Source organism: Mytilus edulis, chromosome 13 (genome assembly GCF_963676685.1).
Source record: "Mytilus edulis chromosome 13, xbMytEdul2.2, whole genome shotgun sequence".
In the NCBI taxonomy this organism is placed as follows: Eukaryota; Metazoa; Mollusca; class Bivalvia; order Mytilida; family Mytilidae; genus Mytilus; species Mytilus edulis.
This window is the reverse complement of record NC_092356.1, coordinates 37,122,027-37,410,384: the sequence shown is the minus strand read 5'-3', so window position 1 is coordinate 37,410,384 and position 288,358 is coordinate 37,122,027. Positions and strand designations below refer to the sequence as shown.

General features: G+C 32.0%; 8 protein-coding genes and 4 long non-coding RNA genes across 25 annotated transcripts; 6 read left to right on the top strand and 6 right to left on the bottom strand.

Moving 5' to 3' along the window:
* Positions 1–1,571: 1,571 nt before the first annotated feature.
* On the bottom strand, positions 1,572–8,313 carry LOC139500604 (uncharacterized). The gene is made up of 3 exons (XM_071289358.1): positions 8,177–8,313; positions 2,930–3,119; positions 1,572–2,150 (listed from the first exon to the last, which is right to left on the bottom strand). Exons 2-3 carry the CDS (start codon positions 3,108–3,110, stop codon positions 2,026–2,028), a joined length of 306 nt encoding a protein of 101 aa, XP_071145459.1. The 5' UTR covers positions 3,111–3,119; positions 8,177–8,313; the 3' UTR covers positions 1,572–2,025.
* Positions 8,314–102,707: 94,394 nt separating this feature from the next.
* LOC139502247 (uncharacterized) lies at positions 102,708–113,391 on the bottom strand. The gene is made up of 3 exons (XR_011658754.1): positions 113,285–113,391; positions 105,510–105,621; positions 102,708–103,045 (listed from the first exon to the last, which is right to left on the bottom strand). It is a non-coding gene; the product is annotated as an uncharacterized lncRNA (long non-coding RNA).
* A 2,073-nt stretch (positions 113,392–115,464) lies between these two features.
* On the bottom strand, positions 115,465–117,654 carry LOC139501243 (uncharacterized). The gene is made up of 2 exons (XR_011658498.1): positions 117,525–117,654; positions 115,465–115,615 (listed from the first exon to the last, which is right to left on the bottom strand). It is a non-coding gene; the product is annotated as an uncharacterized lncRNA (long non-coding RNA).
* Positions 117,655–145,790: 28,136 nt separating this feature from the next.
* On the top strand, positions 145,791–207,286 carry LOC139501238 (uncharacterized). Of its 10 annotated transcripts, none has more exons than XM_071290251.1 (15): positions 145,791–145,906; positions 190,811–191,546; positions 192,327–192,396; positions 193,764–193,844; positions 195,205–195,298; positions 195,831–196,055; positions 196,832–196,992; positions 197,536–197,627; positions 198,679–198,714; positions 200,073–200,192; positions 201,346–201,458; positions 204,205–204,457; positions 205,046–205,177; positions 205,826–205,904; positions 207,087–207,286. In XM_071290251.1, exons 1-15 carry the CDS (start codon positions 145,791–145,793, stop codon positions 207,188–207,190), a joined length of 2,412 nt encoding a protein of 803 aa, XP_071146352.1. In that variant the 3' UTR covers positions 207,191–207,286. The 10 variants fall into 10 exon arrangements, with proteins under 10 accessions (XP_071146352.1, XP_071146353.1, XP_071146358.1 ...); XM_071290253.1 differs by lacking the exon at positions 145,791–145,906 and adding an exon at positions 154,166–154,278; XM_071290254.1 differs by lacking the exon at positions 145,791–145,906 and adding an exon at positions 155,780–155,903.
* On the bottom strand, positions 168,488–172,604 carry LOC139500884 (uncharacterized). Of its 2 annotated transcripts, none has more exons than XR_011658392.1 (3): positions 172,359–172,604; positions 170,137–170,336; positions 168,488–168,725 (listed from the first exon to the last, which is right to left on the bottom strand). It is a non-coding gene; the product is annotated as an uncharacterized lncRNA (long non-coding RNA). The 2 variants fall into 2 exon arrangements; XR_011658391.1 differs by having other exon boundaries at positions 168,488–168,728; positions 172,359–172,602.
* LOC139501242 (uncharacterized) lies at positions 178,673–185,578 on the top strand. The gene is made up of 3 exons (XR_011658497.1): positions 178,673–178,758; positions 184,480–184,567; positions 185,447–185,578. It is a non-coding gene; the product is annotated as an uncharacterized lncRNA (long non-coding RNA).
* A 1,886-nt stretch (positions 207,287–209,172) lies between the features above and the next one.
* LOC139501234 (uncharacterized) lies at positions 209,173–211,012 on the top strand. Its single transcript, XM_071290233.1, has one exon. The coding sequence runs from the start codon at positions 209,933–209,935 to the stop codon at positions 210,914–210,916; it is 984 nt and encodes a 327-aa protein (XP_071146334.1). The 5' UTR covers positions 209,173–209,932; the 3' UTR covers positions 210,917–211,012.
* Positions 209,232–209,750, top strand: LOC139500284 (transcription intermediary factor 1-beta-like). The gene has a single exon (XM_071289026.1). It carries the CDS (start codon positions 209,232–209,234, stop codon positions 209,748–209,750), a length of 519 nt encoding a protein of 172 aa, XP_071145127.1.
* Positions 211,013–221,959: 10,947 nt separating the features above from the next.
* LOC139502119 (cytochrome P450 3A41-like) lies at positions 221,960–242,209 on the bottom strand. Of its 4 annotated transcripts, none has more exons than XM_071291487.1 (15): positions 242,085–242,209; positions 240,721–240,816; positions 238,993–239,086; positions 237,969–238,021; positions 237,411–237,507; positions 235,481–235,597; positions 234,469–234,557; positions 233,623–233,771; positions 232,715–232,830; positions 230,742–230,841; positions 228,819–228,976; positions 228,013–228,101; positions 227,387–227,524; positions 223,806–223,968; positions 221,960–222,264 (listed from the first exon to the last, which is right to left on the bottom strand). In XM_071291487.1, exons 2-15 carry the CDS (start codon positions 240,792–240,794, stop codon positions 222,181–222,183), a joined length of 1,521 nt encoding a protein of 506 aa, XP_071147588.1. In that variant the 5' UTR covers positions 240,795–240,816; positions 242,085–242,209; the 3' UTR covers positions 221,960–222,180. The 4 variants fall into 4 exon arrangements, with proteins under 4 accessions (XP_071147588.1, XP_071147589.1, XP_071147587.1 ...); XM_071291488.1 differs by having other exon boundaries at positions 237,969–238,180; positions 238,795–239,086; positions 242,085–242,144; XM_071291486.1 differs by lacking the exon at positions 242,085–242,209 and having other exon boundaries at positions 240,721–240,890.
* Positions 242,210–244,722: 2,513 nt separating this feature from the next.
* On the bottom strand, positions 244,723–257,052 carry LOC139502120 (cytochrome P450 3A21-like). Its single transcript, XM_071291490.1, has 14 exons — positions 256,896–257,052; positions 255,539–255,635; positions 254,948–255,000; positions 254,444–254,540; positions 253,631–253,747; positions 252,724–252,812; positions 251,956–252,104; positions 251,090–251,205; positions 250,845–250,944; positions 249,823–249,980; positions 248,169–248,257; positions 246,555–246,692; positions 245,219–245,381; positions 244,723–244,923 (listed from the first exon to the last, which is right to left on the bottom strand). The coding sequence occupies exons 1-14, from the start codon at positions 256,967–256,969 to the stop codon at positions 244,846–244,848; spliced, it is 1,518 nt and encodes a 505-aa protein (XP_071147591.1). The 5' UTR covers positions 256,970–257,052; the 3' UTR covers positions 244,723–244,845.
* Positions 257,053–260,907: 3,855 nt separating this feature from the next.
* Positions 260,908–270,892, top strand: LOC139500283 (hepatic lectin-like). The gene is made up of 5 exons (XM_071289025.1): positions 260,908–260,998; positions 266,419–266,614; positions 269,143–269,234; positions 269,586–269,741; positions 270,440–270,892. Exons 1-5 carry the CDS (start codon positions 260,908–260,910, stop codon positions 270,736–270,738), a joined length of 834 nt encoding a protein of 277 aa, XP_071145126.1. The 3' UTR covers positions 270,739–270,892.
* A 2,558-nt stretch (positions 270,893–273,450) lies between these two features.
* On the top strand, positions 273,451–286,992 carry LOC139501233 (transmembrane protein 222-like). Its single transcript, XM_071290232.1, has 6 exons — positions 273,451–273,616; positions 276,039–276,123; positions 277,005–277,036; positions 277,514–277,607; positions 283,788–283,918; positions 284,654–286,992. The coding sequence occupies exons 1-6, from the start codon at positions 273,471–273,473 to the stop codon at positions 284,736–284,738; spliced, it is 573 nt and encodes a 190-aa protein (XP_071146333.1). The 5' UTR covers positions 273,451–273,470; the 3' UTR covers positions 284,739–286,992.
* Positions 286,993–288,358: the final 1,366 nt, after the last annotated feature.

Genomic DNA, 288,358 nt, shown 5'->3' with positions numbered 1-288,358 from the left:
AAAATTATTAACTATAGGTTACCATACGACCTTCAATAATGAGCATAACCCATGCCGCAGAGTCAGCTATAAAAGGCCCCGAAATGACAAATGTAAAACCATTCAAACGAGAAAACTAACGGCCTAATTTATGTACAAACAAAAATGTGTTCACGGATGCCCCTTTCGCACTATCACTTTCTATTTTCAGTAGACCGTGAAAATGGGGTAAAATATCTTATTTGGCATTCAAAAATAACATCCAACACTGTAATAAGATCATTGAATATTGTTTTTATTGGTATAAATATTGATTTTGTTATCAGTAAATTAAAAGCTGATTAAATATTACTAGTATGTTATATACATATACATGGATCTACAATCTGTCGATACCTGTAACTTGGCATTGCACAAGGTCATTTTTTCCTCTGGCTGTTTATGACGTCTTTACACTAAATCCATTGGATGTTGGATGTGTACGGATTGATAGTATAGTCTTAGATGCATGATTTTTGTATTAGTTGTTAGTGGATTTGAACTAGCTGTCAGATAACTGCGAGTACTCTCAGATCTGTTCATTTTGTCTTTTTGTTTCTTTTGTTCTTATGTTGTACTGTTATACCACTGTCCCAGGTTAGGGGGAAATTGGGATCCCGCTAACATGTTTAACTCCGCCACATTATTTATGTATGTGCCTGTCCCAAGTCAGGAGCCTGTAATTCAGTGGTTGTCGTTTGTTTATGTGTTACACATTTGTTTTTCGTTCATTTTTTTAAATAAATAAGGCCGTTAGTTTTCTCGTTTGAATTGTTTTACATAACCACTGAATTGGGACAGGCACATACATACAGAATGTGGCGGGGTTAAACATGTTAGCGGGATCCCAAATCCTCCCCTAACCTGGGACAGTGGTGTAACAGAACAATATACGAACGAACTATAAAAAACAGTTGAAAAAGGCTTAACAAATTAGGTGGATCATACAAATAGAAATACATCTAACAAAAAGCATAGAGTGGACGCGGACGGGTACCTGTATATAGAAACATAACTTCCTGATTATTGCAGGCTTTGGATCACACACTTTAGGTGTTCAAATCTGCGTCTGCCTATCGAAACAGGTAGATGGCAAATTTCCCGAGGCATGATAGAATATGTATTTTGTGTAAGAGTAATATTGGTGATGAATTTCATTTGTTATTCAAATGTACTTATCAAAAGATTGTTGTATTAAGGGAAAAGTTTCTACCAAGCTACTACACAGGGAATCCTAATTATAAAAAAATGGAAGGTCTTCTTTCAATATGTAATGTACAACTGTATAAACGACTTCCTGTATTTATCAAAAACATTGCCAATATGTTCTGAAAGGGTTAAAAAAAACCATAGTTGTATGTTATTGTTATATATCTTTATGCTATTTCTATGTCATTGATACCACATAATTACTTCGTCATGTTTATATAATGCTATTATGTATGACCTCATGTTACACATGTATCTGTGTCTGAGTGTTCAAATAAATAAAAAAATAAATCTTAAAAAGTTATTTGTTCTATTTTTTTCTGAGAATAAGAATAAACACAAAATACACCTTTAATATTTTATTATAAAATAGAAAATGTCACATTTGTTGGCTTCTGTACTTGTTTTTTTCTTTAAAACGTATTTCGGAAGCAACAAAACTGTAATACAATTATAAAACCGAAAAGCAAAGAACAATAATTCATCGTTCTTAAATAAATAAATATATATAGAGTTCAGTTATCGTGAAATTTTGAATGGTCGTTAAAAAAATTTGAAAATTCACATTGAATTGTCTATAAATGTTGAATACAGTACAAAATCCGTTGCTTTCTGACTTCGGAGAACGCGGAATTATCAACACCAGATGTGCACGATGATAAGGCGAAACAATCAACTGTAATATTCCTGAGCTTAGACGTCGACATGTTAGAATGATCAACACTCTATAGATTTTGTCATAATTTATAAATAATTTAACTCTGTTTTTAACTCCATTAAGGCTTTTGATATGACACTTTACTGTGCCATCAGACTTTTCATCATAAAGAACATCATTGGTCCTTCCATTTCACCTGACATTAGTTGTCTCATCAGCATCATTTTCATTAATGGGTTCATCTGTGGTTTTCTTTGTTGTTGGGCTGAAATGAAAAACAAGTAACATTGTCAATTTCATAATAAAAAATCCAAGTTATTCTAAGAAAATATTGCAAAACCTATATGTGAACAGTGGATTATTTTAATAGTTATTACTTAAACCATATAAAACAACCCTCCTCAATGAAAAAAATGAAACAAGAATAAAACCTAAAATCTCTAAATATAAGAAGATGTGCATGATATGACTGCCAATGAGAGAACTATCCACCAGTACCAGATAATGTAAATAAGGCTTCCCGTGCGGCATTCAACACCGAACAAAAACCAAATAGTTAACTTCGTTAAAAGGGTTATGAGACAACAAAATGTACAACAACTCAAATTGTTAGTTAACATGGTAAATCTCAACAAATGGCATGTAATCGTTCACTGACACCGGACTTTAACCTCCATTGAACAATCTTTGCTCTTAATCCTAAGTATCACGTGATTTTCAAAGAAGCAGCAAATACCTCGGTTTGGAGCTATAGGTTTGGACCCAGTAGGGGATTAACCCAAGGCCTGCTGCAACCAAGGCATGTTACTACGAGACGGCCATACAAATATGATATAAAAGCTAAGTCATTGCCCTGTTTAATATATAAAAAAAGGTTTATCATTTGTGTCATGATATATATAGCTTGCTTGCCAATTAATAGTTTGTGCCTGCAACTTCGTTCAAGAAATTATTTGTTGTAAAATCAGTGATATTGTTTGAGACATTATTTGTTGTAAAGTCAGGGATAATTTTTAAATCTCGCGTGAGTTCAATCTTCCTTACCCATTTTACGAGAAGCCATAGCTTTAAGCATCATCATCTGTTGTGGGTTTAAAGAAGCTGGTCCTGCTGCTGTGGCTTGTGCTGCTGTGGCTTGTGCTCCTGTTCTGGGACCCATTACACCCAATACACATTGCATGGAAATGGCGACAACCAAAACGATCATTAATTCTTTGCAAATCATTTTTATAATCTGAAATAAAAACATCACATTTAAAATTAACATGGTCGGACAATAGTGGTAATTCACATATGCTAGAAGAAGTGTTAACCATACTAAACATTAAAGTGTCTGTTGTAACATCATGCGTTGGAATGGTTTATCGATAAAATCTCTTTTCTTCTTTCTGATTTTTTTTCTTCATAACAACAGAACAAATAAAACTCAGTCGATCTGTGCTTATCATTGCGTCTTAATGAGGGTCTGGATGAAGGGAAGAGTCTTCATTTATGCGTTCTTTAATTTCTTAGGCCATTTTTTTCTATTCGTATCCCTTTCATCAAGTTTCTTGTCCTATCAAAATCAACAAATTTTGCGTGCATATTTTTCTGCTGTCAAGACCTTCATTTTTGTACAAACAATTAATAAATAAGTTACATGCTGTAACAAGTTTTACATTAACGCATTATCCATCATGTGCAAGAAAATATGACAGAATTTGTTTAATCTTGTTTTTGAAATTAAATCCTACATAAAACATTTTATTTGTTTATACTGTCAAAGCACCTGTCTTATTTGTTTTGTTAGACGTGCATCAAAAAGCTTTTGAAAAATAATTCTTAGTGATAAATATTAAATTTACATTTTCATTTTTTTATAACTGTTAGTCAACTCTACAAAATAAACGTTTTACACTATTTTACGTAATATTTATCAGCGAAGCGATCATAATTTGTTTATGTTTATAGTTTTAATGGAAAAAAAAACATGATTTATTTTAGTTGCGTATCTGCAAATATGTTAAAGTTACAACTATGCTTCCTAGTATATGCAAAAGGTAAATAGTACGATACTTGTACATGCGCAACTCCCATATGCATATTTATAAAACTTCTTTTAGTGCATGTTCAACAACATAAAAAAAAGACACCAGACACCATACGTATTACATGTACAATGAGATGTAATTTGTTGACCAATTAGTTGTTTGAATGTGATTTACAATATATATGTCAAATGTCTTAAAACGTCAATTTTCATTGATTGATTTGACACAAATATGATGTCAAGTTACTTGATTTCTATTGACATTCTGTCATTTGCGCCAAAAAGAACAGCATTTGTATGCCGAGATATTTCTTAATTACTTTTTTGCTGTTATACTTTGTAGTTTTTATCATGACAATCATAACTATCAATTTATAACTTAATTTTTGTAATTCACCACAAATCAAAACAATCATTATGTTCTTTTAGATACAGACATCTACCTTTGACAGAAGTCATGATAAAAAGTGTCTGTTGCCGTAAGAACAAAACATGAACATAATTACCGCGCATTACATAAATATCATTAATGCACTTTTGTGTCCTTTCCCGCCTTTTCTGTGTAAAAAGATCTTTAGTGTCATCTTCACAATTTGTCATTGTGAAATCACTTTAAACTTTTGATTGACGTCGAAGAAAAGGGAGCAGCAAGCTGATGGATAATAAATTTCAAATGAAGCTTAACCACAAGTCATCAGGTTTATTTGTTTAAATGGAGACACTTGTATGTTTTGCGCAAGGGGCACCTCAATTGAAAGTCATTGATCTTTCAGGTGGCTATGTAAACACGAGAAGTTTTGTGTAAGGGCCCCTCAGTTGAGATACTTTGCTCTTTCTGAATGTTATGTAAACACGCGGGGATGTGGTGTGATTGCTTATGAGACAACAGACCACTAGAGTTAAAATAATGTGGATGTACGGAACTATAAGCCAAATATGTTTTCCGTCTTCTATAGATCTACTGCGAATAACCAGATAAATGCAGTTCGATTTAGAAGCTCAAATTCAGGTCTGGCAAGATTTTAGGCCAGTTCAGTATGATTTGATTTGATAATTCCCTCAGAGCGCATAACCTAAATTTATAAAAGAAATTGCTACACTACTGTAAACATTTTTTTGTGTGAATTAATTGATTGATTGCCGTTTTTTAAAAAACGTTTGAAAGGTTTACCATAAAATCATAAAGAAACATGTTACTGTATCAAATCTAATATACATATATGGAGAAGCAGGAACATGGCGTTAATGCATCATGACAAAGAATCGATACGCTCTATTGATAATTCAAAGCATTTGAATTGAAAACTTTTCTTGCAGTGCTTCATCTTGGGGATTACCAATTATATCCACATATATTTAGATTCTGTAATGTTTATCGTACATTTATCTATGTCCTCATATTTAGGGTTTAGTAATAACAGAATGTATTCGCAGAAAATAATAAGGGGACGACCATAGCCGATCGAAGATGTGTTTTATCTGCTGCTACGCATATTTATAAATTTTCCTCTCTAATTTGGCCATTATATTATGTTTTCCTCAGCCTGCCGGTATATCAAAAGAAAAGTTTTCATTATATAATGTACTTCTCTTGAATGTGAAGACGAGGTTTCATTTTGCTTGGAAATAACGGGAACATTCCAAAGCCAGACAATTTGGCAATAAGTGTTTTAACTTGATTTTAATATTGATAAGTATATATAACATTAAGGATTTGTTCCATGCTGAGGTTCCATGTGGTATTTTTTTCAGAAGTTTTTTCTTTAAACTAACATAGTGAACGATCTTATTTTAAAAGATAATAAGACATGACAAATGTTGACATCTTTGTAAATCTTATTAACAAACTTCCTATAGAATAATAAAAAAAACTAACAAATAAAAAACGTGATAAGCCATTAGGTGAAAAACATGAAAAATATAACCATGTATCGATGTCTTACGAAATAAATGTCATCCAAATTAAAATGCTTTTGTTGTAATATTTCTATTTAGTGTCAAACGTGTGTTATAGAATTATGTTTTATGTATGCATGATCTTCCCTTTCGGTACTGTCAAATTGAATAATAATTGTTGAGTGCTGTATCCTTTAATAAATAGACAATGCATGCTTTACTTTTATCATGTTATGTCTCTCAGGTGTTTGAAACATCACTTTTATGTAAGTTGCTTTACAGTGCAATATATCTTGTGTATGACGTAAAACTTATAATTTTTTTTTTCATTTTTGATTTCCCTCCGGTAAAGTTGGATTTGGCTATTCTTTTTAGATCCTTTTTAGTCATAAAGTTCCTCACGTTTCTGAGTGCTAGGCTTTCAATTGTTTGTTCGACTTTGAGAGATTCTGATGAAGGGAAATCCATAAAATCCCCTTTGACACAACTCATTTATAACGTGTTATTTATATTTCCAACCAGTGACAGCCATTCAACTTTAATCCATTTTTATAAGATTAATCGTATTTATAAGATTAATTGTATTTGTAAGATTAATGGTATTTATAAGATTAATTAAATGCTTGGAAGGAAACATCGTTATCTTTGCATGAGATAAATAATGAGTTGTGGTATAAATTTGCCGATGAGGGGACTATCCATCAGCGGTCAAATGATGTAGATGTAAGCATCTAGAGGTCACTGTACGGTGTGGATGTAGAGGTCACTTTGCGGCTGTCAACGATGAACAAAACGCATACCATATTAGTCACTTATTAAATCAATGACATGACAAAGCGCAAAAACATATCAAAAGAGAAACCCAACGGCCTAATTAATGAAAAAACAATAAAATACAAATACAAAAAAAAAAAAAAAAAAAAAAAAAAATCAACAACACAGCAACCAAAGGCAACCTCTAAAATTAAACGTTCCTGACTTTGGAAAGACATATAAAGAATGGAGCTTGGATGAAACATGTTTGATAGTGTCTAACCAGACAAAGTCAGCAAACCTTTATCAAAATCAATCTCTATGGTAAAATATCTTAGCTAAATATTCAAAACTTATGTCGGCAGAAGGGGAAGTAATTCTTTTAAGAATGTTAATCATTTTAATCATTAAAAGTGAAACAGTCTTTAAAATCATATAATTAAGGTTATGAAGATTCAATTCTGATTTGAGATACGTCTCTTAGCAATTGCGTTTGTATTACATGTACTTTAGACAGACACTATATATATATAATAGCCTAACGACCCACGTTATTGCAGTTTGAGTCAGCTTTATGAATTTATAATGTTATAATACTGAAATACATCCTTATGTTATTAAAAAAATAAAAAAAATAAGTTCACATTCGAATCCATAAAGAACATTGGTAATGTCACTATGAAAGTTTAGCCAAGAACTCTTTTTTAGTAATTTCCGATGCAAGATACAACTAACGACCAATCATCAATTCATTACATATACATTGTTTTAGGGTCCATGATTGGATTATTTTTAAAGTATTTTTATTCTTATTCTTATACTACACTTTTATATTAAACCACGCGTATACAAAAATTACAAAAACACCCAAAAATTGGTATAGATTTTAAAGGCTAGAGATCAAAATACAATGTGATATTTTACTAATACTTCAAGTAGGTTTGAACATTATTTGAGCACTGATTTGTGTGAAGTTAAAAAGAATAAAGCACCAGTTAAAATAAAGTCTTTTGGCTTGAAAATTTTGGTAACGAACAGTCGTTCAAAAGGAATAGCAAAGGCATTTTGTGCCCGAAATTAAAGTAAATGAAGATAGTTTGGACAATATTACCATATGGGTCCCCACCATACTGAATAAGTACAGTAATATGTAATACGGTTTTATTCCAAAGGTGCCATATTCAACTCGTAATAGGAAGCTTGAACACGAATTAAATCATTGATGATTAAAGGACTGAAACTTATTAGAAGCAAAGAAAAGTTTAGATTATGAAGAAAAGTATGAGGTCGCTCGTGCTCAAGAACTTTTGAAATAAAAAAATAAAATAAAAAATTTGATCCGAAGAAACGTTTTTTTTTTTTTTTAAACATGTCTGCAGAAACAGCACTTCATGGCAACTAGTATGTCCTGGACAACAAACATTATATATTATTTGTTAAAAACCAATGTTTGATTAGACTTGTATTTATTTTTTTCATGATAATTTATAAAAAATAGTTTAATATATATTATTAATAATTATTTCGTCTTATTTCCTTGTAATACACTACAATGCAATTAATTTTAAGTCTTATGCAGTTTTCCTAATATCGAACATAGAACTTTTTCTTACCTTTTACGGTGATGCAATTGTACAGGTGTAATGACAATAGTGTTGTGAATATAACTGTGCAAGAATATTGTGTTCCACTTAAATAAACACCAAGCTTACGTGAATAGCTTCATCATTTTCCTACCCTGAGGGGCCAATATGATTTACAAGACATAAACTTATTAGAAAAATGCACGTGTATGTATTACTTATTTTGAATTGATTTATTGCGTTGATAGGACAATCACGATATGTAGCATCCTTAGTAAACAATAGAACACGAATTTAGTCCAATTTAGTGACCCAACCCAAACTTTTTGACCTGTAAACAAAAGAACACGAATTTAGTTCAATTTATTGACACTATACAAACGAGCTGCATTCTAGGTAATTTTTCATAAATAGGTTAAATATTTAAGAAATAAGATGTAGGGTAGACGACCATTATAGACTTTACATACCTATTCAAAAACATACTTTTGAAGTTTTGCACACTTGGCCTAGAGAGAATTGCACAATTTGAGCTTACAATTGAAATATATATAAAAAAGAAAAAAAGAAATAAGGTTCTTTTATCAACAAGATAAAATGTATATATTCATTTAGGAAAAAATGTAAGTACATTTGTATATGATTTTGTCAAAAATTTTACAAGTTAATCTAAGTTGTTTTTAAATTCAGAATTCCACCCAAACACAACAAAAAAAGGGTGACCAAATCTTATCTTGTCTATCGGGAGATAGTTAAATCGGCAAACCCTTAGTACATTTGTTCCTGTGTATAATTTTAAAGCATAGTTGTCATCTGGTACCGCGATGACCCAACGTACGGAAAGACCGAATATAAAACGTTTGCGAACATTTTTATTAGTTGTTATTGGCTTTGAACAAGATATGAGTATCTTACAGTACTCTCAGATTTATACTTATTGTCTTTTTGTGGTTGGGATGTATAAATACCTGGCCACGTCCACTCTTTGTATTTGTTATATGTATTTCTATTTGTATCCATCCATGATGAGTAAAGTAATTTTCAACTGATTTTTATAGATCGTTCTTATGTTTCTGTTACACCACTGTCCCAGATAGGGGAGGGTTGGATCCAGCTAACATGTTAAACCCGCAACATTCTGAATTTATTTGCCTGTCCCAAGTTAGTAGCCTGCGATTCAGTGGTTGTCGTTTGTTGCAGTCTTACATATTAATTTTTTTTCATTTTTTGGTACATTTATCAGGTTATTAGTTTTTTCGTTTTAATTGTTTTACATTTGTAATTTCGGGGCTTTGTATAGCTCACTATGCGGTTGGGCTTTGCTCATAATTGAAGGCCGTATAGTGTGATCTAAAACTGTTAATGTCTGTGTAATTTTGGTCTCTCGTGGAGAGCTGTCTCATGGGCAATTATACCACATCTTCTTTTGTATACATTAATATAGACAGAATGGTCAATACAGTCAACATTATGTAAAGATATATAAATATCTGGATCTTGACTGTTTATATAATAGAGATAGAATATTTTATAAGCAGTAAAAGCTCTATTGAAGATTGAATCGGACTATTGACATCACACGAATTTCTAAAAGCGATATTTGAAACCAATGTTTGATTTTTTTTTCAGCATGAAAGACTTCGTATGATCCATACACCGAATTTCGCATATCCATATTGCCGAGCAATGCAAATCTGAATCGGGCCATTATAACTTTGTAGACATCAACATGCTGTTGATAGACAATGTCATGTCAGAATCACCTTTTACAATCACAACAACAGTACAGACAGACGTAATTTTTTAATGACCAGTCATAACCAGATCAACATGAACATGTAGTTACAACGCCGCGTCAATAAAATGTCATTATACATAACGCCAATTGTGAGAAAGATTAACGACTGCAACGCGTCATCTTCTAACCAAAGTTTTCAGATGTCAGAAAAAATGTTTCCATCCTATAAGGCTTACAGTTTAAACCGCAAAATTACATAAACACACTGTAGTAATTGGTACGAAAGATGCTGAAGATGGTGACACATCAACTGATGAGTCAATTTTTGGAGAAAAAAAAACCCACCAAAATTTCATTTATGCTAAAAAAGGGTTGTATTTCGATTGCAATGTTCAACAATAGATACTGCTTCTTTTTTTTTTTTTTTATAAATCAGTCAAACACATCGGGAACGTTTTAATATAAGTTGCATACTGAATGCGAGACTTGTTCAAACATATTTTTCTTTGCAAATTGGGTAAGTTAGTTCATATTTTTTTCTCATACAAAACTGAGAGCTACTTAAAGATACGAAAAAGTAAAATAACAAAAATCCCGAACACGAAGGAAACTTAAAATCTAGTCCGTTATCAAATGGCAAAACCAAAAGCTTTAACACATCAAACGAATGGAAACAACTGTCATATTTTTGACTTTGTACAGACATTTCCGTATGTAGAAAAAGGTGGACCAAACCTGGTTTTATTGGTAAATTGGAATAGTCTGCAATATTTAAGGTGACAAAATAGATGGCTGTTTTCCGCTCTTTTGTCGGTTGTTGTCTCTTTGACACATTCCCCATTTTTATTCTCTATTTTATGGTTGCCTTAATAAGCTGATAAACATGTATTTAGAAACATTTCTTTAAATGTGAATCATCAATTCATTATACAACTTTGTAAAATATTTACATCAAAATATACTTTCTCACGTCGTTCTAAACTGATTATTCTTAAATAGGGTCCAGGAGAAATAGTTTAATCGGCTGTTATTGAAAATCCACAGAATTTGAAACAACGTTTGTTTTAAAGCAAAAGTAGAAATAATAAACGCTCCCTCTTTTTATTACACGAAATAAATTGATACAAATAATATGCTTACAAAGTTTACAAATCTATCATTATGTTTTTTATTCGCAAAAAAAAAGAAGATCGTCACTATATATTCATGATCATAAATTAATCAAATTATTAAAATCTGAACAATGTTTCTAAAAAATGAACCTTTGAATGGACACACGTTATTCTCTCTTGAAAGAAAATAATTAAAACACTCATTAACTGTACATTCATCTAAAAACGACTACATCCCTCCCCTATTTTACACCTTCAACTATTGCTGTCATGTTTTACATATTTATTATATACAAGACGCCTTAAAATTTTTCAACTGGATTATACGTTAACAAAATAGAATATTGATGTAAATATGTTTTAACATCAGTTCACATGTACTTGATTGAAATATGTATCAATGTCTGTCCACAAGTACAAGTTTTGTTTTACCCGAAGCAGTGCAATTATACACTGGACATTTTGGCTGTATGACAAATAAGTATAAACAAGAAGACCGAAGATTAATTTGAAGGTTTATGTGAAGAAATAAATGGTGATCACGATGTAATGTCCAACTTAATGATCATGTTCACGAATTCATCATCCTTAAGGCTTTGATAAAACACTTAAGGTTAAATAAAAAACAAAGACAGGTGTATGAAGCTACCATTGATAAAATTATGTGTTGTAATGAAATGACAAGATAGTATTTAGAGTGTAGTTGACGTAAGTGAGGCTAGGTTTTTTTACTTTTTGTCAGACATTCGGTATCCTCTAGTTTACCGGAGTACTGGAGTGCCAAGGAAAAGAATGCCCGCTTCTTTTCTTTTCATTGTTTTATCACTTACTTAATCCTCTTCGTGTTCTTGAACATCAGGTATTTTATTACTTATAGTTTAATAGCTGTTTTTGAAAATCATAGAAAACCTTGTTATGTTTTCATAGTTGTTGAAAGAAAATAGTTGTTATTGTTAAATATATGAAAAGTTTAGAGAAAAAAATATTTCCCGCCAAATCTTCAATTGATTATTTCCCGAAAACAAGGATCGGACCTACCATTTTATCAACTTTGAAAGAACTGGTATACTATTATATAAGTTTTCTCATTCTCGAAGGCATATGCGTACGGTTGAATATAATTGCTTACATCTACTACATTTCAACATTGGTGGATAGTTGTCAGCTTCTTTCATGTTAAAAAATCCAATACAAAACAAAAGCAAGAAAAAAAACCCGAAAAAAAACCCCAACAAAAACAACAAAATACAAACAATAACATACAAACAATAACATTATCTAAGTGACATTGATAAATTGTTGGAGATGGTGTTAAATGTATCACTTCGTACAACATATAATTAAAAAATTAACATGTTTTATCTTTGTGACCGCATCTTTCAATGATTAGTGACTAACATTATTTTATTTGACAATTGATTCACAATGTATCCTAGGTTCATGGATGTAAACACGGTTTTGATAAATTATTATTAAGTCCACTTTTGACAGTTTTTAGTTTAAGTTTCTGTTAAATTAATATCTGTATTTTTAAATATTTTTTCAAGTTTTAATTTATTACCAAAACAATAACAATAACCATGAGGAGTAGGACCAACCTATTTATTTCACAATATGACAAGTTTCACAAGTTTTTAAATATGTACAAACATTTACAGTATTTATATGTATACTTTAAGGTTTCAACAACATTATGGAATATTCTCGAACATTTGACTAGATTGTAAATGACCCCTCTCCCACCCGACATATACAAAAAAGCAAAACAAACCGAATAAACCCCCCATCCCCCCCCCAAAAAAAACCCGAACCCCAAACAAACAAACAAAAATACAAGAAAACTCAAAACAAAACCCCTCAAAAAAACCAAACCAAAAGCCAAAAAAAACCCCAACTAGAAAACAACATAAGTAAAATACAATACAAGTACACATATGGAGAATTCCTGAGGAGGCCAAAATGCGAATTGTGAAATAAATCAATAATATGACTTCTTTGTCGTCCCACAACAATGGGTGCTGTCAACACAGTCGATTCTGGTGACATCGCAGATGAATTCCACTATATTGTCACATGTTCGGTATTTATTGATGACCGTAAACAATTAAAGTACATACTTTAGAAACCGACACAAATGAACAAATACAGTACATGTATGCACATATGTATTATGTAATATTAATATGTATGTGTGTGTATCCCTATAGCAATGTAGTTTGGATTGATTGGTTTGATGAAAAATACAGATATGTATAATAAAAAAACACGCATCTGACGTAATTAAGACTACACTTTTTCAATCAGAAACAAATGTATCTAGTTCTTCGATTATATTTATGAAATTGCAATGTGAGTAAAATTTGTGATAAACATTATTGTATGGCGCTGTATACAAAAGTCACAGGGCATGGACCAGTAAGAATTTCAAAGTTTTTATTGAATATTTCGATGGCACCCAAATATTTTGGAAAAACATTTGTTTTTCGTATTAAGGGTAACAACAAGTGATCGAGTAAACAATATTTTTGTGTCCCAAAAATCATTCAGTTGAACATCGAAAAGAGGGTCTCAAATGTGCCAATTGTGACTTGGCGTTCTATCGATACGAAGTCTATATAGTTACCACTAAAAAAAATCTATCACCTATTTCAACGACGTTAACACTTATCATATTACCTGCTGTACATTTGTAAGCATATGATTGGTTAAAAGCAACCACGTGGAGACCGTGTATATTTCATAGGGGGTTCGTAGTCAATACACTATTTGTAGTGGTGTTACATCCATTTATACTACCAACACGTCGTTGAGTAAAAATGAAAGATTATAAACAGAGGAAGTAATTGATGATGATCGATTGAAATAAGTAAATGAAAAGCTAACAATTTGTTATAGTTTGCATTGGTTTGTGTATAGACCAATGGAAGTAGAGGTTCTTAATACTATATACTGAAGACTTAATCACTTTGATCGGCCAATAGTCATGATAGTCTAAATACAACGGTAAGATAAATTCAGTACACAGTGTGCTTTGCTCTCACCTCATAAGGAATTTACTGACCCCATACTATATATCATATATTAAGTCACTAGCACACTATGCAACTAATACTATTCATTTGAATGCCACATTTTGTTATTTCGTAGCAAGAAGAAAAGAAACATATCAGATGAAACAAATACTTCGTCACTCTGACCGAAAATTTGCAAGATAATCTTCCTACTATAAATATCTCAATTTATCAAAAATTTGTGTCACATTGAATCAACAGTGTACTGTAATTCATTTACATATACTTTATATATACCCCAGTTGATGGGATATTCCAGACATATTTACATATTTTCAAGATTGAATAGTTGACCTATTCAAACGGCACGTACCTTGTTTATAGGTATAATTACCAATGTTATTTCAACTGATCGGGCGAAGCTTAGGTTTTAATTTGCATAAGGACAAGTTTTTTTTAAACTCCGCCGTTTTACACGAAAATCAACGGCTGTGTCTCTTTATTTACTATAGTGTTTACATATTTCAACAGGATCAATGACCTTAACTGAACGCTTTATTTATGAGGTTATCCCAAAACACCTTTCTATAGATGGACTGGTCTATGATGAGCGAACAGATTAAACTCCGCCCAGTCAAGTGAAATAAATCAAGTAATAGTGCCCCATCCCTCGGTTCACGAGATGGTTGGCCACTATGGGGCATCTGTTTTAAAGGTTACAACTGATGTGTTCCCATTTTCGAAACTTCAATACCGCCCTCTTTCCTCGAATCTGATTGATTTTCGTTTTTGCCATGTCATTGTCATTTTGATTTTAAACTAACGAGTTTGAATATCCTTCTTTATTTTTCACCTCTGTCTTAAATATACGTTTATGTTTTATAGAAACTTATAATCTTTTTAACTTTCACATCTGAAAACAATTTATTTTCTAAAGCAAGGACGCAATGAAGTAACTCCCCACGACAGGTTTTAAAAAATCTGAAAAACCGACCTCGAAGTAAACATCATTATCTCGTATTTACACGATGTGTTCTATAGTGCCTCTTCAATCTACATTTTGTTCTCCTTGAACTTTAGAATAAAGATATTACATTGCAAAATTACACAGATCATAACGGTATATTTCTAAAATCATTCCATGAAAAAGTTGTAATAACTAGTTTGTTTAAAAGTGTTGTAAATTGTTATACAAAAAAGCCAAAATTGAGTTGAGTCGAGACCGGAAGAACAGAGGATGCAGCTTTTAAAGCGATGCTTTTTATTGATCTATCAAATGTTTGTATTGATAAAATAGTAAATAAGTATTTGTTGTTATTATTGCAATTTGTTATAAATGCACTAGTTTTCTTAAATCTGAGAATGGAGAAGGGGTAAAGTGTCAAAGAGACAACAAGCCGACCAAAGAGCAAAACAACCAAAGTCCACCAATGGGTCTTAAACATAGAGAGAAAATCACGCACTCGGTGGTGGCCTTCAGCTTACCCCTAAATAAAATGTGTACTAGTTCAAAGAAAAGGAACGTCATACTAAACTCCAAAACATGTAAATGAACTCAAATTGAAAAAAAAAACCCATATACCACCTAGAAAGGCAAGAGGCTCCTGACTTGGGACAGTGCCGGGGTTGAGCATGTTTTGTAAGATCTCAACCCTCCACCTATACGTCAAGTACATATATAAGAAACAAGTACATATCAATAAGCACAGTAAAACTCAGTTTGAACAATGTCCGAGTCCAATGTCCGAAAAGTTAAAGGGGCACATGTCAAATTCATGTTCACCGATTTTAATCAAATTCTCATATTTGATTTATAACAATGTAAAACATTTATCCAAACTATTAAAAGTCTAAAATAAACAATTAAACGGGCACGGGCATGAAAAAACGTAACTTCGTTTCGTGTGTAAATCAATCTAGACGCCATCTAATTAACTATCGAGTTGACCTCTACAGTCATCCGATGACCATATAAGCGATGTAAACATAAATAGATTAAGCAAACTCGTGCTGTTGGATTTTTCTAGGTCTATTTAATTTCCTATGTTGACATTCTTTTCCTTTAAATAAATTTACACATACAATTCACGTGATATTCATCTCAAGCTAAGGCGTTAAATTGAAGTTCACATGAATACATATTCAATGAGGTCGAATTATTCACTTGCAAGTGAATAATTCATAATCAATGTTTTTTTTTAGCTTATTGTGACAAAATTGAACAAAACTGGCTGCTAAAAACGAAATATTATTCACTATTTGCATTTCATTAATGTTTGAGACAAAAATCAATATATTAGATTTTTTTTATATATCTCGTAGCTAGTGCCCCTTTAACAAAAGAAACTAAGCAAAATGACAACGAACATAAATTAACAAGGGACTACAAGGGACAAATCAACATAGGTTTAATAGCATATAAGAAAGAACTGGTTTCCGGAACTTCGGATGTACCAAAACAGGTACTAAAAATCTGACAAACAGGCAAACTGTACCCTCTTTAAATTTCATACATTTGTTTTATTATTAACAATGTTAAGTCAAAAGATGTTCTACAATACCTATCATTTAGCATTCATTTGATACCAAAATTACCTAAATATTATCCATGTTTTGAAAGTTACACCCATGCGTAGGAACTATTTTGTGATACATATGAATAACTTTCTGGCATGTGCTTTCTGGCCGGACCCGAATAAGTGCGGTTACAACTAAATACTATATTGTCTGTTATTTATGATCAGTAAACCATAGTCATGTCCAGATGTTTGTTTGATGTCCCAATGTAAAAAATAGAAGATTTGCTATGATTGCTAATGAGACAGCTCTCAATCAGAGACCAAATGCGGGTAAACTCTTAATTGGCAAAAAGAAAAAAAACATTTCCAGAATCAAAACATACATACAGACCGATTTGTGTGTAAGAGTGTATGAAGGGTTAACATGAATCACCATTTTAGTTATATTTTTAATCATCATGTAGCAGCTCTCTTATCTTAAATTATAATATGTAAAGATTAACAGTACTACCATGAGAGAGTAATTTTGATCATGGAAGGGATTTAGAACTTACGAATATTTCCAAATGTGATAAAATATATGGAATCAAAGGGACACAACTTAGATACATGTTATATATCTTTTACTTTTCTCGCTAAAACTCGACATATCTCTGAATACAGGGTTTAATATGAAACGATCAGTATGGTTCGCACGAACATTTTTTGTCTTTCTTAACGTTAATTAATTTAAAGGGGCACTAGCTACGAGAAATATACAAAAATCTAATATATTATTTGTTTTTGCTTATTCATTAATGAAATACAAATAGTGAAATAAAAATTCGCTTTTAGCAGCCAATATGGTTCAATTTTGTCAAAATAAGCTAAAAAACATTGATTATGAATATTCAATAGAAAGTGAATAATTCGACCTCATTAAATCCGTATTCATGTGCACTTTAATTTAACCCCTTAGCTTGAGATGGATAACACGTGAATTGTATGTGTAAAGTTATATAAAGGAAAAGAATGTCAACATTGAAAGTGAAACAAAGGTAAATAATTTGATTGACTGATTCGATCAACAAAAAAATCATTCATAAACATTTATTTTTCATCTATGATATGAATAGACTTAAAATAATCCAACAGCACGAGTTTGCTTAATCTATTTATATCTATATTTATGTTTACATCGCTTATATGGTCATCGGATGACTTTAGAGGTCAACTCGATAATTAATTAGATAGCGTCTAGACTCAAATACACACGAAACGAAGCTACGTATTTTCATGCCCGTACCCTGATAATTGTTTATTTTAGATTTTTAATACTTTGGATAAATGTTTTACATTGTTATAAATCAAATATGAGAATTTGATTAAAATTGGTGAAAAGAAATTTGACAGTTAGTGCCCCTTTAAAGTTATATTATAGCAGAACAAGGAGAAAGTTATATTACAAGAATAAAGTTGCAAAACAAGAAGTTGGAAATACTCTTTCAATGCTTTATAAAATTGTTTTGCATACGTACTTATTTAATCGTATGATGATTATTACGTTATCCATTGTGTGTGGTTTACAATTGTTTTGTCTTGATTACATAAACATGTTCATTGTCAATTTCTTTATAGTGCAAATGTTGCTATTCTATATTGAAATAAATCGATTTGAAAAAGTGTTAATTTAGACATACTATAGTATTTAAAAAGAAATTATTGTTTTGATAATATCTTCCAAATGTCTCATATGTGTTGATTGTCGAACCTTTCAGCCTTTTTTTATTTTATCAAATCTTTTTCACTGTAAAACTAGCAGAAACATGTTAATCAGTGCTCGTCATCTAGAGGCATTGGACACATTTTTTTATTTCGTTTATGCTGTCTTTATATACTCCAATTTATGTGACAGATTAAAAGTCCTTTTTGTAAAGCTACTTTCATATTTAATAAAAGATACTGTACGAATGTAACGATTTGGTCAGTACCGACCGTGCGAACACTTTATATCCAGTCGAAACACATCCATCATCATCATCAGTAATATGCCTATGGAAGTTTCCTTCCATTGATTCCTACCAGCCGAGTAGTAAATTTTTGTAAAATTACTACTCATAAAATTCTAAAACTACAGTATTTGAAATACCTATAAGTGCTTACCCTTCCAAAGCACCTGAGACCACCCCCAGTTTTTAGTGGTGTTCGTATTGCTTAGTCTTTCATTTTTCTATGTTGTGTCCTCTGTACTATTATTTATCTGTTTGTCTTTTTATTTTTAGCCATGGCGTTGTCAGTTTATTTTCAATCTATGAGTTTGACTGTCCCTCTGGTGTCTTTCGTCCCTCCTTTTCTACCCAAGGATGACTTGATCCAATAACATTAGTTTCAACCATTTTTTAGATAAAAGGTCTCCATTGCGCTCTAACTTTGTAAGTGGGTTTGCTCTTAAACTGTTTTGGAACAAGCGTGACTGAAGATAAATTTGTAATTGAAACGAGATTTAAGTGTACTTAGTAACTATCAAAGCCGTCTTGAAGTTTTGGTGTCGAATACGATTAAATCTTTAATATGTAGACGAAACGCATGTCTGAATTACTAAATTGTAAGCCAAATATCGTTTTATAACCATTACAAACAATTGCAATTGGTTGATACCACATCTAGTAAATGTTTCAAATGAAAGCGAACAAGCTTTTAAGTCAACACATCTGGAATATGAATATTGTGCGGCTATTATCTCCAAAATTACTGTGCATTTTAAACTTATTCACTGAAGCATAACCGACCAACACAAAATGGTTTTTGAGAATTGGGGTTTCAATGCTTTTGAAATATGTAAACATTTGTCTTTGCAATTGTGTCGTCAAAGCATCAGAGATAAGTATAATTTACAATATTTACGCTATTTAATTGTAAAGATCTGGAAAATTAAGAATCAAAAGCCTGCAAATGTTGTTTTTCTGGAGAAAGCGTTACACTGAATTGTTCTGGCCCTACTCCAGACAAAACCGGAAAATTCAAGCGATTTGCGCTTAAAATACAACGAAAAAAATCCTAGTCAATGACAGACACACAAAAACACAAATAAAAATACATGTTTTCGGTTTGGAAACACAAAAACAGTAAGATAACAAAAATACCGAACTCCAAGGAAAATTCAAAACGGAAAGACCCTTTATCAAACGGCAATATCAAAAGCTCAAACACATCAAACAAATGAAAACAATTTTCATATTCCTGAAACGGTACTGAATTTTTTTTAATTTATAGAAAATGGTTGATTACACCTAGTTTTTTTTGTAAAGCACAGATGACTTAATGAACAAAGACATCAAAGAAATATTGCATATTTTATGTAGTCAAGAGTATCATTTGGTAACAAAAAATGACTCTATAAGATAGATGACTTGCAATTGATGGTAAGAATCAATAGGTATTTCTACAGTGGAACTAAAGATCTTTACATATCTGAAATACTCTTTCAGTGCGTTCTAAAATGATATCCCATTCGGAGTTATAATATTATTGGCAGAAATGTTTACCATATCTATGGACTGCGGTTTACAAATAGGCGAGCGCCAAAACAAGGATTCGGAGGTTATTAATGCACCTACCTAACACACGGCTATATAATATATAATTTGAAAGGTCTTTTATCGTACATTCAGAATTGCCTGGTCGTCAAATTGGGAAATGGTCACATTTTTCTAAAAACGGCAAAAAAGGGAAAAAAATATAAGTCATGATTTGACGATATTGTTCGAAAAAATACAGTTTAAAAACAAATTCATCTGCAATATAATATGAAATATATCATTTGATAAACTATAGTCTATCTAATTTTTGTTTCTGAAATAAAATTAAAAAAAAAGTGTTTAAAATGAAAAAATCTCGTATTTTTGTGAAAATCATAATTTTTACGGGTATTGACGCAAAACACTCGGTAATATTTATTTTGCATCGAAAACACACAAATTCTATTAGTTTTATATTGATAACATATATAACTAGTTTTTTTTAAGTTCTAATGTCTTGCCTAGCATGTTTTTTATACCGACAAAATATTGATAAAACTATATTAAAACATTGTAAAACTGCTTAAAAGCGCATATTTACCATGTTTACGACACAGTTAAAAATATATGTTATTTTGGTCTCCTGTTAGTTAGACAGTTATAAATACACTATGATTTAATTATCTTAAGCTTGTCAACCACGTCAAGGTCGAAGATCACTAGCAAAGTTTGGTTTTTTTAATTTAAAAAAAAACAATTCTAAATTTATTTTTTATTTTTAACTACCACTATCATCGCATACGGAACTTAAGTACACAACCATTTATTTCAGCTATTACATTTATTACAAAAACACAAACTTAATAATGATATACATATTTACATTGAATAAAAGTGAGGCAAATTAAACTTTATGTTGCCCCTTTGCTCAATACTCTTTCGCTATTAGTCAATGATATCGTTTACATCTTAATCATCGTCATTCATTTGATCTTCGAGGTCGATGTCCTCTTAAGAATATATATTTTGGCAGGTATCACTACCCTGACATGGACAAAGCTCAGTGCAAGACATCTGCTGCTCTCGGCAAATACATGACTTGCTACATATATATTTCCCCTTGCAAGAACATATTAAATCTTGCAGGAAATCGGACGTCATCTTGCTTAAAAAGTAGACTGGATCCAGTCCATGTGAACTCTTTTTCCATCCGTATTCATAAAGAGTCAAAGGATTTGGGTGATCGAGTTTTTTCGTTTGAAGACAGGACCGCAAAACATTTCTTTGAATGCAGGTTCGATTGGTGGCATTCGCAACACACTTGTGTCTTTGCATGTTGCAATTTTAACACGTAACTTGTTTAAGTCAACATGTGATGAAGCGAATTTGTCTTTTGGGTCATACAAGCTTGAAATAAGCTCTCTGGCTGCTGACAGCGATGTGGAAAAATCAATCTTGTCAAAGTTTTGGAGATTTGTAAACTTACTCGGAGATTTTCTTATCAACTTGAATACAGTCTTTTTGCCAAACCCAAATATAGCGGAAGTGGTATCACAACCAGTTAAAGCATGAACTGCTGGAAGAATGTTAGCTAGTAAAGGTGAAAGAGATTTACTTAACTCATGGATCGGTATGTACCTTCTTCTGTCCCTAAGAGAATTAGTTGACCCCGTCAAAACCACATTTGTTCAGTCAACACATGTACAAAAACCTTGAAATAATGAACACAGAGCACAACTATCAGAACCCTTGACTATGATTCGTCCCCTTATATTCAACTGCTGAAAGATTTTATCAGAGTGTATAACATGAAGCAATATTCTTGCGTCTGCTTCTTCGTGCGAACAGAAAAGGTCTTGGAGATCGATTACATGCTCATTAGAGAGTTGTCGCACTATTTCTGGATTGGAAAATGCCCCGGCAAGAACTAAACATTTATTTTCCTGCTGGAACATAGACAAATTGCAGCTCAGATAATTACCAAGGAAAGTAATCAGAGCTTGCTTGTTTTTGTTGCTTGATAGATTTTTTTTCCAGTCTGGAACAGTTCGGCCTTCAGCGATATGATAAACTTTTTGCGCAGTTGTTGTTGCCGATCGTCTATGTCGCTCTGCTGATTTTATGGAATGTTCAGTGTCATAGCGATCGAAGACATCAACAACCTTTTCTGAGAATCGGAAGCATGATTGTACCTGCATAATATAAGATTTGGCCAATTCTCCAAATGTGGACATTTTTTTAACATCAAATGACTGAACTTAGCTCATGCCATCTCTTATTAGTACGGTAGCACTGTGGTCGAATGGAGGAATGTTAGGGACTGATCCTACTTAATTTTCCATTTTATAGGCAAGATCAGACTTATTTGTCTTCCTCATAGTTCCATCGTCATGAAATAATGCAGTTGGATAGGACAAAACAGTTTCCACAGATACGTCATCTCTACATTTAATTAGTTAGAGATAGTGCACGTCTAAACTCAAGCTCGGGATTCAAATTACATTTTACAACTTGCCCAGATTTCCATTTGAGTTGTACTTTGTGGTTCATATCTATAAAGGTCTTCAGTCCTGATCTTTGGATGGGATGGCAAAAGCTACCTGCCTTGTCTGTTGATAGAGAAGACTCAACAAATGTCTTCATTTTAGTTCTTCCAGTTTCAACTGATTTTAATAGTGAATCTTCAATGTCGTGTCTTGCATGGAGACCAGTTGAAATGTTAGTAAGCTGACGGGGGTGATTATCAACGTCAAATGGATTTGTCATATTTTCGGTTATATAAACAATTAGATCTTGTACCGTGATGATTTTCATTTCTTTTCATTGCAGCTGGTTTTGCTTCATCGTGACATTTATCAACCTCGACAAGACACGCACTTGCTCTCATTGCCGATGTTATCTGACTAAGCACATGCCTTGTAAGAATCCATCTTATCAATGAAGCCTTCTTCCTTGTTAAACCAACAATGCCTCTAATGCATCAACTTCACTCAAAAATAACCTAAACACATCTTCTTGTCTTTGCCTAAAAGTGTTCATTAAGGTTGTAAAACGTCTTTCAGTTGTCATACTGAGAGTCTCTCGTGTAATATTTGGTCATATTATACAGCGTTGCCAATTTATGGACATGCGACCGCGCTTCATTGGAGGTGGCGCACATTTCAAAGGACTTGAACACTCATCCATGATGAGTGATAATGATAATATTTAAGAATATACTATTCTACAAAGTGCAGTCTGCTGCTTACATATCACATGCCAATATCGTTAGTAATGCTTAAAATGGTCTCATATACGAATATTTATTTAGTAACATGTCAAAACATGAGTTGTGTTTTGGCAACTCAAATGTTACCAGTGCATATTAGATACTCGATTTATATAAATTTTGAGGGAAAACGGTAGTATTACATTTTCCTAGCATTAAGTTGGCCTTTTGTGTACCCAAGACAGGTGAAGAAAGTCAACTTAGGAGCACCATGATTGGATGTAAGGGTACAATATATTTTTTTATTTATCTATGAATAACTGCAGTGTTTATATTTACAATATAAATTTTAAAACCTATTGAAATATTTTCTAGAAAATTATTCGAAAAGGCTTTCAAAATTTTATAAATTTGCTGCAAAATGACGGTGGGCATGGATAACATAAACAATCTCCGTTGGAAATTGGTCATGATACTATTTGGCTTCAATTTTTAAAATAGAGTAATAAAGTACTAACACCACACATTACTGTTTTATCCAGGTTTTTATTATAAAAAGTGGCAAAATTAGAAAATGTTAGTATTGTCGCCTATGGCAGAATAAATAGTACCGTTTTCCCTCGAGCGTCTGGGATAAACACGATACAGATCCGGAATACCGTTTAATAATGCAGATTTTAGAGAAGTCGTCAAACATATATTATCCATCATTGAGCTTTGATGTGTGTCGCAATCTTTTCAAGGTATACGGAATTTATAAAAACAAAACATATGAAAGTTTTAAGAAGTCATTGACACTGACAATCTTAAAAAATATGGTATTTTTTTCACATTTTAGGGCTGGTCTGACAGATGCCTCTGAATTAACTAACTTTTCATAAAATCTTCTTTTTTTTTGGATTCGATGTCTTTTTAGAATGTAGTCAAAGCTATCTTAGATAAAAATGAATAATATATTTACATCAATGGCGATATTTTCATTGTTATATGTGACCGTATAATCCAAAGTATTTCGACATGTCTGTGTTCTCGTAATATTTCCAAGAAACGTGACCATAAGGAACTTTGACGACCACCAAAATCGTATGCTCTAGAAGTTTGTCTTTCAATTGATACCAAAATTAGCTGAGTGTTAGATAGGTGCATTAAAACCTTAACGAGAGGCTTTTTCTCAATTCGGCGCTCGCCTAAAATATTGTTCTGTTTCATACGCGCGCTTGATTACATTAACGGCCTATTATTCATTTCTAGAAACTTTTCCTTAAATAAAATTGCCATTCTTGTTTTTAAATAAATATATAAGAAAAATGTTAATTTAAACACTTATGAAAGGAATAACACCGTTTTGTTAATTTATTTCAAATGCCAGAATTTTATGTGTGATTTGTCGAACCTTTCAACATTTCTAATTTCAGCGAAGTTTTTTCACTTTTTCTAGAGTTCCCAATCTAATCGATACTCCTTAGTTAGAGGCAATGGACATTGTTACTTTATTGTCTGTGTTACTCTTACTTATGTGATTTTAAATCCTTTTAATATATAATCAAAGATACTGTACGCATATAACCTTAAGGTCAGTACTAGTGCGGATGCAATTTTACTACATTGAGTATCACCAGCCAAGTAGTCACCAGTTAGGCGCTGATATGGAATATCATTGAGTTGGATTAGTCATTTTGTGTAAACTTACTGCTCATAAAATGATAAACATATTCAAAATACTTATAAGTTTCTTTCTTCAGAAATACTTAATCCAATAAAATTAGCCATAGTTTAGTTGTATATGAAGTTGATAAATTTTTTATTTTTCGTTTTTCGATTTTTTAAGTGTGAATTAAGAGACTTATGTAAACAAAACTTGCTTTGAGTGTACTGAATAAGTAAAATGTGCCAGAAGTGTTTTTCTTGTCAAATGTTCTTTAACTTCCAAATCGATAATATGCCTACAATCTTTTGGTACAGGCTGTTCCTTTTGTAGAAAATGGTGGATCAAAACTAGTTTTTATAACTAGCGAATTCTCTCATTTATATGACAGTACAATTCTGTTATAATTACCACAGTATGTGAGCAAAACAAAACAGACATAATAGGTAGAAATGTTACAAATGGGGACACAGAAATAAATTACTTACTGGAATGTTTTTAAATATTTTGGATACACGCATCTTTAAATTCCAAACCTTTTGGCATTTCTGGTAAAATAAGTTTAACCAATGAAGTTATCTGTGTTCGATTTCATCTTTACATAAAAGTTAAACACAAAACAGTAAATACAAAAATATATATTTTATTTTCCAATAACATTAAATGCATTTAGAGTACAAAATCAAATTCAGTAATACAGAAAAAATCTTGAAGTACTTAACTGAATTAAACAATCGTTATGCAAGTTTTTAGTAACCTTTTACACACAATTGAAATTATTAAAAAAAAATGATATGCCAATTGCTGAAAAAAGTTAAACTCTACAGCAATTCACTTTTATACGTACAAATGTAAAAACTCCAGCGTCAGCCTATGTTATAAAATCGAAACATGATTTGGTTTTGAATGTACGCAATACCACGGTGTCGATTATACGATCTTTGTACATAGATATGAAAAGTTATATGATTATGATTATCATGCAGATGTTAGAAAATGTCAAATTTGAAGTCAAGGTAAAAACACAAGATTAAGTCCGAAGTTTGACTGTTCCTCTGGTATCTTTCGCTCGTCTTTTGTTTTATTTTATTACGCTTTTCATTCTATTGACGTCAAATGTCGTCTAACTGTTTATAAAATTGGTTCGTTGGTTTTATTCGATGATAATGATGATTGTATCCATGAGTTTCTACAGCTAGGAAATAACATATTCGTTCAAATAACTAATAACTTCTGTAGACTTGGAATGAGTAGCGTACATCATAGCATTCCTACCAGAACCATCAGTCTCATACACATCGACATTATTTCCAAGCAGACATTTTATAACTTGGATCTTCTTGTTTACATCAACGTTCATCAGGCAGGCAATCATAAGTGGCGTCTGTCCAGCTGGGTTTTTAATGTTGAGATTTATTCCGCCTTCAATTAGAATTTTAGCTAGTTTTATATCACACGATGTTAAAGCTTTGAGAAGCATTGTATTCTGTTTCATGGCTATTATCTACACAAAGTCAACTTCAAATGTCTTTCTGTCTTACTAACGTTACATGTTATCCGTTCTTATAGTGATGTATTGTTAGGTTACGCCTTCTTTTGACACTCTCTAGCAGAATGACTAGCATCTAAAGATCTCATGTATATCAATATAGCTTTTCCTTGACATTTCAATTTTGCTAAACGTGTGATCGCACCTTGAGCGGATTTTGTAATGTGTTTGTTCACAATGTGATATTATCCAGAAAAGCATGTCATCCTCTAAGACATATGTTATATATTATGTTTTCCAATACATTTGTGAATTCTCGAACTTTTCATCCATTTTTTTTAATGTTCAATACATTACTATAACATTGATTTTAGACTGTGAAAAATATGATCCTCTTTTGAGCTTATAGAATGCGTATTATTTTACCCCCCCTCAAAACCTGTCTGTGTGACAGCACTTTGATTGTTTGAAATTACTGCTCTTTTCTACCGTAATAAAAAGTTTTTGTTCAAACAAATGGCCTAGAAAGATTTCCAATAACGTGTTTTTTAATGTTTGGTTGTCAATGCTTATCAATATCGTAATCAATTATGCCTATCAACTGTTTTATTTCAAATCTATATTGAATTGGCACAGTTGCTACCACAGGGGTAAAACCCATCTTCTAGTAGACGTTCCGTCCTCGAGGGTATCAAATTCCTAGTAGTAAACAGCCTCCTGCTGATAAGCTTAATTATTTGAAGGGTCATTTTCTGTCATTTTTCTCTTTTAAAGAAAAGATAATTACTGAAAATACTAAGGCGTTCTTTTATAAGGCGTATATGACACATTCAAGATTTGGTATAATGTTTTTTTGTAAATTCCGTTTCATATGATAAATTAATACTCTGTTGAATTATAGAATGAAGAATAGGAAATATTTCCAGTTCGTGAAATATCTTTGCGGATTTACAACTTATGTAATGTTTTGAAATATATGTATGAGAAGATTCAATATTGCATCAGATTAGAAATGTGAAAAAAATTGTCATACTTAAAGAAATTATGGTAATACATAAAAATAATAGTATATCAGTTTTCGATGTTTAAAGTCAGTACATCTTTTGAAGAAAGAAACTGCATTTATTTCTCGTAACCAGGAATACAAAACATAAAAAAGTCATTAAGTCGACATTATCAGAAATATACAACATCTTAGCTATAACTTGTTGTTCAATATGTCTTTATAAGAATATGGTCTCGAAGACCAATGAAAGAGCAGTTTCCGATACCACTGCTGATGGAAGTTTCGTCCCCGAGGGTATCACCAGCCTAGTAGTCAGCACTTCGATGTTGACATGAAAATCAATTGTGTGGTCATTTTTATAAATTTCCTGTTATAAAACCTTGAATTTAAAAAAAAAACTAAAGATTTTCTTATCCCAAAAATATATTACCTTAGCCGTATTTGGCACAACTTTTTTAAATTTTGGGTCCTCATGGCTCTTCAACATTGTTCTTGTTTGTGCTTTATAACAATTTGATCTGAGCGTCACCGATGAGTCTTATGTAGTACTTTCACATTCAAAACATTAATGTTCTTCGGCTCTTTTTCGTTTTGCAAGACGATAATAAATATCATGGATTAGGTCAATTACTGTTCGTAAAATACTAGAATTATTCAAAATAATAACATGAGTTTGAAGCCCTAAGCATATTGAATTCCGTTGATGAGTCTTGTGTAGACAAAATACATGCCTTACTTACAAAATTAAAAACTAAACATCTGTCTTTATCCTTTTAAACCACTTGATTAATTCCACTGATAGGGAACGTGTTGTTTCTTAGGGCATACTAGCAATGTAGACAAACAACATTTGATGAAATGGAAGAGTATGTGGTCATCTGCCTTTCCTGTTCCATAAAATGTACAAAAACAATCGAACTGACAAAATCTAGTATTATTTGTTATTTATAATCTTCAAATATGTTTGATTTGCCTTTTAAATTGTTTTGTTCAAGCACCTATGATGATAGACTATTTACATGAAACGCACCTGTATTTAATCTAAGGTATCTGGAAAATTAGGAATTATATGCCTGCAATTATTTTTGGAGAAAGTGTTACGATTTCCGTTCGACGAATCGTACCAAACCTACTCCAAACGTCATATGTATTAAAAACAGGAAAATCTCAAGCAATGGGTGTCGTCAAAATGTGAAGAAAAACCTTAATGCCGATGTGATAGACACACAAAACACATACCAACAAATATATTTTCGGTTTGGAAACACATCATAGGTAACAAACTAGAGTATTCCCATTTCTTTGTATGCAAGCATTTTTGAATTAAAAACTGCAATGCATTCAGTATATGTTTGTTTAAATTCACCTTTAAATCAAACCAGTAATGTTCAAAATATATTTTATTTATTTATAACAATGAGTGCATGTAATCTCAGATACAGTGATACATAAATTTATAATAACTGAATAAGTAATCGAATGATGTCTATCTTTGTAAACTTGTTACACACAATTGAAAGGTATTAGTAAGATGGCTGTACTTAATTGTCAGTTTAAATCTACAGCAATATACTTTCATACTTGCATGGGAAAATATTCCAAAGTCACATTTTCTTCATTATCTAATATAATTAGGTTTTCAATGCTGGCAATGTAACAGTGTCGTTATACGATACATGTAAACATATAGAATGAATATGGTTATGATTATAGTGATGGTGATTAATAATGTCCAGTAGAAGTCCAGTTGGAAGCACAAGATTTAATCCGGAAATTGTCTTAGCTTATTTACAGTTTCCATTCCATCAAAGTCAATTTTCGCAAAATGGATTATAAAATAGTCGTTGGTTGGTTTTAAAAGATAATAATGATGATTATATCCATGAGTTTCTACATGCTAGGAAAGAAAATATTCGTTCAAAAAATTGATAACTTCTGTAGACTTGGAATGAACAGCGTACATCATAGCATTTCTACCCGAACCATCAGTCTCGTTGATTTCGACATTGTTTCCAAGCAGACATTTTATAATTTGGATCTTTTTGTTGACATCAACGTTCATTAGGCAGGCAATCATAAGTGGCGTCTGTCCAGCTGGGTTTTTAATGTTGAGATTTACTCCACCTTCAATTAAGATTTTAGCAAGTTTTATATCACACGAAGTTAAAGCTTTGAGTAGCATTGTATTCTTTTCCATGACTATCGTCGACACAAAGTCAATTCCAAATGTATTTCTATAATACCAACGTAACAAGTGTTCCGTTCTTATAGTACTAGATTTTTAAGACACACCCTCTTTTCACACTATCTGGCTGTCGATAAAAGATCTGTCGTATCTCGAAATGGCTGTTTTCTTGACATTTCATTCTTGCGAAACGCATGATTATACCTCGAGCAATTTTATTTTGTGTTTTTTTTTCACAAGAAGGTATCATATAGGAAAAAGTAATATGAAAGGAAAAACTTGATACAAACACATTATTCGAAGATAATCATGTCACAAATATACCAAGCTAGAGAGATTGTAATAGAAAAACATTAAATGGTAAAACGCAAAATGGAAATTCACTCATCATAGATACTACAATTACCATATGCAATCCAGATGAGAAATAAAGAGTACTAATGGTTTTTGATAGTTATAAAAAAAATAAAAAAAATAAAAATTGAAAAGGTTATTATGTTTACTTAGTTATCAAAGGTACCAGGATTATAATTTGATACGCCAGACGCGCGCTCCGTCTACAGAAGACTCATCAGTGACACTCAGATAAAAATAGTTATAAAGCCAAACAAGTACAAAGTTGAAGAGCATTGAGATACAACCGTTAAAAAGGATCTATGTAGCATTTGTTTGTAGTCTTGTTTTTCTACCTGTTATTAAAGGCACATTTTCTTTAAGACAAATATCTGCATTCTTTATTGAAGATATTTCATCTTGTCTGGACGTCGAGTGATTCAGAACAGTAGAGGATATACAGACGCTTTTGTATTGCTGAAAACCAATTACAAATATCAAATTAATCATTTTAAATTATGTCTTTTTGTCTTGTTTGGTAGGTGTCGTAATGACACCTATCAAGCTTCCTCTTTTTATGTATATATATGCATGCATGAGCTCTTTTAACTTTGATTATAAAGAAAATTTTCAGCAATGCAGATTTTGAGAGTGATCTTGAATAGAGTAGGTTTCTGAACTTTCAAATATTTCGAAATTTAAAAATCAATGTTATTAAAGTAATATGAAACGAGTGACTGTTGAAAATTAATGTTTATCCAATTCTTGAACCAATGCATGAACATATCATAAACTTAGTCTTCTGTGCACGATTTTATCATTCTTCACGCAAATATATATCGTATAATTGTCAATTTTTTTTCTCTCTGTCTGTTATGATTTAATAAATATGGCAGCTCATTAAATGCCGTGTTTTGACTCCGAAGTTTTTACCGATTGTCACCTTATAGTAAACAATCAACAAAATAGCATGGATATTGAGAACGTGTTTTTAACATGTACAATCAGATAATAGTCTATTTCAGTGACAGATCAATGCGTATTGCGATCACCGGATTTTTACGAGACGGTTCACGCTAAAGAAAATATTGTCTGCGAATTGCTTCCTGGAAGCAAGCAATTAAAAAAAAGTTAACTTCTTCTAAATGTGGACAAATTAAAGAATTTTCTTCAGAAAAATGTATATTTACATAAGTTCGATAATGAAAAATATCCATTTTGTTATAAAAAACATATGTATCCTATTTTTTTTAATTTGATGTTTCATATGACTTTAAAGAGACATGCTAGACACAATATATATATATTATCTATGATGTCAACAAAATTTTTGTTATTTTCATCAATTCAAAGCATTCGAATTTATACGAAAAGATAAGTATGTCTAGCATTTATCTGTGTGTATGTCTCTTTAAGTCAAGTACTACACAAACCGTGGAAGCATTACTAAGACAGTACATGTTAAACTTGCACGAAACCGATGATGTACGTGTACGATAATGCACAAAAATGGATTTTATTCATAATTGACAACTTTAATCAAGCTTTTACATCCCATTTTTTAACCATGGAGTATCAAAATTGATCTTTCAGAATGATTTTTTTTATATTACAAATGTTTTTTGTTTTTGTTTTAGCATAGATGACTTATAATAGAACAAAAATATTAAAGAAGAATTGCGTGTTGTATGCAGTTAAACTGATATATAACGAGTACCATTGGGATAAAAGAAAACTAATCTTGTCAGAAAACTGAAAACGAAAAGGTATTATTACAGCGGAACAAAAAGAAATCTGTATGACAAGAATACTCAGAGTAAGTTATTTTGATTGGCTAACAGCATCTCGCATTATTCTGAAATTAACTTCATTTTAAAATGAAATGTAACATGCATATGCATGATGAATTGAGCTCCCATAATAAAGTGCACATGTGAATTAAAAGAAAAACTTGATAGAAATCGTCTTTTTCATAATCCAAGCTAAAACAATGTAATTATAAGACTTGAATGCTTGAAGGTTGTAAACGCGTTGGCTGTGCGTACATTTTTAAAATGAAGCGTTTCCGTCCTTCATTCAAATTGTATTTCAAAACAACGCTTTAACAACTTTCAATTTGTAAATAAAGTTATAAGTTATATGAAAAGAAGTCTGATGTACTATTAATATTCTCTATGTAGTTGTAGTTTTGTTTTAACATATCGATAATCTGCAGTTTACAATTGTTTTGTTTCATACGCGCTTGATTACATAATCGTATTCATTATTCAGTTCTTGAATCTAAGGCTTATGCAAATATTGGCATTCTATTTTAAAATACATCTATATGAAGAAGTGACAGAAGTGTAAATTGAAGCACCTAGAAATAACATGTTATTGTTAATTTCTTCCAAATGTCAGGTAGAATGTCTTATATGTGTTTATTGTCGAACCCTTCAACCTTTCCTTACTTTAGTTAAGCCTTTTCATTGTTTTTTTGTGTGTGTGAAAAAAATAATCGTCTAGCAATTTGCATTGATCCTTATTTTGGTAGTGCTTGTCTGTGTATACTGTAAATTTTGTAATTTGAAATTCTACTTGTATAATTCTCTTTTTTTTAATGAAAGATACTGTATCGGATTTTTACGAGACGGTTCACGCTAAGGTCATGTTGCATAATGAAAATATTGTCTGCGAATTGCTTTCTGGAAGCAAGAAATTAAAAAAAGGTTAACTTCTTCTAAATGTGGACAAATTAAAGAATTTTCTTCAGAAAAAGTATAATATGTACATAAGTTTGATAATGAAAAATATCCATTTTGTTATAAAATCATATGCATCATATTTGTTTTAATTTGATGTTTCATACGACCTTAAAGAGACACTGTAAAACATGTTGTTTTTCATTGATTTTTGTCCATATATTTATGAGTTTGAACAGCGGTATACTACTGTTGCCTTTATTTAGACACAATATATATATATTATCTATTATTTCAACAAAATTGTGATATTTTCATCAATTCAATGCATTCGAATTTATACGAAAAGATAAGTATGTCTAGCATTTATCCTTGTGTATGTCTCTTTAAGTCAAGTACAATGTACTACACTAACCGTGGAAGCATTACTAAGACAGTACATGTTAAACTTGCACGAAACCGATGATGTACGTGTACGATAATGCACAAAAGTGGATTTTATTCATAATTGACAACTTTAATCAAGCTATTACATCCCAAATTTTTACCAGGGAGTATTAAAATTTATCTTCCAGAATGTTTTTTTTATTTATCTTATATTACAAAAGGATTTTTTTTTAGCATAGATGACTTATAGAACAAATATATAAAAGAAGTATTGCGTGTTGTATGTATTTAAACTGATATATTCTGACCGTTTTACGTAACACTAGATTATTATTTTTAATTCCCACTTTCAAATATGCAATTTTTTGTAAACAAACTTCTGAACAGAAAGATCTTTCATTACTTCATTGTTTAAAAAATGTCAGTTCGAAAGTTGAATTGATTACGTCATTTTCAATGTTTAAATGTTGGGGTATACACTGACACCCTGCTTTTCCCTTTACCAATGAACGTGTCACGGTCAAAAGCAAAGGCTGCACGTAACCAACACCAGAATGATTGTCAGAATAGTCAACCAATTCTGTTCGGCACGTTTTGGGTTCTGTTTTGCACCTTCTGATTTTGCCCTTGTTCCACTTATTACAATGGGTGTTGGCAAATATGCAGGTGAAACTTTATGGCTTTAAATGTTTGTCTGCAGTCGATTCCTTGGCAGTTCAGTTTATGGGAAACAGTAATGGCATAAATCTGTGCACAATGGCATTCAGCAATTTGTATAGCAGTTGACGTTGCGGCCGTAGACCTGTCTCGCAAATGACGTTGCGTAATCAAATTCTATTGACGTTGCATTGTCACTACATGTTGATCTGGTCATTTACGCTCTTCAACCCATCCCGTCTACCGGTACGTATCATTGTCGAAAGGACAGTAAGACGAGTTTCTGCCGTCAAATTGTCTGGTTCCAGCACGTTCACGTTTTCCTGTTTGCAGATTTCTAATAGGTTGATTCAGTTTTTATTCCGCAGTCTTTGCAATATGGAGATGCAACTTTTTGTTACTGATTTAAGTGTGGCCAAGGATTGAAAGAACTGTTTCACGAAGAAAAAAAAATGAAAAAAATCTTTTATTGTTTCGAAATTTTGCTTTCTGAAATTCGTGCTATCTCAATAATTCGGTTTGTTCAAAAACCACGGGTAAGTCAGATGTTAATTTATTTTAAAGATACTGAAGTATGGTAAGCATGAATAGTAGTTGTATGAGGATCAAACATGATTTGGTAAAATAAATCTCCAAAACGAGTGTTGCGTTTTTAAAGTCAGTCAGTATATAACTAGTACCATTGGGATCAAAGAAAACTAATCTTGTCAGAAAGTTGAAAACGAAAAGTTATTATTACAGCGAAACAAAAAGAAATCTGTATGACAAGAATAATCACATTGCATGTATGTTTCATTATGGTTTGTTCTTTTGATTGGCTTACAGCAATATCGCGTCGTTCTGAAATTAACCTTCATTTTAAAATAAATGTAACATGCATATGCATGATGAATCGAGCTCCCACAATAAAACGCACATGTGAATTAAAAGAAAAACTTGATAGAAAACGTCTTTTTCATGATTCGAGCTAGAACAATGTAATTATAAGACTTGAATGCTTCTGTTAGTAATTTTATAAGGTTGCAAACGTGTGGGCTGTGCGTACATTTTTAAAATAAAGCGCTTCCGCCCTTCATACAAGATGTACTTCGAACAGCGTTTTACAAACCCAATGAGTTAACAAAAAAAACCTTTCAATTTTTAAATAAAGTTATAAGTTATATGAAATGAAGTCTGATGTACTATTGATATTCTTTATATAATTGTAGTTTTGTTTTAACATTTCGATAATCTGCAGTTTACAATTGTTTTGTTTCAAACGCGCTTGTTTACATAATCGTGTCCATTATTCAGTTCTTGAATCTAAGGCTTATGCAAATATTGGCATTCTATTTTAAAATACATCTATATGAAGAAGTGACAGAAGTGTTAATTTAAGCACCTATGATAGAAATAACATTTTTTTGTTAATTTCTTCCAAATGTCAGGTAGAATGTCTTATATGTGTTTATTGTCGAAACTTTCAGCCTTTCCCTAATTTAGTTAAGCTTTTTCATTGTTTTTTTTTTGTGTGTGGATTAAAAATTCATCGATCCTCATAAGCAATTTGCATTGATCCTTATTTCGGTCATGCTGTTCTGTGTATACTGTAAATTTTGTAATTTAAAATCCTACTTGTATAATTCTCCTTTTTTAATGAAAGATACTGTACGCGTATCACAATTGGGTAAGTGCGGATGCTCTTCAACGATGATAATGTTCTTCCTCTAACTGTTTTGGTTCAAGCAATACTGAAACACACTTTTAAATATAATATTGAAAAAATGTCATAAATGTTTAGAAATTTTGGAGTCATTATACTCCTTAATGTCGTATTTGAGTGTGCATGTCAAGTCTTTCTTTCGTTTGAATTCCACTATCAAGTCTTTTGTAGACAAAATAATTGCCTTTAAAATTAAAGAACATCTTTCCGTGTTCTTTAAAACCACTTGAATAATATCACTGCTTATGAACGTTTTATCCCTACAATGTAGACAACAATTATTTGATGATATAGAATAAAATGCAGTTTATTTTCTCTTCCTGTTCATAAAAAATGGAAAATTAGTCATTATTTGTCTGCAAATAGGTTTTGGAGAAAGCATTATGATTTTCGCACACCGAATCGTAATGGCCATACTCTAAAACATTAACATATTTTCAAAACAGGAACTACTCAAGTAATGGGTTTCGTTAAAATATAAAATGAACAATGTTGATGATACAGGGACACAAAACACACAAAACAAAATATGTTTTCGGTTCAAAAACCCATCAAAGATAATAAACTAGAATATTCCAAATTTCTTTGTATTCAAACATCTTTGAAACGGTGAAACATATGCCATAAATTTAGTATATTAAGCTTGAATTCCTTTTTACATCAAAATTAAAAACAAATAAAGGATATACAAAATATATTTTGTTTATTTATAAAACTTTAGTGCACTTAAACACATACAAAATGCAATTATACATAGATTTAAAATAACTGAATTAACAATCGAATGGTGTTTATATTTGTATCATTTCTCTCCCAATTAAAACATATTAGTAAGATGGCAGTACTACGTTGTCGGTTAAACTCGGTTACACCAATACGCATTCATCCTTGAAGTGATTTGAATTTCAATACTGGTAATTCAACACTGTCGGTCGATCTATGCAAAGATATATATAAAATTAATATGATTATGAATATCATGAAGGTGAAAAACAGTACACAGGTAGTTCCAGTTGGAAGCACACAATTTAATCCGGATTTTGTCTGAGCTGTTTAACACTTTTCATTCCATTCAAGTTTATTTTGTGAAATAACACAGAAAAGCAGTCCATCTTTCAAGACATATTATTGTGGTACAAGTCAGTCTGTATTTCTCGTATTTGTTTAGTGATTGATGCTCCGTAGAAAACCAACCAAAGGAAGATTTTCGTTTGACCCGAAATGGAACCAGCTACTTTCCAGCTTTCCAAGCAATCACTCCACCATTGGTTTTTCGTCGAGGATGTGTCCTACACACAAAAGTTATATAATCGAAACGAGTTTATTACTAGTGCATGCTTCAAAGATAGACATGTCACAAATATCACTGTGTTGTAAAAGATTTGAAAAAAAACCCATCACTCTTCAATCGATCAATGATCAGTGTGGTCTATACTATTGAATATGAGAATGCCCTTCAGGTTTCAAATATTCTCTAACATACATTTTTCTTTTGTTTAGATTTCACCAGATTATTACTCGAAATTTTTTCAAAAATATTTATTTTACAAAGGACACTAATCAAGAAGTAAATTTTGACGCAAAATAGTTAACTTGTTTGTGATAATGAATGTTATATATGATCAAAAGTTATAAACTATTTCTAGTATTCAGACCAAAAAAAGAAAAAGAAAAATGCCTTACTTTCTTTTTTTCACTTTCGAAAGAAATGAAATGATTAACACTTTTCTTTTAAATGTGCCTCACATGTCAGAAACATATGTTACATTTTATATTTTCGATTAAATGTATGAGCTCTTGAATCTTTCATCCATTTCTGAAATAGTTATCAAAGGTACCAGGATTATAATTTAGTACGCCAGACTCGCGTTTCGTCTTCATAAGACTCATCAGTGACGCTCATATCAAAATATTTATAAAGTCAAACAAGTAAAAAGTTGAAGAGCATTGAGGATCCAAAATTCCAAAAAGTTGTGTCAAATATGTCTAAGGTAATCTATGCCTGGGATAAGAAAATCCTTAGTTTTTCAAAAATTCAAAGTTTTGTAAACAGGAAATCTAAAAATGTTTATTAGGTTGCAATAATAATAATTGTAGACTGTGAACAAGTATAGTACACTTTTGAGCTTGTAATATTTGTATTACTTTTATTTTCTCCTCAAAATTACTCTGATATATCGGAACGTAAGTGGTTTGGAATTACTTCTGTTTTCTACTTTAGTTAACGTTAATGTGCAAATAGATGGACTAGCAAAATTTTGCCAAAACGTTTTTTTTAAATGTTTGGCGAACAACGCTCTTCAACTTCTGAATCAATTGTGTATTTTAATTGTTTTCTTTTCAATCGTTATTGACCAATTCACTATAACACGGGCATTGCATATCTCCTTGTAGATGTTTTGTCCCCGCTGGGGGAGGGGGAGTGTGGAGGGGGTATCAACCAACTAGTAGTAAACACTTCCCTGTTTGTATTCAAACTTATTGATGTCTTCTGCTAAAAAACAACAAAAAAGAAATATTACTCAGAACAGTATTGCGTTTATGATATAAGGAAAAGATGGCTAAAGAAAAAATACAATATAATGTATTTGTTAGTTTAGTTTTAAACGATCTTCTACTAAGCAGCCATCAAATCATATTGGTTGAAACTTCTCTGAAAAGTCGTATAAAAACAAAAAGAATGAAGCATACATAGTTATATTATTAGCCTGCTAACTTTGATGACTTGTATTCTATTCTAAACGAAGTAAAATTGTAAATATTTGTAGTAAAAGCATTTTGTGTCAATAATATTAAACACTTTTATGATAAACTTACATTTTGTTGAATTATAGAATGAAAAATATTTGTCGCTCGTGAATTATCGTTGCGGATTCACAAAAGAGGACGAAAGATACCAGAGGGACAGTCAAACTCATAAATAGAAAATAAATTGACACCACCATGGCTAAAAATGAAAAAAAAGATAAACAGATAAACAATAGTACATAAGACACAACATAGAAAACTAAAGAATAAGCAACATATGCAGTGATTTTAGAATTTTGAAACACAATATTTTCAATATTGCATGTGATTCGGAATTTGAATTAAAATTCTAAACAATGTAGATAAAAAAGGTAATACATAAAAACAATAGTTTATCATTTTTCGATGTTGAAAGTAAGTACATCTTTCGAAGAAATTGCACAAATATGACACTTCTAAGAGATTTAATGCATTTTGAAAATAGGAAAAATGATCATTCAAAGCACAATAATTATGAAATTGTAAAGAGTAGAAATTTCTTTTACATCTTGTAACAAGGAATACATAACGTTATAAGTTGAAGGCATACTTTAAAATGTTCCTTAGTTTGCTTCTCTTGGGATTCGATATTTAAGTTTCAAAGGCTCATTTACTTTTCATACGCTTGTCATATTTTTTTTATAGTATTTATGGTTATCATGCCATACTACTTTTGCAAAATCTTCATGAATACAGACGCGATACTTGAATCTATGAGTTGAAGGGTCCATTCTAACACCATGGAAATGATTAGCACGTTTCAAATGTTATGTATAAATGCCAGAAGTTTAAATAGTTCCTGCCTTTTCATTTCTAATATCAATGCCTACAAAAAAAATGTCATTCTATTTACACAAAAATCTATATGTTACATATGGCTTGAATTTAGGTGTCACTTTCAACACCAATGAAATGATTATCGTCTTCCATTGTTAATTTGTTTCATATTTTAAAAAATGCATTCAACGTACGGGTTGTAAAATGTAACTGTGGAGCTCTAAACTTTCAGCATTTTGTTAATGTTAAGAAGTTCATTTCTACTGTATTTATTGTTATAACCTTAGGCTTGAGGCACGAGTATAAAGTCGCATTTTCCGCACAATTTGTCTGTATTTTCCATGGTGGCATTATGAGTCATTTCGGTACACTATTTTCACATTCAAATGATAAATGTTCTTTTTCTTTTTGCAAGACCTAATCAAGCCAAGCAATCCTTTGACATGCTTAATTAACGGCCCTGTATATTTATTGTCGTTCATCTATAAACATTGGATCAATACTAATGATTGTAGACATGTCCTCGTGTTTGGTATCAACAGTCATGTAGTATCAACTCGAGTGTTGATTACAAATATCATGGATTAGGTCATTTACTGTTCGTAAAATTATCCAAAACAAATATTATGAGTGTCAACCCCCAAGCATATTGAATTTTATTGATGAGTCTTGTGAAGACGATATACATGCCGTTCTTGCAAAATTAAAAACCAAACATCTGTCTTTATCCTTTTAAACCACTTGATTAATTCCACTGCTAGGTAAAGTTTTGTTTCTTAGGACAATTATCAATATAGACAAACAACATTTGATGATATGGAATATTATGCGGTTCCAGAAAAATGGGACAAAAGACACAAGAGGGACAGTCAAACTCATAGATTGAACACAAACTGACACCGTTATGGTCAAAATTAAAAGACCAACAGACAAACAATAGTACAGAAGACACAACATAGAAAATCAAAGACTAAGCAACACGAGCTTCACCAAAAACTTGGGGTGATCCCAGATGCTCCGGAATGGTAAGCAGATACTGCTCCACATGTGGCATCCGTCGTGTTGCTTATGTTATTACAAATCCGGTAAATAGTCTTATTCGGTAGGTCATATTCGTGAAAAGGGAAGGATATTGTAGTTACGACATATGGAACATATCCGATATATGTCTGTGTAACGGTTATTTTATAACGGTCAACCAACTGTACAAAAACAATCGAATTGACAGGATCTAGTACTATTTGTTATTTATACTCTTCAAATATGTTTGATTTGGCTTTAAAATTGTTTTGTTAAAGCGCCTGTGATGATAGACTATTTACTTGAAACGCACCTGTATTTAATCTAAGGTATCTGAAAAATTATTAATAATATGTCTGCAATTATTTTTGGAGAATGGGTTATGATTTCCGTTCGACGAATCATACCAGACCTACTCCAAACGTTTACATATATCAAAAAACAGGAAAATCTCAAGCAATGGGTTTCGTCAAAATGTGAAGAAAACAACTCGCATGTCTAGATATAGAGACACATAACACACAAATAAGGCTTACGGTTCGTAAACACAGATAACAGTTTGTATGCAAACAGCTTTATATTCAAAATCGCCTTCACGTCAAAGTATAACACAAACGAGAATATAAAAAAAATATATTTTATTTTATTCATAACAATTAGTGCATGTAAACGACAAACAATATCCAGGTCAAAGTTGGAAGTACAATCCGGAATCCGTCGTAGGTTACGTACACTTTTCATTCCATCGAAGTTCATTTTCGTCTAATGGATTATTAGAAACTTGTTCGTTGGTTTTATCAGATAATAATGATAATGGCATCTTTTAGTTTTTACACACTAGGGAAGCGTTCAAAAAATCTATTACTTCCGTAGACTTGGAATGAGAAGCGTATATCATAACATTTCTACCCGAACCATCAGTCTCATTAATATCGACTCCGTTTCTCAGCAAACATTTTATTACTTGGATCTTTTTGTTTACATGAACGTTCATCAGGCAGGCAATCATAAGTGGCGTCTGTCCAGCTGGGTTTTTAATGTTGAGATTTACTCCGCCTTCAATTAAGATTTTAGCTAGTTTTATATCACACGAAGTTAAAGCCTTGAGTAGCATTGTATTCTGTTCCATGGCTATCATCTACACGAAGTTGATTTCAAATCTCTTTCTGTATAACTTTTGTTACATTTCATCAGTTCTTATAGTGATGGATTGTTAGGTAACGCCTTCCTTTGACACGCTCTATCAGAATAACTTTCATTAAAATATCTCGCGTATCTCAATATAGATCTCTTCCCTGACATTTTAATTTTGTGAAATGTGTGATCGTACCTTGAACGGATTTTGTAATGTGTGTGTTCATAAGGTTAAATTATTAAAAAAAGCAGTTCATCTTTTCAGACACTTTATTCTGAAACGAGTCAGTCTGCATTTATCCTTTCTCTTTAGTGATTGATGGTTCGGCGAAAAGCAGTCAACTGAAGATTTCCGTTTTACATGGAATGGAACCCGCTACTTCTACCTTTCCAAACAATCATTCCAACATTGGTTTTCCGTGGATGACATGTGTCCTACACACATAAGTAATATAAAGGAAACATGTTTGATACTAGTACATGCTTCAAAGATAGACATGTCACAAATATCACTGGTGATGTATAAGATTTGAAAAAAAGCCATCACTCTTCGCTCGATCGATGATCTTTGTGCTCTATACCATTGAATATATGAATGCCCTTGAGTTTTCAAATATTTTCTATTATATTTTTTCTTTTGTTTAGATTTCACAAAATTATTAATAACTTTTTTCTTTACAAAATTAAGATTTCACAAAGAACACGAGCTAAGATGTTACTTTTGACGCAAAATAGTTAACTGGTTTATGGTAATATATGTTAAATACTATAAAAAGTTATATATTATTTCTAGAATTAAGAGTAAAAAAAATAAAAAAATACCTAACTTCTTTTTTTTTAAATCCAATAAATTGCCCCAGTATAGGTGTCACTTTCGAAAGAAATGAAATTATTAACACTTTTTTAAATGTGCTTTACATGTTTAACGAATATGTTATATTTTATGTTTTCCTATGTATCTGTGAATTCTTCAACCTTTTCATCCAATTATTTTAATGTTAAGTCCTTGCTATAATAACAATTTTAGACAGTTAAATATATAGTATACTTTTTAAATTGTAGCATTTGTATTATTTTTGTTTCTTCAAAATCTATCTGTGAATATCGGAGCTTTAGAGTTATGAATTAGTTTTGTTTTCTACTGTAATACAAAAGTTAATGTACAAACAGATGACCTAGAATGATTTGCAATAATGTGTTAGTGAATGTTTGGTTGTCAATTCTCTTCAATATCGTAATCAATTATGCCAATCAACTGTTTTTATTTCAAATCTATATTGAATTGACACACATTTATTTTTACGCTTTTGTACTATGAATTACATTAAAGCCATTATATTGATTTGGTACAAGCCTCCCCGAAAAGTCTTAGGCATACGAATAGAATGAAGCATACATAATTATTTACCTGGCATCTTCGATAAATTGCTTTCGATTTTAAACGACGAAGTAATATTGTACATATTCGCGGTAAAAGCATTTTGGGTGAATAATATTTGAACACTTTTATGATAATATGATATTCTGTTGAATTATAAAATGAGGAATGGGAAATTCCCAGTGGGTAAATTATCTTTGCAAATAAAAATTGTTAAAAGTCTGATCAAGATCTTGTAAATCGTGGCTGGAAATTAAAACTTTTATTAAAATTTGTAAAAAACATTTATTTGATCACGACAACAATCAGATATTGTTCATGAAGCGTCCAAATTCAGCTGTTTCCATCCGAATTTGTTCCGATTATCTCATTCTCATTCCGATTCTAATTCGATTTGAATCTTTTCCATGGTTGAAAACGACCTAATCTCTCCCGACAGCATCCCGTTTCTGCCGAATGCTATCCGAGAGACATCACACAGCTTTGTCTGGACTCAGTCGAATCGTGTTCTGTAATTTTTGGGATATAGACGAGGGTATTATTGCCAAATTTCGTATTTATAACGGGACTGTTCCGGAACGGTTTCGTCAAAGACGGTTCGCATTCGGGATGCAATCTGGACTCAATTGACCAAAAAAAGCAATGAAAAATCTCTCCGGACAATGCCCGTTCCACAGGACACCGTCCAAAACATCACAGAACATTGGTACGATTTTGATCCGATACAGTAGAATCTTTGTCGACACTATCACGGTTGCAATCCGATTAGACAAAATCAGATAAGATTTCCCGAATGTTACAGGACGCATCTAACTGTCGGGGTGTTTGAATGGCCTCTCCGATCCATCTGTTACGAACGTACAGCATTCAGGCAATAATATAACATTCTATATCATTGAGGATAGTATTCAATTTGTTTACCTTTCGTGTCTTCGTGCTGTCTTATCTCAAACGGGGGCAATCATCGGCACTGTGTGAACGCCGCATTATGAGGTGTTTTCAAATATCGAGAAGATTCATTATAGCATAACTTCATCTGATGAAAGATTTTGGACATTTTTTAAACTCTTATGTGTCTTCTTCAACTCGATTCAATTTGTCATTGTGAAAGATTTGAACTGATTTAGTCATTAATCGACTCTCAAATTCAAGCTAGAACATGAAAAATATATTAAATGCTTAAAGTTGTCACTTTTCAGATGTTTTTTTTGTCAAAAATAATAGTGGACGCATCCGTGTTTAGTGTAAAATCACAAAAATACTGAACTCAGAGGAAAATCGAATCGGAAAGTCCATAATCACATGGAAATTGAAATAGTCTCTGCCTTTCTATATCTGATATCAAGGCTTATCTTACAGATGCCGTTCTATATATACAAAATGTCATGTGTTATTTATGACTTGAGTCTTGGTGTCACTTTTAACACCAATGAAATGTCTTCCGTTGTTAATTTGTTTCACATTTTAAAATCCATCCAACTACTTTGTTGTAAAATATAATCGTGAAACTCTAACTTTTCAGCATCTTTTATGTTTAGTATATATCTAGTGTTTAGCATTACTCTTAGGCTTGAGACACAAGTATAGTTTCACATTTTCCTATCCTGTTTGTCTGTGTTTCCTTCAACTAATGGGATTTTTTTTATTATTTTGTTACACTATTGCCAATTTCATTCATTGCAACTCTTTTTTGGTAAGACCCTAATGAAAGCGAACGGTGATATGGCATACTAAATTACTGGTCCTATACCATCATTGTCATTTTTAGATATAGGAAGATGTGGTATGAGTGCCATTGAGACAACTCTCCATCCAGTATGTATAGAAGTTAGATCAATACTAATACTAGTGAACGTGTCCTCGAGTTAAGTAACAACAGTTATGTAGTATCCACTCGGGTGTTAATATAAGAAAAAAGTAAAATCACAAAAATACTGAACTCAGAGGAAAATAAAATCGGAAAGTCCGTAATCACATGGCAAAATCAAATGACAAAACACATTAAAAACGAATGGACAAGAACTGTCATATTCCTGACTTGGTACATGCTTGGTAACCATTGGTTAGGTAGTTTTCAGTCAAATTACTGTTCGTATAATACGAAAACTATTCAAAAATATCAAAATGAGTTTCAAACCAAAAGCATGTTGAACCCGTTAAAAGTAACTATAACAATTTTGACATAAAGTTTTCAATGCTAAATAACTTGGTTACTGTTTTGGATTTCCATCTATTTAGTTCCAATTTGATTGAAGATTATTATGTTAACGAAACGCATGCTAAGTGTACAGATAGTAAAGTGTTTCATAACTGATTCGTTGTTTGGGTACGTATATGATGCTCTTTAAAGTCGTAATTAATTAAAGTTTACCTTGTCTTAGGTCGAGATTTAGCGATGAGTAGTTTTGTGTAGAAAAAAACCTCATATCTCTTTTTTCCCTTTCATCTTCACAAGGTCGATACCTCTGCTCTTGGACTTATGGTCCTAGCAAGTTTCACAAGCATTGTAATCAACACTAATGAGATGATATATCAATGGTATATTCAGAATGTGAAAGTCAACAAGAAGACACATTACACTATAGACACCTAATTCTGACCTAAAGCTGGCCTGTCATTGACATTATTACTACATGACGTATGCTAATCGGAAAAGCAACAGAAACAATGATCATGATTGTTTTTGTTTTACCTGGTACGTGGTTGATACCATGACCTCCTTCACCAGAAGAAAGCACATTACAACAAGAGCATTAAAAGGCTGTTCAATATAATAATAATAAAAAACCCAAAGTAATAAAAATAAAAATAAATAATAGATCCGTTTTCAATGTTGAAAGTACACCTTTCGAAAAAGACACATCAACATAATACCATGTCGGAAATTTATTCATTGTTAAAAAGAAATATAGGATAAAGAATCATTAAACGGCCAAAGACAAAATGAAAAGAATGGAAATAAAATGAAGTAATATTAATTTTCGTGTAACAAGTGATAAACATAATCAATAAACTATATAAAAAAATGTACCAACTCGGTAGAAGTCTTTGGTCATATTTGATGTTGTACGTATTGTTCAATTCAAGAGTTTGCTCTTGAAGGCAACCAATAACAGTGACAGTTGAATATATCGACATCTTATCTTAATTATTAAGTTTTCCTTCATTAACAGACTGTGTATTAAGGAATAAGTGCATCTCTGTACAAAACGGATGCTTAGTATTATCTAGCCGATTCCTTTTAAGGAATATCTGTTATTAACGACACAAGAAATTCGCTTCTCATGCTTTTCGAACTAGGTTGCAAAAGATCTTAGAAAGGCATAGAAAGAAATCTTTGCTCAACTCTATGTTTCGATTTTTAAAAAATAGCCATCAGTTGATATAATATAGGACACTAGTCAAAGGGTCACTTTTAACACCAATGAAATGCTTAACACGTTTTAAGCAATGTGTTTTAAATGTCAGACTTTAAAATGGTCACTGCTTGTTTATTTCTGTTATCAAGGCTTTTAAAAGATGCCATTTTATATAAACTTTATTTATGGCATAAATCGAGGTGTTACTTTAAACACTAATAAAGTGTTAATTTTATCTCATTAATGTGTTTTATATGTCAAATTTATTTTGCACCGGGAATGTTAGATATATGTGTGAATGTTTGACATAGTGGGAGATATTAGCAAGCAAAATCGAGATGTGCAAATGACGATACAAGCATGAAAATTAGCACGAAGCATCATTATTATATACTGTTTAAGAAAAAACTGCTGACCATGAAAAAATCATTTTTTCAAGGTGGCCACGTCCTTTTTAAAAAAATGGCTGTTTTTTTCAGTTCGAAAATACATACTTTTCTGGAAAACTTTATCTTTGACCTCCTTTTAGTGACAAATATTATCAGGTTTGGTGGCTGCATTCCTGGCATGTAATGTATTTAATAGAAATAAACATTTGAATCTTTAAGGTTTGCGCATGCGCGAAAATTTAACAAAATGCACACATAAACATTTAAACTATTTACTATTTACTTTGTGCTTTTTGATTTTAAATGATATTATGAATTGGTTTGATAATATTTTTAACAGCTTCAGCATTATGTTGATTTTAGCAGTACTTTTCATAATATATTTCTAGAATGTCAATCATTCATCCATTCAAGCTAGAGTCATGAGCTTGCTTCTTGTTTTCCATCTTGTTTCATTTGTGATTTTAAATCCTTTTGCTATCCTACTTTCATATGTAACGAAAGATAGTGTCCTTGTGAAAGATTTGACCCAATTGATTTGAAATTATGTTAGAAATGTCTCCAACCGCGTTTTGAAACAGGTCATTTAACATGATAACATTATTCAAAATACAAATATAAATATGTTTAACTCTGGGCATATTAGACTTCATAAGAGAGCCATAATCTTTTAAGATATGAAGTCTATAATGCTCTTTTACTTTGTAAGTATTTATGGTTTCCATTTACTTGGATTCCGATGTAACGCAATAGTCTTGTGTAAACAAAACGCACGTTTTTATTTTGTACTGAATAAATAAGATTGATTGATGTTTACCAATTTTTCTGTTGGAGCTCAAGTAATGTCTTATTGGGAAATAATGACTATGTATTTTATTCAGAAAAAAAATTGTCAGACTCACTATATCATAAGTCAAGCATATTTCTTTACCTTTCATAACCGTATGGTCGATACTCAAGCTGTTGGAAACTTCGTCGATAGAGTTTCACAAGAAATGTAGTCAACTCTAATGGGATAATATACAATATCATTGATGCATTCACAAGGTAAAAGTTCACAAGAATTATTCTACCCATACACATTATTCTGACTTCCAGCTGGCCACTCATCGACATCATTATTTAAAAGTTACAAATACAATTTATAAGATTTATGTTTTAACACAGCTGTAACTATAAGCCAGGAAAAACAGAGAAAGTAAAAGAACAAAAATACTGAACTCCGAGAAAAATTCAAAGCGGAAAGTCCCCAAGTAGAAAGTTTAGCGATTTTTTTTTATGTAACAAGGAATACAAAATATTGACGAAGGTCATGCAGTCAACATTATTTATATATGCCATCAACATCGTTGTATTTGATCCTATCGTTTTCTTTTATTTGTCCTTGAAAATTTTTTCTTGAACGCAAATTATACAAATATTTGCTTGTCCTAAGAAACCAATTCATTGTTTTTTTTACGTACATACGGACCGTTTGCGACTTCTTATAACAAACTTGTTTTTTGGATTGATATTTTTCATTGACAAGCCTGTAGAAAAGTCGGTTTCTTAGATGGAATATTTTATATTCTCAAAGTATGTAATCGCATTTCAAATAAAAAAATCTATGTATGCTATATGTGTTAATCAATGTGTGACTCTCGAAATGAATAAGCTGACCAACACTTTCTTGTTGATGTTTTTGAGGTGTACAAAATTCATTCAACATCTTTTGTTGTTAAATTACGCGTGAAGTCCGAATCTTTTAGCCTTTTGTTAATTTTAAGTCGCAATTGTCGCAATTATTTGGTTTCGAGGGCTATTAACCTTTTTAATAGTCCTTGGTATATATATATGTCTTGCAGGTTAAACAAATTATTCCACACTTCTTTTATACATAGATACATTTAGTATCGGACATCATCTGTAGGGTAGAAATCACTAACAAATTTTAAGCATTGTTCATCAGAACAAAAAAAAATGTCCGTTTGTTCTATTTCTAGTATTCAGACTTATATAAATGAGGCTATTCTATTTATACAAAAATCTATATGTTATTAATGGCTTGAGATGAAAGGACACTACTCAATTAACAGACTAACGCTTTATGTAAAGGTGTTTCATATTTCAGAAATGCATTCATCATCTGATGTTGTTAATTAAATTTGTGAATTTTGAAATATTCAGCATATTAACAATTTCAATTAGTCCTTTTCTTTTATACTTCTAATGTGTACAAAAGTTATCGGTACTAATTGACTAGAGGCATTGACCCTGATTCCATATTTTTCTGTCCTGTTTGCATATACTTCAACTAATGTGATTTTTTTTATCCTTTCGGTATAAACCTTCCATATATTAAATGAAAAAAATGCTGTTTGCATAGAAGACCTTGTTGCGTTTCCCACTGTTGAATATCATCACCAAAGTAGAATCAACTCCATGTATATTGAACATTTTAGAACTAGCCATAACCTTGTTTGATATCAAGTTTTAATTGCACTTCAACTTTCCATCTGTGTTGGTTTCACTGTGGCACCACTGATGTTCTTCCTGATGATTTCGACAGTAATATTGTGACATTGAAATGACACGAAATGTCCTATCATCTATTTTCTTCAATAGAATTGTATCATACATTATCAGAATGTAAATGCTATCATATTATCATATAGTAACAAGAATTGGTCACTGCTCCTCCCCCTACACAAAAACTGTGTTTTTGGAACTGTTATGGGGACTAAAAAGAAATCTATGGTCTTGAATTGTGAAAGTAACTTTGAAACCTTTGGCGAGTTGTTTGCTCTTTCACACATTTCCCATTTCTATTCTCTATCTTATTTATAATACAATTTTTGAAATTCTTGATGCAAGTAAAACGAAAATTTTTCACTAATATTCGCTTATAAAGTATTTACTAAAAACAAAGTTGAAAAATTTAATCAAACAAAAACGAATAGTTGGTACTTGTAAAAATAGTCTTAATAAAACAATAGATAACCAATTGTTTTGTGACTCGCGGGTTACATGTAACATGTTTATTGCAATTCTGTCTAAAATTGCAGATTGAAGCAGCAGACCGACTGAACCACATCTTCCTATAATTAAGTGTATTGCTATTTTACAATCCAAGATGGCGATGTACAGTAAATCAATATTAACACAAAAGTCTGACACAAAACAGTGTATGAATCAGATATTTTATTTGCATATATCATTTCCCTGGAAAGACGGGATGTATGAATAACTGATTAAAACATGATGATGTATTTTTTAACCGTTTTACACATGATTAAAAAGTTATTGGAAAGATGTTATAATTGCCGAAAATCAGTTGTCCGTTTAACTCTTCAGAAATATACTATCACAGTTTCTCAGGAGTCTCGTACTTCTAGATCAACATTAAATATGTTTATTATACACTAAAGTTGGTCTTTCAATTAAAGCAACATCACAGTGTCAATTATAAGATCATTGTGAAGGCATATGAACGCAATATGATATCAATAAAAAAAAGAGGATACACAAAAATTGTTTAAGCACTGCATAAAATCCGAAACTAGTAATCACTATTTATTACATATATCACAGTATTAGTCCATCGACATTTAGTTTAAAATAATAATTATCTCGTCTACACACTAGAAAAGAACATATTCATCCATTGCATGAATAATTTCTGTAGACTTTGAAAGAATAGCGTACATCAAAGCATTCTTACCGGAATTATCGGTTTCATAAATATTGACTTCGTTTTCAAGCAGACGTTTTATAACTTGAACCTTCTTGTTTACATCGACGTCCATCAAGCAGGCAATCATAAGTGGCGTCTGTCCAGCGGAGTTTTTAATGTTGAGATTCACGCTTCCTTCAATTAAAATTTTGGCAAGTTTTGTATCACATGTTTTAGTCTAATTACCAAATGTTGGAGAAACGTGACCCCTTATTGAACAAATGTCAAACAGTTCATGACAAATGTGTACTTATATGTGTAACATGACGAGTGCCACACAAATGATTCATACACAATTCAGACACGATATTCTTTCGAAAATACGGACCCTGTCACGAATTTGTTAGCCCTTATTGAACAAATGTCAAACAGTTCATGACAAATGTGTACTTATATGTGTAACACGACGAGTGCCACACGAACGATTCACACACAATTTGAGAGTACGCGACACCACCTGTAGTTTAAGAAGGGAATTGGTTTTGTTAAGTCTTTAATTTTTTTCTTTGTGTTTTGTTGAAAATATCGACAGTTTGTATTAAAGATGTAAATAGCACTATCAATTTATAACTTACGGGGCATTTATTAAGAAATACATATTAAAACCAAACTTTTTCTTGATTAATTTTTATTATTAATGATTAGCCTTTACCAATATCGGATGTATAATTCGATATTAATGATATGAAATTGTATTCTTATGTGTTTCCACCGGTTTTAGTTTGTAACCCGAATTTGTTTTCTCAATTGATTTATGACTTTTGAACAGCGGTATACTACTGTTGCCTTTATTTATGGTATAATGATGAGTTGCCAAAAATGTTAGAAAGTCATAGTTAGAAAAATGCATTTTATTGATGCTGCTCTAGGTCTCAATGTTTGGTTCCAAAGGCTCTTTAGGTTTTTTAATAATCTCTGTTATATCTGTTTGGTAGCGCAGGTATAAAAAAATCCATAAAATTAGCAATGTCCACAGTGGGACACTACTCGAGTGGTCTCTTTGAACAGCATTGAAATTTTACACGTTTGTAGCAAAGAGTTTTAAATGTCAAACATTTTAACAGTTTCTGTGTTTTCCTCTTCTATTTCTATTCTAAAGGCTTAAATAGATGGCTTTCTATTTATAAAAAAAATCTATATTCTATTTTGGCATGTTCCGTTGTGTCACATTCAACAGCAATTAACGGAAAAACGTTTTTTGTTATGTGCTGCATATGTTAAGAAAACATCTTACATAATTAGTTTATATATATATGTGTGAATTCTCGAACCTTTGAGCATATTGTTATTTTTAGTAGTACATTTCTGTTGTATTTCTTAAGTGCAAAACATTCATTAGTACTCATTAGATAGAGGCTTTTATCTTACATTTCCTTCGTTCTGTCAATTTGTGTGTATTTTAACAAGTGAGATTTGAAGTCCTTTTATTATACGTCTTTCATAATTAAAAAAAATACTGTGTGTTTTGATGACCTGCTAAAGAATTTTGCATTCCAACGTTTTGCATCACAAATGAATTGAATTATAGACATTGAATATTTGTTGACGTTTTTGTAACAATTGGATCAGTACTATTGTTTATGGACGTTACCTCCAGTTGGATTTTATCTCAAGTAGTCTCCGATTTAGTGTTGATATAAAATATGTTAAATCAAATTATTTTCTGTACATGAATTGTTCACAAAGTTCTAGAATTATTCAAAATACTACTGAGTTTCTTATCCTTGGTATATTAAACACAATAGAATTAGCCATTACCTTTAATGATGCTAAGATTTTTTTTATGTTTTTCAAGTGTTTCCATCTGTTTTGTTCCACTGGAACTAAAGCGTCTTATGTATTTGGCAAAACTTTTATGAAATTTTGGTCCTGAATGCTCTTCAACTTCATACTTTATTTGGCTTTTTAAACATTTTATGATTCGATCGTCACTGATAAGTCTTTCGAAGACGAAACGCGCGTCTGGTGTAAATATAAAATTTTAATCCTGGTATGTATGATGAGTTTATTTATGCAGAAGAATCACGCGTTTATTGTACTAAATACATGAGTTACTTTATGACTGTGTCTATTTTTTGGTTTCTAATGCATTTAAACTTCGTAACTAAATAATGTTGACCAACTTTGCTCGTGCGGAATCCAACAGACAAAAACTTTAAGAAATAAACTCAACCGATTAGTTACACTTACATTTAATTTCACCTAACATACAAAATAAATAAAATACATTGAATAAGCCATATATTTCATTTACGCATATCATAAAGTGCATTTAACATTAGATAGACAACCAAATTACGGATTTATCAAACAAGCATTAAATGATTGTGTAAAACAATAGCTGTGACTATGTTTTTAACATTTTCACACAAAAGGTATTCAAAGATATAACAATGTGTTAAAATAAACGACAAAAGATGAAACGTAAATATCGCATAAACTCGTCAGAAATAAACCTTCATCCGTGTAACATTACCGCCAGTGTTTCAAATTTACAACAAAATCTTGTATTCAATCATCCAGAAAAGCATATAATTTTTGTCGTAAGTTAAGTTCAACTGATATAATATATTATATCAGTTTCTATAGAACATTTTGTTGAGTCTTTGAGATCCCAATCAATAATAAATGTGTTCGTTATACACTTCAGTTCATCTTTCAATTTAAAAACTGTCACAATGTCTAAATACGATCTGTGTGAAATTAAACAAAAGCAATACTATCTTATAAATTAAGAAGATGATAAACAAAGTCCAGTTTGGTGGAAGCACTAGATGAGGTCTGAAACTAGTTCTCAATATTTTACACCATCTCCTCTCATCACAGTTTGTTTTTCTTCATTGGTAAAACATTTTCCGCTGGTTTTATAAGATATTAATAATAATAGGGTCTACACATTAGAAAAGAACATATTCGTTAAAAACATTAATAATTTCTGTAGAGTTTGAGTTAATAGCGTATACCATAGCATTTCTACCTGAATTATCAGTCTCATTTATATCAACTTCGTTTTCCAGCAGACAGTTTATCACTTGAATCTTTTTGTTAACATTAACATTCATCAGGCAGGCAATCATAAGTGGCGTCTGTCCAGAAGAGTTTTTAATGTTGAGATTTACTCCACCTTCAATTAAAATTTTAGCAAGTTTTATATCACACGAATTTAAAGCTTTGAGTAACATTGTATTCTTCTCCATGTCTATCATCTACCCGAAGTCGAGTTCTAATGTCTGTCATTATAACTTTTCACGCATGTCATCAGCTTTTATTGAGCTTCGTATATTGATTACGCCTTCTTTTCACACTTTCCCGTAGAAGTGCAATCGTAACACAAATGTGGCATATCTTGAAATAGCTTTCGTGTTGACATTTGCATGGAAAAATCGTTACTCGATGTCAATGATTGTTTTTAATCGAAATGAACATATGGATCTTAATCGCTCTAATTAACAAGATTGATGGACCCTAACCAGACACATACTTCTGACTTGCAGCCGGTCTATCACTAATCTTACCTCAAATTATGGTGTGAAGATAGAAATAAAATTCATTTTTAAAAATTATTGTAGGACCTGGCAATTCATTGGACCCGCCACCTTTCGTACTTGAGCGAGTACGCCGTAACGGTAAAGTTGATAAGGTTGTGCTTCATTAGACCAAATATATTGTAAAAAGTGAAATCAAATACAATACTAAACTCCGAGGAAAATTGAAAAAGGAAAGTCCCTAATCAAATGGCTAAATCAAAATGTAAATATAGTATTTGATATATCAGAATTTTGCATGTTGGAGCAATAAGATACAAGTACAGGCTTCATGAGCATGCATGGAAAGCACAGGATAAAATAGTACGTAATCTTGGATCGTGGATCCTATTGAATTCAGATGGTGATTCAGAAAAAAAAAGTTGTTTAAAAAGGTTGTACACTACTTCAAACCATTACTGAAAAAATACCATAGGAAAACCAATATCAATAATAAAGCAACTTTGTGTATCTGGTATCTTCCGAAGCATTTAGAAGGATTTTCCTTCATCGGGAATGTTCAATCACAATTTGAATAATTTCTAAATCTCTTCACGAGTTGGTTGACCGTAATGTCATATCTGTTTAACAAATAAGAAAATACATATGAATGAGCAACATGACGAGATTACATCTTCAGCAGGACAATAAAACATAAAAAAAATGCTTTTTTTTTATGAATATGTATCTGCGATGATATAAAAATAGAGGTTTACATTCCGGTCAAACTTCATGGCTTCACATTCTTTTCATTTGTTCCAAGGCAATAAGAAAAAGGTCACATGTTGTTATTGTTTGTCGTTGTTTGAATGTTTTTCTCTGTTGATATTTCGAATTTGTCTAATAATGAAAACTTACCCTTGTAGACATTTTCAATTTGTAATTGTATGATCTTTATTTGTGGCAATAGAGTATAAATACAGAAGTTAACCTTTATAAACGACGATTACCACCAGAGCGTAAATCATCAAAGAAATTTTTTCAATTGCACAAATATATTACAAGTATATTCACCTTTTAGGTTGTTCAATGGGAACCACTGAGAAGGTCAAGAGTCGTTTTTGTGTTTTACTTGGTTTTTTTTGGCAGTTGAGTAAGGACAAATTTATTTCAGTAGCATTATTTAAGAAAAAACACTGACGCTGGTATTCATTATAATTTTATATTGCACAAGACTCAAATTATGTACCTTGTCAAAAAATTTGTGTTTATGGACTGTAATAAAAGGACATAGCAGGAGATTGACCGAGTTTTTCTGCTGTGTCGTAGCGAGGACTATATAAAAACAGAAAGTCCATTATCAAATGGCAAATCAAAAGTTCAACCAAGACAATCAAATGGAAAACAACTTCATATTACTGACATGGTACAGTCATCATTAATAATAATATACATAAAGTGTTCTGGACGTGCAATTTATCGACCTGCACTTTACGATTGAGTTGTTTTATCTCTAAATTGTTGTCTTTTAATCTAAACACAAACTACGAAGATGACACCAAAAATGAACTACCCTTCTGCATATCGTCTAGTTCTTTCTTCTTATGAGGCAAACACTTGTATATATACAATCTGGCTTTATCCTTCAATAAGTTCTCAGCAACTGTATAGATTCAGTCCGTACAATGAGTTATTCCAAATTTAGTGACCTAAGTACTCGTTAACTGCTGTCTAAACCGATGAGAAAAACGTTACCGTATAGGCGACTTTAACATATTACCATTTCAAACGAGAAAACAAACAAAATCATTGCAAACAATTTACGAAAAGCAAATGACTGCCAATAAACGACAACCGCTGTACTACAGGCTCCTGTGATAGAAGTGTAACAGCAAAGCATTAGAACAAACAGTAAATATAAATTGGAATCAGTTCTATCTGAAAAAATCAATACGAGACACATAAAACGTAAGATACAAAGCACCAATATAAGAGTAGTTGCAGTTACGTAAAGCTAGTTCAAAGCTGAATATATAATATTTTCTCAGACTTACGTCTTTTAATCAGTATAAATCCAACAGATTTTGTGTCTAGACGAATAAACTGTCTGAAATGAAAAGTTACAAAATGCTAAGATATTTCAATTTGGTTTCAAATTACTCTGTCTGAAGACTGTGCTGGAATATTGCTGTACAGAGATGGAAAGTTTTAAATTTAAAAGTTGAACTCATTCCTGTTTTAATATGTAGTTCATATAGACCCTCTTTGTCATTTGTTTATGTACGTATATATATGAGGCATCCTTTATTTCAAATTAATTTAGATAGATACAGTCAACAAGGTCAGCAAATTGTGTATAATTCATTGAAAGGACATCATCTTTACTGCAGAAAATGAAATTAGAGAATCATGCCTCCTCTTTTATATTTCACTGAAGAAACTTCAGTATATAAAGGACCAAGGTGACATACCGAAGGGAAAAGTTGGTTCCCTTATATAACGATGCCGATTGTCTGTTAAGAAAATGTCATTCAACTGTAACAATACTTTTTCCATAAAAACAAGCAAATTGAAGGTACCAGGGAAATTTCTGCTGGGATCAGGATAATATTTTTAGATAAGGTTCATATGACGAGAAATTTTAGACCCTTTTTAAACACTAACGTGTCTATTTTAGTTGATTCAATAAGAGTATGGGAAAGATTTCAACTGATTTACTCATTAAAAACTCTCCGATTCAAGCTTAAATAGGAAAAATCTATCAATTAGGCCAAATGTAAATTTTCAGATGGTTTTTGTCAAAAATGAAAGTGGCCGCAACCGTGTTCATCCTTAACCTTTATATATATTATGTATTATCCTCAAATACAACTTACGTTTTAATATTAAGAATGAACACGGATGCGGCCACTTTCATTTAAGACGGAAACCGTCTCAAATTTAACTAAAATAGATTTCAGTAATTTAGCATGACTGAATGATGCTTGTACCCGATTTATGTGCACTGTATTGTCAAAAACAGCCCATATTTATGTAGCAGACGCATTCTACTTTCCAATAAATAGCTAAAAGTTTAGATCTTAACAATTTTGTAAAACTGCTATATTTTGGGGCCTAAAATATGTCTTACTGAACCTACTCCTTTATAAGGATCAATGATAGTGTAAAGAGTAGATATGTTAAAGGATTCTATAATATTGCACGAATAGAAGGACTTCGATTGTAAATAACTCAACAGATCTTTTGACTATTTCGTATCCACATCTGATTCACACCACCCCTAGAATGTGTAGTTTCAGAGTAATTCTGTATCCCAGATTGTATCGCTGATACAATAGATGTTTAATATGCGTTTCGTTTTACTTTTTGCAGATCAATCAACATAACGTTTTTGGTGAGAACACTTTTTTAAATGATATTATCCAATAGAGTAAGTGAAATACAACTATTTAAAAGATTTAAAATTATGTGAGCTAATTCCAAAGAGCATGTCTATATGCTTTCATTTTACATGATTGTATTGTTGATGTTAATGTTCTTTTCAGTAATAATTCTATAAGGATGAAAAATAATGAAAATGTATATGGATTACAGATACAAACATTTTTGCATCATTTTATATATGAAAATCGATTGATTCACAATTGGAAACAATAATCTTTGATAAAATCTAGAAATGAAGGTGTCATTTCGTCAACTTTTAATGTATAGCAGTTGAACACCTTATGTGCTAGTAATTATGTTTGCTAATAATTACCAATTTACATGATATGTTAGAGTGAGCTGATTGGTAAGTTCTTACGATTACACTAACATATGTAAACTTTTCTTTGCACCTGTCCTGAGTCCGGAATCTAATGTTCAGTAGTTGTCGTTTGTTGATGTGGTTCATAAGTGTTTCTCGTTTCTCTTTTTTTACTTATAGATTAGACCGTTGGTTTTCCTGTTTGAATGGCTTTATGCATGTCTTGTTTGTGCCCTTCACAGCTTGCTGTTTGGTGTGAGCCAAATCTCAATGTTGAATACCGTACTTTTACCTATAATGGTTTACTTTTACAAATTGTGACTTGGATGAGATAATTGTCTCATTGCACTCATATCACATCTTCTTATATCTATCAAAATTCGCTAAACAATTTCTAGAATTTCGAATTTGTCGATAACTTTAGATAATTTTATGGTTTTGTTAGGGTCTCAATTTCCGAACTCACTATTATAATATGATTCGTTTATAGACTTACAATGTCCACTGATGTCCAACTGATATTAGTAACGGTTTAGTCATCATTTTCAATGGCTTTTGGATACAACTAAATGAGTCATTCGAATACATTGTGGTATGAAGAGATGTATATTCAAAACGAGGGATGTTTAACCGCTCAAAATACTCGGTATACTAAAAGTATTGGCTATTTCCATTTGTTTTGTTCCTTTTCTATAAAAAAGTAAGAAGATAAAAAACCAAAAGTGGAATCAATACAGTTATTGTAGTTATAAAAGATCACGGTATTAACAAATGTGAACAAAATTAAACAGGAAATCAAGGGCCTTATGTTTGCAATTATATAAGCCTAACATGTTTAACCGATTGCAACCAACAACATTTTATTTGTGTACTTTGATTCGTAAGATTTAAAATAATATCAGTTTCTAACGTTGTATTTGATAATTTAAAGAGGGAAGAAAGATACCAGAGGGATATTCAAACTCATAGATCGAAAATAATCTGACAACGCAATGGTTAAAAAGGAAAAAGGCAAACATTCAAAAATAGAACACAACACACAACATAGAAAAATGTAGACTAAGCAACACGAACCACACAAAAAACTGGGGATGATAGCAGGTGCTCTTAAATAGATCTAAAGGGTCTCATATAGAACAATTTGAAAATAAATGCAAGGTAAGTGTTTTATCGTCGAGTCTGCTTCTATGATAGGTATGAAAGTCATTATACAGCAACAACTAAAATTAAACAAAAGGAACAGATGTTAAACTGTTGAAAACAAAAACAACGTATGACCTTTTAAGTACTGCTTTGAAAAGAAATAACTAAAACTGTCTATGTTAGTCATCAATTTAGAACTCTACAATCTTTATCTATATGTCTGATGAAAAATATAGTTAAACTATACAATAAACAAAACAACTGAAATGATCGTTTAAAGAATCTTTTGTTCTGTTTTTAAGGTGCTAATACAATATGTGGTATTTCTTGATGGTTTAATTAAACAATTTAGGTTTCAGTAGTTTACTGATATTCAAATCTCATATATCGTTCAGAAAAAAACCCAAATTAAGTTACCTTGGGGATTCGTTATACATATTATATAATTCATGGACTATCAACTGTTTTTAGATTTTGTGTGTGAGGTGAACCATTAATTGAAATGATCAACGAAGAACACATTTTAAAAGACTTGTATCCAGACTTTGGCAAAACTACATACTGTACTCTACTTTCGCAAGTAGAAAAATAACGCGAATATAAATCGTCGCGAATATGTAAAATTTGGACCATTCCTTATTGAGCTTCACCAAGTAACTCGGAAAATCGCGAAATTAAATATCCGCGAAATGGTCTACACAGGGTAAAACGCGAAATAAAGTATCCGCGAAAATATCGCTTTGATTCAAACGAGAGGTTCTCTGTAACTACAAACCCGTCCACTATTCACGAATGTGACTTACTGAATTAGACTTGTTACCGGGTTTGTACTATCATGATCAACACGATGGTGGATCATGATCTGCTTATCCTTCCGAAGCACCTGCAATCACCCTTTGTGGTTGGTGGTGTACGTGTTGCTTAGTTATTTGTGTTATGGTTTGTTTACTATTCTGAGTGTGTTAGCCGTTTTCCTTTTTTACAAATTGTAGCCATGGTGTTGTCAGTTTTTATGTACCTCTGGTATCTCTTGTCTCTCTTTTATTTGAAGAAAATTATCCAATCTTCTATCATTGTCTATGATACTCACATAACTTACCTGATAAAATATTTCAGATCTTGCTTATAATATGAAATTTTGCCTCAATAACAGGCGTACTCAACACAAATAAGCGATCACGCAAGGTTATACACAAGAACGAAAAATAATCTATGCGTTTGAAAATCCCAGTGATATCTTTCTCCCCCTTAACAAATTGTTAATCTTAAAGAACGAATTGATTGTTTATTCAAGTGACTCAATTTACACAACCGATTTTTAACAATTTAATAAATTTTTAATTGACCAAACAGATAGTCCGGTATAGGTTTTTCTCATACTGGAGGTCGTATGGTGCCGTCATATCTTATATAGATTGTATTTAAACTCTGGTTGATAGTTATTACATTGGCAATCATAGTATGTCACCTTATGGTAATATATCAGGAATGAATTAATTATAGTTCACTGTACATAATAAAAAATAGCAAATGAAACCAGAGGGACTTTCAAACTCATAGATAAAAAAAAAACAACAACTCACAACGCCATGAAAAACAGACAAATAATAGTACACAATACACAACATAGAAAACTAAAGATTTAGCAACACGAACCCCACCAAAAACTCGGATGATCTTATGCGCTCCCGAATGCTAAGCAGTTCCTACTTCACATGTGACACCCGTTGTATTGCTTATGTTATTAAAAACCCGGTAAGTAGTCTTATTCGGTAGGTCACATGAGTGATCAGAGAACGGGATTGAAGTAACGACATTAGGAATATATCCAATATCATTTGTGAAAAGGATATTCTGTCAACCAACTCGTGATCGCGTCCGTAATGTTTACGACGGGATGGTTTCAATTTCAACATTTCAACTTCAACAATGCGTAGATCACATGTAATTGATTATGAATATATTCATCATAGATACCAGGTTTACATTTTGGTACGCCAAACCCGCTTTTAATCTTAATAAGACTCATCAATGAATAAAAAGAAGGTAAAAAGGCTAAATAAAGTAGGAAAGGTGAAGAGCACTAAGGACACAATATTCCGATAGATTTTTTTTTTATATCAAATACAGCTAAGGTAATACAATCTAAAAGAACCATGTATTACACACAATTAAAAAGAAAAAACCATAGACCTTTACAATAATTGAAAAATAAATATAATAAGCAGCAAAAATAACATTTTGGTATTTTTATTATGATTCGTAATCTATAAGTAAACATCGGTAAACTATCGTTCAACCCTAAATGTAAGAGACAGACAAAGGTCACACGATACATCATGTATATTAATATCCTAGTCAGTGATTATTATTGGATTATTATATAAAAGTAATAAAGCAACCTAGACGTCATATTATAACTTACAAATAGAATACAACTAAAACAAATAATAATAAAACATTGAAAAACAAAAACAACACATGACCTTTAATGTACTGATCTTGAACATAACAAAATTATAAATTCTCTTTAAGGCATGAATTTTTACCTAAATATAATCCTTTATTTATATGATTGTTGAAAACAGAGATGAATATACTATAAACAAGCGGAACAAATAAATAGATATTTTTTTTGACAAAAAGCGTCATAACGTTAACCGTCGAGTATTTTTTAGGTGCCATTTAATAATGTTGTTCTGCTGAAAAAAAAAAGTTGTGTAGGTTTTAATATTGTGGTTTTGTCTTCTTATTAGAATTGATGAGGATGAGTTTACGTGGGTTTTATTATGTAAACGTAATATCCGTTGTAGGTTAAATGTCGTAGGGGTTTCATTTGAAATTAGCCCGAATCGTTCAACAACTCCGTCTAAATAATTATCGAAGTTGGTTCAAAGCAGGATAATTTATATTAGCACCGTTACTTCAAACAATGTTAAGCACATGCCAGTATCTAACTTAATATTGTTTGTGTAATTGGTATCTTGATCGTTAATCACAATATAACCGTGTGCAACCAAGACACAGTCACAAACGAAGGACGAAATATATCAGGGGGACAGTCAAACTCATAGATCGAAAACAACATGTCTAAAAATGAAAAGGACAAACAGGTAAACAATAGTACAGAAGACACAACATAGAAAACTAAAGACTAAGCAACACGACCCCCACCAAAAACTGGCGGCGATCTTAAGTGCTCCGGAAAGGAAAGCGGATCCAGCTTCACATGTGGCACCCGTTATGTTGCTTATGTTATTACAAATTGGAAAACATTTCAAAGATAAATTGACGAAGAAGCTTTAAATGAATTTCAAAATCATAAATGACTCAAAAAGATAAAGTTGTACTCTGTGTTGTGTTTGGAGTACTGTTGTATATCTATTTATCTTTTCCCACATTTTTGCCATGGCGTTGTCAGCAGATTTTCTCATGAATTTTAATGTGCATCATCTGTCTTTCGCATCTCTTTTGTATTGTAATTCGGAAATAAGTTCATAATTTCACTCTATTAGTTGAACATATTTGACGTTATTGACTTTTCATTTTATTTTAAAAGAAATACTACTCTTCAAGGATTTTGCAGTTTCTTCTGAAAATTCTGAATTTACAAATCCACTTAGTTCTTGTTGCCGCTTAATTCTAATAAATCTTCATCTTCAATTGCGTTGATATTTTATAGAACATATTTATCTAAATTACAAACGATATCTTTGATACCAGTCGTTTAAAGGGGTGAATGTGTTGTGTAAAACTATGGTTTAAAAGCTTGTTTTGATTTTGGTCTAGTTAAGAAAGCATACATAAAAGATAGCTACTATTTATAAAAAATGTTATATTTGTTCAAAAAAAACAAAAAAAAACGACGGAGATGAATGAAATATTCAGTTTTATACAAGAAATTATCAGATAATGAACTCCATCGATGAGATGAAGGACAACGACATTGCAAGTAGGTATTCAATGGGATAAATATGAACCATTCTTGTCAAATTTACACATTATCCATTAATACTCAATATTAAAAACGTCCCATGGCGCTTTTATTATTCTTAGCTCAACTTCTGCTGGTCTCATTTACCACGACAGGGAGTATTTAATCAGGAGATAAATCGTGGGTTTGGAGTGTAAATGATTACAAGAGAGTGACATTTGAGCTGGAAATAAGATTATATAATGGATACTCATAAAAAATCTGTATAAACTATGAAAGTGGACATTTCAATATGCCATTCTTTGTGGGTAAAATGAGTGAATGCCAAAATAAACTATTTTATGTTGGCGTCCAAAATACCTATGTATTTTACCTTCCTGAAACTGTGATTTTTTTTATTTTATAATTACTTTTTGTTTGTGAAATATTCAAGTATACATTTCGATGTGAAGCCTTTTGTCGGGTGGACGTCGGTCAGAGCTATTCAGATGGATATCTTTGACGTGAAACATCCTTGATACGGAAACGAGGAAGACATGATGAGAGATACATTGTATATAGCATGATTAATTTAAAAGCTCAAAAGAGTCGAGAATATCCACCTTAGAATTAAGACTTATAGACGGAATTAAGGCGGACATGAAATATTGAAAAAAATCCGCCTGAAGTATCAAAGACCTTAGGCGAAATATTTACTACTTTCCTATTGAGTTATCAGGATTTCTGTAGTAAAAGAAATATCATAGATGGAATGCTGGACTTAGTATATTTGTTCAAGTTTCTGAGGAGGAAATTGGACTTAAAAAATTTTGTTCAAATTTATCAGGCGGGAATTGTACTTAGAAATTTGTTCTAACTTTTGAGGCAGAATTGTTCTTTTTTAATTTTTTTTTCAAATATAAATGTATCATTACTGATGAGAGAATGCATGGTGATTATTTGGGCGATATGAAGGAAAACCCCACCTACTTAGGCAGCTCACAGTTTACCTGTATAACATAGAGGAATTTGTCAAATTCCTTTTAGTTAAACCAAAAATGCATTGTAATTTTAATTTATGTCCTCATTTTTTTTCAGGTTATGTTACTGCTTGGTGCACAAAACACAGCAGATTCATGCAAGATGGTCATATTAAGGATGCTGTTACAGAGCAAATCAGTTATGCACGAAATAAATTCAGGAACTTGTGATAATACTTTATATTCAAAGAACACTGAAAAAACCTTGACATATGACTAATAACGGAAAATGAAGAAATTGTGAAGAACTAAAAATGTCAAAATTATAAATACATGTATAGTAATTTGTAGTTGCTTAAATACATTCGATCAAGTTTGATAACAATAATAGCATTTTATTGTATGAAGGCCTAGTTTTTCTTCGGAAGAAGGCATGGAAGTGGTAAAAACCTGAATCTTTGGAATGAAAAATTTCTTTCATTGAAGGCAAATTTTTTTTTCATATTTTTATGGCGGATTTTCTTTTATATTCTAAGGCGGATTTTTTTTCGAAGGAGGAACTATTTTCCGTTTCATTAGGCGGATATATTTTCCGTCTCTTCAGGCGGATATATTTTCCGTCTCTTTAGGCGGATATATGTTTGAGAAAAACATTTTTCCTTTTAATTAGACGGAAATAAATTTGCATAGTTCGGCTCTATTCCACCCGGAACCCGCCTGGAATCCATGTAAGAAAGAGTCTTCGTGTAAAAGTGGACTTTAAAGGGCTTCCCTCTAAAATATCAGTCTGGAATCCATGTAAAATACGCCTGAATGTTTTCGTACAGGCAGAGACCAAGCGATCTGATACCTTACATATTTTGTCATTTAAAAACACCTAGAATGATGTGTAGAATGCAGGATAATGCATGAATTCAAGGCAAATTTCACATTATTAGAAATTAATATGAGTCTGTGATCTATAAGAATAAAGGTAAACATGAATTCACAATCATATTATATAAATATAAATTGAAAAAATCAATTGTATATATTCCAAATAAAATTATAAACTCAAGTCTAAATAGTTTATAGTTTATCTAATTAACCAATACATGTGCAGACTGACATTTCATATCAAATTTTTCAGGAATGATACATGCAGGAATTTGTGCCACACATTTCAACAATTTCCTTAATGGATTGAATGTACTTTCTGTGAATTCATCAACCATACTTAAAGTAAAAGGAGAATGAAACTGGAAAGAAAATATTTGCAGTTGCAAAAGAATCCTGTAAATAAATTTAAAAGAAGAAACAGTTTTAAACATGGTTAATTTAATGAGTAATTGGAAGGTAGTTAAACCTTTAGTTATTTAATTTCAAAGTATTTTTTTGATAATTTTCCAAAGTAGATATAAAGTACAATGAGGACCATATTTATATTCATATTTGCCCTTAAGCAGTCATAACAATGAATTAACAGATCTTGGTAATAATTTCAAGTTTAATATTCCAAGTCAATTTTGTGGTAAAGCATTGTTATATATACTTGAAGACTTTCATGTATAGAACATGACAGAATTTGTTTCAACAAAAACATTGAACTAGAATGAGTTACATTTGTATTTATTAAATGAAATCTATATTAATGGATAAGTTCAACAAATTTAATGAAACCTGTTTGGTTTTGAAAGCCTTTATACATTATTATTACAAATTTCGTTGTTAACAGCCGGAGTTTCCAGTTAATTTTAAATGTAATATGTTTTAGCTATAGTATTTGAACACTGCATGCACTTTCATTTATATATATTTGTTACTACTTTTTTTCATTAGGTTGAAGCTAGTTTTGTTGTAGAATGGCAAATGTTTGGTACTGGTTGAAACTATAAAAGTGATACAGGTAAATTTAAAGAATTTAGACTTTAACTTTATCAAAAGAAAAAATATTCCCAAATGTCAAGGTGAAAATGGACATTGTAGATTCTAAACACCCATGTGAAAGCAACAGTCTTCTATGGTGAGAGGATGCCATACTTAGCAATGATCTTGTTATTATATGGATTATGATTTTTTTCTCAGTTTCAATGTGAGTGGATTTATATTTATTTTATGAAAAGAAATGGATTTTTTTATCATTCTTTTCATTATTTTGATATTGTACAACCAAAATTGATAACAAGTAATATAAAAGTCTCACTTAAATCCTATATTATATAAATTTACTTATTTAATTTTTATTATATTTCTCATTAATTTTAGGTCTCATGGCCATCCTTTAACAGCAGGTTATTAGCAGTAGTTTTACAGAAAAATGAAGGATGGCTGTCAATGGTAAATACATACATTTTAGGATAAATACATGTAGTTACCTTTGAGAAAAAAACTTGAGGTTTTATTTGAGACTTTTTAATCTGATAATGGTGTGTTGCAGGCATAAACATTTCTTGTTGGACTTTATATTTAGTAGACTCAACTATAAAAAGTTGGATCATGTAAGCTTGTACACAGATGTCACTGACCTACATTTTCCACTTCACTGACTTTGGTTACGTTAAACATCCAATTTAATATACAACAAATGTATATCTCAGCAACTAAAAGGTGTCAGATCATGCAAACTTAAATATATATACTCTCCGAGTCTCAGTTAGTAATTCAGCTTCCAGGCAAAAGAAGGTCACAGTGATCCACATTTTACACTATTGATTTGTACTTTATTTTATAATTTAAATATAAAGTATATTATCAAGACTGCCAATAGTTCTTATGTGTCACAATTAGGTCAATGAAGCTAACTATGTGATGTAGATTCCTTATGTTTATCACAAACTTGGTCACATGCTGTATATGTAAATTTATACCAAAAAGAACAGTTCAACTGTATTGTTTTAAGGTAAATGGTAAAGGTCACACCTCATAAATATACATGTATGCCTTGAATTTGCATTGGACACTATAATGCTCCCTATATCATATATATTGTCAACTATTGCATTCCAAATTGCCATTGTACACAAAACAAAAACCACTAAAAAGGATGTCCATCATATGCAGAAGCAATATAAAATGCATACCCATCAGGTGACCTAATTATTGCAATCACTTCAAAAACCTGGCCATATATCATAATTTAAAACGCTTGATGAGTGCCTTTGTTAGTCAGGTATAATATAATATTTTTATATTAATGTTATAATGCATGATTGGATAAATTTTGCACTCACTGAAATATTATATAGATTTAGTAGTTTATTAGTATATATTACACCTTTTCATTACAAATAAATAAATTAAACTATCAGGTAAATGCAGCATCAGAACGTTCCCCAGGAAAAAATTACGCCGAAAGTTTGGGAAAGTATGAATAAGAAATTGGAGAGGCAAACAGATAAACAGAAAGCAAAGATTTTAAAAGAAAAGAATTGAAATAAAAAGAATAGAAAGAGGCTCCACGTAGTTCAAATGTTAAAGAAGGAACAACATATGAAACAGAAATTGAAGTAAATGGCAATGCTTTAGTGCTTGTGACATTTAGCAAATCCCTTCTCATATTCTTTATAATATATATATATAACTCGTCTAATTATCAACCCAACAATGTTAGATCTGTAACTTTGCTTTTGCAAATTTTTTGTTCTTCACTCGCCTGGATTCGAACCCATGCTACTGAGATATCGTGACACCAAATCTCCTGCACTGTAGCCGTCCCGCTAGACCACACGACCACCCGGGCTTCACAAAATTGAAGCTTTCGGTGGCCTTGTGTTACCTTTCCTCGTCAGTTTTAATCTAGCGTTGTACTACAGTACATGATATATAAGGCATGGAGATGTAATTGTTACAGATCAGCTCAATTATCTATAGTAAAGCATCCTACAAGTTAATGCAAGATACAGTCACAAAAAATAATTATATTTATAAGTACGTCTGAGTCAGTGACAAGTCTACAACAGATTTATCCATCGGATCACCAGCAATGATGGTGATACATGGCTGTGTACAGTGGATCAAACCTATTCCAGGGATGTAATATGTAAAGATGTGAAATTTTAAATAAAGCGAGTAAAGTACCTGGTATTTTCTTTCCGTAATACCACTAATAGTAATATGATATATCTGACTGGGAGCAACATGTACTATTCAATATGGAAGGATTGACAATTTTGACTGAGAACAAAGTGAACTCCAATAATGCTATGACTATCAATCAGTACTTGACTGAATCAGAGGAGTAAACTATTTACATATTTGTAAATATAACAGTTATATGTTTGCTTGATTATTGAGGCATTCAAAATAAAGAAAGTTGAAAGTTTATTATGGAGGCATTCAAAATAAAGAAAGTTAAAAAACCTTTGAAAAAGTTATTATTTCATCATTTTTTGGTTTTGTTACTATGACAACTGAAATATATAATATATTATCATTATGCTTCATCAAACTTAAATCATTAATTGAGGAAAGGGTGACAAAGTCTCGACATTTGTTTTATCCATTTACTTGCATGACTGTTATGTATGAATCGATAATTTAAAAAAAAATATATGGTGATTTTCGATAACTTCTGAGTAATTTATTTTGCTCATTTAAGACCACAGTAATGTAAATATGCATAACAATGTATCATAATATGTGTTTACATTTACATAGAAGCCATATGTTGTAGCTCTGAAATCATGGTATTTGATCTCTTATTGCCTGTTATGTTGTAACTCTTGCACATCAGAACAATGCAAACACTTGAATTTTCCAACTTCATGTCCTGTTGCCATGGTAACCGTTGTTCGTAAAAACCAAAAAAAAATGCTTTCATTTGATTGCCTTGTGAAACTGTATTATTCTGTGTAAGTTTAACAAAGGATATGATAACATATGTCACACTTTGTTCACCGATGATGAAAGATATACAAAAAACTGCTGTTGATCACTGTTTTGTTAGGGGTCACAAAAACGTTTTTCGGGCAAAAAATAGTCTGGTGATCTATATTTTTTTTAATTTCTTTTTAAAGCTCATTGTTTCGACCATCTTATGTCAAATTTAAAAAAATATTCATTCGACCATTTCTTTGGAAATTTAAGAAAAATAGAAATTTTTAACAAAATCTGTGTTTTTTGTGTGGAGCAGTGTTGATGAAATTGGAGCCGAAATCAATGAATATGAATAAAACTGCCATTATTGTTTTGTTTACATTTTAAATAATAATTTTGTAATAAATGAAGAACAAACCTTTCAAAATACTTTCAAAGGCTTAACAAAATCCAGAGTTTCTACATCAGGTATGTATTTATGCATACACGTGATGTACCAACTTTGGTGACCGTTACCATGGAAACGAGTCTGGTGACATATTATTTTTAACCCAAATTTTTATAGTGGCCATTGCATAGTATATGTATGCAAAGTTTAAGAAAAATTCAATGGTGAAAAAAATGGTATATCTGTAGGGATCCACCTTAAGCAGGAAGATGCAATCAAGCAGAATATAATTACAACTATATCACCAAGCTTTGAAAAATCCATATTCGATTCTTGATATCTTGGATTGTTTAGCCTGTTACAATCTTACTTCCACGTCGTTTGCTTTGTATGAATGAGTTAAATAAAGGTTGTCTATGTTAGCCTATGACTTTGCTTTTTGAAAAATATCGTTCTGAATATGCTTGAAAATATATGCCACTAGAAGATACTTTATTAAGGTTGATAGAGTCCTGGGACATTGGGATGGCATACTGTAATGGTGACACCTGTGAACAGCTTTCTTTAAAGTCATTGTTCAGCGAATGCGTCAATCTAGTTGATAGAATAATCCGTCCCCTCCTTCCGGTCTCTTTAATGCGCTGATAGCCACAATTCTTGGCAACTTTGACCCTTTACTAGCTTAGAAGATTATATTTTACACTTTAAGCAGTGTTTAAGGTTAAAACGATAACATATAATAAAGTTATTCGTTCATAATTAATAATAACTTTTATGTGGTTGATGTCGGTATTCAGGATACACTAATTTGGTTTCTACAAGTCACTTCTTGATTTCCCCTGGTCTTTCAATGTCTATAATATTCAACTTAATCATAGACTCTGTATATGTAAAGGTTGTATTAGATATTTCCAAGAATGTTGTCATCTTCCATATCTACGGAGGGCTTGGATTGTCGCTAAAAATTGTCAAAATTTTAGGACAGAGGGCAAAGGGCAATGGTGAGAGCCCCCTGATCTCTCAATCTTTCCAATATTATGCAGACATTTAGTTAATAGATACAAACGTGACTAAAAGGAATTTGGGTACACTTCCTGTCTTTCAAGTTTGACAATTTTTAGCTGAAAAGTGACAAGCTAAGCCCTCCGTAGATATCGAAGATGACATTATTCTGGGAAATCCTTTTAATACAATCTTTATATATACAGAGTATATGATTTCGTCGAACTTTATGGACATTGAAAGAACAGGGGGGTCTTACCGTCATTTAAGCGGTCTCAGGTAGGTTTTTAGTATATATTTTGAATATCCAACCGGCATTTTGGGCCCATTTGTAAACATAGAAGACAGGAAGTGTACCCAAATTCCTTTTAGTAACGTTTGTATCTATCTATTAACTAACTGTCTGTTTATTATTAGGCAATTTGAGAGATCAGGGCGCTCTCACCATTGCCCTGTGCCCTTTACTGAAATTTTGACAATTTCTAGCTGAAAAGTGACAATCTAAGCCCTCAGTAGATATCGAAGATGACATTATTCTGGGAAATTCTTTTGATACAATCTTTATTCATACAGAGTCTAAGAATTTGTTGAATTTTGGGGACATTGAAAGAACAGGGGGGTCTCACCGTCATTTAAGCGGTCTGAGGTAGGTTTCACTATGTATTTCTTTTTTGGGGGCCTTCCATATATATTTCTATTTATATTTCTAAATTTTTTCTATAGTGATCGGTTTTTGTTTTTGTTATAAGAAATATTAGATATAAAATTACAGTTTTGATGTCGTTTTATTGACAAAAAGCTATATTACATGAAGACAAATATGCAACTTACATAAGCATTGATACGGGTTGATATAGTTTAAGACAACTTGAAGGGGTCATAAAACGATTTCCTACGTATCTTTTCACACCTTTCAACTATAAAAATCATGCTTTCAATGTTATCAAATATTATTTTTTTTTATGATTTTCAACTTTGGTTGATTTTGGATATTGAATATCGAAAAACGAACTGGCTGCTAACTTCACATCCATAATTGTGTGATAGTTATTGCAGTATTTCCGCCAGTGACCTTGATTTAGAGGCAGAGAGTAAACCCTTTCAATTTAGTCTTGTATTAAGGTACGACGAAAACACCGACAATTTCTAATTACAATTTTCAACATATTAAAGATATCACTTGCAGATTTTTTTTTTATCAATAGGTGACAGCAGTTGTAGTCCCATTTGTGTGTAGATTCGATGATTATTCACGGAAACCTCCGATCCTAAAAATTAACGACAGAAATTGCAGATTCGAATTTAAAAAAGAAAGGAGAGGTCGTATAGTTGCCTATAATATAACTACATGTATCCAATATATATATATATATATATAGCAGTGCCTATAAAACAAAATGTGGAAAAAAAAACTAAGAAAAAACTAACGGTCTGATTTATAAAAAAAATAAAAGAAAAAAACATAAGTATTTTATCCAAAACAGTTGCAAAGTCTTCTTGCGACATATGCTAATTAATTAACCAAACAGACTATAATCCAATCATAATAGCGATAGCTTTGTCTAAAGCCATATTTTTAAGACAAATACATTTATAAGTGCTTACAAAAACATTTAAAACAGCATGTTAAATATATAGATTTATTTTTAATTTGATATTTTCCACCCTGCAAAGGATGAACGAGCGTAGGATGAACTGTAAACGTTCAATATAATTTCTCTGTGTGCATCTGGGGTCGTTCTGATGAAACATCTGTCATTTTGTTCCATTGAAACAATAACCGTCTCTTGCTGGTTTGCTGTCGGACACAGTCGACCCAACTACATTACTATTCACCACAATTTCAATTGGTATTCTGCCTTCCCAGTCACAAGCAATTGAAACAGAAAAGGCGTAAATACCGGCAGAGGGCGCTACAAATTCGCCGTTGTGTGGGACGTAGGCGTTACCAACATTAATGGATACTTGGTCAAAGGCAATGATGTGTCGATGTCCAGGGTCATTCTCTGTTTTGGATAAATAGGTATAAAAGGCTACAGCATCTTGTCTTTCTTCCAGGATAAATCGAGGATGTTGCTTGCCTGTAAAGACTGCAAATACGAGATGTTCAGTTAACTTTACTTTAATATTCACAAAATTTGCTTCGTTATTATGTCCGTATTTTAGAATACAAAATAATTAATTTATTTAACACAGTTCTAACCTGTTTAGACCTTGTCATGTATCTTCTATTGAACGTTCTGTCAAAAGCAATACTTTGAAGTTATTGGAAACTGATATAATTTTAATAAAATTGTGTTTTTATTTATTTATCGTTGTTTTTGTAACGTATTGATGATATCTAATGACTGTTTCAAAATTCATACTTTCATTCAGTATTCTTACCTTTAAATGCTTAGCAATACGTATATCTCATCATCTATGGAGGTATACTTGAATAATCTCGTTATATCATATCGTCCTGAATATGAATAATATATTTGCCACCGGACATTAGGCAAGCATACTCAATAAATATATTCTTATATATTCTTACCCTTACCACCTTCGACATTCTTTGCTTCCATTTTTCTCAATAATGACTCGTGTGATTCTATCTTATCTTGCAGGGATTCCACCTCAGATTTCAAACTACCAATCTCCAAACTCTGTTTATTCATATGCAACTCCATTGATGTCATCATAGCGTTTTGTCTCTCAATGGTCTCTAACAGCATTGTCGTTTCAATTGTAGATCCAAAAACCCTACCATAAATCAATATTACCAAAATCAAACTCAAACTCAAATACATATTCATTCTTTCTAATTTGTATTCAATACAATGACAGGTTCAGAATCAAAGTTGATCGTAACTGATAAGAAAATGTGTCTTATTGTTATGGATTGTGATAGTTGAAACGAGCACACGAACAAGGAAACCACACTTCATTGATAACGTTAAACACGATCTGTTGGTTACTAGTACATGTATATTAGATAAGGTCTCCATTATATTAACTCATAATATTTCATATTGAAATGTATTTCAACAAAGAATGTTGTCCAATTTATTCATTCTATGAAGAGCAAAACAGTAAAATGCAATTATAATAATTTGCAAAATATTACATCTCTTCACTCATTTTGATGATGGAAAGAAAGAAAAACAAATGAAAAAAGGAAGGAACAAATGTCATAACTTCAAGCAGTTCGTTATTACTGGATTTAATTTCAGTTAAAGAACTGTCACTATGAAAGAATGTAAATAGTTCAGTTCAAGTCTTAGTAAGGTCTTAGTTAGATCCGGTAACTTTCTTTAACTGCACAAGCAAAGTAATATGGTTCCAAAAAAGAAAAACAAAAACAAAACATTTAGGAACATTAGAATTTCTTCAAAAACTTTTTATTATTGACTAAAAAGAAACATTAGTAACAATAAAATAAGAAAAACAAAAATCTGTACTGTATAAGTTGTGAAGTGTGTTAGTGTTAATGTGTTTATAGGTTATTCGGTTGAAGTATGCGAAAGCATTTCGTTTACTTATAAAGTAACTAAAAGTACTAGAATGATCTGTATGTTTCTATCGACAATACTCTTTTTAGGTAGCAACCTACATGTCATAGATATTGAAAGTGTAACAAGATCTTGTATAATGGTTAGAGTACTGCATGGTGCACAGGTTTGCATTAACAATCTTTTAGCTCGGTGTGTATATTTGTGTGTTTGTGTATGTGTGTGTGTGTGTGTGTGTGTCAGAGAGAGAGAGTAAACATAAAAACTTAATATCTTTTTTTATATACGCATCCACTTTTAATTGATCTAAATCTGTCGAAACTGGTTTCTTGGCATTGTACATGTACAAGGTCATGTTTTATTCTGACTGTTAATGAAGTCTTTACAATAAATCTATTAGATGTTGAATATGTGCTGATTGATATTATAGTCCTAGATGCATGATTGTTTTATTGATTGTTATTGACTCTGAATAAGCTGTCAGTAACTTCTAGTACTCTCATTTCTGAACTTAGTTTGGGGATGCATAACTACCCCGCCACGTCCAGTCTGTCTTTCTGTTAGATATTTTTCTGTTTAGTATCGATCTGATAAGATAAAACCTTTTCAACAGATTTTCATAGTTTGTTTGCATGTCGTACTGTTAAACCATTGTCTCAGGTAAGGGAAGCACCATTCAACTAGTTTAACTCTGCAACATTTTGTATGTCCCTGTCCCAAGTCAGGAACATGTTATCCAGCAGTTGTCGTTTGTTTCTGTACATAATATTTGTTTTTCGTTAATTATTTTGTACATATACCAGGTCGTTAGTTTTTTTCGTTTTTCGTTTTTCGTTTTCGTTTTCGTTTAAAATTTGTTTAACAATTTCATTTCGACCATTTAATCTCCAATGTCATTTGGTCTGTTATGGAGAGTTGTCTCATTGGCGTAATACATTGGTCACTTTTAAGGAATTATTCGTAAAAAAGTCAAGACCAAATCTATTATGAGATGTAAGTTATTATTAACTTTAACATTGTCCTTGAACGTGTGAAAAGAAGACCTGTTTAATACAGGGACTTTGACATGTGAAAACGCTCGAAGGAAGTAGTGAGGGACAGCTTTTTTATCGACCGCTTGCGATATAAATCTTACCAAAATCTTATCTTATGGTGCAATAAATCTTAAGATTAAAAATCCAGCTGGATGAAGGCAATTTATGCAAAGTTGACATTAGATGGATTTTGGTACTTTTTTCAGTCCTCATTGATCATAAGCTCTTCCACTGGTATAGTTCTTATACACCATTGGCATTCAAATATTTGGCCTTGAGCCTTTCTGGTACAGGTAAATTCAGATGAAGCATTTTAGTCGCATGAAATTGTATAAAATATTGTTTTAATTTTTTACAGCGCTGGATCAATGACGCAGCTGGTGGAGTGCCTTGTTTCTTATACATCATTGAATTCAAATATTTAGCTTTGAGCGTTCCTGATGAAGATAATTTAGAAAACTGAAAACAACACGTTTAATGATTTCATGCGTTCGAAGCGCTTTTCTGGATTTGCCTTCATCAGGAACGCTCAAAGCCAAACATTTGAAATCCGAGGATCTATAAGCACCGAAACTGTTGACGAGCTATATGTCAAAAATACCTATTATAAATATCCAAATTCTTCTAAAGTCAACTTTGCCTGAGGGAGTTGAAACCTTAGTTTCTTAATAATTTCAAAATTTACAAACGGACAATTTTAGAAAAGTTTGTTAAATCATGTCAGTACCGAAGTACTGACTACTGAGCTGATGATACCCTCGTGGACTGATAGTCCACCAGCAGAGGTATCAACCCAGTGATGTAAAATTGAAAACAACACGTTTAATAATTGCATGCGTTTGAAGCGCTTTTCTAGATTTACCTTCATCATGAACGCTCAAAGCCAAACATTTGAAATCCGAGGATGTATAAGTACCCAAACCGTTGAAGAGCAATATGTCAAAAATACCAGAAATTCAAAGATGGATGCAAACATGTTTCAGTTTTGAAACACATTGTAAACTTTAAAAAATAATTGGTTGCAGCTGCTTTGAAATAAATAAACAGATCCTGCTTTAAATATGACATTCATCTTGTTGTAGATAATGATAGTAAAAACCCGATAACCAGTCGTATGTGGTATGTGAAAACGATAAACTTGTATAAATGAATAAATGAGTAAATCAACATCAGCTTAATTTAATTTCATTTCAAATGATGTTTCGTTGAAATCTTCATTGTAATGGGCATAACTTTCTGTCTTTACAGATAAATATTCTAATAATATATCTAATACGAAACTAGATGAATGAAATATTTATTTTTCATGGATATGAACAATTAGCATAAACTGAAAACAATTATAGGATAAAAGGACAACGACATTGTCGTTAGGTGTTAAACGGGATAAACATTAAAAATTAATAGTTTAACATTAATTGTCCTCATTTATAGTGACCGGATTTGTTCAACAAGTAATATATCGTGGGTGAAGAGTGTAAATAATTGCAGTATAGTAACATTTGAGCCGTAAATTAAATTATATAACATCAGATGGTCAAAGTGAGCATGCATAATCTATCCTATAGTTCTCTATTTAGAAGTTAGTTTTAAAATTGGGACCTTGAAGTCATAAAGGATTTAATGATGGCGTCTGAGGGGCATATGAAGTCATACTATCTTAAATGTTTATGAAGTATATTTGAAATTATACGCTCCTTACGTCACCGTATTGAAAAACAAAAAATATTACATATGTCAACAACTCATCTTGAAGAGTTGTCTAATTGCAATCATACCACATCTTCTTATCTTATACCAGTTACGTTAACATCATAATATATCGTGTTAAATTATTGGCGTACCCACATTTATGTTTTAGGTATATTGATACTTTCAGTATTGTAATAGATCTTTACATGATATAAATGCACTTTTCAGATTTCAGATAAGTCTCCTGATATTTAAGATAATACGTCCAGGAGAAGCATAAAACTGAAATTTTACTACAGAATGAGATTTCAAATAGTCAACTTATATATTCTTTTAAATACAGTATGTCTTTGACTGACATTTTACTAACTATGATTGTCCTACTTTAATTTTTGAAGAAAAAAAAGATTTAGACTCTTTTTTTTTTAAAGTACATAGCTACAAATTAAACATTATGTATCACTTCTTATAGGGCCTAAGTACAACAACAACACAGTCAGAAGGTGTTAAAAGGAATACACATGTCATATTCAGGTCGTTCTGATTTCCCACATTATTTGTAATATTTTATTAAAATCGTCACATGGTGGTTTCAATCATCTTAGATAAACATATTTTGGCCTCTTATTTATGATCAAATTTGATAAATAAGAAAGAAAGTCGTGGGTTTAGAGAGAAAATAATTACAAGATAGTTACATGTGAATCTGAATCATGTGGTATATAATTTCCGATGATCATAAGTAAATCGAGTGTTAATTGGTGATAATAAGTTATTCAGGTCATGTTTATGTGACGTAAAAAAAAATCCAGTGATAATATGTTATATGGTCAGCTTCTGTCGCTTACGGATCAATAGAGAGTATAAGTAGTTATCAAAGGTACAAGGATTATAATTTAATACGCAAAACGCGCGTTTCGTCTATATAAGACTCATCAGTGACGCTCAGATCAAAACTAAGGATTTTCTTACCCTAGGAGTAGATTACCTTAGCCGTATTTGACACAACTTTTTGGAATTGTGGGTTCTCAATGCTCTTCAACTTTGTATTTGTTTTGTTTTTTAACTGTTTTGATCTGAGCGTCACTGATGATAACTATTAACACCACTGGGTCGATGCCACTGCTGGTGAACGTTTCGTCCCCGAGGGTATCACCAGCCCAGTAGTCAGCACTGAATTATTTTCTTACCCCAGGAGTTGATTACCTTAGCCGTATTTGGCACAACTTTTTGGAATTTTGGGTCCTCAATGCTTCTCAACCTTGTATTTGTTTGGCTTTTTAACTGTTTTGATCCCCATTAACATTTTCATTTTTTAATCGATCTCATTTTAATTGAAAAGTGAAAGAGTAATAAGAAGTTACAACATAAACAAATACTGCGGTTTAATAAAATAAAAAAAATAAAATATCAATAGATGAAATGAAAACACATATTTCGCAAATTTATGCAACAACTTAGACAATTTCCCCCGTTTGTTTACATAAAGTTTTGATAACAGAGAACTTCAAATGGATAAATTAAGTCTGCTGGAATAAAATCCAAGTTGACCTTCTTGGACTATTTTTTCGGAAAGGAGTGATGCATGCTTTTCATTCCAAGTCCAAAAGAGTGATGCATGCTGTTCATTCCAAGTCCACAGAAGTGATGCATGCTGTTCATTCCAAGTCCAAAGGAGTGATGCATGCTGTTCATTCCAAGTCCAAAAGAGTGATGCATGCTGTTCAAGTCCACAGGAGTGATGCATGCTGTTCATTCCAAGTCTACAGGAGTGATGCATGCTGTTCATGCCAAGTCCACAGGAGTGATGCATGCTGTTCATTCTAAGTCCACAGAAGTGAGTGATGCATGCTGTTCATTCCAAATCCACAGGAGTGATGCATGCTGTTCATTCCAAGTTCACAGGAGTGATGCATGCTGTTCATTCCAAGTCCAAAGGAGTGATACATGCTGTTCATTCCAAGTCCAAAAGAGTGATGCATGCTGTTCATTTCAAGTCCACAGTAGTGATGCATGCTGTTCATTCCAAGTCTACAGGAGTGATGCATGCTGTTCATGCCAAGTCCACAGGAGTGATGCATGCTGTTCATTCTAAGTCCACAGGAGTGAGTGATGCATGCTGTTCATTCCAAGTCCACAGGAGTGATGCATGCTGTTCATTCGAAGTCCACATGAGTGATGCATGCTGTTCATTCCAAGTCCACAGGAGTGATGCATGCTGTTCATTCGAAGTCCACAGGAGTGATGCATGCTGTTCATTCCAAGTCCACAGAAGTGATGCATGCTTTTCATTCCAAGTCTACAGGAGTGATGCATGCTGTTCATGCCAAGTCCACAGGAGTGATGCATGCTGTTCCTTCCAAATCCACAGGAGTGATGCATGCTGTTCATTGCAAGTCCACATGAGGATGTACAAGTACCGAATCCGTTAAAGCGCTATATGTCAAAAATACCAAAAATTCAAAGATGGATGCAAATATGTTTCAGTTTTGAAACACATTGTAAACTTTAAACAATAGTTGGTTGCAGCTGCTTCGAAATAAATAAACAGATCCTGCTTTAAATATGACATCCGTCTTGTTGTAGATAATGATTTTACAAACCCGATAACCAGTCGTATGTGGTATGTCAAAACGATAAACCTGTATAAATGAATAAATGAGTAAATCAACATCAGCTTAATTTAATTTCATTTCAAATGATGTTTCGTTGAAATCTTCATTGTAACGGGCATTCCTTTCTGTCTTTACAGATAAATGTTCTAATAATATATCTATACGAAACTAGATGAATGAAATATTTATTTTTCATAGATATGATCAATTAACATAAACTGAAAACAATTATAGGATAAAAGGACAATGACATTGTCGTAAGGTGTTAAACGGGATAAACATTATAAATTAGTAGTTAAACAGTCATTGTCCTCATTTATAGTGACCGGATTTGTTCAACAAGTAATACATCGTGGGTGAAGAGTGTAAATAATTGCAATAAATTAACATTTGAGCCATAAATTCAATTATATAACATCAGATGGTCAAAGTGAGCATGCATAATCTATCCTATAATTCTATATTTAGAAGTTAGTTTGAAAATTGGGACCTTGAAGTCATAAAGAATTTAAAGATGGCGTCCGAGGGGCATATGAAATCATACTATCTTAAATGTTTATGAAGTATATTTGAAATGATACGCTCCTTACGTCATTGTATTGAAAAACAAAAAAAATATAACATATGTATGTCAACAACTCACAACGAGGAGTTGTCTAATTGCAATACCACATCTTCTTATACTATACCAGTTAGTTAACATCATTAAATGTCGTGTTAAATTATGGACGTACCCACATTTATGTTTTAGGTATATTGATACTTTCAGTATTGTAATATATCTTTACATGATATAAATGTACTTCTCAGATTTTAGATAAGTCTCCTGATATTTAAGATAATACGTCCAGGAGAAGCATAAAACTGAAATTTTACGACAGAATGAGATTTCAAATAGTCAACTAATATATTCTTTTAAATACAGTTTGTAATTGAATGACATTTTACTAACTATGATTGTTCTACTTTAATTTTTGAAAAAAAAATAAGATCGAGATTCTTTTATTTAAAGTACATAGCTACAAATGAAACATTATATATCGCTTCTTATAGGGCCTAAGTACAACAACAACACAGTCAGAAGGTGTTAAAAGGAATACACATGTCATATTCAGGTCGTTCTGATTTCCCACATTATTTGTAATATTTTATTAAAATCGTCACATGGTGATTTCAATCATCTTAGATAAACATATTTTGGCCTCTTATTTATGAGCAGATTTGATTAATAAGAAAGAAAGTCGTGGGTTTAGAGAGAAAATAATTACAAGATAGTTACATGTGAGTCGGAATCATGTGGTATATAATTTCCAAAGACCATAAAAGTAAATCGAAGGACAATTGGTCAAAGTTATTCCGGTCACGTTTATGTGACGTAAAAAAAATCCAGAATAATATGTTGTATGGTCAGCTTCTGTCGCTTACGGATCAATAGAGAGTATAAGAAGTTATCAAAGGTACCAGTATTATAATTAAATACGCCAGACGCGCGTTTCGTCTACATAAGACTCATCAGTGACGCTCAGATCAAAACTAAGGATTTTTTTACCCTAGGAGTAGATTAGCTTAGCCGTACTTGTCACAACATTTTTGAATTTGGGGTCCTCAATGCTCTTCAACTTTAGTTGCATTTGTTTGGCTTTTTAACTGTTTTGATCTGATGAGTCTTATGTAGACGAAACGCGCGTCTGGCGTAATAAATTATAATCCTGGTACCTTTGATTTACACCACTCGGTCGACGCCAGTACTGCTGATGGACGTTTCGTCCCCGAGGGTATCACCAGCCCAGTAGTCAGCACTGAATTATTTTCTTACCCCAGGAGTTGATTACCTTAGCCGTATTTGGGACATCATTTTGGAATTTTGGGTCCTCAATGCTCTTCAACCTTGTATTTGTTTGGCTTTTTAACTGTTTTGATCCCCATTAACATTATCATTTTTTAATCGATCTCATTTTAATTAAAAATTGAAAGAGTAGTAAGAAGTTACAACATAAACAAATACTGCGGTTTCTGAATAGAAAATATCAAGAGATGAAAGGAAAAAACAGATTTCGCAAATTTATGAAACATAAAGACAATTTTTTCCCGTTTGTTTACCCAAAGTTTTGATAACAGAGAACTTCAAATGGATTAATTAAGTCTGCTTGAAAAAAAACCCACCAAGTTAACCTTTTTGGACTAATTTTTCGGAAAGGAGTGATGCATGCTGTTCATTTCAAGTTCAAATGAGTGATGCATGTTGTTCATTTCAAGTCCACAGGAGTGATGCATGTTGTTCATTCCAAGTCCACAGGAGAGGATTGTAGAAGCGACACTCCCAGATATGAATGACATTGAATGACCAACTCTAAAACAATATGAAGACAACTATTTACATTAGCCAAAATTTATCTATTTTAAGTGAAATAAACATTTATCATAACTATCTACTTGATTATTTCAAAATAATTAAGTCCAAATGATTGATGCATGCTGTTCATTTCAAGTCCACACGAGTGATGCATGCTGTTCATTTCAAGTCCACAGGAGTGATGCATGTTGTTCATTCCAAGTCCACAGGAGTGATGCATGCTGCTCTTTCCAAGTTCACAGGAGTGATGCATGTTGTTTATTCCAAGTCCACAGGAGTGATGCATGCTGTTCATTCCAAGTCCAAAGGAGTGATGCATGCTGTTCATTCTAAGTCCACAGGAGTGATGCATGCTGTTCATTCCAAGTCAAAAGGAATGATGCATGCTGTTCATTCCAAGTCCACAGGAGTGAGTGATGCATGTTGTTCATTCCAAGTCTAAAGGAATGATGCATGCTGTTCAGTCCAAGTCCACGGGAGTGATGCATGCTGTTCATTCCAAGTCCACATGAGTAATGCATGCTGTACATTCCAAGTCTAAAGGAGTGATGCATGCTGTTCAGTCCAAGTCCACAGGAGTGATGCATGCTGTTCATTCCAAGTCCACAGGAGTGGTGCATGCTGTTCATTCCAAGTCCACAGGAGTGATGCATGCTGTTCATTCCAAGTTCACAGGAGTGATAAAGTTAAAAATGAATGTCTTAAAAGAATGAAAGGATATTTCTCTAGAGTAAGAAGGACAATTTTTGTTAAATAATATGATGCATGCCGTTCATTCTTAGTCCTCATGAGTGATGCATGCTGTTCATTCCAAGTCCAAAGGAGTGATGTATGCTGTTCATTCCAAGTCCAAATGATTGATGCATGCTGTTCATTTCAAGTCCACAGGAGTGATGCATGCTGTTCATTTCAAGTTCACAGGAGTGATGCATGCTGTTCATTCCAAGTCCACAGGAATGATGCATGCTGCTCATTCCAAGTTCACAGGAGGGATGCATGCTGTTTATTCTAAGTCTAAAGGAGTGATGCATGCTATTCATTCCAAGTACACAGGAGTGATGCATGCTGTTCATTCCAAGTCCACAGGAGTGATGCATGCTGTTCATTCCAAGTCCACATGAGTGATGCATGCTGTTCATTCCAATTCCACAGGAGTGAGTGATGCATGCTGTACATTCCAAGTCTAAAGGAGTGATGCATGCTGTTCATTTCAAGTCCACAGCAATGATACATGCTGTTCATTCCAAGTCTCTCATTATTAAAAACACTATCAGATGGACTGATTCATTGTGAGAAAATGGACTATCTATAAGGTATTAAAGTAACATAGCTTCTAGATGATTGTAGAAGCGACACTCCCAGATAAGAATGACATTGAATGACCAACTCTAAAACAATATGAAGACAACTATTTACATTAGCCAAAATTTATCTATTTTCAAGTGGAATAAACATTTATCATAACTATCTACTTGATTATTTCAAAATTGTTTGTAGATCATTTAATTTGTATTTTAGAGGTCTTTAACAACTGCACGTTATGATTAATGATATGGGTGAACTCATTTCAAGTAATAAAGAATTGACTGAATTAATGTGATCAGGAATACTTAAAAGTCTGATATATTGTGGATGAATGCATACATCTTTCAGTTTACAGTCGCATTGTAAACTTTAAACAATAGCTGCAGTCAGAAAATAAAATATTTTGATAAAAGCTACCTGAAACTAGATGTAGATGAATGGAACATTTTATGTGATATGACCAACTAACAGATAATAAACAATTGTAGAATAAGAGGACAACGACACGACATTGTCGATGGGTGTTAAAAGGGATAAATTACTGGTCGTTTTGATTATAAATACATATATTAACACATTCACATGGCGCTTTAAATCTTCTTACTTTAACATATTTTTCATTCTTGTACATTGACCGTATTTGTTGAATAATTGGACAACTCGTGGGTGGAGGGGGTAAGTATTTACAAGATATTGGCATTTAAGCCGATAAAGCAATTATTTAATGTTAGATGGTTATAAGTAAATAATCATATTCTATAATTCTATAATCAGAAGTTTGAAAATTGGGAGAATGACAATTTAATGATGGCGATCTAAGGACCTGTGAAGACTTATTTCCTAAAGTTTTGATGGAGTATAATTGGAATTTTCAGTTCAATGTTTATGAAATCGCTGTATTAAGAAGGAAAAATAATGCATATCTTAAAAACACATCTTGGGAAGTTGGTCTCATTGGAAATCATAAAACATATTTTTATTTTAACAGCAGGTACGTTAATACCATAATCAGGCGTGTATAATAGCTGACGTACCAACATTCATCCTTATTTGCATACTGATACTTTAAAATATTGTTATAGTCTTTTAAACGGTAAAACTGCACTTGCAATTTTATAGCCGTTTAAAGTCGGCACTTTGAGTTCAGAATGAGGAAATGAAATGTAAATGCATAAAGATTTCACGTTTAGAATATATTCTAAAATAACAGAAAGAATAGTATAAATATATCATACAACAAAATCGTTTCGTTTAAAACAAGTCGATATGATGAATCTTCTATTGAAATAAAACAATTACCATAAACGCAAGTAACTTTTTATAGAGCAAAACAGGAAAAATCGTGATGTAATTTCAAATTAAATGATGTTTTTCGTTTAGAACTTTTCAGATATCAGATATTTGAAATAATAAGTTCAGGAAAATCCTGAAACTGATAGTTTTTACGACAAAGCGACATTTCAAAAAAGAGGGACGAAAAATACCAAAGGGACAGTCAAACCCATAAATCTAAAACAAACTGACAACGCCATGGCTTAAAATGAAAAAGACAAACAGAAAAACAATAGTACACATGACACAACATAGAAAACTAAAGAATAAACAACACGAACCCCACCAAAAACTAGGGGTGATCTCAGGTGCTCCGGAAGGGTAAGCAGATCCTGCTCCACATGTGGCACCCGTCGTGTTGCTTATGTGATTACAAATCCGGTAAATAGTCTAATTCGGTAGGTCACATTCATGAAAGGGAAGGGAATTGTAGTTACGACGTAAGGAACATATCCGATATCATTTGTGAAACGGTTATTCCATAACGGTCAACCAACTCGTGATGGCGTCCGTAAAATTTACGAAGGGATGATTTCAACTTCACCATTTGGAACTCTTGGTTTAATAGCTTCCTTGTGAGTAGTAACCCTCTATCAAGAAAATCAAGATAGGAAATGCAAGCACGGGACTATCGTATCAATTAAAACTTTCAACTTATATGTTCTTTTAAATAAAGATTGTTTTTGACTGAAATTTTGATAACTATAATTGTCCTACTTCTATTTAAAAAAAAAAGAATTCCAATCTCTTTAAAGAACAAAGCTAAAAAATACTATATATCGCTTTTTATAGGGCTAAAGTACAACAACATAGTCAGTAGGATTTTAAGGAATAGACATGCCAATTTCAGGTTGATTAGTTTTTACACATAATTTGTAAATATTTATATTAAAATCGTCACATGGGGCTTTCAATCTTCTTAGATAAACATATTGTGGCCTCTTAATTACGAGAGAATTGGTAAAATGAGAAAATAAGTCATGGGTTTAGAGAGTAAATATTTACAAGATGTTGACATGTGATCCGGAATCGTGTGGTACACAATGTCAGATGCGCATAAGTGTACATGTTAAATTATATGATAGATATATACAAGAAGATGTGTTATGTGTTTCCATGATAACTCTTCATTCAAGTCACAATTTGTAAAAGTAAACAGTTAATGTTTAAAGTAAAGAAAACCAAAAAGTCTAAACGGTGGAAAAGTAAGTTAACTTTGAAAATCAATCTGTTGAAATACAGATATCCATACTCAAATGTGCTTTTAATGTACAGCATTTTGTAAATTTTACTTTGATGTCATTAACTCAAGTATAATGTATTACACATAAGAACTGTCCTCACAATTTCATACGAAGAATCACCCTTTCAGCTTGTATTTTAGGCTGTAGTGAGGAAGAGAAATGTACAGCGTGGGAAAATTCCACGTTTTGTATCTTTACAACATAAATAACGAGGTTCACTTTGTTTGCCGACATGACCCATAGGTTGCACTTTGTAAATACAGCTGTTTCTTAAACCACGCCTCTTTTGGGGTGATTTTGAATATTCATAGACAATTAGTTTCTTTTACATACTGGTTCCCAGTTATGCTCCCTGTGTTCCATCTCATAGAGACATAACTTGGGAATGTTACCAGTAAATATACATGTGCGTATTGTTTATATTGAAATCTGTGGTAACCCTTCATTCGAGGTACAGTTAGCTAAGAAAATTAGTTTTAGTTTAAACTCTGAAAAGTTCAGGGCTTATAAATGTTGAAAATATGCCGCACAGCCCTATATTTTGACCTTTGAAAAAAATTGTAGTGCATATAAACATTCAATTCTAGGATAACATTTTTTTTCAAAACTTCATAGTAAGCGTGGTACAGTTTTAGCCGTAAAGGAGTTCCTTTGGGAAATTGCATTGTCAATATTTACAGAAAAGCAACCTAAAAAAACGAATCGAAGAATTCATCTATATATGTAACTTATACAGGACAATGATGTATAATTAGAATAACACCATTGCATCCACCTTATTCCACAGAATTAATATAGCCAAGATCCAGGCCGAATCCGATAAAATAATTCTTTTTCTAAAAAGGTTCTTCTGGAGACACTAAGACCCTGTTTATAAATAATGTCCGTTTTACGAATAATACTCGATGATTTTGTAAAGATTATAGGTACTGACATTGTTTATTTCCTTATACGAGGAATCGTTTTGATCTCTTTATAAAATTGAATACTTGTTTAACAATTTGCACATTTTGATCATAGGAAAGAGTGTCTTTTCCAAAAACCAGTAGTGTTACGTCCAAATCGTAGCCTTCGGGAAGCCAGCTGAGACCATTAAACAGAATAGCCCTTTCATTTAGATAGAAAGGACAATCAAAGAAAAAATGGTGCATGTCCTCAATATCCAAACCACATTTACATGTTGGATCAGATATAATGTTAGCTCTAAACAAGTCACAATTCAAGAACGATGTCGAACATCTAAATTGGGTTAATATTATGTTCAATTTTCTTGGACCATATAAATAATGTTTTAAGTTAGATTGAATCTCATTTCGAATGTCGTAGTTTTTTAATTCTACTTTGAATTTTGATAACGAGTCTGATATGTTCAAATTATTCCAAAGTTTAATTGTTGATGGGATAAAGGATTGGGAAGTTAGTGTCAGCCTGCAAAATGGTAAAATGATATCTTGTCCATTTCGCAAGGGATATTGTGTTGTACTTTGAATTTTAGGGGGCACAAGGTTACATAAATATTCAGGGGCATTATTATTCTGAATTTTATAAAATAATTGTAGTTTTCTTCTTTTTCTTCGTTCCTCTAAAGTTTCCCAACCAACCTCTTTTAAGACAGTCTCAGAGTGTGTGTAAACAGGCAAACCTGTTACAATTCGTGCAGCTTCAAGTTGTAGCTGTTCTATCTTAATTGAATAACCTTTTCCGCAATTGTCCCATACTTCAGTTGCATATTTAAAAATTGGTCTAATAAATACTAGATATAATTTTTCCAAATTTTGTCGGCTAAGTTGATATTTGAGTTTTCGCAGTATATTCAGATGTTTTTTAACACTATTTAATATATTTTCAACATGGTTGTTCCATTTTGCGTCAGTTCTAAATGTAACCCCTAGATGCTTATGAGATCGCACAATTGGTATTTCTTTGTTGTTCATAGTAAAATTAAGGTTTTGTATCTCATTATTTGAAAACATCATAATTTTTGTTTTTTTCAGGATTGAAAGACATAAGCCACTTTCTTGACCATTCATCCAGCTGTCTCAGGTCACGACTAACAACTGACTGTATAAGTTCCTCGTCATGACCCGAGTAACTGAATGAAGTGTCATCTGCAAATAGTCTGCATAAAGAAGTTAACTGTTCAGCAATATCGTTAATATATATGATAAACAATAAAGGACCAAGAACGGATCATAGTGTCTTATGCAATTACATTATATTGTTTGTAATGTTTAACAACCATATTATATCAGTGTGTAAACCCGTTAATTATGAGCTTTGAAAGTCAAGTAGTTCGAGCATTTTTCTGAGTAAGTGTTAAAAAATTTCAAACAAATATTCTATACTGTGGTTAGCATTCATTAGTCGTCAGTATCTATAGATTAACAAACTTTGGTTATATTGATAATTTAGAATCTTCCTTGAAGGTTGCGCACAAATTCGCAGCTAAATAATTCGATTGATGTGTCATTTGTATACAAGAGTTATATTCCTTTAAACTATGAGTCTATGTTCAATTTCATAAAGTCAATATGTTGATTGTCTACCTTGAACAGGTTTATAATTTTATCTTATACATGTAGTTTTTTTTATTGAATTTAAAATCGTTACAAAATCTCTAATGTACTAGATCCTCGTATTTTTCATTAGTTTATCAAAGACATTTATGTATATCTATAATTACTTGTATTTGTTTTGAAATGTTTAAAATTAATATATACCAATATAAAGAATTATTTTGTTATCTTATAAGTATGTTTTTTGTTATCTGTAAGTATTCATACCGTGATAAAACGTCAAAAATAAGCAAAGTCAAATATACCTTCATCATCACTAACTATCTTAGAACGATGAGACAAACTACCCTAAATCACAGATCACAGGCACTCGTTACAAAATAAAAAGTTCCTTTATTATACTATAATACACCATTAAGGTATATAGGGGTGAACATTCTAAAACAAGGGACTATGTCCAAGTGACTATGTCACAGAAAAAGCATCTTCCAAGTATTCATAACATTGCTCTCTAATAAAGCCATATCCTGGAAATTATTGAAAAAAACCCACTTTTTTCTACTTTTAATTTGAGGTACAATATACCAGTGAAAAACATTAATTGTGCTGTCAAGAATACACTGTTTCAAGTTGTGGTATGCATCAAAAACTGTCTAACAGCATTCGTCCTTCTACTCATAAAGGCATTTGTTTCTAAGATCAATATGGTGTATACCATTATGCCAGAACTCAAATGAAGCTAATGTTCAGTAACTTATCTGCTTTACTCGATCCCTTAAGACAAATACATAAAAGAAGTGTAATAACGCCTAACACAAACACACATACGCACAAACACAAAACAGTACACCAAAGCCAACATTTTATTCAAGAAGCTTCTAATTGATGCCGAATAATAGAGTGTAAAATTGTAATTGGGACTACCAAAAACAATTAGAACTTTTCTGAAAAAGACTATCAATGAAAACAGAACTATATCATCTTCCCATAATGATTGAATGTTAGGAAAATTTACCAGAGTTATCTTACTTTAGGGAGGGATAAATCCTACTTTGTAAAGGATCACTCTGATTTGAACAAAAAATTCTCTGAAACTGATATTATCAAGATGCTTGATTTCTTGATTGACAACATATTTGTTACGTTCGGAGGACTGTCGGCATTCCAATGGGAACAAACTAAGCCCCTCTACTTGCCGACTTGTTTCTTTATTATTATGAGGCTGACTTCATGCAGAAACGTTTTAGAAATAAAGATAAGAAGTTAGCACTATCCTTTAACTCTACGTTTCGCTATATAGATGATGTTCTTTCACTAAATAATTCAAAATTTGGTGACTATGTGGAACGCATCTATCCAATCGAGCTAGAGATAAAGGATACTACAGATACAGTTAAGTCGGCCTCATATCTTGACTTACATCTAGAAATTGACAATGAAGGTCGGTTGAAAACAAAACTTTACGACAAAAGAGATGATTTCAGCTTTCCAATTGTGAACTTTCCATTTCTAAGTAGCAACATTCCAGCAGCACCTGCATACGGGGTATATATCTCCCAATTGATACGATATTCCCGTGCTTGCATTTCCTATCATAATTTTCTTGATAGATGGTTGCTGCTCACAAGGAAGCTATTAAACCAAGAGTTCCAAATGGTGAAGTTGAAATCATCCCTTCGTAAATTTTACGGACGCCATCACGAGTTGGTTAACCGTTATGGAATAACCGTATCACAAATGATATCGGATATGTTCCTTACGTCATAACTACAATCCCCTTCCCTTTCCTGAATGTGAATTACCGAATTAGACTATTTGCCGGATTTGTTATCACATAAGCAACACGACGGATGCCGCATGTGAAGCAGGATCTGCTTACCCTTCCGGAGCACCTGAGATCACCCCTAGTTTTTGGTGGGGTTCGTGTTGTTTATTCTTTAGTTTTCTATGCTGTGTCATGTGTTCTATTGTTTTTCTGTTTGTCTTTTTCATTTTTAGCCATTGCGTTGTCAGTTTGTTTTAGATTTATGAGTTTGACTGTCCCTTTGGTATCTTTCGTCCCTCTTCTTTTACTTTAATCACAGAGATGAGGAAAGCAAACAATTTTTTAATTTAAGCCTAATTAACATTAAAACAATTTTCCACTAACAAATAAAGTTACCTTATTGAAATATAAGGACTTTGTTAGCTAAATCTATTAATTTATTAGATATTATGAATTTTTATGACAATAGAGAAACATGCTATATCTAACATATAAACTTCTTTGCACAAACTGTTGTTGAGATCTTTTAAAAATGGGTGTCTGACACCTTTCAGATTCATTATTACTAGTTTAATATGACGTGCATGGTGAAAAGTTCAATAACTTCATTCTTGTATAATTTGTTATTCCATTGATTAAAGATCACAAAAGGAGAGTGAATTTATAATTTTACTTCAATTGTAACGATCTAGATGTTGACCTTGGTGTCATTTGCATTGTCTCCGTGAATGTAAGGGACTTTATTTGAATTTAAAAAAAATAATGTTTAACCTTGATATCTAAATGCTGGATTAAACGCAATTACGTGATTTGTTGAAACATATTAAAACACGACTTTGAATAGTAGGTAGTTGGCTTCTTAGAACATAAAATGACCGATGGGTATTGGTAGAAAGGACGTTTCTGAATCTTTAAATGATCGAAATAGTGTTTTTCCGTCTATTATTGTCAATGAGACAAGTCTTCCCCTTAGACCAGATGAAAAAGAAGTATTATATAGTATTGGGTTGCCATTTGACTTTCAATAATGAACAATTCTCCTACCGCACATTCAGCTATAAAAGGCCCCGAAATGACAAATGTAAAAAACAATCTAAGCGATAATACTAACGGCCTTATTTATGTACAACACAATGATGAAAAATCAGATATGATAAACAACAAAAAACGACAACCACTGAATGACAGGTTCCAGACTTCAGTCGTTTTTCTTTTGGCCATGTTTTATCTTTTTTTTTAACCTATGGTTTTTTGAAAGTATCCCTCGTTGTCTTACTTCTTTTATAAGTACACTAGCATTTAAAAGGACAAAGGCTCTTTGAACTAAGCTTCTTCAGTTTCATAGCATAGATTACCTAAGCTGTATTTGGCAAAACCTTTAGGAATTTTGGTCCTCAATGCTCTTCAACGTCGTACTTTATTTGGCCTTTTTAACTTTTTTAGATTCGAGCGTCACTGATGAGTCTTTTGTAGACGAAACGCGTGTCTGGCGTACATACTAAATTTAGTCCTGGTGTCTATGATGAGTTTATATTCAAAACAACTAATGTATATTATGTATAAACGTCATACCATTCCGGAAACCTGTCTGAACATAATTGGCAGTTATATTCCTTCATGAAACTGATAAAAAATAAAATCAATAATTAAAAACAATGTGTAGGAGGCTTGATGGCATAGCATCGTAAGGATAAATTCTTTGGATCGATTAAGTATGGAACATGCAACTGAAAGATTACCTTCTTTACTTAAAAACTTTACTAGAATTCATGGTTTATCTCTCATTGATCGTTATGATATATTTTCATTATACTGGTGTCTTGCTTTCATGCATCGAGTATGGTATGACATAGGATCAAACCAAAAGAATCTGTTTTTTTATGGTATATGATTCGTCTTCATTAAAGACGTAGCATTTAAAAGCAAGGACTGTTCAACATAATACAAAAGAGTAACCCCCTCAAGCAAATGTTAAATATATAGCAACTATTACTGATATATTCATAAAACGTTTTTTATTCCAAGTACTTTAATATTATGTAAATGTTTATGCGAAGCTGAGTATACATTCTTCTATTTTACTTGATACTAGTGACAATATATATTACCTCCATAATCTCTATATTTCCCTGATATACAGAGTACTTTAGATGAGATGATTTTGTCCCTTTTTGTCCAATAGCTTATTACGTATCTACTGTTAATAATTCCTTGCTGTCAAATGTTTAGAATTGAGCTTTCTTGCTGAAGGTAAATCCGGAAAATGGATGTGAAGTGTTATCTTCAGTCATTATCACTATCTAAAGAGTGTCATTAGCTCAGTAGTCAGTGACTAAATACAGTCACGAATTATTACAATTTCTTCTAAAGATATCCCTTTGTTAACCTTATTAATTATTGATAAACTAAGGTTAAAACTCCAGGAACTCCTTCAGGCAAAGTTGACATTAGACATTTAAGATATTTTTTGCCTCTATTTTAATGTTCCTGTTCGTCCTATAACTTCTTACGTGATTACTTATTTGTACATCTCTAACAATAATTGGGATTTTCTTATAACAGGAATAGATTACCTAAGCCGTATTTGACACACCATTTTGGAACTTTTGGTGGTCATTGCTTTTGCACTTTGTACTTGTTTGGCTTTTTAACTGTGTTGATACACTGATGAGTCTTAATAGACGAAATGCGCGTCTGGCTTTTTTAATTATAATCCTAGTACCTTTGATAGCTATCCTAGACCTGACATAAAAATTCTCATCTTGTAATGTTTCTTTACATCACGAGTTGGTTGACCGTTATAGAATAACTGTTTCACAGATGATATCGGATATGTTCCTTACGTCTTAACTACAATCTTCTTCCTTTTTATTAATGTTACCTACCGAATTAGACTATTACCGGATTTGTCATGAGCAACACGACGGGTGCCACATGTGGAGCAGGATCTGCTTACCATTCCGTAGCACCCGGTAGGGTTCTTGTAGCGTATTCTTTAGTTTTCTATGTTGTGTCATGTGTACTTTTGTTTGTCTGTTTGTCTTATTCATTTTTAGCCATGGCGTTGTCAGTTTATTTTCGATTTACAGGTTTGACTGTTCCTCTGGTACCTTTCGTCACTCTTTTACAAGTTAATGATACATACATGTGCTTAAAATACTGTTTCATGTTTTTGATATCAAGGTATTTTTTAAAGTTTACAAACAAAAAATGGACATGTGGATTAAGAAGCATTCTATTTCGTGTTGGTTGTCAAAATGTATGGTTACTCCAAAATAGAGCATTTGCGACTAATATACTCCTATTTTTGACATGTTTACCTATTATGTCTGTCATACAAATGAGAGGTTAAGTTAGCTATACAATCAGGTTTAAACCACCATTTTCTACATAAACAAATGCCTGTACCAAATGATCAATATGACGGTTGGTGTGTTTGCGGTTTTGATTTTCCTATTATATTACGGACTTTGCGTTTTGAACTTTCCTCAGAGTTCGTTATGTTTTAAATTTTAATTTTCAGCCATGTGCTAAAAAAGTTAAATAATATATTATAAGTTTGGTGAGTTCGAATCCCTTTCATGGACAGCTAGATGTTGCCAATTCAATACCTTCATAACATATTGTTATTATCATTAAATATTAATGCATTATCTGTCACCATTAAAGTTAAACAAAATCAAATCAACAAATATAGGATACAACGAACATTAGAAAATATTATAAAGGTACATTTGCACTGAGCATATCTTTTTCCTAAATTATATTGTCCATAATTAAGACATTAAATACTGATATGTGCTTTGCAGGATTTTATCATTTAGTAAGACTTAGAAATACTAAGATGATAATACTACTTCTTTGGCAGTAAGAACAAAAAATATCATCGCCATTATATGAAAATGAAATATAATACCTCTTAGAGTAAAACAATATTTTGGACGAGAAAAAACTTACGATGAACAAAATTCATTCCGGGTACAAGGTTTGAACGTTGTACTGGTAATATCAACGTTACAAATTTCGTTACAAACGGTAATGAACAGCCTGATTGAAAGTTAAGAAGATCAATATAATTATACGTTTGTGACAAGAGTTAATCCTCCAGGAATTTAGGAATTAATACCATAGATAATACTAGTTTATTGACTGGTTGATGATGAATGCAAAATGTAATATAGTTAAGAAAAACATTGATGAAACAGAAAAACCTTAAACATAAAGGAGTAGGTTCAGTAAGACCCGTTTTTGGCCCCAAAATATAGCAGTTTTACAAAATTATTAGTTATTTATTGGACAGTAGAATGGTTGTGCTACATAAATATGGCCTGTTTTTGACAATACAATGCACAAATATCGGGAACTAGCACCGTAAAGTCATGATAAATTACTGAAATCTTCACTATTCTATCATTTTAGTTAAATTTTAGACGGTTTTCGTTTTAAACAAAAGTGGCCGCATTCGTGTTCATCCTTAATATTGAAATGTAAGTTGTATTTGATGATGATACATAACATATATAAAGGTTGAGGATGAACACGGATGCGGCCACTTTCATTTTTGACAAAAAACATATAAAAAGTGACATTTCCCGGCATATTTTGTAGATTTTTCATATTTGAGCTTGAATCAGATCGTTTTTAATGACTAAATGAGTTAAAATCTTTCACATAAACTAATTGCTTCCATTGAAATAGACACTTTAGTGTTTAAAAAGTGTTCAAAATCTTATGTCAGATGAACCTGAAATTTGAGGCCAAAATCGGTCCTTACCGGACCTACTCATTTGTATATAGCTGTGGCTCGTTGATTATCATTGATTATCGTTTACAAAACCACTTCTTCTTATCAATTCTCGAATACGTAATTATAGTTATCAATATGATGGTTGCAAATCTCAAAAAGCAAAAACAAATTTTAGGAAATATTTTGAAATCAAATTAGAATTTTTAAGATGTTTGCTTTACTGAGGATATGTTTTTTTCTTGAATGTTTTATTTTGGTCATATTGAATACATTTAATATTGATATGTTATATGATAGATGAAATTATTAAGTGAAACTTAAATTTAATCTTTGTTAAGGAGGATGCGCCTGTTTTCGGCATGTGGTTTGAAAGTACATGCTTTCTGTGATTTGTCAATAAGTTGTTGAGAATAAAAGAAATAAGAAAAAGACCAAAACTGATTCTTTTGAAAATCAATATACCTGTCTTCTCATGCTTCTTATATATAAGAGTTGGATTCCTTAATAAAACATTTAAACTAAAAATTACGATTAAAAGATACAAATATCTTAATTAAAAACTCGTGCATGCATGCTTATCTTTTTTTGACGAGGAGTTATATAGTAAAACAACGTATTTATAGGACGTTAAAGGCATGACAAGTGTAAGAACAATCTGAAGAATTTGTCGTTTGGAGAAATAGACAATTGACAACGGTACATATTTTCAAATAAAAACTCAATAATCTAGTATGAATTACAAGTGTAGAATGATTTTGCCGACATTTGCACAAGCAAGACAAGACGGCAATAGATTCTCCATTTCATTTTCGATTCAGACCTACCGAATGTGCACAACCACGAGTACAATTGTGAAGGGGGACATTAAGTGTGTAAACAAAGCCGTCGATCATGTCGAATACATATTAACTAAAAGTCCAAAGATACCTACTTATGATTTCTTTGTGAAACGCTATAAACATAAAAGACAATGACTTAACGACAACTTACAAAATCAAACATTTTTTTTTTTTTTGAAACAATTAAATCATCTTTATTGCACTAAATGCTGTTTAACAATTTACCTAGCTTACAGCATTAGGCTAAGTATCCCTGTATATCAGTTATTATACATCCAGGGAGAATATATAATAAAGTATTTTATAATTGTTAGTATTATACAATAAGACATAATACATAAATTAAATTAACATCAATATACATTGATTTAGTCTGCTTACAAATCGGGAAAAAGAACGGATCTACACCGTATCGTTTTGTGTTTATTATATGTGTTTACTTTCTCACAGGTGGTTACCTGTGTATTGGAGTTACTTTAATATTCTTTGTTTTGAAGGATTTACTTTGTCTAAGCTTACTTGCTTGACTATGTTAGTAAAACATAACTAGGTAAGTTTATGAAATAATTTTAAATTCAATTTAAAAGGTTATTTGCTGTGCGGGTTTATCTTGGCACCTCGTGGTGAAATATTTATACAAGGCCAAGGGAAGTTAGCATCTGTTTATCTGTTAAAAACAAACTATACCTTTACTTACAGGTTACAGTATGCTGAAGTCTTTAATAACGTATTCCCGGTTTCTATATTTCTTATCGAATTTAATCTTATAATGTCATATATTTCTTTTTTGAAAATTTTAAAGATTTCTATCTTTGATTCTTTTTTGTTTGAAACAAAATGTGCCTTATATATGGAGAAGAATATAACTGTTATCAGGGTGTTTATATCAAAATATTTTACATCTGCTATTTTATAGCCAGTTATTAAATTTTCTAGCCTTAAAATATGTCTATCTATTTTAAGATAAAGTAATAACTTGTATATTTCTTGCCAGTAAGTATTATTATAAGGGCAAGTAATAAAAAAATGTTTATAGTTGTCAATTTCTTTGCAAAAATTGCAAGAATTGTTTTCTAGTACTTTCCACTGTACTAATAAGTCGTTGCATGGAAGGATGAAGTTTAGAAGTTTCCATTTAAACATCTTAAATTTGTTGTTTTCTAGGTAATTGAATATAAAATTAAGAGTGCTTTTAAATTTTATATTTAAATTTTCTTCAAGAATTCTTTCCCACTTCAGAATACCTACAGGTTTTTCTTGCTTATAGGGGGCAATTAGTATTGAATATATTTCTTTATTACTCATTTCTGGATGGATATTATGATTGATTAGTATTTGCAGATTTTTTGTTTTCTTTATATTTACTTTTGTTTTAAATGAGCTTTCTTGTTTTAAAATATTCTGCCAATGTTTTGGAATAGCTTTCTTTAATAATGATAATTCTCTAATCCAATCCCGTTTATCTTTTAATTTAAATAAAATTTTATTTTCTGATATACAACCTCTTTCATCAAGTATGTCATTTACATACAGAATATTATGTTCAATCCATTTAGTAAGTAATAAGTGTTTTCCTTTTGTTTGTATGTTATGATTGCCCCATAAAATCTGCTTTCTTATGTCTAAAAACGATTGTGGGATCTTTGTCTGTCCTCCCTTAACATTTATCCAAGTTTTAATCAATTGCTGATAGAACTCTGGAAGGGATTTAAATATTTTTTTGTCTAACATATTAACATTTTTAATATTCATTTGAAATATCAAGAGGTTTTTACCAAATTTGTTTAAGTAAGCTTGGGGTATGATTGTCCAATTATCACCAGAATTTTGTTTAAGTTTTAAAATCCATCGCAATTGAAGAGCTTTGAGATATAGGTCTATGTCGATCATTTTTAACCCACCTTCTAGATAGTTTTTACAAAGAGTTGCACGTTTAACTTTATCTTTTTTCCCATTCCATATGAAATTATATACTAGAGTTTTAAACTTTTGTATTATTTCCTTTGGTATGTACATATTTGATGCAATATAAGTTAAATTTGGTAGAATTAATGATTTTACTACTATTATTTTACCTATTAATGTTAAATTTCTTTTCATCCAGTTTGATATTATGTTTTCACACTTTTTAAGCTGCTTATCAGTGTTTAGTTTTTGACAGTCTTGATTGTTATAACCAAAATAAAAGCCAAGACTTTTAATATTATCTGTTTTCCAATTTATGTTTTCAAATTTGTCTCTGCTATGTTTAAGTTTTCCCAACCAAAATCCCTCTGTTTTATTTCTGTTTAGTTGTAGTCCTGATAAACTTCCAAAAGTTTCAATTATATTCATTGCTAAACTAACATCTTTTGGTGATTTAAGAAATAGTGTTGTATCATCTGCAAGTTGACATATTTTAAGTGAGCAATTTCTACCATCTAGTTTCACCTCTAAACCTTTAAGATTATTATCTTCTCTTAGTTTTAGTGCCATAATTTCAACCACTAATACGAAGGCTAACGAAGAAATTGGACATCCTTGTCGAATTCCCCGAAAAATGTTAAAACTGCTCGACACCCAACCATTGTTGAGTATACAACCTTTTATGTCTGTGTACATTGTTTGAATCCATCTTATAAAACTACTTTTAAAGCCAAATTTTACCAAAGTTTCTGACATAAAGTTCCATTCGAGGGAGTCAAATGCCTTAGAGAAATCAACAAAAAGTATAGCGCCATCTACTTTAAAGTTCTCTGAGTAATCAATAATATCTTGTATTTGCCTTATATTGAAGCCTATGTATCTATTTTTTATATAACCTTTTTGATCAGTATGAATTATTTTTGGTAATACTTGTTTTAATCTTTGAGCAAGTGCATAAGCCAACAATTTTACATCATAATTTAACAGAGTTATTGGGCGATAATTATTTAAAGAAAGTGGATCTTCTTTTTTGTATATTAATGATATTGCTCCAATTTTCTGTGAAGATGATAATTCTCCTTTTTTATAGCAAAAATTAAATACTGATACAATTAAATCTTTTATTTTTTCCCAGAATTTTCTGTAAAATTCAACATTAAGTCCATCTAGACCTGGGGCTTTATTTAGTTTCATTTTGAATATTGCATCTGTGCATTCCTGCACTGTTATTTTTCCTTCACATAAATCACTTTCAGTATCACTCAATTTTGGACATTTTTTAATATTGTTAAAGTACTTTTTAATATCTTCCACATCAGGCTTAGTTGAGGAGTATAATGTTTTATAGTAGTTAACTTCAATGTTAAGTATTTTTTCTTGATCAATAATTATATTATTGTTTACATCATACAATCTAGTGATGGTTTTTTTGCACTGCCTGGCTTTTTCAAGACCTAAGAAGTAGGAAGTATTTTTTTCTCCTTCTTCAATCCATTTCACCCTTGATCTTATTTGGTTACCTTTTACTTTTTCATTATAAAGATTTCCTAACTCTTGTTCTAGTTTCTCTATTTTTTCAATCAGGGAGGTATTTGTTTCATAATCATTAACTCTGATGTTAGTTGTATAAATTTCATTATTAAGTTGTCTTAGTTGATTTTCTAACACATTGATTGAATCTTTTTTGTTGAGGGCTTTTAATTTACAGAATTGAATTGTACAATCTCGAACCTCTATTTTAAAAGTGTCCCATAAAGTATCTAGATTTTTTGAATCATTTGCTTTAATTTTATAGTTGTTAATTAGATTGTATATTATTTTTAGGTAGATTTCATCGTTTAAAACGCTACTATTTAATTTCCAGTATCCACGTCCTTTATTATTTCTTGATATATGTACTTTTAAAGATACACTATTATGGTCAGTGTATTGAATAACAATTGGTCTAATATCACAAGAGGAGCAATTTTTTTTTATTTCAGTACTAACAAGGAAGTAATCAATTCTAGTGGCTTCAGTTTTATTTCTTTTACACCATGTAAAATGACTTTTATCTCTGTTTTTTTCACGCCATATATCTGTTAATTTCAAAGATTTAATTAAAGTTTTAAGTCCGCAGACTGGTTTATCAAATTTTAATCTTTTATTTTTATTTTTAGTATCGTTTTCAGATAAAATATCGTTAAAGTCTCCTCCGATTATTAGTTGTCCAAGACTATATTTATCTATAAAAGTTTTAACCGTTTTAAAAAAAGTGTTTCTTAGCTTAGTATTATTTGGTGCATAAACGTTTGCAATTGTAAGTATGCTTTCGTCAATTTCTATATTTACCAGAAGAAGTCTTCCATCTTTATCTTTATAAAAGTCAATAAATTTATAGTTGAGCCTACTTTTTAACCATATAGATACCCCTCTAGCAAAATCAAACATTAATACTTCAATTGAACCTTTTTGTGCTGACATGAACTGTCATTGATATGGTTATATTTATAAATTTACTGTTTACAAATTTTTAAATTTTTTGAAATACTAAGGCTTTTCTACCTCAGGCATAGACTACCTTATCTGTATTTGGCCAAACTTTTAGGAATTTTGGTTCTCAATTCTTTTCAACTTCGTACTTTATTTGGCCTTTTTAACTTTTTTGAATTTGAGCGTCACTGATGAGTATTTTGTAGACGAAACGCGCGTGTGGCGTATATACTAAATTCAGTCCTGGTATCTATGATGAGTTTATCTACTATGACTTCTAAACAAAACAGCATGTTGAGCCTCATTTTCACCAGCAGTAGTAACTCAACAATACGCATCGTCGTGGTATTCTATAGATAAAAGCGGGTACTCATTATTATAGAATGTTTCGCTTTAGATTATGTTTTTGATACATTCTATGATTTAGCAATCAGAATATATGTATCTATTTAAGAAAACACGATATTGAATAGTATAAATTGCAGATAATTATCGTAATACTGTTGATCTTTATAAACATTTATAATAAAATGGGACAAAATGTATAAAATTTATACCTGGTGATGATTTATAGGCTTTCGGCACCACTTTGTGTAAGGAAATGACTTCTTTGGTAAAAATATACCAGAGAAACATTAGTTTCTTGCCACACATGGACCATGGAAAATGAATTATTTCTCAGTGTTAATCTGATAGGCAGCATGTAACGTTCCTTAATAACATTACATATCCTTATGTTTTAATGAATAGTTTATGTGGGAAACAAAAAGGCTAAATTTCACATGATTTCATATCCATTAATATCAGTAAAGAAATTTTTTTAGAATGTACAATATTTGGCCACGTGGTTGTCTTTTTCAGACAACTAATATTCTATGGTCACTTGGCCACAGCGCAAGGTTCAAACTTTTAATGTCGATACTTGCACTGTGGTAATTTTCAGTTTTTAAAACTTATTTGAAAAAACAAGACGACTTTCACAATGGAACAAAGTTTAACATGGAACTCCATGAGAAAGATATAGAAATAGCACTCAAAACATAGATTGGTGGCACACCCGATTCATCAATTCAGTAGAAAAAACACTGTCAAACACAAGGACACAAATAGAACAATAACTATCCACACTTATCTGTGTCCACACTTGTATAAAATACAAAGATGTCATTATGTTCTAGGATAATACCAGATAATAACGTGACTATTATTCAGTTATTGGATATAAGTATTTCGATGGATATTTATATTTCTTGATTAGACAATAACTGTATAAAATCGGATTTTGCTAATTGGACCTTCTTCATCATGTTAAATAACGGTCAATTTCATCAATACGATAATTGACTGACAATCAGCTGATACAGTTTATAAAAGATGACTGCGTGATTGATAGTGGTCAGTATTAACAAAATGAACGTCACAGTGAACATCTCAGGTTTAGAAAACGATACACATTGCGAAGATAATTGTAAACAAGACAGCTCTATCATTTTCATAGTAAGTTTATATGTATTTGGATCTCTAACTGTTCTTTTTAATGTTCCATCTGTACTAATGGTGATATTGACAGCATTGAAAAAAATGCAGATGAAATACATTCATATGTTGAGTTTGAGTATCACCGATGCTTTACTCGGAGTTTCCTGGATATTATTGACACAGACACTTGGAGGAACACAAATGTATTTCTTTGACTGTTACATCAGATGCTACTTGCTTTGTATAACGTTTATGGCATCCATGTTTCAGGTTTTCGGAATTTGCATTGAACGAAATATTGTGATTTGTTTACAGTTTAAAATAATGAGCCAACAGAAAAACTTTGTATCAATGTGTATCATTATAATATCATGGGGCTTAGCCATACTGATAAGTAGTATAATGTCAGCGGTCACTGTTAGTCGTTTTTACGATGCCAGAACGTGCTCATTAGAAAGTATGTTTCAAGAACATAAATATAATGCATTTGCGACATTTGGAATAATTTTTGCCATTACTCAAGTTGGAGTTGTGGTTGCTATGATCATTTTACTGGTATTTCTTGTTCAACATCATAGAAAAATAGTGAGATTGAATGTTAGAAAAATTAAGAAATCTGACATTAAAATGTGTATAACATTAAGCATCGTGGCTTTTTTGTTCTTTGCTGTGAACACTCCTTTAACTGTAGTATATCTACTAGATGGATTCCATACCGGTGTATCATCATCACGGCTATTAAGAAATGTGTGTTTTTTATTTGCTGGGATAAATTCGGCGATAAATCCGTTCATATATATCTTCAATATAAAACAATTCCGAGATTTCCGCCCTTGCACAAATCGTGTTCATCCATAAATTAAGTAAAGATTGCGATGATTATTGAGATGGCGATTCGTGTACTAGCATTCCCAATGCTGTGAAATATATGTCTGGCAGAGTTGGACACTTACTGTCTCCGTTCAAAAAAAATGACGGTGACATTATACAAAACTTGTATTTGATAGAAATATATCTGTTATGTTAAAAATAAATATTTCTTTTGATTGTTATTTTAATGTACAGTAGTGGCTGCTTATGTGGTGCGTGGACGATTTCAGCTATTTTGCAATGTTAAAATGTCTACATACCTTCAGCTTTCAGACAAAATTAATGTAACTTAGCCAAACTACAAAATCTTCTTAATAACATGTAAAAAAGTAAAATCACAAAAAAACTGAGCTCAGAGGAAAACCAAATAGGAAAGTCCCTTATCATGGCAAAATCAAACGACAAAACACATGAAAAACGAATGGACAACAACTGTCATATTCCTGACTTTGTACAGGCATTTTCAAATGTAGAAAATGGTGGATTGAACCTGGTTTTATAGCGCTAAACCTCTCACTTTGTACGACAGTGTCATCAAATTCCGTTATATATAGAGAAGGCAGTATATAGTCTTCAACAATAGATAATCATATATTAATTTGTTAGTTTGACTTAATATATTGTCCTATTCTATTTAATTGAAGATGTGCGTTTGCATGAATTGTTTTTTTTTTAATATATTGGAAAATTAACCGAAAATAACCCCCTAATAACGAAAAAAACGTCTTTCATTAATCGATATGCGGGTCAATTCATTTTTTTTTGCTAGTGGTCTATGATTCTAGAATTTACGTAGATTAATGAATATGTCATGTACATCATAACCCAGTTTTTAGTTCCCAAACAATGAAGAAAGATATGACACTAGTGAAACCAGAACACATAACTGCAATTATTAAAAGTTAAATTCATATTTACTATAGATGTCATGCGGATAAAAACGTTTTGATAACTGTAATAGTTCGTTTCTGTGTGTGTTACAATTTAACGTTGCGTCGTTTGTTTTCTCTTATTTTTGAGTGTAAATTGACATTGCGATAAGACGTGTCACGGTACTTGTCTATCCCAAATTCATGTATTTGGTTTTGAAGTTATATTTGTTATTCTCGTGGGATTTTGTCTGATGCTTGGTCCGTTTCTGTGTGTGTTAGTTACATTGTAGTGTTGTGTCGTTGTTCTCCTCTTATATTTATGCGTTTCCCTCAGTTTTAGTTTGTTACCCCAATTTTGTTTTTTGTCCATGGATTTATGAGTTTGAAAAGCGGTATACTACTGTTGCCTTTATTTTTTGCCAGTTGTCTCTGAAAAAGAGGCCAAACATAACATAAGGATATTATGATTAATAAGTCGAATACAAACTGACAATGCCATGATAAAAGAAAAAAAAAGTGACGACAAGACAAAAACAGTATACAAAATACAACATAGAAAATTGAAGCCTGAGCAATTGAAGTGTTCTTTTGTCCGTTTTAGCTGTACAGTTTAAATTTTTGTTGAACGTTGTATTTTGAGTGCATCTTTTGGCTCTTTGCGTACTTTGTAAAGTTTATCAAAATGAAATTAAATATTTTCTAACTTTAGTAGCGATACACACCAAAAGATGCGGTCTAACTGTACAAACTAAGAACAAGGCATTGTGTAACACTACGTTATAATTTAAATCAACTATCTGTGTATGTTCGTCAAATGGCAAGCTCCGAACTGTATCAAGGAAAATAACACTAATAACTCAATAACAAGAAAATTCCATATACATAACCTGAATTTAATTTTTTAGATATAAATCCACATTTTTTAATATAATAGTATTAAATTCATGTTGCAAGAAGAATTTTTTACTGATGATTAAATGGATAATAAATAACAATAATTTTATAATATTAATTAACAAGGAATGATGCACTAATAATGTGTGGGATTTAATGTAATATAAAAAGTTAACATTCCAATGTTATCCTCGAAAACCTCGTGACAACATCATCATTTTCATCATATCCGACATTTCGAATTCTCCATTCAGCAGAAACTGCATCATCATTAATCTCATAAACGGGTTCACCTGCTGTTTTTGCACTGGTCGGCCTGGAATTAATATAATGTAAAAATTTAAATAAATAAAGCATTTTTATATGGGGACGAAGTCCCCTATTACAGTAGAAAATTCAATAAAAAAATTAAAAAAAAAAATCGGGAAAATTTCCCGAATTTTTCATTGTACTAATGAACTGAAAATCGTTCAATTTTTTTTGTCGTGTTTTTTAATTTCCGGATCTGCGCAGAACACATAACTCTACTTCCTTCTTCCGGTCTTGTTGTCGTGAGACTTTGATTAGTCTAGTAAAATATAGGAACTCAAGGAACACAATACCAATATTTCATTTTTAATCATTCTGGTTCTTTGGTGTGAATAAACGCTAGGCCTACCTGATGCATTGCGTTTCTTTGTTTACATTGAACATGACGTCATAACTTAAATAACGTCACAAGTAAAATCCCTAACAACAGAACCAAAATCGGAAACGTTACGGTATTTCCGTATCTTTTTTTTAACAAATATTTAAAATACAAAAAAAATAATTTAAACAAACTTCGTCCCCATTCACAGGTAATGCCTGCCTCATATTATTTTATAGTACAAGTATAGTCAAACAACATTTAGACAAATCAGTACATATGGCTTGAAGAAAATAATTCATCGAATGGTTAAAATTTACACCAACAATTTCCAATTATATACTCTAAAGAACAGCACAAAAGATGCATTCCTTTCAATTGTTGAAAATTGGTTTTGTGATTTTTATAGCTTCCTCATTGTTAATTTTTTTTTTATGTTTCCATCTTCATCGCGAATTATGCATACGTTTGCTAGTTGATAGCTAATACTTGTTTCCTTTCTTTAGTTGTTCGAAGCTAATTTTATGTATTTATTTACTTGATCATCATTAAATTTGTATCGGTTTTGTATTTATTTACTTGATCATCATTAAATTTGTATCTGTTTATGTGTTCATCGGCCAATTGTGTATCTGTATGTTTGATCATTGTTAACTGTGTATCTGTATGTTTGTTTATTGCTAATTGTGTATCTGTATGTTTGTTTATTGTTAATTATGTATCTGTTTGTTTGTTTATTGTTAATAATGTATCTGTATGTTTGTTCATTGCTTATTGTGTATTTGTATGTTTGTTCATTGTTAATTGTGTATCTGTTTGTTTGTGCATTGCTTATTGTGTATCTGTATGTTTGTTCATTGTTAATTGTGTATCTGTATGTTTGTTCATCGCTTATTGTGTATTTGTATGTTTGTTCATTGTTAATTGTGTATCTGTTTGTTTGTGCATTGCTTATTGTGTATCTGTATGTTTGTTCATTGTTAATTGTGTATCTGTATGTTTGTTCATCGCTTATTGTGTATCTGTATGTTTTTTCATTGTTAATTGTGTGTCTGTTTGTTTGTTAATTGCTTATTGTGTATCTGTATGTTTGTTCATTGTTAATTGTGTATCTGTTTGTTTGTTCATCGCTTATTGTGTATCTGTATGTTTTTGTTTATTGTTAATTGTGTATCTGTTTGTTTGTTCATCGCTTATTGTGTATCTGTATGTTTGTTTATTTTTAATTGTGTATCTGTTTGTTTGTTCATCGCTTATTGTGTATTTGTATGTTTGTGTATTGTTAATTGTGTATCTGTATGTTTGTTCATTGTTAATTGTGTATCTGTATGTTTTTTTATTGTTAATTGTGTATCTGTATGTTTGTTTATTGGTAATTGTGTATCTGTATGTTTGTTTATTGTTAATTGTGTATCTGTATGTTTGTTTATTGTTAATTGTGTATCTGTATGTTTGTTTATTGGTAATTGTGTATCTGTATGTTTGTTTATTGTTAATTGTGTATCTGTTTGTTTGTTCATTGTTAATTGTGTATCTGTATGTTTGTTTATTGTTAATTGTGTATCTGTTGTTTGTTCATTGTCAATTGTGTATCTGTTTGTTTGTTCATTGCTTATTGTGTATCTGTATGTTTGTTCATTGTTAATTGTGTATCTGTTTGTTTGTTCATCGCTTATTGTGTATCTGTTTATGTGTTCATCGCTAATTGTGTATCTGTTTGTTTGGTCATCGCTAATTATGTATCTGTTTCCTTGGTTCCTTATTTTATTTATGCATGTTGCTTATTTATTATATCATTCATGTGTATATTTATATACTTGGTGTATATTCTGAAAAATCTGCTTAACATTTTTTTTAACATACCTAGTCGGCTAAGAGTTCTACAGAGCTCATGTTTCCCGGTTAATTTGTACATATCTTGCCAGACTCTACTAAATTCACTTTACTATCGCTATATGTGTTCATGTTTGACTGTTTATCACCAATTGTATTAAATCATTCTTTTTAAAATGTCTAAGTTGTATACTACCGTCATTTTTTTGTGTTTACTCAAATTGTAAACTTAATTGGTTAACAAAATTTTAGACATAACAGGCTAAACATGAGGTTATATGTGCATACAAATTACGAAGTGATTCGTTCTTTTACTTACCGAAGCTGCCATTGGCTCTTTTCGGAAATACTCGCATTGCTGCTGTCTGTGTATGGACACACACCAGTATAGAAGCTATTATCAAAACTACAAGTGGTTTACAGGATGCCATCTTAAAAACACAAACAAAACAAGAAATGTGATGAAAAATAGTATGTTGAAACTAAATATATAATTTTTAGTTTAACTCTAATGTTAAGACCCGTTTCCCTGGGAATAGAAATATAAATGTGCACTTAATGAATTGGATGCACTATAAGCTTTACCAGTTTTTTACTTTCCTCAGATACGCTCAAACAACAAAATTTTTAAATAAATCAAATAAATGAAAAATACCTAGATACGTAAAATGCTATTTGACCAAAAGAGAACTACAAAGGATAGTAAAATATGGGAAAATATATAACAATTCTTATACACTATACAGGAATTATTTTGAGAGCGAAATCATTCCTAAAATTGTATTCAGCTTACATATCATGATGCCATTAAATCCACTTTATTCTCCGTTATAAAGATAATATTTCCGTTAGATAAGTTCCTTAAGAATGGTTTACAAAAATCAATTTCATCGCAAAATCCTTGTAGATAATAAAGCGCTAATGTCTATCTCATGAAATAAGTTAAACCAATTAAATATGATATTAAGGGAAAAGATTAATAGCTTAAAATGAATAAGTTTAACTCAGCTGAATGTGGGAGTTGGAACATTAATTCAGAATAATCTATTATTGCATCAACAGAGAATTAAAATAAAGTGTTTCATAAATCATATCAGTACCAAAGTACACAAAACAGACCTGACGATACCCTCAGGGACTAACAGTCAACCAGCAACGGCTTCGACCAAGTTCTCGAATATTGAAAATAAACTCATCATAGATACCAGGATTAAATTTAGTATATACGCCAGACGCGCGTTTCGTCTACAAAAGACTCATCAGTGACGCTTGAATCCAAAAAAGTTTAAAACGCCAAATAAAGTACGAAGTTGAAGAGCATTGAGGACCAAAATTCCTATAAGTTTTGCCAAATACAGCTAAGGTAATCTATGCCTGAGGTAGAAAAGCCTTAGTATTTCAAAAACTTCAATATTTTGTAAACAGTAAATTTATAAATATAACCATATCAATGAAAATAACACTTTATCAATATGAAGCGTCCACAAAATACTTCTCGATATCTTTTGTCAGCGACTGTTCAGATACCTTGCACTTTATTTCTGTCTACATTAAAGAAACCACCAAATCATTAATATTTGATTCTAGTCCTGCATATGTATGACACAATTGCAACTAGTTTTTGAGTAAACATCATGTATATTCAGTGGAAGTGTGTGTCGTAATATTTTAATTGCAAAATTCATGACAACATGCGGCTTCTATGATAACATCACAACAATGCGGAAAAAATGTTATAACTTGTAATTTAATAAATGTGGCATCAACATGTAATGAATAAAATTGAATGTATCTTTCTGTATCTTTTAGGGTTTTTAAAAAGTTAATCATTATGCAATTTTTAGCACGAAGAGAGGTACCAGTTTCATACGAAACTTGATTCGATCAACGCTTTTCCTTCCCCTACAAAATACATATAGCAACATTTAAGTCGTAAATAAAATATCTGGACTTCATAAACAGTCTTCAGGCTTCGTCTGGCAGAATGAATTTAAGACGCATTGTGTCATTATGATTAGGCACTTTAGAATTTTATGAAGCTTTTGAACTTATATCGATTTTAATCCTGGTACCTTTCATAATTATTGAGTATATGCTTTTTCAATAACTTTTGAGGCCGACATATCCAGCTGAAGAGTCAACTTACGGACGCCATCACGAGTTGGTTGACCGTTATGGAATAACCGTATCACAAATGATATCGGATATGTTCCTTACGTCGTAACTACTATCCCCTTCCCTTTCCTGAATGTGACCTACCGAATAAGACTATTTACCGGATTTGTTATCACATAAGCAACACGACGGGTGCCGCATGTGGAGCAGGATCTGCTTACTCTTCCGGAGCACCTGAGATCACCCCTAGTTTTTTGTGGGGGTTCGTGTTGTTTATTCTTTAGTTTTCTATGTTGTGTCGTGTGTGCTGTTGTTTGTTTGTCTTTTTCATTTTTAGCCATGGCGTTGTCAGTTTGTTTTAGATTTATGAGTTTGACTGTCCCTTTGGTATCTTTCGTCCCTCTTTTACATATCACGATGCAATTAAGTTCCGTATATTCTTAATTATAAAAAAAATATTTCATTATATAAGTTCCATATGAATGGTATATATAAATCAATTTCATCGTAAATTTCTAATAGATAATTAGGCTTTAATGTCTGTCCTATGAAAATTTGTTAAATCCATTAAATATCATACTAAAGTAATAAATTAAAAGCTTGATATGAATAATGGATTCGCGGATAATTGCTTAATACCCACTACAAAGCTCAAGAAGAGAAATTTACCGACTTTTCAAGACAAAACCTGTCTTGAACTTATAGAGATATAGTTGCAAAATAATTGACAGTGTACTCATATAAACATTAGATGTCTTCACGTTTATTTACAAATGTTTTGTGTATCATACTTTTTAATGCAAAATTCCCCCAATAGAAAATTTTTGGGATTCTGTGAAATCAGAAATATTCATACTTGTCTACGAAGTTTAGATAGCTATATGAATATGTTTAACCCACCATTTTTTTTGGGGGGGGGGGAATACCTGTACCAAGTCAGGAGTACGACAGTTGTTTTCATTTGTTCCGTTGGTTGATAAAGTCTAACGTGACACCTTGTCAGGTTTATTGACTTCTTCCTTTTTATAAAATTTACCTTGACGTTCGGTAATTTACCTTGACGTTCGGTAATTTACCTTGACGTTCGGTAATTTTGTTATACCCTTTTATTCATACCAAGTACTTAGATGAAAAATAATATTCAATGGCGAATGATTTTGCTGTAATTTAGTAAATGTAATATATTGAACCTATTTTCCAGCAACAAACGGAATACATTATGCTTTAATGAAATAAATCAAGCATGTTAATTCTAACACACCGATACTCTTATCTTGTGTTCTGAAAAACAAACATAGTCTGTTCACCCTAATATTTATCCCAAAAAACAGCGAAACATCGTACATGTATAATAAAAATCTTGAATATGCTTTCATTCCCATGACTTTTTATAATTGAATATATAACTGAATTCTGACATGGTTGTGACTGTAGAGATATTTTCAAATATGTATGTCGTATATGTGTTTTTCCTTGATGATTATTTTTATATTAGTCGATACTTACCTGTGTTTATGACAAATATATCATTATTGTACAACAGTAATAAAGAATTTTTTTTCAAGCCATGTAGATATGCATTCAAAATAATTATACTTATAATTATAATGTTTACCGGGACGTTTCATGACTGTAAATACACTCATCATAGATACCAGGATTGAAATTTTGTATTTGTGCCAGACGCGCATTTCGTCTACATTAGTTACGCCCGAATGAAAAAAAGGCAAAAAGGCCCGTGCTTGCATTTACTATCATGATTTTCTAGATAGAGGGTTGTTGCTCACAAGGAAGCTATTGAATCAAGAGTTCCAAATGGTGAAGTAAAAATCATCTCTTCGTAAATTTTACGGACGCAATCACGAGTCGGTTGACCGTTTTGGAATAACCGTTTCACAAAAGATATCGGATATGTTCATTACGTCGTAACTACAATCCGCTTCCCTTTCATGAATGTGACCTACAGAGTTAAACGATTTACCGGATTTGTTATCTCATAAGCAACACGACGGGAGCCACATGTGGAGCAGGATTTGCTTACCCTTCCGGAGCACCTAAGATCACCCCTAGTTTTTGGTGGGGTTTTTAAACTTTTCTAGTATTCCATGTTGTGTCATTTGTACTATTGCTTGTCTGTTTGTCCTTTTCATTTTTAGCCATGGCGTTGTCAGTTTATTTTCGATTTATGAGTTTGACTGTCCTTCTGATATATTTCGTCCCCTTTTAAGTACGAATTTGAAGAACATTTTGTACCAAAAAATCTTAAAAGTTTTGACAAATACAGGTAATCTATTCCTAAATAAAGGCAACAGTAGTAAACCGCTGTTTGAAACTCATAAATAGATTGAGAAAAAAACAGATCCGGGTAAGAAACTAAAACTGAGGAAACGCATCGAATATCAGAGGAGAACAACGACACAACAGAAACACAACATTAAAATGAAACACACACAGAAACAATCTATAATATAACAATGACCATTTTCCTGACAGGACATTTGAAGAAAATAATTGGCGGGTTGAACCTGGTTTTGTGTCCAGCCAAACCGCCCGCTTTTATGGCAATGTTAAATGAAACATTAAAATGACAACATTAAATAACAGGACTACAATACAAATAAACGGAAGAACATATATGACAGATAAACACACGAATAATAGCTACCAAAAGGTGCCAGGTTTTAATTCAAGTACGCCAGACGTACGTTGTGTCCACACAAGACTGACTGGTGACGCTCAAAGGATAAAAAAACTCGAAAGCCAAAACAAGTACAAAGTTGAAAAGCATTGAGGACCAAAATTTCCTAAAAGTGTCCAATACGGCTAGGGTTTCTTCCTGGGATAAGAACATCCTTATTATTTAGAATAATTTATACTTTTGCAAACAGCAAATTTTATAAAATGACTATATGATAGATATATATAATAAAACCGAAGTGGTAACTAACTACAGAATAAAAACGAATACATTACAACTTAATCCAGCAGATAAAAATACACAGCCGAGTTAGCCAAAGCCTCAACCATGTCAACGTCACATTTGAAATTCTATAAAATAAAAACCACATAAAGTGACGTCCCATTTGAATTTCTAAAAGTATTTCCCAAAAATATGTGGTATTAATTAGATAATTAATTATATTATCTAGCTATGTCGGTGTTTCTTCTGAATCTAACTGTAAAGCAAATATATCGTACAGATTTCGTGAAACCAAACTAAAATCTAATAAATGAAGAGAGTGATTAATTTTCTTAACCATAACAAACGAATATAACAGAAAAGAATAATATGTTTTGATAAAGATCACGTCATATTAAGGAGAAACTAAAAAGTATTTCTGTTTTATAAAACTAATCATCTGTCAGCTACGTTTTAAAATATTAAAGTAGACGTGATACTAAGGACAAAATATAATAAAAACTGGTGGTTTCACAAACATATAGCTGCACCTCTTAAATTGTTTGTCCTTTCAACGAATATTAGGTTTGCGTATTAATCGATAAGGAACTAATATGGGAGAAATCAATATATTATACAAAAAAATTTGAATATATACGACTAATGACCCATTATTATAATTATGTTATAACACGAGTAATTGATTGTTTATTGTTACATGGTTTAACATGAAAGATTACAGCTGATAATTGGGAAAAATCAGATATCGAGAAACAGCTTTTGGATCCTTTTCAATTAGAAGCACCTGTTGTGCATGCTACTCTTGCCAATTACGAATTATTGCAGTCACATTTAATGATGTCATATCGAGGAAAGCACAGGGTTGTGGCAATGGATCATATGCGTTTAAACACCCATTCGACAACTTTCATGTCCTGTCATGTAATTTTGTCATTTTAATGTTGTAATTAACATTGCCATGTAAGCGGGAGGCATGCCACAAACCAGGTTCAACCCACCATTTTTATCTTACAATGCCTGTACCAAGTCAGGGTTATGGCCACTGTTATATTATAATTCGCTTATGTGTGTGCTACATTTTATTGTTGTGTTTCTGTTGTGTCGTTGTTATCTTATTTTTGATGGGTTTCCCTCAGTTTCAGTTTGTAACTCGGATTTTACTTTTTTCTCTATCGATTTATGAATTTCGAACAGCAGAATACTACTGTTGCCTTTCTTTTTTCACGTCCGTAAAAGTAGGAAATAGGACTTTACCAATACGCAACATTGGTTCAATACATTCCTTGCAAGCAGCAACCAACAATGCTCATGTACGATATTCAAAAAAGGAAAGTTATCCGCGACATAGAACACAGAAATGGAAAGTAAAAAAGAGGAAATGGAAATAATACGGGTAATTTCTCGTAAATTTTAGATCTTCATCGACCCCTATTATAAGTTATAAGGTTTGTTACTGACCCGTTTTAGAGTTGTGAAATATCGATAAGTGTTTTCTCTGAATGAACCGGGAACTTGTTTTGTCGCATATATGTAAGTGCCCTAGAAATTAACATAAAGGATACCATATATGCACGTAAGTTTGCCTTATTATTTGGTCTACATTTTAAATGTACAGATAAGGCTTTTTACGATGTCCTTTCATTTTTTACAGACTTTGCCATCTCTTTATCCATATAATTTTGCAATGATGGCATGTATATTCTTATTGTCATCGTTACTAAATTCCATAGAATGTATCTTTCAATTGGGTAACCTTTACAACCAGCAATCTAACATGTGCTAAAATGGATGTAAACATCTAATCTGCGACCAATGTTTTGGACTCATGATACGCCCCAGCTTTGTGACAAAACATCAACTTCAAGGTATTTGCCCCAAATGATCAATGTTTCACCATGGGCTATAGTTTAGCAACTTTCCATAGCAATAATTATTAAAATTCTGTATAATAAGAAGTGAGCTTAATAAGGAGTGGTAAATCATAGATGATAACTATGTTGATGTGAAAAAGTGCTGGTAAAAAACTCATCAAAGATACCAGCCTTAGCTTATAATTTACAACTGTGTGATAATTTTAACATGTTTAATGTGTAATTACTTATAAGATGAAGCAAATAGTATGTGAATCGTGATACTAATTGTATATACTTATTCGATAAGTAGCAAGTTTATTATCCCTCAAGACTCAACCCATTTCGCAACGCGAGGCGGAGAGTAATATTTGCTAACGAGAGGGCAATAAACTTGCTATCGTCTGAATAACCAGTAAATAACTGTTTTAATATACAGAAATACATTGGTGTATATTTCCAGACAATGTATGATGATTTTCTTTACTATGTCTCTCTTACTTTCGTTCTCAATGAAACATTTTGGACCATCATATTCAAATTTTAGGTCTAGACAATGTTAAAAAAAATCCGTGAACCCTTATTCTGCATTGACCTAATTAATGCTAGTAAAATTCTACTAAAACGAAAAAAATTGAAACAATATAGAAGAACGGAGAAATGTCTGCTATTAGTGTTTCACTTAATAAGAATATTATATAACCGGTTAATTGTTTTTGAAACTATTAATTGGTAAATAGACTTTGAACAGTAAAATATGTGTTTCAAGCAAAAAGTTCATATAAAGTAAATAGGTTTTGAAACTAAACGTTTTTTTTTAAATAATTTCATTAGAATGTTCATTTTATTTTATTCTATTATATAAATGAAATACATACTAAGGTATAATTCATTCTTGCTACGAGTACATAGGCACTTAAGGAATGGCAAATAGTCAATTACTGAACTAACTGTATGTCTTCTTTATTTTGTGTCTTTTGAAAACATAACCAGGGGGAGTCTTCTGTTCGTAGATAAGTACATGAACAGAATCGTAACTAGCAATGGCTAAGTTTGTAGTATAAGTAGTCACTATACGATAAACAATGAAAATATAAGAAAACTAAATACAATGAAATATAAAATGAATAAAATATGTGCTTAAAATTGAAAGATTTAAATTAACCAATGAAACAAATTAATGCACTTTTCCTAAATATACGTACATACCTTTCACGTAAACAAGTAAACACTGTGGAAAATAATTTACTGCTGGTTAAAAGATTTCGTGTTTCCAGTCTAGTAGGTGCATGTCAATAAAATTAATGGAGACATAAGGATTTTGCAAAAAAAACCTACAAAATGTCCTAAAATACTGAACATGACAACTGTAATACACGATTCAATATTCCGTCGAAATATTGTTCCATGTCATAATAGGTATTAATATGCTGTCATTTGTGGCGGTAATTAATTATGTATTTCCTCTAATTGTTTATTTATTGTTTGTAAAACAACATGTACTTAATGTTATTTTAGATACCAAACAATACAAAAAGTATACACACCTTTTTTTGGGACGAAGTCGTAAAACGTTAGGTGTATATCAATAAAATTATATAACGTATAAGGAAATTAGAGCCAGCAACACTCCAATAGTTTTATAAAAGAAAATGAAGACATATACGGATCAGAGTTCACCCTTTTATCATACAAAAAAAAGCAAGCTCTACAGGCAAGATACGTTAGAAAAAATAAGTCTGAACATGCATATGTAATCCCTAAAATTATTAAAATTCATTTGTTAGTTGATTGATTTCGTTTACGTAAGGTTTTAATGATGGAGGAGACCAGAATGCCCGGACAGAACTATTGAGAAAAATAACAATCCTAGCCAATTAAGATTGGAGTGGAGCGCATCTGCCATGTGGGCAATCCAAACTCACAACCTTGGTGTTGACGGGTTAGTGATACAATAGTTTTGGGTAATATCCATTTGACGTGGCTCGGTTCTTATACATCCTGTCATTGCGTTACTTCGCTATGGCAATGTTTTTATTCTTGTCTTTCGTATTGCTAATGTGTTTTGCCTAAATCATGTTTAATTATTAACAATCAGTATGTATGCTTAGATTACATGTGTTGTTTGTGTGGATATTGTGTGAACTTTGTGATTTGTATTGATTTATATGCTCTTTATTGGCCCTCAGGAAAAAAAATATTTGAATTTGAATTTATATGCCTTTTTGTTTTTCATTATTGACATACATGTTTGTTTTATAGTAATTAAGATTATAACACAATGTTGACTGCTGTACCCCTGATTTACTTTCCCCTATCATGTTTGTTTGTTTTGTTCACACATCACGTCAATATATTGGAATTGTATGCAACTGTCATACAAGTGAGAGGTTAAGCTAGATATAAAACCAGGTTGAATCACCATTTTCTACAGATGAAAATGTCTGTCTACCAAATCAAAAATATTACGGTTGCTATCCATTCGCTTGATGTGTTTGAGCTTTTGATTTAGACATTTGATTAAGGACTATCCGTTTATAATTTTATTTGGAGTTCTGGATTTTTGTTATTTTACTTTTTGATAACATAAACCATTTGCCCACTAATGCCCTGAAAAATCATAAAAAACAACAAAAAATATAACAGCGCACAAAGAAACATCTCAAGGTAAAAACAAAGATTCTGATTGGGACAGGTATAAAAAGTAATGCGAATGAAAAACTGTAATTATTGAAGAGATGGTTTACACTTATTACTTATTGTTTAAACAAACTTAACCATAAAATGCCAACGTGAATAGTGTACTGTCACACGATCTGATCTTAGGTGACTGTAACCATAAAAATCGTGATATAACAGTATTGAAATATTGCAATGTACTTATTATGAGAATAATATTCAATAACAGCAGTATGAACAATCATACCGCTTGTTTACCTTACTTAAGGGTATTTATTTTCTGTTGCATCCATCTGTGCATTGCAAGTACAAGACGTTTTATAGAGCTTTCTTGTACATGATATACAAATGTATGTTTCTGGAATATTCCTGACGACTAAAATTTAACTACAAAATATTTAAGACTGACAAAAAACTTAACAAATCAAAACAACCTCGTCATTTTGTTTCTGTTGGAGAGTTGCCTTCTTGGCAATTATACCACGTTTCCTTATTTGCATACTAAATACAACAGCATATACTTCTAGGTTGGCATTAATTTATGGGCTTAATATACGATCTTCCAGTTAGGTACTTTCCCCGAGGAGAAAAACAATTTGATATCACCGAACCTTTCAGAATATGTTGAAAATAAATTCTTAATATTCAATGAAGCTGTAATTTGTAATTAAATAAAATACCAACTTCGTGTAAAATTAAAAACCAATATAAAAAAATACTTTATTATAAAAATCATTGATTCTGTCCTCCTTCATTCCATTAATAAAAGCCATAACCAGTTATTGTTGTTTTGAGTTTCTTTTTCTGCCATCATTTGTTGCATCAGCCACATTCGAAGGTAAACATTACCTATCTGGTTACCTAAAAAAATAGTTTTTATACTCATTGACTAGGTATAGTGAAAAAGTAAGTGTATTGTCCCCGAAGTGTAAGTATAATAATATAATAAACTTACTACTTCACGAATATTTAGTAAGTTAGTGTTTTATTATACCGAAAGAGACAAAAGACAAAAATGTCGGGACTAAATTCCGAGAAATATGATGACTTTTGCGGTCAAATAGTTTCACTGAGGTCCAATAGTTGGAAACTATTGACCGGTGAAGTAGTTCAACGCTTGTTATTTGAAAAATAGTGATAAGATGGTGTACTTATTTTATATAGAAAAATATAACTGAGGTATAATCAATGTACATATCCATTGTATTTATCCTGTAATTTACCCTTTATTTGAGCTTTTTAAGTGAACTTTTTTCATTCTCAACAGTTGTCTTATATTTCATAGAGATATACTCGTCTAAAACACGACCCTTAAATGAACTGTGACGTAATAGTAGTCTTAATATTAACTTTCGCTCATCAAAGATACAAGAGAGCAGTAAGCTTTCTTTGTTCAAATACAAATAAACTAAAAAATAGTTGTTATGTGTACATTAAATGACTGATAACACGGATATACATTTGTAATATGTTTAATTCAGCAATGACTTAAAATACATTATATTGATTGTTGGTTATTATACGCCTCCTCAGCACATCAAGTAAAATACATTATAAATTATCCGTTTACGACGATTAAATGTATTCTAGAAATGGTCTCCATAAGATTTTTAGGTTTTTTAATACAGGAAAATTACAGTTTCATCGGAAGTTCTAAGTGAGGTTCGTGTTGCTCAGACTATTCTGTGTTGTGTTTTGTGTACTATTTTTTCTACTGGTCTTGTTGAGCCATTTGTTGTCAGGAAATATAAGTTCCTTCATAACTTAAGTTCCATAAATTATTTAAACATATTCCTTGGCCCACCGCACATATTTAAAATATCTATAAAATTACAGCTGTTTTTGTCATACTGTAGTATAAATACCAATAATTAGACAATTTACAACAATGATTTCGCATTTTATAGACTGAAATCGAAAAAAATGGTTATTCCGCTTTTGGGCGTTTTATGGAATACAAATGAAGGTGATAACACGTGCACGTTTACGTCAATGTTTAGAATACAAAACTGTACGAAAGCACCATTATCAACGGAAATAAACATGTAATTGTTAGAAATGTATCATGTGTGAAGAAGTAATTGCTGGTTAAGTAGTACGATATAATTAGACTAAACCAAAACAACAACAAAAAAAACACAAACATTGTCCACGTCCTTTAACTGGAGAGTGCACTTAGAATTGGTAGGAGGAGAAAACTTCATCCAGATTACAGATACATGGATATAATTGAGAGTTGAATTATGCGTGATGCATTATCTGTTCACGAACAGACGCACAGACCGAAAACCATAATACCCCTAGGTGGGACATACAAAAAATAAATCGGAAGCGAGAACGTTCCAATAATAAAACACGTTAAACGTTGTGGAGAGGGCTTACATCCAATTCAATTTATTTGAATAAAATATTGTTTAAACTAATTAAACGTTAAACGTTAGTAAAGGAGAGATGAAAGGTATCAACAAGGCATTCAATCTGAAAAATAAAACTGACAACGTCATGCTAAACACAAAACAACACCACCAGACAAACAGTACACAAAACCCAACATAGAAAACTTAAGACTGATTAATACGAATCCCTCCAAAAACTGGGGGTGACTCAAGTGCTCTAATAGGTTGACAAGATCCTGCTCAACATGTTGCATCCGTCATATTACTTATGTTAGTACCTTCCGGAAGAAAGGAAAACAAATATATAACCAAAAAGATTACTCAAACTTAAAAAGGTGTGTGTTATTTTTTTCAAGTAAATGTGTCTTAGTTACCTTGCTGTATGGCAGGCTTTGTAGCTGGCATTGTTGTCTGGGCTTCAGTTATCACAAACGCCACACTAAGGATTAACAGAAACAAACAACTGGGAGACATGTCTATAATCTGAAATGTAATGCACTAACATACATGTATACATATTATTTTTGTTCATTTGCCTTGTTACTGAAATTGTCGTTTTTCGTATAAATTTCCACAAAAAAAACAACAGTAGTTCACCGATATTAAAATATCATAAAGTGAGCAGGAAGATACAAACGAGGTTACAAACAATAACGAGGTGAACCGCATGAACTCCAAAAAGAAGGAAAACCGGATGGGTAAACAGAATAAGTGTCTCATGCTATGCATGTACCACCCTACAAGCGAAATAATATTAGCGTAAAGACCAAGAAAAAGTCGCTAGTGGTCGAATTGAATTCGTGAAGTTGACATTTAAAATTGTTAAGTGTCAATTTATAAACAAAATACATGCTTTTGTGTGAAGTTTGGTTGTTTTTGTCCTGTACATTACATTCACATAGGCCTATAAGTTGTGTATTGCAGGAATTTCAAGAATGCACCTCGTATAAGTAGTTTTGGATGTAGATGGTTACTTTTCTTTCTTTTGGAATATATTATATAGCAAGATTTATCTGGATTTTGCAGGTAATAAGTATAAGATGCGTTGATAAAATCCACAAAAAAAGATTGATGTTACTATGAAAAATGTTCTAATGCTTATCGAAATGTTAAATCCTAAATACATAATTCAATGTGGGTGAAATTTAAAATGGCTCCCATGATACGAATCAAACATTACAGTTTCTTTAACAACCTTCCTTTGAGTAGTTTAATATGAGATTATCATAGTCAAAGTTCGATGATATTTTATCCTGCTCTATTCTCTTCTTTTCGGACATTCCTCGCTTTGATCTTCATTGGTAAATTTAATATGCGTGTTTAGTCACTGAGTATAAACTTTAAAATAATTGAAAATTCCGTATAAAATGTTCTTCTTGAGTCGATTTACATTTGAAGCAAATATATAATTAAAACCTACTCACATGTGCTAGGTGTAAAAATAACTTTTGCGTGTCCTTGTACAAAATATCCTTGCAAGTCAACTGAAATATATACTCATCACACTCTGCTTTAAAAAAATATCGAGAATAATAGAAAACAATATTGAATTTTATTATTCTGTCAAAAAGGACACGCAAAAGTAATTTTTACGTCAAGATGACACGTGACATAATACTTTAAATTTTTTTCTATTTGTAAAAATTGGTAACATATTTGTTTGTTTTAGTGCATATACATTGTCGTTACCGTAGGTGTTATGATTTGTTTTATATGAAATTATCTTGAGAGCTAAAACATGTTTTTGCTAAATTGAATTTTCAAACTTTAAACACCTTTTAAAACAACACCCAGTTCTTCCTAGGTGTACACAAGACAACCACAGTCACGATGTGGACTCGCTTAACGACGTGAATTAATAAATAAAGTATAACAATACATGTTGAAAGGACAAACTATTACAGAAATTAAACTACTTTGAATGTTGGAAAGATGAAATAAACAATGCATGTATTAATGTACCACAATGTAACACCTATAACAATGTAGTATTTTAAAACGTTTGAACCTTGATCTCGAAAACTTAAGTGCGAGTAATTAAGTTCATATAATTTATTAAAAAAAAAAGATTAATATAAACAATTAAATTATATAACCCTCAGTTTTTTTTCCAGTGAGATTCGTGTTGCTTAGACTTAGTTATTGTATGTAGTATTTCGTAGACGGTTCTTATATTTGCCTTTTAGTCGTCGTTCGCTTTTTGTCATCATTGGGTCGGTCCTTCTTAAACTAATAAATTTTGATTCTGCCGTTGTCATCTTTTAGCTCAGTTTTCTAGTAAGTGATCAACCATTAAACTCCAGGGAAGGGTGATTACGGTTTTATTTCTGAATCAGAATTTTATTTTCGCCCAAAGAGCGCATATTTTTATTTGTTTTTTTGAGACTATCAATTCAATTATTTTTCTTCTTCAAACTTTAGTGCTATAAGGTATGGGGAAAATCTGGATTCAGAATATTATTTTTGCCATCTGCTTTACCAGAATTTTTTTTTTAAGGGATCTGAATATTTTTTATCGTCTGTGTTAAACATAAAGAGGATAACAGAAAAATTCTATTGAAAAAAGTAAAATCACAAAAATACTGAACTCCGAGGAAAATTCAAAACGTAGGGTCCCTTACCAAATGGAATAATCAAAAACTAAAACACATCAAACAAATGGATAACAACTGTTATATTTATGACTTAGTACAGGCATTTTCTTACATAGAAAATGGTGGATTAAACCTAGTTTTATAGCTAGCTAAACCTCTCACTTGCATGACAGCCGCATCAAATTCCACTATATTGAAAACGATGTGTGAACAAAACAAACAGACATAATAGGTAAAAATGGCAAAAACAGGGGTACAACAGTCAACATTGTCTTATAATCTTAATCACTAAAAAAATGTAACAAAGACGCACAAAATGGCATATAAACCATGAATATAAGCAAACATTAAAGACAAGAATACACAAATTTACCATAGTACACTACAACAACACAATGACGGGATTTACAAGTACAGAGCCACGTCATATATGTATCAAAGAAACATGAAAAGGCATATAGACCAAGCGCATAGCAAAAATGAAAGACAAACGTACAAACATGTTTTACAATAGCACAATTATGAAATGAATAAGTACAGAGCCACGCTATATGTTTCGAAGTAACTCCAAAAGGGATATAGACAAAGCACATTAGAAAAAATGAAGGCAGGAATATGAGAATATCATAAACAATAATAAAAATGTAAAGACAGGATGAACAAATACCACAAATATCTTAATCACAATGAAAACAAAAAAATATTTAACAAAGAAGCATAAATCGAATTAAACATGCAACCTCATTCATTGCTTTCTTATTTTTTTGAATTTTATTTATGTATGTTAAATCCACCCATTAACAATTTAAAGGTTATATTAACGTTGACTCGCGCGTTTGACGTCAAAATGTAAACGTCACACAGGAAGAGATATAAAATAATTTTGTCGTTCAATGTATGAAAAAAATATAGTCTATTATAGTTCTTAATGCATATCCTCTGTATAATGTAAATTAAAAGTTTATCTTTTCTTTTTGCCGCTCGTCTATATGCTTATTGTATTTTTCTTCTTAAAACAGAGCTACGTCATTATACACGTATTAAAGAAACACAAAAAGGTATATAGACAAAGCATTGAAACATATATGAAAGACCAGAATACAAGACTTATAATAGAACAATAACACAATAGCGGGATGTTTAAGTACAAATCCACCTCATATGTAATAAAGAAACACACATATTCACACGGACAAAGCAAAAATGAAAGGAAATATTAACAACACAATGACGGGATGCATAAGTACGGAGCCACCTCAAATGGATATCACAAAAAAAAACCACAGACCAAACAGTAAAAGTAATAAAGAGAAATAAAAAAAAACAGAATAACAAGTATTAAGGTGGTAAACAACGTCAGTACGCAGAATCTATATTTCAAGACCATCGTGTATTATTTATGAACAGTTCAATACTAATTCAATTCAAGCAGCAACAATCTATTCCTGCAAAAAATATACGTACAAAACATAAAATAACAACGCAAAACAAGATTATTCCAGTACCAATGACTAGTCTGCTTTCAAAGCAAGTCTAATTGAAATCATTAACCTATAATTATCTATAATTACAGTTTCACACATACATGTTTAGACGCCTTTGGTTCTTTTGATACATGACGACTCTACACCACCTTCTTCACTGGCGTCAAATGTACGTATTATTAGTCGAATTAATGAGACTAAGCCAACGATATGAGAGATCATCTAGGGGTCAAAATAAATGTACATGGGCATATAGTACGTGGTAAATATCAGCATACAACTGTCTGCACAAAAACGTAGGCATTTATTTCCGTGCGGTCATAAGCACGTGCTTCTGAAATAAACTTCATCAGATTATTTAAAGCCAAACAAAATGGAGGTTTGGTTGAATAAACATTATAACAAAGCCAACCAGAACAGTCAAAAGCATGGAAAGTTTTCTCAGACTGATGCAGTCAGTAACGGATACATGTATTTTCATTAGGGAGCCCACCGACAAACATAAAAGGGGCCCGCTCCAGTGATTCCCTAAATAATCAACATAATTTTTCCCACAAACGGTGAGCAGGCAGAGGCTTTTCATAGCTTACTATAGTACATACGCTATAAGTTTTGCTTGTGGTTGAAGACCTTACGGTGACCTATATTCGGTTACTTACACCCTTGACTGTTATATATAGTATCTGGAAAATCGGCTATAATTGGCAATCAAAATAACTTCTCATCTTCATACTTATAAATGTATATGCAAAACAAACGTCTCTATTTCTCAATTCAATCTTTTAATTTCCTTGTCACGATTTCCTGTCATCATAATTACATAAATACGTATTTCCTTTGATATTCTGTATTTGGTTATGTATATTATAATGATAGTGTCTTGTGTTGGATTATTATCGGCAGTATTCATAGAATTATATTTAATTTCGCTGGCATCATTCAGGCACTGTCAAGATTTGGAACAAAAATACATTTAACCGTAATTTCAAGTATAATATATAATAATAAAATTGAGAAAGGAAATGGTGAATATGTCAAAGCGACAACCACCCGACCATAGAGCAAACAACAGCCGAAGGCAACCAATGGGTCTTCAATGTAGCGAGAATTCCCGCACCCGTAGGTGTCCTTCAGCTGGCCCCTAAAATATGCATAATAGTACAGTGATAATGGACGTCATACTAAACTCCGAATTATACGCAAGAAACTAAAATTTAAAATCATACAAGACTAACAAAGGCCAGAGGCTCCTGACTTGGGACAGGCGCAAAATTGCGGCGGGGTTAAACATGTTTATGAGATCTCAACCCTCCCCCTATACCTCTAGCCAATGTAGAAAAGTAAAACAATAACAATACGCACATTAAAATTCAGTTCAAGAGAAGTCCGAGTCTGATGTCAAAAGATGTAACAAAAGAAAATAAATAAAATGACAATAATACATAAATAACAACAGACTACTAGCAGTTAACTGACATGCCAGCTCCAGACCTCAATTAAACTGATTGAAAGATTATGTCTTCATCATATGAATATCAGGTACAATCCCTCCCGTTAGGGGTTTAGTATCATACTATCATAAAATATATGAGAAGAACATAACCCGTGTCATGCCAACAACTGTTTTTTTAGAAATAAATGTGTTTAGTTCCGATGCAAAGACCCTATCAGTGAATCAATGTTAAAGCCAAAATATGCAATCTTTAATGACCTGACAACAGTATCGTAACTATACCCCCTTTTAATAAGTCTATTTAAAGGTTTTGTTAGTTTCTGAGGAGAATACTGACATTTTTGTGCTTTATAAAGAATATTTCCATAAAATGTTGGATGTGAAATACCTGAACGTATAAGATGTCTGCATGTTGAGTTATATTTACGAATTATTTCCTTATACCGGTGATAAAATTTAGTAAATGTTTTGACCAGTTTGTGATATCGAAAACCCTGGTGTAATAATTTTTCAGTAATACATAAATTTCTCTCGCTAAAATCTAGTACATTGTTACATACAATGTCTTTTTTAAACCTTTTTTTGTAACCTTCATATTGCAATTTTGGCGAGTAAGCAATGACACAAATTATAAATGTCAGCATTTTTTCGTGATGAAATCTTAACTACCTTAAATATTAAAGCAATCATATTAGGCATAAGAGAGTAATGCAAATAAATTATTGAAAGGAAATTGCGGGTGTGCATTAATAAGCTTGCAATGCAACAAAACAGCTTACACACAAACATCTCGTTTTATTCATTTCTAGTCTAAGTGGTCTTTTCAAAATTTTCAAAATTTTCAAAACTTTTAAATTAATTAAATTTACTATTCCCCGTCTTAGTTTGTATAATTACTATTCACCCGTGTTTAAGGATGGAAGTAGGGATTTCTTATCTTGAAATTGCCATCGATGTAAATCCTTTGCCCATACTTATGCAATACCACCATTTAACATATATTTTTTTTTATTGAATCATTGAACATAATTATGAATCTTTTGTTAGTTAATGGCAGTATTCGTAGAATTATATTTGATTTCGCTGGCATCATTCAGGCACTGTCAAGATTTGGAACAAAAATACATTTAACCGTAATTTCAAGTATAATATATAATAATGTCTTTTTTAAACCTTTTTTTGTAACCTTGATATTGCAATTTTGGCGAGTAAGCAATGACATAAATTATAAATGTCAGCATTTTTTCGTGATGAAATCTTAACTACCTTAAATATTAAAGCAATCATATTAGGCATAAGAGAGTAATGCAAATAAATTATTGAAAGGAAATTGCGGATGTGCATTAATAAGCTTGCAATGCAACAAAACAGCTTACACACAAACATCTCGTTTTATTCATTTCTAGTCTAAGTGGTCTTTTCAAAATTTTCAAAATTTTCAAAACTTTTAAATTAGTTAAATTTACTATTCCCCGTCTTAGTTTGTATAATTACTATTCACCCGTGTTTAAGGATGGAAGTAGGGATTTCTTATCTTGAAATTTCCATCGATGTAAATCCTTTGCCCATACTTATGCAATACCACCATTTAACATATATATTTTTTTATTGAATCATTAAACATAATTATGAATCTTTTGTTAGTTAATGGCAGTATTCGTAGAATTATATTTGATTTCGCTGGCATCATTCAGGCACTGTCAAGATTTGGAACAAAAATACATTTAACCGTAATTTCAAGTATAATATATAATAATGTATTTTTTAAACCTTTTTTTGTAACCTTTATATTGCAATTTTGGCGAGTAAGCAATGACATAAATTATAAATGTCAGCATTTGTTCGTGATGAAATCTTAACTACCTTAAATATTAAAGCAATCATATTAGGCATAAGAGAGTAATGCAAATAAATTATTGAAAGGAAATTGCGGATGTGCATTAATAAGCTTGCAATGCAACAAAACAGCTTACACACAAACATCTCGTTTTATTCATTTTTAGTCTAAGTGGTATTTTCAAAATTTTCAAAACTTTTAAATTAATTAAATTTACTATTCCCCGTCTTAGTTTGTATAATTACTATTCACCCGTGTTTAAGGATGGAAGTAGGGATTTCTTATCTTGAAATTTCCATCGATGTAAATCCTTTGCCCATACTTATGCAATACCACCATTTAACATATATTTTTTTTTATTGAATCATTGAACATAATTATGAATCTTTTGTGATAAGGCTTTTTTTCATGCAGTACAGACATTTTTACGTATTTTTACATGCCCGACTCTTAAATGTTAAGGTTATATGAGCGTACCTGTTGAAGGTAACAAAAGCAACGCTTTGGCTGCACGGAAATGTTATTTTCGTCTACATTAGCTTGATATTAAACTTGTTTCTTAAAGTGGTAATAAAAACCAATACCAAACCACTGAAAGAATGAGCGATGAAAGCTTATCTATTCTACAGTACTCCCATGTGTAACTGAATAATAAATAATTCAGCTATCAAACTATATTATGGATAAAAACTACATAATTAGTTTCTTACATGTAACTTCGATTTAACGCAGAGAATTTCTATGCAACTTTCTTTGAAGAAACTTCGCACCACAATGGACAATTCATGTAAAAAGGTTTCTTTTCAAATGACTTCGGAATTTCGTAAGAAAAATGCAAAGAATAAAACTAAGTGAGTAGAACTATAATCAATTTGCCTTTTTCGTTTCTATAAAACAGATAGTAAAATTGAGAATGGAAATGGGGAATGTGTCAAAGAGACAACAACCCGACCAAATAAAAAACAACAACAGCAGAGGATCACTAACAGGTCTTCAATGTAGCGAGAAATTCCCGCACCCGGAGGCGTCCTTCAGCTGGCCCCTAAACAAATATATACTAATCCAGTGATAATGAACGCCATACTAATTTCCAAATTGTACACAAGAAACTAAAATTAAAATAATACAAGACTAACAAAGGCCAGAGGCTCCTGACTTGGGACAGGCGCAAAAATGCGGCGGGGTTAAACATGTTTGTGAGATCTCAACCCTCCCCCTATACCTCTAACCAATGTAGTAAAGTAAACGCATAACAATACGCACATTAAAATTCAGTTCAAGAGAAATCCGAGTCTGATGTCAGAAGATGTAACCAAAGAAAATAAACAAAATGACAATAATACATAAATAACAACAGACTACTAGCAGTTAACTGACATGCCAGCTCCAGACTTCAATTATCCATTGTATCCATTGTTTGGATTATCGCTTCGTTAGTATAATGATTAAGACTAGTTTTCATTTAGTTTTTTTAGGGGCCAGCTGAAGCCCGTCTCGGCGTACGGGGGATTTTCTTGCTGTGTGAATACTGATTAATGCATGGCAATGGGGTTTTCTGTTGTTTGTTTGGGTTGTTGTCACTTTGACACATTTCCCGTTTTCAGTCTCAACTTTATATTACATTTAATTTATCTTAATTACAATACATTGTTGTACCTAATATTGAAAAAAAACATAAGAGAACAAGTCCTACAATTAATAGCCATCTAACGATTTGACAGTGCTGCACTTTTACAAAAAAAAAAAATAACGATCATGATACGATGGTGTACGTGAGAACTTATTTTGACAGTTATTGACCTTGGATATATTTGGCTATGTTCATGTCTCTTTTGGTCATATAGTGTTTCATATGCTTTGGTCTTAAACGCCATTGACTTTCAAAAATTTTGGTTTTAGCGTTTTTAACGAAGGTAAATCCAGAAAAGCGTTTCGGATGCACGAAATTAACCGAGTGTCATTTTCACTCAAACATGTTCGATATAAAAGGTATGTAGCAGAAGTTTAAAATAATGTTAAAGTATCTAACATACTGAATATTCTTTTCTATAAGTAGATATGACAAACAAAAGTCTATATACTGCTGAGGAGTTTCTAATTTTAATCGTATAACTCTAGATAAGTTTTGCTTCGTGCAGGTAGTAACCATTTGGTACACTTAAAGAATTCAGATTATAAATCTGGAAGAAGTTGTGATTTATTATATGCTGTAGGAATGCTCCTTGTCGATTAAATAATCTGTCCAGGGCACGTAATGAACAACTACCATTGATATATGTAATCTGATGTACATTAGTTGTCATTTGTTTATGTAGTTTATACATGTTTCTCGTTTTTTGATATAGATTATACCGTTGATTTCCCGTCTGAATGGTTTTACACTTGTAATTTTGGGGCCCTTTACAGCTTGTTATTCGGTGTGAACCAAGGCTCCGTGTTGAAGGCTGTACCTTGACCTATAATGGTTTACTTTTATAAATTGTTATTTGGATGGAGAGTTGTCTCATTGGCACTCATACCACATCCTCCTTTACAAATTTTTGCCGACGAGGTTAGATGAGGGTACGGAATCGGCCAAGTTGAGACGAATGCGTAGATGGCATGCTCAGATAGACTATCCTAGTAAATTTTGACAGCATCAAATCGCTATTAAACTTATTAAATATTATTTAAGTACGAAGATATTTATGCCACTTTAAATATGTGATAATAAATTTGAAATTAAAAAGAAATTATCTCTCGCCAATATTTAGTATAGTAAAAACCCTATATCTCTATATTAAACCTTAAAGTTATATTTATATAGACGAAAACAACAATATTCATATATAATCTTTAATAAAAAAAAAGTACCATGGAGTATAGAAAAGCAATAAATATATACTGACCGACTTTAGAAACGCAACACTAGATTATTCTTTGTAATTCCCATTTTGAAATATTTTTTTTTGTAAACAAACTTATGAACAGAAAGTTCTTTCATTACTTCAATGTTTTAAAAAAAAAAACCAGGTAAAAAGTTGAATTGATTACGTGTTGCGTTTCTAAAGTCGGTCAGTATATATTTATTGCTTTTCTATACTCCATGGTACAACGTTCAAATGTTGTGCTATACACTGGAACCTTGGTTTTTTTTTCGTTTTACCAAGGAACGTATAACCGTCAAAAGTAATGACTGCCTGTAACAAATGCAAAAAATGATTAAATTCATCAGAAAGGTAAACCAATTCTGTTCGGCACGCTTTTGGTTCTGTTTTCATCTTCTGATTTTACCGTTGTTCCATCCATTACAATGGGTTTTGGCAATTATGCGTTTGAAACTTTAGGGCTTTAAATGTTTTCTGCAGGCGATTCTTTGGCAGTTCACAATGAAAACAAACAAATATTTAACAAAGAAGCATATATGAAATTAAACATGCAACCTCATTCATTGCTTTCTTATTTTTTGAATTTAATTTATGTATGTTAAATCCACCCATTGGCAATTGAAAGGTAATATTAACGTTGACTCGCGCGTTTGACGTCAAAATGTAAACGTCACACAGGAAGAGATATAAAATAATTTTGTCGTTCAAGGTATGAAAAAAGTATTATAGTATATACGCTATAAGTTTTGCTTTTGGTTGAAGACTTTACGGTGACCTATATTCGGTTATTTACACCCTTGACTGTTATATAGTATCTGGAAAATCGGCTATTTGGCAATCAAAATAACTTCTCATCTTCATACTTATAAATGTATACGCAAAACAAACGTCTCCATTTCTCAATTCAATCTTTTTATTTACTTGTCACGATTTCCTGTCATCATGATTACATAAATACGTATTTCCTTATTTTCTTTGATATTCTGTATTTGGTTATATAGATTATAATGATAGTGTCTTGTTTTGGATTATTAACGGCAGTATTCGTAGAATCTATAATACTAAAATTACGAGGTCTAATTTGTCAGCCGTCATCGGGTAAAAACGAGAAATCAAAGAATTCAACTCTATATATAACTAATATAGGACAATGGTGTAGATTAAAAATTACACCACTCCAGACCCTTTTGTTTTCCACATAATTAATATTGCCAATAATTAACAAGTTCCGGGTCGAATCCGATACCGATACCAATAGTATATTCACTTTTAGCTATTACCTTATCTGTACGTTCTGCATTTGACAGGCGCACCACCAAACGGTGTATTTAGGATTTTGCTATATACACGGGTCATAATCAAAGGGCTGACACTACTAAATTCAATCATTGTCAAATTGTTCCCTATTGTAGTTTTATTCAGCAATCAGCAAGACTTTCTAAGATAACTAATATAGGACAATGCTGTTGATTAAAAAATACTCTATTCCTGGATAGCCAGGACCTTTTGTTTTCCAAATAACTAATATTACCAATAATTGATAAGTTCCAGGTCGACGGTTCAAACAGAAAGATTTGAAAGCAGAGAAAACTTTGTATCTTATAATCGACATGACTTTATCAGATTACAATACTAATTACTAAAATAAGGCTTAGGCATAGTTATATACTTTAATTCAGTCACGGACCCGCGATATCACGGGTGTGTACTTGTTATATTTAATTTCGCTGGCATCATTCAGGCGCTGTCAAGGTTTGGAACAAAAATACAATTAACCGTATTTTCAAGTATACTATATAATAATTTCTTTTTTAAACCTTTTTTTGTAACCTTCATATTGCAATTTTGGCGAGTAAGCAATGACATAAATTATAACTGTTCAGCATTTTTTTCGTGATGAAACCTTAACTACCTTAAATATTAAAACAATCATATTAGGCATAAGAGAGTATTGAAAGGAAATTGCGGAAGTGGATTAATAAAAGTGCAATGCAACAACACAGCTTACACACACACACATCTCGTTTTATTCATTTCTAGTCTCAGTGGTCTTTTCAAAACTTTTAAATTAATTAAAGTTACTATTCCCCTTGTTAGTTTGTATAATTACTATTCACCCGTGTTTAAGGTAGCACTACAGTCTAACAATGATGTTTTGAAGATATTTTTTTATCACATAATTTTGAAGTAAGTTTTATTCTGCACAGTTTGTAAAAATCCCAAAGTCATTATCATATCACTACAGGGAGTAAATTGATAATGAACTTATGTAAATATAAGGACATGGTAATTAATCTAAAAATATAGGAATTTGGGAGGGCTAATGTGTCAATCATCTGTTGATACATGTACCAGTGTCCAGCTGTTAATCCCTGACCACAGGATAAATATTGTAGTCTTATCTCATTTTTTTTTGCAACAAAAAATATTTATATAACATGAAAGAGAACAGAGAAAAAGAAAAAATCTAATGGGAAAAAATCTACCTAAAATAAAAAAATAAATACTATGGAAAAGAGTGGGAAAGTATTTTTGAAAGTCTCTGACTGCCTGTATAAATGTCTTCTCTTAATTTGGTCTTCTTCATTTAAATACAGTTATATGCATTCTAACTAATTTTCAGTTGATGCGTAATTTTTCAGTTCCATTAAATTAAAAAAAAATCATGTGAAAATGTATGTTCAAGAAGAGGCGGGTGGTCTTGGTCCTTTTATGAACATGTTTTTGGTGCACACTTTTAATGTTCTAGCTTATTTCATACATAGTTTATTTCTTTTTAAAAATTCTAACGGAAATTATGCTTTATATATAGAGAATAATGATGTTAAACATTGATTATATGCAGCTGGTCAATCATGTTATTCTCTTATCTTAGACTGTCTGGAAAGAGGCGGAGCTTTGTCTATATTCAATTACTACATCATACTCCCGCCATATACCTTACTCGAATAAATCAAGCCCTTTCCGTGTCCGATTTTTTCCCACACGAGGATGTAGCCTTCGTAGATCAGCGGAATATAATGACTGAATTATTCGGGTTATGTAGCCTTTTTAGGTCAGCGGAATATAACGACTGAATCATTCGGGTTACCAAATACCAAATTAGTGTTGGACAGTTCACATATAATGCAAAATTTACAGCATTAGAGCATCAAAGACACAAAGTGTGTGGTTCTATTGATATAGTAATGGTATCATAACACTCCTGAGGTGATCCCAGTGGAAATTCAATGTTTGTATTTATATTGACTTTATAGGGGTTCTAACGGGGAAATTAAGTTTTAAGGTCATTTCTCAGAACAATTTTTCATGAGAATTGTAAGGAAAAAATGAAAATAGAAACTTTATGGGTACTCCCTTTTGCTAGACTTTGATATATATATATGATTAAAGGGTGTATTTTCTACAATACCGTGTCCCAATTTTTTGATAATTTGTTTTTAAATGAATTTATAGGATTCCAAAGATGAAAGGTGAAATGAGGTTTGGCACCCAGCAGTTAAAACAATATGTCTTCTTACTGGAGGCATATATATCAAAAATCAAAGACACGGTTTTGGAGATTGCATATGGTTGATTAAAGGGATGAAAACAAATTTTTACTACCATATGACATGAATGTGCCATTTGCATCCAAGTTGGAAGACCATTTTTTTTGGCAATTAATGAGCTACATGTATATTTTTAGATTAATCAAACAAAAAATAAATTTATATATAGATTAAGAAAGAGTTATATTTCAGCTTTTAAATGAGTTAAAGATTCAAAAAATCCATTGAGTAGTTTTGGAGAAATTAATCTTTAAAGACTGTTGATTGGAGTCAGAAAATTCTGACTGTAGTGCTTCCTTAAAGAGGAGAGTAAGGATTTGTTATCGTAAACTTTCCATCGATGTTAATCCTTTGTCCATACGTATGCTATACCACCATTTAACATATATATTTTTTTATTGAATCGTTGAACATAATTATTGAATCTTTTGTGATAAGGCTTTTTTTCATGCAGCACAAACATTTTTACGTATTTTTACATCCCCGACTCTTTTAAATGTTAAGGTTTTAAGAGCGTACTTGTTAAAGGTACATATAGAAATGCTTTGGCTGCACGGAAATGTTATTTTCGTCTACATTAGCTTGATATTAAAATTGGTTCTTGAAGAGGTAATAAAAACCAATACCAAACCGATGAAAGCTTATCTACTGTATAATACTCCCATGGGTAAATAAATTGTAAATAATTTAGCTATCAATATGTATTACTGTATGGGTAAAAACTACATAATTAGTTTCTTACATGTAACTTCGATTTAACACAAAGAATTTCTATGTAACTTTCTTTGAAGAAAGTAAGCACCGCAATGGACAATCCATGTAAAAAGGTTTCTTTTCAAACGACTTCGAAATTTCGTAACAAACGTGCCAATAATAAAACAAAGTGAGTAGATTTGCCTTTTTTTTATAAAACATATATTGTAACCATTGTTGTTTGGATTATCGCTTCGTTAGTATAATGATTAAGACTAGTTTTCATTTAGTTTGTTTAGGGACAGCTGATGCCCGCCTCCGCCGTACGGGGGATTTTCTTGCAGTGCTGAATACTCATTAATGCATGGCAATGGGCTGTTTTCTGTTGTTTGTTTGTGCTTTTATCACTTTAACACATTCCGGTTTCCAATCTCAACTTTATATTACATTTATTTATATTAATTACAATACATTTTTGAAACTATAATTGAAAAAAAACAAGATAAGAGAACAACACCCACAATTAATAGCATCTAACGAGTTGACAGTGCTGCACTTAAAAATTAAGGATCATGGTACGATGATGTACGTAAGAACTTATTTTGACAGTTATTGACCTTGGATATATTTGGATTTGTTCAGGTCTCTAGATCTTTTGGTCATAATGTATAGTGTTTCATATGCTTTGGTCTTAAAAGTTAAACGCCATTGACTTTCAAATATATTTATTTACATATCGTTATATGTTCTTTAAACAAAGAAAACCACCTGAAATCCAGTAAATCCGGGACACTTTTGAAAGTATTCTCTGGTTTTGAATTTGGCCTCTACAGCAACGTACCGCTGTTGTTAAGGAGTTGTCGCGTGAAATAGTTTTTGGCACTTCCGGTGTGGTAATTGTAGATTTAAATATTGGTATAGTCAGATAGACTATCCAAGTGAAGTACATTTTGTCAACATTTAATTTAATTTGCTATCAAACTTATAGATATTTCTTACATACGAAGCTATTTATGCCACTTTAAATAATGTGATAATAAATTTAATATAAAAAAGAAATGATCTCTCGCCAATATATATGAGACAATATCTCAAAAAGTCTAATGTCCATGTTCCATCTTTCACCAGCAGTTATTTTTTTTATTCTGGCATCTTTTTGGAAAATTTTAAGTTTCAGTATTTTAACTAGAGTATATAATGCACCAACTATTGCCAATTAAACACTCTTTCTTATATATCTTCTTATAAAATATTATAATTTAAATGTTCAACCCTAAAAAACTCATGTTGTCCGGTGTTGTGTTCTGAAAATTAAATCATTCAAAGGATATCGAAATCAAGTAAACAGGCTTCCGATTTTCACAAATATGATAGATTATATAGAAAACTTGTGCCTTACTGGTCTAATTATGTTATAACTAAAGCATGTGATAAAATTTTGCATTTTTAAGGGTCTTTAAAAAAATTTCCCCAAGGGGTAATTTCCTTTCTGTTATCAGTTTTTTTCACCTGTGGACCCGTTTGAAAGTCCAAGATTTTATTTCTTGTAATGCAATGAAAAGAGCATCATTTCCTGAATGTATAACTCCATATGTATAGATAAATGGTAGCCAGTTTGAAAAATCTGAACTCCCCAAAGATCAGAATTTACAGCCTTTTTGTGTACCTTCTGAGAATATTTCATTGTCAGCACTATAACAGTAAATGTGTTTTTATCGTTCCTTATTAAATTGACATGTAGATGGAAGTAAACTTCTAGGCAGATTTCGATTTCCATTTCCATTTTCAATTTTATTTCATCATGCAAATACAGTTTCAAAGGAGAAATGACATTGTTTGTTGTTATCTTCCAATTGTGACCAATCTTAAATGATGTATTTTTCTTAAACTATGAAATAAAGCAATTTTTAGAAAAAATAATCCTTCCTGTTACCACCTCTGTCCTGTTACTGTTGTGTTACTCAAGATTCTTTCATGTTACCGACATATATATAACTTTTCATATCAGCCCGCTAAGCACCAATTCGAAAAATATGGCATTTACGTCAATTTAATGCTATTATCATACGGTAAAATCTATATGTTATTTATTCTAAGTATATGATAATCTCTATTTATTACCATATGGAGTAAAGAAAGGCAATAAATATACATTAGGAAATAACATATCATAAACCTGGGAACAGTATATCTAACATATATGTCCCTGCATAAACTAACACATATAATAACCTCATGTATTCATTTTACCTTAAAAGCATAGATTCTACGCAGATACTGTACGGTAATAAATTTAAATTGTTAATAAAGACCAAACTTTTATATTAAGGTCATCAGCATTTGAATGTTCAATTCGGACTGGATGAAAAATCAATTTATGTCTTCAAACGATTTGATTGTACAAACATATCTGTATGTTTGATTTATGGGCTCAGTCTATGATATACTGTCATAATTACAGTAAAGTACTCAAACATGCCTTTGATTGTTTTATCAGAACCTTAAACACGTTCAAATCAATACTTGAAGTAATCACATGTTGATTTTCGTTTAGTAGATAGCACTTACATTCAAAATATAAATTGTATACCATTTCATTGCCATTTGAATTGAAAAACACAATAAGGTAAGGAATCATTAGTACACATTTGTCGTTGAAGAATTATGGGCTTTGCTCATTGTTGAAGGCCGTACGATGACCTATAGTTGTTAGTGTCTGTGTCATTTTGTCTTTTGTGGATAGTTGTCTCATTGGCAATCATACTACATCTTCTTTTTTTTTATATGTTTTCACATGTTGAATTTCACTCTGGCAGAAATGTAAAAATCATACAAATGTAATAAGTTGTATGGAAGCCTTTTATAGACTTAAATTGAAGTAAATTGAAAAATTAGAAACGTGTACAAGTTTGACATAAATAACTGCAAAAAGTAAATTCACAAAAAATACTCCGAGGAAAATCCAAAACGGAAAGTCCCTAATCAAATTGCAAAATCAATTGATAAAAAACATCAAACGAATGGACAACAACTGTTATATTCCTGACTTGGTACAGGCATTTTCAAATGTAGAAAATCACAGTTGACAATATTGACTACGGATTTAATCTTTAAAACAATATGAAAATAAACCCTAAACACGCTTTTTTGCTGTAAATCCATAGAACGTGCACGTGGGTGAGAAATCTGAATACATATATCAAATTCCCAGATCATAGTTGTGCTGATCATACATGAAATATTAATAAAAGATATCGTTTGATTTAGAGAAAAATATTACACCACAGCTGGTGAGTGAAAATTTGAATTATTTCTGATCTGTTATCAAAAGAAATGAAGACGTAATATATTAATACACTTCTGTTTAATATGTTATCGTCTATAGAACCAAGCAACGCGAATTAGAATATATGATGGTTTGATGTCTTAAAATAATAACAAATGTTATTCAATCGAAACTCTTTGTAGTTAACCGACTTAACCGAGTATTCGAATCAACCGAGTTCGAATTATCAGTGGTAGTTATGCATTGATTGAGCAGGAATTTTATCGGGAACGAAAAATTACTCCGACTTATCCGAGGTTTCGTCACAATCGAGTTCGACACAACGAGTTTTGACTGTAAATTGTTAAAATGATTTAATTAATAGAAAACTCTTTCCTACTAATAAATCGTTATTATTTTCAAGCTATTGTTAAGATTGAAAATAAATTGTGTAGAAAAATGTAATGATTTGAAAAGTTGGGATACCTGATGATATGTTTTCAATGACTAATGTGTTCAAACTATAAAGTTGCTATAATTGATAACGCTTAAAAATTTCAGCAGCATTAATAATCGACTGCTTCCATAACAACTGTTACAATATTGATCACTAAAATATTAACCCTTCCGAAGCACCTCACGGTCATAAAACTTTCGAGCATGATTAGTGTACTCAGACTCGAAAATTAACCAATCAAATTGTTAGATTTCATGTTTCGAGCATGAGTTTTGTGCTCCGAGCACTGAGCAAAGTTTTATGCCTTCGAGGCCTGAGATCGTCTCAGGTTTTCTCAGGTTTTAGGTAGAGCTCGTTAATGCTCTGTCTTCAATTTTATATCAATTGAGTTGCAAATTGTTGTTCCTTTTTTCGTCATTTTTTTTTTGTTTGTTTTTCGCCATGGAGATGTCAGTTTCCCTTCGACTAATGAATTTTGTTTGATCCTCTTTTGGATCTTCCCGCTTGTTACAAGAATGTACACGGTCGATATGGTAATTCGGCGTAAATTGTCGTCTGCTTTGCTTAAAAACATGTGGTGGTAATCATAGTAATCATTTTCAAAATTTAAGTAAGTTTGAAAGATAACAACGGATATGCTCCGAATGTCGTCATAAGGTTTTAATATCTACTAGAACACACCCGTGATATCGTGGGTCCGTGACTGAATTAAAGTATATAACTATGCGCAAGCCTTATTTTAGTATTAGTATTGTCATCTGATAAAGTCATGCCGATTATAAGATACACAGTTTTCTCTGCTTTCAAATCTTTCTGTTTGAACCCGTCGAACTGGAACTTATCAATTATTGATAATATTAACTATTTGGAAAACAAAAATTCCTGGAATGGAATATTTTTTAATCAACAGCATTGTCCTATATTAGTTATAAATGAAGTTGAATTCTTTGATTCGCTGTTTTACGTCATGCCCGCTAACAAATTGAAAACTGTACCTATACGCCTTATTTTAGTCCAGATTTTTAGTATTCGTATTGTTATCTTAGAAAGTCTAACTGATTAAAATACTACAATAGGTAACAATTTGACAATTAAGTAGTGTCAACCCTGTGATTATGACCCGTGTAATACTATATAGCATATTAATCCTGAATACACCGTTTGGTGGTGCGCCTGTCAGATGCGGAACGTACAGATAAGGTAATCGGTAACAGGTGAATATACTATTGGTATCGGTATCGGACTCGACCCGGAACTTCTTAACTATTGGCAATATTAATTGCGTGGAAAACAAAAGGGCCTGGAGTGGTGTAATTTTTAATCTACACCTTTGTACTATATTAGTTATATATATAGTTGAATTCTTTAATCCGTCGTTTTTACGTGATGACGGCTGACAAATTCGACCTCGTAATTTTAGTATTATAGATAGTATTAAACGAGAAGACCTCGTTTTGTGTGTCGCTTTTCTTCTTTCCACAATAAATTAATCATCATACCTCTGTGTTCTTTAGGTACCATGTATAGTCGCATTTGTCATCCATTCTTATGATTATTCAGTTTGGGTTATTTTGGGAGAAAAACGAAAAAAAGACGTCGGTGGATATTGTTTCCGTCATAAGACTGGATTTTAAGTCAGAATGTACTTCCGGTTTGCGTGTTCAATTCCCATACTTTGATAACATACATGAATAAAGTGTACTTGCTATCTGCTATCATTTTCAAGTTTTATATCCAAGACGGTCACAGAGTTTAAAATTATTAAATAGAGAAGGTCTATATAATATATCAATGACCGCCGTGGATCGATATTAATATTAAACTGAAAATTGATAGTAAGTATATAGATTATAACATGCCCTTTTCCATATTGGCCTTGGTATCATCCCAAGCTAAAGCCTCGAGGCCGATATGGGTCGAGGGATGATACCGGGCCAATATGGAAAAGACATGTTATAAAGAATATCATATGGCTTTTCAATATCGCATCCGTATCAACCTGAGCAGCAATGTAAACCCAAGATGGTTTTTTTCGTGTAACACGACGTCATACAAATAAGGAGGTTGAAATGACGTCATACAGATTATAGGTTTGACATGACGTCATACAGATTAAGGATTTGATAAACAGTGACTGCAATCGATGCCGTGACGTCATACAGATTAAAAGTGTAACAAAGCTTTTGCAACCGTGCTGATATCGATATCATCACGGGTGGCTGATACAGCACGCTTGCCAATGATCGTATTACACATACAATTTATCTGTATTTACTACTAAGTATACAATAAAATCTTTTTATCACATATTTTAGTTCTGTAGAAAAGAGAAAAAAAAGGTCAATTATAACAATGAAAGATAAAAGGTAAAATCTTAAACATTTTATCACAATTGTGTCGTTAAGGACGCAATGACGTGACGTCATTTAGAATCAGGGCACAATATAAATATACTCTTTTTGCCCCGGGCAATTTTGAGGTTATTACATATGCAAAACCCGACGTTTTTTTCGTAACAAATATGTGATAAAAAGCAAATACACTTTATTTATAGTAATGAATGTTCAAAATATACAGATAAACGCTAACATTATTGAAATTAATAGAAAACAAAATTGTGGGAACTTTTTGGGGAAAAGGAGGAGCCGGGCTAGAAAAACAATTGTCCTGTCCCAAAGTACCTATGACTTTTGATACCTTTTCTAAAATTCTCTAGTCATAAAATCTTTTTAAAAAAATCATCGGCTCACTAAAAATATTAGATAGCGAGGGTCTATATAATCTATCAATGACCGCCGTGGATTGCAAACTGTAAACTGAAGGCGCGGATCAGGGGGGGGGGGGGGAGGGGTTCCGGGTGTTGGATCCCCCCTTTTGTTTGGGCGATCAATGCATTTGAATATGGTCATGTAGTAGGACACCCGCCCCTCCCCTCTGTCCCTGGTGAGGACTCCCATTTTTAAAATGACTGGATCCGCTCCTGCACTAAGAACTGAAAGTAAAAAGCGAACACACTGCATTTATAGTAATGAATGTTCATAATATACTAAATGTATGTTCATATTGAAATTAATAGAATACAAAAATATGGGAATTTTCGAAAGAAGGGAGGCGGGGTAGAAAAACAATTGTCCTGTTCCCAAGTACCTATGACTTTTGATACTTTTCATTTTTTTTTTTTTTTTTTTTTTACAAAATTTCATCTTTCAACACTTAAAATACTTTCGGGAACTCCCGCTGCATTGAAGACCTATTGCTGACCTTCTACTGTTGTCTGTTCTATGGTAGGGTTGTTGTCTCTTTAACACATTCCCCATTTCCATTCTCAATTTTATTTCAACCACGCTCTGAATGCCCGCGATTTCTCGGGTGTGTTCTAGTAATATTGAATAGTGTAAATTGTTTTTCGTTCGAATTTTCAGTAAATAAAACATTAATCATAGCAGGACTGTGATAGATACTGTCGCTCATATTTTAAACATAACCAAAGAGTTAAAATGGGATTAGAAATAGGGTTCATCACTAAACTTCATAAATCCTGTAGCAAAACCCATACTAAAGAGGTCATAAGTTTGATTGTATGAGACACATATAATGCTTGACCAAATTACTCGTGTAATAATCTAAGAGATGGAAGAAGATGTGGTATGAGTGTCAATGAGACAACTCTCCATCCAAGTCATAATGTGTAAGCATTCAATTTGGCTCACAATGAACAGCAAGCTACAAAGGGAACCAAAAATGACTTGTGTAAAACCATTCAAACAGGAAAACATCATATACAGTTCCTATGATTGGTTAAAAGCAACCGCGTGGAGACCGTGTCAAGTGGTGTTGTTAATATAGTAAGATGTGGTATGAGTGTCAATGAAACAACTCTCCATCCAAGTAACAATTTATAAAAGTAAACCTTTATAGGTCAAGGTACTTCAACACGGAGCTTTGGCTCACATCGAACAGCAAGCTATGTAGGGCCGCAAAGAAGTGGTGTTATGTCCCCTTTATAAAACCAACACGATGTCGAGGGTTATCTGAAAGGTTTCAACAGGCGAAGGAATGGATGACAATTAAACGATTGAAATCAATGCAGAAAACACATACAGTTGTTTGTGTTGGCATTTGTTTTAGTATCGACAAATGCAAGTAGATTCTTAATATTGAAGACTTAGTCATTTTGATAGGTCACTAGTCCAAATGCCACATGTAAAATAGTCGGAAAGGTAAATTTGTAACGCAGTGTGTTAGTGTGTTAGTCACCTAATACGATTTATATAGAGTCAGTAAATTCCATATATGTATATTAGGTCACTAGCACAATAAGTAACTTATAATATACGAACAAACTGCACGTCCACTTGTATTTGTATCCATCTGACGAGTTAAGCCTTTTTCAACTGATTTTTATAGTTCTTTCTTATGTTGTACTGTTAAACCACTGTCCTAGGTTAGGCGAGGGTTGGGATCCCGGTAACATGTTTAACCGCGCCACATTATTTATGTATGTGCCTGTCCCAAGTCAGGAGCCTGTAATTCAGTGGTTGTCGTTTGTTTATGTGTTACATAATTGCTTTTCGTTCATTTTTTTACATAAATAAACGTAATAAAGGCCGTTAGTTTTCTCGTTTGAATTGTTTTACATTGTCTTATCGGGGCCTTTTATAGCTGACTATGCGGTATGGGCTTTGCTCATTGTTGAAGGCCGTATGGTGACCTATAGTCTTTAATGTCTGTGTCATTTTGGTCTTTTGTGGATAATTGTCTCATTGGCAATCATACCACATCTTCTTTTTTATATGATATACGGAATTAGGTCAATAAGACAAATATCATATTGCAATCACAATTAACCAAAAGTCATAATTCATGTTTGTCTTTACTATAAATTGTATCATTATATTGAAGTAAATTGGTTTTCCGGGACTACTTTGTATATCTATGTTTTATTTATAAAAGTAATGTTCTACAGGTCGACAAAAAGCTCTATAGAGCTTATTTTTGTAATGTTCATGCAACCCTGACTTAAAACAAAATTTTCTATTCTATTCTATTTTGTTCTATGAAGAAATGGGAGACTTGAGATTTGAATAAAAACTGGTTAAACCCCGTCATATTTTCATGTGACTGTCCTGAACCTCGTCAGCAGCTGCCGTTTGTTATGTCTTTTTAAAGCTTGACATATTGAATAGTCACATGTCTATTGTAGTTGAAAACGGTAACATGCTTCCCTCTCCGCGTCTTTAAATTGTACATGCATTTGGGCTGCTGTCTCTTATCTCACGTATTTATTCATTCATATATTTGAGGGCACCGAACTATTTTCAAAAACAGCCTCCAAATATTTACAATTAATACAACAGAAACTCACAAACCTTATTACCAAATGCTTCAACAAATAATAAGATGAGAATGGCGAGATGTAGTGAACATCATTTCATATATCGCAGTATGGAAGTTTAAGGGGAATTAACCGTGTTAATTATGAAGTGCAAACCTTATGCATGACGTGTTCCTAATATTGCGTCCAGTTACAAATATCATATTTATATGAATCCAAGAACGTTTTTTTGTAAATTTCATTTACTTCAAGTGAAAGTTTTAACATGCATAGGAATGCTTTAGAGTACAAAATGTATATCAAACTTTGTAAAAGTTGATTTTCATTTTCTTATATTGCCCTGTTCATATAATAAAAACGTCACTTAACATTTCAATTTCGTTTTGATTTTTTTTATCTTTCCATTCAAACCACCGTGGGAGAACAATGCAATTGAAAGTTTACAAAACTTAATGATATCACAATTCATCTGATATCTAATTTCTGTCACTCAGAAGTGCTTTGTTTGTGTGTATTGTCGTTGAAGTACTTCACACTGCCTTAGTGGGTGTCACAACAAATGCATACATGTGTTTTTGAGGTCGTAGTGTCTATAGATTTTATAATACAAATAGGTACGTAGATGTACATTTTGTACATACATGTACATGTAAAACTGCAGTTTGATTAACAGTGAATTTGAAAAAGATAATTCACATTCTTGAACATTTTTCATAAGTTCCAATGGTTATGATTGCATATGTTTGACTATCGTACATGTCGTAGTTTCTTATACATTTAGAACATTCACTTTTCGAAGGTAAGACAAATGAAAACAATTCTTCTCTTGATTACAACTAATTGCTGGTAACAGTTTACAAAAACTTTATAACTTGTCTGACCTCACAGTATGTATAAGGTTATCGTCTTGGCGCCGAATATGTAACACAGAAGACAAAATTATTCAAACCCTGTTAAATTAGTAAAATAACTTAAATACCGACCTCCGAGTCAATTTTTTAAACTGATTAGCAAAATCAACTGTCATATTCCTCGCTTGGTACAGGTATTTTCTTATAACGTTCGAATTAATGAGTTGTTTGAAGCTCCATGTTTTGTTGTGAATACGTATAACATATTCACAGTCATATTCTCGACACACATAAGTCAATGTGTATATTCAGTAATAGTTATCCCACAAGGACGCGGTGTGTCAGTGTAAGACCAACCCGATGGCCGGAGGCCAGAGGGTGATCTAACCACTGACACACCAAGTCCGAATGGGATAACAATTTTACATCCCAGTTGTTTAAGATTAGACGTAAAACCATTTACATTTCATAAGATCTAGTCTATAGAATGCCAGTAGTATACTTTATAAATTACTATGCAATGTATACCCTTTATGACCCCCCGAACACGATGAGTAGATATGAAACAATGTCAACTCGCCCCATTGGCCAATCGGCCAACACTAGATCGCTACTTTATAAAAAGAAATAGACTCACTCTTGTTTACCGACTCGCCCCACTTTTGAAAAAGTGTAAAATCAAATTGAACAACCAGGCTGAAAACTCACTCATTAACAAAAAGGGTTTGAACCCCACTGAGTAAAGGTCGACCAACTCGCCCCACTTATGAAATATCTTGCTTCCTTTAAGTACATTTGTATGTTTAATTACTGGCAGTTGGTGTCCAGTCATCCTGGTGTAGTGGTATGTGTCGTGGGTGTAAAGATAAAATATGTGTCGTGGGTTGATATGCTTAAGGTCTTGAGTTCGAATCTCAGCATATACATTGGATTTTTTCTGCGTATATTTTAAAAGATAATCTTTTCCATATAAATAATTATAAGTTTTGAAGTGGATTTGACATTCCCACCAAAATGTTACAAAACAAAGGAAAGCATGCAAAACAAATAAACTCAAGCTGGGGTGATCTGGCTAAGGGTGATCCGGCTAAGATCACCCTGTTAGAACAAAGGAGCTGGGATGTAAGGTAAGGGTTAGACAGAAAAAATGTACAGTAAGTTGGAACTGCAAATATTTTGTTTTTTTTGTATTTTGTTTATATGTCATAACGTTGTTTTCGAATTTTGAGTTCGAATGTCTCGACTTAGTATCTTTTGTCTCTTTTTATGCCCCCTCTACGATATGATAGTGGAAGGGCATTATGTTTTCTGGTCTGTGCGTCCGTTCGTTCGTTCGTCCGTTCGTCCGTCTGTCCTGCTTCAGGTTAACGTTTTTGGTAAAGGTAGTTTTTGATGACGTTGAAGTCCAAGCAACTTGAAACTTAGTTTACATGTTTCCTATACGATATGATCTTTCTTATTTTAATCCCAAATTAGATTTATACTACAATTTTACGGTACACTAACTGGCAAATGATAGAAAATGATAGTGCGAGTGGGGCATCTGTGTACTATGGACACATTCTTATTTCAATGTGTATTTGAAGAAAAATGCAGCGATGTCGCATTTTCAAACTATTTGGCTTCATGATTATACGTTTCTACTGCACTCTCTTATCCCATTGCCAATTTCAAACCAGAATAACTTGATTCATTCAAATAATTCGGTCCCTCCCCGGAATCGATCTTTTTTATTTGCGTAGCAATCGTAGAACAGCGAATTAAAACGAATGAATCACTCGGTTTAGTCAAATTTGTATATAATTTAATTATATAATTTATTTTTATTCCACTGAAATACTAGAGTGCATTAGACTCTGAAACGGCGAATTGATTATAGTTTTTACTAATTCCATTTTTAATGTTTGTGTTGTTTTGTACACTTTTTATGCGAATGTGTAATTTAGTTATTAAGAACAGTAAATCGGTTTTCATAATAATCCTTGTAAGAAAGATCGTTGACTTATATCTGTAAATATTATTATATTCGATTTAGCAATACGCATCCCGAAGGATACAAGCTTTAATTTTACAATAAAATATTTGCGATTTTCGTATAATTTTCAAATACGGTCTCTTTTTGCTACCAACCGGGTATTATTAAAATTTCAGTTTACGTCATTGCGTTCTAAATGAAAGACAACTTAAGGGGCGATGGCTATATTATATATTATTTCATTCAAATCCATCAATATGTAATCGCAGGAATAAAAACAGCATAACATGTATATGAATATTTTTATTCTTGAACTTTATATTCAATTTTTCATATTCAAAGTTATTTTCGGTGTGTAAAAATATGATGTTGATTTTTACTGTAGTGGTCAAATGATCACGATAAACAAAATGTGCAAAACTTTAGAAATTCAATCTTCCATATATAACACAATGACATGACTGATATATATGTAATATCCAAAATTTTGTAAATACGTTAATTTGATAAGTAAAATAATTTCGTTCTTTGTTCATTTGTGTATAAAAACGAAAACTCCGATTTTGTAATTAAAGAGTAATATTTGTGTAATAGAGAAGACAATTCTGGTGTTTATATCCTTTTGTTATTTCTACCATAAATATGTTCATAATTAACTACATGGGCTTTGCTCATTGTTGAAGGCCATACGGTGATCTATAGTTGTTAATTTCTGTGTCACTTTGGTCCCTTGTGGAGAGTTGTCTCATTCGCAATCATACCACATCTTCTTTTTTTATACATTAAAATAGGGATAAATCCTTTCAGACTTGCCTATAGAAATTTTCAGTTTCTTACATATATACATATAGTTGACAAATAAATCTTTATTATGTGTGCTTCTTTTCCAAGTTTATAAGGAACCTGGAATTGAGGGGTTGTCTTTGGTTGATATCCGTCATAATAAATTTTGGTGTTAGTAGTTCTGCACATAAAAGAGGGACGTAAGATACCAGAGGTACAGTCAAACTCATAAATCGAAAATAAACTGACAACGCCATGGCTAAAAATGAAAAGGACAAACAGACAAACAATAGTACACATGACACAACATAGAAAACTAAAGAATAAACAACACGAACCCCACCAAAAACTAGGGGTGATTTCAGTGCTTCGGAAGGGTAAGCAGATCCTGCTCCACATGTGGCACCCGTCGTGTTGCTTATGAGATAACAAATCCGGTAAAAAGTATAATTCGGTAGGTCACATTTATGAAAGGGAAGGGGATTGTAGTTACGACGTAAGGAACATATCCGATATCATTTGTGAAACGGTTATTCCATAACAGTCAACTAACTCGTGATGGCGTCCGTAAAATGTACGAAGAGATGATTTCAACTTTACCATTTGGAACTGTTGATGTAATAGCTTCCTTGTGAGCAACAACGGTTACCCTCTATCAAGAAAATCATGATAGGAAATGCAAGCACGGGAATATTGTATCAATTGGGAGATATATACACTGTATGCAGGTGTTGCTGGACTGGTGCTACTTAGAAATGAAAAGTCCACAATTGGAAAGCTGAAATCATCTCTTTTGTCGTAAAGTTTGTTTTCAAACTACCCTCATTGTCAATTTCTAGTTGTAAGTGTCAAGATATGAGACCGACTTAACTGCATCTGGTGTATCCTTTATCTCTAGTGCCATGGGATAGATGCGTTCGACAAAGACACCAAATTGTGAATTATTTAGTGAAAGAACATCATCTATATAGCAGAAAGTAAAGTTAAAGGATATTGCTTATCTCTTTTCTGTCTTCCTTAGACGTTCCTGTATAAAGTCAGCCTCATAATACCAAAGAAACAAGTCGGCAAGAAGAGGGGCACAATTCGTTCCCATTGGAATGCCGATAGTCTGTTGAAAACACGTCCTCCAAACGTAACAAATGTGTCAATCAAGAAATAAAGCATCTTGAAAATGTCAGTTTCAGAGAATTTTTTGTTTAAATCAGAGTGATCCTTTACAAAGTAGGATTTATCCCTTCCTAAAACAAGATACTTGTATCTTCGTTGGCCATTCTTTTTATTAACAATTCATGTCATTTTGGCTTCTCGTTTAAGACTCGCTTTTTGCTTACTATATGGAATGGGTGTTGCTCGTTGTTGAAGGCCGTATGGGGACCATATAGTTGCATACTTAGAACTACGTCATTTGGTCTCTGGTGGATAGTCGTGTCATTGGCAATTATACAAAAATTTAATGTTAATCTTCGTTAAATTTGATTGATATTTCAGGAAGATGGAAAAAACAGGAAAAATCTCGTGTGCAGCTCGAGATCGTCTGCTTGGAAGAACGCACGTTGAAGAAGATATTTTAGATTGGGTTAAGAAATTACGAAAAGTTGAAGACAACAGGTAATTAAGACAGAACATCTATTACTGCACCCAATTTAAACGATACAAATTGCGTATTTCACATTAATACTGAAAACAAATATGAGCTGTTATGTAGGGAAGATAACCGGCCCCTAATATAGTTATATTAGATAAATAAAAATCAGTATGCACAAATCATGATTTTTTGTTAAAGCTACATTTCAAAAAAGAGGCGAAGAATGCATTTTATTAACCATTTTGTTTACAAGCATTACTGTCTTCATTGTGCTATGTACCAGATGATTCAGACACGGCCAGAGAAAAACGTATTGAAAGCAAAGTTATTTAATGTTGAAATATAACATTGAGTGTATCCCATTATATAATTAGTATAATAAAACATAGTTGGTACTGTCTCTCCGCAAGATGCCGAGTTTACAAAAGCAGCCTCGTTCGATCGTTCTTGGGACGTTAATTCCGAAGCCTCGTGTAACATAAGTGCAACGCTCTCTACACGTTCGACAACCCATATCAAAGTCATTGTACGGGTTTTCATTAGCAAGGCAATTCGTTTGTCTCTATCTAACATACTCTAATTTTCCAGTAAAATATTTGGTCTAATTATTTGGCTGTTTTCCTCTGACAAACTGTAAGACATAATAGTGTCCTATGAAAAAGTGTCCATGTAGACAGTTTTTCATTGAAATTTGGTATTTAATAATGTACATTGCCCTAGAATGGTATCCCTCAAAAGGACAGGTTTTTACTGCTAACAACACTCACAGGACACATTTTCATAGTTGTTGCTATTAAATTGTGTCCTCCAAGGGAAGTAATACAAAGGTCATTACAAAGTTTTATTATACTTCAATTTTAATTAAAATATGGTGAAAAATTGATCAATATACAAATGTAAACATATAAATAATGGATGGGAGTGATCATGGTGATTATAGAGAAATTTAAGTTCGAAGAAATTCCCAGCAAATGGTAATGACAATGAAAGAATAACAATAAGAAGGAAGTGTAAAATCAAATATGAAGAACTTTATTATATTTATTATCCCAGAGAAGAAGGCAATAGACAATAAATAATGTCCATTGCCATGAAATATCTTCTTCTAAGTGGGCACCATTTTACAGCAACAGTTGTGAAATATGGTCCATCTGTAGAACAAATTTTCGTAGTGAATGTTATAACATTGTGTCCTTCAAGGAAAATAAAACTAAACAGCATCTGTTCCTTATTTGAGTTTGAATTATACATGTATATAACTGTATTAAAAGATATAGATACATGTATGAAGATAAGGATTGTATAGGTGCCAATGAGACAATTTTTATGTCAAAGAAACAACTAATTCAAGTGCGTAATTAAAGTTAAAATGCGTCCAGTAATAACAAGGGAATGGATATCATTTAAAACTTTAATCGTATAAAAAATGTCCTTGCGGACACAATGTCTTGTAAAAAAAATGTCCACCTGGACAAAATTATGGTAGTGAATAACGTCCATGTTCATGGACACTTTTTCATACCTGAGGACATGTTTTAATAGGAAATTGTGTTCAGGACACATTTAAATAAGTTAATATTGTCAAAATGTGTCCGGTGGACATTTTTTCATGGAGGACATTGTTAAATCCTACAAAACTCCTAAATGCCATACAGATCATGCTTTTCTATAAATTAGTTATCGTGGCAAGCATTTACATTTATGTGTCTTTGAAAGCAAATAAAAGTAATTCAACTTAGGGACGACATCAAAAGTTCAATGTAGGATAAAAAACTGAATTCACATAATTTTTCGCTGACCCCCCTACCCCCCTTCTTAACTTAATTTGGGAAAAATTGATTTACCTATATGGATATATGGAAAATCGATTTTAGATTAACAAAACTTGCAGCAATGTTGACCCCCCCCCCCCCCCACCCCAAAACTATATTCGATTTAAGTTTTTGTTATCCTACATCGATCTTTTGATGTCGTCCCTTAATTGAATTGAAAAATGTTTTTGAAAAACATTGTCCCGAATGGAAATTGATTTTAACACGTTGCTATTTTAAAGAAGTGGCTTGGCTTAATCATTTGTGTGAAAATAAAGTGCAGATTACCATGCGCATATTAAAGATGAAACAATGTATTATACTAGCTTATAAGATGTTGGTGAAAAACATAATTTGCACATTATAAGCAAGAACACATCACTGTTTAATCAAGAGTTTAATAGGATTTTAGTTAGCTGATGACATTCGTTAATCTTATGATCTAATATAAAAACATTTTGACACACTGTAATGATTTGTTTACATGTTGATGCAAGGTAAAATATGTAAGAAGTGTGCTTACAAAGTCTGTTACTGTGACGGAAAATAAGACATTTGTACACTTCTAACCTCTCATTAAACTGTCAGAATAATCTGTCATAGAACTGTTCTAAACTGTCCTAGAACAGTTCTACATAGAACAGTTCTACACTGTCTAACACTGTTCTAGGTAGAACTGTCAGCAGAACTGACTAAATGAGAACAGTTCTAAATGACGTCACTGCAGTAAGGGCACTTTAGAATTTAGGGGGAAAAAAATTCTATATAATTATAGCAGATTTTCTATATTTTTTACTGATCAAAACCGTTACATGTTCAAATATCGAAGTGGATAGAAGGTTATCAAACTCATCGGAGAAATATTTTTATAAGATAAGATTGCATATGAAACATCATTGTTTACGTTTCTTCGTTTCCCGGTTTTAACAGTCTTTTCCTAAATATAACTCTGCATTTAATTCATGGAATTTTAATCGTAATTTACCTTGTTTGCCTTGGATTTACATTCATAATTTAAGATTTTGTTTTGAGAAATGTTCAAACGAAAATTGTACAGTGGATGAATTATGGGATATTAATGAAAAAAACATTGTATAACGTAAAAAAAAACTATATACATTTGCTCCATCTCGTCAAAATTTTAATATGACAATTGTATTAGGTCTAAGGATTATGCACGGGAACAAAAAGTGAATGTATGGTCATAATTTGCTGACGTTGGACACGATTTTGGTGTTACTTTTGGTAACGTCGTAAAACGTCAACGTCGTGTACTACTAGCGTGTTGTAATATTGCTTTCCAGTATAGCTTTTTCACACAATATTTCTGTGAATAAAAGGAAATATGGGTAAACACCATGCTCTCTTAGGAAAAAAGAAATTTGAGGTATACATTTTGTGTAACATGAACGAAAGTAGGTGTTGGATATTTAGTAAATTGTCAGAAGGAAGTTTTACCTACGATTTGTTTTTATATATATGTAAATCTATGGGGTTTTTCCATAAAAAAAATAAAAAGGGACTATTTCATGTTTCATTTTAATCAAAAGTGGTACGGATAGATTTCATTTTATGGATAAGCAGGACGGACAAACATCTTTAAAATAAAGAGCAGAAAGCTACTCTTACAATTTTTCGAATAAATAACGAAAATAAGACGATATATACGCACTTGCATATATGTTTCAAATAACAAAATTTCACAAATATCTGAAATAAAATCAAAATTTCATTTTGGAAATACTTTTAACTCAGTATAGTTTTGTCACCCTGTTCATATGACGATCGAGTTACTTTAGAGTTACCAAAAACAAGCATTTATAAATGAACTAAAATAAAGTAACCTCCTAATTGCCTGTTTTTTTTTGTTTGTTTTGTTTTTTGTTTTTTGTTTGAAGGGATTTTAAAAGTCGAAATAACGGGAATTTTCATGCTATGTACACATGGAGCAGGGCTGATATGCAAATAACCGCTTCTTTTAAGAGATCCAATAGTAGTACTTATTCATCGTTGGACATGTAGTCGAAAAATATGTTCGTTCGGAACAAATCTTTACCTAAAAAGCTTTATGCATACGGGCACAGAACTTTTAAAATATCAAGTATCGTCTGATGAAGTGTTTTGCTCATTCTTAAACAAAGAGCGACAACCGAATCTTTTTGTTGTTGAAAATATGAATTAAATCGCTACAATATGCTTTGACATTTAACTTTACTTTTCTACATTGGCTAGAGGTATAGGGGGAGGGTTGAGATCTCACAAACATGTTTAACCCCGCCGCATTTTTGCGCCTGTCCCAAGTCAGGAGCCTCTGGCCTTTGCTAGTCTTGTATTATTTTAATTTTAGTTTCTTGTGTACAATTTTGAAATTAGTACATGCGTTCATTATCATTGAACTAGTATATAATTGTTTAGGGGCCAGCTGAAGGATGCCTCCGGGTGCGTGAATTTCTCGCTACATTGAAGACCTGTTGGTGACCTTCTGCTGTTGTTTTTTCTATGGTCGGGTTGTTGTCTCTTTGGCACATTCCCCATTTCCATTCTCAATTTTATTTGACCCAACAAGCATGCTAACTTTGACAGAGTCGAAAATTGTTGAACGGTTCGGGCGAAAATAATAAACTTTGGACAAGTCTGAGGTTCATTTATGACCGAACGTTAATGTTTTGTGATCTGAGAAAACTACAGAGTACATGTACAAATTGTATAATACTTATACACAAAAAAAATTCATGACCAACAGAAAAAAGAGTATTTACATATGTAGTACACCCATATAAGTCATTGATTTATTGTACGCACATATTCATATTGTAATGAATTGAGTGTTAAGGTAGATGAAATAATGTATGATATTTTACGAGGAACAAAAAAAAACACCAAACAACAACATTCAAGTAATATGATTAACATACACTGTAACATACGCTTAGATAGAAGGAATTTGGTTTCAAAGTATTTATAAATACATGACATATTTTAGCAAGAGCTATACAAATCCTTAATTTTAGCATAATACTTTTGTACACTTTTTGAAAGATACAAATATTGTAGTTCAGAAATAAGGACGCATACTTTGCAACATTAATTCCATAATCCTTTTAGACGAATAATAGATAAAACGGCTGGCGACAGAAGTTAATCCAGTTATAAAACATAAAGGACTTTACCAAAACGTTTATGATTTAATTAATGATAGTCTTTGTGTTTATTGTTGTTATAATTAGGTAATAATAAGGTAATAGGTTCCTCGACACACGAACGGTAAGTCCAGAACCATTGAAGTTGAGAGTCAAAAAGTCAAGAGTTATTGAAGCGAAATGATAATACCCTAATAATCAGGATAAAAACCATAACAAGGGAATCGTAATGATAGTCAAACGTAATACTTCCTAATTTTTACTTAAATGTGATTAATTGTATAAATAGGAGAAAACGTTTTGTCACATTTAGGTTAAATGAACCCTACCTATTATACACGTACGTGTATATATTTATAAACCGTGTTCTTGATGATAATATTCCATTTAACATTCGCATATATTACCCGACGAGCACCTGTTGTTTGCTGAAGTCGTGAGTGGGTAAGAAATATAAACATTTTTAAATGATGGATGGAAGAAATAAGAACGTTGTTCTTCCGAGTATTCACATAATTGGAGCGGATGAAAGTGATCGTGATTCAAACTATGGAAGCCGTACTGAGCTTACAAGTACCACAGACATTGCTGCTCGTGCTCTTGGAAGAGTTTTCAATAAGGTGTTATCTTTCAACGGGAGTACACCGTAAGTATAAAGCAAGTAACCCCCATTGCACCTTTACATTACATCAAAATTACTAACATAGAGTTTGTTTGAACGTATATTCATAGTATATAATAAAACGGAAACTCGTTAGCCCAAAATAGAAGGGCGTCGCGTCCTTGATGACCTCAGTCACACCCTTCTACACTGCCGCCTTGTTAAAAACGCCCTTGTGCAATTTCTAGCTGGAGCATTAACGACAAATGTTTGGTTTAATTTGATGATTCTGAAGAAAAAAAAATAAGTAGGAAAAACGAAACAATTGTGACAACCATCTAAAATCCGTAAGAAAAGTTTTAAGATGGAAAAAACTGTTTAATTTTGGAGACTTTAAATACACGAATTATACAAAATATGAAATAAGTTTTTTATAAATAGTTATCAATAGAAATATAAATTAAAACAAATACATGACAAGTAACACTACGTATAGGATCCGTGATCCAAAATTCTTACGTATATATAAGATAAAAATGAGAATGGAAATTGGGAATGTGCCAAAGAGACAGCAACCCGACCATATAGCAGACAACGGCAGAAGAACCTAGATATTACCAATTCATGGGGTATTTATGTTTTTCATTGTTTTGGGTCAATTATTTTAGTATCTGTATGAAAGTAAAACGCCGTGATGTGTTATGCGACCATTAATGGTAACATACATGTACCTCCCATGTTTATATCGACACTACAGGACAACAATATGTTTTACGTAATAATACGGTCAAAACATATATGTCATATTGTTTTTCGTTCATTATTTGGTACATATATAAGGCCGTTAGTTTTCTCATTTAAATTGTTTTACATTTGTCATTTCGGGGTCTGTTATAGCTGACTATCGGTTTGGGTTTTACTCGTCATTGAAGGTCGAGCGGTGACCAATAATAATTATTGATTAATTATGTTGTTTCTGTGTCTTTTGGTTTCTTGTGAAGAGTTCAACTTGTTTCATTGACAATCATAGAACATCTTTTTATTTTTAAATGTACAGATACATTAATGAATGTGCAATGTCAGAAATGAACGAGATTTCGGGCACTTTACTCGAAAATGTTTCATTTTCAAAATGTTTTGATATCATCTTCAAAATGCAGAGAATTTATATCTTTAACAAACATTGTGTCTTTTTCATATTTTACTGTATATTAAACTTTTTTTATTAAGAAAATTACTGATTTTATTTTGAAAGATATTTTACAATCTCCATATACAATGTACTTGTATAGGTTATTACATGTAAAAATGTTGTGTTTTCCATTTGTAAAACAGTCGCCAAAGAACAGTATGTGTAAACTAAGCGGCACAGAAGCACTTCATATTGGCTTATCCAGAGTAGGGGTTCGAATGTGGATCCCCTTTTGTTCGACGATCAATACTATGGATTGGGACATATGGTTGGAGACGCTATTAAAAATGATTGGATTCGCCGCTTGATTCTAAAAAAAAACACCGACAAAGTTTTATTTATTTTGCATGACAAACCCACGCCAATCTCAATGATTCGCTACTTTTAAACTCGGAAAGAAGTTTGAACTAATTTATCAGCATCATATACAGGGCACCTGCCCACCAAACCCCCTTTTTAATGACCATGAATCATGTTTTGGACTTTTTAAAAATTTGTGGTGAAAATAAAAATAATACCAGTGATCTAATAGAAGTTGTTTTATGTTATATTTAATTTTTAATTGCTCTTGGATAAACTTTCAATATGCCGTCATTTTACATTAATATCCCTTTGCACTTTTACCGTTTCGCTGTTCTTTCACACAATCGCGATAAAAGCTTTAAATATATTTTTTTCTGGCGCATTCTCCACTTAACTTCCAAAGAATATCCAAAGTTCATACTCGAGTTATCTGTCTTTGATAAAATTAGTATCGATATATATTATTTTTAGAAATGACAATATTTTTTAATATACATGAACAGGGTTGAATTTCTGAAATGTTAAGAAAAGGAGAAGCGTCGACTACACTAATAAGACAGTTACTGTAACCGAACACCATTTTGACCAGAAAAGAGAACCACTGTCTGGTCCCGTATTCATAAAACTATCAAGTTAACATTTGCCACCGAACGGACGAAATTTTGAAAGAATAAAACGAAAATAACAAGATCCGAACGGTATCCCCCTCCTTTCATTTGACAATGGTAATTTACAATATCAAATTAAACATCTCATCTATGTTCCATATCTAAAGCTTCTTTAAGCTAGGAATTTCAAGGCTTAGCTTTGTAAGGTCCTTATTTTACATTGGTATTACATTTTAATTAGATTAAAATTTCTTTGAAATAATATTACCCGGCTACTTAGACACCTAACAATTATATTTCATTTATACAGTCAAATTTAGATGTTAAGAATTTAAATATTTTTGTTTCATGAATAGCCCGAATTTAAATAATTTTGTTTCATAAATAGTCTGTATTTAAAAGTTATTATTTTGTATTATTACAACAAATACAAGGCATTATATCTAGATATCCTGTTGCTAATAAATTTTAATATTGAAATAGGGTTAAAGGACTATTAAAATTTTAATGGTGGAGTTGGCACGTGGGAATTTCAAAATACATACATAATCAAATTAATAACTAACATTGATAACTAGTGTGATTACGTTGAGTTTGTACCTCAAGGAAATTGAGTTGGGAATAGAATAATACAGTTTTATGTTTCTATGGAAACGAAAAAAACTTCGATATTACGTTTATTGATTGTAGTGGAAACTGAATGTAAAAAAATACAAGAAAATGGCTGAGACAGACGACAGGTAAACTATTGTCAGATTTTATACGATATCACATGTTTTGGCTGAATCTATTATTTTTTTCCTTCATGCAAGGATTTATATAGATACTGCAATACAAATCCTTGATTCATACATAAAAATGTATATATTTTTTTAGTATTGGTATAGATTTGGTAAGATTTTACAGTACATATGTATACATATATGCTGAATCGTACGTCACATTAATATAAATCATTGATACTATATGAGTCCGTTGAATTATAAAGGTGAACAATATAAGTTAATTTTTAAAACAGCTTGGTGTTTTTTAGTGATAAATATTTATGATTTATTTTTTAGACTGGACTTGTCCAAAATATAGATGAAGCATTTATCTAAATAGCAAAATACACAACATTTTAGGTGTCTACCATAGAAGGTTCTGCAAAATAAAACCAAGGGCATTCCAATATCTGCATACGCAGACCAAACGTAAATTAATTACAACTTACATGTAAGCATTGTATGTCTTAATTCAAAAACTATAGATATCGTAGAAAAAACGAACACAGTAAAGGGTTGTGCGGTCGCTACAAGATCGCCTTTTAATAATATAACATGTTAAACATAAATATATAGAATCAGCATCAAATATCACCGTACACGATTCAGTAAGAAACGATAAATAACGTATTAGCTGGTTACATGGGGTGGAAGGGTGGGGAATAGTGTACCAAAACAACTTTGTCCTTTCTATCTTGTTACAAGAGAGCCTTAGATTTTCTTTGTATACTGACCAACGAAACCGTCCATGCAGACGGGGATTCATTGGGTACTACCCTATATAATTTGATTATTGAAAGACCGTTAAGAATAGTAACTTATATGCAGGCATATATATTATGTCGGGATAAGGACGGCAAATACAAAAATGTATACTAGATTAGTGCCGCGCTTTCGGCATTTATATCATATGTTACTATAGATGGTGCAATTTCAATAAAGCAAAACTTTTTTCCACTCAATTATCAAAGTAGATATAATACAAAACCAAATTTCCCGACCGATCGCATCGTATTTAATGATATATGTAAATTTTGGGGTTTTCGATGTGCATGTAATATTTACCGCGATGTTTTAACTGATCAACCATTAGAGTGATCACAAAAAACTGTTTGTTGTGCAAATTGTCAAGTACAGAAACATATTCTAAGATGAAAAGAAGGTGTATCAATAAATTTATCTGTTAAATTTGCTGTCAAATTGAGAAATAACATATTTGTTTATCGTTAAATGTTTTATTAGATATATAGAAGACACACGTGTGTATCACCTATATTAAACTATGGCGACATGTCTGTACAATATAGGTATATGAGAAAGTGAAATAAACATTTATCAAATGGTAAAAGTCCTTGATAACAAAAACCTATACAAACTTGTAATATATAGTTTTAAATGTTTTTAAAAAAATAATCACAAAATTTGTTCATCCGGAGATACAAATAGTCAATAAAACTGATGGGCTGAGAATTGAATAATTTATCAAGTCAGTTCATATCAAATTTCAGACTGTATTACACAAACGTTGCATTATGGAGACGTTTAAATCTTTCCGCCGTTGAAAATCGAATGAAATGAGCAGGGATTTATTTCTTATAAAGGTTTGATTAATCCAATTACGATCCTTCATACCGTCGGACCACAAAAAGGTTGTCTTTAAAAGAAGTTAATTATTATTTTGATAGAAGTAAAGAGCCGCTTAAGAGATTATTTTTTTTATGTAAACTCTAGTTGTGCACCGTGTTTATAAACCAATTATGTAGGTATTTGGGTTTGGTGCGAAATTTTAAGTTATTAGTAAAAACGGAACTGGTGGGAACACAGGTTAAAATATATAAGCAAAGATTTGTATAGTGACTTTACAAACCCTTGATATAAGGTAAGAACAGAAATCATTGTTAATTTCAAATTCGTTTTATTCTTTATATCATATGAAGTTTTTTTCTTGAATTATTTCTGATTCAAATCATGAAATGTTTTGTAATTATTTTTTACGGCAACATCTTAATATGTTGAAAAGACCTCTGAGGCCAATGGTCTATGTAGGCCAACTACCGTACCACTAGCCTGTCAACACTGAGGTTGTGAGTTTGAACCTCGCACCTGGCAGGTGTACTCGTCCATAATCTTACTAGAATCGACTATAGGAATGTCAGTTTTCTTGCCGAAGGTCCACGATTCTCTCCGAGAACTCCGGCTTTCTCAGTGAACAAACACTGACCACCACGAAATAGCTTTTAGTGCTGAAAGTGACAATATACACCAACCAATCTAGATAACTGATAGCTGTCTAAAATTATTAACAACAATGCCTGTTCAAAGTACAATCCTTATGTCTTTGACAACGTAAGTAAAATGAAATGAAACCATTCGATAAAAACACGAAACCTTCGTTTACATTGTAGTTGCTAGAAATACCGAATGTAATGATAAATATGATTTATATTTAATTTAGAAGAAATACATTTTTATATATCAGCCCAATATATATGCAAGCGTATTCATTAATTCTAATTTTCTTTGCAAAAGAATTTTTTTTTCGGTATTAAGTTTTGTTCTTTTATTTAAGTTTTGTATTTCTCCGGTCAAAATGATAGAAATTCGCAATCGTCATTGTAGTCAGTTGTATTTTTATTTTTTTCATATAGCTTTGTATACTTGTCAAATGTCATTAAGGTTTTGAATAAACTTGCGCCAACCGAATCTATTTATTGCTTCCAATATTAACAAACACTGTATTTGAAAACCTTACAGTGCGATAGTAATTTTTGAAATATTCATGAACTTGGTTTAATGATCTTTAATGATCATTACTGAAATTTAATTTGAAATCAATTTTGAACATTACGTAGATATTAAGTGCGATTCTATTAAATGGTCTATAATTGTTTAGTCTCTGCAGTTTGTATCATGTTTACATTGTTAATAAAATGCAATAGCCATGATTACATTAATTAATTATTGGTAACTAGTCAATCAAAATAAATGGCTGGTAATTATTTACCGTAAAGATTTATTGTCGTAAAATTTGAAGTGAAAAGTTAAAATCATTAACTTGATGCCTGCTGATAGGTATATGATTATCTGTCATTTACACAATACTGTCGATTAATTATATTTAAGCTATTTTCATTCTGATTTGCTAAAATTAAATTTCCAGGAAATTGCCAGTTGTAAAAATGTCGAATGTGACAAATATACGACTGAAAAGCCCCAAACTGCCTTATATTTTTGTAACGTCAAGAGAGGTTCTTTTTGTACGAATATAACCCTCGTCTTATTGTGTAAGCATATATATGGGGGGAGGGCGGGGGGATAATTGCTAAAATAGTAATGAATATGATTGTTCTTCGCACAATATTTACTAGTAGGCTTGTGCGATATGGAATTATTATAGTTCTCTGGATAATATTCAACAATGTAACCTTTTAAAAATAAAGAGATGTGGTATGCTTGCTAATAAGACAACTATCCACCAGAGTTCAGATAACGTGAAAGTTATCGATTATAAGGTATTGTATGGTATTCAATAATGACCAAACTGATACCACGCCGTGAAGTCAGCATTAAAAGCCTAAAAGAATTCGAACAAATGTAAAACAATTCAAACGAGAAAACTAAAACAACTTCACTTGTATACTAACAATAAACGAAAAGCAAAGAAGACATACAGCAACAAACGACAACCACTGAATTAAAAGCTGCTTACTTTGGACATCACATACAGAATGTGGCGGGATAAACATATCAGAATGTCCCCATGTGTATTACTATTATTATTTAATTATTGAATGATTTTACACAAGTTACTTTTTGGGGTCCTTTATAGCTTGCTGTTCGGTGTGAGCCAAGACTCTGTGTTGAAGATCGAATGGTTTACTTTTATAAATTGTGGTGACTTGGATAAAGAGTTGTCTCATTGGCACTCGTACCACATCTTCCTATATCTAATTAAACGATAGATGTGAAGCAAATTGAGATCGTTCCCATGACCTCAACTGAAACGATTTCAAGCACGTCTTTGTCCTCTGATGTTTGTGTAGTATCTCTTATTCTGTATTTACTTTTTGACTGACCAAAGTCCCACCCGCATTTTAATGTATTTTAAAATTCTTCCCAAGGAAACATCTTTAACAATGCAAAACAAAACGTTATTTCTATACATAAACAGTCAACTAATGCGTTCTTTTAAATATGTTGTAAAACATATGAATGGCGCATTTAATTTTTCATACTTACATAAATATCGTTGTAAAGTACTTTTGTCAATTATACCATTATACAACGGTTAATACAAGTGCCCTTAAATCTTCAAAATAAACAATTTGTATTGTTAATGTGTTAAAGTCTGGGAGTTTAAATGAAGTTAATATCGTTTATGAATGTAAGAAGTTTTGACTACTATGTGAGAAAAAAAAACGACAATATATAATTGTATAATAGATATAAAACCTTTTCCATTATTTATGTTATAACATGTTTATAAACATTCCACGGTCTAGCTCCCTTGGAAAGATACGGCAACGTAATTTGAACTTTGAACAACGAAAATAGCCCGTTTGACACTTCTCGCATGTGACAATTCAAAACCGTAGTTTTATTACTTCAGTTAAAGATTTTAATCGTACTTGCGTGTCACTTCTTTTTTTTTTTAACAAACCAGGAAGTTTAAAGGCCTCAGTTTTTTCTCTACCTTTTTTCTCGCCTTTTTTACTCTTACAATTTTTTTACAGTTATTTTTTTCTTGATTTTGATTTATATATCAGTCTTTACGAAACAAAATCATAATTGGTCCACTAAAGTGAATAATGAGACATCTTATTGCAATTCATTTCTAAAATAAAAATAGTAGGCATGCAGTTAAATTTTTATATAAAGTACAGCCTGGCAGTTTCATTAAATATATACTTGCTCATTTTGATTTAAATCCTGTTTTGCTTTTAATATAAAAAGTAATCGTACTAGACATCTAGTGTGTATCAACAAATATTGTCCATTTAACAATATATATGAACCATCACGTATCCTTAAAGTAACATTTAAGCGATAAACACCCCATAACACTGACATACAAAAGATGTTTTATTTTCTCATTGACACCTCTAATTTTATGTACATAGACGTTTTCAGTGGTGAATTTAACCGGAAAAAATAATACAAATATTAGCATTTATTTTTCGATTTATTTGAAAAACTACTCCGAATTGTTTGCATATGATATGAAATCTACTTAGGAAGTCTACTTTCTATTTAATTGAAGTTTTTAGTGTCAACTTTGTTCAAATTTGTATCAAATTAGTGCTGTTACAATAATACCGCTAAGAAATAGTTACCTTATTGCTTGTGCTTTATACTCTCAAATAGTTACTTAAGTATGGAATATATATTAGTGTCAAAAGAAATCCAGATTCGTTGGAACATTTTTATGATTTGATTATAAAAACACTGTCCCCTCCTTTCCTATGCCCGCTTAGCGTCGATTTATGCTGTATCTTTATATTTATACATATTATTTCATTATTGGGTAAGATTTTCTGGTTTTCTGAAGTGTTATTAGGACAAATGTGATCTCTGAATGTTTGACAGCAATTACAATGCATATTTTTTGTGCGCGAAGATTCTTTTGAATTTAATGATGGGCTGAGAGCTTCAAGTTGAAAGATTTGATTATATTGCATGGTAGCAGCCTTTTTAGTTCATTAATTTTCATCCAATTCATCAGTTTCTTTTAATAATTTATATCTTTATTCACGCTAAATAATATTTTTTAAGTGCGAAGATAAAAAGATAACCCACTGGTACATGTAAAATGCTTCAATTTACCAAGTGATTAATTCAGCATGATGCAATTCAGTGCTTTAATTTTTTTTAAATCTCCTTAACCTTTTATTAAATTGAATTTCGTATCACGCTGGGGAAATATTACTTGAATTTGAATATATGACCTTTTTCGTTTGATATTTATAACTTAAAAATGGTCATCGGACGAACTGATCTTACGATGCAGCAGAGCATGGTTATTGTATGCCGACATTTTCTGTGTTTACATGGGTTTGAATGTTAAAGAATCATGACCAAATAATGTGTGCAATTAAAATTGTGAAAATGAAAATAAGTATTGTTATAATCTTATCATGCTATCAAAGTATATTACCAAAATCGAAACACATATACAATCTTAGGCTGTATCATAGAAAAATATTGATCCTTCAAGCTGAGATTTTTATAAAACATACAAGTCTCAGCTTCTTGTCAACATTTTGGTCAAGTACAACTTATTTATTTAAAAAAAAACACAAAATGTTATTTTAAACAAAAAAAATCAGGAAATGACCAATAACTTGAGAATGCGTGGTTATGAGAAAATTTGATACACTATGATGATTTAACTGTTAAGATATAACGTAGTTGGCTTAGTATACAATCATCTCTTTCTTAGTTTAAAATTTAAAACTTTTAATCGGAAGGGATAAGATAAACGATTTTGACAAGGTAAAATAATTAAAGTATATTTTCGAATGTAAGACACGAGTTAAAGAGAAGAACGCGTATAGTTGAAGGTAGGAATTGATTTTTATCTTTAAATGTAATAAGTATAATTACACAAAATGTTTGAATTTGACAAAATTATATACACCTCTATCATAATAAGCAATCTTGACCCCCTGAATTTGACTCGTATTATTTACAGATTATGATTGAGATATTATTGATAAAAGGAAACTACCGGTGCACGTTCAACGCAAACTAGATTTTTGAAAAACAAATTAACGTTATATCAAATGCGTAATCTCGCATAAAGTTGAGATATTTTGAAACAAATCTATTCAAAAAAACATTTTTTTCTAATCATCGACACTTTATACTTATCGTTTAATCATCGTAATTTCCCCTCCCCCCAAAAAAAATAATAAGACAAGGGATGTTGTCTGAGGGGAAACAATATAGATTTATATCAATTTAGCGACGTTGCTTCTTTATGGTGAACTGCAGGATTTTGTTCTAGCCTTCACAAAATGCACACGGGATAATTAAAAACTTGAAGCATTTTAGTGCTCTGTCTTAAGTTACACCACTGTAGAGGAGATTTCTTATTTGGTTAGACGACCTGCCGAAATTACAATGATCCTATTCAATAAGCGTATAATTATGGTTTTTTTTCCTAGTGTAAGCAAACCCAAATATGCACCACTAGTCTGTATCCACCAACGTTTTAGATGTTTTTCCAATTGGTATAAAGTCTGCTTCTTCTTGACCCTAAAATACATCAAACACACATCTTTTAATTTTAAGCCACCAGCGATTCGTCTTTCTTTTTTTAACAATGTCACATTTTCGAACTTGTTTTCTGCACTTGTTAAAAAAAAAGAGAGTTCAGACATTTTTTATATTGAGGAACAGCATGAGTATTGAAATGAAATTTCGACGGTCAACTGAAGTATAAGATTTGTTACAATATATATATAAACCGTTATAAATGCAAGTTAACATTGAAAGAGTCCTCGTCATTTGGAAGTTAACATTACTAGTATATTTTGTTTTAACGATGAGTAGTGTGAAATGGGTATCACATATTTATTTGAAAACAAATTGCATTTCGCAAGTAAAACGTAGCTACGTGTATTTTATGAAAGTGACATAATTCAAATCACATTACTTAAAAGCTTTATTTTATTTTGGGAGAGAATACAGTCACTATATTAGAAGTTAAGGTATTAAATTCAAAAGGTTTTGACTTTAGATTTTGTAAATATTTGTTATATCTCATAATGCATTATATCTTTATATTTCGTAAGCAGTTTCAATGTGGAATGATGATAGATTTGAACTTCATTGTAAAGCCCTTGTCGAAGTAAATATGACTTTTTCAATATGATAAAATTAAATAAAGTATAATTGATGCCTTTGAAGAGGTTAATTCTTTAACTTTTGAAAAAGATAAACGCAGTCTACACCCCTTTTAAATATCAAATACAATGAGAAAGCCTAACATTATTTTTTATGCTTTAAATGGTGGACTCTTTATTTTTGGTTTCATATTCTTGGCCATTTACGCTTGCTTAAGAAAAATTTAAAAATGAACAAAATAAAACAGTCAAAACTAGGATGTAGTCGATATATAATAATGAAAACATCTGATTTTCACTATTAAATGCTTCATACATTAAGGTAGGTGAAATTTGAAGATACAAAAAAAAAGTGAATAAAATAAATTTAAATTGTCAAAACTAGGATGTAGTCGGTATTACACAGTGAAAGCCATCCGATAGTCAATTTTAAATGCTTCATACATAAAAGTAATGAGGTTGTTTTCTATTCCTGTTGTCATCACAAACGTTTGCATTGTCACTGTTCATATCATTTTACGTAAATGTAAATGCACACCAGAGCATACAAGGAATTTATGAACTGATCAGTAGAAATAAATAGATAAAAATTAATCATAAGATTTGTCAAATGTCAACATCACAAGTGTGAAGTTAATATTTCAAACATTATACTGTCAAAGATATCTGCGTTACTAAAGAATATAGAAAGATAAAATATTACAAGCAAAATATCATGTCAAAATTTCTTTTAAAAAAATCATTTCCATAAGTAACCAGATGTTTTTTGTTTGTTTAAAGGATATGTTTTTTGAAATCTTTGACTTTTTTTTAATGTTTGACAGCCTTACAATGTATATATTATATTTTTCCTTTATAACTACAGTGTTTCCTAATTGTTGATGCAATAACAGGACCTTTTTATTCCAGAAGCAGTGAAAAAACCACCTCTTCTCTTAGATTAAGTCTCAACTTTTTAAAAATCATATCACTGACATTGTAAGCTTATCTTTCTTCCTCAATATTTAATATTGTAGTAAACAATCAACAAAAATCTTGGTTTTTAATTTAAAATCTAGCAACTAGTACACATGTGTTTAATCATTTGTTAACTAAAAAAAGAATAACAAAGATTAAATCTACAGCTTTGAAAGGTATATACCCTAATATAGCCTCTCTGATGTATGATGACATATGTTTCTGACATCCGATTTGGTTCCTAACATAAAAAGTAGACAACACGAAAACATGTTTTCTTAATTATCGACAGGATTGCGATCAATGTTAATCACCGCAAAATACTTTATTTGCCCGTGCCAAGTGGGGAGCTAGTAATTCAGTGTTTGTCATTGGTTTGATGTCTCTCATGTTTGTTCTTGGCATAAACCAGACTGTTAGTTTTCGCGTATGAATTTTTAGATTACTATATTGCATGGGATTTTAATGCCCCATTTATTGGCATTATGTTTTCTGGTCTGTGCGTCCGTTCGTTTGTCCGTTCGTTCTACCGTTCGTCCGTTCATCCATCCCGCCTCAGGTTAAAGTTTTAGGTCGAGGTAGTTTTTGATGAAGTTGAAGTCCAATCAACTTGAAACTAAGTACACATTATTCTTATGATATGATCTTTTTAATTTTAATGCCAAATTAGAGGTTTTCCCCCATTTTCACGATCCATTGAACATAGAAAATGATAGTGCGGATGGGGCATCCGTGTACTCAGGACACATTCTTGTTGTTAAAGTTGAAGGCTGTTCGGTAGCCTATAGATGCTCACATCCACATCATTTGGTCTCTGGTGGATAGTTGTCACATTGGTAATCATACCACATTGTTTTATATCTATACATGTACTCTTTTAAATGATGATAGATTAACCATGCTTACTTTACACAGTTTATAAAAAAAAAACACCTACAAAATTCTTATGTAACCAACATTCGTTTGACAAAGTATTTACACACATGATATCATGAAAAAGATAACAGATTAATTTTTTGATCTTCCCCTTACTAATCCATATTTGCTTTTATCTCCGTTTTATCAATGTGATTAAGCAACCAAGGTCACAGTTTACCACTGTTTCAAGGGCTTGTATTTAATCTGAGGTTTTATCCAGTGAACAATACTTGAAGTAACAAGGAATCACAAAACACCCTGCAGTGTAATTTGCTGCATATGCAAATACCATAATCTGACTTTAGCTTGAACTAAAAGTACACGAGGTACAACTTATATCATGAACTCGAATGCATTTGAATTTTATAGAGAGACTTAAATTGTCCAAAACGTCAGCATTTGCGATAGTAATTGAAAAACGTCAATGAAAGTAATTGACAAACGTCAGCATTTGCGAAAGTAATTGATAAACGTCAGCATTTGCGAAAGTAATTGATAAACGTCAGCATTTGCGAAAGTTATTGAAAAACGTCCGCATTTGCGAAAGTAATTGATAAACGTCAGTGAAAGTAATTGATAAACGTCAGTGAAAGTAATTGACAAACGTCAGCATTTGTGAAATTAATTGAAAAACGTTGTTATTCGTTAGCCAGGGTAGTTAATTTCTAAAGTTATCAAAACTTTAAGACTTTTTTTTTTTAGTTTTTATCGTTTATAAAAACTAAGTTTCATTAACTTTGGGTTGCGTAAATTATAATTATAATTTGTCTAATACGTTCTCCTATTTATTTGTATTGTAGTCCTGTAATATTATGTTGTCATTTCAATTTTATATTTAACATTGCCATTAAAGTGCGAGGTTTGGCATACCACAAAACCAGGTTCAACCCACCATTTTTTCCTTTAAAAATGTCCTGTACCAAGTCAGGAATATGGCCATTGTTATATTATTGTTCGTTTCTGTGTGTGTTACATTTTAACGTTGCGTCGTTTGTTTTCTCTTATTTTTTAGTGTAATTTCACTTTGCGATAAGACGTGTCACGGTACTTGTCTATCCCAAATTCATGTATTTGGTTTTGATGTTATATTTGTTATTCTCGTGGGATTTTGTCTGATGCTTGGTCCGTTTCTGTGTGTGTGTTACATTTTAGTGTTGTGTCGTTGTTCTCCTCTTATATTTAATGCGTTTCCCTCGGTTTTAGTTTGTTACCCCGATTTTGTTTTTTGTTGCCTTTATTTATATTAATATTTAAGATTTGTACTCATTGGCGTTTGACATTTAAAACAATTTAAACTTTAACAGGTATTAGTTTTCAAAAATAACTTTCTACTAAGTTTATTTGTTAAACGCCTTAAAATGTCAGGAAACAAATTAAAATCCACTTATAAGGTTTAATACTGAAGTGAGGTATAATGCACTGGCATTCTACTAGAATTACAAAAAAAAGTTTTGTCTGGAGATTAGGAGTCAAATTAAGCTTGTGTTTCCAAAGCCAATATATGATATGTCAAGAATAATTAAATCTTAGCCGTTTTGGAACCAAACTGCTTACTTTCCAGATGACCAACTTAAAAGTTCAGTTTGAACCTCAAAGACAAAGTAAGAAACAAACCATGAAAATATAGTGGTTGTCCGTTGTTTGTCGTTAGTTGTTGTCTGACACATTTCGTTTATTGTTTTGTACTAAAATCATAAAAGACGTTTTTTCTTGTTTGAATGGTTTCCCATTTTGTTATGTCGTAATCTTTCATAGTTACCTTTGCAATGTGCGTTGTCTCATTTTATAGTTATCTCATTTGACATCATACTATATGTTCTTATACCTAGAGTGACACTAAATACGGATCAAAATGGCATCTAGAAACAAAACTTATCAACTATATATTATAGTTAGCTTAAACTGCAGCCCAATTTCAAATTTCATCGTCAGATGTAGAAATAAATACCATGTGTTTATGATTTGATTATTGATTTTTTTTAATGGAAAAAAATGTTTACATTTTAACATTTTAAAAAGATGTCAATATGGCCTTTTATACGGAAGATATCACCATTATATTTCCGTTAGAGTATTTTTAGTAACGTTGATGTAGATGAACTATTCTTGTATGATGCAAAGGTCAATTTCCATGAACCTTATATCGTGTTTACCCCTCAAGGAGTATAAGAAAGAATATTAGAAATTGAACTTGTATTTTGAAATTTTTGAAAAGAAGAACACTTAGTATAACTTAACGAAAGCTATCTATAATGACAATACAAAATCGCAAGATAAAGAGGTCAATTTGATGTCACATTAAAAAAAGGGGAAAAACACACACAACTCGTTCTGGTGAATGGGGGAGGAAACCAAAATATACCACCCAAAACATTCTGGTCTGAAAATGAGAAAGTGTTATGCAGTTAGTTCAATGCAAAAGAGATAACAATTTTATAGTAGAAGTAAACAAGGATTAAATATAAAATTTCAGTAAAGTAGATCGAAATTGAGAAATAGTTTTACTTGTCTTATTTTTCAATCATTTACGAAAAAGCTTCATACTGTTTACAATTTAATTATAATGCACTTTGAAGGAAAAAATGAGTCAAGATCATTGCTTTGTTTCGTGATAGCTTTTTGATCGACTAGATGTGTTTTCAATAAAGTTTTGTTCATTTTAAATATTAAGTATATCAATCGTCCATAGAAATTTTAATGAAACCAAAATAAGCTAAATCTACATTGAAAAAGATTATAAAGAATTGTCTAATAATATTTAATTTTTGAAGTCATAACCGTAAACCGTATATGTTATGCCTATTTAAAACATATTTACGTAAATTCATATTAAATTGAAATGAAAAATGTTTTGAAGTTTTTAAATTACTCCTAAAGTATGCAATTGAAACCTATAATGACTGTATTCATCAATATCATGCAGCTTTTCAATTAAATAGAAAAATAATTTTTCCTTTTGAAATATTCATAATGGGTAGTAAAATAGCTTCTTCCCACTTCTATCAGATAGTCAACTAACCACACACAATACACATTATATACGAGACAGAAATAAAACAGAATATGATTATTTTTGAGTTATATAAAGAATTGATATTTTAATGTTTGTATTGAAATATTATAAATCTGCATATAATTTATCATTTACATTTGATAAGTAGTTCTGCGTTGGCGGTGTAGATTTTCCAAATGTACATACAAGGTATAATTTGTGTCGTGTTAGAGAAAATTAAATTGAAGTAAGATATTGTTTGTTTATCTTTTGCAGTGCTTTGGTCAGAAATAAAGAAAAGGTTGAAATAAAAAATATAATAATAAATAAAAAGTTATATAAAATATAAAGATAATCGGACATGACCGAGGACTTTTAGTTCTGTGCATAATTATTTTGACTATCATTTTCTGTGTGAGGGATAAATGTCTAGATGATGGGTCAGCATTTGTTCCTCGCATCATTATTCTCTTGAAAATGCATTTTACAAAATATTCTTTGTGTGGCTAGCTACTACTTTTATACAAATACTTTAACCAGTTTAAGCCTTTTTTTTAGAAGTGTAGTATTTTCTTTTCCATTTTCTTCTGGAAATATATGACCAGGGCTGCGTTCAATATCGTAGCAGCTATGTAGTGCTACGTAGAATTTGACTATTGAACGTGTAACTCTAGACTAGTTGTTACATAATTATTGATAGCCGCTACGTAGCTGCTACGATATTGAACTCAACCCCGGTCAGGAATACTTATGATGGATGTTTTACATTTGTTCCGTTTGTTGATAAAGGCTCGTGTTTTATTTTGTCAGTTTTTACGGACTTCACTTCCTCCTTAGTGAATTAACCATAAACACTGGACACTTTTAATTTGCAAAACACTCATTTGCAAATCCGCCGCCGCCTCAAACAAGAGCTACAATATCATGTATATAACCAAAATGTGCAGAATTACATGGGATTCAATAATTTCATTGGTTTTCTACAGTTACTTTCATATTTATTTTGCAATTTGAATTATAAAAACATGGGATTTTCAATATCCCATGGGACAGGGCAAAATCCCATGGGATTTACCATTATCCCATGGGATTTTGGTTAAATCCCATGGGATTTTTTTTTGTCCCATGGGATATTTGTTGTCCCATGGGACAAAAAAAATCCCATGGGATTCTAATTGTAAATATATAGATATAAATAAACAGTAATGTGTATGTTACAATGTATTCTATTTGGTAGTAAATTATTATAAGATGAATCTTTTTAATTGAATATCTTTTTTTCTTTGGAAATGTTAATTTAGCATATTGTTCTTTAACTGTTCAAAACTAAACTTTTAAACAACAAAGCAGATAATGTAAGTATCAATATATGTTTATTCATGAATTATAGAATACTTTCTTGAAACACAATTATTTGCCATTTGAAATCAATAAAAACTCTATTGTTAGGCTTAACATACTAATATCCCTCAACACAAAACATTAATAGTTTCTTATCATCCAGCATTGTTTGATGGTATAGTCCACTTTTTGGACATTCAGCACAGAACTTTGACATTATTGTGGTTTCAATATTTTTTTGAATTTAAAAGAACTTCAAATCATTGACTGAGTGATGAAAATAATAACTGATCCAACTTTTTTCTTTGAATTTATTCTGGTCTTGTTTCTATGTTTTCTCCATTTATTTTAGGTGGTGAATATCAATCCTTCTGAAAAAGAACCAATAAAATCTAAAGTAATGGATTATACAAAATTGTTTTCATACATGTAGCAATAATATGATTTTCAATAAAAATAGCTATGCGGTATGGATTTTACTGATTGTTAAAGGTTGTCCAGTGTCATCAGTTGCTAACGGCCTACATCCTTTGGTCTCTGATGGAGGGTTGTCAAATTAGCAATATACCACATCTTCCTATTCTAATACCATATAACAATCAATTAATTTATTCTTCTTTATAAAATTTGGGTATTTTCCCAAGTTATATACATAATATATATATATACTGTAAATTCGGAATTAATGCAAGTTTTTTTTTATTGCGAAAAATGCAAAGGAGTTGTAAACGCAATAATTTAAACTCGTATTATGAAATATTTTATATGGATTAAACAGGATTTTTCAAAATCGTAAAATTCAAAATCGCATTTAAGTCTAAAATGACAGAATCGCAATAATAAATGCACGCAATAATTTATGAATTTTACAGTATAAAGATCAATGTTAAAAGTTAAAACTTTCGACAACTATAATAACATTCCATTATTCACAAGAATTTGCAATATATTATACAAAATGCAGACAACAGAAACAATATTTCTTTAAGCTTTTGAAGTTCAGACAGATTTCAATTTGTGTTTTATTTCAATGAAAAAATACCTTGAACATATTGGAAATTATAACATTGATACAAACAAAATATGTATGTTTTATCCTTTTTTTTTGTGTTGTTGGCTTGCTGTCTCATTTTAATATACATTTAAACATACATCAATAATCTTCTTCTTTATTAAAAGTAAAAATGGGATATTTTTGATTTTGATATCCCAAAACATTATAGTTCTATCACATAACTTATTACCAAGTTCAAAAACACCAATGTGTTTGATATTAATTTTAAGACATGTATAAATGTTCCAGACCATATCAGTATTCGGATCTTACTTTTATGGTCCAGAACTTACAGTCCCACCATATGTGTACAGTCAGACCATTTAAGTATACTTGTACTGTCTGGTACCAGCTCAACCAAACCTGTGTTTTTATTTTAACTGCAATTAAACTTTTTGTATTAATCTATTAAAGATTTCAGTTATGTTGATCTGTACTGTACATTTGTTTGTAATAAACTTGACCAACTTCTTAAAATTGGGCAGACTGTATGCGTACAGTCCAAATACTTGTTTGTTCTGGAACATAAACATGATTAACAAGCATTTGGCAGGATGTCATGCTAAAATCCCATTAATATTAGTACTAAATTTTGAGTATATACATGTAAATCCACAAGTTACATACTGAAATTCATGGTGAACACTCACCAAAAACTTACAATTTAGAGGAAAGACTGGAAAGATGAATGCACTAACACTATCAAAACAGAGCATAAAACTTACCGAAAAACAAGATGTTTTACATTTATCCAGGAGCAGGATAATTGAAAAGTTGTTTTTTTTCTTTCTCTGCTGTCCATCATATAACCTTTGAATTCATTCATGCAAAATATGAAAATCTGCAAAGGTAAGACCTAGAACCTCAACTTATCCACATTTTGAATTTTGAACTGCATACTTGTCCTTTTCATCTTGCTGACAACCTAAACATAAAAAAATGATAAAAACATAATTCTAGATTGAATTTGTGTTTTTATTTTTGTTGGTACATGTACAAACAATTTTCCCAACTTTAAAACGAAAACATCATCACCAAAGAGGAGGTCATACTAACCTCCGAAATATTTAAACAAACCGAAATTATTACTTGATTAAGATCTTGTCGTAAATTAATGGCATAGATACTCTTATTTTTGAAAACTTGATGTCTATTGCATACTTATATTCCTTTGTACGAGAGTATGCATATTAAGATGGACTCCATGGACTTTAATGTAAGCGTGATTAATTTTACAGTCACTGACAGTTTTTCAGCTCCATGTGTACATTTTGAGAGAATCTTGCAATACTGTATATTCTGATATTCAGAACTTATTGTGAGGTTTTTATTAATACAACTGAAAGCTGTATCTCGTTTTCATTTCTGATACATATGATATTTATGAGCTGAAGACCAGTGCCGAATTTTTCTCACTGCATTGAAGACCCATAGGTGACCTTCGGCCGTTGTCTGCTCTTTGATTGGGTTGTTGTCTCTTTGTCAAATTCCCAGTTTCCACTTCCCATTTTATATCATGTATGCTGATTTTTCTTAAATTACAATATTCAATCATGCAATTTTGTCTATTATTGAAAATACGATAAGCAAAAATAAATGCACAAAAAATTTAACATTGTTATATATATGTAAAAGACTTTTTTTTAAATTCAAAACAGTTGCCTACACTGTTAATTTCCTTGTTTGATTTCATATTTTTAAAGCCTTTATAGCTAGCTAGATGGTATGCCGGAGCGGATCCAGCCATTTTAAAAAGGGGGGTTCCCAACCCAAGACAAAGGGGATGATCCTATATTCATTTGATTTGTTTTATTGTCTCATACAAGAATATATATGGTTTGACGGTGGGGATCAGGGATCCTGAAATTTTTTCACCTAACCACTGGATGACAGGGGATCTCAACCATTTAAAAGTTTCTCAAACATGTGGGGGTGGGGGTGAACCCCATGGACTCTCCCTATATTTCCTTTGATTTGTTTTATTGTTCTATACAAGAATATATAAATATGGTTTAGGGGTGGGGATCTTGACCGTTTACAAGTTTTCAAACTAGAGGGGGTGGGACTTCACTTTTATTTTATTTCATTATTAATTTTATTGTCCCCGACAAGAATATATATGGTTTAGGGGTGGGGATCTGGATCGTTCACAAGATAATAGCACATTCTCAAATTGAACAGAGTGGGGTAACCCCCAAAGACCTCCTTTTAATTTCATTTGATTTGTTTTATCGTCCCATTCAAGAATATATATGGTTTAGGGATGGGGATCTGGACCGTTTACAAGATAATAGCATAATATATATTCTCAAATTGAAAGGGGTGGGGATTACCTCCCATGGACTCACCCTCCCTTCTTTCTTCCCCCCCCCCCCCCCCCCCGAAATACCTTTTAATAAGCCCCAATGCACAAATAGTTCACAGTATTTTCCCTTGATTTACACTAAAGAATATACACTATACAGGTGTAATTATTTTTTTAAAAGATAATACAACTGAAGACCACCATGACCACAGTGGTGGATCCAGAATTTTTCATAAGTGGGGCCCACCGACTGCCTAAGAGGGGCCTGCTCCTGCCATGACTCAGTGATTCCATATATAATCAACCAATTCTTTTCCCAAACAGGGGGCCCTGAACTCCTGATTCCCCCTTTTTTTTTCCTCATTTCATTAACCCTGATATAAATTTAGTTTTATCACTTACAATAGGAATGGTTTGAATTCCCCAATAATTCTTATATACCATTAATATCAACATATTTCATTTTTGATAAATGAAAGGCAAAAGTTTTCTATGGGTAGAAATGGATAGTGGGAAGCTTTCAGATTCACACCATGCCGGTGGCTGTGTTCAAAGTGCTGGGTTTTTATGACCCTCGTTGTTTGCGGACTAACTATTTAGGCCAGTGGTGGATAATAGTGTGCGTGCATTAATCTTCTATACCTTCTTAATCAATATATTCAAATACTGACGGCAAGTGTTGTAATGATGTATCAATGTCTTTTTGAAATCACCGTGCTATTTACATGTGGGATCGAGAATGCAGGGGAAGGAAACTTGTCAATTATGTTTATTTCTAAGCCAAAATAAAATGAGCCGCCGTAAAATTAACCTTGGGTAATAACAGTGCATGTAAGGCTCGTCTCGGAGGGGTGTCTTTTTTTCTGTCTTCTTTTTATGCCCCACCTACGATAGTAGAGGGGTATTATGTTTTCTGGTCTGTGCTTCCGTTCGTTCGTCCGTTCGTTCGTCCTGTTTCAGGTTAAAGTTTTTGGTCGAGGTAGTTTTTGATGAAGTTAAAGTCCAATCAACCTGAAACTTAGTATATATGTTCCTTATGGTATGATCTTTCTAATTTTAATGTCAAATTAGAGTTCTTACCCCAATTTCACGGTCCACTGAACATAGAAAATGATAGTGCGAGTGGGGCATCCGTGTACTGGGGACACATTCTTGTTTTAGTTATATTTTTAATAACTTACACTTTTTTCCATTATTCTCTTTCTTTCTCTATTCTTTATTCCTTTTTTTTCTTTGTCCTTTGTTCTCTATTCTGTTAATTCACATCCATACCCTCTTATGTGTATGTGGACTTACTGTAGTTTATTTTTTAGTTCTGGCAGAGATATTAGATACAATATATATGTCTCTGGTTCTGGTATTATGCGATAAGTCAATTTCTTTTTCATGCAGTGTCATGAAATATAATGGTTTTATGCATATCAGCCAAGATTGTGCGCAACATTTTAATAAACAATTCAACACTATATACACGTTATGTGAATTTTATTAAAATCGATGAAGAACATGAATTTGGCAGCTAGTGCCCCTTAAACAGGTAAAGTTCAATTAACAAATTCTGATATACTGGCATTCAACATCAAATTACTTACTTGCTGTATATTGATAAATGTGATTGATAAATGTGATTGTATATTGTCAATACCTCAACATCGAGAATACGTCATGTGAGGTGTTGGTCGCTACGTTTGATACGGGGTCAAAGGTTGCGGCTTCGAGACAGAGAAAAACATCCAGGTAAAAAGTGTAGAATTTTGTTTTTGAAAATTTGAGTTGTAAATTTTCCTAAAAAGTACTTAATTCCGTTCATCTAATTGTAAATTTTCCTTAAAAAAGTACTTATTTCCGTTCATCTATTATGGGTATAAACTAAACTGAACAAGAAAAGTATTAGTAAACAGACAGAAAGTCCGACGTTGAATTAATTATTTTACAATTAATTGTTTAAATATATGAGAGAATGTTTTAGGCGAATTTTCTTTAATTACAGATAAATGTATTTTAGGTCAGTCAGGAAATGATTTATTCTTCGGGTACGTCTAAACAACCGCTCAGGACCTCCTGAGTGCACTCAGGACATACAAAGTGCACTCAGGACCCATTACCGTAATCATATCTGCACACATGATGGATGTTTATATTCGTTATACGCTTCTTATTTTAGAGTTAAATTTTGGTAGAAGTTGAAATCGCAGAGGCGGATCCAGCCATTTAAAAAAGGGGGGGGGTCCTAACCCAGGGCAAAAAAAGGGGGGGTTCAACTACATGTCCCCATTCAAATGCATTGATCGGCCAAAAAAAGGGGGGTTCCAACCCCCCCGGAACCCCCCTCCCACCTCTGGATCCGCGCCTGAATCGAACTTAGATAGATATGTTAATTCTTATAAAATAATGAGGGCACGTGTCACTGATTACACAACTACTGAGCCATGAATTATCCAATCAACAAAATTGATTAAATTATCTTTATTGTTTTTTAGGAATTGTATTGTTTAGTTCAGTTTTACCTTTAACATGAATTTGCATATAGAAAAAATAAAACATATATCTCATTCGATGTGCTTTTTCAGTTTATTTTTCATGATGACGGGTAAATTAATTTGTTGTGTTTTGCAGTTCACGAATAAAGAAAATTATTTTATAGTTGCGTTTTTTTTTCTGTAACAAGTTCGATTTTTGTTTTTCAGTGTGATTCTTTTCTCTATCTCTCTCTCTAAATCAAGTTTTTAAACAAACACAATGTTGGCTGAATATCAAATTTTATTACATTTGTATATCTTTATTCTCAACAAACCATTATACAAGAGAAGACAATTATGTACAATATTCAGTTTAACCTTAACGGAAATCTGTGCACGAAGACTTAGTCATGGTTTGAACGGATTTCGTGTCAATAAACTGTCTTCGAAATAGTCTTTCTTTGTTAATGTTTGTGTCATTTTGGTCTTTTGTGGATAGTTGTCTCATTAGCAATCATACCACATCTTCTTTTTTTAAATTTCTCGCTACTACAATCAAAAAAACGGAGACGAAAACGGAGACAAGTTCATTTTCAGAATTTATTTTCGCATTGAAATTCGTTTCAGGCTTGTGAAACTGGACAAAACGACTTTAATTAGAGAAAAAAAACTTAATAAAAACGGATTTCTTAAAATATTCGTATAACTCAAAAATAAAATTCCTGGACAAGTTCGATAAAAATGAGAAATAACATCTAACTACATGTATATGAGTTTGATTGTTTGAAAAGTACGGCTTTTACCGTTTAGAACGGATTCCATATACAAAACTTTAATTAATATAAATTCTTTTAAAGTATGAACATTTATAATTATTTCCCTTTTCAAACTCGTGCAAAGAATTAATTACTCGTCCAGGACATGATAATAAAATTAAGAATAAAACTTAAAAATTTATGGAACGAAATTTTAATAAAAGACGAAAATCTTAAAACATCGTGATATTCATTCTAGACGCCACAATATTACTTCCCGCATGGTCACACTGTACTAACAACACAATGTATAAAACAACAATAAAGATAATCCAATTAATTTTGTTGATTGGATAATTCATGGCTCAGTAGTTGTGTAATCAGTGACACGTGCCCTTATTATTTTCTAAGAATTACAAATTCTACCAAATTTAACTCTAAAATAAGAAGCGTATAAAGAATATATGCATCCATCCTGTGTGCGATGACTATAAAGGGTCCTGAGTGCACTTCGTATGTCATGAGTGCAATCAGGAGGTCCTTCAAGCGGTGTTTAGACGTACCGTTATTCTTCTGGAAGCTTCAATTTTTTCTTATCAATAACTTTTACACAAGGAGACATATTTTTTTTGACAGCATGAACCCCAGTTAATGAGCAAACACAAATTAAGAACGAAAATCGTTTACAATTAAATTTTATAGAAGGAAAAAAAGGGGGGGGGGGTAATAAACAAATTTTATTTACGCTCACATACTTTTAAACAGATTTGCATATGTAAGCTCTCTATAGTTAATGTTAAATTATTTCAGGAGTTTTGAAAAAAAGAATATTATATACAGTTTAATTTCGACTAAAATAGTGATTCTTTTTATAGATTTGGTACCTCAGTTTCGACTCAACATTTCATTTTGAATTGTTAGATGGCAAACTCTTTAGGCGAATATTGTATCTGTTCTTTATTTAATTATGGTGATATTGGCGATAATATTCATTATAACAAGGCCTTGTACAAATCCTTGATTATAGAATGTTTGGTAATATAAAAAGACGAAAGTAGACAAACCCTAATTATGCAGGGTTTCACAAGTTGATCTCCAAGCGGCCCACATTTAACATATAATAAGATCTATATTTTTCAACGTTTTCAAAATGAAATAACTTGAATTGAAAATTTCCCAACTGTGAAAATTTGTTATTTCTAAACGTCTTTAATTATTATTTCGGAAAAAAAAATTATTTAGCATATTCATATATTTTCATAATTTTTTCCGAGGAAACCTTTTTTTTTGCAAAGTTTACTTCTATATGTTTTTAACCATCACCAGCGACTTATTCTCTGCCATCACCAATTAGTCCTAATTATTAAAGATCAATTGCCCAAATTCAAATGATGATTGGTATATCGTATTGAATATGACCATCGGTCATCCGTGACGTATCCCAAATAACGACGCATGCCGATAGATAGATCATAGTTTATTAATTAGCGTCTCGCAATTTAAATTTCATCAAGGGGACTTAATTAAACCAGTTACTATACAAATCTTGAAAAAACGATGTACATGTACTTTTTAATATTTTTAAAACAAATTACGAAAACGTTTAGTGTAAAAATCACCGAATATAAATGTTTCTTTCTTGCAGGTTTTGGCATTTGTAAATAACATTAACGTTTTGGAATTCTAATGCAAAAGACAGTCGATTCAAACTGAAATAACTTCTTTAAAGATGGTATGATTTTTTCAGAGACACATGTATTATATATGTCTCAATACATGTATTATATATGTCTCAATACATGTATTATATATGTCTCAATACATGTATTATATATGTCTCAATACATGTATTATATGTCTCTGATTTTATCAAAACAAAAATTACAAAATTATAAAATATGTTAGTTATCGAATGTATACCCTGAACTCTTACTATTATATATGCATGTCCTAAGTTACTTAATGTCCTGTGTGCAACCAGGAGATCCTGAACGGTTTTTAAACGTACCATTATTTTATATGCATATATTCAAAGCTGTTCTTAATTATATGCATACTAGGTATCAGTGGCGGATCCAGGGGGAGGGTTTCGGGGGTTGGAACCACCCCTTTTTTTGAACGATCAATGTATTTGAATGGGGACATATGGTTGGAACCACCCCCTCCCCCTTTTGTCCTGGGTTGAGACCCCCTTCTTTTCAAATGGCTGGCTCCGCCGCAGAGGTATATTTATATATATATGTGTGTACCAGCCCCCCTCCTAAATCTTGGGAAACAAATGGTAGATTATATAGGGAATCACGGAAGCATGACTGGACGTGACCCCTCTAAGGCAGTCAATGAGTCCCCACATATGAAAATTTCTGGATCAACCATTGCTTAGTTCTAGTTATCTTAGGTCCTAGTGTGAAATAATGCCAATAGGTCTTTTAAAACACATCTTTATTCATACATGTATATATACGTTTTCTCACGGATTTGTTCATGCAATATTGGAATTATGTTTACTCAATGCGCAATTACTGAAGTTTATATTTGCTACTTTTCTTCTTAATTTCATATAATTTTTTTTTTGATTTTTTTTCTTCGAAAAATTAGTGGTGTTGAAATAGGGAATGGATACAGATACCTTATCACATTTAACCAAAGAAATGTTGTATAATGTCATCAATCTGTATTACACGTAGACAGGATGTTCTCTAGAAAACTATACGTTATACACACCCGAGAATACACGCACTGTCGTAATGGAAAATTACTGTATGTTATAGTTACCTGTAATCAGCTTTGCAACACCATGTCATGACAGTTCAAAAAGATTTTCTTCAAATCAAATTGGAATATTCATTTTTTCTGTAAAATTTAAAACTTTAAAAAGTAGACTTTGACAAAATTATGAAATAGAAAGAATTGAACAATTTAAAATCGTATTTTAACAAAGATTTAGATATAATTTTACAACGATCCTTAAAAAATAACCAAACAAACGTCAATCAAACGATATGAACCTACGCAGTTTTATATTAAAATACTGACACACAAGTTTGCCATCTCAGTATGCAAGGCAAGGGTGCTTGGTGAGGTGCTGGAACTTGATGTACATGTATCATTAAGTTAATACAGTTCTGTTAGTATTGACTGCCTTTTTACAGAGACTTTCTATTCTTACTGTTATCAGTTAGTATAGACGGTTCCTGGCTTAGAATGATTCTCTGCTCAGCAAATGGTGCGTAATTAGCATTTGAATCAAATTTCTTGTAGAAGTAAAAAACACAAATTAATGTATTTGACAACTTTATTCAGGAGCACAGTCTATATTATCCGGCGTAAATAACTTCGAGATTTATGTGGAAGTTTACTCTGCTGCTCGATCTATGCTAATCGATGTTCCAGTATATTTCATATTTATATTTATTCGTGAGGCCTCGTCATCGTTTATATTCACTAAAAGCACAGTCGCCTAAATATTTTATATGGCGAAAAAATTGCGAAAATTGGGGGAAATAATATATTTTTAGTAGCATTATTATTTTAGAATCTTAAGAGGTTGCTTGCAAATTTAACTCTAAAATGAGAAGTGTATGACGATCTATAACGAATATATACATCCATCATGTGTGCAGATACGACGGCGACTATATAGGGTCTGCCATGAGTGTACTTTGTATGCCCTGCATGTGTGCACCCAGGAGGTCCTCCTGAGCGGTGTTTAGACGTACCGGGAAAATCTTATCTGATTCAGGATCAATTCATCGGTTACACTCCCCTGTCACCAGTGATTCTTTTTTGCTGACATTCTGAAAAAGTATTGTGTAGACTAGTCCCTGTGTAAGTGTTGACTCTCAACTTGCACATGTGATTTTTTAACACTCCCTGGACTTCTGCAAAAACAGAAAGTCACAGGACATTCCGACAAAAAGTCAAACACATGTCAAACTCAGGCATAAAGTAACAGTTAATACAAGGAATTGTATATTTAAAAGGAATGGAAACGCGGCCGACTTCAAAGAAAATATTATGATGCATCTCTTGCTTTGACCGGGTGTTGATTACACCCCATCGCTCTAACTGGCTCATTACTTATCTGGTAGAAGTTATCGAACGTGGTCATTTAATCTGACACTAGTTATCTAACTTGACAATGATATTATTTTCTTCTTAGGCATGTTTCTGTAATAAAAAATAATAAACTAAAATCCTTCTGAGGGGCATTCTTTTTCAATTTGCTTGGTGTAAAATAAATCATAATTGGTTTTTTTTAGAAGATGATTCGAAATACCTATTTTTATTGTAGAGTAATGGTACTTACATTGTGCAAGTTGAGTTGTGCAGTACGAACGCGGTATAGTAGGTGATAAATCATGAAACCAAAAGTAAATTAATCCAAGAAAAAAATATAACAATACAACCACATGCAAAGTTACTTATAAAAAAACTTTTTATTCTAGATTTTTTTTATCTTGATATTTCACGAAGGTATGTCACAATCAGATGATATCGGACATTATACGAGTTTTAAATAGTTTTCATGCAAAATAAAGGAAATTTTAAAAATGTAGTTAAATGACTTTTCAATTGTGAAATATGACTGATAAAGAAAGAAGTTAATAAATCATTATGAAGGGAAGAAAAAAGTAAACAACTGCAGTATATTATCTAGATAAAATAACTTAGATTACAGGTGTTATAATAAACAATGGCATGCGGGATGTTCCAATTTGCAGGTATAATATTTCATGTATTAATGATAAGCTAATTTGTGTCCTACATACTTAAGATGTTAAAAATTAAAAACGCCGAGCTCACCTGTTAATTAATGCTAAATTATGCAGAGATGCAATAAATTTTCTAATTAGAAACGGTTAAAACTTTCCCACATTCGCACTTTATGTATTTTAACACCAAAAGGAATACTTTTGCGACCTATAGTATATATACTGCTCTTCGAGAAAAAAGGAAGGAACAGTTTTACTGTTGCGTATGGTAATTTGCGGCAACGCTTAATAATGGCAAACTGCATTACCAAACAACGATTTAGTATAAAAAAAAGTATTTACCAAAAAATAAATGAATAACATCGTATATGTATATAAAAAGGCACAATCAATCCCAATCGTAAGTCTTTGTATATATTTCTTGTCTGTTATTTCCAACTTCGTCGGTGTCGAACTTGACTGAACAAAATGGCGTCAATGTGAACTATAAACATGGGATTTTGAAAAATCATAGCTAATTCGTTTTTATCGCCATTTTCATAAATCCAACACTATGCGATAGAAAAAAGACTTAGCTTTTAAATAATATGTCAATGTTGCATCTATTTCAAGTAGTTATTTAACTTATACCAAAATACAAAGTGTCGATGTATTTGTTGACGCACAACTTTAAATTTTCAACATGTTTCGAAATAAAATCATATATATTGTACCAATTACATTTAGCATTCGTAATTTAGACCAAACTGTAGGAAAATATTCCTTCTTTAAAATGATATCTCATTTTCTCACTTTTTTCTTTCTACTTTCCAATATAATAAAGAAATCGTAGTGCACTCCCAGATTGATAGACATATTTTGACAGAATATTGAAACTCAAAACTGAAATTTCGAAAAATCGCAGAAAATTCTGAAAAGTTACAAGAAACTTCAAAAAGAGCGTAAGCGATAGAATAAGGTTTCAGCTTCATAATGATATCAACTGTTTTGTTTTGCACTTCGTGGTTTTCAAGTTTTTAGAAAAAAATCACAACACAGTATTTTTTGTTTTGTAATCCGGATGAAACTCCCTCAATTTTCAAGACCGAGGTCTATTCTAATGAGAATTTACTCAATACAATATTACAAAAGTATGTTTGATGAGGTATAAAAATGATGCCTAAGGCCTTACCTTTTGCTAGGAATAAAAGTTTATTCTTGATTTCGGGTTTCTCTCTCATTTATATCGTCTCAAGCAAGATGACCCCGTGAATTAAAAGACCGATTTATATGACAGGAAATGGAACTCCGTCATGATTTTTTATATTATTCATCATACTTCCGCCTGAGCCAGACATGGTTTATAGCTCTGCGGGTGCGCTGCGGGTATCCCGATTGATCTCGAGCCGCGTTTCCATTCCTTTTAAATATACAATTCCTTGGTTAATAGGACAAAAAGTCACAAACAATTTGTTGACAATTGATTGAATATAAATGAAAAAAGATTTTGAAATATCTTCTTTTTATTACATATATTCATTTTTAATTTTAGGAAATTGTTCATAATATAAAAAAGAAGATGTGGTATGATTGCCAATGAGACAACTGTCCACAAGAGACCAAAATGACACAGACATTAACAACTAGAGGTCTTTACGGCCTTCAACCATAAGCCAATATAAAGAAGGTATGGTATGATTGCCAATGAGACAACTGTCCACAAGAGACCAAAATGACACAGACATTAACAACCATAGGTCACCAAACAGCCTTCAACAATGAGCAAAGCCCGAGGTAAAGCCCATACCGCATAGTCAGCTGTAAAAGGCAATCATACTATATCTTTTTTTTTATATTTACATGTTAAAAAATGCGTGCAAATGTAATCAAAAGCTGCACACAAACGTAATGATTTTTGTGCGCAAATGTAATGGTAATGTGCGCAAACCTAATGCACTGATTTATTTGTTTTTAATAAATTTTAATTTAAAGTTGCTACATCATGTTCATGTATAAAACTTCAAGAAAAATACAAAAAGAGTGTTTTCTTGTTCAAAGAAAAATAATCTCAAAACTAAATTGTGACTTTTTGTCCTGTGACAGTGTGTGACTTTTTGACTGTGACTTTCTGTCCTGCATTCAGATTGAATAGGGGAGTTTGGTTGACCCCGCCTCCCTCTATCTGAGACTACTATCTCAGTGATGAGCTTTATGTTTCATGTACAAATGTATTGTGCTTGTCATATATATGTATGTCGGATAAAAGCTCTACAGACCTTTAATATGTTGTATTGTTATATGTATAACCGACAATAAATAAATAGCCCCTAACAAGTAAAAATTAGGTTACTTCTTTTTGTTTTGACATCTTGCATGGGTTTTTATAGCCCCGTATTAAAATTATGCCCCCACTTTAAAAAAGGGGGGGGGGGTATACTGTTTTACCCCTGTCTGTCCATCCATCCTTGCGTCAGTCAGTCCGTCCGATGAATATTTTTCGTCCCATTTTCCTTAGGAACTACAATAGAAGGATTTCTGAAATTTGGTTTCAGGGTTAAATAAGTCAGCTATACCGTGTGATGCATTTTCAGATTCATCACTCGACAACTTCCTGTTTTCCCAACACTTGTATGATTTTACACATGATAGCCAAGTTGAAAGTTGAAAACTAACAACCTAATTTATGTACAAAAAAATTGAAAAACAGATATGTTACACATAAACAAACGACAATCACTGAATTATCGGATCCTGACTTGGAACAGGCACAACCATAACAAATTGGCAGGGTATAAGGAACTTTGAAAATATTTAGTTTTTGTGGTTTGGTCAATTTTCCGGATACTGTAAGCAATAAGGCCCCTTTATTTAGTGAATGAAATAATTGTAAGATGCACTTAGCTGTCTGTCATATTTTATATGAACTTGACCTCATTTTCATGCATGGTTCATTGGTCAATGAAACACTGCATTGTTTTGTCAGTTTATCATATGTTTAAAGTTACAGGTAGATTATATTTGGTAGATATGAAACAATTGTAAGGTGTGCATGTCTGAATGGCAGATTCATATATAAACCATGACCGCATTTTATTGTTCTTTGGTCAATGATAAGTTTTCTTGGTTTTGTCATTTTATCAGGCCACATTTAAAAGAATGTCTGTTTCCCCTCCCCGGGTCTACCCTTTGTAAACAGACCAGGAAGGCAGTTTTTTTTTAGCTCACCTGACCTGAAAGGTCAAGTGAGCTTTTCTCATCACTTGGCATTCGTCGTCTGTCGTGCGTCCGTCGTCTGTTAACTTTTACAAAAATCTTCTCCTCTGAAACTACTTGGCCAAATTCTACCAAACTTGTCCACAATCATCCTTAGGGTATCTAGTTTAAAAAATGTGTGGCGTGACCTGTCAAACCAACCAAGATGGCCGCCATGGCTAAAAATAGAACATAGGGGTAAAATGCAGTTTTTGGCTTATAACTCAAAAACCAAAGCATTTAGAGCAAATCTGACATGGGGTAAAATTGTTGATCAGGTCAAGATCTATCTGCCCTGAAATTTTCAGACGAATCGGACAACCTGTTGATGGGTTGCTGCCTGTGAAATGGTTATTTTAAGGAAATTTTGCAGTTTTTGGTTATTATCTTGAATACTATTATAGATAGAGATAAACTGTAAAAGCAATAATGTTCAGCTAAGTAAGACCTACAAATAAGTCAACATGATCAAAATTGTCAGTCGACCCCTTAAGGAGTTATTGCCCTTTATAGTCAATTTTTAACAACTTTTCATAATTTTTTGTAACTTTTTTAAAAATCTTCTTCTCTGAAACTACTTTGCCAAATTTAACCAAACTTGGCCACAATTATCATTGTGGTTTGTAGTTTAAAAAATGTGTCCGATGACTCAGCCTACCAAACAAAATGGCCGACATGGCTAAAATTGGTGATTTTAAGGTAATTTTGCAGTTTTTGGTTATTATCTTGAATACTATTATAGATAGAGATAAACTGTAGACAGCAATAATGTTCAGCAAAGTAAGATCTACAAATAAGTCAGCATGATCAAAATTGTTAGAGGACCCCTTAAGGAGTTATTGCCCTTTATAGTCAATATTGAACAACTTTTCGTCATTTTTGTAACTTGTATAAAAATCATTTCTAAAACTACTTGGCCAAATTTAACCTAACTTGGCCACAATCATAATACTAGGGTATCTATTTAAAAAAAAAAGTGTCTAATGACCCCGCCTACCAACGAAGATGGCTGACATCAGTAAACACATTAACAGGTGAGCGACACAGGCTCTTGAGAGCCTCTAGTTTTTTTTAACTGGATGTGATTGTCATAGCATGGTCACATGAATGGTTTGACTTGTCCAGTCCAGGCCACTTATCAGTTGTTTGTGCTCAATTTGAGTGTATTTATTAAGATTATCAATCCTTCTGCTTTCAAGCACTTTCCAAAAATGGAAACAAATTATTTTCAGGAAAAAAATAATTTCGATTTTTTTGTGGAAAATAATTTTTTGACCTGGGCGCTTATTTTTGACCCGTGTGGGGGGGAGGGGAAACAAACATATTTTTAATTTTGGCCTTAGATTTTTTAAGCATAGGTCTACTTGTTGTATGGAATGACTACAAGGTATCATATAAAAAAAGTTGTCTGCCTGCCAAGGTTAATTTTACTGTGACCTCATATTCATAGAATAATGATAATATTCATGATATTGAACAGCAAGAATGATGAGTAAGTTGATGTTATATACAAATAAGACAAAATTTTCAGTTGCCTACTAATTATGTAATACATGTAGTAGTTATTTTTGTCATTAAATGATGTTTACCCTTTTATGTGTAGGGCAAGAACATGAAAGATAAAGGGGAAACTATAAACAGAAGAAATTATCAACAAAATAAAATTTACAGAGGTCAACAAAGCCTAAATGGTAAGTCCACTGTTATAAAAAATTTTGTCCTTGAATAATAATTAAATATTTATTAAAATAAGATGTGGTATGATGAAAGAGAAAACTATCCATCAGAGTTCAATTTAGTGGATATAAGCATTGTAATTACTTATTAGAGGCCATTGATGACCTGTAAGTAATGAGAAAACCCATACCCTATACATGTTATAGTAATCTATAAAAGTCAACACTAACCAAATTTGAAACAGAGCATCAATTCAAACGTCAAATATACCAGACTAATTTATAAAAACAAAAAATTATGAAAAATAAAAATGACGGGTATGAACCAACATCAACCACTGAACTATGTACAAGCTCCTGATATTAGACAGGTATAATATGGCTGGGTTGATATAAAAATAAGAAACACTTAGCAGTCTGATTTCCAATGAGACATTTCTCCAATAGAGATCAAATGACATTTAAGGAGGCTCTAGGGTATAACAATTTCAGAAAAATGTTTTAATATTTTTTTTTCATAACTCAATTTATTTATATCTTTATCATATGGTACACCAAATCATTCAAAACAATCAATTCGGTTTGGCCCCAGATGACTTTTAAAATGCATATATCATTGAAAAAGCTCCAAATTATCTCCCTTTGGTGCAAAAAAGCCATTTTTTGGCATTAAAAATGTAATATCTTATTTAACTCATCGGTGGCCTATATTTTTTATTATAATTTAAATAAGCTGTACTTTAACTGTAACTAAACTATTATAAAATTTAAGCGATTTCTGTAATTTAGTACTTGAATATTTAAATGAAAGTTTATCATATTAATCATAAACATGATAAAATAGCCATTTTATTGATCTCTTCACTGATAATTTTTGAGTTTGTGTATTTGTAGGTCAGAAATCTGGATTTTCATGGTCATCATTCACAGATCAATACTGAACGGAAAACTTAAAGCTGATATTTTTCTCCATAGTGCGACTTTTTTATTAATTTGAAATGGAACATGTTTTTTCCTACATTTATTTGAAAGAGGAAATTTCAACATGATGACTATAAACAAAAAGGAGTCATATCATCACGATCATTGATGCACAAGAACTTGATCATATAAATACAACAATGTAATTATCAATTGAAAGATGGAACGAATGAACAAGATATTAGAATGTTGTTGTCCAAATAAACTTGCTTTGTCTTCTCATTTGAATCTCTCCATTCAATAAAGATGTACAGAGGAAGATCTTTGAAGAACAGATTGAAAAAATGTTTTGTCTAAGAATTGCAGGAATATTCTAGTGAATGAAATTATTTATTGACTTCACTCTTATATAGTGGACTGAATAATTGTACATAGCAAGCTGTGAATAAAGAAAGCAAAAACTTTAACAAAAAGTGTTTATATTATAAATTTGCAATTATAAGCATACTATTATGTACACCACAAAGTTATATATAATTCAAATTGTTTGCCTATACAAGTATTGCAATGAACCTATAACAAAGAAAATCTTACCTCATGAAAAGAGTGAACTATTCAGTCAGAATATGAAATATTTTTTCAGTTCTATTTTTCATAATAGAATAAACAAGACAAAGATTTCAAAACAATATTTTTTCATTTATTTAGAAATTTCATCATTTTGTTTCAGTGAAAGGACTTTATTCTTTGACTGTAAAATATTATTATTATACATTCCAAAATAAGAATAATATTTATTGTCATATAAACAAAAAGAAAACATGTTTGTGACAAAATTTAAAAAAAATTATATATATGTATATATAAAAAATATAAAAAAAACTCGTATACATTTAAAACATTTTACTACCAAACAGCATTCATTGTAACATACACATAACTTTATATTTATATATATATATTTATAATTTTAATCCCATAGGATTTTATTTTGTCCCATGGGATATTAAAAATCCCATGGGATAATTATAGTCCCATGGGATTTTTTTTGTCCCATGGGACAACAAATATCCCATGGGACTACAATAATCCCATGGGACCAAAAAAAATCCCATGGGATTTAACCAAAATCCCATGGGATAATGGTAAATCCCATGGGATTTTGCCCTGTCCCATGGGATATTGAAAATCCCATGTTTTTATAATTCAAATTGCAAAATAAATATGAAAGTAACAGTATAAAACCAATGAAATTATTGAATCCCATGTAATTCCGCACATTTTGGTTATATACATGATATTGTAGCTCTTGTTTGAGGCGGCGGCGGATTTGCAAATGAGTGTTTTGCAAATTAAAAGTGTCCAGTGTTCATATATATATATATATATATTTTCATATTAGGAAGAGGTAATTATGCCCCACCTACGATAGTAGATGGGCATTATGTTTTCTGGTCTGTGCGTCCGTTCGTCTGTTCGTCCGTCTGTTCGTTCGTCCGTCCGTCTGTCCGTTCGTTCGTCCGTCTGTCCCGCTTCAGGTTAAAGTTTTTGGTCAAGGTAGTTTTTGATGAAGTTGAAGTCCAATCGACTTCAAACTTTGTATACATGTTCCCTATGATATGATCTTTTTAATTTTAATGCCAAATTAGAGGGTTTACCCCAATTTCACGGTCCACTGAACATAGAAAATGATAGTGCGAGTGGGGCATTCGTGTACTGGGGACACATTCTTGTTTTCGTAATAAATCGGGGAAAAAAAACATTAAACAGTTTTATTGTCTCCAACATTGAAATTTTCTCTGAGTTCAGTTTTTTTTTAATTTTACTTTTTAAGGCTGCATTTTGTTGTTGTTTTCTGTCCACCTAAAGGTAAAGTCACATCTCTAATTATTCATAAATAGTAAACCATTGTTTCTACCAAAATTAAAGATATATAGTACCTCTTTATAGTATAAAACTTTTAGTCCGCGTGGAGGTAAAACTAAGCCTTCCAACTTATCAAAAGGGTTTAAGGGCTACCATGGATTAATATTTTGTACTTTTGTCTGAAATATGATAGCTTTTAAGTCATTTTAAAGACAATATCCACATTTTAAGGTGTATATTTATTTAACATTTTGACGGACATGACAGGAATACAATTAGAAGAGTTCAATCATATGCAACACTTAGTTATCTATAGTAGTTAGACTAGGAAGATCCTGTTTGTAAATTTACATATGTGTTTGTCATTAGTAACCAAGATGTTCAATATAGTGATACAAGTTAACTGTTACATTAGAATAGTACGAGAGGAATTGTTAGACTACAAATCAGCATACATGACCACGGCAAAGCAACACATTTAATACATTGTCTTTTAGGTCGTTGTCACAGTCTTTTTTGTTTGGCCAAGGCGTTGTGAATCTGTCTTCGATTTACGACTCTCTTTAATAGTTCTGTAACTATAGTTTGAGAGTAGCGAACTTTCATCAATACTTGATATCCGGGATGGTTAAGTTCACAAAATAGTAAGTTCTTTGATAAATTTTCATTTATTGTTATTAGATGAGTTACCATACGACATCAGCATGACCAATTCATCATTAAACTATATTTGATCGTTTATTTACAACTGCATGATATTTTAAATATTTTAATCCGGTTGATTTAAAAATAAAAAGATCTGGTGAGGCGGCCAAAGAGACACTGTTGACGCAGTTTCGCGACTTAATGACACAATAAAAGCCTATACACAACTGTCATACAAGTCGGAGGTTTAGTTAGCTATAAAACCACGGGTTTTTTTTAACTACTATTTCCTTTGGAAAATGCTTGTTCCAAGTCAGGAATAAGACAGTTAGTTGTTTTCAACTTTTTCTGTTGGTTGATAAAGTTTGATTTTCGTATTTTTTATGAACTTCTCCTTTTTGAATTAACCTTGGTAATATTTTATACGGCTTTTTCGAATAAGTGTTGTAACAGTTTATCAGTTGATGTCTTAATTTTTTCAGGAAAATGTTTCTTGTGTATAATTTGGAGTTTAGTATGGCGTTCATTATCACTGAACTAGTATATATTTGTTTATGGGCCAGCTGAAGGACGCCTCCGGGTGCGGGAATTTCTCGCTGCATTGAAGACCTATTGGTGACCTTCTGCTGTTGTCTGTTTTATGGTCGGATTGTTGTCTCTTTGACACATTCCCCATTTCCATTCTCAATTTTATTGTGCTTACAAATTATGTTTTTGATACGTATTCGTTTTATAAGATTGAGTTGGTTCACATATATCTATGCAAACTATACTCAATTGATGGGTACTCTTTTATTTAATCAGGTCGTCAAACTTAAAAGATACTAGAACACACCCGTGATATCTCGGGTCCGTGACTGAATTAAAGTATATAACTTTGCGCAAGCCTTATTTTAGTATTAGTATTGTCATCTGATAAAGTCATGCCGATTATAAGATACACAGTTTTCTCTGTTTTCAAATCTTTCTGTTTGAACCCGTCGAACTGGAACCTATCAATTATTGGTAATATTAATTATTTGGAAAACAAAAGGTCCTGGAATGGAGTATTTTTTAATCAACAGCATTGTCCTATATTAGTTATAAATAAAGTGGAATTCTTTGTTTCGCTGTTTTACGTCATGCCCGCTAACAAATTGAAAACTGTACCTTTACGCCTTATTTTTAGTCCAGATGTTTAGTATTCGTATTGTTATCTTAGAAAGTCTTACTGATTAAAATACTACAATTTAGTAGTGTCAATCCTGTGATTTTGACCCGTGTATATAGCATATTAATCCTGAATATACCGTTTGGTGGTGCGCCTGTCAGATGCGGAACGTACAGATAAGGTAATAGATAACAGGTGAATGTACTATTGGTATCGGTATCAGACTCGATCCGGAACTTCTTAATTATTGGCAATACTAATTACGTGGAAAACAAAAGGGCCTGGAGTGGTGTCATTTTTAATCTACACCTTTGTACTATATTAGTTATATATAAAGTTGAATTCTTTGATTCGTCGTTTTTACGTGATGACGGCTGACAAATTGGACCTCGTAATTTTAGTATTATAGATTGGTACTTTAAGTTGTTTATTTTGTTTTGATTATTGACTCATTGACGTATTTGTTTTTATTAGTGAAAATAACAAGGAATTACAAATGATAATATCCGTATTGCAGTGTATATTTTAGTCAATCATTTACGTATTACGCAAACGATCGCAGAAAAACAAAGCTAACATACTAAGCCACGGTTTTTATCAAAAACTCAAGAAAGCATAAATCGAGTGAAATAATGATTAATAACAACCTTGTATTAACAAACATTTGATTTAATTCATCACTTTCTTTTGAAGGTTTCAATTAAACCTATCCAGGAAGCGTTTAAATTAAAATGTACGTGCAAATCAATGTACTTTTTCGATATCTTTTTTGAAAGTCATCGACAAAATAGACACTTGTGTTAGTTAAGGATCGATTACCGACAATCACTTTAATATATCAACATGAGTAGTCTACCTTTTAAAGATGTTTCAGTGCAAAGATATAGAAATTTGATTTGTACACTTTAAGTACCTGTATTTTAATGGATTAGTCGATAATGCTGATAGTTTAAACAATAGGTTGTCATCTTCAACAACCCATTCAAAACCCATTTTAAATGTCACGTGGCAAAAATGGTTGACCCTTTTTAAGGTCATACATTAGAAAATTATTTGTGATGAATCTTTATTGCAGAGTTACAGTTCGCCTTTTATTGAATAGTAAAGTCAATATTCTTTTAATTAACGTTAAGAACAGTTTTATCAGGCAATATTTGCTATAATTCTTTTGGATCTCAATAGGACATTTGTTAATATTTGTCTACATTACTGAGTTGATTTAAAAGATTTAATAGAGTTAAAAACTTGATGTGAGAAAAGTATAGTTATAATTTTAAGTACTAGTAACTTGTCTCGTTACTTCTACGGTTTCACAAGGAACTTTTATACATGATATGAACATTTCTGGTGTGTAAAGTTACGTTATATTTAAGGAATTATGACTGAAATATTTTACTGTTATGAAGACATAACATAAAAATGTAGTGCACACATAAATCAATTTAATTCTTTTTGAGCTGATAGTCAAAACACCGTCAGTCATTTATAAGACTTGTTACATTCAAATTTCAATTATTTGACTTTGTGTGTAAACGACATTGCAATCGACATCCACACGAGCTATAGAAGTGATCCTTAAGTGCCACTACATCTTCGTGAGCAGACGACACTATAAAATGTCTTAAAATGTTAAATGCAACAGTTTTTAACTTGATATCTTAATTTTGTTTTTTTAGGAAAATGTACGAGCTTACAAATTATGTTTCTGATACTCATTCGTTTTATGAGAAAACAGATGAAGAACGTCAAAATGAAAATAAGAATGAAAGACCAAATAAAAATGTCCCGCCAGTATTTAACAAGAGATTGTTCGTGACGTCTGGTAATGTGGTCATCACAAAGGAAGCTAGACGAATTATGGCGCGAAATGCACGATACAGACCGGAAGAGGACCCTGTTTTATCTAAGACAGATTTGCGTACCATGAAATCAGTAGTTGAAGGTCTAAAACTTATTCATAAAGATCAAGGTCACATAAAAGACGCATTAAGTCATTGTGTTACCATGGAAACGTACGATGCTTTCCAGTATGTTGTAAAGAAACAATGGGAAGACGTATTGTCGTGTTATTACATTGTTCACGGGGCTGCTGAAGTGACGTATGACATGCGTGCTACATCATCAAGAACTGTGTATCAACCGAATATAATTTATAGTCATGGAACTGGGGAATATCTTGGAATCGTGAGTTCCGAAGATAGGACTGAAGACATAGCTCCACCTGCTACTGTATATACTAAAGAATTTTGTGAATTCCTTAGAATTGATCGTGATAAATTTCACAGAATATGTGAAAGATTCAAATCTATTCTTTTAATGGAAATAAGACGTTATGTGTTTGGAAAATCAGCAATACTCGCAAAAGTGTCAAGAGAAGTGAGAGAAAAGATTCTACCTCTAATTCAAAAAGAAGTAGGTATATTTTCAATATTTCATTATTTATATCAAAAGTTTGTGTAATCCTGATTTTTTAAGTTCATTGACTCTTAAAATATTATGTTTGTATTTTTTGTTTAATTCCCGGCTCCCCTAAAACCATTTCAGAAAGAGAAACACAATTTTTACCTTTGTTTGCCCGTTCGTTCGACCGGGCGCGTAAGGTATAGGTTGTTATTTTATTGTTTTCTTAAAGTATAATGAATTTCTAATTACTAGTAGATGTTTTTGTACTGGTCCAGTTTGTTGTTAGTATGTATAAATTAACGTAGAATGTTGACCTGTCAAAAAGTCGTCAAATTGTGTACTTGTTTTTTGTGCGTTTGATTGCTCCGGTCAGTTATTGCCCTCTCGTCACATGTCCGTTTGCACCAACAATTTTTTGTAGTTTATATTATATAACAACTATAGTCTGTGTATTGGTCAATGACTGTCAGATATGTCTCTTTCATTTCAAAGCGCAATCTAGTATATGACTTATAGTGTAGTGGGGAAAATGTATTAATACCAATACCGAAATTCAAAAGATGGAATGCCCATAAACATGAGACAAAACTAAACAATCACCTATATCTACCAATGAAACGACTGGAAAATAACTGTCATGTTTCCTATGGAATATCATTTCCTGCGTATTTTACTGAGTCTATTTATGAACTTTTATTTTAGTTTCAATTTTTATGATTGAGTATGTACTTTCATTTGGTTTTAGAGAGTAATTCTTAGAATTATAATATAGTATATTTCATTTTGCAGGAATACTCGCCAAATAAGACAATTCTACATCAAGATGAAGTTTCAGAATATTTATACTTTATTATTTCTGGTAAGTTAAAAAGAGGCTGAAGTTATTATGGTAACAAAGGAGACATTCAAATCTGATACGAGTAGGAAACAACTGTCACCGTCATGGAAATGAAATAAAAAAGTACACTAAACTATAACTTGAAAACTGAAGATTGATCAACTCGATCATCAACCAGAAAAGAAAAAGAAAACGAGATATACACCATACTCAGGTATTCCATCGAATAAACATACGCGAATAAGACAGAATTTAGTACAACACATACAGGGAAGACAATGCTAATGCAAATTCTGTGTTTCCAACATGAGTACTTTTTTAAGCTAATAAACACCGTAACTGAAGTTACAGTCAATAACGTATAAAAACACCAAAAAGTATTAAAACTTCAAACATAAATTTCAAAGCAATTTAAATTTAATGTAGGCTAAGCATTGAATGAAGTAATGATGATTTATTACTAACCTTGAAATTATGCGGTAAACAATCATTTTTAAGTGCATAAAGTACATGTAATTATATTGATATCTCATGTAAATTGTAAATTACGAAGATGAAAAGTAAACAAAATGTATTCAGATTTTATCACTGCAACATAATATAAAAAATGATAAAAGATTTTATGAACTGTTGATTGACAATTACAAAGCGAAACGAAATTTATGTATCTTTACTAAAAGTTTACGTATTCCTCAATATCAAAGATTAGAAAAAAATGTATACTAAAAAGTATATGACTTCACCTCGTCTTTCAAACGGAGATGTCCGTCAAGTCTCGTTGTAACAATCCCAGTACCATCTTTGGTATGTTGGTAATTGTGTTATTGTGCTATGATAGATATTTGTGTTCTTGTTTTAATTTTTTGCCTCTGTGTTTTGTCTGAATGCCTTTTTCGTGTTTATTTAATACATATTTGTTCGTTTTCATAGTGATTAAGATTAAAACACAATGTTGACAGTTTTACTCCTATTTTGACATTTTTTTACCTATTCTGTCTGTTTGTTTAGCTAATTATTGAGTTGCTTATGTTTCGTTGTTTTCCTCTTATAACTGAGATGTTTCCCGCGGTTTTAGTTTGTAACCCGTTTTTTTCTCTCAATCAATTGATGACTTTTGAACAGCGGTATTTTTCAGTTGCCTTTATAAATGTATTGTTATCGTTTCTTCATTTTTTGTTTGGTCCTACTGATTAACGAGGACTATTAGAGATTTGTCACAAACATTAAATTCATTTTTAAATTTCAGTGTTTTACACAGTATTAAAAGACATATTGTAGATAACAACACATGGGTAATTACAAAAAGGCATCTTGCCAGTTTTACCTGTTTACTTAAGGAGTAGCCTTTCATCATTTCTTTCTTTTTATTTCTGATTTTTTTCTTTTAGGTCGATGTCAATTATGCCGAGAAGTCTACATACCAGAGGCACAAAAGACAGTAACATTCTACGTAGCTTGTAAAGAACCAGGTATAGTCAATGACGGTTTTCAAATTCTTTTTGATGTTTGAAGTGTGAATATGCTTTGCAGGTGAAGTGCATAACATGTACTTACCCTGTCTATACACACCCGGTCTCGCTGTTTTTGAAGTTTGCAATTTACTTTAATTTAATGCTTCTTTTTGTACGTTTATTGGGGTGTAAAAGCGTTGACCGAAATTAGTACATTTTGTATGAAGCCTGGAAGCGCTTCATTCTAAAAATGTGCGCACGTTCAACACTTTTTACAACCCTATGAAGTTAAAAAAGGAGGATTCAATACTTATAACTATATTTTTTAGCTAGGATCATGAAAACACGATTTTTATCAAGTTTTATGAAATTTACATGTGCACTTTATTGTGGGACCTCGTGTCATGGTGTGTAATGCAATTGATTAAGGAATAACGCGAGATTGCAGTGAAGCCAATCAGAATAACGTATTATAATGAAACATACATCTAATGTAATTATTCAGTTTTATTTTATATTTATTTGTTTCTTCCTATCAGTTCAACGCAATTTGAACATTGGTTAACTGCTGTTGCTCATATTGTCAACGTTAACTTGATATTTTGTTACTCTCATTGTATACGTGTTGTTTTCATAATGTTAACAACACTCTTATTTGATAATTTGAAAACCACAAGTATTGCAAATTGCATTATGTGTAAATATTGGAATAGAAAATGTTTCATAGAGTTTCCAAATCAGCACGATTGATTTTTATAGCCACCTATTCATTTGCTACAAATATTTAAATAATACATTTTATCATACAGATTCAGCTTTCTTCATTTAATAATTGCTTTTACATAATTATTTGAATGTATGTTTAAAATCATTCATTTTGCATTGGTTATGCACATTGATATATGATAACATTACTATGGAAGCGCATATGGTACACCCCTTGTAAAGTTATTTTGTTGCTAATAAGTCGGAATTATAAGTTATGTTGTGTGTTATAAGCGGGAATCTAATAATCATGTGAAGTCAACTTGTCGGAATGATGATGAAATAATTGCATTACAATGTCGACTTTCTAATATAAATGTAATGACATAGTAATAAGAAGTCGACATGATAAATTCAACTTGTTAATTGATTAAGTCGACATGTTTATTTGAAGTTGAGGTAAAACCACGTCAACAAAATAACTTTACAAGGGGTGTACCATATGCGCTTCCATACATTACCACTGTATGCTCTAGACCTTGCCGGTCGATTCAGGATAACATCAATCACGGCGAAATTATTTGTTCCAACTGTCATTTTGTAAAACGATATTGTAATACGGTGTCTGTTTCATTGATCAAAACGCTTTATGTATGTTTTTCTCTTTCTATAGATGAAATGTTTGGAGTAGAAGGCGTACTTGACAATGACCCAAGCTTTAACTCGGTTATTACAACCAGTCCAACAATTGTGTATCGAGTTCCAAGGTAAACGAAGATACAGTCTTGTAGAATCTTGCATGGTAAAATTAAAGGCATTGCATTTACCTATACAATCTTAAAAAAAAATGACAAACTTTGATGTTGCAGTGTTAACATCTTAATGATTGAAAAAGACAAAATGTCTGCCATGTAGTTGAGAAGAAAAATAAAGAAACTGAAGAAGGCCAATGGCCGAAACGTCTTAAAAATTGGTTTAATACTACAATTGTGTAATTTTCAGGTATCAATGTGTTTTTAGTTGACGAATTTGTATATCTTGCTTTTACCACCGAATATTTTTACTTTTAAAAATAATTTCGAGTCACATAATCCATCATCTTTACGACAAAAAATGGTAATATCATGACTTTTCAAAGTTGTTTTAAGAGGTAAGAGGGAAAGTAAAAACATGCTGAAAAAATTGAGTTTTAGGAATAAATGAAAATGTTACTGAAATATTAATATTTATACCTGCCAAACATGTGTATTTTTAGTTAAACTGCTTTATTCATCAGCCAAAATAACAATTGTGTTTTAGAATTGCATTTGATATTGTAAACAAAGAAAGCTTATCAAAGATTATTGCGAAACACAGAGACGAGGAGGTAGAGGATGCAGACTTAATGGATAGAGGCTACTTCAATTCTATGTGGAAAAATTACAAACATTCAAAAATCAGTGAAGCACTCAAAGAAAACGGAAAAATGAAGTATATGTGTAAAGATGGACCAAGTCACGTAGCTGAAAGACCACCATCAGCTCTGTATGTATTTTTATCCCTTGTTTTTTAAGTAATTGTTTCTTAAATTCTGTTATACCTTGAACAATATTAATAGGGAGAGATGAAAAGAGTAAAACAAACAGAAAATACAGACACACGAACAACATAACCTTACCTAGCTTTCGACGTCCACTAATATTATATGCTATTTTCATTAGATCAATATCAGTGTCATTCTGTTGATACATTCAAAAACACTCTAACTCTTACATGATTCATACATTTACATCCTCGTGTATTTTATGCAGATTTAATAACATGAGCAACACGACGGGTGCCACATGTAGAGCAGGATCTGCTCACCCTTCCGGAACACATGAGATCACCCCCAGTTTTTGGTGGGTTTCGTGTTGCTAAGTCTTAAGTTTTCTATGTTGTGTCATGTGTACTATTATTTGTCTGTTTGTATTTTTCATTGTAGCCATGGCGTTGTTAGTTTAATTTCGATCTATGAGTTTGACTGTACCGTCTGGTATCTTTCGCCCCTCTTTTAAACTGTCTCGAATTGAGATTTATCGTATTTAACTCATTGCAGTGGTAGAATATATATATCTTATTTTGAAACATATTTATTTCAATATGTATACGAAATGAAATTTGTTATACTTGGTGTTTTTCAAATTATTGTACACAAATTAGTTATTTATATTTAGAAATACTTAAATGTGTTCCATTATTTTGTTATTTCTTCATAAAAGAAAATGGGGAATAATTCAATGTACATTATTTACTATATACATGTATATTTCTGTCTACAGGGAACAACACAAGGAAAATATGTACAGATTTATTCAGAAAGGAGCAGAATATGAGCCATACAGGGTTCGGTCGGCAATACAGCGCCCGAAGTCTGGCCATAAACTACCTAATCGTCCACAGACGGTAGCTAACGTTAATATCACGGACAATGGTGCAGATGGTGAGCAGACTATAAGTTTAACAACGACACATCAGGCATAATAAATCGTATAAAAATAAGCTATTTTGAATCAAACATATAAAAAAGAGGCAGAATATGTCAATGGAAGAACCATAACTGATTTAGCCAAAGAGACATCAACAAAAGTATGATAAACAAGCAAAAAATGACAAAACGGCAAACAAAACACTATTTAAAAGAGCCAGAAAAAATGATGACGAAATTTTATTCATGTAATGTTTATTCAAATATCATTTAAGAAACGAAGACCAAATCAGTACACGGAACAACTTTACACTTAAACGTACAATTACCTAACTATTTTATTAAAAGTGTTATTCTGTTTTCAATTCATGTGTATTGAATGATCACACATATGTCGTATCATTTGCATACTGAATTTGTCTCTCTATCGTACGTAATAATTGGACAAGTGTTACGTTGATGTTTCGATATGAGAGTGTCGTAAATAAAACACTTCCGTATATAAATGGCCTGCAGTTGGTCAAATATGATTAAACATTGTATGTTTCTTTCTTATAGAAGAAGAATCTTGCAGTTCTGATGAGGAAACAGAACAGAGTCAGTTAATTACAAAAGATCTGGCAAAAACATTGGACAGTTTTTATGCTAAGGTAAATTTTATTTCCGATCTGTTGTAGTTTAATTGCTTGAAAATCTTGTTTTAATCTTTTAGATAAATGTTCAGATAGAAATTGCTTTTTATAAGTTTATAAGTGTTGTTAGTGCAAGGGAGGTTAGCAATTTTAGATTTGTCTTTATCACATAGATTAAATTTGGATTTAAATGCATTAGATTTAAATGGCATTGCTTAAGCTAAACTTATCGAATTGTATAGGTGTACATGTAGTATAAACAGATACATTATATATGATACTGAAGTATGTACGATGACTGTTCAAGGTTTTTCGACAATAAGGAGTTGTCCTTGTTTATGTATAATGTAACATTGAAGATCATAGAAATACATTTATATAGAGTCACTCAGAGGGTGTCATCATCACCAACTTTTAAATTTTCTAAATAACAAAATCATACTGTTTGCTTTTCAAGAATGTTGTTTTATTTAATACTTATAAAATAATGTATAATTTTGCTAACCATAAATCTTTTCTTACTCCGAGCTATCAATTTTAATGACTGTGTTTAGTTTATGTCCATTTTGCGGACTGTGTTTAGTTTTACGTCCATTTTGCTGACTGTGTTTAGTTTACGTCCATTTTGCAACCTTAATAATGTACTTTTTCCTCAAATTCTGTTTAATTCTACTAAGTTTTATTAACTTGGGTGAAATTAACTTCTGTTATTAATTCAATATGAATGAAATTAACTAATCAGCGTTCACTCTTGTTTGGTATAGACATCACAATATTTTACTAAAATATTTAAAATTATTATGTACAACTCATTATTGAGCAATTTAAAGACATGGTTACACATGTAGTTGTAGAGAAAATCAAACTCAATGAAATTTTAGAAGTAACTAATATTACTTATTTAAATAAGCCAAACAATTGTGAATCTAGTGAATATGTGAAGTCGAACTCAATGATTCAATATGGTGTTAGTACAATATTCCAAACCATAACTCTCTGAAGAACATATTTTATTTATCAATCAGATAACTTATTGTGCTATGAATATCATTGTCTACGTTTAACACAGGGAAAACAAAATAGAAGATTATCTATATTTAAAAAGGTAGATATGCGTGTTCATTTGCAATGTTGCTCCTTATATAACTTTACTATGTATATTAATGCTTTACTAACAAACTGCTTGAAACTAACCATTCAATTCTTACACTGGTGTTTAATGACAAATACCCATTAAACTCCCCGACATGAATTAATTCCTTTTACCTAACCCTTTACAAAATAGTATGTCATAAAACCCATCCTTCCTCTAAATGTTTATGTGATACCAGGATAGATATGGTATGTTGACTTGCATTTCAGTTTGTTCTCATATTTTATCCTAATTGTTTTCGTTAGTTCTTTTTCCCATTAACACTTAAAATTGTCTACCCCTTCATCCCGATTGACCCACTCTGCAGATTTATTGTGTGTTTGTACTGGTCTTAATATGCATGACATATTTGTCAGTGGACGATGTAATCAGTGTCCTGAAGCAGTAAGTTTAGAAACAAAGTATAGTTTGTTAAACATTACATTCACGTAGTATACCAATTATCTACCGCTCTAAACAAACACTAGACTATATCAACAAACAGAACAAACAGAAAACATTTGTCATATAGCAATTTTCTGAAGACAAAAGGTGAGCATATAAGCCTAGTTTTACTGCTAGCTAAACCTCCTTCATATATGACAAAAATTGATTCAAGTAAAATGGCAGAGTTATCGGACTCCAAGGATAATTCCCTAATGAAGTAACGATTAAACCAATTTCGGGAGTCATAAAAATGTGTAATTTGTACTCAAATGAATATATGTAGGTATGAACATATACATTAATTTTAGTTATTTTGTTGAATGACCTTTATATATCATTGTTTATATTATTTATACCACAAACTATAGAAACATTTTCAATTGTACCACTCAAATTATAATCAGAAATTATTTATTTAGAAATTTCAAGAGAAATTATAAGTTTTGCAAGGTTGAAGTCGAGTATTTGTTGTCAATATCAAATTCAGACAGCATGTTTGTTTGGAAATCAGTTTTGGATATATTTGTATTGCTTTATATAGAATACACATAAATTGTGAACTTTTAGCTCAGATGGAAAAGAAAAAGAAAATTTAATTATATATTTTATTTAGTTTTTTACAATTTATTTTGACATTTGGATCTGACATTGTTTTGTTATCATCTAATATAAACAGAAGTACAATTTCATCAAGTTAACTTGTGTTTAGATACGTTTTAAGGTTTTCCTTGTTAACAAGCTTTGATAACTCACTCAATTTATTTACCTTTTCTCTAACAGAGATTTCAGTCGAAAATTGCATGTCCTATACAGTAAATATTGTACAAGTTCTAACATTGAAAACGGTGAAATAAATAAAAATAACTTTTAACTTTTAACGAAAGCTTCAAGGAAATGAGGAAGATATGTTGAAAGCGTTAGACGAAAATAGTGAACTAGGAAAACATCTACGGAAAGCATGGGAAACTCCGGGAACAGACCAAAGAGACAAAGATGGTTTCATGGTATGGTAATCCTTTAATGTGCCTTATTAATAATGTCAATATAGTGTGAAAAAGAGAGAAGCGCCAAAACAAAAAGTAAAAATCACAAAAAGTACCTAACTCCGATGAAAATAATAAACGGAAAGTCCCTAATCAAATGGCAAAATCAAAAGCTCAAACACATCAAACGAATAGATAACAACTGTCATGTTCCTGACTTGGTACAGGCATTTTCTTATGTAGAAAATGGTGGATTGAACCTGGTTTTATAGCTATCTAAACCTCTCAATTGCATGAAAGGCGCATCAAATTCCATCATATTGACAACAATGCGTGAACAAAAGTCTGCTTGTGTTTAATGAAATAAACACGAAAGTCAAATTATACATTTTTTTTTCATAATTTGTAACATTTTAGATCATTACATTCAGAAAGAACAATAACTAATATTTTTCACACAAAGCAGATATATTCATGGTCTGGACAATAAATATAAATCTTCGTCTTCATCTATACAGCCACACAATGATGTTAAGTATATACAAATTGAGTAGATTTAACATTCATGCGGAAGTTCCGATGTGAGCAATCAAATGTCAGTCGTATAGTAAAATAATTGTAAAAGAAGGGCGAAAGATACTAGAGGGATAGTCAACATCGTAGATCGAAAATAAACTGACAACGCCATACGAATTCCAAAGAGCGAAGAAACCAGGAGTAAGATAAAGAATGGAATCTCATAGCGTTTGTCGTTCGTAATTTGTAAGGCTTTTACCTTTTTGGGAATCGAGCGTCACTGATAAATCTGTTGTAGACGAAGCGCGCGTCTCATGCAAATACAAAATTTTGTTCCTGGTATTCATGATGAGTTTTTTTTTATCAAAAAGAAATTTCGGAGGAATTTCTTACGTATTGCTTAAAAAGGTTCGCAAATAATATCTTTGAATAAGACTGATTGCTGACATGAAAGCTTTGCACATACGTTTAAGATATTTTAAACTGTTACAATTGAAGAGTATACACATGTCTCTTATTGTAGACCATATGTTGACCTCTTAAAGAATGTTGGTAAATTGTGTAGTTGAATTATATCCAATGTCTGATTTTATTTATAATAAAGAACAAAATTAAAAAGATTGAGTCACCCTTATATCCTTTTATCATCTTTAAACAGGAAAACGGAGTTTTGGCCACCATGGAGTCGGATGATATTGTGCGAAAGGCGATGGCCATGGCAGATAAAAAAGCAACAAGACAAAAGAAACGTTCTTCTATTGAGGAGGAAGAGTAAGGATATTTAAAAAAAATTTAATTTTTAATAGGAATTTTTTATTTGAAAAACATGAAAAGCAATGTAACTATTTTATCTAAATACACTTTTTCTAACTTAAAGAGACCAAAACGTTTTGATTACTTAAATTGATTAAGGAAAATATGATTTACGAATGTATTGCATTTGAAATAAAAATGACATACAAATGTGAAATTCTTATGTACTTACCTTTACTATGTAGGGTCACAAAATTGAAAGTCAACGACCATAGTCCTCCATGCGTTTATGGTAGTCTTAGACGAAAGTGTCTTTGGTGTTTGGCTGTATAGCTGTTATCTAATTTCGATTTCTATTTGTTTTGGCTAGAGATTACACACCTATTTTTTGATATATCAGAATTGAAAAGACAAGATCCATAAAATACTTTGCCTAATGTGCATAAAAATGGATACAATTTATATTGTTATTATACTGCAATAATACAAGAGAAACGAAGTTGATTCAAATTTCGATTTTTAGAAATATCATATGGAATTTTAATATATTCATTAATGTTAATTCTGCAGAGATAATTATCAGTTCTTTTGTTAAAATCATTTGCTAAGTAGTTCTTTAAAAATGGTTCAATAGTTATAGAAAAAAGTACCATTTCAAAATTAGTCCAACAAATTACGTATTTCGAACGACTTAAAATTTAAAGTCATTGAAAACTAAAATATATAAGTATAACATAAATAACTTTAAGCGTATTGGCCGAGGGTATCATCAACTCAGTAGTCAATACTTCGGTACTGACACGACTTTTTTAGACAACGTTGGCCTAAGATGGATGTGTCTATTTTTTGTATGTCATATTTTTGGTCATACACACGTGACTCTTAACTGTTTCGCTTCTTATTCATTCTTTGCTTTCAAATATACGGCTGGTATCGTTCTTGATGAACGTTAATCTAGATTTAAAAGTTTCGGACACATGCAATTTATAAAATGCCGTTTTAATTATATGTTATTAACGTTTGGTTTCTCTACAGTGCTTTGGAAGAGTAAGTATATAACGAAAGTTACTGTTGCATGATGTGAATTCCCTGTTTTGCGTTTACATTCCATTTTAACATACTAACTACGTTATTCAAAGTGCACTGCATTTTACAAAATCACTGCAACTGTTCAGGGTTTTACAAAATCACTAAGCATCTCGGAGTGTTTATAAAATCTCTTTTCATTTCAGGGAATTTACGAAATTCCTGATTTACCAATTCATTTTAAAATCTATAACACAGTTTTTCCTTCCAAAATATTTCTGCTTTGTTGTATAAATTCCTATTTCAATGTTTGCTTATTATTTTCAAATGGACCGGTTTAAAGTAAAGGACAGGCATTGTATATTGTGATTGATACATTCACACACAAAAAGCATAACATTTTATTCTTTTTATGGTCCCAATAAATGATGCTTCAGTTATTGATGCGGATTGTCGCATTCTATTTATAATGGTGACTAAAGGCATCACCACTATTAAGATGTATCTGTATATTTGGAAAATATTGGACTAGAAATATTGCTACTGCTTACATAAAACGCCAGTTTTAGATACGGTAGTTATTTGAATATGTCATGTGACTTCAATCACTACGTGACTAAAATGTAGGCATCGTCACTTCCAACACATGATGAGCGAACGGGTGAAAAAGTGTGATCATTGCACTAAATATTAAAAAAAAAAATCTTATCAGTTGACTCCCCTCCTAACTGGTACGTGTATTAAGATAACGCACGTATCGAACATAAATCAATTCTAAACTACCCTGCAGAATGACGATTCTGAAAGTTCTTGAAATGTTATAGAACAGGGATTCAGGCGTGCATTCTATCTGGTAAATGACGTCATAAAAGCGTTCAATTCTGCAAAGGCGTTTTTGACGCATTACAGTTATAAAGTGTTTTTATTTAATTGTATTTTGCAGTAATTAGGATGTCTGTTATCTGCAGATGATTGAATGAAATTCTCATAAGAATGTAATGTTAGTGTTCTTTCAATTGAGCCGGAACAAAAAAATACACACTTTTATGAGCAATTTCGAAACTTTCCTAAATGACATCGTCTGTGTCCTATTAGTTGGTATCAAAAAGATAAATCATTCAATGTATTATAAATTTGGTGCAGTATAAAAGAAATAGATAGTTAATTGACAGTTTGTCCTTATTGGTGGTTCAAGATATGCACTATATATCGATAGGCGTTTATCATATTTTCCAAATGTTAGGATACATAAAATCTAAATTCGTGAAATAAGATTGACCAATGCACAGTAGGGATATAATTATGCAATATATATATGTATTGATTGGTTATGTTTGGTCACTAATTGTATATTTTTCATACTCGTATCCCTAGAAGAAAAATTGCCCTCATCTTGTCACATGAGAACATAGTTATATTAAAAGCCGATTGAATACTGTAAGACTTGTTAACCATTTCTTCACTCCTTGTTGTTTTCGCGACGCCAGCGTTAACGATAGATATATGTTTTGCCTACCCTACGTATTAAATCAAAGCTTGTTAATTCAACATAATTCAACCTTTACAATTAAATATGTAATGCGTTGTTTAAAAGACGTTTATTCGTTTATTCGCCGACATCTTTATACAATATAGATACTAGTATACAATATACACTTATAACCTTTCAGATATTACAGCATATCTAAAAACTTGATATAATATATGTCTTAACGGTTGATTATTATTTTTCAATTAGATGGAACACAGTATTACATGCAGAGAACAAAAATGCAAAATTTATGGCGGCAGCAAATAATATGCGTGTGAAAATGTTACGTAAAAAAATGGAAGATCTCCATAAACGGAGGGTAATCATGTTCGAAAAACCCACAAAACCTTCAAAGGATGGTGAAGTCATAGATCATAACAATAATTCCAGGAAGAAACGATTCATGCTGGATAAGTTATCTGATATGGGAACAAGATCAAAAGAAGAGAAAGACACAGAGGTGAAGAATTGCATCTATATTACCAATAATGACAAAACTGTTTGTTTTACTGAATGTTTGTTGATATGTATACATGTAGTTAAGGGTTAGATACAGCAATAAATATTTTTGTGTATTCCTGATCAAAATGTGTTTTATATGAACCGAAAGTTTGTGTGAAATATCAATATATAATTGTCATTAAAAAACATTAAGAAAGTGCTATATCAAATGTAAAAGCTATATGCCAGTAAAACATAAAAATATAAAAAAAAAAATACCGAACTACATATAAAATTCTAAGCGGAAAGTCCCTAAGCAATTGCAAAATCAAAAGCACAAACACATAAAACGCCTGGATAACAACTATCATTCCTGGCTCGGTAGAGGTTCCTTTTGTTCATATATCACATTGATTTAGTATTTATACATTCCTTACCTTTAAGTGTTTGCTTTTTTACGTTCAGAATGAAGGGTATTATACAAACAAGTGCTTCAGATACATCACATTCATGTTTATTATTTTGTTTACCAAAATCATATAGCATTATAGGGATATTGCAAAAAGTCATCAAAATAAAAAAAAAATGTAAATTGTTACTCTTCCAGACTGCTGTTGCTATTAGGGGAACAATGTTTATAACAAAAACAAAGCGAAAGGTCTGCCAATCTAGAACTCAGGACGATAGTGATGTCATAAGTCAGGAAAGGAAAGATGAAGATGAAGAATTTCTTGAAAAGGTTTGTTGTTACAATAAGTCATTTAAAATTCAGTATCTATCAGTACTTGGAAAATTGAACAAGTCTATTTAAATCTGTGTCAAAAATCGGCTGCCGTGTTAGCTACCTAGAATGCTTAGAGCTTCATGTAAGGACTCTAAAAAACAAAGACGGCATATAACGATATTCTGAGTGGATGGATATAACTTTGATATGGCATCGTTTCAATTTCATGATTCAAGTAGAGCTTCAAACCTCTGTTTGTTTACACACTTTAATTTCACAGTTGAATTAATTTGCATTTCAAAGCATTTAAACGTTGGGGGATCGAATTTGCCATCTTACAAAGTACAAAGTTGTAAAGGCATTGATCATATTTTGAAAAAGCGGTTTAAACAAAATGAACCTCTGCCGACGATTTTGCATCCAACTCAATTTACAAGAATAAGTATTAAATTTTTTAGAACAATTTGCTAATAACATTACTTGAAAGTTTAAAATTTAAATATTGCTATGCGACACATTTTTCTAAAGAATTTATTTTTCCAATGCCTGTTTGTTTTTTAAATTAAATATTTTTAAAACTGTATATGTATGCTGCTATTGATTTCAATAAACAATTCATGTTCACAAGATGATTAGCATTTATTTTTATATTGATGTTTATAGCATTTATCCAAACTTAGACCTAGCAGTGCTATTGTTACTAAAGAAGAACAAACATCATTTAAATCTACTCATAAGAAAGGTAAGAGGTTAAAAAAAAATATCTGGTGTGTACTATTTATACACCTTAAATGATTGAAATGCATGACTCTTATGCATGTTGTGTTTGTTTTGGGGGAGGGGGCAAATAAAGGCAACAGTAGTATACCGCTGTTCAAAACTCATAAATCTATGGACAAAAAACAAAATTGGGGTAACAAACTAAAACTGAGGGAAACGCATTAAATATAAGAGGAAAACAACGACACAACATTAAAATGTAACACACACAGCAACGGACTGCGCATTAGACAAAATCCGATGAGAATAACCAATATAACATCAAAACCAAATACATGAATTTGGGATAGAAAAGTACCGTGACACGTCTTATAGTAATGTGCATTCACACTCAAATACAGGAGAAAACAAACGACACAACAGAAACACAACGGAAATAGAGAAAAACATGAATTGTCTTCACGCTAGATATGTGATTGTCCTTTCATAGTTATCGGATCGACAAACTAGTTCAACACGCATACAAACGATTATTATATAAATGACAAATTTTGAAAGACGGTTTGCACGAAGTAATTTAAATAATTAAATATCATGTACGTTTCAAAAGATAATATATTTTTGATTGTCCTACAACAATTAATTTAAATTGCAAATTTATGTTTTATTTCACAATAAAATCCTGTATACATCATAGCACATGCTTCCGGCAACAACGTCACAACACATAGGTATTTCACGGGTATCTTTCATAGAATTTTAAAAAAAGAATTGAATGCTCTTCTTTATGAAATTGTATAAGGTTCAAAATACGTTGATTGTGTGCACAGTTTTAGTATGATACGCTTCAACATTCAATTCTCATAAAGTTAGGTATATAGAGCCTTCACATTGTAAAGCTACAGGATAAAAGACAGTAATCGCAAGTTTAAATAAAGTAAAACAAAGCAGATGAAATGAATAATATTCTCAAACAAACATTACACAGAAAATGAAACAGTGAGTTCATAATTCATTTGAGTAATTGATTTGAGCTGAAATACCAGCTTTAGCTTTTTTGTTATCATTGACGCTTGAGTTGTTACTTTTTTGAGAATCAAAATACAAAGCCCAAAGACCAAAACTAAACAAACACCCATGCGAGTGAACAAATTGTCGTTTTATTTTAATAAATGTCAAATAATAAGTTTCATATATATTGCAGGGCCATCCAGAAGGACTTTAGGTATATCAACAAGTTCAATTAGTTCATGGACAAGTTCCTCATCCGGTTACAAAAGTTCACAAACATCACTCCGCTCATCATGACATATAACTCAGCTGAGTTCTACCATTAGTGCCAATAAACTGTTGTATCAAAATGTAAAATGAAATCTTCTAATAAATATATTCGCACAACGTTAATTACTTCATATTCAGTCAAGATTGTAACATGACATAAAACAAGGATATCTTACTAGCGCTATCATCGTTTTAAAACGGACAGATATTAGATCTGATATATGATATCAATCTGACGATTAATTACAAAACAATATTTTGAAAGTCTTGATATAAGAAGGGAACGGGAATTTCTTCGTTTGGAACCCATTGTATAGGCAGGGAATATGCATACTTCACGTAAATCAAACTGGGTAATACAAAATATTAAAATGTAAAAAAAAGACAATAACAAAATTAGGCTTCAACTACCTTAGGAAGAGATACTTATATAATTTTTCGTTATTTAAGCCGTTTTAAGTCATATAGCTGCTTAAGTTTCTACATTTTAATACATCTTCGACATTCAAATGTTAAGGCTGGAGAGTTCCTATTGGAAGTTAAATCAATTGACGCGCTTAATTTGTGAAACACTTACAAATGTCATTTTCATTTGATAAATAAAATGTTATTGGTATGATAATAACTGTAAGGACCAATCCATGTGCGTTTGTATATCAAAGAACATCTATTCCGCTGTTCTATCGGGTTTCATACACGCTCTTGAATAGGGAGTACCGGTATATGTTTTGATTTTGCATAACTTACATTGGGTTTCGTGCTAATATGACAAATGGTATTCAAGATACAGTTGTTATCCCCCGGATATAATATATAATTATTTGTTTGTTTTTATGTCCCCGCCGTTATTAATTCATGCGTCCGATTTATCTTCATCAATAACGCTCAAAGCCGAATTTTCGAAAGTCGAGGATGAATAAATAATAAACAGTTGTAGAGCTTTTTTTAACTAAAAAAAACTTTAAAAAATCCACCTGATTCCTACTTTGCCTGAATTTTACTTCAAAATCTGTGAACATTTCCTCAATAATACTGTACATTTAGGAAGTACACTAATGTGATAAAAAAATCAACGGTAAATGTTCTACTTTTAACACTTTAATTACATGAAGTAATTAAAAGAAAAAAATGAACTTTTATCCTATTTTCAATAAAGAATACAAACATTTGGAACAGGTTTAAGATCAGGAACCGTGTAGCTGATTTTTAAATAATAATCGTTTTGTGCAGTAACAATATTTAGTCTAAGATCGGTACTTTGTGTTTTTGTTTTTGTTTTAAGGAATTTATAAATACTCTTACGCGTGCGGTCTGTGATTTTGTTGGATTTATTTTCTGCTTTGTATCGATCTGATGAGTTTAGCCCTTTTCAACTGATTGTTTTAGTTTTGTTCTTTGTGCTTGGTCTGTTTCACCATTGTCCATATATTAGATGGGTTTGCGCATTTAACATGTTTAACCCCGACAAAAATAAATTGATTAAATTTTGTCGTGTTTTATAGAATTAATACATCTTAAGTACCATTGTTTATCGTGAGGAAATTTGTAAAAGCATTTAAGATTTTGATTTTGATTGAGTTAACAAAATTTAACTTCATAATATTGGTTTCTAAAGTAATTCAGGACGAGGAATTGCGAGTTGATCCTTTCGAACTCCTCTCCATACTAACCTTGTCGTAATGATACTACTGGTATTTAACGCAATTAGTAAGGATGCCTGATAGGATTTTTTTTAAATTTTCATAGTTAAAAATCTGCAAATTTTTTTTTAACTGACATTATCGCGTTTTGCTCGGTCTGCCATTGCAATAAGATAACAATTATTTGACTATTGATTATATCTTTAATAAAACTGAGATAGTCAATTTATATAATTTGAATTAAACTGTTGCCAAACATAATACTACGTGAAACTGTTTACCTTTCAAAACAGATAACAATTGTAGTAAGATATTTACACTTCGTGAAGATTTCTGATTACACAAATTGATCTACACACGTAACATACATTTACCATATCAGCTTGACAAACACTAACATAAGATCACATGTGCTACACATAACAATTATGGCGTTCTCTCAATCAGTCAGAAAAGGACAAGTACCTGTTAATTGTAATTTATGTGAAACGGATAGACCTATTAAATGGAAATGCGTAGACTGTAATATTCTCATGTGTATTCGCTGTAATGAACAAGTACATTCTAAATTCAAAAATGCACAAGAACATAAAACAATTGACATTAAGGATGTAGGACTGTACAGAGAGGAAACTGATTTCAGCAATATTAAGTGTATACAACACTCATCACAATCTTGCTGTCTTTTTTGTAAGACATGTGACTGTCTCGTATGTCCAACCTGTTTTTCAAAAGATCATAAGAAACATGACTTAACTGAAATAAGTGAAGAGTACAATGCAAAAATAAAGAGGATGAGAGAAGGACATGATGAAATTAAAAGAAATTATGCCAAATCAGCTATCCAAAAAGAACAGCTTCAGAAACTTGTAAATGAGGAAAACCTGAAGTATTCAAAAGTCCGAAAAGATATTAGTGAGCATAAAAAGCCATTAAAGAACAAGTAGAAAAACATTTCAATGACCTCGGTAACATACTGGATCTGAGGCATGCAAATGCTCTTTTATCACTTACCACTGATCTTAATTCTGTCTCCTTATTCAATACACAGACAGAGGACAAAGCCATTGAAGTCCTAGATTTCATTCAAATCACCGATGGTTCTAAATTCTTTAGAGATGTTACGAAGATGGAGAGATCCCTTGACATACCAATACAACAAATGCAATCAAGTTACATTTCTTCACCAAAATTTATTCCAGGGAATGTCAGCCAATCAAACATTGGATCATTCAAAGATGATGAAAATTTGTCAATGGAACCGAATATATCTCTAGTTATTAGCAACGAATACAAGTCAGAATTTCCAACAATAGCCTTTATCAGACCATGCATTAACAATTCATACTTGATATGTTCTAAGGAGAGTAAATTGCTTAGAGTAGAACTCGATGGTACCAAACTTAACACAATATCACAATATCAGATAAGGGTCTATGGTATAGCAGTACTTTCATCAAATGATGTCCTTTTAGTGACAAATGAACCAAGGCCAAAACAGCTGGATCATACAACTGGTAAACTTAGCGACACTGTTTATAATATTGCCCCTTTCCTTCCTATTAGCATTCACATTACCAGTGGAAAGAAAGTAGTTGTAGGAGGTTTAAATGAAAAGTTAGAAAGAAGTGCTGTGTTTGTGATGAATAAGCAGGGGAAACAGGAAACCGTGTATCAACATGACAAACATAATCAACTTATATTTGCATTCCCAAAGTCTATAACTAGTACCAGCAATGGAAACATGCATGTTGTAGATTGTGATCCAGCTCGTGGTAGTGGAAAAGTAGTAGTCTTAGAACAAGACGGTGGTATAATAAATGAATATACCGGGCATCCATATCTCAATGAGGATCAACCATTCAAGCCGAGGGATATAGTGACAACTCCTAAAGACAATTTGGTTATAACAACACAAAATGATTCATATTTATACATTTTAAACAACCGAGGTGACCTAGTGACATACTACAACACTCATAACATAGGAATATTCCATCCATACGCTCTTGCTTTCACTACTGCAGGACAACTCTGCATAGGATGTAGAAAGTCTACTGGAAGTACTACTAGGGAAGCCAAGTTGTATGTAGTAAACATTACCGGATTTTAACATTCTCTTCAGATTAAAATTGTGAACATGCAGTACCAGAACATTTCATAATAAATTATTGATTCATGGATGTATTGGTGTTAAACGCTACTTTCAAATCTTTTTGCTATTTCTTCGTGGACAGTTTCTATTTATAAGGAGGTACCAATACATTTTCTGCAATATACAGACTAGTCAGTATTATTTGTGATGTAGCTCTTTTCCGACTTTTCAAACCAGTAAGATCGGAACCTTTACATGAGGAAAAGAGGAAATTCCTTCCTGTTGATTTTGCCAATAGAGGAATTGATGCAATCAATCTCGGCAACGTTCTACATCACAAGGAGGTAACATCTAAAATTCCTATTTATTTTCAAAATCAATCTGTTCCTATTGTATCCTACAGTTACACCAAAACCATTGCAGCTAAAATATTTAACTATAAACAAGCATTGCAGGACCTTGACTTAGAACAATACTTAAAAAGCCCTCCGACATGTGACTGTTCCCACTCGCCTTATAATTACAGCCCCTCTAGTCATGTTATAACTGGAGATCTAAACATAATTCAACATGAAAATCTCCGAAAGGTGATTTCTCATGGTCCTAAGTTTAGAGAACCCCAACACATCAATTGGAACCATAACTTCAAAATAATTATGGATTCCATTGAGGACTACGCCAGAGCATGGGCTAAACGAGAAGAAGTTGAACTGGACACTTTGTCAGAATGGGTTAAAACTATCAGGTCTCTGATAAAACGTCGCATTCACAAGTTGAAAAACTGTGTTAACGATCGACCAAAGTCCATTTTCAGAGACAAAGAGGCCATGAAATGTCTATCATCTCTTCATGATACGTATGTTGTTGTTCCTGTGGACAAAGCTTCAAATAATATTGTCTTTGTATGTAAATCGTATTACTACGAATGTCTTGTAAAAGAATTGGGTATAAAGGAACACTCAGGTAATCCCACATACAAAGACATATCATTTGACAAGGATGAGATTTTAGCAAATCCTAAGTCCTTCATGGCTTCCATAAACATTACATTGAACACCAAATCGGAGGACTTACCTTGTTTGTATTGGATACCAAAGCTTCATAAAATTCCGTACAAACAACGGTATATTGCTGGCTCATCTTCATGTTCCACTAAAGAATTGTCCATTAGATTGACTAAAATGTTATCCGCAGTGAAAGAGGGTCTTCAGAAATACTGTGAAACTGTTTACTCGCGTAGTGGTATTAACCATATGTGGATTCTTAAAAATTCTAAAGAACTTCTAGACAATTTTAAATCTCGGTCTATTTCTGAAATTAGTTCTATCAAAACTTTTGATTTTTCAACCCTGTATACCACCATTCCCCATGTGAAATTGAAAAATCGCCTAAAAGAAATAATCCACAATGCCTTTCAACATAAAAATGGTAGCATACGCTATAAATTTATTACTTTGGGATTTCATAAGGCATATTTCGTTAATAGTGACAAACAAAAAGGTAAAACCTGCTACACAAAAGAACAAGTGGTCAGTATGCTGGAGTTTCTTATCGACAACATATTTGTTGAGTTTGGAGGTAGACTTTTTCAACAAACTGTCGGCATTCCTATGGGAACGAACTGCGCGCCTCTCCTTGCTGACCTCTTCTTGTTTTCATATGAATCGGAGTTCCTTCAGACACTTGTCAAAAACAAGAAGATCAAAGAAGCCAGGTTATTTAATTTCACTTTCAGATATATTGATGATGTTCTTTCCATTAACAATCCAAACTTTTCTGATTGGGTTCCATTAATATATCCACCAGAACTAGAAATTAAAGAGACAACAGACACGGCTTCATCCGCCTCATTTTTAGACTTATACCTCGAATTTGACATACACAGTCATCTTAGTACCAGAATCTATGACAAACGAGACGATTTTGATTTTGAAATTATCAATTTCCCCCACCTTAGTAGCAACATACCAACTTCACCTGCATATGGAATATACATTTCCCAACTTATTCGGTATTCAAGAGCTTGCAGCTCCTACTCAGACTTTGTAAAACGTCACCAATGTCTGAGCAGAAAGTTGATGAACCAGGGGTATGTCAAAGAACGTCTCGTCCTTTTTCTAAAAAAGTTCATCGGAAGGTACCCAGAACTTGTTGATAAATATTCCGTATCAACTTCACAAATAATACACGATGGTCTTGAAGTATAGATTTTGCGTACTGACGTTGTTTATCATCTTAATTACGTGTTATATTATTCTTTTATTTGTCTTTATTAATATTACTTTTACTGTTGTCTGTTTTTAGAGATATCCTTTTGACGTAACTCTGTACTTATATATCCCATCATACTTTGAACGACAAAATTATTTTATGATGTGACTCTGTACCTATGTATCTTGTTATACTTTGAATGACAAAATTATTTTATGATGTGACTCTGTACCTATGTATCTTGTCATACTTTGAATGCCAAAATTATTTTATTCATTAATATTACTTTTACTGTTAACCAACTTTTTTTGTGATATACATTTTACGTGACTCTGTACTTATGTATCACGTCATACTTTGAACCACTCTATTATTTTATTTATTATTATTACTTTAACTGCTAAGTCAGTGTTTGTTATATCTATTTTGCGTGACTGTATTTGTGCATCCCGTCATACATTGAACGACAAAATTATTTCATGTCTACCTGTGCGAATTTCAATCGCGCAATTTTACACCAGTACCCATACCCTCCTTCCTTGATGGGTGCATTTTACATAGACAAATATAATCGTATAATATAATCAAAATGAGGATGTTAATTTGATGTATGCCTTTTTGTGCTTCTTCGTTACATTTGTTGTTTTTATAGTGATTAAGATGATAACACAATGTTGACTGCTGTACCCCTATTTTTGACATTTTTACCTATTATGTCTGTTTGTTTTGTTCACGCATCGGTGACTATATAATGGAATTTGATGCGACTGTCATACAAGTGAGAGGTTTAGCTACCTATAAAACCAGGTTCAATCCACCATTTTCTACATTTGAAAATGCCTGTACCAAGTCAGGAATATGACAGTTCTTGTCCATTCGTTTTTGATGCGTTTTGTTATTTGATTTTGCCATGTGATTATGGACTTTTCGAATTGATTTTTCTCTGAGTTCAGTATTTTTGTGATTTTACTTTTTGTAGAGAAGGTTGGTTTGACCGGCGTGAATTACGACCTTCGGCAGGAAAACTGCCAAACCTAGTCAATTAAGATTGGAGTCGGGCCATCCCTCCCCCCCCCCCCCCCCCCATTCCCCATTTCATGGCGGGATTTGAACTCACAAACCTTCGTATTGCTTGATGAAACCGTAGTTCAACCACTTAAACCAATCTGCTATGGAGGCTTCTAATAGTAATGAACCTTTAACAATACATAGTAATTGTTTTAATATACCTTTATTGCGCACAGCAACAGTCAAATATTAAGTTGTATTGTTATGCCATAGCTGCTTTAGTTTTGAGTGATTGCCAAAACTATCATAACTATCAAAAACCAAAACATTGGGCTTTATTGTTTTGGAGGGGAAGAGTTTCAGTTTTCTTCAGTTTTGCAAATGTTTTAGTTTTTAACCCCGATTTATTTTTTCTGAATCGATTTATGACTTTTGAACACCGGTATACTACTTTTGCCTTTATTTAACAAGTTGATAATGATAATGGACGTAAAGTGACAGCGTTATCTAACCTGACCCTTTTGGTGAGTTTAATCAAGCTTCGTGACATCTTTTGATACCCTATTAAAAAGTAGATAGTTCAGACGAATAAATAGTACTTGTACGAATTAATTTTATTTTACTTTTAAAACTTTTGGAAGTATAACTAAGTGTCACACCTGTGCTAAGTTTGTACACCAGACGCCCGTTTCGTCTACAAAGGTTTCATCCGTGATGTTCGATTCAAATAAGTTTAAAAGGCTAAATGAAGTACGAAGTTAGTAAGCATTTAATTAGGAGTACATTTTTTACAGAAAGATCCTTTCTCAATTATTAAGTAACTATATAAAAATGATTTAGTTCTTGGCATTTGATTTGGTGTTTCTATTGAATATTTTGGAAAACTTGAGATTAAATGGTTACTAATGCATGTACACAGGAAAACACGGTAAAAAAGTTTAGCTATCACAGGTGGTTATTTTCTAACATGCTATGAAATGTTATGTGAAATTTTGTCTATAGTACTGGAGAGGGTAAAACTTGACACATGTCCAGGATTTCTTTATATCAAACAAAGGTAAATTATGTACAATTAATTAATAGATTCTACGTTGAAACTCTGTAATTAAAATTTTACTGCAAGTATTTTCCGAATTAAAAGTTATCAAATACTAGTATTCATGAAAAAATATGATCTAGGGCAGATCAACCTTGGCACATCAACCTTGGCAGACGGATATGTCCATAAGAATAGATATAGGAAGATGTGGTGTGAGTCCCAATGAGACAACTCTCCATCCAAATAACAATTTAAAAAAAAAGTTAAACCATTATAGGCCAATGTACGGCCTTCAACACAGAGCCTTGGCTCACACCGGATAACAAGCTATAAAGGGCCCCAAAATTACTAGAGTAAAACCATTCAAACGGGAAAACCAACGGTCTAATCTATAAAAAAAAAACGAGAAACGAGAAACACGTATAAAATACACACACAAACGACAACTACTGTACATCAGATTCCTGACTTAGGACAGGTGCAAACATTTGCAGCGGGATTAAACGTTTTAATGGATCCAAACCTTCTCCCTTTTCTGAAACAATAGCATAGCATCACAACATAGAAAAACACACGATAAAATATCAATTGGCAGGCTTAACTCAATTAAATAACGTTAATTAATACACTATGAACGAATAAATTTGATCTGCGATATCTGAATGCAAATGCACAGTTAATAAAATATTAGGGACAAACATTCAAGGCCAAAAAGCAAACAAAAAGTCCAAACAAAGCCATGGCAAGACACTACTGCGAAATATTCAACCCTTCGAAAACCGGTTTTAATAGTACACTCAGGTAAATCTTGACGTTTTAGTACTGCAACCAGAGTTCATTTTTTAAAACTTTAATGGTCCGGAAGAACACACACCTAAATTATATATCGATGGAAAGAGGACAACGTGTACAATAAGGAAAGTTGGGTCGTAAAAATCCAGAGTGGTCACAATTTTGTGAAATTGAGGTCAAAGGTCAGACCTAAAAATATCAATATTTCAAACACAAGAACAAAAAGGAGAAATATTCTGATATTTATTCAATAGAATGCTACAAAAACGATTCAATCATAAGCATATGCTATAAACGATGTTAAAACGACAAATTTGACTAATTATATGAAGAGCTGCCATTACAAAATGGCGTTGATTTGGAACCTTCTGATTTTTTCCATTTAAGACATAGCAAAAGAAGAAGTGGCCTTGACCTTTTCACATCCATAAACTTTCATATTGTGTATAGTTTTTCACTATAGTATATTACAGAATTATTTTCTAAAGTATAAAACACCAGTTTATCAAATTATTTCAATATTTTTTCTATCTTTGAAAAAAACAAAATTCAAGCGCTGAAACAGTGTATTTAATTTTGCATCTTAAAGGTTGTGTATTTTGTGAAAATTAGTATCTAGTTATAGATAAATACATATTGTGTATTTGCAAAGTCTGGACAGAGCAGTAATAACACAAAATATACTATAGTCACTCGAGGCGAATGCGAGGTTTAAAAAAAATTGAGTGTAAAACAAAGTCAGTTTGGTGCATGAACATTTTTTTAGTAGGATAATCCTGGTAAAAAAGTTAACTCATTGATTTTTTAAGGGAAGGATGAAAAATTATACAATGCAATGCCAATTTTCTAATGTTGTAATTCAAATTCAGTCATGATCCTTATATAACTTTTAAAAGCGACACACAATAGCTCAAGTATTCATAAAATAGGGACATGAATCAATCTCTTAGTCATCATATGCGGATTCAGTACGCGTATTAGCATTACAAGACACTTCCTTTTTTTTATAAGAACAAGTTCGGCGCAGGACAGAGTTTGTTCAAAGCAAATACAGTTTTTTTTTAGTACAAATGCTATCTGGAGCGTAAATACCGTCATGATTTGGTCAAACTCGTCAGATATAGTCTTCCCTTTGCATAGGAAACACAAAAGAAATGTGAGTACAAAGTTTCGATCAATGTTCGTGACCCATATTCCCATATGCATATGCATGATTTATCTGCACTGCCAGTCCCAAATGTAAAGGGGCGAATGTTGCTATAGAAACGATTGATTTTGTAATAGCCATACATTTACGAATTTTTGTTATCTTTAGGGACAATATACGGTTCAGAAGCGCCTTTGTGTTGTTTTTCATCGATAAACTATCAAATGAACCTCTGAGCCTAGGCTCTGTGTTGAAGACCGGACCGTGACCTATAATGGTTTACTTTTATAAATTGTGACTTGGTGTGTTGTATCATTGGCACTCATCCCACATCTTCCTATATCTATTAACAAGCTATGCGGGCATCATTTCCATAGAAATACCAAAACGAGGACATAGCTCATAAGACCACTGGTGGCAGGATAAAGTAATTGTTCTTCTTTTGAAGTATGGACTTCAATTTTCCGGCAGCAGATATGGCATTCCCTAAATTGAGTTCAGAGCTAAACTCTATAATTCATATCCCTTGGCCCCACTGTGTCTGAATTGTAAGGTGTCACAATATCTAGTTAGTTCTGGAGTTTGGCAGTTTGGTAAGCATCAGAGACAATCTTGGGTAAAATTGATCGGTATATATAGAGGATGTGCTACATGAGAAAGGCTTTTTCTTATGGAAAAACAAATCACATCACTAACAATCGTTATTAATGAACTGACAGCAAGTTCAAATTCTATTTTTCAGTGACTGTTTTACTTAATTGCACAGGTGTTGACTTCAATAAGTACTTGGTTATGCATGGATAAATGATTACTCACATTAATAAGCACAACTTAAAAGACTGTTAACACGTTTAGAGGACTCAGTTTTGCGTAGTTTTCTGTTTTTTTTTTAAAGGTTTTTCTTTAACACAAAAACCCTGTTTTCATATCCAAACTACAAGGAAGAAACTGAGCGCGAGATCGTATAAAAGTGTCAGGTTGTGAGGTTACATGTCGATCAGTTTGATCACATATATGGATTTCTGTTGTTTCTAATTTAAAGTTCCCCAAGGGTGACTGGGGAAACGAAATATGGTCACTTGGTCTTCCCCCGACCGGCAGTAAAACGAAGTTGGGAGTCCGTTTGGCTGTGCGGGATGTATCAAGTTCGCAGTCACGTCCGGTCAGAATGGGGACGTTAAATCCGCTGCCTCGTGTAAAGGGAAAGTCACGTTCTTTGCACGTTAAAAACCTTTGCATCAAGTCTTTAAGGGGTCCGTAGGTGGCATGTTGCAATGGAAAATTTCTGTCCCAATCCAATATCCCATCATTTTCCAGTGGCAGTCTAAATTTTCCCGATCATCATCCCGAATGGCCTCTATTATGACAAAACCTACCTATTGTTTTTATTGTTAGCTTGTTCTCGTCCTGAACATGCATGAAATATTTGCCACTGGACTTTAAGCAAACAACAATCAATCAATCAATGTAATTTAAAGACGCACCAATGTTGCCTTCTGGTGCAAGTCTCATAACATCACTGATGATTCGCCCACGGAAAGCAGAATATCAAGAGAAGTTGGTTTTAGCATTACCTTGTCACACACCAAATCTCTGCGAAACTTCAATAGTACTTTTCCCCCGACCACTTGCATGCATATTAATTGCTCTGGGGTTAAACATTGACATGTATACAATGTATTTTCACACAATGTCAACTATAGTCATTATCCGGAAAAACCTCTTATCCGAAGGATTTGGTTAACTTTTATATAAAGTCAAAATTTTATTAACAAAAATATAACTTATTTACAGAAAATACACGAAAGAACTACTATATATATTCAAATCACTCAAAAATAAATTAACTTCTCCTACAAAATCTACATAATCACATCGAAACTATCAAATTGATTGTGAATGAAAAAATAAATGGTGGAGCTGATTGACGGATAGGAAATTTCCGTAATTAAAAAAGGTACAAATGATGTTTTTATTTTTGAGTTTTTGACAAAATTGTTTGGAACTTGCCCAACACAATTTGCATGCAGTATCGCAATAATATGTTGTGTCCTCTCAAATGTCAAATTCTGTTTTTGAATCATATGTTTTCTCGTTTTCAAAGAAAAACGCGTTAAATTTCTATCTAAAAAACAGCCAACTTTAAGTTTGAAAGTTTTACTTGGAGATGGTATAATATTTATGTCTGCATCATTCCGATGATCCTTGATGATATGTGCATAGAAAATATTTATGAAAATAGCGGGAAATTTAACCAAAAAATATATTTTTGGATTTTAAGGTAACTACCCAAAACCGTAAATTGAGGGGTACCCCCATTCAAGGGATAAAATACAAAAATGTGACCATAGAAACTTTTTACGACCCGACGGAAATTAAAATATAGATATTATTCTATCATTTAAAACAATTTGCAGCCGTGTGTTATTCCGGACCATTAAACTCGTTAACTAAGCGTCTTTTTCGATGTCAGTTGCAGTACTATTTATACAAATGTAGTAAGACGAAGTGAAAATTAGAAGATATTCCAAATAATCAAAGCTGGTATATAGACAAGATCCATGAATATAAAATAACAGAAAAGCATTATAAACAGTATCAACAGGTCGAATCAATACAAGAAAATACGATTTGAGAGTATAGTGCAGTTACTGACAACTAGTTAAAAGCCAAAAAACAATTAATAATAAAAAGTCATGCATCAGAGACTAAAATCAACTAAAACACATCACAGAAATTTAGTATTTTAACGTCATAAACAGTCAGAGAAGACATGACTTGTGAAATGCCAAAAATAAATGTATTGACAGGTAGTAGGATAGTGAGGAGCGACTTCTAAAGTGATAAAAATTAACTTGTCTGTGTCTCTATACATCCCGCCTCAAAAGAAGATACAATTTAGTTATGTTTTAATTTGCTAAAGACAAAATCGATATTGGTGCCAATGTAAACTATATTCAGAGATCTAAATACAATATTGGTACGATAACTCTTACTTATAAGTTTGTTTAAAGGTTCGATGAGTTTACACGGATCACATAGTGATTTCCTCGCTTTAAGTACAGTATTACTATAAAATTTAGATGTGAAATATCATTTTTAATAAGTTTTCTACAGGTATAGCCAATTTATCAAATCTTTGTATCTATGAAAGAATTTAGTAAAAGTTTTAAGTAATTTATGGTATCGAAATCCGTGACACAACAGTGATGCATTGATTCATTCGTTAAAATCTATGACATCAGAACACACACTGGCAAACCGAACGAGTTGGGATATATAAACACCGTATGATGGAGCCAAAGGCACATCGCCGTCTAAAAAAGGAAAATTAACAATGGGAAATGAAAAATCGTCTCTTTTGTCGTAAATTTTAGTATGACGTTTCCCGTCTGAAATTGAAATGTCTAAATCTAGAAAAGAACAACTGCTGCTGTTTATGTTAGATTTAGTTAAAGTAAGTTCTTTTGGGTAAATTTCTGAAGTAGATTTAGAGAATTCTGGATTATTCAACGAACAAATATCATTCAGATAACGGCAGGTATTTTTGAGTGTATCAACCAAATATAACAATGATGGGTCTTTACTGAGTTTGGTCATCAACTGAAATTCATAGCAAAATAGACATATTTTATAGACACAGACATTATCATAAAAAAACTTAACTTTGAATAAACAATTGAAGGTGCAAAACTTCAATGTGTGTACACTTTTGTAGGATTCAGGGATTTCGGTAGAAAACTGTAGGAGGAATAGATAACTTGCATTATATGTAATAACAAAAGTAATCGACATGACCTTTAAACAGCTGATTTAGCTGACCAACCTTCATGTTAAATAATAACCAAATGTACCTAGCCGGTCTTGACCTAAAAGATATACCATTCACATGCAAGAAAAAGAATAAAATAATTGGTTCAACACAAAATTTGAGTAAATGAAAACCAAGTGGCAATCAAAATATAGAAATATAGTTGACGTATACAAAAACTAGATTCACTGAAATACATTTTTGTCGCCAAAACCATCATGACATATGAAACAAGAAGGAAGCGATTTCATTGGATTAGAATATGAAGTTTGTACAGAACTACATATATATAAAGTATAGTTTTTTTAGTATTCAAATTAAATATAAATAAGTATGTGGTAATTTTTCCTTCAACGTGTAATCAGTGGCGAAAACATACAATACACTACGGAAAACCAACAATTGATGTGGTACGGAAAAATTCAAATACGCTACGAAGAAAACAAGTTACAGTACTTTACGGAAAAAACACAATACACGAAGGAGGAATGTCAAAAACATTACGGATAGAGTATTATACTCTTCGAAGAAAACACAATCCAATACGCAAAAAAAAAATATTTCAAGGAAAAACATATCGATGCAGTTTGATATCTATTATATCAATGCTTCTGCTGACCAACTTTAAGACTAATTCATCTATCAATATCGCTACGAAAACGAAATAGCAGTAAATCAAAATTTGAAGTACAAGAAAAAACAAGGTTTCCTTTAGTTGTGATTTAAATGTCACAGAAACAAAAAAAATGGACGAAGCTTGATACGATCCACGTTTGGAACTATTTAAATTTTCCAAAAAAACACATTTAACCTTTATTTGTGCTAAACTAAATACCAAATATACACTTGGTGAAAATGCCAGATAATTTAAACAATATAAGTTACAAAGTCTTATGATATCTTAATGTTAAATACCCAAGGACAGTACAAAATTATCACAATTTCAGAAAACAAAAGACAGAGCCAAGTGAAATCCACTAAACCAAGAAGTTTGAAGCTCAGATATTTCCCGAATCAGTATTTTGCACATTACGAATAAAAAGTCTCGTTATCTGTCGCTTTCAGTAATGTCATTTATTAAGAAGGGTAATTTGGGTTGAAGGAGCAACACGTGGACATGTCCACAGTTAAATGAATCATTAAAAAATAAAAGCAGTTCTATCTGTAGTATATTTAGCGTCTAATGGTAAAGATAGCTTTCTGCATATCACTATGTACATCTTAAAACCGATATCACAGAGTAATCTGAATTCTTCCATGAAAACATATGCAATTTAAGGTTTCTCTCTATTATTGATTTTCAATGGAATGCCGTTCTTTGCCCGAATTAGTCCTCCGGTTTCCAGTTCAATGGGGATCTGAAAGAATAAAAAGATTGCTAGAAATTATTTGTGTTGAAATTGCAAACTTATCAAAGATTTTTCCTGCTATCGCAGCCGTTTGAAAGATTCATTGTCGCTATGCGAAATGCCCCAAAAATCTGACTTATTACACTTAATGTATTTATAATATTAACATGCCTTTGTATTGAGTAGTATCTTAATGAATTATCAGGGCGAATGTTCGAAAGTTCAATCTTGCCACATACATAATGTATTTTGCTCAATTTATGCGTTTTTAAAATTGGTGAATGAAATTAAACTTAAATAAAACGCATTTTAATTGATACAAATGTCACATTGCGGATATATCTTAACAATATATTTTCTGTACTTGAATTGATTTCATTGTCAATAGTTGAAACTCATCTGGAAAATTTTGTAATCAAGTAATTGGTGGCTGGATGTTCTAAGTTATTGAACTACTGTATCACTAGAGGTTGTGAAGTCGCATCCTGCACGAGGCAGGTACACTCGACTCAAATCTTATTTGACTATGACATTTAGTTCTCTTATGGAAAGTCGATGGTTCTCTCCTGGCACTCTGACTTCCTCCACTAATAAAACCCGACCGCCACAAAATAGCACAATAATGTTTAAAGAGGCATTAAACAAAAATCAATCAATCAATCAATACTTTGTTGTCCTGCATTCTGTATATACTAATTATTTGTAGTGCATACGCACGTCAGTTTCTTAGACTGCTTTTGGTGTGTTTTGACTGATATGTATGTCCAACAAAATATGGTCTTATTTATATTAACTAGGATTTTAAACTGGCTTTCACTAGATGCAATTATTTCAAAAATTTTAACTTTTTGTCAACATATATATACATGTTCGTGTACACTTGTTTTACCCTTTCTTCCCTTGATTGATTTTGACAGCTATTTGCCGTAACAGATATTAGTTCGGGCAAAATATATGCAAGCATTTTGAATTGATCCACGTTAAGCGTTTTATGGAACAACTACGTTGAAGTTTGTATTTGAACTTTGAATTGTCTACATCATTGTTTTTTGTATGATGTTTGTATCTTTTTCAATTATGTCACATGTCGATATTTTCGATTTATTCAACCAAAAGGGGACAATTGTCAGGACAAATTCAGGTTGAATATTTGCTTTATTAATGACATTTATGTATAGCTGAGTGTGAAATAGCACTTTTTAAGATTTCAACAATTATAAGCAAACAGTATTCCCCTCATGAATCCCAATATTAAAAAAAATTGAAATGTTAAAGCAAATTTCTATATGTTATCAAGAAAGAAGACTGTTTGTTGTTTTTATAGATTAGTCATGTCACAAATAGATGAAATACAAACGCAAAGGCGGATCCAGGGGGGGGGGCTGGGGTCCGACCCCCCCCTTATAGTGGGAAAAATTTGGTTGATTAGATAGGGAATCATTGAAGCATGACTGGAGCGGGCCCCCCTTAGGTCAGTCAGCGGGGCCCCCCTTAGGAAAAGTTCTGGATCCGCCACTGAAACGTTTTATAAATAGTATCATTAAGCCTACCTCTGTTTTACTACAAGGCGAAAAAGAAAAGTTCTGTAACAAAAACACTAATGCCATTTTTACTTCCATCACTGCCAATCTCATTCCTATACATATCCTTGGACCAACACCAAATGGAATAAATGCAAAGTCTGGTCTTTTTGCCTTATTCTCCTCTGTGAACCTTCAAAACGAGTATAAACAAGTTTAATTACCATTACACTAGTTAAGGTATCACGGCGCAACTTAAGGTTGCAGTCTTGTAATTGACTGCTCCAAAGGCATACATGCAAAACAGCTGATCTTTGAAAATGAAAAAATTAAAATGCTACGTAGAAAAAAAATCATGTTTATATCATGTATGTACTAATATAAAATTGTGATTTAATCGAGAGAAAAAGTGGGGCATACCACGAAAAATAGAAAGTTACGTAACCCTGAAGTCAAATCATTTTATTTCTACTTTCTGTTTGCTGTTTTTACTAGGCCTCACCATTTCCAGTAAATATGATATCCTTCCACTTTCCTGAATTGATATCCCCAGAAAGATGCAAGATTTTTAAAAATCTATATATATGTTTCAATTCAGCATAGTCCTATAATCAAACAGAAAAAATTGAGTCCAGAAAAAATTTCAGAACAAAATGGACTATTTTGTTTCCCTCCATGTCTTGACATGCACCGGAAACTGGAGTTGTAATACAAGACTGGTACCTATAACAATAATGACATGTTTAATTTACTTAGTTTTATTTAGTAGCCATGTTTGAACATAAAAAAATGCCATTAAAAGAATTGCTTAGTTGTATTAATAAATATAACCCCACTATTAAAAGAATATCCCTTTCTTAAAACAGGCAACATTTAGAAATCAGTCATGTCTATCAAATGATCTGTAAATCTCATTCTACATGTTCTAGTCTATCTTTAGGAATATGTTCTTATTATTTGGATACTGTGAAGCTAGAAGATGATTCATCTATTATTTATATTTTTTTTCCTTTTCTTTGATTGAACCAAATAAAATAATTTCCCCTCCCCCTTTTTTCCATGAAAACTACCCAAGTAGTCTTGTTTAAGTCAAAATTGAAAAACTACCCAAAACTTTGTAATATTGAAGAATGTGCTACAATACAACTATCTAAAGACAAGAATGACCATACCTTTCTCTTTATTTGACTATACATGTCTTTATACATGCCAACTATATATAATGGTTTTTTAAGACTGTATTTGACTGTACCAATGCATATAAAATTTGCCATCAAATTCAAGAAAAAACTAAGTTAATACACAAGTTGGTGTTTTGGTAAAAATATTAATTACTTGTCACAACTTATCACAAAACATTTTGTCATGATGAATAGTTTTAGAAAAATTCCACTCTTTAAACAAATGTTTAACACAAATATGGAATTTACAATTAACAATGCAGTGCTGTAGACATGAAAAGAAGTCATAGACTCTTGCAAAGTGAACATTTTCACCAAAATTTCATTTTAAACATATTCTACCTAAATGTCAACAATTGAGCCATAAAAATAATAACCCTAAAGAAAAAAAAATATTTTTGTATGTAGCTGTCTCTTCAACTTCACACTGATTTTCAATGAAACTGTGCAACTATAATTTTTATCACAAGAATAAAATTTCATAAAGAAAAAAATCTTTCTATGCTCTTTGTACTTCTTTGTACTACATTTGTATGAACATCAAGATTATTCTCCTTAAATCTGTACAGGGAAGTTTTAGCTAGCTCTAATTATGTAGTTGTATTGTTGATATTCACCCCAATTTGTATCTAGTGTTAAACTATGTATAGATATGACAGAACTTTCTTGGTATTCCTAATTATTGAAAGAATTTTATACACATAAGTAGTATACCTAAAACGACAAAGTTATTTTTCATTTACCTGTAGAAATTATTAAAACCGGTTTTTTAAGGTGATTATTTTCGAAGGATTAAATATTTCGCGGTGGTGTCTTGCCATGGCTTTGTTTGGACTTTTTGTTTGCTTTTTGGCCTCGAATGTTTGTCCCTTATATTTTATTAACTGTGCATTTGCATTTAGGTATCGCAGACCAAATTTATTCGTTCATAGTGTGTTAATTTACATTTTTTGATTGAGTTAAGCCTTCCAATTGATGTTTTATCGTGTGGTTTTCTATACTGTGATGTTATGCTATTGTTTCAAAAAAAGGAGAAGGTTTAGTACCATTAAAACGTTTAATCCCACTGCAGATGTTTGCAACTGTCCTAAGTCAGGAATCTGTACAGTAGTTGTTTATGTGATTTATACGTGTTCCTCGTTTCTCGTTTTTTTATATAGATTCTACCAATGGTTTTCCCGTTTGAATGGTTTTTCACTAGTCATTTTGGGACCCTTTATAGCTTTTTGTTCGTTGTGAGCCAAGGCTCCGTGTTGAAGGCCGTACATTGACCTATAATGGTTTACTTTTATAAATTGTTATTTGGATGGAGAGTTGTCTCATTGGCACTCACACCACATCTTCCTACAGCTGTCTTCCTATATCTATTAATTTAAAATGCAGAAAAAAACAATATTAGGTCAATGTCAGAAACATAATTATGAACTTTTTTGTATTTGACGCAAAACTAAGGATAGGCTCGGTAAAACCTCACCCTTCCCCAGTTTCTCAGCCTCATTTCAGAAACATTTGCATTTTTCTGACATTGATCTAATATTGTATATATATATATATTCTATGTTTAATTATAGACATTGATTTTAATATATACTCTGCGTACATTTATTATAAGTTCCTGTTTCCTTCGATTCAAATAAAAATATTCGTAAACCTGTGACGTATACTTCAAGTTCGTGCAACAGTACTGGTATATAATGCGGGAGTGTATAAGCGATTAAAATAATATAAAAGAATATTGAAAAACGTATATTTTTGCACAAAAATTCATCAGCCTAAATCAACAGTGCTTCCGCAATTTACAGAATCAATTTCTGTTCTACTCATTTATCTTATCGTTCTGAAGGCCGTACGATGACCTATAATTGTTAATTTCTGTTTCATTCGGTCTCTTATGGAGAGTTGTTTTGAAAGCAATTATACCCCATTTTCTTTTTTATATTTGTTAGATCAAGTAGCGTCTCTCACCGACAGCTTCTACTAGGGTTGTTACACAGTACATGATGTATCAATGCATGTAGATGAAATACCTTGCAGATAAACTGGTTTTCTTTCTTGCTTAATGACTTACTACGTAGTTGTGTCACGGTTAAGTAGCGGATAACTTCAGCAGGGTCCTTTTTTATGGGATTACCTTGAAGTAAGCAGTTACCACCGCAAATCAGACATTATACGTGTATTTTGAATAGAAAGCTTTTTCATTTTTTAAGACAGAAACAACTAATACAAGTTTTTCGTCTATGTGTCACAAAACAGCCTCAGATGAAACCCACTAGATAAAGGACTACTAGCAGTAAATGACATGCCAGCTCCAGACCTCAATTGATTAGAAGATATTATCTTCACCATATGAAAATCAAGCAAAATCCCTCAACATGTCTATTTTGTTGTGTGCATGATAGGCAATGTAATTATTTATATAAATTGTAATACCTGTCAGGGTCAAATTTTTCTGGATCTGGCCAGTAAGTAGGATTTCTGTGTAAGGCATACAAAGGTACGGAAATGTCTACATCTTTAGGAATATAAACACCTTTAACTGTTATATTCTGTTTTCCTCCTCGTTGAATTCTATTAACATTAAAAAAAAACCACTCAAAATTATTTGAATGTTCACAAAAAGGTTGACGACTGTATTTGAATATATCTAGTCAAGATAACAGAAATGGTGACATTCGGCCATGATCATAATTATTAAAAGAAACTGAAAACTAAAAATGCATTATCAGTATAGATGACTAATCACATGCATAATTTGACCGTCTATTTTCTATAACAATTACTTTTTATATAAAGAACAGTATTGTGCAATTTTTGAATAGCGTAACATTTCGTTTCTTAAATTGAAAAGAAAGATGCGTAGAAATAATCAGGCCTTTAAAAATTGAAATAAAAAAAAAATCAATAAAATATTGACAAAATCTAGTAATATGTTTTTTGCTATGTTTGTGTTCTTGTTTTAACTAAAAGGAAAAAAAAAACAGAAAAAGTTTAAAATGCAAATATAAAGAGAATATTATATGCATTTATTTGAAACAATATTTTGCAAGTTTACTTACCGCACTGCTGAAGCATAAAGACGAAGTACTTCATTGAAAAATCGATCTAAATATTCTAATTTGGAAAGATCTTCAAATTGTGGTCTTTCCTACAACACATAATCATATATTTATGAATAGTGTAATTACAGATAAATAGAAGCCTTGGAAGAATCATGCCAAAGTTTTCATGTATGCAAAAAAAAAGGTTTTAAAATCTATCAAGCAAAATTCGTCCATCAGATGCATACAAGACATTTACTGTTAGGTATTTATATACTTGAATATTTGTACTATGTCTTTATATGTAGGGCTGCAAAAACAACTTAGATAGCTCTTTTTTTAATTCACATAATTTATATTTAGATATTAAGATATTTGCAACGGAGTTACTATGTTTAGTTTTGTGAAATAGATAAATGTTAATGAAGGTAAACAAGATACATTGCGTTTAATAGACCCCGCTATATATATTTTTTCGTAAAACTTCGTAAAAAAATACACATCTTTCCAATTTCGACGAAAGACGAAACATCTGGTATCTTATCTAAGTTTAGTGACAGCTATTAACCAACTCAGCCATAGCGTTTGCAACCTATCCAACCTATGATGAAAATCGGTGCAAAATTTTTAAGGATTCCAGAATTAACCTTTCGCTGTTGTATTTGTTTTTATATTTTTGACTTTCATATAATGTCAGTATTCCTTATACTAGTAATACTTGTAATTGGTTTCTGCTAATGTTAAAACTATAGATTGAACAGTTTAAAGACTGTAGAGTTAATGATGTTTTCAAACTGAGCATGTGATGTTAAATTAATACTGACACCATGAAAAATGTTATCTATTTCCTCCAAACATTTGTCCTGGACATCGTGGTTTGTTGCTAGGCAATAACAGGCAAAAGCTAAGGTATTCGCTGTTGTGTCATAACCAGCTACAAAAAACGTCACAGCATTTTCTTTCACTTCAGAATTGTTCAAGCCTGTAAAAATAAAATGAATAACATTATGCAGCATGTTTGTGTACATGTTGGAAGTTTTGCATAATATCATAACCATTCTCATGTCTATGCATAAGAAAAGAAAATGCTTCACCGGGTGCAGCCTGATACGATCACAGAGGTCGAACCCTGAAGAGCTGTTGCATGATTGGACACAATATAAGAATAAAAAAATATGAAAAGAAATTCTCCAAATTGTTTTTTTAACCCCCTTTTAGTATTTATTTTCCTTTTATGGTATGGTTCCTTTCAGTACAATTTCAGAGATATCAATACATTTAAACGCAAGTTACCATAACAACCCTTTTAAATAAATAATAAAAGTATTAAAATAGAAAATGACATAGATAATCATGGCTAAAATTAATATACCTTCAACAGCATTCAGTAGTAACTTTAAAAAAATAAACTGACAGATAATCACCTCAGGTCAATACAATATATCTTTATTACGAAACCATTATAAACTCTTAATGCTCAAAAAAATAATAAACAATTCTAAATATGAAAATTTATTACCATTGAATAAAAAATTGAGAATGGAAATTGGGAATGTGTCAAAGAGACAACAACGCAACCAAAGAACCGACAACAGCCAAAGGACAACAATGGGTTTACAATGCAGCGAGAAACCCCCGTACCCTTGCCCCTTAACAACAATGTATACTAGTTCAGTAATAATGGACGTCATACTAAACTCCGAAATATACACAAGAAACTAAAACTAAAATTCATACAAGACTAACAAAGGGCAGAGACTGAACCCTTTAATACACAAGGTTTGAGCCATAACCACCTCCTCCCCAGAGCCAATCCTTACCATCGCTATGTAAATATACCGATACACGAACACAAAATGTTTGTTTTATGTCAGTGCCTTTTTAGCTGACTATACGGTAGAAGGTTTTCTCATTGTTACATCAACTTAATTTAAACTTTGGTGGATAATTGTATCACTGAAAATCAAACCACATCTCCTATTTTTTTTATAATGGGTAATTTTTAATTTATGTATTATAACAAACTATTTATTTCATTTACTTCCATATGAATTGGTAATCGATTAAATCAAAACTTATCATGTTTATATTAATTTTACTTTATATTATGTTGATGATGATAAATGTATTGTAATTATTCTACCGATTTTGGGCGCAATGATTGGCAAATAAAGTGCTTGTTTGTATGTTTGTTTGTTTGTATGTTTGTTTGTTTGCATGTTTTATGGCCATTGTTGATTTTGTCGAAAGTTCAAACATCATTTTAAAGGAATATTATCGTGCACAATTACTGCTCTGGATTTCTAAAATTGCTTTCGTCGTTAAACTCATTATTATTAAGTAAGAAACCAAATATAGAATCACGCCATTTACAGGGGATAGTGAACCAATATTACTACTGGGAGAACGAATACAAAGATCATTCCCGTAAACTGCTTTCTCAGTGAAGGTATGAACAACACTAGACTCATATGGTTTGCCATTAAAGCGGAAGGTTTGTCTAGCCACAAAACCAGTTCAATCGACCATTTTACAAGAATGTCCTGTACCAAGTCAGGAAAATTACTATTGTTATCTTAAAGTTCTTTTCTGTGTGTGTTGCATTGTAGTGTTTCTGTTGTGTCGTTGTTCTCCTCTTATATCTGATGTGTTTCCCTCAGTTTTTTTAGTTTGTTACCCGGCTTTGTTTGTTTTGCAATCGATTTATGAAGTATGAACAGCGGTGTACTACTGTGGCCTTTATTTACCTCTGTTTTTAAATTCTTTGAGATCACCAATCGTGAAGTAATCCGACTGTTTATCATCATGTCGTGCGTTTAACATTAGTTGAAGGAAATCATTATAAACCTGAAAACATAAATGTTATTAACCACAATCAGTCATCGTGTATGAACATACTAAAACACTTATAATGGAAGTAACATTTAGTATTATTCCACTTCACGTTAAAATGTCACATTTTGATTGGCTAATACAACGGTGTTAATTTACTCTATCACATGGCTGAGAGGGTGAAATTTTTTTTTAATGTTACCGTCTCGTCCAGACCAATCAAAAATCGATAATTTAAAGTTCTACGTTTTTGCTCAGATTTTATAATTTGACTGATTAAAAAAAATCAAAAAAATCTTTAGTTATTTTTTTTGCTAATACCCGTAACGTTGTTATGTACGTGACGTCATAGAAAATACTTTTTAAATAAAATAAATCTGTAAAAGACAATAATGATAGGACATTCAGTATAATAAATTAAATAACCCTTCGTCGCGGTTGACAATGTTTTCTCGGGGTAACAATCTGCTCTTTCATCCTCTCAGCTATGTGTTATTAATATTTTGTCAAATCCATATTTTCAAATTAAAAAATTCTCCAAATTCTGTTTAAATTAGTCTGCTTCTTTGTGCTACATTTTGTTACGCTATGTATATTTATATTAACGGCAAAAACGATAAAAAGGATGAAATTCTAAAAAGTAAAATCACAAAAAATACTGAGAAATATTCAGATCAGAAAGTCCCTAATCAAATGGCAAAATTAAAACCTCAAACACATCAAACGAATGGATAACAACTGTCATATTCCTGACTTGGTACAGGCATTTTCCCATGTAGGAAAATGGTGAATTTGACCTGGTTTTATAGCTAGCGAAACCTCTCATGTGTGTCTTTTCTACCTGGGGGATAGATTACCTTAGCTGTATTTAGCAAAACGTTTAGGAACTTTACGATCCTCAAAGCTCTTCAACTTCGTTATTTATTTGGCCTTTTAAATATTTTGTGATACGAGAGTCACTGATGAGTCATTTGTAGTGGAGATTTGTTTCCCCGAGGGTATCACCAGCCAAGTAGTCAGTACTTCTGTGTTGACTTGAGTTATCATTGATATGTTCATAATAATAAATTAACAGTTAATAAAACTTTGAATTTTTGAAAAACTATAGCTTTTTTTTCCACAAGAATAAATTACCTGGTCCATCCACAATTGTCGTCCCTTGATTTTCGTTGTTCACAAATATAGTCCCTAGTGTTGACAGTGAGTTACTTGCCATTAATTTTTATAACCCTTCCAAATTTATTTCTTCATGTTTAATACCTCAAATTGCAAGTAGGGGGGTGAAATTATACTGTAAAAAAAATTTAGGTCCAGAATTTTAAAGGAAAGAAGTGATTTGGGCCAGGTGAAAAAGGTTGAAAAATAGTACTTCGGAAGCTGTCAAAAGATTTCAAGACGCCCTAAAGATAAAATTGTCCATATTTTGAGTTAGAGACGATGAAGTTTTCTATAATTTTGATATAATTTGTCCCAAAAGTAGTACAACACACTGTAAAAGTTTCTTTGAGAAAGCGCAGGTGGGATTTTTTAATTTTCATTTATGTTCTAAAAGAAATGAACTACGAAATAATAGTGGTCTCGGACCACCTTAGCTGTATTTGGCAAAACGTTTAGGAATTTTTGGTCCTCAATGGTCTTCAACTTGGTTATTTATTTGGCCTTGTAAACATTTTTGATTCGAGTGTCACTGATGGGTCTTTTGTAGACGAAACGCGCGTCTTGTGTAAGTGTAAAATTTTAGTCCTGGTATCTATTATGAGTTTATTGTATGACAGTCGCATCAAATTCGATTGTATTGAAAACGATGAGTTAACAAAACAAACAGACATAATTGGTAAAAATGTCAATGATGGAGGTAAACGCAAATGTATCAAAAAATTGTACACACTTTTTGTCCTTTTTTCCTTAGTCCAATTGCAGACTCTACAACCGATCTGAAAAAATCTACAGCTTCCTTCTTCATGAAGTGTATCGTGAACAAATGTTTCAAAATCGGGAACATCACTGAAATGAAATAAAAGACAACATACAAACAACATTTGTAACAAACATTTAATAACACTTTTATATATTTGGATGATATATTAGCTCTCAATAATAATTAACCTCATTTATTCTAAAACCAGTTGCAGGTATGTACGAGTTATATTCTTGTCTTAAACCTCATGATGGGATGTTACTAAACCCCTACTGGGAGTGATTTGGCTTGATTTTTATGTGATGATAACAAAATCTTTCAATCATAATAAGTGATATCTGGAGCGGGCATGTCAGTACCTGCTAGTAACTAGTTATCAAAGGTACCAACCTTATAATTTAATACACCCGACACTCGTTTCGTCTACATTACACTCATCAGTGACGCTCAGATCAAAATAGTTATAAAGCCAAACATGTGTCTTGTGTAGACGAGGCGCGCATCTGGCGTACTGGTGCCTTTGATAACTATTTGTCTTCTAGGTTTTCAAATCAGATTGAATTTGAAATGTTCAAGATAAAACAAAAAATAAGGAGTATTTTTTACAATACTGTTAAATACGTATATAACAGATTTTACAGAACGGCATACATATTTATTGAATTAACTATATAATAATTAGATACATGTATCAATTCAAATCAATAAAACTGTTCAGCAAATGAATGAAACTGTTTGAGATGAAGCTGTAGTTAGACTGTGTGGGGGATTTGGAACTTACGACCGATGCGAATAGCATAAAAATATACAAACTCAACGTTTCATAAGCAAAGTGTTGCACACCAAAATAAAATGTACTATATATAAAAAAGACTTACTTATAAGAAAAAATTTAGGGCCAAATATTTCACCAAGAGCTGCAGCTTTGGCGTGCTTTACGAACTGGTTATTTGGTTCGTTCTGTGAATTAACATCGATACCGAAGGCAGTACTAGCAATAACATCCATAGTGAACGTTTCACATACTCTTGAAATAAAAATCGTTAATGTAGTATAAATGTTAAAGGAAACATGGTGAACAACAACCTATAAAATAACATTAATAGGAAACATGAGGATGTTTCTTAAATGAGCTTTATTTTCGTTTCGAAAGTCTAAGGACAGTTTAAATTCTTATTTAACCTAATTTTATAAGATCCTGAACACTGCTTAATCAACGTAACTAGTAGCTAAGTAAAGAAATCTTGAAGAGAGGCATAGGATACCGATTGTCAGACTCATAGATCGGAAACAAACTGATATATTAAAGATACAGTTCATATAATCTTCGCTTACTTAAATTGCTGAAGAAATGAAACACTTGTAAGAACCAAGTTTTTCATTGTTGATGCTTAAACGAATAGTGTCTGGTAATCATTTCAGTAAATTGGAATTTTGAGTCCTTAATGCTCTTCAACTTTGTACTTGTTTGGCTTAATAACTATGTTCATCTGAGCGTCACTGAGCGAAACGCTAATAATTGAATGACAATCCTGGTACCTTTAACAACTTATTGCTTCTAATTTTGTATGCCCTTCCACACAAATGTGTATAAATTGCACTGCTTCTTATCTTCAAACGTATGAGCCGAAATTGTATGTGTACATTTCACACCGTTTTCCTTTCTTATAGACTAGAAGTATATGTCATTCGGAGAAAACAAATGATTATTAATTATATCTTACCCCTTCATATCGACTTGCTCTCCTTGTTTACTTTGTTGTTTAATGTTTTCAACTAGATTTGTACAACACCTTTCTATTTTTGGGACCATCTGAAATACATTTTGTATTTAAACGAACAGTAATAAGGTCCCTTTTGGTCACATATTTTCTCGATTTATCTTATTATGATCAAAACACTGTGTTGTTAGATATGTACTCAAGATTAGCAAATGAAACAGTTTTATCCTAAGGTTGTTGTAAACAATAAACCGTCATTGTTAATTATTTCATAAAAAAAAATGTTTAAAATACTCTTCCATCGTAAATCAGCTATATGTCATTTAAAAAAAAATAAACAATTCATGCGTTTTTTGGCTTCAGAAAGGTTTAACTTTTTTTTATTATTTTCTGCACAACAATATTATCGTGATGTATGAAAAAACATACAAAATCCTTCTTCGAAAACAACTTCTATTTACCGGGTTTGTAACATTATTAGCAAACCGGCGGGTGCCACATGTGGAGCAGGATCTGCTTACAGATCCGGAGCACCCGAAATCACCCCCTGTTTTTGGTTGGGTTCGTGTTCCAAGTCTTCAGTTTTCTATGTTGTGTCTTGTGAACTATTATTTATCTGTTTGTCTTTTTCTTGTTTCGCCCTGGCATTGTCAGTTTGTTTTCGATCTATGAGTCTGACAATCTCTTTGGTATCCTATGCCTCTCTTTTTTTACTTAGCTACTAGTTACGTTGATTAAGCGGTGTTCAGGATCTTATAAAATTAGACTAAATAAGAATTTAAACTATCCTTAAACTTTTGAAATTTCCAGGATGAATATGTTGAAAATACAAAGGTACCAGTCTGAATTTCCAGGATGAGAAGGTATGTGATACTTCTAAGGAAGATCAGCAGCAGCAACACCACAAGCATTGAGGCAATAACAAAGGAAAGAAACACTTTATAATGAGGGTAGAAAATATTCGATTTTGTACTGGGTATAAATATTTTATTTCAGTACCAAAATAAACCATTACCAGTTTCAGCTTCCCGGATGAGAATGTAGGTGATATTGTACTGCGGAGAAACTTCCAATGATTATCCTTAGCAGTACCGACACTGAAAGCACTATGTTCGTCCATCTTGAACGGGACCTAAAAAAAATAGCCAGTAATAGTAAGTATATTTCAGTCAATGTTTTGTACTACTTTTATGAAAATTAAACGAGCCACATTAATTTTAGTCAAGGTGTGAGGTACCATATAACCGTGTACGGCGACAAATCTTTCTGCAGATCTTACCGTGTAAATTATCTGGCTCGATGTTTCCCGCTAGTACAAATCAATGTTCACAGTCCTATCATATTGACATTAATGTATTGGTCCTGATAATCAAGTGATATTTTTCAAAGGACGTTAAATAACAAAACATTATCATAATCTTCGCTGTGGTCTTAAAATAGCTGGTGAAATTGTGATACACATAACAAGAATAACAAAAAGCGACAGTATACACATACAGTGTAACCTGTGATTTCCGACACACTAGAGGACCAGAAAAGAATTGTTGGATTATGGAGGGTGTCGGAATACTCAGGGTTTTTTTTCCCTGGAAGAATATGTTTATTTAAGGTCCATGAACATGTCTCAGTTAAAGCAAGTGTCGAATTAGGCAGGTTTCACTGTATAATAAAATCTGCGAACAATTGGAAGAGTTGATACGTATAATCTTTCAACACCACATATCAACTACAATATGTAAGCTTCAAGATAACTTAAAAGAGGGCATGTCTAATCATATATTAATTAAGGCTAAATTAGTATATCGCTGTTCGAAATTCACTAATTGATTGAGAAAAAAAAGAAATCCGGGTTACAAACAAAAATTGAAGGAAACACATCAAATATAAAAGGAGAACAACGACAAAACAGAAGCACTAAAATGCATCACACACAAAAACGAACTCTAAGATAACAATAGTAATTTTCCTGACTTGTTACAGGACATTTTAAGAAAATATAGTGTTATAACTTATACTAAGGTAACTTGATTTTGTGAGGAGATGTGGTCGTAAAATCTTCTCAATCGTTGTTTACGTCCTAAATATTAACCACAAGCAAATTCTACCAGTTAACTCCAACATAAACATACGGTGTTTGCTTATTCAACCTTGATCGAATGATCGTTAGAGTGAATCTGTATGAATTTGTATGCATGACCTATAATGGTAAACTTTTATAAATTGTGACTTTGATGGAGAGTTATCTCATTGGCACTCATACCATATCTTCCTATATCTATGTTAACTTTGGTGTTACAGGATTATCAAGAAAATATTTTTCTTTATTGTGTTTTCTTATTGTTATCATTTCTCTTTTTGTCGATCATCCTTCATTTTGCCATGCCGTTGTCAGTTTTTCTTCGAATTATGCCTGTTATGAGTTTTGATATAACTTTGGTATCTTTCGACTCTCTATCATAATTATAAAATATAGAATTCAGCTTCCTGAGTCAGAGCAGAATAAGTTAATGTTAATAGCAATGAATGATGTTGTTAAATTTGATGTATGACTTTTTGTGCTTTTTTGTCATATTTGTTTGTTTTATAGTGATTTAGATGATACCACAATGTTGAGTGCTGAACTCCTATTTTTGACCTTTTTACCTTTTAACTGGATTATTATTGTATGTTTATTTTGTTCGCGCATCGTTGTCCAAATAATGAAATTTCATGCGACTGTAATAAAAGTGAGAGGTTTAGCTTGCTATAAAACCAGGTTCAATCCACCATTTTCTACTAAAGAAAATGCTTGTACCAAATCAGGAATATGACATTTGTTAAGTTTTCTTAAATGTGTTTATGGTTTTCCCAATTGATTAGGATTTTCCTTTTTGAATGTTCCTCAGAGTTCAGTATTTTTGTGATTTTACTTTTTGGTACTGCTTTTGTATTGATACAGAACTTACTGGTTTATTGGTGTAATTGGAAAACTCTTTTATGAAAATCTCCTTCACCATCTCTGGATCAGATACCAACAATACGGGCAGATGACCATGGTAAATTCTGTAAAATTATATATGTTACTTTACAGAAGTAATTTAATTTTGGATGTAAAGTATCTTCTGATTGGTTGACAGTGATTTGTTAATCATCTTAAAGACATAATTTTGTCATGTGACTGTGATGTCAGCTACGTTTTCGTGATTTACACCGGTTTAATATGGAATTTAGAATTAAATTACAAGGTATTGTTTACCAACAGCCAGTTTATTTAGTTATTTGCTGCATAACTATTTGATTAAAGCTGAAGATAAAAAAAGTGAATATTTAAAGTTTAAAAAAATTATACTTGCAGATATTAGTGATGATCGCCTCTTTCATTTGAATGATAAAAATTGATATTGCGATTTTCGAAACATTAATATTATCCAACTGTTTTATTTTTCATGATAATTCATTAACATTGTTGATCTTCGTGCATGAAAACATATTAAAACAAACTATTGAAAGAAAAAAACACTTACCCTACGACTGACCCATACGTGTTAACTAGTTCTAGGTCCGTCTTTGCTAATCCCTGTAAAATTTATTATCATGCTAAATTGACTTATATAGGAAAATAAATTACATTCAAAACATTGGTTGTATAAAATGTCTCCAATTAAAGACCAAAGAATACTGATATCTAACTTATTCGCTATGCACAAATGATACTTATTGTGATGTTCGGTCATTCCTTGAATATTTTTTCGATAGTTGAATTTCCAGATTAATGTTTGGCTAGTGGGGATGCATGCTATACATTTCTGTGAATATGAATGGTAGAGATCGACTGCGTGGATACTGAGTGTATTTCATTCAGGATTAGTAGGCGTGGTTTATTTCAATACTCGATTGGAAATGGTGTTACGTCCCTTTGTAAAAATAACATTGCGTTGCAGAAAAATCTGAAAGATTTCAAAAGACGACGAACTTGGTGACGAACGATTGAAATAAATGCAGAAAAAACACATTAAAACTCAACAAGTTGTTACATTTTTTTTATTATTGACCAATGAAAGTAGGTTCTTTATATTGAAGATTTGGTCACTTCGATAGGTTACAATAAATGTCACATTAAAATATATTCGGTAAGATAAATTCGTACACAGTGTGCTATTGACCTAGTGCGATATATATTCCATATCGGTTCGCTCTCACCACACATGGAATTTACAGACCCTATATATATTAGTTTACAATTGTTTTGATATTTTTATGACAAAAATATTACTTTATTTCTTTCTATCTCGATTTCTTTTCTATTGTTTTTCTATTTAAAATCTTTTGAAATAAATTAAAGGCATTTACTTACCCACAGTCTTAAATGACCTTAGACGTATTTGGCATATAGTTTGGAATTTTTCGTCGTGCAATGCTTTTCTTTTTCTTGTTTGATATTCATAGTCGAGTTTTGTAAACAAAATGCGCATATAGCGTGACAACTTCAAAGCCTGATATATTTTATAATTTTCTTTAGATAATTGTTAAATGATGATAGCGGTTAACCTGTTTATAACTAGGTAAAATACCCAAGAAAGGTATTGGTCTAGGTCCTGGAATCCCCAATCGCCTCCACAGGCTGTGGTACCATAACGAATACCTACAATACCAAAACACATTTGAGATTGAAATAAAAGACAAAAATAAAGAACTCAAAACGGAATGTCTAGTATCAAATGGCAAAATCAAAAACTCAAACACATCAAATCAGTGGAAAAGAAATCTCCTGTTCTGACTTGGTAGAGACATTTCCGACATTTCCATATGTAGAAAATGGTTGATAAAACATGGATTTACAGCCTATTGCAATGAGTGTGAAGGTACTTGTAATATGTTTGGTTAGTTTACTTGCTACCTGAACGGTGGGGTCATTATTAGATTAGGTAAACTACCCTCCTTTAAGAGTAGACTAGTCCCTATCTGTCTGTAGGACAAGACTACTTCAAAAGGAGGGTAGTATATCTTAAATTATATTGACTTCACGGTTCAGCTAACAAGCAAGCTAACCAAACATATTAGATATACCTACACGCTCAATGCAATCGACTGTAAAGCTAGTCAAACCTTCAACTTGTATGACAGTCCCACAAAATTCCATTATCAGTCTATAAATTGAGAAATGTACATCCTTAAATCAATCTAGTTTTCAATTGTGTTCATTAATTTTAGCTAGTAAACAAACTTCTTGGTTTGGAAATAGAAAGTTTTATGTAATAATTATAGTGTTTGTAAAATGCTTCTTTTCTTTACGTCTATGGACGTTTGTAGTTTGCAAAACTTTAATTATTGGTTCATCTGTACATTCGTCTATTATTTATACTTTACAAAACCTAAAACAGATTTTTATCATCATTCTAACTCAAAGTCATATTAACACATCTTTTGTCGAGCAAACCATCACATCGAACTGCAAGTAATATAGATGGCCAAGGGTATTGGTTTAATAGGAACTGCTTGCTAAATTACCTCAATGATACTTAAGGTGGTACATAACACTACAGGGAGATAACTCTGTAAAATTAGCTGAACGTTTTAATAACGTTGTGTTGTTAAGGGAATATCAAGCTTCTCAATGATCAAAATAAGTTTTTGTCAAACTGCTATATAACCAGTGTAATTTTTCTGATAAAACAGTTGGTTCAAATTTTTTGACATTTTTATATTTTTGTAAAAGGGTCAAAGTAAATACTTTGTCAAAATTTTAAGAAAATTAAACGAGCCAAATTAATTTTAGTTAAAGTGTTGGGTACCACCTTAAATGTATTCTGTATATCAAACTATGTACAGTAGAGTCGTTTCTTGGTTATCATATAAAACAATGAAAGCTACAATAATAACGTCAATTCAGTTTGTAGACAACAAAAATGCATTAATGCATTTATAGTATTAAATGTATAAAAAGAAGGGGTTGATATACTTCAATTTGATTAATGAAAAAATACACATTTAAGGCGAGATGTTGTCGTCCAAAAAGTCAAACGGGTAATGTACTTTTGCATGCTCTGTGTAGGTTTTAAAATTGAAATGTTTGACTGTGGAGTGTATTTGATAAACAATGCTTGAAGTGTGAAAGGAAACAGTATTTTAAAATAAACTCTGTTGATAGCCATGGAATACACATATTATATCAATAAACATATCGCTGGAATGCAAAATTTTACTAGTACATGCTTTGCAAAATAAAACTTCTAAACGGAACTTTATCTAAATAGAATATAACGCATGTGTACTTACAAATATAATGTAATCAATATGATGATAATAGTAAGGACCCATCCTGGCAAGTCAATAAACCCAAGAACGTCCATTTGCACGATCACACTCCGTGTTCTGTTCAAAAACCAATAATATTAGTATTCCCTCTATCTTTATATATGTTATCAATGCTAATATGACCTAAAATGTTTTCAATTACAGGTAAAAATTTAAAGTATACTGAATTACAAATTATTGCGCAATATATTTTTTATAAGTAAAGGTTATGATAAAGACTCGATTTATATTATATTTTGTTATGCCTAACCATTGTACAATATTGTAATAGGATGATCATCTCATATTCTCATTAAAAATAATTAGTTCAGTATAACTGTTTTTATAACAAATTCATGAGTTTACTGGTTTTATCAAGTAGTAAAATTAGGTTATATATGATTAAAATATCCCTGGCGATGATTTTTACGAAGTTTGATAAATTACAAACTCAGACACGATCACATGAACAAATGCATCCATAACATCAATAAACCAACAAATTATTTATATGCAATAAAAATGTAAACACATACATGTTCGTTTTTTCATATGCCAGATCGCCTCTTTAGGAAGTGATTTTAGAACATGAAGTAAATCTTTTAAACTTTAGTAAATGGTCCAAGCAGTCTTTTAAACTGATCAGGTTTATTCTAAGGGTGATCCGAGTTGTTTGAAAATGGTTCGAGTTGTAATGTACACATCTCGATATCCTTTTTGAAACGAAACAAATTGATCATGTGTCCGCTATAATTTGATATTGGTATGATTACAAGAAGAGATGTAGGATATCATGCAAAGAGGGAACCAACATGCATTAGTCATTTTTGAAACAGTTTATCATTCTGTTTTTATATGTCAAGTTCATCATGTTATAGATTATCTTTTAAAAGATGTTCAGTGGGGTTTGAACACCCTTTTTGACGATCAATGCATTTGAATGGGGACATATATTTGGTACCCCCTTAATCCTAGTTTTGGACCCCCTTAAAAATGAATCGAATCGCCCCTGATGTTACTAGTATCTGAGGCAAGGTTGATTGCTACAAGGGACAAGCTAAAATAAATAACCGAAGAAAAAGAAAAATATGCGCAAAGAAACATGAAGAGTAAAAATCAATAACTAGTCAAACAGTGAACAAATCAACACGCATTAATCGATAGACTGATTAGCACGAATCGCAGCAACAACAATAAACATCACAACAGTGTCTAACCGAATAAAATTCATTGGACAAATATATCTGTCTGATAATAGGTGTGTATAGAAAAAATATACAAAATGGACACTCAATTAATATGTCTTTTCAAATTTACAATTGCCCCCTTATGTATATAAGATTTACCTTTTGTAAATTATATCGTTATCCTAAACATTCGGTTATTTCACGGTACACAAGTGTTGTGTATAAATTGAAGTTGTACACAAAATCAATATGGCAACTGTCACAAAGTATGTGGAAGCTTAGTGTTTATCCTAGTAGGTCGTTTGTAATAAACACAGTGGACAGTGTATAATAATGTTTTTGAATATTAATATTTAGATGGTGACATCAGCTCAACAGTCAGTGCTTCGGTACCATAATAATAATAACATACACTTCTTATATTCTCTTTGAATTAACTTTATAGATTTCAAAATTATTTCAACTCCTTCATGTGTTTGCCCCATCTTCCACACTTATTTAAGTGTTATCGTATATACACCATTAATTTCATTCAATTTACATGTACATATTCAATAATAGATAACCAACTTTAAAGCTTGGTATTTTAGAACTAATTCCCTAGAATAATCAGTATTATGCAGATAGCGAACGTCACTGATGAGTCCGATGTAGACGAAACGCGCGTCTGGTGTAAATACAAAATTTAATCCTGGTATCTATGATGATTGTATTAGTAATTATAACACCGCAAAATCCTAATCCATCAGACATCTAAGATTCATAAGACTTCATCAAAGACTACATTGACGAAAAACTTTAACCAAATCCTGCAACCTGAAGCGGGACAAACGAACGGACGCACAATTCGAAAATAACATAATGCCCATAGGAGGGTTGTTACTGTCGACTACTTGATATTAAAGACACATTTCAAGTAAAACACATATACGACAGAAATATAATTTACGGTATTGTTCATGAAGATTTACGGTAATGGGATATCAATTTGTGGTCATAGCAACCAGAAACGTAATACAAAAGTTCATGTAAGTAAATGTGACTACTTATCTAACATGCCCGTATACATCCAATAAGGATTGAAACCGGGCTAGAATTACAAGTACTGCAAGTCCTTTAATATCGAAATGACAATAATCATATTTACTGCATATGAAGATAGTGACTCAATTAACATAGAATTTCGCATTTACTAATTACCTTGAGGCATTCACAATGTAACAAATAGAAGAACTATTCCAAAGATAATTCTTAACAAAGTATTAACTATAATTAAAACATGTCTATAATACAAGAAAAACAAACCCATGCACACTACACAAACATTTTAAAGACACAAGAGAGTGGTAACATATTATTTAAAGTACAAATTAATACTTTTTTTTTTGTTACTCTCTTGGTATCTTCTCGTCGTTTTAAAACTTTATAAATTGCCTTATAAACTACAGTAAATAAGTAGAATTTCTAACAGATCTAGTTAGTGATTTATGTGTTAATTAACAAAATATGATTTATACAATCTGCAAAATAATCATCAACGATACCGGGCTTATAATTTAACACTCAAAACACTTATTTCATCTTCATAAAACTGTTAATCAGGGTGCAATAAAAAAATTACAAAGTAAAATTACAAGTTTACCGAACTCCAAGTGATATTCAAAACGGAGCAAATGTTTTAATGGAAAACAACTGTCATATTCCTACTATTAGTACAGGCATTTCCTTATGTAGAAAATGGTGGATTAAATCTGATAAATAAGCTAACATAACTTCTCACTTTTATGACAGTCGCAATTGTACCAAGGTCCAAAAAACATTACAACGAAAAGAAAAGAACATACCCAAATGAACTCCTATGCTCTGAAAAGATGCTTATTGTATCGTTCATCAGTAGTAAAGGTCGAGGTCGAGGCGTATTCGTTTATTCGATTATGTAATCAATGTAGGAAAATAATACTATTGTGTATAATAAAATTAACGGTACCAATTTTCTTGCACCAGATGCGCATTTCGACAATACATGTCTCTTTAGTGATGCTCGTGGCCAAAATATTTGAAATACAAAGCTTATATAAAAGATGAAGAGCTATAATCCAAAAGGTCCAAAAAGTATAGCCAAATCCGTGAAAGGAATCAGAGCTTTGCATGAGGGAGATATATTTCTTAATTTATAATAATTTTTATCATTTTGTAACAGCAAATTTTAATAACACAAAAAAATCCGTATTTTCATGCCAGTACCGAAGTACTGGCTACTGGGGTGGTGATACCCTCGGGGACTAATAGTCCACCAGCAGAGGCATCGACCCAGTGGTAGTAATAAAATTAACGGTAGCAATTTTCTTGCACCAGATGCGCATTTCGACAATACATGTCTCTTCAGTGATGCTCGTGGTAAAAATATTTGAAATCCAAAGCTTATATAAAAGATGAAGAGCTATAATCCAAAAGGTCCAAAAAGTATAGCCAAATCCGTGAAAGGAATAAGAGCTTTGCATGAGGGAGATACATTCCTTAATTTATAATAATTTTTATCATTTTGTAACAGTAAATTTTAATAACACAAAAAATCCGTATTTTCATGCCAGTACCGAAGTACTGGCTACTGGGGTGGTGATACCCTCAGGGACTTATAGTCCACCAGCAGAGGCATCGACCCAGTGGTAGTAATAAAATTAACGGTACCAATTTGCTTGCACCAGATGCGCATTTCGACAATACATGTCTCTGCAGTGATGCTCGTGGCCAAGATATTTGAAATCCAAAGCTTATATAAAAGATGAAGAGCTATAAATGGTACATATCTACAAACAAGATTATTGTCTAAATGTAACTTCCTTCATATTACTAGTACTGTTCTCATATTTAAACCAAAGGAATTTATCAGAAATCTTGCATAAAACTATCCAGTTTAAAGTTACTGTCTCTTGTTTACTTTCAATGGAATACCATTTTTGGCACGAATCACTGCTCCAAGTTCAATTTCAACTGGGATCTGAAAAGTAAAACGGCTTATTATTATGAAAAGAACAAAAAGAGATTAAGAAGAAAAAGTTACTGCAAGTTGGTGAATGCAGATATCCCGTGAAAAATTCCGATGTTTGAAGTACAATTTTAAAGCAAAATTGCAATTTATTCATGGTAGAAGCTTAAATGCATTTTTCAATAATTAATTTACCAACCAATTACTTGAAGTCTTAAATAAAGGCAACAGTAGTATACCGCTGTTCGAAATTCATAAATCGATTAACAAAAATTGGAAAACATATATCTTAACCATGTTAACCTACCTCTGTCTTGTCACACGGCGAAAAGGAAAAGCTCTGTAACATAAATACCAATGCCATTTTAGCTTCTAACAAGGCCAATCGCATTCCTATACATATTCTTGGACCTATTCCAAACGGAACAAATGCATACTCAGGCCTTTTTGCTTTATTCTCTTTAGTGAATCTGCAATGCAAGTTGAGTATACTTCATTTTTGAATAATAATACATGTAGAAATGAGTACATACCTGTACAAATGAAATATGCTAGAAAACTGCATTTCATGAAGTAAAATATTTGGGTCTATTTTTGAAAAATTTAGCTATATTATTAATGTGTTTTTAGCTATACTTTAAATTGAGTCTAATAAATGTGTTTAAAGCTATGTTAATAATAGATCACCGCCAGTTTTTTTGGTTGGGTTCGTGTCTTTCGTTTTCTATGCTTTGTCTTATATACTTTTGTTTGTCTGTTTGTCTTTTTCATGTTTAGCCAAGGCGTTGTCCTTTTTTTCGATCTACTAGTTTGTCCCTCTTGTATCTTTTGCCCCTCTTTAATAAATGTGTTACGCAATATTGATAATTGTGTTTTAAGTTGTTGTAATAAATGTTTTTTTGAGCTATATCAAAAATTTTGGTTTAAGCTATGTTTATATTGAAAGATGCAAAACACTAATTCGGAATTTAGCCAATAATATTTTTTTTATTCGAGAGTGAGTTTTATTTTGAAGACGAAACTCGCGTTAAACAAAATATTTGCTTCACAATATAAAATAGCGTCGTACTTTCGAAATAGAAATATCAAAGCTGAGTTCTACCACGTCTATCTCTTTTAAGTAAGGACAACCAATAAGAGTCACACATACAGAGACGAGCGTCTAACACGGATAAACCACGCCAAAAGTATGTGTAAGCTTACATTAATAAATGTTTTGAGCTATATTAATATATGCGTTTTAAACTTTATTAAAAGATGCAAAATACAAAGTCGGAATTTGGCAAAAAATAATTTTTTATTCGATCGTTATTATCCGTATTCTGAAGAAGAGACTCGAGTCTGACGTACAGAATTTTGCTCTAGGCCTTGAATTCATAAAACTTTCGAGTCGGTTTTTTGTACTCATACTCCAAAAACAACCAATCAAAATGTTAGATTTCATGTTTCGAGCATGATGTTTGTGCTCCGAGTACTGAGCAAAGTTGTATGACTTTAATCCCAGGTATCTATAATGAGTTTATCAAAATTTTAATATTTGTTTTCAAACATTAAAATTTATGTCAAGCGATCCAATATACTAGTATACGTCAAATACCATTTTCCAATATAAAAGGTAATGGTAATTTAAAATACATACGTACCTGTCAGGGTCAAATTTTTCCGGATCTGGCCAATAAAGAGGATTTCTGTGTAAGGCATATATAGGTACAGAAACGTCTATATCTTTTGGAATGTAAACACCTTTAACGGTAATATCCTGTTTTCCTTCTCGACTGAACCTATTAAAAATTAAATGAAACTTAACAAATCTTAACATTCCATTAATTTGTCAATGTAATTTATTTTTATAAAGAACAATTTTGGTCTATGTAACGAATAAGACTATATTACGATATAATAACAATGGATGAATGACAAACAAATCTTGAGTAATTCTTAATATAGAGATGACTTTTAAAAAACATTTTCGTACTCAAACATTGTCAAAACTCGTATTTCATATAATAATGGATAATGCTAAATATAAAGAACGAAGAAAGATATATTTGTTTTTCGTTACCTTTGCTAGTCATGGGTTACGATCCAGTCCCCTTATCTACACCCTTTGCGGATTAAGGTAGTAGTTCGAGGACACGATATATTTATTTATATTGGTCGCAGTTGTAACTGGCTGCATTCAATCAAAAAGCACGTGTGCCACTAGCCACTAGCGCAACCATTTTTTACCCCCAAATCATACAACGATAAATGGTGACAATTACACCTCAATACTGAAGTGAAGAGAGCTTGTATGCTGCCATTGGTCAATGGTTATGTAGGAAAGGGCGTGACTTTTATTTTGTGGTAAATGGCGCAGCATTATAATCACAAATGTTGGCTAAATTTGCTTAGGGTAGAGAGAAGGGACTGGATTGTAACCCTCGGCGAGCAAAGGTGGTTTTTCGTATGTTGTTTTTAAAATTTTCGACCGTTAGTTTTCTCAATTGAATTGTTAATATTTGTTCATATAGGAGCTTTAAATAGCCGACAATTCTCATTGTTGAAGGCCTAACGGTTGTCTATAATTGCAACATCCATTTATAATGTCTAGTTACTCAAGATACGTTTATACCAAACATCTAATTAATCTGGGAAGTATTAGTGAACTTTCGTATCGTCAAATTAGTTATCAAAGTTACCAGGATTACAATTTAGTACGCCAGACTCGCGTTTCGTCTACATTAGACTCATCAGTAACGCTGATATCAAAATATTTATAAAGCCAAACAAGTACAAAGTTGAAGAGCATTGAGGATTCAAAATTCCAAAAAGTTGTACCCAATACGGCTAAGGTGATCTATGCCTGGGTTAAATAAATCCTTAGTTTTTCGAAAAATTCAAAGTTTTGTAAATATGAAATTTATAAAAAGGACCACATTATTGATTTTCAGAAGTGTTGACTACTAGGCTAGTGATAACCTCGGGAACGAAACGTCAATAATAACAACTAGTATAACATATCACATCAACCACCAACATTCAACTCCTACAAAATCAACAGACATTCCTTCGGTTCGAAAACTGACAATTCTAGTCCATTAAGATTGAAGGTGAGTGCTGCTGTCCCATGATGGGTACAAACTCACAACCTCAGAGTATATAGGCTAGTAATACAGTAATTCGAAAACTTAGACCTCTGAGCCACTGAGGCCCTACAAACATAGATTTTAATAATAAATAAATTTTAATAAATATACATCAACGGTTTAACTGACCTTAATGCTGCGCCATGGAGACGAAGTACCTCATTGAAAAATCGGTCTAAATATTCTAGCTTTGAAAGGTCTTCTATCTGTGGACTTTCCTTTAAAAAACAGTGGTTGTTTCCATTTTATTTTGTTAGCAATAGATGAATTGTTTACGTATTAGTGACATGATTTGTCTGTTTGATTCAAGCGTCTGTGATGAGTGTCATAAAAAATAATTGAGAAAGGAAATGGGGAATGTGTCAAAGCGACAACAACCCGGCCATAGAATAGACGACAGCCGAAGGCCACTATATTTACTTTTTTAAAATCTTGATGAGTTGTTTTCAATATCCTTGGTACCTTGTATTTGAAGATCACAAAGTATGAGTACCTTTAAAGCAACATCTGTCGTGTTGTTCTAAATATTTACAAGACATCAATTTGACAGATATCAATATTAATATACCTAAAGTTTTATTTATTTTTTCTTTAATTCAAAGGTATGACCAACTCTCTGATATATTTTATAAAATATGTAGATAAAATAAGAATATAGCAGTTCAAAATAAATTAAAACTGTTTGTTTAACGTTTAGAAATATAACATCCAAACGAATTCAAATCAAGAGTTTTTCAAGTATGTAAACTTTTTACGACAGAAAAAAAAAATTGATTCCAGTATACTAGTAACTCATTTTGGTTATTGTTTTTCACCTTGCTGTCATATATGGATTCAAATTTAAATTAAGATCTTTGCAGAGGCTCTCAAATTTAAACAAAAAATTATACGTTTTGTGTATTTCATTAAATTATACTGTTCTAATATGACGTGCTTCATTTGCTTTATGAATAAAACCATGCTCTAAATCCAATAAATTGTTTTTGCACATTCGTATATTGACTACTGTAGAATAATGAATTTTATAAATTTGGCAGGCATTTAATATATTTAATTAACTTTAAACACTTCCAAACACTTAAATGATGCACTAGTTGTTACTAATTCATTAATTATGAATGTCATGTGTTGCATTCCGAAATTGACATATTTGACCCAGATACAACAACCGTTCATGATGGCTGTTCAAAAACGCCTCCCTCTGATAAATCACAGTGCCAGCTGTTTGCTTCTTTACAAAAAAAAATGGGAGGTTCAGGGAATAGCATACACAATCACTTTACCCTTTACACATCGGACATAGAAATTACCTTAATTGTTCCAATCAGAATCAAAATAATTGACGCAGGCTATATTTTATTGTAGTTTTAACATAGATAGGCATTATATTCGTGTTATTTTAGCCCTGACTTTGGCTCGGGCAAAACTAATCACGAATATAATGTCTACCCATGTTAAAACTTTAATAAAGTAAAGCTTGCATCAACTATTTTGTAAACATTCTTGGCTTTCAAGTATTCGGCTTTGAGCGTTCCAAATGAAGGTATATCCAGAAAAGCGGTTCGGACGCATTAAACTTTTAAAAGTGTTGTTTTCATTATTTCTAAACAAACGCTGTACCTTTGTGTTTTTTCTTACTTAAAATATCGATATTTTTTTTTCCCAAGACAATATAAAAAAAAATGGTCAAAGCCTGATTTATTATTGACTAGCAATATTACTTTTATATTAAGCAAAATGAATATGTTAATCTTTACTTAACACATGCTCAATCAATACCTACACCATGAAGAATATTGTCTATTTCCTCAATACATTTGTCTTGGACATCTTTATTAGTTGCGAGACAATAACATGCAAAGGATAAGGTATTGGCTGTTGTGTCATAACCAGCAATGAAAAATGTGACAGCATTTTCTATCAACTCCATGTCGTTTAATCCTGGAAAAACAAGTATTACACTGCATGATTTTTTTAATTTTGTTTCTGAATCAAATTCCATGCACAGTGGTTTGATTACAATTAAAATTACAAACTGATTTTCAAAGCATAGTGGATTCATTTATTTTCGTTGGTATCAATTTTCGTGGATTGCTGAACACTTGCATTCTCGTGGATATTTTATTTACTGGTATTGCCAATTTCTGTATACAAAGCCATTTTGAAAATATGTTATTCGTTGAACATTTGAATTCGTGGTTCATCTGTACACATGAAACCCACGAAAATTGGTAGCCAACGAATAATAATGAATCAACAGTCAGTGGCCGATCCAGAACTTTTCATAAGAGGGGCCCGCTCCAGTCATGCTTCAGCGATTTCCTATATAATAAACCAGACTTTCCACCTAAAAGAGGGCTGGATCCGCCTATGACAGTATAAGTGAGAGGTATAGCTAGCTATTAAACCAACGTTGATACACCAAATTTCACATATGAAAATCACTCAGGAAAATGAAGGTTGCTTTGCATCCCGATTCGTTATATGTGTTTGTGCTCTTGATGGTGCCCATATATAAAGAACTTACCGTTTGGAATTTCGATTGGAGATCGGTATTTTTGTTTTCTTAATGCTTTCATCAAACAGGATGTAACTGCCCAACAGATATGAAAATCGATTTGGTCTTACATCTCATCATTATTAAATTCTATATTGAATATCAGATCAGACTTTAAAACAGAATTTGATTTTGTTCTGTCAGAAAAACAAATGTAGGGACAATAGGACAACAGGGAATTTCATCACAATAACCAATTCATTTCGTGAGTCTGTGTATTATTTTAAAAAGGACTCAACGAATTTTACCTCTATTTTTGAACTCTTTCAGATCACCTGTCGTAAAGTATTCAGACTGATTTTCATCACGACGAGCTGTTAACATCAGTTGTAGAAAATCGTTGTAAACCTTAAAAATATAAAAACAATTGTTTATAGGATTATTGAAGTCTTATCGTCTTATAAATCACAATATTTAAAAAACAGAAATAGAAGAAATATGCAAGAGATTATACTCAAAGAAATGTTTAGTTTTTGAGTTAAATACAACACACCTCTTGTCCTTTTTTTCTTAATTCACTTGCAGATTCTACAACCGATTTAAAGAACTCTCCAACTTCTTTATCCGCAAAAAGAACCGTGAACCAATTTTTCACAAACGGAAATATCACTGAAATAAAAAAAAATATATAGAAGACTCAAGCTTACAAACATTAAAAAAAATACACCTGAAAACTATCAAATCAAAAGACAAACATTTGTGTGAAGTGTGCTTCAAAAACCTCAGCACAGAAATATATACTAGTTTGTATAAAAAGAGAAACGCAGGTCTTTAAACATGATAGACAGGAACAACTTATGCATGCTAGAGTATTAACTTCTTCAGGTGCACTCGTAAACAAATGTTAAAAGGCCAAATTGAAAACGAATGACACAAAAATTGTATCATGTATAGAAATCTATCTGTCTACGATCAACTTTCCTTGAGATAGTAATTCAAGTAAAAATTCACATCTTCAAAAATGCGCGCAAAATGTATCCTGTATATATAGATATCGGAACAATGTCTAAAGAGAGGACAGTACTATTAGAAACTGCAAATAAAATTGATTTGCTAATTTAGCATTTATAAATGTAGAATATTCTGGACAATACTGTTTATAATATATTAATACAATATATGAATATAAGATAATTACACATCTCAATATTTAAGACGTGGAATAAACGTCAACCAAAGCAAAAACTAGGGACTGTTCTTGTCATCGAAAACAAAACAGCAACACTGCTCACGGAGACTTTTTCTTACGTGTAATAAAACTAACACGAAATGCCTGGTAATATATATATATGGTTTTATTTTTTTCAAAGCAAACCTTTGTAAATATGAAATGATAGATCGTAAACTAAAATGACTTACTTATGATAAGAAGTTGAGGTTTAAATATCTGTCCAAGAGCTGCTTGTTTTGCATGCTTTACGAATGCATTATTTGGATTTTTCTTTGAGTTAACGTCTATACCAAACGCAGTACTAGCAATGACATCCATGGTGTAAGCTCCACATACTCTTAAAAACATTTTGGATAAATATTAACCAGACACCTGACAAATGTGAGTATTTACTGTGCTCTCACTCTCGATGCAAATGTTTGCACCACGGCATTATTATATATATTCGAAACTAATCTTAAAAGGAAAATATATATACGTTTGACTGACTGAAACAAGAAAAGTCAATATATAGACCGATCACAGTGGAGGATCCAGTTAATTCTGACAATTAAAACTTCGTATGAAGACATATGGTTGAAATCCCCAATTTATATGACTTACATGAACCCCTATAAAATGTTAAGATCCGCGCCTGGATCATTGGTTTTAGTAAGATCACAATGAAGACCACTAGAATACTAAAACATACATGTATATCAATATAAATAATATAAATAACTAAAGCCTTAAATGGACTTTGAACATGTTCAATGAAATCTTATACAAAAAACAGATCTATGACAACCGAATGTCTACATATCATGTTAAAATGTGTAGCAGACAATGACATATTCAAAGGTCATTAGGAATATATATTATGTTTGAGACAAATTGAATTAAAAAGTTTAACATGAAATACAGGGCGGCAGGGGTATGGCTGTGTTTCGTATATCTCCAATAAAAGCATGTCTTACTCTTTCATATCTACTGGTTCTCCTTGATCACTGTGTTGTTGGATGTTCTCAACGAGATCGGTGCAACATTTTTGTATTTTTGGAACCATCTGAAATATTAAAAAAGGGTTTTTTAGAACAAAGTTTAAATTTCTGTTGATTTGGGTTTTTTTGTTTTTTTTTTTATCTAAGACACATATATACTATGTGAAATCATAATTTGTTGATGAATCCAACGATAATAAGAACTAAGACAAAGTATATCGCGAAGGACAAGTAATAACTCGGCCTGCGTTTGGCCTCATGTATTTTAAATATTTCTTGCTCAATCTAGCGTTCTTATCGATTTCATTGCATAAGAATTTCGTTTTGGATGTGTCTGTATCTAATTAAATTCACTAACGATATGATTTTAGTCTTAGGTATTTTTATACCAGTATATATATAGTTGTTTGACCTGTAATTTTACCGATTTTATTCTTTTCCAGATTGTGACATTTAGCATGTCGATTATGTGTGCATAGATTGAGTCGCTACCCCTGTCGACGCATCCGATCGTTCCCTTAATGAGGTTCGGGCGACTCCCTCGGATTACCATGATTTGTTCTTACTCGATTTATCAGAACAATAAAATATAAGGTATGTTTTGTGCTGACCACTAAATATAATAATATGGCAATGACAAGATATATCGATGGCTTTTGTAGATGAGACGAAAATAAAGGTTCTATGATCCCTGATCAGAATTTGTAAAAACGGTAAATTGAACACTATACACATTTAGTTGTTATCCATTCGTTTGATGTGTTTGGACTTTTTATTTTGTCATTTGATTAGGGACTTTCCGTTTTGAATTTTCCTCGGAGCTCGTTATCTCTGTGTTTTTATTTTTTATTTTGTACTGGTTGTGAATACTTTATTTTAGTACCAGTTTTAATTTCCCGGATGAGAAAGTAGGTGATATTGTACTGCGGAGAAACTTCCAATGATTATCATAAGCAGCAGCAACACCACTAGCATTCTCTTTAGCCATCTTAAATGGAATCTGAAACAAAAACCGGACAAGAAATACATAGATAACGTTGTCTATAGTATACAGTAGTGATTAAATTGTCTAAGATTAGATTGCTAATCAATATAATAATCGGAGATAAAAAATGGAAGGTAGAAATTTCTTGAATTTTCACTTCTAAATCATGGTCGACATTTGTATCCTTCTATCTTTGAAACTAAAAATCTGAAAAATTGTAATATTTCACAAACCTATATAGATATATGTAATAAAACCTTCATGTTAAGTTCATTTGTTATAAGATAACCCCAGTGTTTTGGTGGGGTTCGTGTTTCCCGGTCTTTCGTTTTCTATGTTGTGTAATATTCTTTGACTGTTGATCTTCTTTCAAAAGAGTTTGACTGTCATATTAACATGATATTGCAGGGATGTTTAACGTCAACCGGCAAATTAAATGTATAATCAGGACGAGAACAGGTTAAGGGCATACGGTACAGTTACTAAGCAGACGGTTTTTTTTTAATGATTCATGTTTGTTACTAATTTATATATCAATTCAATATGTTTGGGAAAAAAATTAAAAATTAAAAAAATAATAATATGTTTGATATTCCTCTTGCTTAGACTAGTTTTTTTTTTTTAGCTTCAATCATGACGGTAATGGTGCATATATAAAGACGCATCCAACAAAGAGTTTTGCTTTTATAATGAATATGATATCAAACTTACCGGTCTATTTGTAAAATTGGAGAAGTCTTTAATGAAAATCTCCTTCAACATTTCTGGATCAGATACTAACAAAACTGGCAAGTGACCTTGATATATTCTGAAAAAAATTATAAAAAATTTGGTACAAATGAATTCAGCTCTTTCAGAAAGACTACACTCGTGATAGGCTTCATGTTTGTTTAATGTTTATAAAAGATCACAGTGAGAATCATGAACATTTTGAAAATATAACTAACAATCATCTTCGATCGTACGATCATTTGTGAAGAAGTCATTGGTCTGCATGTGTATGTATAAATCATATTTAAATATGCGATAGTTAAAAATATTTATCTTGCTTCATTTAAAAGTTGATATTTCTGAAATATAGATACGTTTTATAATCTTAGAAGGCGAAAGATCGCAAAGGCTAATCCAAATTTACACAACAAGTCGGAAGGAAAACAACAACTAAAGGTTAGAGGTTATATACTACAAGGTTAGAGGTTATTAAGAGAAACTTACCCCACAACGAATCCGTACGTTTTGGTTAATTGTAAATCTCCTTTTGCTATTCCCTATAAAATTAACAATCATTTAAGAAAAACTAAACATCATTCTAAAGAACAAGAAAACATCGTTCTAAACCAAGGCCAACGAAACGCTAACATTTTCTTAAACTGGATTTTGCATCCAGCAAAAATGAATATTCCTTCATTTGGGTCATATAATAATAGGTGTATATCGAGTCTGTGTGTGTGTAATTGTACAGTCATATGAACATATTTTAAGTTCCATGCAGGAGATGATTGCTAGACTTCGAAGTTCGCCAATACATTTTGCAAGTTTTTATTATTTTATTTTTTTTATCGTAGAAAAGCTTTTCATGTCTAATCAATTATCAGCACATTATTTTTTCTTGTGGATTTCTGGGCTCTTTTTATTTAGTTTATACTTAATCGCTTTCGAAAATCATTGAAAATCATGGTCTACCGGTATTTGATCTTGTTTGTTGTTGTTTCTGCTATCTTTGTGTACAAGGTGTCTTTCTATATCACTGATTACTATCGTTTATGTCTTGGTCAACATTAAAATGATAAAAGAAATAATAATTACCTGCTTCATATAAAGAGGTAGGACGCCCAGAAAAGGTATAGGTCTTGGTCCTGCAATACCTAATCGACTCCAAAGGCTTTGATACCATAACGAATATCTGAAAATGCCAACTACAATTTAACATGATATGGATAACACTATTTTGTCGTGTCATTAGACAGACTCTGTCGATTTATGCTGGAAATCATATTCGATGTAAAATTTGTATCAGAAATTTGGACAATTTTAAGATAATATCCGGTAAAATTTGAATTTACCCTAAAGTTTAGAGCCAAATATTGACCTGTGTTTTTACATTAAAATCTAATGACGTAATTGTACGTTATAAATAATATTTTTGATATATTTATTTGGTCGAATAGTGCTACGTGCAGTTTCGTAGCTGGGGCTTTTATTTTGCATTTCTCAGCTACAGTAAGTACACGCCCAATTTTTATGGTATAATTATGGTGCTTAGTAGTACAACGTAACTAGCATGGCTTTCTGTTTGTTCTATCCTCACTTCAATCAGTAAATTTTATAAAATTCCTGAAATGATAGGTTAGTAAAAACATGCCGTATGGTTGCTTTCATTCACTTAACTCTGATGGATGTTTGTCTCATTGGCAATCATAACACATATCCCCTTACTTTCATTTACTGAGAAAGAGATTGTACATTAGCTGTTGAATATTTTAACGAAATATGCTATATAGTTGAAGGCAACAAAATCCTTACCTCTGGGCACTTGACATATCTAAAGCAACAAATCAACGCTCTTTTGTCGCTCGATATTTCAAAGCTAAAGTGATGCTTTTGAACATGGTCAAAAGGGTCATGATTTACTTGAGGTACTATATTTTAAGGTGCTGCATTTCATGATTGCTTGAATATGGTGTCCATGTATGTGAAGCAAAAAAACACACAATGCTAAGGTCCTTTACAATGGATGAGCGTCCATGCAATTTGACTTGCTATAAATCTTTTTCACGCATATTGAGGGGGAGGACAGGGGGTACCCTTCTCCCTTCTCTCACCCCTCTTCTCCTTTCTCCTACCCCCGTTCTCCTTTCTCCCATTAGAATAAAACATCTCCTTTTGAGATATTTTTTCTTGAAAATTTTTTAAAAGGAGAGATATTTTATTTTTTCTCCATTCTCCAACTTTTTCTCCTTTCTCCCAGCCTTCCTCTCCTTTCTCCTTTCTCCCACCCCCTTCCACCTTTCTCCTACCTCCTTTCTCCCTGTCTCCCTTACCCTGTCCTCCCCCTCCATATTGATGTGTGCCTGTGTAAAAATTACAAATAAATTGATTTATAACAGAAATGCATATTTCGAAACATTGTGTAAAACATTCATTAAAATGCATGCGTACTTACAAATATAATGTAATAAGTATCATGATTATTGTCAGAACCCATCCTGGTACATTTATTAATCCAAGAATATCCATTTTGGCCCTGTGTGCACTTTCGTTTAGAACTGCAAAACAATATTATTTATAGTATACCACCGTCTATGTTTATTTATATGAATACAGATATAACCTTAAAAGGTAGTCAGTTACAGGTAAGGAGATTTGAAGTAAATATATGTGAAAATCATTTCTATTTTTATCTCATTTGTCCTTAAAAGGCTACATTTAAAAAAAAAAATAGGTGGCAACAAATTATTGAGCGGCACATTTCTCCGGTTAAGGTGAAGTTTTAACCTATATTATCTTGTCTCGAAAGATTTATATATCATGTACTCACAAATTAACATAATCAAAATAATAAAATGAAAATTTTTGACATTAAACCAGTCCGATTGTTTCAAACATAATTTGCTACTCGATCAGGTAAAGTTAACCACAGATATTTTACTCAGTATCCTCTTGTCTTGATTGAGTGATGTGTATTTGTTGTTTCGAACTATTTGTGAAATATGTTGACTGATAATAAGTGGCTTCCCGTCCAGTGGTGAATATTTCATATTTGGAATAAGAACTAATTGACAATAAATGTCCGCTTATAAATTTTGAAGAAATTTTGACTGTCCCTGAAAAATTAGGATATATAAGACAGGGACAGAAATTTTGCCTTTCAACAGGCCACCTTCGATTCGTCAAAATCAGATTTACTAAAGTTATGAAATCAGTGCGAACACGCATATGATCAACCTTCCCAAATCTAAGTAAAATCTATACTCGAGCTGAATTATAAATGGAAGATATAATTGCAGCTTTCAAATGGACGTCAACGATGAACAACTTTATGCATGATCGAAACATTAATTCTTAGATAAAACACTTCTAATAAAATTGAGAATGGAAATGGGGAATGTGTCAAAGAGACACCAACCCGACCAAAGAGCAGACAACAGTCTAAGGCCACCAATTGGTCTTCAATGCAGCGAGATAATCCCGAACCCGGAGGCGTGCTTCAGCTGGCCCCTTAACTAAATTTTATACTAGTTCAGTGATAATGGACGTCATACTTAACTCCAAAATATATAAAAGAAACTAAAATTAAACTCATACAAGACTAACAAAGGGCATGCAGGGCTCCTGACTTGGGACAGCAGCGAAAATGTGGCGGGGTAGGACATGTTTTTTTTTATATCATATCTCCTCTATATAGTCCGGCCGATCGGTGAAAAAATTGCTCAAATAATGAGGAAAGCACCAGTTTTTGCATGATGGTACATTTTTGTGTACTGAGCAATATTAGCTATGGACCCACCCTCAAAATTCAATATGGCGGCTTATTTCAAGATGGCTGCGGTACGTTCTAAAATATTTTCCAGTATTACACAAACCACAGTGGATTTGATGCTGGAAGCACAAAAATCAACATATTTGAATGACTTGTTGTACTCTTGCAAGATTTTGTTTTGATCTATCTTTGAAATACAAAATGGCGGCTATTTTCAAAATGGCCGCCTTAAAAAGGAGCAAATATTTATTATTGAGAATTGACCTGAATATAAGCATTTTATTGATATATAGTGTCATTTAGTATCTGTCCTTTTAGATTTTGCCTTGCTTGTCATTTCATACACAAAGTAGAAGCCTTCATAAAAAGCTTCTGTAGTAGCTTTCATTAAAAGCTGCACTATTTGTTGTCTTGGGTCACACATAAAAGCTGTGATTTGAGATATCAAACTGTGAATTGAGAATCATTTAAACACATATCAGTGAAATGGCAGGAATTGGGGACAACAAGGACAAGAACATTGAAATGGCAGAAAATTAATCACTTGGGGATATGGAGAAACCCACAGCTGAACTCGGACGCTTTAACAGAGGACAACTCAGAAATGACTATTAAACAATTGTACCAAGAATTTTTAGCAGGTAGTAAATTTAATGCCCAAATAACAGCTGAGATTACCGCAATATAAAACAGAGCGAATCATCGCGAATTGATAAAATATGTGTTGGTCACATTACGTTTCAAGCTGAACAGAAAGAGGCAATGCATATTAATTACGAACAGATGAGAGCAATATCTCAGCAACTTCAGCAGTCTGAAGACAGGATAGACCACAATAATTGCTTGGCGGAATTGATGGTCAGACCAATAAGATATTCAATGCTGTTGTGAGACGAATGGACAAGCTGACAATTTCTGAGGAAGTAGACACAGTTCAATTTAAAAGTGCATTTGAACAGCAGGGTACCTTCCAACAACGAGCATCTGTTGTAAATGAATTAGTGGACAATCGAAATAAAGAAGTTAAAATTCCTGAAATGGACACATCATCTAAGCCAAAATTTAACCTTAGCCAGTACAACGCAAGTTTACCAAAAGTACACAACAAAATCCATGCCTTGGGTCTTTCCCCAATTATAGTTCGCATGAACCAGCAACCGCGCCAACTCTGTTGAAGGTGTCTTCACCTTAAGTCAAAAGTCCTATGTCAGGGTTTTTGGCCCTGCATGAAACAGTTCAAATTATTCAACAACAATCTCCAATTAAGAACATACTAAAACCCTCTAGTACTTATCAAGGATACCAGCAACAGGCTTATGTGTCGTCTTACGCACACTTACCATCTACTATGAGTCAATAATATTTGGTTCAGAGCAGCAGACCATTATAGGAACAATTGGCTGCAAGTGGATCCTATCAAGTTTCTCCAATGCTGAATGCAGTGCCTACTTACGATATCATCCCCATCGAGTCAATGGCAAATCCCACATGTATCACTCCAAGTATGACAACCTCGTCAGCTCCTGGAACTTTAACAGGCTTCCTATAACAGCAAGCTGACTCCACTGACCGGTCCAGGAAAGGGCAGAGGAAACCAAAAGAGGGTGGCAACACTTCTTCTTCAGACTCCTCATTGGAGAGAGAATATACCCGATGGCAAGAAAATCTTGGTGCAAGGGACCGGAGACGAAGCTCACAGCTCCCAAAAATTCAAAAAACTCAATTGGAGAGGATCCATGACTTGGGAGGCGTTCATTTACCAATTTGAACGATTTGCCGGTAGATGACAATGGGAAAACAGAAAAATGTGTGTAGGCCCCATATTACGCTCGCACAGATGATGATTCCAAGGCCTTAAAAAAAGCATTCATTTGGAGCAGCGCTTCAGCAAGAAAGACGATCAAACCAGATTGGAACCGAAGCATTCCGTCGAGAATGTAAAGGCAAAGATTCTTCAAGGCCTGTAATAAAGAGGAACCCAGAAAATTTCAACAAGGCGTTGAATCAACTAAAAACCCCAATAGCAAACCAGATGGCGATATATGAATCAAAAAGTGCCAATTATAACCATCGACAAGTCTACTTTGCTGATGTCGCAGTATCACCGACCGATAAAGGAAATATGAGCAGACCTTTGGATAATGAGGAGCATAACCTCGCAAAAATTGTCAGAAAACTAGCTGATATTATGCTTTCAACTAATCAGCATAGCCGTGGATTGACCGATCAGTATAACCTTGGATCTTCTGATCAAATAATCATGGAAGATCACCTGATCAATATACACATGGAGGATCTCCTGATCAATACATTCGCGGTAGATCGCCTGATAGATTACACCCAAGCTTAATGCCTATCGATCAGCAACACACCCACTAAGGTAGAGATCATATAGTCCCCAAAGACAACGGTTAGCATCTCCACGGGCAAACTCCAGAAATCCCGGTTATTTCAGACAACGATCACCTTCACAAGGATACGGAACAAATCAAAGTGCTACTCCAACAATGTAGTCTTTAAACAGCAAAGGGTCGGGCCAGTAGGCCAACGCACGATTCCAAAGTCCATTGGCCATGAAACATCACCTCATCACAAAATCGAACAGAGGCCCACGGCCTCGTCTGATATTGTCATCAGACGAACCATTTGAAAGAGCTTAGCAGAACGAGGTACTATACATGACCAGAATGTGAGCATGATTGTGGACACTGCTGCAATGATAACATTAGTAAATGAGAAATTAATTCCGGCAGAAAATGGAGATTTTGAGAACGTAACGCTACGTGGTTTGTGTTAACAGCTTGTTATTTGAGAGACTATAAAGAACGACTCTCGACATTAATAGAGTAAACAGACGATGTTATACTTAGGCTAGATATTTTGGACATACTGAGCGCTGTGATAAACCTGAGTACTCCCACAATTACAATCAACAATAAAGTGATAAATGCGGCATTTGTTAACGGTGGAAACGAGATTTCAACTCAGCAAGTTTGCATAAAACGAACCATCACAGTTCCACCAAACTCAGAAATGACTGTTACCATTAAAACTAATAAAAGTGCTGATCAGGAGTGCATTTTAGGACCATGCTCGCTGAATAGTTGCGAATTAGTTTCGCACGTCGTTGGAAAAGGAAATAGTAGCCCCTTAACCATTTTAAATGATGGGAATCGCCTATTCCGCCTGAAGAAAGGTACACCTATTGATTACATAGAACAATTTGACGATGTAGTGCGTACGGCAGATGAAAACGCGATAAGTGACGTAAGACGTTACATTGAAGAAACACGAGACAGGGTGCCCTCGGCACTGCTTCAAAGTTCAGATGAGTTATCTACTATTCCATCACATTTAACCGACCTATATTAACGTTCAATCGACTCGTTTCAACCTATTTCATTCCAACCATTAAAACTGAAAGCGTTTAAAGAATAACATGTAACATATTGATTAACATTTGAATTTCACTATTTATTTTTGAATGTGCAGCCATATTTGCAAATGTATGTGTAATAGAAATAACCAAATTATTTTTTTTATATTTTAAAATTAATTGATAACAAATTCAAGAACATGAAGTCCATTTTTGAAGAATCATAATTTTAATTTCCGAAATTATATAGAATACCTTTAGGACAATCTTGATTTTTATACCGTTTTTCCGCCATCTTGAAAATGGCAGCCATATTGGATTTTTCAGAGTGGGTCCATAGCTGAAATCAAAGGGTATATAACCAAGAACTACTATGCAAAGTTTCATGCTTTCCTCATGGATTGAAAAATTCTGCTCTATATCTGCACCAATCGGCCGGACTAATACCTCTAGTCAATGTAGAAAAAACAAACACACAACAATACGTACAAAAATACTCGGTTTAAAAGAAGTCCGAGTCCGATGTCAGAATAGGTAACAGAAGAAACTAAACAAAATGACAATGATACATAAATGAACAAAGGACTACTACCAGTTACTGACCTACCAGCTCCAGACCTCAAATTAAAATGAGTGAACGATTATGTCTTCATCATATGAATATCCAGCACAATCCGTCCCGTTATGGGTTTAGTATCTTACCATCATAAAAGATATGAGAAGAACATAATCCGTATCATGCCAACAACTGGTTTTAGAACAAATGTGTTTATTCATTTTAAGTTCTAATTACAAGGCTATTATACTCATTTTACAAACCCTTTGACCGTCGGAATGGATTTTCACAACATATTCACGTGCTATTCAAGCAGCTCAAAGCTCAGAAATTATATAGTTTCTATTCTATTAAATAACTCGACAGTATTTACAGTCGAAAAGTATTTATAAATGACTAAATACAAGTTTCAGTTATCCTATATAAAATCTTTTTTTCTGATCTTTGTTTGTCACCGTTTTGTAACTGTACTAAACCTGCCTCATTTTGAAACCCGAGTTCTGACTACAGGTCCATATGAACGGTAAATAAGGCCGAGTTCACTTGAAAATCTAGAGGTAACTTTACAAACTCGGGTTTCAACAATCCGAGTTTACTCGGACAACTTGAGTTAATCCATCTTACACCGGTTCCAACCCTCACTGAGCCAGGGTTAAACTCGTTAAACCCTCGAATGACGTCAAACCAATCATATTTTTTCCTTTTTTTATGCTTAGTCAGGGCCTTACCCTAGAGTTATTTAGAGTAGTTCCGAATAGCAACTCGAGTGCGTTCACGTGATACTCTTGAAACTCTGAAGTGGACTTTTGAAATGCACTTCATTCTTTTATATAAAAAAGGCCATTTGTTTTCTCGTTTGAATTGTTTTACATTGCCTTGTCGGGGCCTTTTATAGCTGACTATGTGGTATGGGCATTGCTCATTGTTGAAGGCTGTACGGTGACCTATAGTTGTTAATGTCTGTGTCATTTTGGTCTCTTGTGAACAGTTGTCTTATTGACAATCATGCCACATCTTCTTTTTTATATTTTGACTTTCAAGTGAACTCGGCCTAAGAGTAAGGTCTCTAGATTACCGGAAGTACGAGGCCCTTACTCTGAATATGGTTACGTGCAAATTTGATTGGATTGACGCCATAACATCCGGGGATATCGAGTCGATCTCAATGAACCCTGCCACAACCCAGGCTCATCGAGTTCTAATGTCGTGAAAGCTATATTCAATCATCACAGGTGTTATAAATAAGGCCGTTAGTTTTCTCGTTTGAATTGTTTTACATTTTCATTTCCGGGCATTTTATAGATGACTATGTGGTATGGGCTTTGCTCATTGTTGAAGGCTGTACGGTGACCTATAGTTGATAATTTCTGTGTCATTTTTGGTCTCTTGTGGACAGTTGTCTCATTAGCAATCATACCACATCTTCTTTTTTATATTATATATGACCATGTCAATCCCATCTACTCTAGATATCCATTTGAAGTTACCCATATAAGTACTCGTTGCAATTTTGGAGAGAAAAAACATCTCACTGAAGTTATATTCTTGGTAATAAAAAAAAAACCAATAAAGACACATTAGATTTGTGTTACTACGTTTTTTGATTGAGTTAAGTTATTCCAATTGATATTTTGTGATGTGTCTCTCTATTTTGTCATTTTATACCATTGTTTCAGAAAAGGGAGAAGGCTTGGTACCATGAAAACGTTTAATCCCGCCGCAATTATTTGCATCTGTCCTAAGTCAGGAATCTGATGTTCATGCAGTGGTTGTCGTTTGTTTATGTGGATCATAAGTATTTCTCGTTTTTCGTTCTTATATAAATTAGACCGTTGGTTTCCCCGTTTGAAAGGTTTAACACTAGTAATTTGGGGGCCCTTTATAGCTTGCTGTTCGGTGTGAGCCAAAGCTCCGTGTTGAATGCCGTACATTAACCTATAATGATTTTCTTTTATAAATTGTTACTTGGATGGAGAGTTGGCTCATTGGCACTCATACCACATCTTCCTATATCTACATGCATATCATTGAATTCTCGTTACACTCTTGGAAAGAAAGAAGAAAACACATGTCAATGAATATTTGTTACACTCTTGGTTAAGAAAACACTCATTGACACGATATATATGTTTATAAAGACGTCTTAAGTCTCTTTGCACTAACTGCTATTGAAATTATTTTTCGAACATTCTGGTGATTTTTTTAAAGATCTTTCCAAGTAACTTTATTGTCCTCATCTAGTACTGAGGAAATATTAAAATGGAAGTCAGTTATCTTATCGTCTTTCTCTTTCAATCTCATCTTTAGATCTTACCAATCGATGTGTTTTAATCCGTTTTAATACCGCCGGATTGGAATAATTTACAAAACGAAACAAAGAATTTTAATCATCGATATGTTTTCTTCGTTTGTGAAATTATCTAGAAAAAAAGGATGGAGCTGTCACGCCACGTCCAATAGACATGCGCATGAAAATTCAACATTATTCGTTGTCAACAATATATTCAACTATTGGCAGCATAGTGGGTTAAAAAGATTGATGATGTCTAAACATATTTCAATAATCCGATTTTTGGTCGTGATTTGTTATTGCCGTCGTATTGGTAAGTATTCATATCATTGCTCTTTGTATGTGATTGTCAGCTTGTGTGTTTGTGTTTATGTTTATGGCTGTGCTTATTCGAAAGGCTCAGTCGCAGTTCTTACTGACTAACAAGTTTTTCCTCGTTGCAGTTTTTTTTTCTTCAAATTTATCAATTAGAAATAAGTTTGACTTAGATATAAAAACTTCCAGTATAATAACAGTCATATCCAGTGTTCATATCATTGGGGTTTTATTTGTATGTCTGCTTGTGTGTTGTGTTCATTACTGGGTTTATTCGAAAGGCTTAGTCTTCTCGCAATACTAATTTATCCAACAAGTTTTTTTTCCAATTTGCTGTTTAAATTGACCAAATAAATAAAATGTAAGAACTTGTTTATAAAAATTGCCATTAAAAAAATATATTCATGTCAGCAACCATTGAAAATCAGTTCGATTTTCCATATCTTCAATTTTCGTCATTATATATATATATATATATATATATATATATATATATCACAGTAGCATGGGTTCGAATCCCGGCGAGGGAAGAACCAAAAATTTGCGAAAGCAAATTTACAGATCTAACATTGTTGGGTTGATGTTTAGACGAGTTGTATATACATTATGTACACAGCCATGTATCACCATCATTGATGGCGATCCGATGGATACATCTGTTGTAGAGTTGTCACTGACTCAGACGTACTTATAAATATAATTATTTTCTGTGACTGTATATTACATTAATTTGTAGGATCCTTTACTATAGATAATTTAGCTGATCTGTAACAATAACATCTCCATGCCTTATATATCGTGTACTGTAGTACGCCGCTAGACTAAAACTGACGAGGAAAGGTAACACACGGCCAGCGAAAGCTCTTTTTATTGAGAGCCCAGGTGGTTGTGTGGTCTAGCGGGACGGCTGCAGTGCAGGCGATTTGGTGTCACGATATCACAGTAGCATGGGTTCGAATCCCGGCGAGGGAAGAACCAAAAATTTGTGAACATATTCATACACAACTCGTCTAAACATCAACCCAACAATGTTAGGTCTGTAAATTTGCTTTCGCAAATTTTTGATTCTTCCCTCGCCGGGATTTGAACCCATGCTACTGTGATATCGTGACACCGAATCGCCTGCACTGCAGCCGTCCCGCTAGACCACACGACCACCTGGGCTCTCAAAAAAAGAGCTTTCGGTGGCCATATGTTACCTTTCCACGTCAGTTTTAATCTAGCGGCGTACTACAGTACATGATATATAAGGCATGAAGATGTTATTGTTACAGATCAGCTAAATTATCTATAGTAAAGGATCCTACAAATTAATGTAAGATACAGTCACAGAAAATAATTATATTCATAAGTACGTCTGAGTCAGTGACAACCCTACAACAGATGTATCCATCGGATCACCATCAATGATGGTGATTCATGGCTGTGTACACAATGTATATACAACTCGTCTAAACATCAACCCAACAATGTTAGATCTGTAAATTTGCTTTCGCAAATTTTTGATTCATATATGTATTTGAAGAAAATGCATTAAAATGTTTTGAGAAATTCATTATTGAAATCCAGAGTTGATTTTTTTGTTGTTGTTGAAATAAAAATACCATTAATATAAGGATTACGCAATGGAAACCCTTGATCATTTGTCATAAATATGTTTTATAAACAGTTTTGGGATTGAAAGCCTGCAAATATGATAGCTGGACGTTACATGATGGTCAATGTTATAAGCCTATGTATAACCACCTAGACGGAACTACTTGCGAGAACGCAATTGCAACGTGTAAAAAGGAACCACCAGGTGCGAACATAGCTATGCCCAAGACAAAGAACCAGCGTAATTATATGGTAAATTCATATGCATAGTAAGTACACGGTTAAACCGTTCTAACCAGAGTCACCACCTTAAAATTCATGCAAAGCTTAATTTAAAGTCGGCCTGTCACATAATAAATTATCTCCCCTTGACCACTGACCCTTTCCTCGTGCATTGGAAGAATTCTTTAATCACTTTGTAATGTTTATGTCATGGTGTTATTAATATTATGCTCTTAATGGGCCCTTTAATTTGGAAAATACAAATATTATATTGTATTGTAATAACACACGTGCACACGCATAAAGCAATGACATTGTCTACATATTTTATTAAGGAAACCGAAGAAACAGTTAACGTTCTTGTAGATCTACAGTTTTATGTTTTTTTTCTCATTTATGAATCGTGAGCGTTGACCGATAGTTAATTCCTTCTTCATCATTTGATGTCTGGTGGAGAGTTATCTAATTGTCAGTAATACCACATCGTTCTTATATTAGGAGGAATACAAGATTTGAACCCCAAGACAAAGTACAAAAGTTCAATATTTGTGGAGGGAAACCTGTCAAAAGTGTCCTGGTTGAAAAATAATAGTAGATAGACAATGGCAACATGGCGACGATTCTGAGAATTTTCATTAAGGCCTATCCGAGGGTTAGGGGACGAAGCGGATATAAATGTGTCCCGTAGTGTGCGGATATTACTAAAATATATGTTCATTTAAGAAATAATTCATGGGGGCTTGAATATATCGTGATTTTACCACGGGTTGGCCCTTTATGACAAATATTTTATCCCTGAGCGATAGCGAGGGGTAAAATATCGGCATAAAGGGACAACCCGTGGTAAAATCTAGATATATTCAAGCCCCCATGAATTATTTCGATTCTGATAGGACACATACGGCAATTCTTTTGGATCGAAGCGCTCTAGGTGTAGGCAAATATTTGCCGTTCCCATAAATAAACGCACTAATAAACTAGCGTAAAAGAACGGAGCAAACTGCATTAGTGACATGCTTAAACTATTTAAAATAATGTATTTAGACAGTTTTGGATGAATTTGAATGACAATTTATTCAATTCTAATATGATGTACAATAAAGGGCTTTTGCCACATTTTAAAATCATTTGTGTATGTTTCCTTGTGATGATTTTCGTATTCACAAGCGTGTATTTTCCCGTAAAATGCTTACATTCTAACGTCATTGTTCTATGACGTCGGGTATCTCATTCATAAAAAAAGCATATGACGTGGGAGTACAATCGGAACAGCACTGGCAATATATTCATATTTTACCACGGGTGTGTACTCAAAGCGTTTGAAGGACGTCATGTTAGAATCTTCATTATATTACGAAACAAAGATGCAAGATTAAACTTCTGTAAAGGTTTCACAAAACTATGTACAGCTGTTAAGATATGACTGTGAATCAAAATAACGAACGGAATGAGGGGTAGACTACCGAATGGACGGAAGCCACATCATAGAGCGCAGGATGAAATGATTGCAAAACATAATTATATAAGCAGAATGGAAGGAATCCCCCAAATACTGGACAATATATACAGACAAAGTCAAACACCAACACATATGTTAACCTTTATACCCTTCATTCAATGGTTCAACGAGAAGTAAAATAAATCAGTTTTGAGAAGAAAAAAACAATTATTAAGAGCGACGATACGGATTGCATTTAAGTATTGAATGCTTCTTTTTGTAAATTTATTGGGGTGTAAAAGCGTTGACCGAAGTACATTTTGTATGAAGCGCGGAAGCGCTTCATTCTAAAAATGTACGCGCAACGCTTTTACAACCCTATAAAGTTACAAAAAGAAGCATTCAATACTTATAATTACATTTTTAAGCTATGATCATGAAAACACAAATTTTATATATTGTATTATTTAATTCAACTGTGGACTTTATTGTTGGAGCACGTGTTATCATGAGTGAAAAGTTGTATTGAGCAATGCAACTGCTTACGGAATAACACGTGATGTGCAGTTAGTCAATCAGAATAAAATATTATAATGAAACATACATCTAATTTAATTATACTCAGCCAGCTTCTTCTTGATGCATTTATAGTAAACAAAACATCAACACAACCAAAGTAACAAATTGACAGCAAAAAAAATCTTCAACAAAGGAATACATTTGGAATATTCTCTTTAAATTATATTTTTTTACAATAAAAAAACAACTAGCTCGGATTATTTGTGTTTGTACATTCCTTCAAAATTAAGTATTTAATCAAGTCTTTCACAGACCATTATGTATGGGTTTCATAGAATGCATGTAATATTGTGCTTCTTACCAGTGTTTGACAGAATTATTTGAAGTTTGAATATTATTGCAACAATAAGAGTGCTACGATTTGAATAAAATTGAGAATGGAAACGGGGAATATGTCAGACACAACAACCCGGCCAAAGAGCAGAAAAAGCAATAACCACCGTATGTTGACCTATAATTGTTATAATTTGTGTCTGTGATGAAAAGCTGTTCCATTGGCACATTAATTGCCACAACTTCTTATTTATATTAATAATACATGTAGTTGATTTGTTTTAGTCTAACCTCGTTTTGGATTGGATTGCAAGATTCGAATGCAGACCAAAATTGGACTTGGTTAGATGATTCAAAACTTACAAATTGGACTCCAAGTAAATATTTTATATTTTTCGCTACCAGAATTATTTAATTTGTAAACTTAAATCAGCTAATGTCTTGTTTCTTTTATACATTTTCAGAGGAAAGCTACAATTAAAAATGAAGAACATTTTATGATATTCTATATTTTATAAATGATTGAACAAATATGTCGTTCAACTATTAACATAAATTCATTTATCGGGCAATGTATTTCAGAATGATTGCATTTAAAATATAATGCATTCCGTTGATTATGTAAAAATATATTCAAAATCGATTAAACAAGAGCTATAATAACCAATACAAAAAAAGTTGAATTTCGGAGACATACTAATTCTTAGTCTACAAATTTATTTTAACAGATAACAAAAACGACAGTGGACTCTTTCAGTCCGGCTTTCTAAATGCTGGATGTGCTGGTATAACATTCGAGGAAAAGATTACCTGGAGAGCAATTCCTTGTTCTTTAGAAACCGGCGTACTTTGTCAGGTAGATGCACTAGACATCCCATGGCCAGGTAAAGTCATTGCAACATATTGACGAAGCACATTAGCAAAAATGAAAGAATAGAATATAAAATTGTACCATAGCACAATAACACAATGACAGGATGTATAAGTACAGAACCACGTCACACAAAAAAAAAAGACTAAACAGTAAAAGTAATATTCATAAAGACAAAGAAAAGAATCGCGTTATTCAACTACGTCAGTACCCAGAATAGAAATTTCAGGACCATCGTGTGAATATAGAGTTAAAAACACCATCCAGACCTTCATATTTAATAAAAAGGTTTATTTATAGGTTACATATATACTGGTGGACATGTAATTCATGTGAAAAATGCAATGTATGGCAAGATGTTGAGAAGTTAACATTTTGACATTCATTTTGTAGTTCTAAATGACTTGAAATTACAACAAATTACAAATTAGTAATATCGACAATCCGGAAATATCTGAGTGCATATAAAGCAATTATTCAACAATGAATTAGCACGTTCTGTGCTTTTTTTTAACGGACAGTACACAAATGTGTTAGGAAGAAACTCTATCCCTTTACCAGGGTACCTTTGTTTCCCCACAGTTATTTAACTTCGAAATTTATTCGTCAACTATTTCGAATGTTGAAATACTGTATATATATATGCTGTAGAGGTTAACAAAGGACGACTGAGGAAGTCAAGTAAATTTTTTTGTATAATCTTTTTTTCAGATGAAAATTCTGATAGAGCATGTAAATGTGAAGATAAGGAAGTCCTGACTAATATAACCTCGACAACGATTGAGGTCATAGTTGAAGAACTTAAGGTTGATAAATCAACATTATCCTCCTATCTTAGAACGAAAACGAGTGCTCCCGATTCCAGGGGTTCTTCTCGATTTCTTGGAACTATCGGAATTGTGTTGATTACTTTAATTTTTGGCTTCATTGTAGCATTAGATTTTACACCTCCAAGACGTTTCAAGGTTAAATTCTTCAGAAAGGTACAGGAAACTAGCTTATCGGCTTAACAGCAGAAGATGTCAGCTTAGAGAAATAGTCCATGTACAATTTATATCGGAAAATTGACGTCTGTAGATCAGACATTGTAGAAAAGTAGAAAATACCTTTTATCGATAATGTTTGAATATTTCCTTCAAGTCAGTCACACATGCTTGTGATACGTAAAGCAGAATTTCTGATTTTTTGTTTTTGTTACATTCAATTAGATTTCATAATAAAAATAAAAGAAAACAAACAATTGCATCCTTTCTTTACAAATATTCCAACTTGAGACTTGCAGAAAATCAATAAAGTCTGCTTCAACTCTTGACTTACTTTACGACAAAAGAAATTATTTTAATAGGAGACTTTCCATTTCTATGTAAAAAAAAATCCAGTAGCTTTTGATAAGATCTTCCAAAGCTTGTGAAAGAAAGACACTGGATATATGTTCCACGTCCTCTTTTCTCTATTATTGCATCACTTGTCAATTGATATGATTGTCTTACAATGGATTGTGCTGACCATCAACACACATGTACTAGTAACATGTTTACGGTCACAAAACTCCAAATTATATGTATATGTTAGGATTCATAAGAAAGGACTTTTCTCATCTATTCTGATCTTTAATCGCTTTATCGCATATTGGTCAAATGTTAGGAATGGCATATAAAGATTAGAAGATGTGGTATAATTGCCTATATATGAGACAACTTTCAACAAATGACCAAATGACGCGGCAAATGTAAGCAACTGCAGGTAATCGTGTGGCCTTCAATAATGACCTGAACTCATATCGTATATACTAGTAATCTGTAATAGACCCCAACATTGCAAAATGTTCAAAAGAAAATTCCTGATTTATGAAGAAAACAATAACCGAAAAAATAATAGGCTGTACTCAAAGACAATCTATAAATTACAGGCTCATGGCTTAGCTATAGGATAGACATATTAACTGCTAGTAGTCTGTTGTTATTTATGTATTATTGTCATTTTATTTATTTTCTTTTGTTACATCTTTTGACATCGGACTCGGATTTCTCTTGAACTGAATTTTAATGTGCGTATTGTTATGCGTTTACTTTTCTACATTGGCTAGAGGTATAGGGGGAGGGTTGAGATCTCATAAACATGTTTAACCCCTCCGCAATTTTGCGCCTGTCCCAAGTCAGGAGCCTCTGGCCATTGTTAGTCTTGCATGATTTTTAATTTTAGTTTCTTGTGTATAATTCGGAGTTTAGTATGACGTCCTTTATCACTGTACTAGTATACATATTTTTAGGGGCCAGCTGAAGGACACCTACGGGTGCGGGAATTCTCGCTACATTAAAGACCCACTGGTGGACTTCGGCTGTTGTCTGCTCTATAACGGGTTGTTGTTGCTTTGACACATTCCCCATTTCCTTTCTCAATTTTATATATATGATGTGGCGGTGTTGTGACAAGTGTATTTGCAAGCTGCTACCTTTCTTAACTAGGGACAGTTGTGTTTCAGCACAGCATAAGAACAAATAGTCAAACCTACTGAGTTGAAAAGACCCTATTTCTTGTGTTTTATATAGATTAGACCATTGGTTTACATTGTGACTTGGATGGAGAGTTGTCTCATTGACACTTATGGGTCATTATAAAAAAATTTAAAAAAAATATGTTATTTTGTCTTTTTAAGTCAGACATGAAAATATATCAACATAGCACTTGCATATATAAAAATATGAATGTTTTGTGATACACTAATCTATATACAGTTTATAATATGAGATGTTATAAAAACATCCTTTATGTTTTTTCTTAAACCCTTGGATATAGCCAGAATTAACTGCTATTTTTTTTTTTACTATAAATCCTTTTAGACCTGAAATAGCACTATTATTCATATCATTTGTTATTAGGATATATCACTTTTTATTGCAATTTGATACACATAGGCGGATCTAGGGGGGGGGGGGCTGGGGGGCCTGGGCCCCCTTTTCGTGGGAAAAATTTGGTTGATTATATAGGGAATCATTGAAGCATGACTGGAGCGCCCCCCCCCCCCCTTTAGGAAAAGTTCTGGATCCGCCACTGCTACATACAAACATGTTTTAATGATTTGGGAGGTGTATGTTGGTTTATAATAAAAAAAATCGCCAAAAGGAAAAGTCTCATTTTTAAGTCAATGTTGTAACCAAAAGACAAATTTGTAGGGTAAGAAATTAGCATGTTTTATGATAATGACCCTTATACATGAACCACATCTTCTTATATCTATGTAGTAGACATGTCATGTTTTCAAGTTTAGAATATCATCAGTCCACCACTATGGATTTAGTACACAAATGTCATACACAGTCTGAGAAAACATGACCTGAAAAGTCTTATTGTAAATTTTTTTATTTAAATTAAAGGAGCTAGATGGGTTGAGAAACTGGGAATCGAATGTATGCATCAAAATGCAAGCACAGCTACATGTATTTACTAACCAAGTGAAGATATTCACATATTTTAAAAGCTACTGAACTACAATCCGGATTTTAAACTTATTCGTATTCGCATTTGTTTCTGTTATTTTTCCTTTCCCTTTTGGGATACTTTGTTGTTATATTTTCGTCAACAACAAATTTTTGAATCAAGAATAATTTTTAGTTTGAATGTATTTGAACGTTTTGTTTTGAGTATATTTTTTTTAATAAATTGACAAAATAGTTCATATCTAATTCGATGATATAACCAAATAGAATATATAATTTCCTTCATTCAGTGTAGTATCCCTGTAATGGCTGAAACCAAAACATTCGAAAATCAAGAAAAAACTGCGATCAACATGCCTGGCCATTTGCCACTTTATGGCAGTCAAAAAATTGACACCGAAAAACAGCGGTATCCGCACTGCATTGTCTGGACACCTTTACCATGTATTACGTAAGCTACATTGTAATTTTCGTTTTACACACACTATAAAAAAGGGGGGATTTTTGTAAAAGCAAACATAAAATGTATATCTGTATGTATCATCGTATGCGGGTTTTGTTGTTGTTGTGATGAGCTACTTCAAATTGACCGAGTGGTATAAGCAGCCTGTCAGCTTTGAAGTTTTAAGTTCAAACCCTTTTAACCCTCTTGCTGCCAAGTTTTTTTTCTTGCTTTGTCGCGCCAACAGCATCTTGACGTTTCTCATCTGTGACGTTGCAAAACTTGTGCCTCTTTGTAGTCTAGAACTGCGCTTTCCCGTCGTCAATAGTTTTTCCCGCGTCAATGTAGCCGTAATTATGAAAAGCGATGTATAAGTTATTATACGGAAGTTATTGCTCTAAGATTGTCATAAACGGTGTTTTTAATACAACATTATTTAAAAATACATTTTTTTTACCTTGGAATATATTTTTTTTTTTATCTTTCTTGTCTTAAAATAAAGTGAAAATAATATACCAAATGCTATACTAGCTTTGAAGGCGACTTTGTTTTTATCTTTGTCAAGTGAAATGCATAAACGATTCTTAACCACCTATAAAATACTAAAATATTTATTCTCGTTTTTTTATTAGGTAATTGGTAAATACTGTAAAAACAACTCTCAAATCATTATATATAAACGACAAAAACAACGGCACCCAATGAAAATGAAAATAAAAACAAAACGTGTACAAATAATAAAAATAAATAAAATCTCCGAGCAGCTGTTCTATGATTCTATGAACTACTACTTGTTGTAAGGTATCAAACGTGTCAGATTAAAATTATCATGATTTCAATCCTTGATTCGGTAGGCGAGGAAATATTTTTTATATAAAAATTAATCTCCATATTCATTTTGCTTATTTTTTAATCATGTTACTTATTATTTTGTTGACCACTTATTGCTCAAAATTTTAGAGAATACGAATAAAAAAAAAACATAGTAAAAACGAGGGAATTCTCTAAAATAGTCTACAAGTGAACCTGAATCAATAATAATTCATTTTTATTTACTATGATAAAGTACACACTGTAATTGACATACACAAAATATCTTTAAAATCTGTTAATTGATAAATTGTTCTCTTTTCAACGTTCAGTAGCAAATAGTTCATGCAATATAAAGGACGTCTGAAATTCAATATACAATAAATATATTGCTCAGTCGTTCCTACAAAGTAAAAGATCTGTGATGAATGCCAGAAAAAGATGTTGCCACTGGGAAAGGATATCTATGATATATATGATAGGAATAGAAATCATTGTGTTTCCTACTAATTTAACATCCCCTATGATTTCGAATGAAAATAAACATTTTTAAGTCAGTGCTTCCATGATGAAACAGGTTTAAAATGTATTGAAATATCGTATGGCAATACAAGTACATCGGTTAACATGTGTGTATTTTTACAACAACAAAATATCCTAACTGAGATTTCAATCATGGTATTTGAGACCTAAATATATTATCCAGTTCTTTTAAATAAAGCGTGTATGGTGTATTGTGAATGAATATTAATATTTCGCGTAATCAAGTTTAGCAGTTACCCTTTTTATGATTATTTATCAGGGATAAGATTTTTGATTTATATGAGATATTCTGATTGATAGATGTACGAAAAAAAAGTAAAACAAATTTCTCGAAAGAATGCAACATTTTACATGAAAATGACGAACTAGATAATAAGTAATCACCTTAAATAAGTTGGTATTATAGTACTAACAAGCTTATGATCCTGTATCATTTCTTGACATCCGTTTTAAGTATACTTTTAAAGCATTTTATTCAGTTTTATTCATTCCCGCCAAAATCGCCCTTTTGACGCCGTCTTTTGACGTTGTCAGTACCCCTGAGTATTGTGACGTTACAATGGACCTTTGACGTTCTACACAATCAACAAGATTTGTGTGTAGAAGCCATAAATGTCCCTTTGGCAGCAAGAGGGTTAAATCATATCAAGGTGTTTTGACTCCAATATTTATTGACAAGTGTTGCTAGTTTACATTTTATCTGAAGAAATCCTGTGTTTCTCTTCATATACAGGTACTCTGGCTTCTTGTGCCACTTAAATATGTTAAAACTGATTGTCATGATAAAGCCAAGTTTATTGAAAAGGGCATAAACGCCAAAAAAAACAAACTTTTAAATGATGTTTTACACATGTATATGTATAGGTTTTAATTAATTGTTGAGATTGAAGTCTTTATAGTGATATATCATGATAGGGGTCTATGAATGATACCACAATATTATAATTTACCCAATCTGATGTCATTATGTACATGAATATAAAAGCATGTAAGATTCAGACCTAACTTATGTTTAACAATATAAAATATTGAGAATGTTTGTATTACATTTGTAAAATTGTTATGCTTTTTATTCCAGATGGCTGTTTCCAATTATCGGACATATGGGAATATGTACAAGTGCAGGTGTTATAAGAGACTTTGCTGGTCCTTATTTTGTCTCGGTAAATTTTTCAATGAGTTACCAATGATTCCTGGCTTAAAAAAATCTAGAAATGTGTCCTAAGACAAAATACTTAAAAACAAAACACTCTAAACTAAAATATTACTAATACTTTTCACTTCAAAATGACTAAGAAATGAGAAAAATAACACAACTTCAGACATGAACAATGATGAAAGAGGATTATTAAAATCAATTGCAAAACATGGTAAAACCACTTCATATGTTACTGCTATCATCCAAAACATGTTAAGACAAACTAAAACTGGTATGGTAGAGTATAAATGACAAATGTTATTGAACAACTTGTCTCATTTATGAATGTCCAACAATTTATATTCTTTTCTATGCAATGAGGAAAGTATTGAACAAATTGGATCGCAAAATGAAGAATCTTTTAACATTAAATTTTTAAAAGTTAGATACCGTAGCTACTCGCTTATAAGTCGATCCGCCTATAAGTCGGATGCCCTTTTCAGCTCCAAATTCTGAGGATTTAGTCTTGACCCTCGTATAAGTCGGACAAAATTTGGACATTTTTGTCTGCAGCTGACAGTTACTGAACGCCGGTAAAACCAATGCAAATCCAGGAATTATATTCATTTTCTGCATGAATGTTTGTTTGGTTTGAATTTAGTTGATGTTGATTATATAGTGTTATCACCACAAGGTTTAATAAGTGGTCAAAATTCCAATTGTTGGTTGAAGAAACTGCAACTGAAAGGAAATTGTAGAAATATACAAACTAAAAATCAACAGGTCACTTACATCTTATTGAAAATCAATTTTGGTTCCATATTAGAATATTAAATTGTCTCAAATAATTATGTATCTCTGTAATTGATATGTAAAAGATTAACTATTATTGTTATTTATTTTTAGGAAGATGACATGGCTTTTGGAAACCCTGTAAAGTAAGTATTGAGCCTAATAAAAGTGAAATTTACATTTGTTTTTTTTTTCCTGAGTAGTCAACGATAGTAATTGCCCTAAATACTGTTATAACACATTTCATATAAAAAGCTGTAACACATTTCAGGAAAGCTCTGTCATGTCTTATAATGACACATGTACATAAATATGCCTAATAGGTAAGGAAAGGTTCTGGATTTACATGTATAATTTGCCTCTTGGTGTCTTTAAAAGATTTTTAATTACTCTCCTTCATGTCCTTCAAAGATTAAACATAATGTTTAGGTTTTAGTAGTATTTCTTTTTCTTTAATTTATGAGCAAATATGTATTAAGCAAGACTGAAGTTTAAAATAAAAAAATAATTAAAAGGTATGACTATTTCTTAACTTAACAGATATTGGCAAATATGTATTAAGCAAGACTGAAGTTTAAAATAAAAAAATAATTAAAAGGTATGACTATTTCTTAAATTAACAGATATTGGCAGCTAGACTTGGGTAAAGTAAACAATGGTAAAGAAGCATGGGATCGTGGTGTGATGGACTCTTGTGAAGAATATAAACACAGAATGGTAGGTGTATATCTTAAGGGGGTAGACCTTGGTTCAGGGAGATAACTCTTTAAATCAGTTAAGCGTTTGTAAAAGTCAAGTTCATCAATGTTTTTTAAGCATTTACCTGAAACAGATTAAAAATAATCTATGTAACCTCAGAGCTCCAGATAAGCTGCGTATTTGCGTGATCACGCAATACAAATAATAAAAAAACCCAATGCAATTGCCCATTGCAGGGTTCAATAACCCAATTAATTCAAAGGAAAACCCAATTGTATACCAAAACCATGAGTTCTCCACCCTTTTATTGGCTACAATTTGCGTTGTTTACCCTTATATAAATCTGTTTACATTCGTCGCGTAAACTTGTTTTTATTTTTTATAATATTTATAATTGGAAATTTCCTTTCGTTCTAAAAATAGATCCCTGCATCAAGTAGCTGAAATAGGTCCCTGTTAGAGTTTGCTGTTGCTCAATAGGTACACGTGTTTTTGAAAACATTTCGATCTTCTCGACGTCTATCCAATTAGCGTGTGTCATGTAGTCATATTTTTTTCGCATTGCTCGGGATTTATCATAACAAACATTGAATTAAAACGAAAGTGAATGTTCGGTTAAGGTTTATGTACCCTTCTGTAGCCATTTTTGTACGAATTTTTCAAACCTCAATTGTATCAAAACTAAAGATATAATAAATAATAGAGATAGGCCATTTAGCATGTTTAGTACATGTTCCAAGGGGAAACTTGATGCAAAGCATTATTTTTTACTGTTTCATTGCATTTGATAGAAAAAGAGGACTTTGTGGCAAATAAATCAAGATTTTTATAGAAAATCCACAGCCTTAAATACAGAGATTTTTGTTATAAAATTTGAAACATAAATTACTCACTTGATTTTCTATGATGTGCTAGTGTTTATTTTTTACAAAAAGTTCTATTAAGTAACCTGTAAATTCCAAAACACCTCGTGCTGAGTCACTAAAGTCGAGCGCACCCTAAAAGGTGTACTTGATTTTGGCCATATTTATACTTGTCATAACCAATAACTACATTTATAAACTTGTTTTCAGGAAATCAATGCTAGCACTGCATGCAATAATCCTATATCTATCAGTCATCAAATTGCCAAATATGAGAGTACAAGGATAAAGGCTGTGGATTTTCTATACAAATCTTGATTTATTTGCCACAAAGTCCTCTTTTTCTATTAAATGCAATGGAACAGTAAAAAATAATGCTTTGCATCAAGTTTCCCCTTGGAATATGTACAAAATGGCCTATCTCTATTATTCATAATATCTGTAGTTTTGATACAATTGAAGTTTGAAAAGTTCGTACAAAAATTGCTACAGAAGGGTACATTAACCTTAAAATATTGAATAGAAGCATGTTTTCTGCTTCTTTTGAAAAGCTGAGGGAAAGTTATGATGATAAAAAGACTCAGCCAGTGTTTTAAGGAAGCCGTCGAACACACGGGCGTGTGTGCGTACCTTTACGAGAACATTGCTAAGGGAGCTACCATTTGATTTTTATGGGGGGGCTAGGATGAAAAATTTTGTCCTGCATTTTTTTTTTAGCTGTAATCTCTGTCCTGCCTTTTTATTTTTCACTCTGTTTGGTCCTGCTTTTTTTTTTAAGTTTATCCTGACTTTTTTTTACCTAAATTGTCGTCCTGACTTTTTTTTTTGGCAATTGTCTCATCCTGCCTTTTTTTTTACTCAAAACTCCTGTCCTGCCTATTTTTTTCAAATTTCATCCTAGCCCCCCATAAAAATCAAATGGTAGCTCCCTTATAAAAACAGGGTTTCCTCAAAAAGAAATCAGTTGGAAAAAGTGAAAGGCCAAACACTTGAGGCCAAATCAATTATGACATGATAAAGCATCAGAAACCAAAAGTTCTAATAAAAGACAACTAAACCCAGATTTATGAAAATTGGAATAAAACAAAAACATTCAAGTATAATTAGAGTTTATAAACTATTTTTTGTTTCATTTTACAGGCTGGTCTCAGAATTTATTATATAAAGGTATAAGACAAGTGCCTGTGAATACACATCCGTTTTATACAGTATATATATATATATGAGAAAATACAAAACTGGCAGAAGGTTTGAAACGGAACAAAAATTAAACCTATAATTGCTCCTCAGTGAATAAACCAAATAAAACAGCTAAACAAAGAAAGAAACATATTTAAGATGGAAAAAAATCTGGGGTTGATATTGCCTAAATATTCAATATTGTGTTGATGAAAAAACCCAATACAATAAGGAGCTTGGTGGTGAAAAACCCAATTTGATATTAACATGAGGGGTGAATTGGAATTGATAATGCAATCAAAAAACTTTATCACCCAATTATATAAGAAAATGGTGGGTAAAAAACCCAATTTGTGAATTCTTATCTGGAGCTCTGTAACCTAGAAGCTTAGAATATGTTTTTGAAAATGGTTGACACAAACGTACTGATGATTTTAAGAGTTATTTCCCTTAACCTAGGTATACCTCCTTAAGCTAAGGAATATGTTATTATTCTGTTGGGTTGTTTTATCATTTAATTATTTACATTTATCACATCATTTCTTTATACTAGTTCAGAATAATTTGTTTTGTGTAAAATATTACAAAATGAGTTGTTGAAATATATTACATACAATTCCATGAATTAAAGAAATTATCCAATGGACCTTGAAGCGGTGTCTCTCAGTACACTGTTTAAATAAGGAGGACAGCTACCTTAGTTATTACAAAATGCACCAGAATCATATTTTTTGTGTACATGTATACTGAATACATAAACTTTTTCTTGATTTTTTTTAACAAAAATATCTATACTGAGATTATAAAGCAGAACATACAACAGCTCAATAAGTCATTGCTTGACTATCACATTTATTTTTGATTTACCACTTTCTGACAGAAGTTAAACAGTTGCCTGCAAACAAATAATTATTTGTATCATTTCAAAGTAGTAAATCTGTTCTGTTGTATATAAGAATGGGAAGATGTGGTATTATTTGTTAACTATCCACCAAATGACACTGATATAAGCAAATAACGACGCAGTATCCACAAAAAAAAATCATCTTTTAAAAATGAACAAATAAAATATGTTACAGGCATTTCTTAAAAATGAATAATAACCATGGATTCACATGATTAATGTCAAATTGTTCAAAATATTTGAAGAAATAAAACAAAACATCTGTTATAACAATTTGTAAGAATGTTTATTTAAGCATAATTTCAATTTGGGTACACCTCATTACAGAATCCTGGATCTTTTAGAGGCTGGTTCAAACCAATTTTTTCAATGATTCAATATGGAATAAAATTTAGATTGGTGCAAATATATAGTAGATAATTAGGATATATCTACAAAATAATCCCAAAATGGAACATTTTGTCTGGATCATATATAAACGTATGTGAACAAACAGGCAAAATAGGTGCAATTTGGGTACTTTCACATTGTAGTTTGTACATGTATAAGTGAATAAACAGCTCCACTGACTCCTTTCTAGTTTTGTTTTGGACTGATACACTATTTTATAAATATGTAGTCTATAAATGGTTTTCAAAGGGTTTAGAATGAAGGAGTGCAGCCTTTTATCCAACCTTAATCACAGTTATGGTTTTATTTATATATATTTTGAAGAGAGGTGGATTTATTTATTTTTAGCTCACCTGACCTGAAAGGTCAAGTGAGCTTTTCTCATCACTTGGTGTCCGGCGTCCTGCGTCCGTAAACTTTTACAAAAATCTTCTCCTCTGAAACTATAGCTACTGGGGCAAATTTAACCAAACTTGGCCACAATCATCCTTGGGGTATTTAGTTTAAAAAATATATCTGATGACCTGGCCATCCAACCAAGATGGCCGCCATGGCTAAAAATAGAACACAGGGGTAAAATGTATAATTTGGCTTATATCTTTAAAACCAAAGCATGAAGAGCAAATCTGACATGATTAAAATTGTCAAAATCTATCTGCTCTGAAATTTTCAGACGAATCAGACAACCTGTTGTTGGGTTGCTGCCCCTGAATTGGTAATTTTATGGAAATTTTGCAGTTTTTGGTTATTATCTTGAATACTATTATAGATAGAGATAAACTGTAAACAGCAATAATGTTCAGCAAAGTAAGACCTACAAATAAGTCAAACATAACCAAAATTGTCTGTCAACCCCTTAAGGAGTTATTGCCCTTTATAGTTAAGTTTAACAACTTTTTCATCATTTTTTGTAACTTGTACAAAAATCTTCTTCTCTGAAACTACTGGGCCAAATTTAAACTAACTTGGCCACAATCATAATTGTGGTATATAGTTTAAAAAATGTGTCTGATGACCCCACCTACCAAACAAAATGCCGGACATGGCTAAAATTAGAACATAGTGGTAAAATGCAGTTTTTGCTTTATATCTTTGAAACTAAGACATTTAGGGCAAATCTTTCAAGATTTAAATGTCCATCAGAATAAGATCTATCCCCTCACAAATTTTCAGATGAATCCTACAACCCATTGTTGGGTTGCTGCCCTAAAATTGGTAATTTTAAGGAAAAATTGCAGTTTTTGGTTATTATCTTGAATACTATTATAGATAGAGATAAACCGTAAACAGCAATAATGCAGCAAAGTAAGATCTACAAATAAGTCACATGACCAAAATTGTCAGAGAACCCCTTAAGGAGTTATTGTCCTTTAAAGTCAATATTGAACACTTTTTCATCATTTTTGTAACTTAAACTCCATGTGGTGAACCAACGCCTGTGTGAATCATTTCGTAAGAGTCCCTGAAGTGGATACCTTGGTATGCAGGGTTGTCAAGTTATGAAAATAAATTTCCCCACTTTGAGTACTTCAGGGATTAATTTCTGTATAAAAATTGTCCTGATGAAGCCTGACTTGCAGGCGAAACATGTAGACCATAGCAAATAAAATTGCAGACCATTCGATGTGATGTTGTCAATTTTGGGTATTATTTTAATGTTGCATTTATTTGCATAACTTGACAACCCCGCATACCAAGGTATCCACTTCAGGGACTCTAACAAAATGATTCACACAGGCGTTGGTTCACCACATGGAGTTTAATTTGTTATTAATTTTTGTGAACCCCTGCATCCGAAAGGAACCGCCTTGCTACACGCGCCGATCTACAGGCCACCAGCATATACATGGACCAAGGAATATTACATACTTGCGACGAAATAACAACTGAACCAAGATAACCAAGATGTCCAATACCACCTTAACATCTATAAATGATAGCAGATATTATTATGATAGTAGAAGAGATGTACCACGGGCGCCGATCTTAAAGGAACTTGCTAGGAATTCATAACCATGCCATTAAACAGACCAACTACTGCAGACGATCCAACAATTATATAGAGTCACTAAATAATTTAAAATAAGGGAGCAATTTTTGACAATTTTATTTTCCATAGCGGCGACCATAATCTTCCTATTGTTGCCGACGCGCTAGGAAGTAGTAACCTCCAACAATGGCCAGGTTGGAAGAGAAGCCTTGCGAAGTGGTAGGAACCATGGAAAGTTCGTCCAATTAGATACCAAGCCTTTAGAACAATTTCATGTATCATATAATAGTAAAACGAACTCAAGTTACATTGTAAACAAACTTTAATTTTCTTAATTTTCTATATTTATCTTTATATCTATTTATAACTCTGTATTGCTACTTTCACTTTTCATTGTTTCTCTCACCATGACGACGTCAAATTTCACCACTTTGAGTACTTCAGGGATTAATATCTGTATAAAAATTGTCCTGATGAAGCCTGCCTTGCAGGCGAAACATGTAGACCATAGCAAATAAAATTGCAGACCATTCGAAGTGTTGTTGTCAATTTTGGGTATTATTTTTGTAACTTGTACAAAAATCTTCTTTTTTAAAACTATGGACCAAATTTAACCAAACTTGGCCACAATCATTACTATGGTATCTATTTTTAAAAAAGTGTCTGATAACCCAGCCTACCAACCAAGATGGCCGACATCAGTAAATACAGTAACAGGTGAGCAACACAGGCTCTTTAGAGCCTCTAGTGTTATTTCCCAATCAATGTGTTTCTATTGTACATGTACTATTGTAATTTATGCCCTTTTGAAAAATGAAATATTGTTTGAACTAAAATTGCGTATGAAATTTAATCAGTCTCTTTTTTTTCAGCATAATTTATTTTGTGACAATTGCCATTCCCACGTTGCCATGGCACTAAACACAATGAAATACAATGGTAAAACATCATTCAACATGGTCAACCTTTGTTTTTATATGTTACTGTATGGAAAATACACAAAGTAAGTTCAAATATATTTTATTTTTATTACATAAGGAATTATTGATTTTATATATATATATGAGTGTCACTTATTGTACAGTTGTAAGTTTCCAAGTCTCAATAAATACATTTTTATAGATATTCTGAAGATGTCAATGAAGGCTTCTGGCATAATGTCATCATTTGTAAGCTTTGACACTGTCTTAAATCATGTGTTTTGGACTTTTGGTGTTGTAACTTCCACATTTTTAAGAGAAAACAAAAGTCAAAACTGGGAATACTGCCTAAGTATTAAGTTAAGATAAATATTCACTTCTTTTCTCTTACTATGAACAACAAATTTATTTTGTAAAAAAGTATTTCTTTACTTCTAACAACAAAATTATTGTATTTAAAGTTATCTGTATATTTTATTTTACTGAACACCATTTTGTCACAGGTATCAGTTATCACGATTGTAAAAAGTTAACAATTATAGTTCAAAGTATGGCCTTCAAAACAGAGTCTTGGCTCAAACCAAACAGCAAGCTTAAAAGGGCCCCAAAATGTGTGGAAAACAATTCAAACAGGAAAAAAACAAGGGTTCTAACCTGTAAAAGAAATGAAAAAAAATATTTTAAAAATCTATAATCCACACCAGCAAACAACAACCCCTGAACTTTGTAACAGGCTCCTGACCAAGCATATTTTATTTGTAATTTTGTCTCGGTATCAATTTGTTCCTACATGTAATTACTTTATTATTATTTTTCAGTACATGTGGATTTTTGAAGACCTGGTTACCATTCTTGATCTTTGTTGGCATAATATTGGCAGTTGTCTTGACAACATCATTGTGAACATCAAATCTCTTATCGTGAACGACTGTGATATTTTGTAGAAATTATTTATTTTATTTTTGTTCGAATGATATCCTGGTAATATGCATGTTGTCTGACTTAAATTTCAATTAAAAGAAATACAGTTTGATCATTAATAGAGAAACAGTAGACAATGAAATACATGGGAAAAATCATTCAAGCTTTTCTTATCACTTGGTGTCCGTTGTCGTTAACTTTTACAAAAATCTTCTCCTCTGAAACTACTTGACCAAATTTAACCAAACTTGGCCACATTCATCATTAGGCTATCTAGTTTTAAAAAAATGTGTCTGATGACCCTGTCAGCGAAACCAAGATGGACGACATGGCTAAAAATAGTACATAGGGTAAAATGCAGTTTTTGGCTCATATATCTTAAACCAAAGCTTTTAGAGCAAATCTGCTGTGAATAAAATTGTTCATTAGGTTAAGATCTATCTGCCCTGATATTTTCAGACCAATCAGGCAACTTGTTGTTGGGTTGCTGCCCCTAAATTGGTAATTTTAAGAAATTTTTGCAGCTTTTGGTAATTATCTTGAATATTATTACAGATAGAGATAAACTGTAAACAGCAATAATGCATATCAAAGTAAGAGCTACAAATAAGTCAACATGACCAAAGTGGTCAATTGACCCCATAAGGAGTTATTGCCCTTTTTTGTTACAATTTTCATAAATTTTGTAATTTTTTACAAAATATTTTCCACTCTCACATTCTGGGCTAATTTCATTATATATAGAGATAAGATAAGGAGCAAGATTGTTCAGTAAAGTAAGATCTACAAACACATCACCCATCACCAACACCAAAACACAATTTTGTCATGATTCCAACTGTGTCCTTTGTTTAATATGCACATAAACCAAGGTGAGCGACACATTCTTTAGAGCCTCTAGTTTCATGTTTTTCTTGGAACCTTTTTTTAAATAATTATTCAAATGATACAAATGTAAAACTTTTATTAGATGAGACAACAGTCTACAGGCTGTATTAAAAAAAACTTTAACAAACACAGCTTTTCTCCTGGAAGGTAAAATCAAAACATTGTATTTAGTATTTTGTTTATATTGTGTGTTATGTAGAAAATGTTCTTTTCGTTTGTTATGATTATTTGCTAATTTTGCTGTTTGAAATCCAAAATTAACTGCATATTGATGCATATTTTTGTTATATAAATATTTGTTGTCTATATTCAGTGAAAATAATATAATAAGAATAATATTTTAATTGCAAACGCAAACAAAATTCTGATGAACTATTATTTAGAAAAAATACATTTACTGATATAAAAGTTAAAATATTAAATTTCCATTTATATCAAATTTTGCTAATTTATTTTACCATTGGAGTAAAATTGAGTTGTGCCCCTTTCTTTACAGTTAGATGTTAAGAATCTATAGACACGCCATGTTACACTAGATGACAATTTGAGTTGTAAGCATAATATGATTGACAATAAATTGTTTTCAAGTACTGTAAATATGGTGGGGAAAATATTTGTATTTTCTTTCCATATTTCATTATCATGTATTGTATTTTGTAGCTTCATTACCTTACTTATATGATCAAATGCAATTGTTTTAAATCTGTGATAATATCATAGGAGAAATTTTACACTACTAGTAGCCAGATTCAAATCTTAATCTTTCAAAATAAGAACTGGATAAAAAAAGCAAATATGACAATTTAAAAAAATCCTGAATTAAACTTCCTGATTTAAACAGATTGATTGTACTGGGTACATGGTGTAAGTTTGATTTGAAAAGGAAATTAAATGAGTATTACACAAAAATACCAGCCAAGTAAAGTATATAAAAACAAACAGGTATAAAAATATGTCAAGTATAAGAAACATCTTCTGTATAAACAGACACAAATTAAAAGATAATGATAAATATAAATAAATCATTGATAAAAAAGAACTTGTATAAGTTACCAACTTAGCTTGCAATATAATTATCATGATAATAGAGTTGGTAAATATTGTACAAGCGGTCACAGGAAAGAGAATAGGAATTGCAATTTACTAACAATTGATAGAATTACTATCAAGACACATCTTATTTTTTAAAACATTGTGTATTATTAAGTTATCATTCTTCATTTTCAGTACAAGATGAATCTTGTAATAATCATGTTAAGAATCATTTCATATTATTTTGTATTAAATGTATTATAATATATTAATGTTTTTCAAATATTTTTTAATAAAGTGTATATGTTGGTGTAAATGTTTTGAAGTTTTTATTCTTTTGTAACAAAATTAAATGGGAACAATAATAAAAGGTTAGTATTGGTATGTATGACAGGTAAGCTAGACTCAAATCAACTATCCAAGTATCAAGTTAGCTATTCTCATCACTTTTAATTTGGTTATGGCATTCTTGTCTATTCACTTTTACAAAGATAATTTCCTCTTGTCAAATCAAACTTGACCACAATCATCATTCAAAAAATTGTCATAATATACTCATATGATCTGGTTTGCCAAGCAACATAGTCTTATGAATAAAAATAGAAAATGGGATAGATCGATTTGATAATTGCAATATATAGAGAAAATCTGACAGCAGTAATGTTCAGAAAAACTGTACCAGCAGAATTGGAAGCATTGGGTTACACCTTGTGTAAGGCCCAGTACATGGCTAAGGACCGAGATAAATGGTGGCAATTTGTTGTTGCCTTATGTCCCACTGGGGATGAAGAGGATAATGAAGAAAGTAATGTTCAGAATGATGCGATCTACCTAATTTTAAATTACTTCTTATCAAAGTACTTGTAAAGCGATTTGTTAGCCATATTTGCTGTATAGTATGATTGTAAGGTCTGCATGTTTGTTTAGCAGAGTTTATATGAACTAAAGTTAATTTTCATGGTTCATTGGTCAAATTCCAGTTTTCCCCATTAAGTGTGTTTATTAGATAGAATGTGGAATACATGAAATGATACATGTAGTACGATGTACTACATGTCTGTCTGGCGTGTGTTATCTTATAATAACTTGATCTCCTTTTCATTGTTATTTAGTCAATGTTCAAAAGGTCAACACTATTTGGGGTATGGAATTAGTGTAAGCTGCACCCGTCTATCTGACCTTTACTGTAAAGTTGATGTGATACTTGAAGTAAAACCTTTATCTTTAAAATTTCCAACAGTAAATAAATCAATTCGTAAAGCAAGCGAAATATTTAAGGGTGTGCATCCCTTTTCCTCCATCTGAATAGGAACGTTGCAGGGCCAGTATTTAGCACCAAAGGCAACGGAAGAGAGGCGCTTGCAAAAAAAAGGAAAATAACAAAATAGCGAAATACGAGGAAAATTCAAAACGGAAAATCCGTTATCAAATGACAAAAGCTCGAACACATCAAACGAATGGATAACAACTGTCATACTCCTGACTTGGTACAGGCAATTTCTTCGCATAAAATTAAACTATATTGACAGCGATGTGTGCACAAAACAAACAGACCCAACAGGTAAAAATGTCAAAAATGTGTTATAAACTTAATCACTATCAAACAAACAAAGAATCACAAAAAGGGATATAAACAAAGCATATTGATAAAAATGAAAGACAAAGGAGGGACATGCAAACTA

Coding starts and splice junctions, on each gene's coding strand:
- LOC139500604 (XM_071289358.1), bottom strand. CDS start 3,110: ATGATTTGCAAAGAATTAATGATCGTTTTGGTTGTCGCCATTTCCATG. Junction 2,151..2,929: donor TATGGCTTCTCGTAAAATGG/GTAAGGAAGATT, acceptor TTTTCATTTCAG/CCCAACAACAAAGAAAACCA.
- LOC139501238 (XM_071290251.1), top strand. CDS start 145,791: ATGGAAAAAACAGGAAAAATCTCGTGTGCAGCTCGAGATCGTCTGCTT. Junction 145,907..190,810: donor CGAAAAGTTGAAGACAACAG/GTAATTAAGACA, acceptor TTGTTTTTTTAG/GAAAATGTACGAGCTTACAA. Junction 201,459..204,204: donor TCTTCTATTGAGGAGGAAGA/GTAAGGATATTT, acceptor TTTTTCAATTAG/ATGGAACACAGTATTACATG.
- LOC139500284 (XM_071289026.1), top strand. CDS start 209,232: ATGGCGTTCTCTCAATCAGTCAGAAAAGGACAAGTACCTGTTAATTGT.
- LOC139501234 (XM_071290233.1), top strand. CDS start 209,933: ATGGAGAGATCCCTTGACATACCAATACAACAAATGCAATCAAGTTAC.
- LOC139502119 (XM_071291487.1), bottom strand. CDS start 240,794: ATGGACGTTCTTGGGTTTATTGACTTGCCAGGATGGGTCCTTACTATT. Junction 233,772..234,468: donor GAGCAAGTCGATATGAAGGG/GTAAGATATAAT, acceptor TTTTATTTCAAG/AGTATGTGAAACGTTCACTA. Junction 228,102..228,818: donor TAGATAACATTTTTCATGGT/GTCAGTATTAAT, acceptor TATGTGTTGTAG/GAAAGACCACAATTTGAAGA.
- LOC139502120 (XM_071291490.1), bottom strand. CDS start 256,969: ATGGATATTCTTGGATTAATAAATGTACCAGGATGGGTTCTGACAATA. Junction 255,636..256,895: donor ATACTTATTACATTATATTT/GTAAGTACGCAT, acceptor TGGCATTTTCAG/ATATTCGTTATGGTATCAAA. Junction 252,105..252,723: donor GAACCAGTAGATATGAAAGA/GTAAGACATGCT, acceptor AATGTTTTTAAG/AGTATGTGGAGCTTACACCA.
- LOC139500283 (XM_071289025.1), top strand. CDS start 260,908: ATGATTGTGGACACTGCTGCAATGATAACATTAGTAAATGAGAAATTA. Junction 260,999..266,418: donor TGAGAACGTAACGCTACGTG/GTTTGTGTTAAC, acceptor TTTTATAAACAG/TTTTGGGATTGAAAGCCTGC. Junction 266,615..269,142: donor ATGGTAAATTCATATGCATA/GTAAGTACACGG, acceptor GATTTGTTTTAG/TCTAACCTCGTTTTGGATTG.
- LOC139501233 (XM_071290232.1), top strand. CDS start 273,471: ATGGCTGAAACCAAAACATTCGAAAATCAAGAAAAAACTGCGATCAAC. Junction 273,617..276,038: donor ACACCTTTACCATGTATTAC/GTAAGCTACATT, acceptor TTTTTATTCCAG/ATGGCTGTTTCCAATTATCG. Junction 277,608..283,787: donor AAGAATATAAACACAGAATG/GTAGGTGTATAT, acceptor CTTTTTTTTCAG/CATAATTTATTTTGTGACAA.